Source organism: Coenobita brevimanus, chromosome 75, assembly GCF_032717465.1.
Source record: "Coenobita brevimanus isolate Jiangsu-jjx chromosome 75, ASM3271746v2, whole genome shotgun sequence".
NCBI lineage: Eukaryota > Metazoa > Arthropoda > Malacostraca > Decapoda > Coenobitidae > Coenobita > Coenobita brevimanus.
Genome location: NC_137028.1, coordinates 18396449 through 18684806, shown reverse-complemented (window position 1 = coordinate 18684806; position 288358 = coordinate 18396449). Strand labels below are relative to the sequence as shown.

The 288358-nt window shown below is 46.0% G+C and overlaps 2 protein-coding genes and 1 pseudogene across 2 annotated transcripts; all 3 read right to left on the bottom strand.

Annotated features, from left to right (window-relative positions):
• Positions 1 to 48773: 48773 nt before the first annotated feature.
• Positions 48774 to 76164, bottom strand: APC10 (anaphase-promoting complex subunit 10). Its single transcript, XM_080278788.1, has 4 exons — positions 76069 to 76164; positions 57760 to 57898; positions 53982 to 54144; positions 48774 to 49290 (listed from the first exon to the last, which is right to left on the bottom strand). Exons 2-4 carry the CDS (start codon positions 57884 to 57886, stop codon positions 49005 to 49007), a joined length of 576 nt encoding a protein of 191 aa, XP_080134914.1. The 5' UTR covers positions 57887 to 57898; positions 76069 to 76164; the 3' UTR covers positions 48774 to 49004.
• Positions 76165 to 96802: 20638 nt separating this feature from the next.
• Positions 96803 to 228234, bottom strand: Ipp (inositol polyphosphate 1-phosphatase). The gene is made up of 7 exons (XM_080278890.1): positions 228019 to 228234; positions 205864 to 205986; positions 152723 to 152861; positions 151571 to 151742; positions 115518 to 115761; positions 114711 to 114815; positions 96803 to 96961 (listed from the first exon to the last, which is right to left on the bottom strand). Exons 1-7 carry the CDS (start codon positions 228220 to 228222, stop codon positions 96803 to 96805), a joined length of 1146 nt encoding a protein of 381 aa, XP_080135016.1. The 5' UTR covers positions 228223 to 228234.
• On the bottom strand, positions 167418 to 167535 carry LOC145408145 (5S ribosomal RNA; annotated as a pseudogene).
• Positions 228235 to 288358: the final 60124 nt, after the last annotated feature.

The window sequence follows — 288358 nt, the reverse complement described above, 5'->3', positions numbered from 1 at the left end:
TGAACCAGGTCCGCACACGCATTATGCAAACAGGGAACGAAGACTGGCCTGCCCATTTCAAGATTATCCAATGGGGTTTAAACACATGCCCACGAGAAGATGGGATAACTCCACATGAAAGAGTTTTGGGGGAATCGCCACTACTCCTGCCACTCCGCCACCACCTACAGCCACCCACCCCACCCTCCACTACCGACCCTCTCCACCACCTCAAACGCCGCCTCCACCACCTACACTCTCAACAAGACCTGGCACCCGACACGACCCACTCCAACCCATACAAACCTGGTCAGTCCGTAGTCGTTGCACACCTGCCCACCCCCTCCAAAACCTTCCCCCGATTTAATGGACCCTTCAAAATTGTTCGAGTACCCAACCCATACCAAGTCATTATAGATCAACAGGGACAACACTGCACATACAGAAATCGCCACGTGCGACCCTTCCACCCACCCAGTGCTGACCACCCACGCGCCCGACCAACCTGCACCTCTGCCTGCACACCTGTCCATCCCGACCTTTCTCAGAATTACCCCCCAGATTCCTACTCCTACTCCTTCTCACCCCCTCCCTCCACCTCACCAACAACCAGCCCACCCCCCGACACCCCACCATCACCGGCCGAGACCGCCACCCCTTCACAACTCACAACTCACCTCCCTAACACCTGTCCACCCACCACCTCCCGACCCACACCGCCCATACCGCCCACATCATCACCACTGTCCAAAGCCACCACCCCCGCAGACCTCACCACTCACCACCCCACCACCTTCACACCCACCACCCCTCTCCCCCTTGACCATTCTCATTATACGCGCCACACTGCACCCCCACCCGCCTCCCCCCCTAACAGCCGCACGCCCTCACCACCACCACGTGCACAACCACCATCGCCACCCACACCCACCATCACTACCACCACCACTAGATTAGGATGCCTCTCACGCCCACCCTTGAGGTACACCCCAACACCTCCGCCCATCACACGCCCATCCCGGCACCCACCACCTCCACATACCCCCCCCACCCCAAACACCTCCCCCATAACCCTCCCCCTCCACCAAGCACGATGGAATCTTCCTAAGTCCCAATTCCCCAAAGGACAACGCTCCTCCCACCGAATCATCCCCCATAAAACCACCAACCTCCCGTCACTCTCCAGCATTCAGCTTTCATCTCTCCACCAGGCACCATTCCCCGAGATGAAGGTGACGAGAGTGCATTGGCTACCCCACGACCGCCCACATGCCAGAATCTGGAAAACCCACCACCTGCTCCAACTCCTACGCCAGACCGACCATCCGTCCTCCCTCCGGCTCACTCTCAACCCCCATCAGGAACCCAACACCTTCACCACCCGCTGGGTCAGCCTCACCCAACACCTCACCCCGGCCCACCAGACATCCACTTCCACCACCTACCACCTCCAGTCACGAGGTCGTGACTTCTACAACGCGGAGGGTGGTAAAATGCCCGCCGTGCCCGCCGCCGGACCTCCCACCTCACCACCCCCCACCCCACCACCGGGCCGCCACCGCACCACCACCCCAGGAGGACACAACGGTGGGGTTAGTGACCCCGATCAAGAGGGTCACCAGGACATCACGATCCTGGGCCCTTCTTCCCCGCAATTGCCCCAACCCCAGGTGACCACGGAAAGGAAACTACATTGCGGGCGGAGCAATGGTCGTCAGAATAGGGGTGGGACTGAACAAGATTCAGTCCCAGGTCACACAGTATTGACGGCTTGGTTACACCCTCTAGGGCAGGAGGCCCAAGGCTACAGCCTAACAAAGTGTGCAAAGGGTAAGGCGACCCAAGGCTCCGGCCTTAGTACACCAGAGAGAGAGAGTTGCCCCAGTGCATCCCTCTCTTGCTGTTCTCCCCTTCAGGAGCAACACCGCGCCGACGGTCTATATACGTGGCGGGGAAGGAGCTGCCTTGTACGCACTTCAGTTGTTCCTGATCGGACACATCAGCTTCCGGCTACGGCCAGAGTACGGACCAGGGTAAAGAGCCCCTGCTACCGTACGTGTAGCCCTTCCCTATTACGGGAGCAACACCGTGCCGACGGTCTATATACGTGGCGGGGAAGGAGCGGCCTTGTACGTCCTTCAGTTGCTCTCAGTAAAACGGGTAAGCACTCGGCTCCGGCCGGGGCACGTACCAGGGTAGAGAAGCCCCTGAAGGTAGTTTCAGTTCGTACTGGAGACAGTGTGGCCTCTGTGCCCCTCACTCCGGCTTGTCCCCTACTACGGGAGCAACACCGTGCCGACGGTCTATATACGTGGCGGGGAAGGAGCGGCCTAGTACGGCCTTCAGTTGTTCCTCGTACACCGGGCAAGTCCACGGCTACAGCCAGAGTACGTACCAGGGTAAGGCGACCCAAGGCTCCGGCCTCAGGACGTACTAGAGAGGACACGAGTGACGTGAGTCCTTCTCCAGCCTCTTTCCCTTGTGGAAGCCCTTGCTCACCACCCGGGAATATAGCCCTGGAGGAGACGCTAGAGCGGTGGCAAGGCCCGATATCGGACTTACCGCCCATGCCCGCGAGTTCCTTGCTCCTGCCCGAGCCCCGAAGGAGACGCTGCCGCAGCCCAGTCCTGACGGCGCCTCTCCCCCTTGATGCCCGCTGTCCCAGGACACCCAGGCCAGACTCTCCAGCTCCTGACGAAGGCGATCCGGGCTCCCTCACTCCACGGAGCCAAAGACGACAGGCCCAACTACTCCGGCTGTGTGGTCCCAGTCCCGAGGGCCACCTATCAGGTCGAGGCCCCCAGACCAGAGGGCCTCCCTGCACCACACCGACGCAGCCCCAGCACGAGGGCCGCCTCCCAGGTCGAGGCCCCCAGATGGGACAGCCTCCCTGCACACCACCTACGAGTGTGACCCAGAGTGAACGTTACCCAGGAGATATAGGAAAATAGTGACTCTTCCCCCTCTGTCAAGAACAAGTCGGGAAAAAGAACAGTGAACAGTGACTAAGTGAAGAACAGTGTAGTTGATAGTAGCCCACAAGAACTCAGTGTTGGCAGGGCAGAGAATGAACTTTATTGTAATTATCCCAGTCCCCCCATATAAGAGAACTTTCTGTGAACACCTGAGGTAAGGGTGCGCGGGCCCGTCAAAAGCCTGAGTGTGAGTGTCGCCGTGACAAGGTGACGATGTCAAGTGTCGCTATCTGCACCCTACCTCATTTATAGTAATATTTCCCATACAGACTCCTAATCTTGTTTATTCCCTTTGTGAACCATTCTATATATATCCTGCCTGAAAGTGACACATAAACAATACCATAGATAATTCAAGATCTCCCTGTATGAACATTGTAGTGTGTGCTAAGTGTAACTCTATTTTGTGGTGCTGAATATTAACTCTGTGTCTCTGTTCCCCTGTATCTCAAATATCACTCTACGTGTATTGTTATGGTTAGAATTAAGGTAATAGATGTGTTAAGGTATACTGCCTGGTTTTTATGTCCTGTTCCTTTGTTGGTGCTTTACTTCCGGTCTAGAAAGAGGACCCCGCTTCAGTAGCTAGTGTTTTTACGACGAGAAGTCGCCATAAAAACACCAGCATAACACTGGTGGCAAGCGGTGGTTCTGGATCCGAGTAAAAGCACGGAGGAACGATAAAAAGGAAACTTGCACAATGGCAGCCAAACCGCACATCCAATTACCGAGATTCAACCCGGACCAATGCGACATAGAAGTATATTGAGATATGGTCAAACCTCTCCTAGACATAGGGTTCGACTCAGACAGAGAAAAAATTGCAGTCACATTACCTAACCAGGGAAAAATAATTGCCAGTGTCGCACCAAAAATCGTCCCAGAACTGTCGTGGGATCAATTCTCACAAAAGTGAGACAGGCTTTCACGCCATCAATAGGCAGAGTTGTCGCCCTCTCTCAACTCGACGCCCTCACCTACAACGGGAACCTGGACGACACATTCGTCCAGGCTCGGCGCCTCGTCAGTGCCGCTTATCCCGAGGCACCTACAAATGCCCGAGATATACATACATTTAATGCCCTGCTGAGGATTCTCCCTAGCACAGTCAGGGAGCACTACTGAATCTATGATCCCTCAGGGGACATGGAAAACGACCTCCAACTCGTCAGACATCTCCTCGCCGCCTGTCCCATACCACAACCACTCCACGCGGTGACAAGATTCCCGACGAAACACAACCCTCCACCCAAACCTAAGCTGCCGCCTCACCAGCCAACTACAGAGCCAACTCCTACTGTGCCCAGGGCTTACCCGCAGAAAAAGCGCCCCAACCCCAAGGAACAAGGCAATCTCATCACTATTAATCCTTGGGAGTTCATGGCCTGCAGTCGCACCTGCCCCCTGCACGACATAAGAGAACAGCTAAAGGCTAGCAGGCGCAGAAACTTTCACCAAGGGCGCAAGAAAGTCTCCTCCCTAGACGACGACGCCCCGAAAGACGACCCACCGCCAACACTCTACTCGGGAACGAACGATGACGACCACGACGACCCACTCCTCAGGAGATGGATTTTTAGGCCCGCCCCTGCACCTCCCCATGGTGGCAGGGGCCACCTCACATAGCTACAGACCCCCAGTCTACAACAAGATTTGGCTGAACGAGGTCAAGGCACGATTACTGGTAGATACGGGAGCAGCCAGATCGTGCCTCTACTCCCACTTCTACTCTCGCCACACCTCTGCATTTGGCCCCCTTCTCCCCATTTCAGCCAACCTCGTCGACGCGGGGGATGGCCCCCTGCCTATCCGTGGGGAAACACGGGCCCTTCAAACCAACATCCACCAACGAGTATCCACTAACCACCCATTCATCATATTCGACTCGACATGCGATCAATATGATGAATATCTTGGGCTGGACCTTCTCCAAAAACTCCACACCACCATTGACTGCCATCAGCGCCGCCTCCACTTCAGTCCAGCCCGCCCCAACCAAGCATCAATCAACAAGAAAAAAAAATCTCATCGAAGAAAAAGCAAGAACACCACCCCCCCCTCACCACGCAAACACACACAACCCCCGAACACTCACCTGCCCCAACCCACCTGTACATCTGACCCCAACCCAACCTCACACAACGCCTCACTTCATCCCCCTCCATCACCACCCCCCACCACACATCATCTGGACCCCTGCCCATCTTTTCCTGCCATTATCGCCTCCTCAATCACCATTCCACCCCACCATGAAGCTTGGGTAAAATTGAACAAACCTTCAGGTACCTCCGTCCTCTTCTCACCATCCATCCCCACCAGACCACTCTCCTCCTGTTTAGTAAGCCCCACCTTCCTCCCCCCACATGCCCATGAAATCCGTATCGCCAACCTCGCCACAACCCCACTAACCCTACCAAGAGGACTCATCATTGGCGACACAGAAGAAGCCGAACCATGCCAAGCACCACCCCCCGACCATCCCACTCTCCCCGACCTACCATCACACCTATCCCCTTCCCAAACCAACAGCCTCTGACAACTCCTCCTGGACTTTCAGGACCTGTTCTCCTCCGGCCCAACCGACCTTGGCCACACTACCTATCTCAGCCATGAGATACACACGACCGGACCTCCAATTCGCCAACCATCACGACGAAAAAATCCAAAACAACGGGCAGAAGAAGACCGGCAGGTCCAGGATATGCTCGATGCCGGCATTATCTCCAACTCCACTAGCCCATGGTCTTCACCTGTTGTACTCATACGGAAGAAAGATGGGACTATGCGCTTTTGCGTAGACTACCGCCGAGGCAACGACGTCACTATCAAAGACGCTACGCCCCTACCCAGAATCGATGACTCGCTTGACTCCCTACATGGGTCGACCTGGTTCTCGACCCTAGACCTGCAATCGGATTATTGGCAAGTCCCTGTACACCCCGACGACAAACACAAAACCGCCTTCTCAACATCAAATGGGAAGCATTATGAATTCAACATTCTTCCCTTCGGACTCTGCAACGCCCCTGCCACATTCTCCCGCCTGATGGAGTTAGTTCTCAGCGGACTAACCTGGGAGACTTGTTTGGCGTATCTGGACGACGTCATCGTTTTCAGTCATACCTGGGCCGACCACCTCCACCGCCTCAAACAAGTGTTCCACCGTATGTGCCAGGCAGGACTAAAACTAAAACCAACAAAGTGCATTTTGGCCGAGAGATCAGTCTCTTTCCTTGGACATCTAATTAACGCTGAAGGCATCTCCCCAGACCCAGAAAAACTACGTGCAATCGCTGACATTCCCCTACCTCGTGACGTGCACGAAACTAGAGCCTTCCTAGGCCTAACATCATACTACAGGCGGTTCATCAAACGATTTGCAGATATATCCAAACCCCTACACGACCTAACAAAAAAGGCGAGCCATTTGTATGGACCGAACCAAGAAAAACTGCATTCACCATCCTCAAGTTCAAGTTAACCTCTGCCCCAGTAGTCGCTTTCCCAGATTACAACCTCCCATTCTGCCTGTATACCGACGTATCACTCATCGCCATAGGGGCTGTCCTTGCACAAGTACAAGATGGCCGTGAACATATCATCGCCTGTGCCAGCCGCACCCTAAATCCTGCAGGGAGAAACTACGCGGCCATCAAACGCGAGTGCCTGGGAATCATCTGGTCCCTCGAATACTTCCGCTCCTACATCTCAGGCACCCATGTGATAGTCATTACGGACCACCAATCCCTGCAATGGTTACGTCAGTCAAACACTACCAACGCACAACTTATACAATGGTGAGAAACACTCGAGGAGTATGATTTCGAGATCTCATACCGACCAGGCAAACTCCACACAAACGCCGACGCCCTGTCCCGTCTACCAATCAATGCAATCTCGACAGAGCCAAACCTAGTCCAAATGTGGCACAACAAACAACGCCCTACCTGGATCCCACTGAACACATTCGCTAAACTCCACCCACATGGTGAACACCTGTTCGATCCAAACGGACACATCGTCCTAAGCCCCACCACTGCCCACGACACCATGCTTCACCTCCATGCCCATAACGGCATCCACCTGGGAACAAAAAAACTCCTACAAGTCTTTACCGACATGTACTGGACCCTTAACCCATCCACCATCGCCAAGAACATTATACAATCCTGCCGAGCCTGTGCTTTAGGAAAGGACATCATCCGTACACCCGGCCCTTCAGGAAAATTAACAGCACAGAAACTGTGGCAACTACTTTCCTTAGACGTCATCAGCCCCCTCACACCCAAAGCAGGGTACAAATACATAATCACATTCGTGGATGTGTATTCAAAGTTTATCATCGCATGCCCCGCCAGAGATCACAGTGTAGTATCAGTTGCCGATGCCCTCACCCGCCATGTCTTCCCATATTTTGGTATTCCCCAAGCACTGCACTCAGATAATGCCCCAGAATATACTGGAAAAGTCTGAGAAGAACTAGCGAACATATTTGGATACCACATCTCCCACTCATCCCCCTACTGGCCCCAAGGTAACAGCATCTGCGAGAGAAGCCATCACTCCCTCATGAACCAGGTCCGCACACGCATTATGCAAACAGAGAACGAAGACTGGCCTGCCCATTTCAAGATTATCCAATGGGGTTTAAACACATGCCCACGAGAAGATGGGATAACTCCACATGAAAGAGTTTTGGGGGAATCGCCACTACTCCTGCCACTCCGCCACCACCTACAGCCACCCACCCCACCCTCCACTACCGACCCTCTCCACCACCTCAAACGCCGCCTCCACCACCTACACTCTCAACAAGACCTGGCACCCGACACGACCCACTCCAACCCATACAAACCTGGTCAGTCCGTAGTCGTTGCACACCTGCCCACCCCCTCCAAAACCTTCCCCCGATTTAATGGACCCTTCAAAATTGTTCGAGTACCCAACCCATACCAAGTCATTATAGATCAACAGGGACAACACTGCACATACAGAAATCGCCACGTGCGACCCTTCCACCCACCCACTGCTGACTACCCACGCGCCCGACCAACCTGCACCTCTGCCTGCACACCTGTCCATCCCGACCTTTCTCAGAATTACCCCCCAGACTCCTACTCCTACTCCTTCTCACCCCCTCCCTCCACCTCACCAACAACCAGCCCACCCCCCGACACCCCACCATCACCGGCCGAGACCGCCACCCCTTCACAACTCACAACTCACCTCCCTAACACCTGTCCACCCACCACCTCCCGACCCACACCGCCCATACCGCCCACATCATCACCACTGTCCAAAGCCACCACCCCTGCAGACCTCACCACTCACCACCCCACCACCTTCACACCCACCACCCCTCTCCCCCTTGACCATTCTCATTATACGCGCCACACTGCACCCCCACCTGCCTCCTCCCCTAACAGCCGCACGCCCTCACCACCACCACGTGCACAACCACCATCGCCACCCACACCCACCATCACTACCACCACCACTAGATTAAGATGCCTCTCACGCCCACCCTTGAAGTACACCCCAACACCTCCGCCCATCACACGCCCATCCCGGCACCCACCACCTCCACATACCCCCCCCACCCCAAACACCTCCCCCATAACCCTCCCCCTCCACCAAGCACGATGGAATCTTCCTAAGTCCCAATTCCCCAAAGGACAACGCTCCTCCCACCGAATCATCCCCCATAAAACCACCAACCTCCCGTCACTCTCCAGCATTCAGCTTTCATCTCTCCACCAGGCACCATTCCCCGAGATGAAGGTGACGAGAGTGCATTGGCTACCCCACGACCGCCCACATGCCAGAATCTGGAAAACCCACCACCTGCTCCAACTCCTACGCCGGACCGACCATCCGTCCTCCCTCCGGCTCACTCTCAACCCCCATCAGGAACCCAACACCTTCACCACCCGCTGGGTCAGCCTCACCCAACACCTCACCCCGGCCCACCAGACATCCACTTCCACCACCTACCACCTCCAGTCACGAGGTCGTGACTTCTACAACGCGGAGGGTGGTAAAATGCCCGCCGTGCCCGCCGCCGGACCTCCCACCTCACCACCCCCCACCCCACCACCGGGCCGCCACCGCACCACCACCCCAGGAGGACACAACGGTGAGGTTAGTGACCCCGATCAAGAGGGTCACCAGGACATCACGATCCTGGGCCCTTCTTCCCCGCAATTGCCCCAACCCCAGGTGACCACGGAAAGGAAACTACATTGCGGGCGGAGCAATGGTCATCAGAATAGGGGTGGGACTGAACAAGATTCAGTCCCAGGTAACACAGTATTGACGGCTTTGTTACACCCTCTAGGGCAGGAGGCCCAAGGGCAGGAGGCCCAAGGGCAGGAGGCCCAAGGCTACAGCCTAACAAAGTGTACAAAGGGTAAGGCGACCCAAGGCTCCAGCCTTAGTACACCAGAGAGAGAGAGTTGCCCCAGTGCATCCCTCTCTTGCTGATCTCCCCTTCAGGAGCAACACCGCGCCGACGGTCTATATACGTGGCGGGGAAGGAGCTGCCTTGTACGCCCTTCAGTTGTTCCTGATCGGACACATCAGCTTCCGGCTACGGCCAGAGTACGGACCAGGGTAAAGAGCCCCTGCTACCGTACGTGTAGCCCTTCCCTATTACGGGAGCAACACCACGCCGACGGTCTATATACGTGGTGGGGAAGGAGCGGCCTTGTACGCCCTTCAGTTGCTCTCAGTAAAACGGGTAAGCGCTCGGCTCCGGCCAGGGCACGTACCAGGGTAGAGAAGCCCCTGAAGGTAGTTTCAGTTCGTACTGGAGAGAGTGTGGCCTCTGTGCCCCTCACTCTGGCTTGTCCCCTACTACGGGAGCAACACAGCGCCGATGGACTATATACGTGGAGGGGAAGGAGCGGCCTAGTACGCCCTTCAGTTGTTCCTCGTACACCGGGCAAGTCCACGGCTACAGCCAGAGTACGTACCAGGGTAAGGCGACCCAAGGCTCCGGCCTCAGGACGTACTAGAGAGGACACGAGTGACGTGAGTCCTTCTCCAGCCTCTTTCCCTTGTGGAAGCCCTTCGTCACCACCCGGGAATATAGCCCCGGACGAGACACTAGAGTGGTGGCAAGGCCCGATATCGGACTTACCGCCCACGCCCTGAAGTTCCTTGTTCCTGCCCGAGCCCCGAAGGAGATGCTGCCGCAGCCCAGTCCTGACGGCGCCTCTCCCCCTTGGTGCCCGCAGTCCCAGGACACCCAGGCCAGACTCTCCAGCTTCTGACGTAGGCGATCCGGGCTCCCTCACTTCACGGAGCCAAAGACGACAGGCCCAACTACTCCGGCTGTGTGATACCAGTCCCGAGGGCCACCTATCAGGTCGAGGCCCCCAGACCAGAGGGCCTCCCTGCACCACACCGACGCGGCCCCAACACGAGGGCCGCCTCCCAGGTCGAGGCCCCCAGACGGGACAGCCTCCCTGCACACCACCTACGAATGTGACCCAGAGTGAACGTTACCCAGGTGATATAGGAAAATAGTGACTCTCCCCCCTGTGTCAAGAACAAGTCGGGAAAAAGAACAGTGAACAGTGACTAAGTGAAGAACAGTGTAGTTGATAGTAGCCCACAAGAACTCAGTGTTGGCAGGGCAGAGAATGAACTTTATTGTAATTATCCCAGTCCCCCCATATAAGAGAACTTTCTGTGAACACCTGAGGTAAGGGTGCGCGGGCCCGTCAAAATCCTGAGTGTGAGTGTCGCCGTGACAAGGTGACGATGTCAAGTGTCGCTATCTGCACCCTACCTCATTTATAGTAATATTTCCCATACAGACCCCAATCTTGTTTATTCCCTTTGTGAACCATTGTATATACATCCTGCCTAAAAGTGACACAGAAACAATACCATAGATAATTCAAGATCTCCCTGTATGAACATTGTAGTGTGTGCTAAGTGTAACTATTTTGTGGTGCTGAATATTAACTCTGTGTCTCTGTTCCCCTGTATCTCAAATATCACTCTACGTGTATTGTTACGGTTAGAATTAAGGTAATAGATGTGTTAAGGTATACTGCCTGGTTTTTATGTCCTGTTCCTTTGTTGGTGCTTTACTTCCGGTCTAGAAAGAAGACCCCGCTTCAGTAGCTAGTGTTTTTACGACGAGAAGTCGCCATAAAAACACCAGCATAACAGTCACTCATATCGTTTTCGGGGGCACTATGCTGTTCGTCACTCACCTCGTTTTCGGGGGCACTCTTCTGTATGCCACGCATTTCAATGACTATTCTATATGTCTGGATAAACTTACAAGAGTTAGCAACATTGTAGACCATTAAAGTCAGTAAAATACTCGTTGATAAAAAAAATATTATGCCCATGAATGAATACCTTTGACTGGCTATTATGCATATGCGTACCTTGGGCTTCCATCCGGCAATCCCTGACACACAGTCATTTTGTTGTGTTACTGATGAGTTCAGTGCAATTGGCTTTCAAATCTACATTCGTTTCATCTTTTTGAGTTAGAAGAGTGCTTTCTTGATGCTTGTCATTGCCTCAGTTTTCTTAAATTTAATATTTGCCAAATACCGCCACTTGACATCTGTTTCCATAAGCCATAAGCGACCGTCCCCATGGCGGGATATAACATAGTTCACTTTTCGCTAGCTCTCGGTGAAGGCGGATGTGTGCACAGTTCAATTACTAGACTATTATGGCGATTAACCAAGGTTTTGAAGGCCAATATTTGCATGATTCGTATGATGTACCTTGATTTATACAATGAAGATACAAAAAAGACAATTACAAGTTAGCTTAGTGCTACTACATGAACGTGATTACTTCCTTCACTATGAGGACGTAAATCATTTTATTCTTTATTCCGACGACTTTGTTCAGCTCAGGAGAGACTGAACTGGATGATACTGCTTCATTAATCCCTTTCAGTATATTCTAAATGGTAAAATCGTTTGGCAGCAAGAATAAAACTTGTACCGTGTTAGTCGAGCGGAGGTTGCTCGCTAGCTAGTGTGTAGCGCCTTAGGTTTGCGAGCTAGTTGCCTGTGTAGCGCTTTAGCAAGTGTGGTAATTTGCTACTTTATATGTTCGATACTCACAATGGGGATTGATATTAAACTCAGCTTGGGAGAGAGAGGTATGGTTCACCACATGTATAAACACTGTTATCAACAATGCATCCAACACATTCACAATGGGGTGCTTCTGAAAAGCCTAGTATTCCGTCAGATGGCTCCACTGTAGCAGTAAACACATTCCCGCGCTGTTTAAAAAGCATAATTTTATTTGTTAAATATTTACACTGTTGTGTGAAATTGTGAATCATGGTAATGTCATATGCCGTAATATAAATAATACAAACAGAACACGTATATATAATGTATCATGAATTGTTTATATTTATCATAAACTGAAATTAAAATATCACTGATGGCATGTGATGGCAATCCGCCATTTCAGTGGTCCTATATTATTTAATTTCTGCTACATTTAGTGCAAGTTAGATTCTTAATACATAGTTTGTTCAGAGTGTAAAGTACGCCTAGTGGGTATCTTGACTTATCCAGTCTCTATGTGGGCAGAAATTTAATGTTGAGTAAATACTGGCATTCACCATCAAAATCATCCGGTCTGAGGAACCGTCCCAAAACCAAGATCGTTTACGCGTCATTCTTTGCCCGGTCTCACGGAGGACAGACGACGTGGAAGGTACACAAGCCAGGACATCGCCTCCAAGTGATCCACAAGATTCACACGGAGTCAAGTTCAGTATTCACTATTTTATATATATATATATATATATATATATATATATATGTATTCACGATTTTATATATATATATATATATATATATGCAAACGTGAGAACACATGAGTAAATACTACTGCATCCTCTTAAATGTCTACCCCGAGTGAGATTGCATCCAGGTCAAGAGGACTGGTATGTGCACAAGCTACTGACTCAGTCAGTGGAAGATCTTACAAACATATGTATGTGGACAGGTGGCCTGGAGACAGTTCTCACATGACCATACCATTAGGGACTTGCCAAGAGGAGGCAATGTGTGTGAGATATTGATGATAAGATGACCTTAAGGTATTTATTTGGTAGGCACTTGGTGAAATGTAAAAATTAAAATAACCACTAGTTCTCAACAGAAAAAGACAAAACTTCACTGTAACACTTTATTTACGAAAAGCTACAATGATACATATGAATATGACTCACTCATGGTGCAAGGAAGCTGCAGGGGAAGATCTCTCTCTCTCAGCTCAACAGTCAGGAACTCACATTACTGAACTATATGTGTTTATGGGTGTGTCCATTTACGACAGTCATGTAACCAATGTCGGGTACAGGGACATGAGAAATGGGCGTAGCTTAGTTAACAGCTAGAGAGGCAATATGTGGGAATGACAATCACACAAAGATATCGCTCAGTGAAACACACTGCCTGTACATAGTCACTTACGAACCGATGACGAATGTTATGAATTTAGCTTGTTTTTTACTCTGAGTGAATCCGTGACATTACACGCCATCAAAATAAAAATTTTCATGGAAACTTGACATCCCTCGTGAAAAAACTTAAACACGGGACTGTCTTGTGGTGCGCATGCGTGAAGGAAGTGAGCAAAATGTTGAATGCCAGTATATACTCAACATTAAATTTCTGCCCACATAGAAACTGGATGAGTCTAGATACCCACTAGGCGTACTTTACAGTCTGAACAGACAATGTATTAAGAACCAAATTTGCACTAAATGTAGCAGAAATTAAATAATATAGGGTCACTGGAAGGACGGGTTGCCATCACATGCCATCAATGATATTTTAATTTCCGTTTATGATAAATGTAAACATTTCACGATACGTTATATATACGTGTTCTATTTGTATTATTTATATTTCGGCATATGACATTACCATGATCCACATTTTCACACAGCAGTATAGATATTTAACAAAGAAAAATATGCTTTTTAAACAGTGCGGGGAATGTGTTTACTGCAACAGTGGAGCCATCTAGCGGAATACTAGCTTTGAAAGCACCCCATTGGTTTACAGGGGAGAATTACAAAGTACTGGAGCTGAAGCAAGTACCGTGACTGTGTTCATAGAGAGAAAGGTGGATACGTAAACTCAGTAGTTGGAGGGTTAGGCAGTTACAAGGGGTTAAATGTTTCCGTGGTGTGTATGTGTGCATGAGGGTGCACAGGTGTTGCCCGGACTAGGTCAGGAGAGGGAAGAAGGCCTCAGGCAACGCCCCAGGCGCTTTTGTACACATGACGCTCACATAGGCCTCTAGTGCCGTGTGCACATGACTAGGTCGACTGTGATTGGGCAGCAAGGCCTTTGGTCGAAGGCAATTGGAAGACGCACCTTACGGCGTGGCTTATATGTGACCTGATTGGATTATGCACCAGCGACACCCTCGGCGTGGGTTTGCGGTTTTAGGAGGGTCACCGGGTCACCAAAGCCTCGGTACCACGGTGTCATGTGCAAAGTGCGGAGGGAATGTGGTGATTTCATATGGAGGCTGTGTGGTGCAAAGTAAGACTGTGTGATGCACAATAAGTGCGCTACCGTACTCCCCTCTCCCCCCCCCCTTTTTTTTTTTACATGTATAGAGTAAGGTTTTATATATTCCTGCTGAAATACTTGCCGCCGCCAGACCGGCCACCCCACCAACCTCCACCCTACCACCAAGCTGCCGCCTCACCACCACCCCAGGAGGACACCATGGACGGCCGGGTCACTGGGAGATCAACCCGGGGCAAGAAGGACATTGGTGCCCCCCTGTCCTGAGTCCCTCTACCCCTCAACCGCCCCGACGGAAACTACGCCCTGCGGGCGGGACAGCACTCACCAGGTTCGGGGTGGGACTGAGCCAGAGTCAGTCCCAAGCAACACCGTGGCACGGCCTCAGTACGTACCGGGGAGGGTTCGGCCACTGTATGCCCCTCAGTTGCTTTCCCCCTGTAGCACCGCCACATCGGCCACTGTACGTGTGGGGAAAGGTTCGGATACTGTACGCCCTTCAGCTACAGCCACATCTGGACAAGGCCTTGGAGTATCAGCTATTGAGTGCACTCCAACTGGCAAAGGCCTCGGAGTGCCAGCTATTGAGCGCACTCCGATTGGCAAAGGCCTCAGAGTGTCAGCTATTGAGCGCACTCCGACTGGCAGAGAGAGGAGTGGAACCGCGATATCGGCCACTGTACATATCGGGGAGGGTTTGGCCACTGTACGCCCCTCATCCACTACCTCATCCTCCTACGGGAGTACTACCTCCGGAGTGTCAGCTATTGAGCGCACTCCGGTTGGAAAAGGAAGCAGGAGTGGAACCACGATATCGGCCACTGTATGTATCGGGGAGGGTTCGGCCACTGTACGCCCCTCATCCACTACCTCTTCCTCCTACGGGAGTAACACCGCCACATCGGCCACTGAACGTGTGGGGGAAGGATCTGCCACTGTACGTTCTTCTGTTACTTCCCATGGGGCAGGCAGACCCGAGGTATCAGCCACTGTACATGCCGGGGGAGGGGGTGTAGCCTCTGTGCGCCCCTCATCTGCCTCTTCCTCCTTCGGGAACAGCACTGCCACATTGGCCACTGTACATGTGGGGGAAGGGTCGGCCACTGTACGCCCTTCAGCTGTGGACCCTGGAGATCATGGAGCCGCCACATAGGCCACTGTACGTGTGGGGGAAGGATCGGCCACTGTTCGTCCTTCATCTGTGACCTCTGAGGTTCTCCCGTAGAAGGAGGTCCCTTGCACGGCTGGCCTTTCACTCTCGGCTGCGTGGGATGCCCCTCTCTTACTCCCTCCAGGTGTGGTTCCCCCGAGGTACTACCGGAGTGGTGGCGCGGCCCTGTGTCGGCCCTGCCGCCTACACCTGGTCGGTCCTGGTCTCTGACGGACGCCAGAAAGAAGAGGTGTCGCAGTCTGCCACTGACGGCGCCCTCCCTAAAGGCAACCACAGCACCTAGGCCCCTAGACCAGGCCGGCGGGCCCCAGAGTCAGGCCACTTGGGCTCTACTCCCCCACAACTCTCCGCCCGGAAGAAGAAGTGACAGGCCCGCCTCCTGCAGCTGTTCGGCCCCAGTCCCGAGGGCCACCCTTCAGGTTGAGGCCCCCAGTTCAGAGGGCCTCCCTGCACCCCACCAACGAGGCTCCAACACGAGGGCCTCTCAGGTCGAGGCCCCCAAATGGGAGAGCCTCCCTGCACCCCCCTGACGAAGGAACCCCGGGCAGTGACACCCCTACGGGTGGTCCACTGTCTCCTGCAGGAGGGCTCCCCAGAAGGGCTCCCCAGTAGAGCCCCCTTCCACGCCCGGGCGCCTCTCGTGTTAAGCCCAGGAAACAAGGGCCAACAGTGACTGAAGCGTATCTCTTGTGTCGTAGAAAACCACAGAGACGGGAGTGAACACTGACAGTGAAAGAGTGAGGCCAAAATAATATCAGTAACACACTGTGAGATAAATACCCAGGCAGAACAGAAAAGACTAGTGAACACAGACATAGAACCAGAGCGCAAGGAAAAGCCAAAAGTCTGTGAACAGTGTCTCCGCAACTAAGTAACTTCCTCGAGTGTCACGAATCGCGATCTAATCAATTATAGTAATATTCACTCTCTTGACTCCAGGCCCTCTCCACCTATAGTGCATCCAATTGAGACTATTAAATACTAATTTTGCCTGTAGACACAATACGGGTATATAGAACTTACAACTCACCATCGAGATACAATTACAGAACTCTACTCCCTGCCTGTGCTATGTGTGATACATATTATTGGGAAGCTAACTCTGTAAACCTGTCTCCATCATATCCTGTAACTCTTTGTTTGTATTGTAACAGTGTATTGAAATAAGCTAATAGATGTGTTATGGTGTACTGCCTAGTTTTTATGCCCTGTTCCTTTGTAAGTGTTTTATTTCCGGTCCGGAAAGAGGACCCCGCTCAGTTGTGAGCGTTATTAGTCCGAGAAGTCGAGCTAAATACTCCCCGCATAACACTGGTGGCCAGCGGTGGTTCTGGATCCAAGCAAAGCATGGAGGAACAAAAAAGGGAAACCTGCACAATGGCAGCCAAACCTCACAACCAATTGCCGAAGTTCAATCCTGAACAATGTGGCATAGATGTTTACTTAGATATGGTAAAACCACTCCTAGACATTGGGTTTGACACAGACAGAGAAAAAATAGCTGTCACACTACCCAACCTGGGCAAAATAATCGCTACTATAGCCACGAAAATCGTCCCAGGCTTGACATGGGACCAATTTTTGCACATTGTAAAGCAGGCAGTGACGCCTTCACTGGGCAGAGTTGTTGCCCTCTCACAACTCGACGCCCTCACCTACGACGGCTGCCTCAATGACACTTTCGTCCAGGCTAGGCACCTCGTCAGCGCCGCCTATCCCGAAGCTGCCACTGCAACACGGGATCAACACACTTTTAACACCCTGTTAAGGATCCTCCCGAGCTCAAAACGAGAACATTTCACAATCTACGATCCCTCAGGCGACATGGATCGTGACCTGCAACTCGTCTGACGGCTCCTCGCCGCCTGTCCTTTGCCACAACCTATTCACGCAGTGAGCAAATTCCCCACCACCAAACCACAACCACCCAAGGCAAGGGCACTGCCCATTCAGCCCACCCAACCCACAACGGAGCCGTCCATCACCGTCCCGAGGGCTCACCCACAGAGAAAACGCCCCAACCCCAGGGAAAATTCCAACCTCATCTCTATTAACCCCTGGGAATTTACAGCCTGCAGTCGTACCTGGCCCCTGCATGACATCAGGGAACAGCTTAAGGTGAACTGACGAAGGACCTTCAATCAGGGGCGCAGGAAAGTCTCATCCCTAGAGGACGATGTTCCACAGGATGACACTCCACCCATCATCTACCCTGAACCTGGCGACGAGCAGCCCGACGAAGACGATAACCCACAGCCGACTGATTTTTAGGTCCGCCACCGCACCTCCCCACGGTGGCGGGGGCCACTTCATACAAGTACAGACCCCCAGTCTACGACAAAATACTCCTGAACGGGGTCAAGACTAGATTACTGGCGGACATGGGAGCTGCCAGGTCATGCCTGTATTCGCATTTCTACTCCCACCACAACTCCGCCTTCGGCCCCCTTCTCCCAACCTCAGCCAATCTCATAGATGCAGGGGATGGTCCCCTGCCTATCCATGGGGAAACTCAGGCCCTGTTGACCGAAACACACCAAAAAGCATCCACCACTCATCCCTTCATCATCTTCGACTCCACCTGTCGTGCATATGATGGCTACCTGGGGCTGGACCTCCTCCAAAAACTACACACCACCATCGACTGCCACCAGCGCCGACTCCACTTCTGTCCAGCCCCCACACCCCCAGAGAAAAAAAAACAACGTCACCACTCAACACAACACATACAAACCACCTCCACCTGACAGTCATCCTCCCCAACCCATCTGCACATGCAACTCCACTCCATTATCACCTCACACCTCACCCCCTCAATCACCACCCCCTTCTTCCACCCAGCCAATTCAACCTCACTCTCCGATTTTCCCTGCCGTTATCGCCTCCGCTATCACGATTCCACCCCACCACAAGGCTTGGTTAGAACTAAACAGACCTTCCGGTACCTCCGTCCTCTTTTCTCCCGCCCTACCAATCGGACCCCTGTCATCGTGTTTAGTGTCCCTGACTTTTCTCCCCCCCCACATCCGAACTATCTGTTCCACTAACCTTGCCGCCACACCCCTTACCCTACCTTGAAGACTAATTGTAGGCGACATGGAAGAAGCCAAGCCTTGTACAACACCACCCTCCAACCACCCCACTCTACCTCCTCTCCCTCCACATTTATCTACCTCCCACACCAACAGCCTCCAACGATTACTCCTGGACTTCCAAGACCTCTTCTCATCTGGTCCTGCAGACATCAGCCACAAGACTTACCTCAGCCATGAGATCCACACAACCGGACCACCCATTCGCCAACCATCACGCCGCAAAAACCCTAAACAACGGGCAGAGAGAGACCGGCAGGTCCAGGATATGCTTGATGCCGGGGTCATTTCCAACTCAAATAACCCATGGTCCTTCCCCATCGTACTAGTTAGAAAGAAAGACGGAACAATGCGGTTCTGTGTGGATTGCCGCAAACTCAACGATGTCACCACCAAGGACGCCACACCCCTCCTGAGAACCAACGATTCCCTCGACTCCCTACACGGCTCAACCTGGTTCTCCCCGCTAGACCTACAGTCAGGTTACTGGCAAGTCCCTCTCCATCCAGGGGACAAGCAGTAGACCGCTTTCTCCACCTAAAACGGCAAACATTATGAGTTCAACGTCCTTCCCTTCGGACTCTGCAATGCCCCAGCTACATTCTCCCGCCTCATGGAGTCTGTACTAGGCGGCCTAACCTGGGAAATCTGCCTGGCGTATCTCGACAACGTCATTGTCTTCAGTCGCACCTGGGCCGACCATCTACACTGCCTCAAGCAAGTTTTCCTAGGTATATGCCAGGCTGGACTAAAACTCAAGCCCTCCAAATGCATCCTAGCGATCTGTCTCCATCCTAGGACACATGATCAGAGCCGAGGGCATCTCACCTGACCCAGAAAAACTATGTGCAATAGCAAATATCCCCCTACTGAAAGATGTCCACGAAACCCGTGCCTTCCTAGGCCTGACTTCATATTATAGACGTTTCGTGAAAGGCTTCGCTGATATCGCAAAGCCACTCCATGACCTGACAAAGAAAGGCAAACCATTCACATGCACTGAGGAAAGGAAAGCCACATTTAACAACCTCAAGTCAAAACTCATCTCAGCTCCCATCATTGCCTTTCCAGACTACAACCTCCCTTTTCGTGTGTACACCGATGTCTCCCTCATTGCCACAGGGGCTGTTCTCGCTCAAGTGCAGGATGGGCATGAACACATCATCGGCTGCGCCAGCCACACCCTGAATCAGGCCAAACGTAAATGCACGGTCACCAAACGTGAATGCCTCTGAATCATCTGGGCGCTTGACTACTTCCGGTCATACATCTCTGGCACCCACGTAGTCATCATCACCGACCACCAATCCCTGCAGTGGCTATGCCAGTCCAATATTAACAACGCCCAACTCGTCCGGTGATGAGAAGCGTTAGAAGAGTTCGATTTTGAAATATCCTATTGGCCTGGCAAACTACACACCAACGCTGACGCCCTTTCCCGCCTACCCATCAATGCTGCATGCCCCAAACCGGACCTCATTCAGATGTGGCTGGATAAACAATGCCCCACCTGGATTCCCCAGCGCACGTTCGCCAAATTACACCAGCACGGCGATCACCTGTTTAACTCAGATGGCCATATCATCCTCGACCCAACTGCAGCCCACGACGCAATGCTGCACCTCCACGCCAACAACAGCATCCACCTCGGGACAAAGAAACTTTTACAAGTTTTCAATGATATATATTGGACTTGTAACCCCTCCACCATCGCCAAAAGCATTGTCCAAGCATGCCGTGACTGTGCCTTGGGCAAAGACATCACCCGCACACCCGGCCCAGCAGGGAAACTAGGCCTAACCGCACAAAAACCATGGCAATTGCTCTCTCTCGATGTTGTCGGCCCCCTCACACCTAAAGTGGGGTACAAATATATCATAACCTTCGTGGACGTTTACTCCAAATTCCTCATCGCCTGCCCCGCTAAAGAACACAATGCCGTTTCAGTTGCCGACGCCCTAGTCCGCCACGTCTTCCCCTATTTCGGAAACCCACAGGCCTTACATTCAGACAACGCACCAGAATTTACAGGAAAAATCTGGGAGGAACTTGCATCAATATTTGGCTATTGCATCTCTCATTCATCCCCATACTGGCCACAGGGAAACAGCATCCGCGAGAGGAGTCATAGATCCCTCCTAAATCAAGTAAGGACAAGAATCATACAAACTGGACATGACGACTGGCCGGCGCACGTCGAAATCACGCAATGGGGCTTGAACACGTGCCCCAGAGAGGACGACATCACCCCCCCACGAGCGAGTTTTCGGGGAATCCCCACTCCTCCTACCCTTCCGTCACCACCTACAACCTCTCACCACACCCTCCACCACCGACCCCCTACACCACCTCAAATGACTCCTCCAGCACCTCCAAGCACAACAAGACCTGCAGCCCGACACTAACACCTCCAACCCCTACAAGCCGGGAGATTCTGTTGTCGTAGCACGCCTGCCTACCCCCACCAAGACCTCCCTCCATTTTGATGGGCCCTTCACCATCATCAACGTCCCTAACCCCTATCAAGTCACGATTAATCATGAGGGCCAACCACGGACCAACAGAAACAGACACATGCGTCCCTTCCCACCCTCCAACAATGACCCCGCACTCACCTGCGCGCCAGACACCACCCGCCGCACACCTACCACCGCAGCGTCTTCTGAGAATTATCCCCCGGACTCCTACTCCTACTCCTTCTCCCCACCCCCCTCCACCTCACCTACAGTCACGCCCCCGACGCACCACCCATTTCCCCCGGCCCCGATCCCCCACCACCACCCATTCTCCATCCCTCGCCTACGCCCACTCCACTGTCTCCTCCACGCCTGTCTCCAACACCACCCACGGCACCCTCCACCCCATCCATTCCCGCCCAACCAACACATTTCCCAACCACCACCACCGCACCACTGCATCCTACCTCCCACCCCCCTCACCCTACCCCACGCACTACACCTGTCGCCACACTGCCATCCAGCCCACCACGTGCGCCCACACCATCTGTCACACGCACCACCCACATCACCACTCCTGCCCCCCCCTTACCCACTGACCATTCTCATTACACACGACGCACCACACCCCCGCCCACGTCTGCCGCCTCCCGGAATCACACCCCAACACCACCACGTGTCACACCACCCTCACCACCCACACCCACCCTCACCACCACGACCACCAGATCAGGTCGCCTGTCCCACCCACCATCTAGATACACCCCAACACCGCCATCTCCACCCCACCCTGCTCCCCATTCCCCACCACGTGCTAACCTCCCCCCGAACACCACCCCCATCACCCTACCCGTCCACCAGGCAAGATGGAAACTCCCCAAATCCCGATTCCCCATAGGAAAATGTTCCTCCCATCCAACCATCCCCCATATAAACCCCAAGATCTCCTCACTCGCCAGCATACAGCTTCTACCCTTCCACCAAACACCACCACCCGAAATGAAGATCGAAAGGGTAACATGGTGCCCTCCCGACTGCCCCAGCATCAGGATACGGGCGACGCACCAGTTCCTTCGGCTCCTACAGCACACCACCTGACCATTGTCCCTACACCTCACACTCAGCCCCCACCAGGAGCCAAACCTCACCACCCACTATTGGACCAACCTCCTCAACCATCTCACACCGGCCCACCAGACCTCTACTACCACAACATACCACCTCCAAGCACGGGGGCCGTGACTTCTCCACTGCGGAAGGTGGTGAAATATCTGCCGCTGCCGGACCGGCCACCCCACCACCCCCCAACCTACCACCAAGCCGCCACCTCACCACCACCCCAGGAGGACACCACGGAGGGCAGGGTCACCGAGAGGTCAACCCGGGGCAAGAAGGACATTGTTGTCCCCGTCCTGAATCCCTCTACCCCTCAACCGCCCCGATGGAAATTACGTCGGTGGAAGACACGACCCTGCTGGCGGGACAGCACTCACCAGGTTCTGGGTGGGACTGAGCCAGACTCAGTCCCAAGCAACACCGCGGTACGGCCTCAGTACGTAATAGGGACGATTCGGCTACTGTACGCCCCTCAGTTGCTTTCCCCCTGTAGCGCCGCCACATCGGCCACTGTACGTGTGGAGGAACATTTGGCCACTGTACGCCCTTCAGCTACAGCCACATCTGGACAAGGCCTCGGAGTGTCAGCTATTGAGCGCACTCCGACTGGCAAAGGCCTCGGAGTGTCAGCTATTGAGCACACTCCGGTTGGAAAAGGAAGCATGAGTGGAACCATGATATCGGCCACTGTACGTGTCAGGGAGGGTTCAGCCACTGTACGCCCCTCATCCACTACCACTTCCTCCTACGGGAGTAACATCGCCATATCATCCACTGTACGTGTGGGGGAAGGATCGGCCACTGTACATCCTTCTGTTACTTCCCGTGGGGCAGGCAGACCCGCGGTATCGGCCACTGTACGTGCCGGGGAGGGTGTAGCCTCTGTGCGCCCCTAATCTGCCTCTTCCTCCTTCGGGAGCAGCACCGCCACATCAGCCACTGTACATGTGGGGGAAGGGTCGGCCACTGTACGCCCTTCAGCTGTGGACCTGGAGACCACGGAGCCGCCACATCGGCCACTGTACGTGTGGGGGAAGGATCGGCCACTGTACGTCCTTCATCTGCGATCTCTGAGGTCCTTCCGGAGAAGGAGGTCCCTTGTGCGGCCGGCCTTTCACCTCTCGGCTGTGTGGGACGCCCCTCTCTTACTCTCTCCAGGTGTGGTTCCCCCGAGGTACTACCGGAGTGGTGGCACGGCCCTGTGTCGGTCCTGCCGCCTACACCTGGTCGGTCCCGGTCTCTGACGGACGCCAGAAAGAAGAGGTGTCGCAGTCTGCCACTGACGGCGCCCTTCTCTAAAGGCAACCGCAGCACCCAGGCCCCTAGACCGGGCTGGCGGGCCCCAGAGTCAGGCCACTTGGGCTCTGCTCCCCCACGACTCTCCACCCAGAAGAAGAGGCGACAGGCCTGCCTCCTGCAGCTGTTTGGCCCCAGTCCAGAGGGCCGCCCTTCAGGTCGAGGCTCCCAGTTCAGAGGGCCTCCCTGCACCACACCGATGAGGCTCCAACACAAGGGCCTCTCAGGTCGAGGCCCCCAAACGGGAGAGCCTCCCTTCACCCCCCTGACGAAGGAACCCCGGGCAGTGACACCCCTATGGGTGGTCCACTGTCTCCTGCAAAAGGGCTCCCCAGTAGAGCCCCCTCCCATGCCCGGGTGCCTCTCGTGTTAAGCCCAGGAAACAAGGGTCAACAGTGACTGAAGTGTATCTCTTGTGTCGTAGAAAACCACAGAGACGGGAGTGAACAGTGACAGTGAAAGAGTGAGGCCAAAATAATATCAGTAACGCACTGTGAGATAAATACCCAGGCAGAACAGAAAAGACTGGTGAACACGGACATAGAACCTGAGCGTGAGGAAAAGCCAAAAGTCTGTGAACAGTGTCTCCACAACTAAGTAACTTCCTCGAGTGTCGCGAATCGCACTCTAATCAATTATAGTAATATTCACTCTCTCGACTCCAGGCCCTCTCCACCTATAGTGCATCCGGTTGAGACTATTAAATACTAATTTTGCCTGTAGACACAATACGGGTATATAGAACTTACAACTCACCATCGAGATACAATTACAGAACTCTACTCTCTGCCTGTGCTGTGTGTGATACGTATTATTGGGAAGCTAACTCTGTAAACCTGTCTCCATCATATCCTGTAACACTTTGTTTGTATTGTAACACTGTATTGAAATAAGCTAATAGATGTGTTAAAGTGTACTGCCTAGTTTTTATGCCCTGTTCCTTTGTAAGTGTTTTATATCCGGTCCAGAAAGAGGACCCCTCTCAGTTGTGAGAGTTTTTAGTCCGAGAAGTCGAGCTAAAAACGCCCCTCATAACACCTGCAGAACTTAATCTTATACAATGCTTATTAGAACGAGAATTCATATAATATAAAGAGCTTAAATCTAGAGAATGTATACTACAGAAAGTGACACATATGCTTCGTGATAATTTATGTGTAGGGATACACATCCTAAATATAGATAAGACATGAAACAGAAAATTAGACACATGATCAGCAGTGAGATACGTATAGGCTACAGAGATACAGAGCTTAAATTAAAATACCCGCCGCCACTGGATCACTCACCCCGCCACCCCCCACCCCACCACCAAGCCACCATCACACCACCACCCCAAGAGGACACCACAGCGGGGTTAGTGACCCAGGACAAGAGGGTCACCAGGACACCCCTGTCCAGAGTCCCTCTTCCCCGCAACTGTCACAACACCAGGTGAGCGGGAAGAGGTAACGACCCTGCAGGTTGCGCAGCCTTCACCAGGTTCGGGGTGGGGCTGATCCAGAGTCAGTCCCAGGCAACACCATGGTACGGCCACCATATGTACCGGGGAAGGAGTGGTCACTGTTTGCCCTTCAGTTGTTTCCCCCTGTGACACCGCCATCACGGCCACCGTACATGAAGGGATAGGGAGTGGCCACCGTACGCTCCTCAGTCACAGCCACCTCTGGGGATGGCCTTGGGGCGTTAGTTATTGAACGCGCCTCGACTGGCAGAGAGGGGAATAGTGGAACCGCGATCATGGCCACCGTACGTGACGGGGAGGGAGTGGCCACCGTACGCCCCTCATCCACTATTGCCTCCTACTACAGGAGTAATGCCTCAGTTACTTCCTGAAGGGCAGGCAGGCCCACGGCTACGGCCTTTGTATGTACCAGGGTACATAGACCCTCGGCTACGGCCTCTTTACGTACCAGAGAGGGCGCTGCCCCTGTGCACCTCTCTCCTGTCATTTCCTCCTTCGGGAGCAGCACCGCCAGCACTGTCTTAGTACGTGCAGGGGAAGGAGTGGCCACGTACGCCCCTCATCCACTATTGCCTCCTACTATGGGAGTAATGCCTCAATTACTTCCTGAAGGGCAGGCAGGCCCACGGCTACGGCCTTTGTATGTACCAGGGTAGATAGACCCTCGGCTACGGCCTCTGTACGTACCAGAGAGGGCGCTGCCCCTGTGCACCTCTCTCCTGTCTTTTCCTCCTTCGGGAGCAGCACCACCAGCACTGTCTTAGTACGTGCGGGGGAAGGAGTGGACACTGTACGCCCTTCAGCTGCGAGCCCTAGGAGTCATGAAACCACGTTCACGGCCACCGTACGTGACGGGGAGGGAGTGGCCATCGTACGCCCCTCATTCGTGATTCCGAAGGCCCTCCCGAAGCAGGAGGTCCCTTGCGCGGCCTACCCCTTTCCTCTCGGCTGTGTGGGACCCCCTTTGTCTCCCAACAGGAGCAGTTCCCCGGAGGTGCTGTCAGAGTGGTGGCGTGGCCCAGTCCAAGCCCTACCACCTACCCCCCTGGGAGGTCCCTGTCCCTGACGGACACCCGACGGAGGCGACGCCGCAGTTCACCCCTGACGGCGCTTTCTCCTGTAGGCGGCCGCAGTCCCCGGACTCCCAGGTGTGGCCAGCAGCCCCCAGGCCCAGACAACCCGGGTTCTCTCTCTCCTCGGAGCCAGAGGCGCCAGGCCCGCCTCCTGCAGCTGTTCGGCCCTAGTCCCAAGGGCCACTTCCCAGGTCGAGGCCCCCAGATCAGAGGGCCTCCCTGCACCCCATCAACGACTACAACCCGGGCAGTGATGCCCCTGTGGACAGTGCGTCGCCTCCTGCAGGAGGGCTCCCCGTAGGGCCCCTCTCTCATGCCCAGGACACGCAGCAGGTGATACCCAGGGAAAATACGGGTACATAGTGACGCCAATAACGCTAGTGCAGTGAACAATCAATACAGCAGTGCACAGTGACAAATGACAGAGTAAAGGCCCAAGTGATACGTAAGTGATCAGAGTTACCCACAGTGCATAGTGACCCGGTACTTGGCAGAACAGAAAAGACCAATAACTATACACGGGAGGACTTAAAGAAATCGTGGGTTGAAATCAGAGGTGTGCGAGATTCATCAGAAACTTGTGAACTAGTGCTACTGCAACTAAGTGACTTCCGCGAATGTCGCGACCCGCACCCTACCCACTTGTGGTAATATTCATTCCCCCAACTCTTGGTCATGTCCTCTCCTTGTGAAACGAACTTAGTGTATAAAACGCCATCTCTGCCTAGAAACAGTATCCGGGTAATATAATATTAGTACCAAATATCCATGTACAAGTGAAGAGTGGCCTATTGTGAGTGTAACCATAATCATTTCTATTAAAGGCTAATTCTGTGTTTCCTGTCTCTACACATATCTAATATCTCTTTGTGTATATTGTCACGGTGTAAGAATTAAGACAATAGATGTGTTAAGGTGTACTGCCTGGTTTTTATGTCCTGTTCCTTTGTGGGTGCTTTACTTCCGACCGGAAACAGGACCCCGCTCAGTCACTGGTGTTCTTAGGACGAGAGGTCGGACTAAAAACACCCAGCATAACACTGGTGGCCAACGGTAGTTCTGGATCTGAATAAAGCACAGAGGAACAATAAAAGGAAATTTGCACAATGGCAGCCACACCTCACATCCAATTGCCAAAATTCAACCCGGAGCAATATGACATCGATGTATATTTGGATATGGTCAAACCCCTCCTAGACATCGGATTCGACTCTGACAGAGAAAAGATAGCCGTCACTCTACCTAACCTGGGCAAAATAATCGCCACTGTCGCAACAAAAGTCTTCCCAGAACTAACATGGGATCAATTCGCCCAAATTGTGAAGCAGGCTGTTATGCCTTCCATGGGCAGAGTTGTCGCTCTGTCTCAGCTCGATGCGCTCGCCTACGATGGTAACTTGGACGACACTTTTGTCCAGGCACGGCGCCTCGTCACCGCCGCTTATCCCGACGCAACCACAAACACTTGGGATTTGCACACCTTCAATGACCTGCTGAGAATTCTCCCTAGCACAGTCAGGGAGCACTTTACCATCTACGATCCCTCTGGAAACATGGATCAAAACCTACAACTTGTCCAACGTCTCCTCGCCGCCCGTCCCGCACCACAACCTATACACGTGGTGAGCAAATTCCTCACAACCAAAACTCCACCACCAAAATCAAACCACCGCCCCACCCGCCCACCACGGAGCCGTCTCCAACGATTCCCAGGGCCCACCCACAGAGAAAACGCCCCAACCCCAGGGACCAGGAAAACCTCATCTCTGTTAATCCCTGGGAATTCGTGGCCTGCAGTCGCACCTGCCCCCTGCACAACATTAGGGAACAACTCAAAGCAAGCAGACGCAGAGCCCTCACCCAGGGGCGCAGGAAGATATCCTATCTGGAGGACGACGCCCAGGAAGACGACACCCCGCCCCCAGTCTACCCAGGACCAGACAACGAGGAGCACGATGACCACATCACCACTCAGCAGATGGAGTTTTAGACCCGCCCCCGCACCTCCCCACGGTGGCGGGGGCCACCTCACATCAGTACAGATCCCCAGTCTACGACCAAATTCGCCTGAATGGGGTCAAGGCTAGACTGCTGGTGGACACAGGAGCTGCCAGGTCATGCCTGTACTCTCACTTCTACTCCCATCACACTTCCGCTTTTGGCCCCCTTTTCCTTACCTCAGCCAACCTCGTAGACGCGGGGGATGGCCCCCTGCCTATCCGTGGGGAAACCCGGGCCCTTCAGACAGACACCCACCAACAAGTCTCCACCACTCACCCTTTCATCATATTTGACTCCACATGCCGTCAGTATGACGGATACCTAGGGCTGGACCTTCATCAAAAACTCCGTACCAAGATTGACTGCTATCAACGCCACCTCCACTTCAGTCCAGCCCCCCCTCCTCAGCAAAAGAAAAAAAAAAAAAAAAACTACAACAAAACACCACCACCCACAAACCCTTCACACACACACACCCTCCCCTAACACTCACGTCCCCCAACACCTCTGCACAGTAACACCACCCCAACCTCACCCAACACCCCACTTCCCCACTCTCCATCATCATCCACCCCCCCACCAATACCAACCACCTCCCCATCTTTCCCCGCCACAATCGCCTCCACCATCACCATCCCCCCCCATCACAAAGCTTGGGTGGAACTAAACAGACCCTCTGGTACCTCCGTCCTTTTCTCCCCCTCCCTACCTACCGGACTGCTCTCCTCCTGTCTAGTATCCCCCACCTTCCTCCCCCCCCAGGCCCGAGCGATCCGTATCGCTAACCTCGCCACAGCACCACTAACACTACCTAGAGGACTCATCTTTGGCGACACGGAAGAAGCCGAGCCATGCCACACACCACCTTCTCGCCACCCAACCCTTCCGAACCTACCCGCGCACCTATCCCCTTCCCAAACCAACAGCCTCCGACAATTACTCCTGGACTTCCAAGACCTATTCTCATCTAGCCCAAAAGATCTCGGCCACACCACTTATCTCAGTCACGAGATACACACGACCGGACCACCCATTCGCCAACCATCTCGCCGCAAAAACCCTAAGCAGCGAGCAGAGGAAGACTGGCAGGTCCAGGACATGCTTGATGCCGGTGTTATCTCCAACTCCACCAGCCCGTGGTCCTCCCCCATCGTACTCGTGAGAAAAAAAGACAGAACCATGCGATTCTGCGCTGATTATCACAGAGTAAACGATGTCACCATCAAGGATGCCACACCCCTACCCCAAATCGACAACTCCCCCAACTCCCTGCACGGCTCCACCTGTTCTCCACCCTTGACCTGCAATCGGGGTACTGGCAGGTCCCCGTTCACTCAGATGACAAACAAAAGACCGCCTTCTCGATCTCAAACTGGAGACACTACGAATTCAATGTCCTCCCATTCGGACTCTGTAACGCCCCGGCCACGTTCTCCCATCTGATGGAATCCGTATTGAGCGGCTTAACCTGGGAAATCTGCCTGGCCTACCTAGACAACGTCATCGTCTTTAGCTACACCTGGGCCGACCACCTCCACCGCCTCAAACAGGTGTTCCTACGTATCCGCCAGGTAGGTCTTAAACTCAAGCCAACAAAATGCATCCTAGCCGAATGATCCGTCTCCTTCCTAGGACACGTGATCGGAGCCCAGGGTATCTCATCTGATCCCAACAAACTACGTGCCATTACCGAAATCCCTCTACCACGAGACGTCCACGAAACCCGGGCCTTCCTAGGCCTTACGTCGTACTACCGACGTTTCGTGAAAGGGTTTGCAGACATAGCCAAACCACTTCATGAGCTGACAAAAAAGGGCGAGCCGTTTGTCTGGACCAAAACTAGAAAGATCGCATTCAACAACCTCAAATCCAAACTGATTTCAGCCCCCGTCGTCGCTTTCCCAGACTACAACCTCCCTTTTCATCTGTATACTGATGTTTCCCTCATAGCCATAGGGGCTGTCTTCATGCGAGTACAACACGGACGTGAACACATCATCGCCTGCGCCAGCCGCACTCTAAATCAAGCCGAGCGAAATTATGTGGCCACCAAACGCGAGTGCCTCGGTATAATCTGGGCTCTAGAATACTTCCGTTCATACAGCTCTGGCACCCACGAAGTCATCATCACAGACCACCAATCACTACAATGGTTACGCCAATCCAATACCAACAATGCTCAACTCATTCGATGGCAGGAAGCTCTCGAAGAGTTTAATTTTGAAATCTCATACCGCCCAGGCAAGTTGCACACTAATGCCAACGACCTCTCCCGCCTACCCATCAACGCCGTCTGCCCAAAACCAGACCTAATTCAAATGTGGAAAGATAAACAATGCCCTACCTGGATCCCGCCACACACATTTGCCAAGCTACACCTCCACGGCGACCACCTGCACAATGCAGATGGCCACATCGTCCTCGACCCCACCACGGCCCATGACGCTATGCTACACCTCCACGCCAACAACGGCATCCACCTCGGCACCAAGAAGCTTTTACAGGCTTTCTCTGACATGTATTGGACAACTAACCCATCCACCATTGCTAAAAACATCATCCAAACATGCCGCGCCTGTGCTTTAGGGAAAGACATCACTCGCACCCCCGGCCCCTCAGGCAAACTAACTGCACAAAAACCATGGCAACTGCTTTCCTTCGATGTTGTCGGCCTCCTCACACCGAAAGCAGGATACAAATATATTATCACATTCGTTGATGTCTACTCAAAGTTCATCATCGCTTGCCCTGCCAAAGACCACAATGCCGTAGCAGTTGCCGACGCCCTGGTTCGCCACATCTTCCCTTATTTCGGCATTCCACAAGCCCTACACTTGGATAATGTCCCTGAATTCACAGGGAAAGTATGGGAAGAACCCACCAAAATATTCGGCTACCGCATCTCCCACTCATCCCCCTACTGGCCCCAGGCTAACAGCGTATGCGAGAGAAGTCATTGGTCCCTCCTAAATCAAGTCAGGACCAGAATCCTGCAGACAGGCAATGACGATTGGCCCGCCCACGTCAAAATTGTTCAATGGGGTCTTAATACCTGCCCACGAGATGATGGCGTAACTCCCCATGAGCGAGTATTCAGGGAATCCCCACTCCTCCTACCCCTCTGCCACCACCTACACCCTCCAACCCCTCCCTCTTCCACCGACCCCCTCCACCACCTCAAATGACGCCTCCACCACCTTCAGTCCCAACAAGACCTTGCACCAGACACCAACCCCTCCAACCCCTACAAGCTGGGTGAATCATTGGCTGTTGCACTCCTGCCCATCCCCACCAAGACTTCCCCCCGGTTCGATGACCCCTTCAAAATTATCAGGATCCCTAACCCTTACCAGGTTATCATAGATCACCACAGACAACCGCGCACCTACCGAAACCGCCACGTGCGCGCCTTCCACCCCTCCAACAATGACCACCCCCACACCCGCACGCCCCGCACCTCTCCATGTACACCTGTCCCATCGGCGTCTTCTCAGAATTACCCCCCCGACTCCTACTCCTACTCCTTCTCACCCCCACCCTCCACATCCCCCATGAGCACGACGCCTCCCACTTCACCCCCCCCCACGATGACACCAACCTCCAACCCCACAACCCTGCCCCTGACCAACCCACACCTAACCCCGTCTCTACCACCAGATCCTGCATCGCCACCCTCACCGCCCACAACGCAACCTCTGCCACACCAACTTAGCCAACTCACACCCGACACCACCACCACCCCCCATCACAGACCACCCGCACAACCACCAAAACACCACCCCAGCCACTGCACCACTCTCCAGCCCACCACGTGCAACCACCCCACCTCACAACAGCCAACACACCACTCCACCCACTGCACCACCCTCCAGCCCACCACGTGCAACCACTCCACCACGTGAACCTGCCGCCTGCCCACCTACACCTCCCTTACCCCACGACCATTCTCACTACATACGACACACCGCACCCCCACCCGCTACCCCACCCGCCCCCGGCCATATCCCCTCACCACCATGTGCTCACCCACCTTCACCACCGACGCCCACCCTCACCACCATCACCACCAGATCGGGACGCCTTTCACGCCCACTCTCCAGGTACACACCAACACCACCTCCCACCACCCACAAGACGCACCAGTCACCACCTAAACCCACCCTCACCCCAAACACCACCCCCATCACCCTACACCTCCACCAGGTACAATGGAATCTCCCCAAATCCCAATTCCCCAAAGCATAACGCTCCTCCCACCCACCCGGCCCTCATAAAAACCCCACACTCCCCTCACTCGCCAGCATCCGACTTCTGCCTCCACACCAAGCACAACCACCCGAGATGAGCATTGAACGGATCCACTGGCAGCCCCACGACCGCCCACAGGTCAGGCTAAGGGCAACACACCAGCTTCTCCGTATCCTCAGCAGGACCGACCACCCATCCTCCCTCTGGCTTACTCTCAACCCACACCGAGAGCCGAACCCCACCACCCTCCACTGGACCAACTTCCTCCGACACCTCACCCCGGCCCAACAAACATCCACCACCGCAACATACCACCTCCAGTCAGGGGGCCGTGACTTTTTCAATATGGAGGGTGGTAAAATACCCGCCGCCGCCGGACCACTCACCCTGCCATCCCCCACCCCACCACCAAGCCACCACCACGCCACCACCCCAGGAGGACACCACAGCGGGGTTAGTGACCCAGGACAAGAGGGTCACCAGGACACCCCTGTCCAGAGTCCCTCTTCCCCGCAACTGTCATAACACCAGGTGAGCGGGAAGAGGCAACAACCCTGCAGGTGGGGCAGCCTTCACCAGGTTCGGGGTGGGGCTGATCCAGAGTCAGTCCCAGGCAACACCATGGTACGGCCACCGTACGTACCGGGGAAGGAGCGGTCACTGTTTGCCCTTCAGTTGTTACACCCTGTGACACCGCCATCACGGCCACCATACATGATGGGGGAGGGAGTGGCCACCGTATGCCCCTCAGTCACAGCCACCTCTGGGGACGGCCTCGGGGTGTTAGTTACTGTACGCTACCCGACTGGCAGAGAGGGGAATAGTGGAACCGGGATCACGGCCACCGTACGTGACGGGGAGGGAGTGGCCACTGTACGCCCCTCATCCACTATTGCCTCCTACTACGGGAGTAACGCCTCAGTTACTTCCCGAAGGACAGGCAGGCACATGGCTACAGCCTTTGTACGTACCAGGGTAGATAGACCCTCGGCTACGGCCTCTGTACATACCGGAGAGGGCGCTGTCCCTGTGCTCCCCTCTCCTGTCTTTTCCTCCTATGGGAGTAACACCGCGTTCACGGCCACTGTACGTGACAGGGAAGGAGCGGCCACCGTACGCCCTTCAGTTACTTCCCGGCAAGTAGGTGGGCACACGGCTACAGCCGTAGTGTGTGCAAGGGTAAGCAGACCCTCGGCTATGGCCTCAGCACACACCGGAGAGGGCGCTGCTCCCGTGCACCCCTCTCCTGCCTCTTCCTCCTTTGGGAGCAGCACCGCCAGCACTGTCCTAGTACGTGCGGGGGGAAGGAGCGGCCACCATACGCCCTTCAGCTGCGAGCCCTAGGAGTCACGAAACCGCGTTCATGGCCACCGTATGTGACAGGGAGGGAGTGGCCACCATACGCCCCTCATTCGTGATTCCGAAGGCCCTCCCGAAGCAGGAGGTCCCTTGCGCGGCTGACCCCTTTCCTCTCGGCTGTGTGGGACGCCCTTTGTCTCCCAACAGGAGCGGTTCCCCGGAGGTGCTGTCAGAGTGGTGGCATGGCCCAGTCCAAGCCCTACCACCTACCCCTGGGAGGTCCCTGTCCCTGAAGGACACCCGACGGAGGCGACGCCGTTCACCCCTGACGGCGCTTTCTCCTGTGGGCGGCCGCAGTCCCCAGACTCCCAGGTCTGGCCAGCAGCCCCCAGGCCCAGACAACCCGGGCTTTCTCTCTCCTCGGAGCCAGAGGTGCCAGGCCCGCCACCTGCAGCTGTTCGGCCCTAGTCCTGAGGGCCACCTCCCAGGTCAAGGCCCCCAGACCGGAGGGCCTTCCTGCACCCCACCGACGCGGCCCGTGTGAGGGCCACCTCCCAAGTCGAGGCCTTCAGATCAGAGGGCCTCCCTGCACCCCAACGACGACTACAACTTGGGCAGTGACCCCCCTGCGGACAGTGCGTTTAGGTCTCCCTGTAGGGCCCCTCTCTCACGCCCAGGACACGCAGCAGGTGATACCCAGGGAAAATACGGGTACATAGTGACGCCAATAATGCTATTGCAGTGAACAATCAATACAGCAGTGCACAGTGACAAATGACAGAGTAAAGGCCCAAGTGACACATAAGTGACCAGAGTTACCCACAGTGCATAGTGACCAGGTACTTGGCAGAACAGAAAAGACCAATAACTATACACGGGAGGACTTATAGAAATCGTGGGTTGAAATCAGAGGTGTGCGGGATTCATCAGAAACTTGTGAACTAGTGCTACTGCGACTAAGTGACTTCCACAAGTGTCGCGACCCGCACCCTACCCATTTATGGTAATATTCATTCCCCCAACTCTTGGTCACATCCTCTCCTAGTGAAACGAACTTAGTATATAAAACGCCATCTCTGCCTAGAAACAGTATCCGGGTAATATAATATTAGTACCAAATATCCATGTACAAGTGAAGAGTGGCCTATTGTGAGTGTAACCATAATCATTTGTATTAAAGGCTAATTCTGTGTTTCCTGTCTCTACACATATCTAATATCAATTCGTACACCGTGACAATATACACAAAGAGATAGATGTGTTAAGGTGTACTGCCTGGTTTTTATGTCCTGTTCTTTTGTGGGTGCTTTACTTCCGGTCCGGAAACAGGACCCTGCTCAGTCCCTGGTGTTCTTAGGACGAGAGGTCGGACTCAAAACACCCAGCATAACATAAATGTAGATAATGCATACTACAGAAAGTGACACATATGCTTCGTGATAACGTATATATAGGGATACATAGCCTTAATGTAGATAATACATGCTACAGAAAATTAGACACATGGGCAGCAGTGAAATACATATATAGAGATACAGATTTAAAATCCAGACCACCTATTCCGACCACATTAGACATGGTTAGCAATGATATATAAAATATACATTTTGGAGGATTAAGTCTAGGAAAGTAACATTTGGTGACATGTGGGGGTATTTACATTCTCTCATCCTCTAACTGTACAATGTACTGCTGCAGGCAGGAAGGGCGCTTGACCCGGCGCCCGTGTCAATTAGGTAGTGTGTCCCCGTCAGGTAGTCACTCACCCAGAGCAATGCCTGATCCCTGGGTAACGTTGCCGTGGGGCGCTGCTGGAACCTGGCGTGTTTGGATGATGCACTCTTGTTTGAGCGTGAGGGGTCTTGGGGTCGAAACTTGTGGTTTTTATGGGTAATGAGGGTGGGGGACACTACAAGAACTGTCTCCCATGGGCGCCTTTTCCCGAGAAGATGCAGGGAGGGGAGCAGCGCCTTGCTTCCTGGCCGAAACGTCTATGATAGATGCACAACGTATATTCGTTCGAGGAGGATTTCGCACTGGGGGGTTGGGTATTGGTAGCACTGGGAAGTGTGTTAGGAGATGCACTGGGGTTCGTGGTGGGGAAAACAAGGAGGGGTTCACTGTGGGATATATTCTGGGAGACACTGGGCTTAGTGGCTGTGAGTCGGTTAAGAGTATTTTCCAGTCGCGTAAGTCTCTCAGTTACTTGTTCCAACATGGCACAAACTTCAGATATTTGTGGACTTTCTGATTCACTGCATTAATATTGCCTTGGGAAACTGGACTAACACCACTTTCTGTATGTCTGGTATGCCGTTTGGTGTGGGCACTTTGTAACATCGCTGTGTCTCAGAGGATGTCTGCCCTCATTATGAATTCTTTGATAGTTGACTCTGGTGATATGCTGGCCAGGTGCAAACGGAATTCGGGCGGCACGAGCTGTAGGAGGCGATGACGAAGGAGGTCGTCGGACAGGGTTGCACCTGCCGCATCTAGAGTTGCTTGTATTTGCGCATAGAGAGCTGAAGGTCGCCAGTCCCTTAGTTGAATATTGTCGAACTCGACCAGTAATGCCTGTTTAGATTTATTTAGAGCCTGAAGCAGACTGTCTCTTAACACTTTATACTTGTTTGTTTCTGGCGGGTTGTTTAGTAGAGGCTGTACCAGTGCCGCAACTTCAGTTGGAATCGCTTGGACTACAGCCCTGAATTTTTGCTCATCTGTCTCGTCTGCTCTCCAGTTTGAGTCGATGTGTGAGAACCACGTGTTGATGTCATATGTGAATGTGGGAAGTGGTTTTTTGCCAGTGGGTTCCATTGTGAGTACACTCTACGGGGTCACCAGTGTAGCGTGTTAGTTGAGCGGAGGTTGCTCGCTCGCTAGTGTGTAGCGCCTTAGGTGTGCGGGCTAGTTGCCTGTGTAGCGCTTTAGCGAGTGTGGTAATTTGCTACTTTATATGTTCGATACAATGGGGATTGATATTAAACTCAGCCTGGGAGAGAGAGGTATGGTTCACCACATGTATAAACACTGTTATCAACACTGCATCCAACACATTCACAATTGGTTAACAGGGAAGAATTACAAAGTACTGGAGCTGAAGCAAGTACCGTGACTGTGTTCATAGAGGGGTGGATACGTAAAATACCTGCCGCTGCCGGACCACCCACCCCACCACCCCCCACCCCACCACCAAGCCACTACCACACCGCCACCCCAGGAGGACACCACGGTGGGGCTATTGACCCGGAACAAGAGGATCACCAAGGCACCCCTGTCCTGAGTCCCTCTTCCCCGCAACTGTCCCAACACCACATAAGCGGGAAGAGGCAACGACCCTGTGAGCGGGGCAGCCTTCACCAGGTTTGGGGTGGGGCTGATCCAGAGTCGGTTCCAAGCAACACCGCGGTACGGCCACTGTACGTGACGGAGAGGGAGCGGCCACTGTACTCCCCTCATCCACTACCTCCTCCTTCTACGGGAGTAACACCGCGCTCACGGCCACTGTACATGACGGGGGAAGGAGTGGCCACTGTACGCCCTTCAGTTACTTCCCGAAGGGTAGGCAGGCCCACGGCTATGGCCACTGTATGTACTAGGGCAGACAGGCCCATGGCTATGGCCACTGTATGTACTGGGAAGGGCGTGGCCACTGTGCACCCTTCTCCTGCCTTTTCCTCCTTCGGGAGCAGCACCACCAGCACGGCCACTGTACGTGCAGGGGAAGGAGCGGCCACTGTACGCCCTTCAGCTGCGGGCCCTAGGAGTCACGGAACCGCCAACACGGTCACTGTACGTGTGGGGGAAGGAGCGGCCACTGTATGCCCTTCATTCGTGACTTCAACGGTCCTTCCGAAGCAGGAGGTCCCTTGCGCGGCCGACCCTTTACCTCTCAGCTGTGTGGGACGCCATTTGTTGTCTCCTTTCAGAAGTGGTTCCCCGGAGGTGCTGCCGGAGTGGTGGTGTGGCCCGATCCCGGTCCTACCACCTACCCCTGGGAGGTCCCTGCCCCTGCCGGACGTCCGACGGAGAAGGCACCACAGTTCACCCCTGACGGCGCTCCACCCTGTAGGCGGCCGCAGCCCCCGGACCCCCAGGCCTGACCAATAGGCCCCAGACCCGGGCAACTCAGGCTCCCTCTCTCCCTGGAGTCGGAGGTGACAGGCCCGCCTCCTGCAGCTGTTTGGCCCTAGTCCCGAGGGGCACTTCCCAGGTCGAGGCCCCCAGACTGGAGGGCCTCCCTGCACCCCACTGACGAGGCTCCAGTAAGAGGGCCTCCTCCCAGGTCGAGGCCCCCAGACAGGAGGGCCTCCCTGTACACCTCCGACGACGAAGACCCGGGTGATGACGCCCCTACAGGCAGTGCGTTGCCCCCTACAGGAAGGGTCCCCATAGGGCCTCCTCTCACGCCTGGGTACTTCATCAGGTTATCCCCAGGAAACACGGGTATGTAGTGATATTGACGTCTCTTGTGCCACGAACTGTCGAGACGGGAGTGTATAGTGACAGTAACAAAGTGAGGGCCAGAACAATATAAGTGGCTAAGTTACTGTACAAGTGACACACTGAGGAACAATACCCTGGCAGTGGAAAATACGAATAAATACAGACAGAGGAACCTATAGAAATAGAGGGTCAAGACAACTGGTGTGAGGGAAAACCAAAGTCCTGTGAATAAGTGTTACCGCGACTAAGTGACTTTCCTGAGTGTCGCGGCCCTCACCCTGAACACTTATAGTAATATTCACTACCCTGACCCTTGGCCCTGTCCACCCCTAATGCTTCAGTCTTAATACATATCAATTCCGCCTATAAACAGAATATGGGTATCGTGTTATCATAGTTCATTATCCATGTGTAAGTGAAGAATACTATGTCCTGAGTGTAACTGTGAACATTTATATTGAAGGCAAACTCTGTGTCCCTGTCCAAAGCATATCCAGTGTCTCTCTGTTCTATACTGTAACGGTGTATGAATTAAGACAATAGATGTGTTAAGGTGTACTGCCTGGTTTATGTCCTGTTCCTTTGTGGGTGCTTTACTTCCGGTCCGGAATGAGGACCCCACTCAGTCGCGGGCGTTTTTAGGACGAGAGGTCAGACTAAAAACACCCAGCATAACAATACGTAAACTCAGTAGCTGGAGGGTTAGGCAGGTACAAGGGGTTAAGTGTTTCCGTGGTGCGTATGTGTACGCGAGGGTGCACAGGTGTTGCCCGGACGAGGGAAGAAGGCCTCAGGCAACGCCCCAGGCGCTTTTGTACACATGACGCTCACATAGGCCTCTAGTGCTGTGTGCACACGACTAGGTCGACTGTGATTGGGCAGCAAGACCTTTGGTCGAAGGCAATTGGAAGACGCACCTTACAGCGTGGCTTATATGTGACCTGAGTGGATTAGGCACCAGCGACACCCTCGGTGTGGGTTTGCGGTTTTAGGAGGGTCACCAAAGCCTCGGTGCTACGGTGTCATGTGCAAAGTGTGGAGGGAATGTGGTGATTACATATGGAGGCTGTGTGGTGTAAAGTAAGACTGTGTGGTGCACAATAAGTGCGCTACAAACTATATCATCCGGACTGAAAAAGTTAGGCTTCTGACATCAATCTTTCAGAGGCTTACCTGATCATCATTTGGTACATGTTTTATGATTTATTTTACCATCCCTTCCAAAAATTGAAGGAACATACATGATTCTAAATGGCACTGGAGACTTGGTACGACTCCCGTCTGTATTACACATGCCACTGGAAGGCAATTTGTTCCTGTCTGAATGTGTATTTTCTTGGGAGTATACACTTACAGGTTAACAGGTAGCTAGGAATAAGAAATGTAGAAACTGTAGCAACTGCAAAATAATTGTGTGTTCACAATGGTAAGAGTTTATGAAAAAAGAAATGGATAAGAAAACACTTTTATTACAGAAAACAACATTCAACATTTATTAGGTAACAGCATGTAGTGTTGCTCTCGGGTGTCTTTTCCTCTCCTCCTTCCTTCTTTCCCTCCTCTTCCGTCGTTCTTTACTTCATTTCTTCCTCGTCCTTTTGTCTATGGGTGACTACACTCCCTCTTCTATCTATCTTTCCTTCATTCTTTCCTCATCCTTCTGTCTATGGGTGACTTTACACTGAGTGAAAAGCCAACTGGTTTCCTGTACACCTTAGGTGGCAGCACATTAAGAACCTGATCCTTCTCCAACCATGTTTAGCTTTCGTCTGTTTCTGTAAACACTCTAGGTGGTCTTTTCTCAAATCCGGGACTGTCCCTTTGGTGCGCATGCACGAGTGTATTGGAGAAATGTTAAGAGGTAAAATTTACAAACTAACAAATTACAGGTAAGACAATGACTGTCATGTCGAAAATCTGTGTTAAGAATGAATAATGATCGGGACTTCATATATGTATGGGATCAGCTACAATATCCAACAATCAAAATAGCATTTATGCAAAGAGAATTTGTGAAGTACTACCATTTAAGATGCGAGTCTACCATCATAACTCATGAAATAACACAAATTAAAAAGATCACTCATATTGGTTACGAGTTTTCTAAGTAGTATATTATTATTCTCAATGATATATGCCATTACTGTATCTCACAGTTTGACAAGGGAGTAAAAATAATCCACAAATATTACATGCATGGTAACTGGGAAAGGTAACAGACGACGCGCTGAAAGTTCCCCATTAGTAAAATGGTAAACACAACACTACACAAATGTATGCATTGTCTAATAGTCACATTTTTTTTTTTTTTTTCTTTCTGACTCGGGGTACAGGCTTCACAGCCTGCTGCCAAGGCCAAGTATTCCTTCTACGTACCATATACCTACACGTCACCACCTAGAAATGAATGATTGTCAGAGAAAATGAACCACAAATAATAAGCCTAACTGAAACAAAATTAACACCAAGGATATCCAATGACATACTAAACTTAGAGGAATACAATATATGGAGAAGAGACAAATTAAAAAAAAGGAGGAGGAATTATAATATTAACTAAGAAAAATCTAAATGTCAATGAAATAAAACTAGATATACCATCACAAGTAGAAATGATTGCAGCAGAGATCAACACATCTGAAGGGAAAGTAATTGTAGCCAATTTGTACATGCTCCCCAAGTCAAACACATGGGAAAGAGACGAATATGAGGACCTAGAAGAGAGTACAATTCAGAGTTTAAGATCATTACTACATAAAATGGAAGAGAAATCAGAAAGAATTATACTAACTGGAGATTTTAATACAAATATAAATTGGAATACTCTAGATATAATTAGCCAAGAAAGCTGTTGGGACCAAAAGCTCCTGGATCTCGTGCAAGAGTTTCTCCTAACGCAACATGTGAGGGAAACCACCAGAAAAAATGGACTCGATGAACACCCTATAAAAAAAAGAATCGGGACCCCACGAGCTGATGCGTCTCGCAATGACCACTGATACGCACCAGAACTGAGTTTGGGCTTCAAATTTCTTTGTGCGGTGTGGCATATTGTATTATAGGGTGTAGCTTCAGTGCTAGATCTAATATTTACTAGGCAAGAAAATGATATTGACAGTTTAATATATCACCCTCCACTCGGCAAAAGCGATTATGCAGTACTAAATTACAACTTCAGGATAGCATATGACAGTTAACAGCAATGAAAGTTACAAAAAAAGCCTACACTATAAAAAGGGAAATTATCAAGACCTAAAGAAGTATTTCTTAGAAGTTGATTGGGAGGACAAGATTTAAATGCTGTATATAAAAAATTCTGTGAATTTTATGAAATAGGAGTCCAGAAGTACATCCCACAGCACAAAGAAGCAGATAAGAAAATACAGAAATGGTTCAATACAGAATGTAAAAAATCAAAAGAAAGAAGAGATTTGTTGTGGAATAGATACAGGAGACACAATAGTGAAAGGGCGTATAATAATTACAAACAGGCAAGAAACGATCATACAAGAATAAGGAGCTAAGCTCAAAAACAGTTTGAGGAGGATATAATTAATAAAAGTAGTGATCAACCAAAGCTGTTTTACAGCTACATCAGAAGCAAAATCAAAGTAAAAGATATAATACAATCCATTACGGACGAGGGAATCACCTATACACAAGAGAAAGATATTTGTGAAGCGCTAAATAAGAATTTCCAATTAGTTTTTACAGAAGAAAAAAACTTTGAGAGGGACTATGTGGAACATGCATGTCCACACATACTACCAGATATACAAATAGCAGAAAAAGTAATACAGAAGGAGTTAAGTAAATTAGACAGAGGAAAAGCAAGTGGGGTCCTGATGAAATTTCACATTGGGTACTACGAGAATGTGCAAAGGAGTTAAGTAAACCATTATTTTTAATTTTCAAGAAATCCTTGAGTCAAGGTAAACTACCTGATATTTGGAAGAAAGCAAATATTGTCCCCTTATTCAAGAAAAGAAATAGACAAAATCCACTCAACTACCGACCAGTATCACTGACCAGTGTTGTAAGCAAGGTATTAGAAAAGCTTATAAGAAAAGCTTGGGTAAATCATCTATAAGAACATAGTATGATAACAGAAAGACAGTTTGGATTCAGAAAAGGAAAATCATGTGTTACTAATCTGTTGACCTACTATGACAGAGTAACAAACACAATACAGGAAAGAGAAGGATGGGTGGACAGTATCTATTTAGATTTCAAGACTTTTATGGAAACTGTACCATCAAGGAGGAATTCGAGGCAAACTGTTTTGTTGGATGCAACATTTTCTCATAAAAAGAGAAATGAGAACAGTACTAAGGGGAAACTACTCATCATGGAAAGAAGTGACTAGTGGAGTACCACAGGGTTCAGTGCTGGCACCTATCATGTTTTTAGTGTATATAAATGATATAAACAGTAACACTGGAAATGAAAGCTATCTGAATATGTTTGCAGATGATGCAAAAATACAAAGGAGAATTACTAACACAGACTCTTTATAAAGAGCTACAAGAAGAATTAAATAAACTTCGTGAATGGAGTAATACATGGCAAATGGAATTCAATGTGGAGTAATCAAGTTTGGTAAAAGTGGAAAAAGACCTGATTGGGATTATACGTTAGGAAATAAAACCCTATACATATCAGAAAGAGAGAAGGACCTAGGTGTGATTATCAAAAACAGACTATCTCCGGCTGACCACATCAGCGAGAAGGTACGGAACATGTATACACTGCTTGCAAATATGAGAATAGCATTCACATACATAAATGAAGACATGCTAAGAAGGATAATAACATCATTCATTAGACCAACCCTGGAATATGCATCAGTAGTCTGGAGTCCTCATCTCAAAAAACACATAGACAAGAGTGAAAAAGTTCAAAGGGCTGCTACAAGATGGATACCAAGCTTAAGGGACCTAAGCTACGAAGAAAGACTAAATAAACTGAATCTACCAATAGTACAGGAGAGAAGGAAAAGAGGTGACATGATAATGCTATATAAGTGCATATCAGGGAAGGAGAAAATAGACATAAATATTTACTTAACATATGGGGAAGCACCAGCAAGAGGACACTGCAAAAAAATGCATAAAAAGAGAGGTGATAAAGACGTAAGGAAATTCAGTTTCCCAAACAGAGCAACTGATCAATGGAATGCACTACCGAATGAAATAGTGTGTGCCAAAACAATTCACAAATTTAAGGATATGTACAATAAATATGGTTTAAGACACGGGACAGTACGAGCTTGACTCATTCCTGTAAAGATACAATTAGGTAAGAACCTCGGCGCTAACACCCACAATCTATATTGAAAATATGCTAGGGCTGTCTCATACAGGACTGGTGTATTGGTAGTATCGGGGGTACTTTTATGATATGTCAGCAGCTCTGCTAGTAGATCAGCAAAGTCTGCTTTATGAAACACAAATCCTTAAACTATTCCTTTGCCCCAGCAGGGATTCGAACCTGGGTCTCCTGATTCGGTCATCGTCTCCCCCAAATGAGGTGGGCATGGAATGAACTGTTATTGATACAAGCTTATGAAATTCCCTTTCATTTAGAACACAGGCTAGAGATATGGTGTACTCAACATAGCACATTATGAGTTTTAGGGTAAAGAGCTGTACAAATAAGTATGGAGTGGCTGAATGGATTGAATGGAAATGGTAGGCATTAACTGTTTTGTTTTGCTTCATTTCATTTATAAAGACTCCAACATGCATGCATGCATCAGCCTTGGTCACCTAAGGGCGGCTCGTCACACTGCTCGATCTCTGTCAGCCTCCTTATTTAGTCCCTTATCCCTGAGGTCACACTCCATGACCTCATCCCAGGTCTTTTTTTGGCCTGCCTCTCGCAGCCCTACCCCCAGTGTTCACACTCCTCACTTTCTGCACCCAACTGTCATCCCCAATCCTCTCGATAGGTCCAAACTAATACACATATATATGGAGCTTAACCCACTGCGACCCAGCAGATTTTTCACTAATGACCTCCCCCCCCAATCCCGGCAGATTTTCGAAGTTTTTTTTTTTTTTTTTGGCTAAAACCTCCGTTTTTTATAAGAAACATCGAAAATTCAGAGAGAGCAAGTGCTCAGTTGAGTTTAGAAATATGGAAGAAGAGTACCTTTGCCTTGTTACTGTGTTCTCTCAAGCCAGGCTCGAGAAAACGTTTTCTATGGGAGGGGTAGCTATTTCAAACCACTCATAACTGGTTAGATATTTATTTGGTAAGAATTTATATGTAGTACAAGAGTATATTGGTTTTCAGACAATAATATAGGCAATATAAGCGTTGTTCACTCACCAAAAACATCGACATATGGCACCTTCGTTTACAACGTTACCGCCTCATCACTTCTGCTTGTTTCTTCCTCTGGCTTCTTTCTTCCCTTGTCCTACACCTCAGGAATCACTTTCACCCTGAATTTCATCATTGGAGAGACCATGGTGAGATATGTCTTTACTGGCCAGGTCACTGCTAACAGGTGAGATGCCGAGAAAATGGCGTGTGGGGGGGAGGGGGGTCAGGTGGGGCCAGGCATTATCCCCACATGGCATTGGGTAGAGAAAGGTCTCCCACATATGCCTACCAAAAATCACCCGTGAAACTTGAAAAATGTGCAAATGATGGACCTCGCAATTGCAAAATGTATGGATACGTCGACGGGTGTCACCGTGACAAAACGTGGTGACGTATCTATACGTCGTTGGGACGCCTCGGGTTAAAGAACCTAGAAATGAGGCCAAGGGCAACAGTAAAAAAAAATACTGTACGTATTTTATGTAAGACTATGAAAGTAAGAGGACTGATTAAAAGGTAAGAAAATTATGTATCATTAGTCCTCATTTAAAGCTGTCTTACTAAGGGTGAGAGGGAGACCAAGGATGAGGAGGGATGGAGTGGAGATATGAAAGAGGGAGATGTAAGTTGTGGGGAGGGCAGCCAGGTGGTGGGGGGATTGGGTGACATGGGAGCAATTTGTTTGTGGCCACACCTTACAGGATTAAGGCATTTGAGTATGGATAGATGAACTAAGTTGCACTGAATTAAAACCACATATTCAATAAAAGGGGCTTATGATTTACTAGTAAGCTGCTAAAAGTTCTTTGTGCTTTTAACCTCTCATTCACGAACCAGATACCAGTCTCCCTGACAGGTATTTCAAGTAGGATGTCTGCACATATCGTAAACAAAGTGAGGACTGCCTGAACACTATGGATATAATTGGTCTGGAAATGTTCAGGCCATAACCAATCGTTTCTGTGAGCGAGGAAAAAGAGGGGACAAAGAGGTTCTCACGAGAGCAAATGATACTGAACTCTACCGCAGTAATGTTAAAAACCATGTTTCAAAATTTCAGTACTAATAAATATTAAAGGCAACATAGAGGGGTTCTCATGAAAACAAATGACACTGAAATCTTTACCACAATAATGTTACAAACAATGTTTCAAGATTTCATGCTAATAAATATAAAAAGCAACATTTTAACATAATTAGTTTCCCAGGCTCTAGATTTCATGGAAACTACCATAGGAGCTTTGGACCTGGTAGTCAAGGGAAAATATAATATGTTTTGACCATTGGTAGAGTTTGTTTGGCTCTAGTTTCTTACTTCAGTAAGAAAAATTTATACAAGTAGGATTTGGGATTTACCTCATCCACTTCTCTGGTGAGGAAAAAGATCTAGATGATGATAATTCAGACTTAGCCATCATGCACCAAACTTTAAGAAATTTTAGCCATCATTCACCAAACTTTAAGTAATTTTATTTTCTATCTATCTATCTACTGCCAGACGCCTTAATCCCGTGACAGGTGACCACAAACAAATCATCTCAGTGTCACTCTGTCCCCTGCCATTTCATTACCCTGCTCCTAGCTCACAACCCCCTCTCTCATATTCCTCTTCACTCCATCCCTTCATCTCATCCTTGGCCTCCCCCTCTCCTCCCCCCTCAACCTCACTCACATACAGTCTCCTCGTCAGTCTCTTGCTCTCCATCCTCTCCACATGGCCAATCCACCTCAGTGTGTTTCTCCTAACACTTCCTATCACATCCACATCCACACCACAACACTCCTTCACTTCCTCATTTGTCAGTTTGTCTCTCCATGTGACTCCACATGCTCCTCTCAAATAACTCATTTCCACTTCTCTCACTCTTGACTTCATGTCGCTCCAACAACATCCAAGCTTCACTTCCATACAGTAAGAGTTGGTATCACAATACTGTCATGCTCACTTCCCTGTTTCTTATCACTGCTTTCAAGGAACTAGCAACCTTTCTTCCTTGTTGTACCCTTTCAAGCACTTCACCCTCTAAACTTCCATCTTTACTTCTCACATTACCTAAGTACTTAAATGCCCTCACATTTTCCATTTCCTGCTCATCCATCCTCACTGTACATTCACTGACTTCATTTCTCTTGATAACTTAACTCTTCCCTATACAGTATTCACCTTTAGATTCCGTTTCTTACACACTCTCCCAAACTCATCCACCAAGCCTTGCAGCTCCCCTTCGTCTTCACTTAACAACACAGTATCATCTGCAAACAACAGTACAGGGAGTTTCCAAACACTGCCCTCTCTCATTAGGGCCACTCCAACATCCACTGCCCCAACTTGTATATATATCTCTTTTATAACCCCATCCATATACAGATTGAACAACCATGGAGACATGACATCCCTGTTTCAATCCAATCTTAAAATAGAAATACAGGTATTCACTCAGATCACTATCCACACGCACTGCAGCCTTAGCACCCTCATACATACTCTTCACGGCATTCAGCAACTTCCCATTTACTCCATATATTCTTCATACTTTCCACAGTCCTTGTCTATCCACCCTGTCATATGCTTTCTCCAAATCCATGCAGGCAGTATACAACTTCTTTCCTTTCTCTAGAAACTTTTCCACTAAAGACCTAAGAATGAATGTCTGATCTACACAACTTCTTCCCTTCCCAAAACCTCCCTGTTCTTCTCTAACTAATTCCTCTGTTATTTCCCTAACTCTGTCAATAAGTATCCTACCATATACTTTTCCTATTACACTAACAAGACAAAGGCCCCTGTGATTACCACACACTTCTTTTTCCCTTTTTCCTTTGTACAGGGGAATAAATATACCTGACTTCCAATCCTCCAGGACTCTACCTTCCTCCCAGGCCAATCTGCACATCTTCCACATCCATTCTACTACCATCTCTCCCTCATGCTTCAGCATTTCACCACACACTCCATCAATTCCTGGGGCTTTCCCCATTTTAACTTTCTTCACTGCTTCCACAACTTCCATCCTACTGATTTCTTCCTTTCTTCTCACATCAGTCCATCTCCCAGCCATTCCCCAGCCACTTACACTTACAATACTTTCATTCTCTATGTTCAACAAGGTCTTAAAATGTTCTCTCCATCTGCTCACTTTTTCTCCCTTCTCCACTAGTAATCTACCATTTTTATCTTTCACTCCCTGACTAACTTCTTTGACACCCTGTCTAACCCTCTTTACCTCTTTCCAGAACATTTTCTTATATTCCCTCCGCTTTACACTCAAATTCCTTTCAAATTTCTCATCCATTCTCTTCTTACTCTCTCTTACTAATCTTTTTACCTCTCTCTTCCTCTCTACATATAACTCTCTCTTCTGTCTCTCAACTTCTTCCATGCCCCCGTTTCTCATCCACTCACTATATGCTTTCTTCTTTTGTGCCACAGCCTGTCTCACCTCTTCATTCCACCATGCTGTTCCTTGCACTCCCTTTTGTCTTCTCTTCACCCCAGACACCACCTTACATGCTGCACAGATTTCTTCAGTGAATGTGTTGCACACACCTTCCACATCCCCCATCTGCTCCAATCCATATTTATCCAATCACCCCTCAACTTTATTTTATTTTTATTTATTTTTTAATAAATCTGAGTGATAGTTTAGCCAGCTTCAGCATCAGCATATTTTGGTGATACACCCACAATGCCATCAGTATGACAGATACCACCAGATAACCCTATCAATCCAATATGTACTTTTCACCCACAATGCCTTCAATATGACAGATACTACCACATAACCCTATCAATCCAATATGTACTTTTTACTTTACAGTTGTCATGCAATCTTCTGATGATTTTACTCAGTTTTGAGGAAAATTTTCAAACTGGGTAGGTCAGCTATAGCCTTCAATAACCCTTTCACTATTACAGGTACTTCCAAGTTGCATAACACTTTCTAGCAGCCTGAGTTAAAAAATATAACACTGGATTAATGGGGTTCATGCTGGCTGTTGATGTCAGCCAACATTCTCTCAAAACCTCAGATTTCCACCAACGAAAACTTTCAGGTGGGTAATGGGCTCCTAGTTCTTATTCCTTCTCTGATGCTGAACAGAAACTGATGACTTTATTCACTTCACCCAAAGGATCTAGATTAAGGCCTTTTAGTTTTGTCCCTTTATAGTGCACTAATGGTTTCTACTGCTACAAGTAACTTTACAGTCAAACTATGATATCACATTTTTACAGTTTCCTATTTCTAGCTAACTGTGCGACAATGAGAAATGCATATTAAAGAAAATTATATTCAGTACATAATTACTTCCTGTATATACATGGTATACAGCTGTACTTTTTTTTCATCCTTATTTTTGGCATCTCTGGGTATTATTTTATATAGTAATGACTGATATTTTACACACTGACTCAATGCATGGGAGTTCAGCATCTGCATCTGTTCTTCAAGTGAATGTGGTTAAACAATACTATAACTAAAAATGCCACCTGAGACAGGAGTGACTCATCTAATGCAGCTGTACCGCTTGCAAGCTAGCGAGGTGAAGGCTCCTGCTGTCACCACAGCCACTGCTTTATCCTCCACAGGGGAATGTATTTTGATCTGTCGCATGTGTGTGTCACGACCATTCTGGTGGTTACTGAGCACTGCAATCTGGACCATGTATGTGCGAATGGGTCGGTCATGGATGTCCTTCAAAGGCATCAGGAGCCACCCAGTAGGTTCATGTAGGTCCACCACTTCAATCTCCTGCAGGTCGTTAAAATGGGTCCCACACCGGATGGAGATTCTGTTTGTAATAATAATACAATTCAGCAATGAAATTATAAAGCATGTTATCTGTAGTGGCACAAAAGCCATGCCAGTAACAGTTTACAGATAAAAAATAAACATCTATAGTGCATTTAATACAAATAGTTGCTACTGTATATGTAGAAATGGTAAAATGTAGTTGAATGGGCGAAAGAAGGTGTATGTGGGTATATGTTAAGAAGCAATTTCCTAAGTCCAGTAGTTCACCTATGACACCAACAAAGGACAGGTCACCAGCAGCCCTCACATATCACTTTGCTTTTACATTAATTAATAACATATACCAGTATATACATTCTTTACAGCAATATTCCATTTTTCATCACAAAAACATTTCCACTGACTCCATGTTGTAATATATTCACTTTGTCAAATGCCCAACAATCAGTTTTTCAAAAACACATTTAAGTAATTTTGAGGAGGAGACCTGTAAGTATTTCACCCCTTTGTCTAATTTTTAACTTGTGCTATCTGGCGGGTAGTGTAAGGGTGCATCTGTATAGAAAAATAACAAAACAAGTACGAAATACTAGACATAGGACTATATGAAGCTTTGGTAGTGTATATGGAAGTGAAGTATCTTGCATGTGAAAAACCCTTGGGAGTGACTGACAAACAGGGGTGCTCTGAGATGCCCATGTATCTACAAATTATGTGCAGGTGGTTGGGCCTGCAAAGTTGTTGTTGTTTTAAAGCCAGGATTCTAGGGATCTGACTGGTGAATGAATAAGTGTCTGCCCTCTTCACTGGGCATACCTTTGACAGTTTGTCCCCTACCATGGTTTCTCTGTCTTTGCCTCTGGACCATACTGTACCCCCTCCTTTAGATCAGGATGATGATGATGATGATAATAGGTACAAAATATGATAAGTGTTAACTCTTTGAGATTCCGATGACGTTTTAGAGTAATTTCATATCCAACCTCAGAGATTCCAATGACTCGTTTATGCATCATTTTAAGATACCTTGGTAAAATATTTACCATAAATCGTGTTTACGTATCATAACCAGAAGACTCGAGCATGATGTCGCGGAATGCTTACTCTGTTCGTGCCAGGCAGTAGTTTTATTGTTTTGCATGGTTTAAACCTGATTTATAAATCTTTTTTCTTGCTGAATATTTTCTATGGGAAGGTATAAAATTTTTGGTTTTTGCCTAACTTCAACTCGTCATTCTGACTTTTTATTATCTTTGTTTTCATTTCTTGAAAATACTACAATAAATTACAACTATTCAGTTTCAAAATAACACCACAACCAGCATACTATCATAAAAAGTGTACTTACTCTGACCGGTCAAAGAAAAAGATCAAGAAGCGAATATGCTGCCGACTCATAAAAAATTGTGCATGTTTTTCCTTTCACTTTACCACGCAACAAAATGAAGAAAGAACCATAATCTATATATCATTGTAAAGGTAATTTATTGTAATTTTGCATGTTTTAAACCAGGCTTATACACCTTCATCAGGTTTTTTTACAGAACATTTTTCTACAGCAAGGAATAAAATTTGGGGTTCTGCCTAACTTCAACTCGTCACTTTGACTTTTTATTTTCTTTGTTTTCCTTTTTTGAACATACTACAATAAAGTACACCTATTCAGCTTCAAAATAACACCACAATCAGCATCGTATCATAAAAAGTGTGAAATACCAGCGCGGCAGGATGAGCCCGACACCACCACCCCAGGAGGAGAGAGTGAGGGGGTGACACCCACCCCAGAAGGAGACAACAGAGGGGCTGACTTACCTGGGCAGGTGTCCAGGCAGCAACGACACATCTCCCTTGCGACCCGGCGCCCCTCTTCTGTGCAGCCAAACCACCCAGTAGTGTACAAAAAAAGTACACTACTCTCCACCAAAGGAAGTGCTCGACAGAATCGGGGTGGGACTTGCAGTGGCAAGTTCCCAGGCACACCCTCGGACGCCGAGTCTTCTGGATCGGCTCCTTATTTTAGGGAGGACTCAGGAGGAGCCTCTAGGGTTGCTGTTCCCCTGCCTAGACCGAAGGAGGGCACGCTCCGTCGGAGCTGCGGCGGAAGCCCAGAGAGTACATCCGGTCTCTTTCTCCTGACGTTACAGGCACAGGACCTTCCCAGACGGAAGGAGGGCACGCTCCGTCGGAGCTGTGGTGTTAGCCGAGAGTGTACGTCCGGCCTCTTCCTCCTGACGTCCCTGGGACAGGTAACCCCAACCCGACGAAGGGAGGGCACGCTCCGTTGGAGCTCCGACACTAGCCGAGAGTGTACATCCGACCTCTTCCTCCCGACATCTCCAGGGCAGGAGGCCCTAGCCCTACGACAGGAGTGCCTGGAGTGCCCTCGTACCCCTGTTCCATGTAGGAGCACAGGCAGTGCCCGACGGGGCTGCCTCATGGAAGGAGTCACCTCCGGCTCACCCCAACGTCCTGGTGTTAGCGCGAGGTGCCACTCTTTCCAGCTCTCTCCTTGGAGGGCTGGAGCTTCTTCCCCTACAGGTTCCCCTCCTGAGTCCAGACGAGACGAGACACCCTCAAGGCCCGGAGTCCGGTCCCTGCAGCCTGGGTCACCCTAGACGCTGACGGGCTCCGCCAGGACCAGAGGCCGCAGCTCTCCCCTGTTGGCCTCCCCCTGTAGCAGAGGCCGCAGTCCCCAGAACCAGCGGGCCTCCCCAGACGCTCGCCGAGACCCAAGGGTCTCTCCCGGTGCAGGCGGCCGCAGTTCTCTCCTGACGGCCATCCTGGACCGGAATATAGGCTGTCCTACCTCGGCAGCAGCATCCTCCCGGCTGACACTTGGGCCGGGACTCCACCAGGCCCTCCCCCAGACCCCGAGGACAACCAAGGGCTGACGGCACACTGCCCGACTTCTGGCCCTCTTTGGGCCCAGTCCCAAGAGCCCAGCATCCTGTAGGGCTGACACGGCGAGGAAGCTGCCTCAGACACCGCCCCATTACTCCCGGACTAGTGGCAACTCCACGGGCCCCACTGTCCTGTACAGCTCCCTGGATGGCCTGCCTCCCATGCCCGGCCGCCACTTGGAGCTCCCTGCATAGGCCTTCTCCCCCAAGGGCCGTGGCCTCCTCTCTGCCAGAACCGTGAGTGACAGGTTTCGTGATCATATACCTCCCCAGTGTCATGGCCCTCCCCCTCTGATTCAGTGAACTATCAACAATCCGTTATCCTGTGTTCCTATCCCCATACGCAGCATGTTCTCCCCCCCCCCCCGAATATACTATCCCCCCCCGTCGATGAATCGAGCCCCTGTGAATCACGCGCAGAGTGTATAGCCCCAGTCCCGGGTTGAGACCCCCCCCCCCTCTCTCGGACAGTGACAGACAAGCCCGCACCATTCACATAACACAGCAAGATCTCAGGCTATATCCCCCCCCCTCCCCTTCTCCTCCCAACCCCTGGTCCAACTCCCCAGAGAGTAACCCTCCCTATCCTCATTAAGCCCCTCTCCCCTCCATGCCCCCAGTGTGACCTATGGTATATTCTCGGCCTGTGTGACACGTGTACAGAAGCTAAGTTAGCTAGGGACTTCCGTATATATCACACGGAGATGACATATTAGCTAGGACTCGTTTATGTCCCGCGAGCACCTAGGCTTAAGAATAGTCCCTACGGGTATACTGGGTTGTGTTATATGTCCATCTGTCTGTGTTAATGTACTACCTATATTGGTGACATATTGCTTGTGATATGGTGAGAGAAATAGCCCAGATGTGAGACAAAGATGCTGAACTAGATAGATGAGTGATTGAGATAAATATCAGTGTAAAGCACTGTGTAACTTCGACTCTGAGCATAGAACGCTGTGTGTGTGTACTGTAATTGTTCTGTACAAATACTATTGTATTTGTCTGCCTGTGGTATTTGTGTTTTCCCTCCCTTCCTAAAGATGACCCGGTCAGGAATTAAGGACCCAGAGTTGCACCGTAACTGGACCCGAGAAGTCGGAACACAGAATATGCTGCATAACAAAGTGTATTTACATTGACCGATCAGAAAAAAAGATTGCAAAGCAAATAAGCAGCCGAGACTTTTAAAAATTGTGCATGTTTTTCTTTTTGCTTTACAGTGCAATAAAATGCTGAAATAACCATAATCTAAGTATTACTGTAAAGGTAATTTATTGTAGTTTTGCATGAGATTTATACAGTATATCTTTATTATTTTTTTTTTTTTTTTTTTTTTTTTTTTTTGCTAAACTTCAACTTGTCATTTTGACTTTTTATTTTCTTTGTTTTTAATGAGACAGTGAAGGTTTATATCCAAGGGATGGTTGGGGTTCATTGCTCATGTAATGCCACTCAGGGATGAGTGAGGCTGGTCACTCTCATCTTAAATGTCAGGACCAACTTGCCTAGCCCTGGGCTCCTATGCTCCTCATGGGGCAATGTAGGGTTGGATGATGGAAGAATTTCCTTTTTTAAACATACTATGATAAAATACAACTATTCAGCTTTAAAGTGGCACCAAAACCAACATTCAGTTATGAAAAGTGTATTTACACAGAGCGATAAAAGAATAACATAGAAGCATGAAGTTGTAGGCCAGCACAAGAGCGGCTGACTCTAGCACAGACATGATCTGCCCAGCTCAGAAACCTGATTAGGTTAGTATTCATATTCACATAATGAACATTGATTTAAGTACAACACATCAATGGTAGTGGTATCATACCTACTAGGAGTGTAGCTCTCATCTGCTTTGTAATCTGCATATATCCAAACATCTTGTATAGTCGTCTTGCGTCGAAACTGTATGTTGACTAAGTGTGGCTGTGGACCATCAGACTGCCAGTATGTGTCCAGGCAATCATCACGCAACTGCTCTACTCCAAAACCTGATGTGCATGATTATACACAAAATACGTAACTATAATAAATTAGACATACTGTAAATGGGACAGTCATAGCACTACCGGTATAGTTCATAACGGTCCTCTTCTATAATCTGTTAACTACTGTACTGTACAGTACAGTACAGTAGACTGTGAGCCTTTACAGCAGTTGCTGCAGTGGCCCCAGGCTCACCTGGATGTGAACTGACCTTTCTGCTGACTCTGACCTTTCTGCAATCCACCATCCTTCTTTCCAGGGATGAGGAGAGAGTTGAGGGACACCTGTGTAACCAGGTACAGTAGCATGTTTGTCTAGCACTGCTGCCTGCTATGGTTATACTGGGCCAAAGTGTGTTGTCCCTCTGCAGCACTTACAATAACTGATACATGGAATAAGGTATCCTGAGTGGTACATTGTTAATATTCTATTACTGTTTAATGAGATTATTACTTTCTGTAGCTTAATGAGATATAAGTGGAGGCATCCACCATCAACTCACTTGATTCAGTGCTACCATCAGGTGACTTAACACTGAATGATAAGTCAAATGGTTTCGTGTAGTCCAGGAAACCATTTACCATGCTACGTGGTACCCATAAAACCAAAAGGATGGTTGGTGGTGGAGGTATAGTGGATTAAGGCACCCCAAACGGATATGGCTCACAAGGGTTTACATCTGAGGGATGAAAAGGGTTTATTGCTCACATTATGTCATTCAGGAGCAAGCAACTGGTCACTCTCACCTTAAATATCTGAATTAAATACATAGCCTAGGTCCAGAACCCTATGCCCCTGATGTGGCAATAAAAGACTAGATGACAGACACACAGACAGAACTACATAAAACTAAACCTGCTAGACAAAACCAAGTTTGAATCAACAGACAGGCTGTGGAGGCACCTCAGACACAATCCTCCACTGCCTTAATGGGAGATGCAAGAACTATTTTAAGTTCAATACCTCCTTGATTATGTGCTTTGCCTCTGCAGTTGACTGATTTATTACAACTGCCACAGTCATAGTACAGTACACTGATTTTTTTTTTTTTTTTTAATAACAGAACGGAGGTAGGAAAAACAAATGAATTTATAAAAAAAATCCATACACCAGATTACTGGTGTCCTCCATTCATAAAATATCTGTAACAGTTAGACTTGAACAGCTGTGGGTTGAAATTTGGAGGGAAACAACTCTGGGGAAGCGAGTTCCAGAGAGATGCAATTTGGGGAATGAAAGAATTCTGATAGGTAGAAGTTCTGCAATATGGCTGAGTGACATTCCAGTCATGAACGCTACTAGATGCCCGTGTAGCAAGAGGGAAGGCATGGAGAGGTGGCACCAAGGACACAACTTTGTCCAAGCATTTGCCAAAAAAATATCTGTAAAATAATGAAAGGGAGGCAACATTCCTTCTTATTTGCAGGGGAGGTAGTTTATTTGTAATGGCAGGGTTGTTAATAATTCTAACAGCTTTGTTCTGAATTTTGTCAAGTTGTTTTAAAGCAACCTCTCCACATCCATTCCACAAAGGTGAGCAATATTCAAGCTGAGAGCACACATGACTCTTATAAATTATAGCTAACTGCTCATCAGAGAAGAAGTTATGGACTCTGTACAATAATCTAAGTTTCTTTGAGGCAGTTTTAGCAAGTGACCTAACATGAGAGGTCCAGCTGAGGGCATTGTTAAGTAAGACACCGAGAATTTCAATACTTTTGGAGATGGGAATATTAGTAGCACTGAAGGTAATGTACGAATCTGGCAATATCTGTCTATTAGTAAATTGTATATATTTAGTTTTACTAGCATTAAAAAAGACAAGGTTGTTTTGTCCCCATTCACTGACTGTAGATAGGTCTTGATTTATGGAGATGGCTGTACTGAGTTGAGAGGAAGAGATATTAGACTTTGTAAATGGTTGTCTGAGTGTGAATGAACTATGTAGTGTTGTCATCTGCATATGGGTGGATGGGACTGTGGGTGACAGATAAGAGATCATTAATATGAACCAGGAATAGGGTTGGCGCCAGAACTGACCCCTGCGGCATGCCGGCATTAATTGAGTGGAAATTGGGATATACATCATCTACTTTTACTCTTACTTTCCTGTCACTAAGATATGAAGAAATCACAAGAACAAAAGACGTTAGTCCATAGCAAGGGAGTTTGGACAGCAGGGAACGGTGCCATACTCTGTCGAAAGCTTTAGAAATATTAAGAGCTACTGCATGAGTTTCTCCATGTAGAGCAATTGATTGACGAATGGTATGAGTTAGGAGACTGAGTATGTCAATGGTGGATCTTTTTTAGCAAAAACCATATTGTCTATCATTAATTAAGTTGTTGGATTCAAGATGTTTAATAATATGTTTATTAACCCCTTAAACGTTGCGTTTGCAACGCTCGCCAAAAAGGACATAACGGCGGAGCGTCGCGTTTTTTTATTCAAGTTAATTTTGAATAAACGCGGGCAAGGATGTTCCAGCTGGTATTGTCTATCAGTACCACCACCCTTTAGCTACAATTAGCATATTTTACCTTTGTACTACTGACCTCCGTTGTTGCCAAGTATCGCGTTTTTTCCCCCCTCCCCCCACCACCACGGCCTGGCCAGCCTGGCTGTGATACATGGCAGTGCTCTGACTGCTCAGAACTGTAAATCTGCGCTCTCCTCTCACAAGCAGTTTATACTAACAGGAAACGCTTGTTTCCCCAGTTGTAACACTAGCTTTTTTTCGCACGGTTTGCCCCTGTTTAGCGTCAGTTTACCGTAGGCTTTCAAAGTGACATTATGGCGAGTTCTAGCTCTTCCGAGTCAGTGCAAGCAGCCGACAGGAACGAGAATAAAGTGACGGGCGTAAGGCAGAATAAAAACGCGCCGCGGTGATCTTTTGGGAAGTAATATGATTGAAAATAATGTAGTATACATGTTTTTAGCTGTGAAAATGGAAATGTTTGTTGAGTTACGGGAAGACCGCCGCCACGCTGCATGTCGGCCGTACGCTCCATTGATTTTAGCCTTATTTTCAGTGCTTATTGTACAAATACGGATTCCAAACTACCTGTACGTTGTAGTATAAAGTTTACTGTGACAGAATGAGGCTGTGGTAGAGGGGAAACCGGGTTGCTGGAGGTGTGAAAGTGAAGATTTGATTACCCAACTTTGCAAGTCTCCACAAGTCCTTGGGTAGTCCATGAAGGCTCAACACCTGTCTCTGGAGAAAGCTGAATGTAAGTACTATCTGCCATACCAAGTATAATGTTCTAGGGTTAATCTCTGATTTTTGGCTAATATTTTCCTACAGGTACTCAGACCGCGATACAACCCCACCACCCGGGGGGGGTCGGCTGTCCATGGCCGCGCATTAGGGGTTAATGAAAGTTTCAAATACCTTACCAAGAGAAGATGTGACAGCTATTGGTCTGTAATCAGAGGGGTCAGAGGACTTCCTTTCTTCGGAACTGGGTGGATATTGGCTCCTTTCCATGAATTTGGGAATAAAGAAGTATGTATGCCAGCCAACTTTTGAAGAATGAAGAACCCTTCTTCCTTTTCAGTTACAATACATGAAGAAATGAAAAAAAATGTTATTTTGAATGAGTACTAGACAACATACCAGGTTTGCAGGATGAGAGTGACCAAACTGCTTGGCTCCCTACTTCCCTCACTCTGCCAGATCTCTCCTCTCGGGCAGGGTCTGGTTCTACACCTGATGCTCGCACAGAATTGTTCAGAGACATCATGGCCCACGTAATCTGTAAACAAAATATAAAATTAAAAGTACATTAACAAACATTTTACTCATATTTCTCAATGTTTGCTTCAGTTTCACCACATGAAACTGATGTGTTTATGTGATTTACATATTCACTACCACATCATTCCTCTGCTTTATCCTGGGCTTTAGAAAGAAGCTAAAACAAATATTAAACATTTTCTCTCCCTCCCTTTTCATATGTGTGTGTGTGTGTGTGTGTGTGTGTGTGTGTGTGTGTGTGTGTGTGTGTGTGTGTGTGTGTGTGTGTGTGTGTGTGTGTGTGTATGTGTGTGTGTGTGTGTGTGTGTGTGTGTGTGTGTGTGTGTGTTCTTACCTAATTGTTCTTACCTAATTGTATCTTTACAGGAATGAGTCAAGCTCGTACTGTCCCGTGTCTTAAACCATATTTATCGTACATATCCTTAAATTTGTGAATTGTTTTGGCACACATTATTTCATTCGGTAGTGCATTCCATTGATCAATTGCTCTGTTTGGGAAACTGAATTTCCTTACGTCTTTATCACCTCTCTTCTTATGCAGTTTTTTGCAGTGTCCACTTGCTGATGCTTCTCCATATGTTAAGTAATCATTTATGTCTATTTTCTCCTTTCCTGATATGCATTTATATAGCATTATCATGTACCCTCTTTTCCTTCTCTCCTGTAGTGTTGGTAGATTCAGTTTATTTAGTCTTTCTTCGTAGCTTAGGTCCCTTAAGCTTGGTATCCATCTTGTAGCAGCCCTTTGAACTTTTTCAATCTTGTCTATGTGCTTTTTGAGATGAGGACTCCAGACTACTGATGCATATTCCAGGGTTGGTCTAATGAATGATGTTATTATCCTTCTTAGCATGTCTTCATTTATGTATGTGAATGCTATTCTCATATTTGCAAGCAGTGTATACATGTTCCATACCTTCTCGCTGATGTGGTCAGCCGGAGATAGTCTGTTATTGATAATCACACCTAGGTCTTTTTCTCTTTCTGATGTGTATAGGGTTTTATTTCCTAACTTATAATCCCAATCAGGTCTTTTTCCACTTTTACCAAACTTGATTACATGACACTTGTCCACATTGAATTCCATTTGCCATGTACTACTCCATTCATGAAGTTTATTTAATTCTTCTTGTAGCTCTTTACAAGAGTCTGTGTTAGTAATTCTCCTTTGTATTTTTGCATCATCTGCAAACATATTTAGATAGCTCTCATTTCCAGTGTTACTGTTTATATCATTTATATACACTAAAAACATGATTGGTGCCAGCACTGAACCCTGTGGTACTCCACTAGTCACTTCTTTCCATGATGAGTAGTTTCCTCTTAGTACTGTCCTCATTTCTCTTTTTATGAGAAAGTCTTGCATCTAACAAAACAGTTTGCCTCGAATTCCTCCTTGATGGTACAGTTTCCATAAAAGTCTTTGGTGTGGTACTGTGTCAAAAGCTTTCTTGAGATCTAAATAGATACTGTCCACCCATCCTTCCCTTTCCTGTATTGTGTTTGTTACTCTGTCATAGTAGCTCAACAGATTAGTAACACATGATTTTCCTTTTCTGAAACCAAACTGTCTTTCTGTTATCATACTGTGTTCTTCTAGATGATTTACCCAAGCTTTTCTTATAAGTTTTTCTAATACCTTGCTTACAACACTGGTCAGTGATACTGGTCGGTAGTTGAGTGGATTTTGTCTATTTCCTTTCTTGAATAAGGGGACAATATTTGCTTTTTTCCAAATATCAGGTAGTTTACCTTGACTCAAGGATTTCTTGAAAATTAAAAATAATGGTTTACATAACTCCTTTGCACATTCTCGTAATACCCAACATGAAATTTCATCAGGACCACTTGCTTTTCCTCTGTCTAATCTACTTAACTCCTCCTGTATTATTTTTTCTGCTATTTGTATATCTGGTAGTATGTGCGGACATGCGTGTTCCACATAGTCCCTCTCAAAATTTTTTTCTTCTGTATAAACTAATTGGAAATTCTTATTTAGTGCTTCACATATATCTTTCTCTTGCGCATAAGTGATTCCCTCGTCCATAATGGATTGTATTATATCTTTTACTTTAGTTTTGCTTCTGATATAGCTGTAAAACAGCTTTGGTTGATCACTACTTTTATTTATTATATCCTCCTCAAACTGTTTTTGGGCTTCCCTCCTTATTCTTGTATAGTCGTTTCTTGCCTGTTTGTAATTATTGTACGCCCTTTCACTATTGTGTCTCCTGTATCTATTCCGCAACAAATCTCTTCTTTCTTTTGATTTTTTACATTCTGTATTGAACCATTTCTGTATTTTCTTATCTGCTTCTTTGTGCTGTGGGATGTACTTCTGGACTCCTATTTCATAATATTCACAAAATTTTTTATATACAGCATTTAAATCATGTCCTCTAAGCTCATTTTCCCAATCAACTTCTAAGAAATACTTCTTTAGGTCTTGATAATTTCCCTTTTTATAGTTTAGGCTCTTTTTGTAACTATCATTGCTGTTTACTATGTCATATGCTATCCTGAAGTTATAATTTAGTACTGGATGATCGCTTTTGCCGAGTGGAGGGTGATATATTAAACTGTCAATATCATTTTCTTGCCTTGTAAATATTAGATCTAGCACTGAAGGTACATCAAGTCCTCTTTTTCTGGTGGTTTCCCTCACATGTTGCGTTAAGAAAAACTCTTGTACGAGATCCAGGAGCTTTTGGTCCCAACAGCTTTCTTGGCTATTTATATCTAGAGTATTCCAATTTATATTTGTATTGAAGTCCCCAGTTAGTATAATTCTTTCCGATTTCTCTTCCATTTTATGTAGCAATGATCTTACACTCTGAATTGTACTCTCTGCCAGGTCCTCATATTCGTCTCTTTCCCATGTGTTTGATCTGGGTGGCATGTACAAATTGGCTACAATTACTTTACCTTCAGATGTGTCGATCTCTACTGCAATCAGTTCTACTTGTGATGGTATATCTACTTTAATTTCCTTGACTTTTAGATTTTTCTTAGTTAATATTATAATTCCTCCTCCTTTTTTTAAATATCTGTCTCTTCTCCATATATTGAATTCCTCTAAGTTTAGTATGTCATTTGATATCCTTGGTATTAATTTTGTTTCAGTTAGGCATATTATTTGTGGTTCATTTTCTCTGACATAATCATTCATCTCTAATAATTTAGATACCATTCCATCCACATTTGAGTACATCAGCTTTATCATCTTATTTATATACTTGTCATGACATGGTTCTACTACCTTCCTCCTTTTTCTTCCATCCTGTTTGTGTACCACTTTCGTACCTGCAATCCTATTACTGTACTTTGTAAAAAAATTTCTTCTTGTCCTCTTCTGATCTTCCCTCATTTTTTGTTTTTGCTTCCTCCCTTTTCTCTTTCAGTAATTCCAGTTCCTCTTGTGTTAGGCATCTTTTTATCCATACATTTTTGAACTCCTCTTTTTCCTTAAGATTCTTTGCATTTTTTAGTATCTCTTCCACAGTGTTTACACTCTGGAAAGTCACTTTTAGAGGTCTTGTCTTGCTTTTCTCATATTTCCCTAACCTTTTGTGTTCCTCTATGTCTTTACTACAGATTTCCTCTGATACTTCTTTCAGTAAGCTCATTACATTTGCCATCTCCTTTTTGTCTCTTGTGATCTTGTTTTTAACTTCATCCTCTTCTATACCAGTGATTACTGTTGATTTGTTTATCTCTACTGAATCTCTGACTAACTTTGGATTGTTTTGGATTATTCTTTTCACCTCCTTTTTAATGCTTTTTTCCTCCACCCTTGTTTCTAAGTCTTTCTTTACTTTCACCATTTCTGCATACGTGGTTTCTACATCATTTTTGTAGCTTTGCACAGCTTCATTTACTTGTGTTATCTTCTCCTCAATATCACTGCTCTGGTCAATAAGACTGCTAACTTGCCTAATTGTCTCTGTGTCATTTTTGAACTCTTCCATAACACTCTCGTGATTGACTACTGTACTTGCCATTTCACTAATTTTCTTCCTAAGTGTACTCAGTTCCACGGTTAGTTCACTGATGGTTGTGTCTTTCTTATTGGCCTCCCTTCCTAGTTTTTCTATTTCTTCCTTTTGCAAGTGCATCTGCTTCTTTATTTCATCAATTTAATTTTTGAAAGCCATTTCTAGTTTGTTTACACGTTCAACCAGTCTATTGTGGGTCTCTACTTCAACCAGTTCTTGGTAGAAATCATCATTTTGCTTTTTACCTTTATCCCTTTTCTGTGTGTGTGTGTGTGTGTGTGTGTGTGTGTGTGTGTGTGTGTGTGTGTGTGTGTGTGTGTGTGTGTGTGTGTGTATTTACCTATTTGTAGTATACAGGAATTGAGCAATGCTCGTGTTGTCCTGTCTCCATAACCACATTTATCTGGTCTACATTTACACACATGAATGTTTTTCTCCTGCATCACCTCTTTGTCTAAGCTGTTCCAAATATCTATGTATTTACCTAATATACCTAATTGTGATATACACGAAATGTGCTATGCTTGTGGGTTTCCGTCGCTGTTTCTCAGTAGGTCAAATTTAGCTTTAAACTCGTTTAAGTTTTTAGACTGGACGATCTCTTTGTCCAGACTATTCCATAAGTCTATACTTCTATAAGGAAAGCTATATTTCTTGATATCCTTCAAGCAGCTTGGCTTCTTCAATTTCATTCCGTGTCCTCTTGTTACTCTCTTATCCCATACAAACAGATCATCTTTGTCAATTTTATCTACTCCCATCATGGTCCTGAACACTACAATCATGTTGCCCCTCTATCTCCTTTCCTCTAAGGAAGGCAAATCCAGCTTTTCCAGCCTCTCACTGTATGACAGATCTGCCAGACTTGGTTGCTGTTCTTTGTATTCTCTCAATCTTGTTTATAGTTTTCTTTTAGTGTGGGGACCACACTACTGCTGCATATTCTAACCTGGGGCGGATCATGGCCACTATCAATTTTTTCATCATCTCCTCATCCATGTAATGAAATGCTACTCTTATGTTAGCCAAGAGTTTATATGTCTCTCTAATTGTCTTGTTAATAGGTTTTTCAGGTGACAAGCTATCCTGGACCAGCACTCCCAAATCCTTCTCTTCTCTCACTTTTTTGATTGGTTCATTACCCATCATATAATTCAGTGATGACCTCTTGGTACTTTTACCCATTTCCAATACTTTGCATTTTTTGGGGTCGAGTTTCATTTCCTACATCTGACTCCAATCGTGGATCCTATTCAGTTCTTCCTGTAGCATTTTACAGTCTTCCTTGAGTTTTACTCTCCTCAAGATCTTTGGATCATCAGCAAACAGACTTGCGTAACTGTTCATTCCATCTACTATATCATTTACGTAAATCAGGAACATTATTGGTGCCAACACCGAGCCTTGTGGGACTCCACTTGTTATATCCCTCCATCTGTACATCTTGTCCTTTATTACTGTCCTCATTTGTCTGTCTCTCAAGAAGTCTCTTGTCCACTCCAACAGGTTTCCCTTCAGTCCTCCTATGTGTTCCAATTTTCACATTAGTTGCTTGTGGGGTACCTTGTCAAAGGCATTCTCCAAATCTAAATACACACAATTCACCCAGCTGTTTCTTTGCTGTAGCACGTCAACTTCTCTTGAGTAAAAGCTCAGCAAGTTGGAAACACACGACCTTCCACTTCTGAATCCAAACTGGCTCTCAGCCGAGATGTTCATTTCCTCCAGATATTTTATCCATCTGTCTTTCAGGATTCTTTCGCACAATTTTGCGACTACACTGGTCAGGGACACTGCCTTATAATTTAGGGGTTCTTCCTTGTTTCCTCCCTTATAAATTGGTACCACATTGGCCCTCTTCCATTCCCGAGGCACTTTCCCTTCTTCCAGAGAACACACAATTAAATCGTGAATCTTATCCGCCAGTTGTTCTCTGCATTCTTTCAGCACCCAAACAGAGATTCCATTTGGTCCTGAGGCTTTCCTTACATAGTAATTTATACACTTCCACTTTTGAATGTGTGTGTGTGTGTGTGTGTGTGTGTCATAAGTTTGCTTTAAAATTTTACAGTATGTCTAGATTTTGCTGGTGCTTTTTCAGTTTATTTTTGAAGAAATTAAAAGATGTAACTAACAACTTCCAGCAGTGTTCCACACTTTCATTGTCTTCAGCAGAAATTATTCTTTCCATTTTGTAGTCCCTGAAGTTTTAGGGTTGAACTTGAGACTGTCCCCTCTTGTGTCTGTGGTTTTACAGAGGTATTTCAAGGATGTAAGTGGCTGCTGAAACTGCATAGTGTTCATGTATTGTTTAATACTGTATAATGTATTTCAATCATGTCTACTGTGGATAATCTTCCATGGTATGTATCATATCATTTATAAAAGCTCCAACGTGCTTGTATGTGTCGGCCTCGGTCATCTAATGGCAGATCTCCATGCTGCTCACTTAATCTCCGGCAGCCTCCCTGTTCAGTTCCTTATCCCTGAGGCCACACTCTATGACCTCACCTCTGGTCTCTTTCGGTCTGCCTCTTGCAACTCTACACCCGACAATCACACTTCTCACCTTCTGCATCCAGCTGTCATATCCTTTTAAAGTACAGTATTGAAGCACTCCATGGCCACCAGCGTTGTGTGACGTTTAGCCGATAAATGGCTGCAGGTGTCGTTTGAGCGCTGCCTATAAAAAACAGTGAAAAATTTTGGGAAGTTTAACGTTCTGAATGTCTTCAGACTGACCTACCCTACACTCCCATACACTTCACACGTCAGCACACCGCGCACTTCCGTGATGAGTGGACATCCGAGTTCCAGCTCTCTCCCTGCCCCTACCCCCGCCCAGCGCCGCCCTCTCCGGCCCCGTAGGCTGCTCACCAGCCCCGAGATCAGGTTGGAGCTGTTTCCCCGTGGGGGGGAGAATGAAGAGGACCGAATTGGGTCTGACCTGGAGGTGGAGAGTGTAGTGAGGAGTAGTGACGAGAGTGGTGATGAGTGGCATCACTTTCCTACTACCGAGGGGGACAACAGCAACATCTCCTCAGAAAGTGAGGAGAAGCCACCACCACCTCGACGTACAGCTCCACCACCGCAGAAGAGGAGACGGACAATGGTGAAGCGGCTCTTCACTGAGGGAGAGGAGGGAGAGGAAGGGAAGGCTGGAGTGCAGATGCACTAACTCCACACCATCTCCACCATCTCGCCACCACATCACACCACCGCACGCACCACCTCATCACCCCACATAACCTCTCATGCCACCTCACCACTTCCTACCACTTCATGGGCCACTTCACCACCCCACACCACTGCCCGTGCTACGCTTCCACCCACCACCACCTCCCCTCACCTCACCACCCACCACCATCATGGGCACCACTGCATCACCGTGCACCGCCTCTACCTCACCACCGCCAAGCACCTCTCATGCCCCATCACCACCTCGCATCACCTCTCATGGCCCCATACCACTGCCCAGCACTTTCTGTGCCCCCTCACCACTGCCCAGCACCTCCCATGCCCCCTCACCACCACACCATGCCCCGGGTACCTCCTCCTTGGAACCAGGGGTCAAGTTTGTGCAGCGGCGAGCACAGTAGGAGCACAAGACTGATTCGCAGCATGGGAGGCAGCAGAGAACAGTGCAACTCTTCCCTTCACGTGCCGCCTACAGGTGGAAAGAGACGATATCTTTTCGACCCAGGATGTTTGACTTTGACGAGACAAACTCCGGAATCAGGGACACGACTGGACTGCTGGAGACGAGCTTGATATTAAGCTATTTTCTTGCATTTGTTTGACCTGCACCTCATGACGCACATTTGCGATTAGACGAACCAATTTTTTGCACAAACGACAGCTGACCTTGCACGTGAGGAGACCTATAGGACACGACACTGGACTGATGTGACGGTGCCCACCATGTATGTGTTTATGGCATTGACGATGTTGATGCCCTTAGTGAAAAACGTGCTTGTTGACTACTGGACCACTGATGTGTTGACACAGGTCGATGTATTCAGAAAGTACATGGCATGAACACTTACCAGAACATCGTCAGGTTCCTTCATTCCAGCGACAACACAACCTCGGACCCAACAGACAGTCTGCGTAAGATCAGGATGGTTTCAGAAAACCTCAAAGGCAAATTCCAATGCTTTTTTGGGGTGTTTCAAAAGCTCGTGATCGACAAGTCGCTGATGTTGTTCCGTGGCCGTATCTTGTTCAGGCAGTACATCCCATCAAAATGGCATCGTTTTGGCATAAAGATCTTTGTACTGTGTGACTGTCATATGGGTGTTGTCCTTAATATGATTTTCTACACAGGTGCAACGACCGATATTCCACATAACAATCATCTTCGGATTTCTGGTGCAGTAGTGAAGCGAATGATGGAGAATTTTGTGGGTAGAGGGCACATCCTCTACACAGATAATTGGTATACCTCTCCTGAATTAGCAATGCACCTGCTTTCACGTGGTATTTGTTCCTGTGGCACCGTGCGAAACAACAGACCAAGCATGCCAAAGTTTGGTGATGTTCAGGAAAGAGGCACAGTTGTGTTGTAGTGTAGCACGGATCTTCTTGCCCCGCACTGGCGAGACAAGCATGATGTGCACATTCTATCAACTGTGCACACAGGTGTTCGTCAACTCCAGGAAACGAGACCATGCGACAGGCGAGAGTATTTGTAAGCCAAATGCAGTCATGGGCTACAATCGAAACATGCACTTGGTTGATAAAAGTGACATGCAGATTGGTAGTGTGGAGTGCATTTGTCATTCTGTCAAGTGGTATAAGAAACTTTTTCCATTTGGTGGACGTGTGTGTGCTGAATGCAGATCACTATTATTGCCTAAAATCTGGAAAGACGATCACAATGTGTAAGTTCATAAGCAACTTGGTGTATGAACTTCTACAGAAATATGATCCGCAGTCATCAGTGCCACGGGGGCATACAAGTGCTGTGCAGGATGCACCTGACAGGCTTGCTGCGAAAGACTGGGCTGCACAGCACTACCTGGAAAAGTTACTGCCACCATCTGAAAGCCAAAGTCTGACTAGAGGCAGGAGGAGTGCACCAGTGAGCTACCATGTCTGCGCCACCATGGAAAGGCAGCCACAGCAGCGCAAGTTGACCACCTGGCAGTGCCACTCGTGCCAGGTGCCTCTCTGCCCCCTCTGCTTCCCTGAGTATCATTCCATTGCTAAATGCTGACTGTGTGGACGAGTGCAGTGTATATAGTGTATATTACTTAGTGTAGTGTTATGAAGTAAGATACAGAAGTGTAAGATAGTGGTAGTGTGTAAAGTAGATTATGTTTTGTAAGTGACTTTTGTACAAAGACTGTGTTTCCCAGACGATGACTTATTTCTATTGACTTTTGACCTGCTAGAGGAAGGCAGAGATGGGTAAAAGTTCGCCTGCACTGACTCCTGTCATTGCATCATGCACCTGAGGTGAGTAATTATTTTGCTCTGTATTTATTTCTCAGATGCCAGCCCTCATGTATTTCCTTATATGCTTATTACAATCTTTTTGCCGTAGATAGAGTGGTAATCATTGCAGATTCTGTTTGTAATGTAAGTGAACAGGCATAGGCTATGGAAAATGGTACCTTGCAAGGCAACCGCGTGATATGCTGATTTTATCGTATTTTGACCGCATGAAGGTTGTCCCAACAAACAGCTAGCCCCATTCACTGTGGTGAATATCCATTGCCAATATTTCTACAACTTAAGCGCTCCATTCCAAGCCATAGAATGGGTCTAGGAAGCTGGGATTTGCACTGTTAGGTGCATCTGAACTTCCTCCTCAATCTGGCAAGGAAAAAAAAATCAGTTTTCTAAACTTCAGAAAATGGCCCGGCGTTGGCCAGGGGCACATAAAATTCCGGACTTACGGCCACAGAAAGGTTAATGTACTTATTATTTTAGCTTTCTGGTTATCTCTGACAGGGATTTTGAAGGTCTTGAGAGATTACACTGGGTATGCAGCTAGAGCATGTCTCTGGCTCAGGGAAGATGGACGTCCCAGCCCTGCATAGTCTTGGGTCACCCATGGGCAAGGTGTAGCATCCGTCAACCTCCCAAGTCAGGGAAACGACATTTTTTGCAATATTTTTAAGGTATTAAAGCTAGAATTTCATTAATCAAGCCAAGCCTCTATAACTTTATCGTGAATGCAACATTCGAATTGTTGGTCCAGACCATGGTATCATACTAGTTATTTCCAGAGAATCTTAATGTTATATATACAGTAAGTCCATAGTATGGTAGCTGTTATAGAGATAAATGAGTACCTTATTTTCCATTTCTTAAGTCTTTCTTGTACTTCTTTGAAGTGTTTCTGAGTGTTTTCAAGTTTAAACATTAAAAATATATATATATATATATATATATATATATATATATATACAGCATCCAGCCATCATCCAATCCTACATTGCCCCATGAGGAGCGTAGAAGCCCGGAGCTAGCAGTTGGTCCTGACATTTAAGATGAGAGTGACCAGCCTCACTCATCCCTGAGTGGCATTACATGAGCAATAAACCCCAATCACCCCTTGGATATACATCTTCACTGGTTCAATCCAACTGGAGCACAATAATTACCCACTAAACCACCAGGCGCCAAAATTTGGTTATATGGTTAGGCCTACCACCCAGCGAAGTAAATGGTTTCCTGGTGTACAGGAAACCATTTGGCTTGTCACTCAGTGTAGAGTCACCCACAGGTAGAAGGGAGAAGAAAGAATGAAGGAATGAAAGACAGAAGAGGGAGTGTAAGGTCACCCGTAGGCAGAAGGAAGAGAAAAGAATGGAAGGAAAAGATGGAGGAGAGGACAGGGCAGACACCCGAGAGCAGCACTACACTGAGTGAGTGGATGGTGGGTGCCCCCACCTACCTACCTATATATATATATATATATATGTGTGTGTGTGTTGAAATGTATTCCATCCATCCATCCATCCTTCATCCAATCTAATATCTTATAAATTTGGCCTTTATTTACACTCCCAGTGGCATTGCTGACAGACAAGCACCATCTTGATATGTTAAGCAGGCACTTTGCAACCTCACTTATCCTAGTGTTACTTGTGTCTGTTGATGGATTTTCTCCATACTCTGAGACGCATTTCTTCATTCTATCTATCTATCTATAGCCTGACGCCCTAATCCTTCAGAGGGTGGCCGCAGACAAAACGCCTCCAAGTCGCTCTGTCACCCACCATTTGACTACCCTCCCCCTAATTCACTCCCCCCTCCCTCATATACCTCTCAACTCCATCCCTTCACCTCATCCTCAGTCTACCCCTCCCTCTCCTTCCCTCCACCTCACCTACATACACCCTCTTAGTCAGTCCTTCATTCTCCATTCTCTCCACATGTCCAAACCATCTCAGTGTATTTCTCCTAATCTCAACCACGCATTTCTTTACAGCAGTAAATGTACGCCTTACCTGCAGCAGCAGAAAGACCTTACCAATTCTATTCAGATTCCTCAAGTTTCTTTTCTGTTTCTCTTTTTTCAGTGGGGTAAATTACCTTTTCCTGCCAAAAAAATTTCCCCCATTATTATCATCACATTCCTCAACCCTTTAGATATGATGTTTGACTCGAGTCAAAATGGTTTTCTTTACATATTTTTAACAAAAAACAGCATTTTACAGCACAAAATATTGGTCTGGTCAACAGTTTTTCACAGATATAGATGCCCTCTGATCCACTTGCAATTCACAAGTTCGTTTGAACATTTTAATTTTTTGGCTACATTTAGACTACCTGGGTCTGCCATCCCCACGGACTGTTGTATCTAAAGGGTTATACCATACCTGTGGTTGTTTGTTTCCACCGTAATGGAAGAAACTCATTCAGCATACTCAAAGGTGGATTTTATTTCCCAGTTTCCCTACTGGAGCTTAGGTTAGGTTAAGCAAGGTTAGGTTAGGTTTAGTGGTCAATTTTCGGAAAACTACATTTCTCCATTTGAAACCAAAAATATTTTTTCTGGTCAATTTTAGTGTGATTCGAATGAATTTGGCCTTCACTTTTGTTGAAAATCACTCGTTGTGGAGATAGGCCTACCCAAGCCTGTCTCCAAAACAAGTGAAATCCAAAAAAAATGAAAGTAAAATTCATTCAAATCACACTAAAACTGACCAGAAAAAATATTTTTGGTTTCAAAATCAAGGACATGGGTTGAATCGTATACCCTAACCGGGGGGCTTTGCTCCCCCAGACCCCCCCATATTATTAATCTAACCTAACCAAACCTAACATTAACCAAACCCAACCTAACCTTACCTTAAATGTCTGAGGAGGAGAATGACGCAAAAGGGTTAGCCTCAATCCTCTAAACCCATATGCCTCCGCTCTTTTGAATTTGCGTAACTCTTAAAATTCTTACAGTACCACCAATGAAGGTCTGTCTATAATGCAGGTCACTTCCACACTTCGAGGAGGAAGGCAAAACACCGTGACTGCATAGGAAATTCACAGTTTCCTGATTATTCTTAACAAAAAACAAGCGATGGCCTCGTATTCACTCACAGCACACTCAGTATAAGAGGATGCCATTGTGAAACTGACTAAAGTAAGGGATGTTTGAAGTTTGAAAATCTAACACTATCAATGATTTGATTGGTCCACCTTTTGGCTGATTTTAATTTCATTGGCTGTGATGTCCAAGCATGCGCTGTAATGCATGACATCACACCTGCGAGGTGCTGTGACGGAGAAACACTAACTAGAAAGTTTGAAAGTGAGGGGAGATCCAAGGTAATATTATATACGCTAGGATTTTTACGTTTAATACACCTTTCTGAAAACAAATGTTTAGTGGAACAGATTCAGAATAACATGGCCTACAATGTGGCTGTGTCAGATTTCCTGGATGGAGATATGTAGTTTTCCGAAAATTGACCGGTTTAGGACAGTCCCTTCTGCCATTAGGCTGACAAATCAAACAAGAGTTGTCACAGAGGAACAACTAAAAACAACAGGGAAACAGATTTAACACAAAACATTTGTCACCAAAAATAATAAGAAAAATATAACAGACTATCAGGAAGAACTGATTTGGTAAAGTGTTTCTACTGCTAAAAGTAAAGTGTATGTTTACCCTTTACACCTTTATAAAGTCCCTGGATGTTATTTTTATTTTTGTAAATAAAGATCTAATCACCCAGTTCATTAACATATACCCATTATACCATGATGAAACATATTCCGTATTATGAACTTGCCAACATCAGTGAATGGGAGCTCTCCAAGATTTGTTCATGTCTCATAACGTACATCCTCCAAAATTTAAATTATTGCTTTCAGCTACACCATTAGAGGAGAGGTAGGTACATCATTAATGAAGTCAAAGATAATGAGGAGTGAATTACAGTATATCCAAGGAATCATCAAAGGGAATACAAATCATTTCAATCAATCAATCATTTCCTGTGGCACCCTCGGGGATGCATAGGGCCTCGATGAACTCACACCACCACATCCTATCTTGTGCTAACTCCTCAAGATCTCCCCAACACTCATCTCCAGCTTCCCGTCTCATTGTCCTCACCCACGTCTCTTTTGGCCTTCCTCTACCTCTCCTACCAGGTGCCACCCACCCTGGTGTACCTCGTACTATTCCCTGTCTCCTATACACATGTCCTAGCCACTTCCATCGTGCGAATCTAACATATTCATCGATCGGCTGCACTCCCGTTATTTCTCTAATTCTACTATTTGGTATCCTTTCCCACCACTTAACTCCTAATATTCTTCTAAGTGCTTTATTTTCAAACACCAAGAATTTATTTTCCATAGTCACTGTGCTGTACCAAGACTCGTGTCCATAAATTAAGATACTCCTAACCATTACCTTATAAAGTTTGATTTTTGTATGCACAGAGAAATTGTTATTATTCCAAATATTTTTAAGCATTCCCATTGCCTGATTAGCCTTCTTTAACCTTTCCTCGAATTCAAAGTTCAAAGAACCATCCTTGGCTAAATAAGTACCTAAATATTTAAACCTATCAACTTGCTTTACAACCATACCTCCAATTACACATTCCTGCGCATTTTCCATATTCATATTGATTATTTCAGTTTTTCCACAATTAATAACCAAACCCACCTTGCGACCTTCACTCACCAAACAGTCCAACACTCTCTGCATCTCTTCTGGCCCATCACAAATCAAAACTATATCATCTGCATAATCTAAATCCAAAAGTTTCCTGTTCTCTCCCCAAAGTATACCTGCACCGGTTTCTGTTCCAACACGTTTCATAATGTAATCAATGACCAATATAAATAGTAAAGGCGATAGAACACCACCTTGAATTACTCCGGACTTGACTTCAAACGAATCACTCAGACAACCATCAACCATCACTTTACAAAATGTGTCCTCATGCATGTTCATAATGACCCTCACAAACTCCTCTGGTATTCCATAATGTCTCATGATCTTCCCCATAGACTCTCTCGAAACACTATCAAAAGCCTTTTCAAAATCAACAAAACAAAGACTTAACGGTACTCTCATTTCATTAACTTGCTGCATCAAATGCCTAACTATAAAGATCTGATCACTGCAACCACGTCCCTTTCTAAAACCAGCCTGTTCATCCCTCAGAATACCCTCAACCACCGGCTCCAACCTATTTAACAACACTCTACTGAAAACTTTCAAAGCTATCGGTGACAAAGAGATTCCCCTCCAATTACCACATTCACTCAGGTCTCCCTTCTTCGGACTTTAACAATTACACCATTCTTCCAAACTGATGGTAGTAACCCCGTCACCCATATCTTATTGAATAGCTTGGTCAAGATCATTATTAATCTATCCCCCTCCACTTTAAACATTTCCGGAAATAAACCATCCTCCCCTGGTGCCTTATTATTCTTTAACTGTTTTACTGCTTTCTCCACTTCTGCAAGCCTCAACTCTCCTGTTTCTATATTTAAATCTTCCTGAGCAGACGGTATATCCTCTTCTGGTGGTATTGGTCAATTAAGAACTGTCTCAAAATGCTCTTTCCATCTATTTTTAATATCTCCATCTTTGGTCAATAAATTTCCTTCCCTGGTAGTCAAAGAAATAATTGAAATCAACAAGGAAAATCCCAAAAGTAAATGGATGAAAGAATGCAAAATGTATATGAGAGAGCTGAACATAAATTTTAACAAACTTAAGATAATGAATAAAGAACTGGTAAACAGGATATATAAGTGAGACAAAATATGTTGGAAATCGAAAATGGAGGAAAAACAAAGCTTAAATATTTACAGAAAATGGAAGAAAATTCTGGGGCAAGAAGAAAGCATATACGACAACACAAAAAAATCAGTTACATTATTTACATGCTGAACAAACTACTGTAATTGAACTCAAACGATAAGAACAGACACACCGAGAAACTAAATGCCCATTTAGTGATACTGATCCAGAAAACCTAGAACATTTCATATTGGATTGTGCAAATTGTACTCAAAAGAGATCACTTATAAGGGAACTACAACAATCATACAAAGAAAATAAACAAGAATTAATTGGTGAAATTCTATTCAACTGGGAAAATATTAAAGAAGTAAAGAAAACTCTACATGACTTTTGGAAAATAAAGATACAAATACACACGGGTATTGAACTGATATTCGGTTCTGAAGAATATTGAAAACAAGAAACTCTGTATATACAATTTACCAGTGAAGAAGTGCCGTTATAAAGGCAAAGCTTCTGAACACCATCGCATCGCATCGCACTACAGACAGGCAGATAGACAGTCAGCATGATTTTTTAAAATTAAGTTAGAGTGTGGAGAGGGTGGGGGAATGGAGTCTCGGACCATCACTTAGTGATGGCCAAGGTAGAGCTGCAAAGAAAGTGGTTGAGGAGACGAAGGGGAAGGCAGGAGGAAGCAGCTCCTGCGAGAAGAGTGGAGAAATTGCAAGATAGCGAGAAAATGACAGAGTATAAGAGCATAGTGGAAGAAAGATTGGGAAGGTATGAACTAGAGCAGATGGAAAGGGTGGAAGACGTATGTAAGATATTCATGGAAGAGATAGGCACAGCATGTGAGGCGGTTTGTGGAGTGAGGAGGAGATGCAAGGGTGTGCAAGGGACAGCATGGTGGAATGATAAGGTGAAACGAGCTGTGGAACAAAAGAAGAAGGCATATAGTGAATGGTTAACGAGTAGAGGAAGGGGAGAAGATGAAAGACAGAAGAGAGAGGTATATGTGAGCAGGAGAAGGGAGGTTAAGAGACTGGTGAAGGAGAGTAAGAAGAAAGTGGATGAAGAGTTTGGGAGGAATCTGAGTGTGAAATGGAGGGAGAGTAAGAAATTGTTTTGGAAGGAGGTAAAGAAAGTAAGGCAGTGTGAAAGGGGAAATAGTAGGGGAGTGAAAGATAGGAATAATAGATTGTTGGTGGAGAAGAGGGAGAAATTGAGGAGATAGAAGGAGCACTTTGAGGATTTGTTGAATGTAGAGAGTGAGAGCAGTGCGAGTATAAGTGGTTGGGGAATGGCTGGGAGAAGAAGAGATGAGAGGAGGGAGGAAGAGATCAGTAGGGCGGAAGTAGTGGAAGCGATGAAGAAGATTAAGTTGGGAAAGGCCCCAGGAATTGATGGAGTGTGTGGTGAAATGCTTAGATATGGGGGTGAGATTGTTGTGGAATGGATATGGAAGCTGTGTAGATTGGCTTGGGAAGAGGGAAGGGTTCCAGAGGACTGGAAATCAGGTATAATTGTTCCTTTATACAAAGGAAAAGGGGAGAGAGAAGTATGTGGTAACCACAGGGGTATTTGCCTTCTTAGTGTGACTGGTAAAATACCCGGTACATGGTAGAATACTCACTGATAGGGTTAGGCATATGACAGAGGAGCTAGTTGGAGAAGAACAAGGGGGATTTAGGAAGGGAAAAGGGTGTGTAGATCAGATATATGTTCTAAGATGTTTAGTGGAGAAGTATCTAGAGAAGCAAAGGAAAGTGTATGCTGCCTTCATGAACTTGGAGAAAGCTTATGACAGAATAGACAGGCAAGGTATGTGGAAGGTATTAAGATTATATGGAGTGGAGGGGAAATTGTTGAGTGCTATGAAGAGTATGTACGAGGGAGCTAGGGCTACAGTGTGAGTGGATGGTGAGCTGAGTTAGTTCTTTGATCTCAATGTGGGACTGAAACAGGGTTGTTTGATGTCTCCATGGCTGTTTAATATATACATGGATGGGGTTGTAAAGGAGGTGCAAGGTAGGGCAGTGGATGAGGGGGTGGCTCTAATGAATGAGGGTGAGATTTGGAAGATTCAGGTGTTGCTGTTTGCTGATGATACAGTATTGTTGAGTGAAGATGAATGGGAGTTGCAAGGTTTGGTGAATGAATTTGGGACAGTGTGTAGGAGCAGGAATCTGAAAGTTAATGTAAACAAAAGTACGGTAAAGTTATGGTGTTTGAGAGGAATGAAGTCACAGAGTGTGCAGTGAGGTTGGATGGTGAGGATATGGAGAATGTGAGTGCATTCAAGTACTTGGGTAGTGTGATGAGTAAGGATGGAACTTTGGGGGATGAAGTACGTGAAAGGGTACAGCAGGGAAGGAAGGTTGTTGGTACACTGAAAGCAGTGATGAGAAATAGGGAGGTGTGTATGGAAGTTAAGAAGTCACTGCATGATAGTATTGTGATCCCTACCCTGATGTATGGAAGTGAGGCATGGACCTTGCAAGAGAGGAACAAGTCAAGAGTGAGAGCAGTGGCAATGAGTTACTTGAAGAGGAGCATGTGGAGTGACGTGGAGGGACAGGTTGACGAATGAAAAAGTGAAGGAACGTTGTGGGGTGGATGCTGATGTGGTTGAGAAGATTAGGAGAAATACATTGAGGTGGTTTGGACATGTGGAGAGGATGGAGAGTGAAAGACTGACTAAGAGGATGTATGTAGGTGAGGTGGAGGGAGGGAGAGGGAGGGGTAGACTGAGGATGAGGTGGAGGGATGGAGTAGAGAGGTATATGAGGGGGGGGGTGAGTTGGGGGGAGGGTAGTCAAATGGTGGGTGACAGAGCGACTTGGAGGGGATTTGTCTGCGGCCACCCTTTGCGGGATTAGGGCGTCGGGCTATAGATAGATAGATAGAAGTTAGAAGTCAGCATTTGGACAGAATAATTACCCACTCTCCCTTTTCTTGTAAGCATAAAGAGACACTGTTAACACTGCGTCTCTGTGCCTTATGTTTTACTGATGCTAAATTGATCAAGTTTTTGCTTTTGCCGAATAAATGTGAAGCCAGTTGTATACAACAGTTGTCTTACTAAACTCCGACCGGGTAAGAGCGGCGTTCGTAGAGAGCAAATCCAAATCCGTTTCTAGGATAGTCAAATGATTGCGCAGAAACACTGTATTAAAACTTATTTGAGTAACCCAGTAAAGCATACCATCTGATTGGTTGTATTATTTCATTCGTATAACGTTTGTAAGCATTATTCGATAAGACAATGTCTAAGGAAAGACGCATACAGAAATGGTTTGATCTACAAGTGTACCGGTGTGTACTCAGACGCCAGAATCCCGAAAGGGGTGGCCATTTGACTTTTTTTTTTTTTTTTTTTTTTTTTTTTTTTACGGGGAGGGTAACCCTCCACCAACCCACTTGTTGACACGTAGGGAGCACGTATGGTTTGGTTAGGCCTATATGGTTACCACTCAGCGTTGTAAATGGTTTCGTGGCTTACAGGAAACCATTTGGCTTGTCTATCTATCTATCTATCTATTGCCAGACACCATAATCCCGTAAAGGGTGGCCATTTGACACTGAGTTAGTTGTTTTACAGGGAGGGGCACCAACCCTCCACCAACCCAATTGTTGACACGTAGGGAGCACGTATGGTTTGGTTATATGGTTACCACCCAGCGTTGTAAATGGTTTCTTGGCTTACAGGAAACCATTTGGCTTGTCACTCAATGTAAAGCCACCTGTAAAGGAAAGAAAAGGAATAAGAAGTGACAGGAAAGATAGGAGAAATAGGAAGAGGGGAGGGCAGGCACAGAAAAAGAATGATAAAAGCTAAGGAAGTAAGCAGCACTACATCAAGTGAGTGGATGATGGTCGCCACCACTCAATGTAAAACCACCTATAAAGGAAAGAAAAGCAGTCACAGGAAAGATGGGAGAAATAGGAGAGGGCAGACACAGAAAAAGAATGATAAAGGCTAAAGAAGAAGTAGGCAGCACTACATCAAGTGAGCGGATGACGGTGACCACCACCTACCACAACCAATATGTAACTTACAATAAATTCATTTACAGTAATGTAGATTCACAAGTTTTACGGAAATCCTCTGGGACTGTGTACATCTCCCACCAATTTTTGAACTTCATTTTTTTTTTTTCCCCCTCCCTCATTCATTCACTCCTTTCCTTCCAAACCTCCCTCCCATACTAACTGATCACCTTTATTACTTTGCCTTCATAACACCTTCTGACTTGTTCCCAATCCTTCATCGCTTCAATATTGTCCTTCCCTCATTCTCCCTAATGTTATGGTCTTCCCTCACCCATTCCTCACTCCCCTCAGTTCTATTGCTTTTTCATTCAGCTCCAATACCTGGTACTCCTTTATTGTTTCTTTGTTCTCCTCCTCCTCCAAGAGTTTTCCATACTTTCCGTCATTTATGTACCTTCCATACTTCATTTTTCTCCCTCGCATTCCTACTTTTACTTCCCTATTCTTATTACTGTACCTACTTCCTTTTATTTTCTCTCTCCCTCTATCTTTTATTCCATTTTGTCACTTTTATCATCTACATGCAGGGGAGCACCCAGGAATTTTCTGAGGAGGGGGCCCGTAGTGAGGTGAGATCAGGTAATCCGATAATTACCGGGAGGTCACATGCAGGTTTAGAGTAGAGAGCTGCTGGCTCATGTTCTTACCTAATTGTATCTTTACAGGAATGAGTCAAGCTCGTACTGTCCCGTGTCTTAAACCATATTTATCGTACATATCCTTAAATTTGTGAATTGTTTTGGCACACACTATTTCATTCGGTAATGCATTCCATTGATCAATTGCTCTGTTTGGGAAACTGAATTTCCTTACGTCTTTATCACCTCTCTTCTTATGCAGTTTTTTGCAGTGTCCTCTTGCTGATGCTTCTCCATATGTTAAGTAATCATTTATGTCTATTTTCTCCTTCCCTGATATGCACTTATATAGCATTATCATGTCACCTCTTTTCCTTCTCTCCTGTAAATTTGGCAGATTCAGTTTATTTAGTCTTTTTTCGTAGCTTAGGTCCCTTAAGCTTGGTATCCATCTTGTAGCGGCCCTTTGAACTTTTTCAATTTTGTCTATATGCTTTTTGAGATGAGGACTCCAGACTACTGATGCATATTCCAGGGTTGGTCTAATGAATGATGTTATTATCCTTCTTAGCATATCTTCATTTATGTATGTGAATGCTATTCTCATATTTGCAAGCAGTGTATACATGTTCCGTACCTTCTCGCTGATGTGGTCAGTCGGAGATAGTCTGTTATTGATAATCACGCCTAAGTCTTTCTCTCTTTCTGATGTGTATGGGGTTTTATTTCCTAACTTATAATCCCAATCAGGTCTTTTTCCACTTTTACCAAACTTGATTACATGACACTTGTCCACATTGAATTCCATTTGCCATGTACTACTCCATTCATGAAGTTTATTTAATTCTTGTAGCTCTTTGCAAGAGTCTGTGTTAGTAATTCTCCTTTGTATTTTTGCATCATCTGCAAACATATTCAGATAACTCTCATTTCCAGTGTTACTGTTTATATCATTTATATACACTAAAAACATGATTGGTGCCAACACTGAACCCTGTGGTACTCCACTAGTCATTTCTTTCCATGAAAAGTAGTTTCCTCTTAGTACTGTCCTCATTTCTCTTTTTATGAGAAAGTCTTGCATCCAACAAAACAGTCTGCCTTGAATTCCTCCTTGATGGTACAGTTTCCATAAAAGTCTTTGGTGTGGTACTGTGTCAAAAGCTTTCTTGAAATCTAAATAGATACTGTCCACCCATCCTTCCCTTTCCTGTATTGTGTTTGTTACTCTGTCATAGTAGTTCAACAGATTAGTAACACATGATTTTCCTTTTCTGAAACCAAACTGTCTTTCTGTTATCATACTGTGTTCTTCTAGATGATTTACCCAAGCTTTTCTTATAAGTTTTTCTAATACCTTGCTTACAACACTGGTCAGTGATACTGGTTGGTAGTTGAGTGGATTTTGTCTATTTCCTTTCTTGAATAAGGGGACAATATTTGCTTTTTTCCAAATATCAGGTAGTTTACCTTGACTCAAGGATTTCTTGAAAATTAAAAATAATGGTTTACAAAACTCCTTTGCACATTCTCGTAATACCCAACATGAAATTTCATCAGGACCACTTGCTTTTCCTCTGTCTAATCTACTTAACTCCTCCTGTATTACTTTTTCTGCTATTTGTATATTTGGTAGTATGTGTGGACATGCGTATTCCACATAGTCCCTCTCAAAATTTTTTTCTTCTGTAAAAACTAATTGGAAATTTGTTTGTACATGGAAATTTGTTTGTACTTGCCAGTTTTTCATGTTTTGCTGCTATCGAAATAAATATATATAAATTTTTAAAGGACCTAGAGAGCTAAGGGAGGGGCTCGGGCCCGGAGCTCCCCCCCCCCCAGGTGTGCCCGTCTACATGTATTCCTTCATTTATATCTTACAATATGAAGATTTCTCCTGTCTTCTGTCACACCACCTTCTGCTTGCTCCTTACAGTATTCTTCATCTGCTTTCCTCCTCATACAGGTACTTCACTTCTCCATCTAGGGGTGTAGTTAGGACAAGCATCCAAGGTTTGTCATAAAGGCTGTATTTTTCTTAATATGCTGTAAATTTTTAAATTTCAGATGAGCATCACTTCCAGTATTCACTTACACTTACAGTATTATGGGTTTTGCTGTTAGACTCCAGGTCTAGGTGAGTACCCATATCCCATACTTTTCCAAAATTTGTCAAGTCTGTTCTGGAAAACAGTAATGGATTCAGCTTGGACTAAGTATTCAGGAAGCCTGTTCCAGTCATTCACTACTCGTTGAGTTAAAAAGTCTGATCTTACTAAGAGTCTACTTCTCATTTTCTTAATCTTGAAACTATGGCCTCTTATTGTCCCTCCTGTTTCCTACGAAAAAAGTTGATCTCTGTTTACGTTCTCTAGCTTCTTGGTTATTTTGAAGGCTTTTATTAGGTCTCCTCTCCTTCTCCTCATAAAAAGCAAATACAAGTTAAGAAACTTCAGCCTCTCTTCATATGTAAGATGACTACATTCTCCTACAGCCTTTGTAGCTCTTCTCTGAACTTGCTCTACGATGTCTATATCCTTGGCAAAGTAGGGACTCCAAGCCTGGACTAAGGTTTCCATGTGTAGCTCTCACATACCCTGGATATACTTTCTTGAATATGCCTGCATCCATATACTTCAAGCTATTCTTCAGTCTCCTCATCATGGACATTGCCTTCACTGCTGCTACTTGGCACTGTCTGGATGGCTTCAGGTCATTTGTTATATAGATCCCCAGATTTTTTTCCTCCGTCATTGTTTTTATTTCATGCAGGACTTCTTCATCACCTATACATTCTTTCATCTGATATACTTTACCTTCATTCCATCTGCCAATATGCATTACTTTACACTGATCCACATTAAACTTCATAAGCCACTTATCTGACCATTTACATACGGTAATTGAAATATGTCTTCTTGTAACATGTCTTGGTCTTCCTTTGCTGTGGTTCTATTGTACACTTTTGTGTCATCGACAAAAATCTTGATTTGTGACTGTATTTGTTGTGGCAGATCATTGACAAATAATATGAAAAGTAATGGACCCAATACAGACCCCTGTGGAACACGGCTCTTGACTGGTGCCCAGGATGACATTGCACCACTGAACACGACTCTCTATCTTCTATTGCTTAGAAAGTCCCCAGTCCAGTTTATCACCTTTCCTTTGATACCATAACCCTGTAGTTTAATGGATAGTCTTTTGTGTGGGACTGTATCAGAGGCTTTCTGGTAGTCCAAATATAAAACATCTGCTGCATCCCCTTCATCTACTGACTTTGTCCAGTCCTCCAGAGTCTCCATCAGGTTTATCAAACACGACTTCCCTTTAATGAAGCCGTGCTGATTACAAGTTACTAGACTGTTCTTCTCTATGTGTTTCCACAGGTGATCTTTTATGCAGGCCTCCACTGTCTTACATACGTGTGACGTCAAGCTTACTGGTCTATAGTTTTGAGGTAACCTGTTGCTGCCTTTTTTGTATATGGGAAACACATCTGCTTCCTTCCAAGCTGGTGGTATGATACCCTCCTCCATGCTTTTATTGAAGATCATTTTTAATGGCGTTACTAATTCATCCGCACATTCCCGCAGCATTTTGGGATGAATCTTGTCTGGTCCCATGGTTTTGTCCACTTTCAAGTCCTTAAGTTTCCTTAGGATCTCTTCATCCTAGAAGGTGATGTTTATAAGACTCTCCCAGTCCTTGATTTGTGGGGAAAATTCTGGAATTTCATCATCCTTCTCCTGTACATATACCGACTGAAAGAATTCACTTAATATCTCTGTTTTTCCCTAGTTGTGCCTGCCATTCCCTCCTTTCCTTGAAGGACTCCGATCCCAGCCTGTACCTCCTGCTTTCTCCATATGTAGCTGCATAGTCACTTTGGGTTATCCTGGGGAGCGCGGTAGCACAGTGGTAGTGCGCTGGACTCGTAATCAGGGGATTGCGAGTTCGAGCCTCGCCCGGGCTGCCGTGCTGGGAGTGGTAGCTCGCTCCTGTAACCCTAGCGGGGCTATATAGTCCAATACAGGGCTTAGCTCGGGAGAACTCCATTTCTCCCATTTTTTTTTTTTGGGGGGGGGGGGTTATCCTTAAAATCCATCGCCAGTTTCCTTTCAGTTTCCTTTTCATATTTGTGCAGCAATGTTGTTGTCTTGTTTCTTTCTCTAGTATAGGCCTAATAGTCTTCTTTATGCCGAGTTATCTTGTACCGGTGTAATTACTCTTGCTTTCTAAGTGATGCCTTTTTTATCCAATTTGGAACCTTTTTCCTCTTCTGGGGCTTCTCATTTCTCAGTGGGATGTATTCGCTGCTCAGGGTATGTAATATGTTGACAAACCTGGAGTACATACTGTTGATGTTCAAGTCACTAAGAATATCTTCCCAATTGTATTGTTGCAGTTTTTCCTGTATCATCTTGGAATCCCCTTTAAAGAAATCTCTTTTGTTTTCAAACTTGTTTTCTGACTGCGCCGTGTAGCAAACATATTTAAACAGGATTCTGCAGTGATCACATTTACCCAGTGGATCAGTAATTTTAACCTCATCTATCATGTGTTCCTTGTTTGTCAAAAGTATGTCCAAAAGAGATGGTTCACTGTATCCTCTATACCTGGTGGGTTCAGTTACGTGCTGAACAAGGAACTGCTCCTGAACTGCATCGTAAAACAAGCACTGCACTGAATTTTTCCCACCTGTAACCACACCTTTATTCCATTCAGTTTCTGGATAATTCATGTCTCCCATAATTAATACATGCGTTACTCTGCTTATAGCCTTGGTGCATCGAACTATGGTATTGAGTTTTGTATTAGTTTCTTCAGTCTATTTCAGAGATCTGTAGCACATACCCACTAGTAATACATCACTGTTCATTAACTCAGTGGTATACCACACTGACTCTTCAAACATTATATCATTTAACTCATCACAGGGGCTTACCTGCAGTGAATTATGCGTGTACAGCATCACTCCACCTCCTTTTTCTTCTGAATTCCTGTCACATCTAAAACAGTTGTAGTTCTCAAGTAAGTATTCACCCTGCCCAATATATTCATATAGCCAAGTTTCTGCTACTCCAGTTATATATGGTTTCATCTCATCCATCAAACTTTAAATTCTGTAAACTTATTTTGGATACTCCGGGCATTCAAGAAATACACTCTCAATTCACTTTTTATATCTCCTGTGTTTACGTTCATAAACTCTATAGTCTGCTCCCTCTGATGGCTCTGGTCCCTACTTTGAATGCCAGAATCCACACTTGTTAGACTGTTATTGTATATTCCCACTACTGGTCTGTCTGCCTCGTGGCAACCCGGGTGACCTTTCCGTTTTTTATTGTCCACCATCCTTGACTATCCTTTGTTTTTTTCTTCTCTTCCTCCACTTTTGACTTCAATTCCTGCCTAAGTGCTTTATCTCTTACTCTTTCAGCTGGTGTGAGATCAGGTGTTATAAAGACTCTCTTCATACTTTCTTTCTCTCATGTTCTGAGACTTTTAGCTTTCTCCAGAACTGCTCTTCTATCCTCTCTTGAATACAGTATTACTTTAGAGAGTCTATTCTTGCCTTCAATTCTTTTGCCAAGTCTTACAACTTTACTAAAACCAACCTCTATGCCAAGTTCCCTGAATACTTCCCTGACTTTCTTTTCATCTTCCACAACTCGACTGGCAACGTCCTCGCTATCATGCTCTTCAGTGTTGTGAAGAATTAAGTTTGTCTCTCTCTTTATTCTTTCATCCTTTTCTTTCAATTTATCTTCAATTCTCAGGTCAATATATTCATCCAGTCTATCCTGTTTGTTTGCAATCTCTTTAATATCTCATATGTGTTTGATCCTAAAACTGTCTGTTGGGAGAGATATCATACAAAAAGGGGTACTTTGCCCCTGGCCAAAGAACCAAGTGTTCATTTAACATGTAATCTTATTATATGAGTTTAGAAATGTATGCATTTAGCTCTAGCACCAAAGAACCTCATGGGCACAAAGTTGAATACCCACAAAATTGGCATATGACACTGGCCACCCCTCTGGCTATGCCACTGTCTCCTTTACCTTTAACCCTCTCCAAGCTGCAGACCTCACATGAGGCACAGTGAAGGTCTGCATGAGCCATGCTGCAGGCCTCATATGAGGTACAGTTTACCATCTATCTATCTATTGCCAGATGCCTTAATCCCATAAGGCAGGGGTGGGGAACCTTTCTCCTACTGAGTAATGAGTTTTCTGTGAACATTGGTGTGCATCAGAGGTTAGTTTTGAGTCCCATGTTGTTTATCATGGTACTTGAAGCCCTCTCACGCGACTTCAGAAACAGACTCCCGTGGGAGATGTGTGCTGATGATTTGGTGTTGATTGCAGAGAACGAAAGGGAGGCGGAGGAAAGATTAGGAAGTGGAGAGATGGTATGGGGCACAAGGCCTTAAGGGTAAATGCAGATAAAACAAAAGTGATGATATCCGGGGTTGGTGGCGGTACTGTCAAAGACGAGGGAGAGTGGTCACGTGCAGTTTGCTACAAGGGCGTGGGAAGTAATTCCATCTTGTGCGGTGTTTGTGATAAATGGGTGCACAAGAGATGTAGTGGTATCAGAGGTAGACTGCGAGATAATGCTGATTTTACGTGTACAGCGTGTTGGGGAGAGCAGGTGGAGATTGTCAGGCGTGAAAGGATTGAACTTGCTGGTAAATCTCTTGAGTGTGTGGAACAGTTTTGTTATTTGGGAGACATATTGTGTGCTGGAGGTGGGGCTGGAGCTAGCTTTGTGGCTAGGGTGAGAAGTTGTTGGAAGAAGTTCAGGGAGCTCTTGCCTCTCCTGACACTGAGAGGACTCACTACGTGCTAAGGGGTCTTTGTATGCAGCATGTGTTAGGAGTGTAATGCTGTATGGTAGTGAGACCTGGGCAGTAAAGGAGGAGGATATTCCCAGGCTCAGACTTACAGAAATGACAGTGATTAGGTGGATGTGTAGTGCATCCCTGCATGCAAGGTCTGGGAGGGCTGGGTTTACGATGGAAGAGTTGAGAGGTAGGATGGGACTGGAGTGTATTGGTGTTGTGCTAAGGAGAGGTAGATTGAGATGGTTTGGTCATGTGGAGAGGATGGGGGATTATAATTGGGTGAGGAAGGTGAGAAGTGTTAATATTGGGGGTGGGGTTATAAGGGGTTGACCGAGAAAGCCATGGGATGAGGTCATCAAGTGTGACCTCAGGGTTAAGGGACCGAACAGGGAGGCTGCAATAGATCATGCAGTATGGAGAGCCGCCATTAGGTGACCAAGGCCGACGCATGCAAGCATGTTGGAGCCTTTAAAAACAAAACGAAATGAAACAATTCAGGGGCCATACAAAATTATCAACTTAAAATCAACTGTAGCCCAGTACATAATATGTATACAGTATATATATATATATATATATATATATATATATATATATATATATATATATATATATATATATATATATATATATATATATATATATATATATATAGATAGATAGATAGATAGATAGATAAAGATATATATAGATATTAAAGATATATAGATAGATATAGATGTATTATAGATATATATATATATATATATATATATATATATATATATATATATATATATATATATATATATATATATCCATCTATCTATCTATATATATATATATATATGTGTGTGTGTGTGTATATAGATTTATATAGTATTCATTCATGAGTTTATGAAATTGCATTTGTGAACTGCCTCGCGAGCCTGATCAAATGGTCTTGCAGGCCTTATACGACCTGGAGGCCGGACGTTCCCCACCCCTGCCGTAAGGAGTGGCCACAAACAAATCGCCTCCATGTTACCAGGTCCCCCGCCATTTCACTGCCCTGGTCCCAGCTCACACACCCCTCTCTCATGTACCTCTACACTCCAGTTTACATTGGTTATAAAACAATGCTTCAGGGGAGATAAATATTCATCCATCCATCCATCCATCATCCAATCCTATGTTGCCCCATAAAGAGTGTAGGAACCCAGGGCTAGGCAAGTTGGTCCTGACAATTAAGATAAGAGTGACCAGCCTCACTCATCCCTGAGTGGCATTATGTGAGCAATAATCCCCAACCACCACTTGGATATAAGCCTACGCAGGCTCAGTCCGATTGGAGCACCTTAATTGCCCACTAAACCACCAGCTGCCATAATTTGGTTATATGGTTACCACCCAGCATAGTAAATGGTTTCCTGGTGTACAGGAAACCATTTGGCTTGTCACTCAGTGTCTAGTCACCCATAGGCAGAAGGAAGAGGAAAGAACGAAGGAAAGAAAGACAGAAAAGGGAGTGTAAAGTCACCAGTAGGCAGAAGAAAGAGGAAAGAAAGGCAGAAGAGGAAGCATGGAAGAGAGGAAAGTGCAGACACCCAAAGTAGCACTACATCGAGTGACAAATAATCAGCAAGGCAGGGGTTAACTCTTCCTTATCTCCCTTTACTCCTTCACTTCAGGTTTTCTCTCATCTCCTCCAGTTCTTCCCCCTTTCCTCCTCATAATCCCTGCCTTCTCTTCTACATTCTTGTCTACCATGCTTCTTTTTCCACCCTCACACATGCTTTTTTTCTACCACATTTCTATCTGTTTCACTCAACTCCCTCTTGTTCTCTTACTCACCAGTCTTTACTTGGGACTTTATTTAATCCAAATACTGTATTTATAAAGTAGACTAAATTGTTTAAAACTAGAAAACATGCTGGAAATGAGTACAACCTTTCTTTATGAATATAATGATAAATGATTAGAACAGGCTTCCTGAAAATTAGGTTGATGCAGAAAGTGCAAACATTTAAAAACAGAATTGACTGATTTTGACAAAGTGTATGATGTGAGTGTGAAGCTAGTCCTTGGCCACAATAAAACACTACTGTACACACACACACACACACACACACACACACACACAGCTGGATTCAAAAGCGAGGAAAATGTGTGAACAAGACCTATAACAAAGGTAGCATGATTCACTATGGACATGGCTCCCAAGCCTTTAGTGTCAGCAGGGTTTTGAACCCCACTCAGGTCATGCAAGCTAGATTAAAATTTGTGGAAGATGGATTGATTACAGTTTTGATTGCCACACAATACATATCCAAGTATGACAGACTTATGCAAAGCCAGGATGACTGTACTTTCAAAGATTCCCCAGTTTTCCTCATGGGGATAACACCTGTAACCTAAGCCTCACCTCTGTGCAGTACAATGCTAGTTCTACTCTCTATTGAATTGATTTCCCCATCCCCAACACCACCTGTAGTCATATATGTAGTCACAATGAAAGCAAGATTGTCAAATTATTTCATTATATTCACTATTCTGTTACAGATAATACAGCTCTTCATATAGTATACGGCATCTAAAAATATATCTGTTACATGTCTTATAATAACTTCTTTGGTTAAAATTTTTGACTAGATACATATGGAAGCATGAGGTACTTGATTTTATCTGTAAAATACATCATCATCATCCAACCCAGTGTTGTACCACGAGAAGCGTAGAAGCCTGGGGCATGGCAAGTTGGTCCTGACATTTAAGATGAGAGTGACCAGCCTCACTCATCCTTGAGTGGCATTATGTGAGCAATAAACATCAACCATCCCTTAGATATAAACCTACACAGGCTCAACCCGGCTGGAGCGCCTTCATTACCCACTAAACCACCAGGCGCCATAGTCTGGTTATATGGTTACCACCCAGTGTAGTAAATGGCTTCCTGATGCACAGGAAGTCATTTGGCTTGTCACTCAGTGTAGAGTCACCCACAGGCAGAAGGAAGAGGGAAGAATGAAGGAATGAAAGACAGAAGAGGAAGAAAGGTGTAAAATACAAACAAAAGAAATACAATGGAATTTCTGATTACAGTTGGTCCTTTGCTCTGATGAAATTTTTTTTATTGTAATTAGGCAAGCAACAGCTGATTTTATTCAACTTAGGGAGGATCTCAACCGATAAAATCTATACTTCACCCCTCCAGTAAAAAGTAAATAAATTTAAAAATCAGGGAAGGAGTTACAATCCGAATTGGAATGAAATGAATCTTGACAGCCTGTGGAATGCATACAGGGACTGCTTAGTTAGGAATGCTAAGGCAGTGTGTGGTGTGGCAAGAGTAACAACAAAGAAGAAAGGTATGGCATGGTGGGATGAAGAGGTTAAGAGAGTAGTGGAGGAAAAGAGAAAGAAGTGGCTAGAGTGGTTACAGGACAGGGGTTCAATTGAAATAAGAACTGAATATACTGAGAGCAAGAAGCACAAGGAAGTGGTAAATGATGATCTAGGATGAAAAATTAATGCAAATTACTCTGAAAATAGGAAGTTATTCTGGAAAGAAGGTGGAAATTTAGAAGTGACAGTGAGTAGAAATGTGAAAATGTGAAGGATGTAAGTGGTAGATCATTAACCCATGGGGATGAAGTATGGACCAGATGGAAAGAATATTTTGAAAGCCTGATGAATGGGAATAGAGAAAGCAGAGCGGCTGCAAACATGATTGGTTTTGGGGATGTGCAGAGAAGGAATGCAGTGATAGGAAACGTGACACTCACACAGATGAAGAACGCTGTGAAATGGCTGAAAAATGGGAAAGCAGCTGGGGTTTATAAGGTGTATACGAGATGATTAAGTGCAGCGGAAAGAGCGGAATGAAGTGCTGGCTGGAGATATGTAAGATGGCATGGATGAGTGAAACTATGCCAGCAGAGTGGAAAAAGGCTGTGATTGTACTCCCGTACAAAAATAAAGATGAACAAAGTGAGTGCAAGAATTATTGTGGCATAAGTTTATTCAGCGTGGTAGGGAAGGAATGTGGAAGAATTATTATAGAGAAAGTAAGAGACTTCAGAAATCCTAGTGAATGATGAACAGGGTGGCTTTAGGAGTGGCAGAGGAGGTGTGGATCAAATATCTGCAGTGAGACAGATAGGGAAGATGGCTTGTGAGAGGAACTATAAGGTGTTTATGACTATCATGGATCTGGAAAAGCACATGACAAAGTAGACAGAGAAGGATTGTGGAAGGTTTTGTGCATGTATGGTGTACATGGTAGGCTGCTTGGTGCTGTCAGGAGTTTTTATGATGGTAGCAAAGAATGTGTAAGGGTAAATGGGCATCTGAGTGAATGGTTCACAATCGGTTTGGGCGTGCGACAAGGTTGTGTGATGTCCCCATGGTTGTTCAGTATATATATATATGGATGGGGTGATGAAAGAAGTAAAACACAAGTAATGGAGAGGGGGGATGGCACTGGTAATGATGGATGGAATACCTCAAATTTGTTGTATGCTGATGATGCAGTACTAATTGCAAATACTGGACATGAACTTAGTAGACTAGTGCAGTTTTGCTGATGTCTGTGAGTGTTGTGCCTTGAGAGTAAATGTCAAAAAGAATAGAGCGATGGTTGTTCAGAGAGAAGGTGACTCCCACTGTGATATTTTAGTGAATGGAGAGAGACTGGAATTGGTGAAAGAGTTCAAATAAACTGGGTACAGTGATAGAAAAGAGAGGAAAATGTGCAAAACAAGTGGAATGTAGTGACAAAAGTATGGAAAGCAGCTGGTGCTATGAAGGCCTTGATAAGAAACAGAGGCTTGAGTGTTGCGGTGCTATGAAGGCCTTGATAATAAAGAGGCTTGACTGTTGCAGCTGCACTAGGCTTACATGAAGGAGTGTTAGTGCCAACTTTAACATACAGATGTGAGACTATGGTGTGGCATGAAAATGAAAAGTCAAGAGTGAGAGCAGTGGAGACTGGACTGCTGAGGAATGTATGTGGAGTACAGAGAGTGGACAGGATATGAAATAATGTGATTCGTGAAAGATGTGGAGTTAGGAAGTCTGTGGACACCAGAATCGAAGAGAGTGTACTGAGATGATATGGCCATGTGGAGAGAATGGATAACAATAGAGGGGTGAAAAAGGTATATCTGTGCGAATCTGAAGGAGGAAGGAGGGAAGGTAGGCCAAGGAGATGATGGAGGATATGGTGGATGAGTATGCGAGGAAGAGAGGTTTGGAAGTCGGTGAGGCTAGGGAACTGACAAGAAATCGAGCTGGCTGGATGAATATTGTGAGATGCGCACGATCAGGGATTTGGCACCCCTTTTTAATGTGACAGCCGGATTGTCTCTATTGGATACGTTTATGTGAAGCTACAGAATGTGGTGAATGTTTTTGGTGTATCAGATAAAGCCAGGATTCCAGGGGCTTGAATGGTGAGTGAATGGAAGCGTGGCCCACTGGACTGGGCAGATTTGGGCTGTCTGGATGTTGCTTCTCCTCACCCTGCCCTAGGGTGGGAAAAGAGATCCAGATGATGATGATGATGATGATGATGATGATGAAAAAATAAATAAAATAAAATGGCCTGATAACACCAAGAACAGAACATAAAATAGAGTACATCATCAGACTGAAACAGTTGTATCCTTTTTACCTTAACTTGGCTCAGATTTTTGTCCTTTTGCTGCCTATTTCCTACAGCTCAGTGGCAGAATAAGCCTATACCATGACTCTACATCCTTTTCATAGCACATTCTTATGACTTTCATATTCTAGTGCTAATCTGTCACTACAAGCTAGTATTCAGGGTGACGAGATGGCGGTTTAGGGCCAAGTTAGAGTAAAAAGGGTACAGTGGCATATAAAGGGAATGAGGGGCATAGGCCCTCCACTTGTCATGACACACACAAGGGTTGTATACATTGTTAATTCTGACAGTTGACATCTACTCAACATATTGGAGATAATGATCATATTAAGTTATACAGAATAAGGATATAATTAACTTCCCTCTTCTTTTAACCCATGAACTGCTGCATTAGGATTTCATGCTTTGCCTGTGGTGTGTGTACAAACATCAGTGTTATAAGTTCATGTATTATTTATAAAAAAAAAAAAAAAAAAAAAAAAAAAAAAAGTTACTCTCCTCATATGACAGATCATGTTGATGAATTACAGAGGTGTCTAATATATCACAGCTTTGTTTTAATGAACTACAGTAAAGTTCCAGGGTTTTTGTCAGGTATCAAAAAAATGCAAAATTTTTATTTTCATTTCAATATTTTGCTGAGATGAGCTGCCATATTTTAAAGTACAGTAATCACTCCAATATCCGACGTAATAGAGCCATAGGTAGGTCCGGATATTGGTTCTGTCCGGATATTGGGCCCCAGCTTATGGACTTGTACTTATGGACCCTAACTCAGAGAAACTCTCTATACAACTCCCTCTGGACATGCATAGCACCTATTTAAGACCCAAATCACACCAATAAGGCACATAAATGACTGAAATAAATGCAAAAGAAACATAAAATGAGGGTTTAGAAGTAGGTTCATAAAATAATAAACATTCTGGTGACTGGCTCCTGGACTGGTACTTATGGACCCTAACCTAGCCTAACTCAGAAAAACACCTTCCTACTGCACATGCCTAGCTCCTAACACCCTATTCACACCAATAAAGGACATTAAAGAGTGAAATGAGGTAAGTATAGTATGGAAAAAGTACAGTATGAAACATTCTTATGTCCGGATAGTGGGGATGTTCGGATATTGGGCGTCCGGATATTAGAGTGATTACTGTATTGGTATGCTAATTTTTAGGTTTATCTATCTATCTATCTATCTACATATATTAATGATGTATCGGATATCCGCCTCCGCCGAGCCTCCGCAGTGAAAATAATGTCCGCATTACTATCCGTGTCCGCGTCTTCAGACAACAAAAGCACCGCATCACTATCCACCACTGTGTTTTCAGATAATAAAAGCTCCGCACAATAATCTGTCTGTGCATCAAAGAACCACAGAGGTTGCTGGTCTCCACCCATCCAATATTTCTCCTTTCTCTTTTTGTCATAATTCTTTTTCTCTCTCCTTTTCATCCACATCTCTCCTCTCCGTTCCTCTCTCCTACCAGTCCCTCTTCCTCTTTCTGTTTTCTTCTCTATTAGCTCTCTTCCTCCCTCCATCTCTCATTGTTCCAATTCTCTCTCTCTCTCTATATCTATCTATCTGTCACAATAGTTACCAGTACATGTGCTATGTTAATATTACGCATATTTGGACTAAAGCCAATACTATTTCATGGTATGTAAAAAAAATCCGCATCCGCAACCACGGACATAGAGGTAAAAATAATCCGCTGTTGTGTCCGCGTCAGCAAAAATTAATATCTTAGCCTCCGCAGTTCTATCCGCAACCACATTTTATGAGAAACAGATATCCGGCTCCGACTCCGTGGAGCTCTAAAATTTGGAATCCGATACATCACTAATATATATATATATATATATATATATATATATATATATATATATATATATATATATATATATATATATATATATATATATATATGTATGTATATATATATATATATATATATATATATATATACCGATATATATATATATATATATATATATATATATATATATATATATATATATATATATATATATATATATATATATATATATATATATATATATATATATATATAACGTTCTCCCTACGTGTCAAGTGGGGTTGGTGGAGGAATAGTGCCCCTCCCTGTATAAACAATATAACTCTATAGCCCTTGGCCACCCCGTTTGGGATACATGGCGTCTGGCAATGAATGAATGAATATATATATATATATACCGATATATATATATATATATATATATATATATATATATATATATATATGTATATATTATATATATATATATATATATATATATATATATATATATATATATATATATATATATGTATATATTATATATATATATATATATATATATATATATATATATATATATATATATATATATATATATATATATATATATATATATATATATATATATATATATATATATATGTATATTATATATATATATATATATATATATATATATATATATATATATATATATATATATACCTTTATATCCTCATTTGTCAGCCTATCTCTCCATGTGACTCCACAGGCTCCTCTTAAATAACTCATTTACTTCAAGTAATTTGTCACCTATTCACAACAAAACATATGAAAATTTTAAATGTTGCGTAACTCAAGCAATGCACTTTGCAGGTGCCCAAAAGGCAAAAGCATCATGTGTTATAGGCTATCACAGTAGTTGGGTTAAAATTAGGGTTACATTGTTTCTAAGAACTACACAATATCTTATTTACTTTATGCTACAAAGTACTAACATGAGAATACAGAATGGAAATAAAGATGTCCCTCACATATCAGTATTAGTCATTAAGAACCTTGCCTAGCTCAAATATAAAAGCTAATGGAAAAAATACAGCCTTGCCAGATCCTAACCCCCAGAGACTGTGACACTCTAGTCATTTTGCCACTTTCCATCCATTTTAACAAGCATTCTTTCTCATCATATGTAAAACACTGGCAGAGTCAAACAGAAAATGAAGTCAATTATAGCATTAATATTACTATACTTAGAGATCTATATATCTATCTGTCATCTAATCCTTAACTGTCCCATCAGGAGTATAGGGACCATGGCCAAGCTTTTTAAGTTCAGACATTTAAGGCAACAGTGATCAGCTGCTCACCTGAGTGGCATTATGTGAGCAATAAACCTCAGCTACCCCTCAGATGTACAACCCTTGTGGGTTGGAATGCCTATATGGTTACTAACAATTATGGTAAATGGTTACCTGAGCTACAAGAAATTTGAATTTCACTGAGTGTAGAGCCATGTGATACTGTAGTAGCATTAAAAGAAGTGGATGGTGGGTGCCCCCACCATAATAAGAGATACAGATATTGCTGTAAATGGGCACGCTGAGGGTCATTACAGTGTTAAGCATACATGATATCCTGTTCCTCCTCAAATCAATGACCACCTACAAAGCATTCCTCAGCTCCTCACAACAAAGGAGCATCATACACATTACTTTAAACACTGCTCAAATTGGGGAGGTGGGAGACACCCCTGCTGCATTATAGAATTTTTTCCCATGCTGTATAATTATGACCACTCCACAAGTCGTCTGTTGCATAAATGAAAATCTGTGAAACTCAAACCAATATTATGTAAGGAACAATCACATTTTCACTAAGTGAAATCCTTTCTGACCAATTTTCGAGATCAAAAATAAATTTCAACCATCAATCACCTACATTAATCTCATAATGCCCCATCATAAGCATAGCAGCCTGGTGCTAGCCTATGGCAGTCCAGACATATAAAGTGAAAATGACCCGCTGCTCATCCCTTACGTGGCTTTATGTGAACAAGGAACACCAATCACTCCTTGGCATTGGATCCTAATGAGCCACATATGGAATTTCACTTTCCCTTGTTGCACCTGGGTACTTTCCCTTTTATAGGACATTTCTCATTTCTCTAATGCACTCAAGATCAAGTGTGGGCCTTTGTGCTGTGTGCCAATTTAGTGAATTTGCCATTTCCTTCATTGAAATTTTAGATGGCTTGTGGTCTAGTGAGCCAAGGTACTCCATCCAAATGTGACCCAAAGAATTCTGTTCTGTTCTGTGGATAACATCTGACAGGAGCATCTTGACTCATTAGATCACCAGGTATCTAAAAACTTTATAAGAATGATGAGGCAAGTGTACTATATCAGCACACAGAATGATGGTCCACACCCTATCTCCGTATGCACTGGAGAACTGTCCCATAAATGGAAAATGCCCAGGTGTGGCATATGAAAAAAAAAAAATCCATACATTAAATCCAATACTCTAAGAAATATTAATAAAAAAACTCTGTCAGGCACTAAACTATACAACACTACACCAGTCCAATTATGCTGAATGGATCAATGAACAAAACACCTCTGAATGCATAAGGGAATGCTTAGTCAAAAGAAGTGCAAAACCTATTTCAAAATAAATCATGAGGTATGACACACACAAATATTTATCTCAGGCTTGACAACAGAACTGACCTGTAGTATGCATAAAAGGTACTGCATGATAATTTTAAACTTATTTACAAAGGCCAAACATACTGTATACTGCAGTCTGCAAGTGATCAGCTGAATTTTAATACAGGTATACTGTGGTGTGAAGTTGAATTTCCACTCCAAACTTTTTCAATGATTTCAAATTTCCCATTTGCCAAACCTTCCAAATACTGCCTCTATAATTAACATTTGCAAGGGCATATGAAAACTGTTAAGCAGTTATCACACCTAACACTGTTATTCACTGGAATAATGATCTGGATATGATAAATTCTTTAGCTGCTAAGGAGTTACAGAAGTAATCTGTTTCATCTTTCAGTTTAAGACACATTTTACAGTCACTGTACTTTATTTTGTAGAGGAAGCCCTCATTTAGAGATTCTATTTCAAGTTATTTCATCTAAGAAGATGCAGGTGAATTAACATCTTTTCACTTACACTGTTCATGATGCAGCATTTAAATGTATTTAGTTTAGAAATGAGTTTTCTTTTGTTTTACTTCCTCAGTTATGAGCCAAAAGTATGTATTGCATGAGCTACTTTATATAAAATGACATTTAACCAGCACTTACCATGAGGCCTGCCTGCACATCTGTAAAAGTCTTTAGTATGTGACTCTTATCACAAGTGTATGTCTGCTGGTTTTGGTAATTGAAGATGTTGCATGAAAAATATTTATGCAGTAGCAATATAAAGCACACACCAGTATGAAAATGATGCTCTCTGATATTCAGGGAAGAATGAGAAATACAGAAAACAGGACAAAATGCTAGCAGGGAAGAGTTGGCACTCTTGCTCATGACGGTACACTGCTTCGACCAACGGATATCTGATTAGGGAATGTAGCTATAGGGTTTTAAAAAAATAAATGAATAAAAGCTTACTTATGAGATTCAATAAACTCTTACTTTGATAAATACTATGGAAGCTTCATATATAGTACCAAAATAAATGAGTTTAATTAAATGTTAACACAAATTGGACCAATCTTTGCTTTTTTTTAAATGCAGTATTTTGAATCAAACCTGCCAAGTACATTCATTTCTCAAGAATAACAATTGTTCAAACTGTATGGTCTGTGTATCAGTTCTGCATTCATTTATATGTTTTCTGTTCTGTCCATAAATAAGCTTTAATACTAAACCAAATTGTTTCCACTGAACTAAATCTAGGGGGAATTAATCATCACTCATTCAATATTCCTCAACAAAAAGAAGTACTGTAATAGCTTCTTGCAGAGGCTATGACACAGAATTAAGAACCTCACTCTTCTTCAACAAATGTTCATTAATATCAGGTTTTGTTATTCTAAAACTATAATTACTAAGAATAATTCCAACAATAACAACACTGCATGGTTTCAAAGAACCATGCAGTTCTTAAGTTAATTAATTTAATATAAATTAAATCAACTGAAGTTAAGAAAGCACATACTTCTATCAGGATCATTCTCAAAGGGGGCACAACATAATATTCATTTACTCATTCGCCCCAGTAATGTATAACATATATTATTGTGACTAATGCCAGATTATTTTACTCAGCTTATAAAAGGTCCCTTGGCTTGAAAGGGTTAGAAAAAAACTCCTGTGACCCTTTCAGCCTAATGATACTACTGCTGTAGCTAATGTCAGATGATTAGATTCAGATAATGAAAAAACCCTCTGACTGGGTAAATAAACTTATTAATCTATCACCTAGTCTAGTAATATCCCATCAGATGCATACAGATATGGGGCTGGACTACTCAATCCACCCATTTAAGGTTACAGTGCCCTCCTGCTTACCCTGAGCAGCTATATGTATGCAACAAACCCCAACCATTTCTTGGAAATAATGTAGTCCCATGAGAACTATATCCATTTGGAGTGCCTTAAAAGACCAAAAGACGTCTAAGATATCGTATGAAGGTATATGGACTAATGCACTACATCAGCACACTGCACAAAGGCCCACACTTGATCAACTTTCATTCCAAAACTTTTGGGGCACCTTATCTAAGACATTCCTTCATCATGGCTAAACATTCACTTCTACTTAAAGCAAGCCAGGATATGGGACAACACACCTGGGTCACGGTACGCCACAAAACCACCTGCATTGCTCCACAGCTGCCCAGGCTGGGGAGGATTTGGGTTGGGATGATGGTACCTGATTTGCAGCTCCTTAAGGTCCTCTGCTGCTATCGTATCCTGTGCAAAAGCAGGCAGTATAAACAGCGCGTTACTTTATCTCTGAAATTAGCACTAATGGATTTGATAACTGATTACTTCAAGTTCCTTAAATCACACAGCTGTCACTAATTTGTAGTAGATCTTTTGCTTCTGTCATTCTCAGACATTATCATTAGATATGTGATACTGGTATATCTGTTTTAAAATTTGCTCCAACAGAAAATTTTAATTGGAAACTTAAAATGATCCCTACAGCCTGGGGACCCCATACATAAACTGAGTTGTTGTTCCTCAACCTTGGTCATGATTGGCCGAGCACCCCCATCAACCACAGATAAGCAACTACCCTTATGGGCTCATCCCACTGGTTCCCTACACAGTTAATGTTGTGTCTACATCTCAGTGTGGCATGTGTTGTGTAGTGCTCCATAGTGTGGGTTATGCTGTGTAGGCATATTCAACATGCAGGGCACATATCATCTGTGATACTGTCCAAACCAAATCTAAGTTGGTAACTGAGGAGGGCTGGGTATCTGCATGGTCTAAGTCTAGCTAGGTGAACTTGATCAGCTCTATTTAAGCATACCTCTGATCGGTAGATGTTGGGAGGGGAAGCTTGCAGTACAGTGTTCTGACTGAGGTGGTGTATTGCCCTACATGTGAAATGAGCATGTTGGCATTGCTTCAATCATTGTTGGAGCATCTGAAGGTGGGATGCTGAAGAGGGTCTGGTAATGTTTGTGTGGTGATTATTATGTGCCTAGTTGTGTGGCTGTCACATAATGAGGTGGGTGCTGTGTGGTAATGCAAGTTGCTGCATAAAACTGTGTGCCTCTCATGTCAAGATGTTCTCTAACAGGGGACAGTTTGGCCTCAAAGTGTAGGTGGGCTGTGGGAGTGATACTGGTACAGCCAGTGATGATGCATAAAGCATTGTTTTATAAGGTCTGTAAGATACTGTAGGGGGTGTTAGTTATGTGGGTTAGTTGTAGCTGTAGTGGGTTTTGGTAGGTGGGGGTGCCCATCATCCACTCACTTGATGTAGAGTGATGCCATATGAGCTCTACCCTGAGTGACAAGCCAAATGGTTTCCTGTTCCCAGGAAACCATTTACTACGCTGGTTGATAACCATATAACCGGGCTTTCTGGCGGGGTTAAGTGTCCCCCAGATTCCCCTGTCCAAAATCACTAAATCATGGCAGTCATTCCAGAGAGCCTTGGAGGGCCCCAATACCTGCCCAGGGCCCCAACCAAATGGGCAGACTCGCGTGGCCATGTGGAATGTGAGAGGTGTGAATGAGGAGAGCAAGAGGGTGAAAGTGGTAAATGTGTTCAAGAGTGCGAGATATATTGTGATGGCATTGTGTGAAACGAAGATGAAAGGGTGCGAAGTGGAGGAGTGGGAGGGTGTGAAATGTGTAAGACTGGGAATGAATAGGAGAGGAAGATGTAAGGAAGGAGTGGCTTTGTTGATGAATGAGATGTGGCAGAGTGGAATGAGAGACTACAAATGTGTCAGCTTGAGGTGTATGTATGTCAAGTTTAAGTTTGAGAAGGTGAAAGTGGCAGTGATTGTAGCATATGCTACACAGGTTTAGGATGAGCTGGGTGAAGTAGTGGGAGAAATGCCCAGGAGCTATAAAGTGATCATGATGAGGGATATGAATGGAAGAGTAGGAACTGGTCCTGAGGATGACATAATGGGTTGTTATGGAGTACCAGGAGAAAATGATAATGGGAATCAACTAAAGGATATGTGTCAGGAGAGGAGGTTGTGCATTTGTAATTTGTATTTCAAACACAAAGATGCACATAAATATACATGGTATAGAGGAAACGGGGATCGTGTTGAAAGAAGCTTCATTGATTACATGCTCGTAAAGAGGTCGATGATGGGAATGGTTGCCGATATGACGGCTGTAGGAGGACGATGTGGAGGTCTGTCAGATCATATGATTGTGGTATGCAAGATCAAGCTGAGAGGAGTGAGGTGGATCAAGAGAGAGAAGAACAGTCAGGGTGAAAGACTGAAAGTTGAGAAGCTGAGAATTAAAGAAGTGGAAGATGAATACAGGACCAAAATAGAGGACGAGTTAGAATCAGTGAACTGGAATGAATTGGATCTGGACAGCCTATGGAATGCATATAGGGATTGCTTAGTTAGGAATGCTAAAGCAGTGTGTGGTGTGGCAAGAGTAACAACAAAAAAGAGGGTACAGCATGGTGGGATGAGGAAGTTAAGAGAGCAGTGGAGGAAAAGAAGAAGTGGCTAAAGTGGGTACAGGATAGGGGTTCAGTTGAAATAAGAACTGAGTATATCAAGAGCAAGAAGCACATAAAGAGACTAGTGAAGGGGAAAAAGGAGGAGGTAAATGATGATCTGGGAAGAAAAATGAATGCGAACTACTCTGAAAATAGGAAGTTATTCTGGAAAGAAGTGCGGAAATGTAGAAGTGAAAGCAGAAAGAAAGGTGATAGTGTGGAAGATGCAGATGAAGTATGGACCAGATGGAAAGAATATTTTGAAAGCCTGATGAATGGAAATAGAGAGAGCGGAGCAGCTATAAACATGATTGGTTTTGGGGGTATGCAGAGAAGGAATGCAGTGCCAGGAGATGTGACACTCGCACAGGTGAAGAGTGCTGTGAAACGGCTGAAAAATGGGAAAGCAGCTGGGGCTGATGAGGTGTATGCAGAGATGCTTAAGTGTAGTGGAGAGGGTGCAATGAAGTGCTTGTTGGAGATATGTAAGAAGGCATGGATGAGTGAAACTGTGCCTGCAGAGTGGAAAAAGGCTGTGATTGTACCCCTGTACAAAAATAAAGGTGAGCGAAGTGAATGCAAGAATTTTTGTGGCATAAGTTTATTGAGTGTGGTAGGGAAGGTATATGGAAGAATTATTATAAAGTAAGAGAGGGTTAGTGCCCCTCCCCGGAAAACAACTAACTAAAAAAACAAACAAGAAGCCTCGGACAAGGACTGACCAAACGTTGACGACCCAGGACCGGACAAAGGACATTGCAATTGGAACTTGGAATGTAAGGGGAGCAAATGATGAGGTGAAAGAGAGAGAGATTGTCCAGGTGCTTGAGGATGCGAAAGTGGATGTATGTGGAATAACTGAAACAAAATGGAGAGGAGAATGTGTGAGAGAATGGGAGTATGGATGGGGTATATATGCAGGAGTAGGTGAGAATGAGAGGGCAAAGGAAGGAGTATGTATAGTTGTGAGTAAAAGATGGAAGGGGAGCATAAGACAGTATGGATCAGTTGGATCAAGGATTGTGTGGGTAAAGTTGAAAGTTGGAATACAAATGTGGGCGATTGTGTGTGTGTATGCGCCAACGCAAGATCGTGCTAGAAGAGTGAGAGAAGAGTTCTGGACAAATGTAGAAGTGTGACAAATGTAGAAGTGTTTTTGATTGGTGATATGAATGGTAAAGTTGGGAATGTGAAGGTGGATGGAATAGTTGGTGAGTGGGGTGTGCCTGCTGAGGTAGATGAGAATGGGAGTGCGTGAGTGGACATTTGTGCTGGGAAGGGGTTGGTGATAGCCAATACCCTCTTCAGGCATAAAATGATCCACAGGTATACATGGCGAGTGATGAGAAGGGTGGGTGGTGAACTGAATGAAAGGAAGGCAATGATTGATTATGTGTGTGTGGATGAAAGGATGCGAAGATGTATATTGGATGCAAGAGTTTATAGAGGTTGGGGGAGTGGACTTTCTGACCACTACTTGGTGGTGGCCAGAATTAAAGTTCAAGTAAGATGGAGGAATAGAAGAAGGGAAAGATGAGAGGAAGGAGTAGTTGCAAGGAGAGTGGAAAGGTTACAAGAGGATGAGAAAAAGGCATAGTATAAGAGAGAAGTGGAGGAACGATTGGGCAAATATGAACTGGAGCAGATGGGGGACGTGGAAGGTGTGTGTAGAATATTTACAGAAGAAATATGTGCAGCATGTGATTTGGTGTGTGGAAGGAAGAGAAGATGGAGGGGGGTGCAAGGAACAGCGTGGTGGACTGAAGAGGTGAAACGGGCTGTGGCACAAAAGAAGAAAGCATACAATGAATGGATGAGAAATAGGGGCGTGGAAGAAGTTGAGAGGTGGAAGAGAGAGTTATATGTAGAAAGAAAGAGAGAGGTGAAAAGATTAGTAAGAGAGAGTAAGAGGAGAGTGGATGAGGAATTTGGAAGGAATCTGAGTGTAAAGTGGAGGGACTGTAGGAAAATGTTCTGGAAAGAAGTGAAAAGAGTAAGACAGGGTGGAAGTGAAGTTAGCAGGGGAGTGAAAGATAGAAATGGAAGATTACTAGAGGAGAAGGGAGAAAAAGTGAGCAGATGGAGAGAACACTTTAAGGAATTGTTGAACGTGGAGGATGGAAGTAATGCGAGTATAAGTGGCTGGGGAATGGCTGGGAGAAGGACGGAGGTGAGAAGACAGGAAGAAATCAGTAGGATAGAAGTTGTGGAAGCAATGAAGAAAGTTAAATAAGGGAAAGCCCCAGGAATTGATGGAGTGTGTGGTGAAATGCTGAAGCATGGGGGAGAGATAGTAGTAGAATGGATGTGGAAGATGTGCAGATTGGCCTGGGAGGAAGGCAGAGTCCCGGAGGATTGGAAGTCAGGTATAATTATTCCCTTGTACAAAGGAAAAGGGGAAAAAGAAGTGTGTGGTAATCATAGGGGCATTTGTCTTCTTAGTATAATAGGAAAAGTGTATGGTAGGATACTTATTGACAGAGTTAGAGAAAGAACAGAGAAATTAGTTGGAGAAGAACAGGGAGGCTTTAGGAAGGGAAGAGGTTGTGTAGATCAGATATTCATTCTCAGATCTTTAGTGGAAAAGTTTCTAGAGAAGGGAAAGAAGTTGTATGCGGCTTTCATGGATTTGGAGAAAGCATATGACAGGGTGGATAGACTAGGATTGTGGAAAGTGTTAAGAATATATGGAGTAGATGGGAAGTTGTTGAATGCTGTGAAGAGTATGTACGATGGTGCGAAGGCTGCAGTGCGTGTGGATGGTGAACTAAGTGAATTTTTCTCTTTGAAAGTTGGGTTGAAGCAGGGATGTGTCATGTCTCCATGGTTGTTCAATCTGTACTTGGATGGGGTAATAAAAGAGGTACAAGGTAGGGTAGTGGATGTTGGAGTGGCCCTGGTGAGATAGGATAGTGTTTGGAAACTTCCTGTACTGTTGTTTGCAGATGATACTGTGTTGTTGAGTGAAGACGAAGGGGAGCTGCAAGGCTTGGTGGATGAGTTTGAGAGAGTGTGTAAGAAACGGAATCTAAAGGTGAATGTAGGGAAGAGTAAAGTGATGGTCTTTGAGAGAGGTGATGTCAGTGAATGTACAGCGAGGTTGGATGGTGAGGAATTGGAAAATGTGAGTACGTTTAAGTACTTGGGTAGTGTGATGAGTAAGGATGGAGGTTTGGAGGGTGAAGTGCTTGAAAGGGTACAGCAGGGAAGAAAGGTTGCTGGTTCTTTGAAAGCAGTGATAAGAAACAGGGAAGTGGGCATGGAAGTGAAAAAGTTACTACATTACAGTATTGTGATACCAACTCTAACGTACGGAAGTGAAGCTTGGACGTTGTTGGAAGGACACAAGTCAAGAGTGAGAGCCATGGAAATGAGTTATTTAAGAGGAGCCTGTGGAGTCACATGGAGAGACAGGCTGACGAATGAGGATATAAAGGAGCGTTGTGGTGTTGATGTGGATGTGATAGGACGCGTTATGAGGAACAAACTGAGGTGGTTTGGCCATGTGGAGAGGATGGAGGGTGAAAGACTGACGAAGAGAGTGTATGTGAGTGAGGTGGAGGGGGAAAGAGGGAGGGGGAGGCCGAGGATGAGATGGAGAGATGGGGTGGAGAAGTATATGAGAGAGGGGGGTGTGAGTTGGGAGCAGGGGAGTGAAATGGCGGGGGACAGGGCGATTTGTTTGTGGCCACCCCAAACGGGATTGAGGCGTCTGGCAATAGATAGATAGATAGATAGATAGAAGAGAGATATCAGAAGTCCTAGTGAGTGATGAACAGGGTGGCTTTTGGAGTGGCAGAGGATGTGTGGATCAAGTATTTGCAGTGAGGCAGATAGCAGAGAAGGCTTGTGAGACGGACCATAAGGTGTTTATGGCATTCATGGTTCTGGAATAAAGCATACAACAAAGTAGACAGAGAGGGATTGTGGAAAGTTTTGTGCATGTATGGTGTAGATGGTAAGCTCCTAGGTGCTGTCAAGAGTTGTTATGATGGTAGCGAAGCATGTGTATGGGTTAATGGGCATCTAAGTGAATGGTTCATGATTGGTGTGGGCGTGTGACGAGGTTGTGTGATGTCCAAATGGCAAAGTTGGGAATAGCGCCGCTACTATTTTAACAGTGATGGTGGTAACGCCATTACTTTTTTTAGCCAGTAGCGGAACTTAGAGCGTCGCTACTTTTTGGCCGTACTCACACGTTACCGCGCTCCTTGCTACTCACGCGACGAATACAGGTCTGGAGTTGGTGAGTACATACAGAAATGCCGACGGTTTGGTTGTATTTATTAATGACGAAAAATAATACTTCCGTCAATTCTGTCAATTAATGATGTTTGTTGTACATTACATCAGTAGTTTATTAATTATTATTTTTTTGTAATTTGCAATAATTAGACAGGAATTTGCTAGTTATCGGTCATTTAAATTAACTAAAGATAAATAAGGATGTCACCTAGATGTAGGCAATGCTAAAACACACACACACACACACACACACACACACACACACACACACATACACACACACACATTAGTGAACTTGAAAAGAAAGTAGAGAATCTAGTGATAAAGGATGTGTCTGAAAATACGGAGACTACCATACAGAGTCTGATCCAATCCAATGAAACAGCGAATGAGGAGATTAGAAATTTGAAGCGTGAAAATGTTGAATTGAGGAGGAAACTAGAAGAGAGTACTAATAAAACGGAGAAGGTGAGTAGTGTATTAGAAGAGCATAAGGCAAAGTGGGCACATGTAGAAGAAGAACAGAAAGAAGTGGTCAGCTTAAGAGAGATCATCCAGGAAGAAAGGGAAATGAACAAGAAAAAAATGGAAGAAAATGTAGTGAAAATACTGAAGAAAAAAAGAGATAATAGTGAGAGAAACTGTAGAAAGGAACAGATGTGTGGTAATATTTGGAAACAGGGAAGAGGAAGAAAAGGTTAGGTTCATAAGACTCGAGAGAGACACGAACCTGGTGAGAGGATATTAGGCAAGATTGACCCCGAAGGAGACAAGTGGGTAAAAGAAATTGAGGAAGTAAGGAGGATAGGGCCTTATAAGAAAGGGGAAACAAGACCAATGAGAGTCAAGTTTACATCAGAAAATGTAATAAATGAGATACTTAAAGTGACCTGGAAATTAAGCAAAGAGGCGGGGATGGAAAATATTATAATAAGAAAAGATCTGAATGAAGAAGAATGAGAAGTTTTAAAATCATTAAAGGAAGAAGTAAAGGAAAAAAATGATAAGAGGGTAGAGGAAGAATGTAATACTTTTTTTTGGAGAGTATTGGATATGAAAGTAAGGAAGTGGTATGTAAGGAAATAGAATTGAAGGAAACTAAAGGGGATGGCTGTGAAAGATCAGAAGTTGAGGAAGTGGTACGGACAGACAGTAGGAGAGAAGAAGGTATTAAAAACGTCAAAAATAATTTGAAGGTGATATATACTAATGTTGATGGTTTCATATCGACAAGGATCGAAATTAACGATTTCTTGAGAGAACATGAACCTGATGTCATGTGCTTTGTAGAGACAAAATTAAGAGAAGATATTGATGTTCATTTGGGAGATGGTAAATACAAACTGTGGAGAAAAGACAGAAAAGAAAAAAAGGGAAGAGGAGTGATGATAGCAGTGAAGAACAACATAAATGTAGATACTGTGGAAATGGGAAAAGGCAGGGCTGAAGTGATATATATGAAATTAGAAACTGGAGAGAATGTTAAGAAAGATATGGCGGTAGTGTATGTTCCCCCAAAGACGAGAGCATGGAAGAATGATGAATACCACGAGATGTTGTCAGATATGGCTAGCTATTTGCAAAAAATAATTGAGAAAAGCAATAATATAATTTTGGTGGGTGACTTTAACTGTAAAGAGGTGAACTGGGAGGAATGGTACTCGGGAGGCAGCGAGGATTCGTGGGGCACTATGTTATTAAATATAATAATGAATAATGTGATGATGCAATGGGTCAAAGAAGAGACACGGTTTCGAGGTGAGGACACACCAGCAAGGTTAGATTTACTGTTCACCAAAGAACCCGATGTAACAGAATCATTGAAATATCTCTGTCCTTTAGGAAAAAGTGATCATGTGGTCATTAAGTTCCAGATGTTAATAGGGAACGTCGAGCCAAGAGACGAGCTTCATAGACAGGGAAGATACAACTTTGGGAAAGCAAATTTTACAGGATTGAGAAACTTTTTTGAAAATGCGGATTGGAGAAAATTCAGAGAAACAAGAGAGATACAGAGGAAGTGGGATATCTTTCTAGACCTCTATAATTTGGGAGTGGAAAAATTTATACCAAGAGTAAGAGGGAAAGAAAACAGGAAAAAGGAGTGATTTAATACAAGGTGTATGATAGCAAAAAAAGAGAGAGATAAGGCGTGGAACACTTGGAGAAAGAGAGGTAACAACAGAACAAAGGAAGAATATAAAAGAACAAGAAATGAATACACAAGAATATGTAGAGAAGAAGAAAGGAATTTTGAAAAAGGTATAATAGACAAATGCAAGGATGAACCCAAACTGTTTTATAGATTTGTTAATGGCAAACTGAAACAAAAGGAAGGAATCACCAAACTGAAAGTAGAAGGAGAGGTCTTTAAGGATGCGGCAATGCAAGCAGAAATAATGAACAAACGTTTCCAGTCAGTTTTCACTAAAGAAAAGGAGCTTGTGGAAAGGGAGGGAGTGATTAGAAATGTTCCAGTGATAAAAGATATAAAAGTGGAGATACAGGAAGTGTAAAAATTACTGGAAACTCAAGATGTAAGGAAAGCCCCAGGACCTGATGGAATTTCTAATTGGGTACTGAAGGAATGCAGAGAACAACTGGTGGATAAAATTCACAGTTTAATCGTATGCTCACTGGAAAAGGGGAAAGTGCCACAAGAATGGAAGAGGGCAAATGTGGTACCAATTTACAAGGGAGGAAACAGGGAAGAACCCCTGAATTATAGACCAGTGTCTCTAACCAGCATGGTCGCAAAATTGTGTGAGAGAATCCTGAAAAACGAGATGGATAAAATATCTGGAAGAGATGAATATTTTGGCTGAATGTCAGTTTGGATTCAGAAGTGGAAGGTCATGTGTTTCTAACTTGTTGAGCTTTTACTCAAGAGCGATTGACGTGGTGCAAGAGAGAGATGGTTGGGTGGATTGTGTGTACTTAGACTTAGAGAAGGCCTTTGACAAGGTACCTCATAAGAGACTAATGTGGAAACAAGAATATATAGGAGGACTGAAGGGGAAACTTCTGGAATGGATGAAAGACTTTTTGAGAGACAGACAAATGAGGACAGTAATAAAGGATAGGATGTCTGGAAGGAGAGAAGTATCAAGTGGAGTACCTCAAGGCTCGGTGTTGGAGCCAGTAATGTTCCTGATTTACGTAAATGATATGGTAGATGGAGTGAACAGTTATGGAAGTCTGTTTGCTGATGATGTAAAGATCTTGAGGAAGGTAGAGGTCGAGGAGGATTGTAAAATACTGCAGGAGGATTTGGATAGGATACACAATTGGAGCCGGACGTGGAAAATGAAATTTAATGTAAAGAAATGTAAAATATTGAAAATGGGTAAAAGCACCAGGAGGCCATCACTGAATTATTTGTTGGGTAATGAATTAATCACAAAAAGGAGAGAAGAGAAAGATTTGGGAGTGCTGGTCCAAGATAGTTTGTCACCAGAAAAGCACATTAACAAGATAGTTGGAGAGACTTATAAACTCTTGACTAACATAAGCGTAGCATTTCATTATATGGATGAGGAGATGATGAAAAAATTGATAGTGGCCATGATCTGCCCCAGGTTAGAATATGCAGCGGTAGTGTGGTCCCCACACAGAAAGAAAGATATAAACAAGATTGAGAGAATACAAAGAACAGCAACCAAGATGGTCCCCAGTCTGACAGACCTGTCATACAGAGAGAGGCTGGAAAAACTGGATTTGCCTTCCTTAAAGGAAAGGAGAAAAAGGGGAGATATGATTGCAGTGTTCAGGACCATGGTGGGAGTAGATAAAATTGACAAAGAAGATCTGTTTGTATGGGATAAGAGAGCAACAAGAGGACACGGAATGAAACTGAAAAAGTCAAGCTGCTTGAAGGATATCAAGAAATATAGCTTTCCTTACAGAAGTATAGACTTATGGAATAGCCTGGACAAGGAGACTGTCCAGTCTAAAAACTTAAATGAGTTTAAAGCTAAATTTGACTTACTGAGAAACAGCGACGGAAACCCACGAGCATAGTACTTTCCATGTATATCACAATTAGGTATATTAGGTAAATACTTAAATATTTGGAACGACTTAGACAAAGAGGTGGTGCATGAGAAAAACATTCATGTGTGTAAAGGTAGACTTGATAAATGTGGATATGGAGACAGGACAACACGAGCATTGCTCAATTCCTGTATACTACAAATAGGTAAATACACCTCTAACTCTCCCCAACCCTAACTGCCGCTCTCTTCCTCACTCTCTCTTTCGGACTAATTCTTACTCACTACGGTATTATTTCGTAACAGTATGTTACTTTCAGTTTAAAGTAATGAAAAAAAAAAAAAAACATTGCTATTAGATAAATAGCCTTTACAAGAAAGCCTCAGTTCATTTCTACTTTCATTTTCATACATATCTTAAATATGTGTCATTAAAAATATAATAAATCTATATAATATGTAGCAATGGTAGGCCACATTTTTTTGCCTTATATTTACATACGTTACTTTCAGTAGGTATACTATGTAACAATGTAAAAGAACATTTGTTACATTATACAGTAAATAGCTTTTTCCCGTACCTTTGGCTCTAAGCTTAATGAAAGTGCCACCAACATGTATATGATGTTTTTTTTATTTTCATTATACGTATATACTGACGTTACTTGTACCTAGGTCAAGAGAATCAGTCGGCCTAAGAAGTGACGGCGGAGTATCCGGAAATTTTCGGTCAGCGACAGTGCACATACTCTTCCTTATATTTCTACGATGAGAAACCTAATACGTAAAATTGTTACAAAAAACAATAAAGCAATGCCAAAGTACCTGTATATTTCAAAATTGTAGGAAGCAGTTCGTTAGTTACGATAATAGGAGATCCTAAACGGAACTAATTGAAATTTCACAACATAGCTCATGGACAGTCAGGAATAATTTGCGGAATTCAAGTCTAGTATGGTAACACGCAATAATTTTTTAGTAGTGTAAGACTGAACAAAAGGGAGCTTCAATAAACAATAAAAATTAGTAATTATTACTTATAAAATAATATCCGTTGCAATACCAGGGAATAATTTAAAGTCGTATATTTCCGTTTCCAATGTCTCCATGGACGACGACAGAAAGCGGGAAGGCGGCGTAAACCAGTAAGCTATTTTAAATGTTTCGATCAACACACGAAAAGAGATAACAATTACTCAAAGACATGCAGTTATTACACTGCCTTTGGCCAGTTTTCCATTAAGAAAAATCTCTGGATTATTTAATATAAGCCAGAGGGCTGTCGGTGAAAGAAGTATAAAAAAAGAACCACGATGTTTGCCTAGAGTCGGAGCTCCTTACAGAATGCTGACTTCTGTTATAATCTGATATCCTCAGTGCATAATCGATAACCAAGAGTAGTAACATGCAGAGGTTCATATACAAATAATTGAGTTCAAAACTTCCAAATCAGCATTTTCTGTTCAGCAGGACTAAAATGCGTGGCTTGAAAAACAGTGTCCCCAAAGAATACCATAGTACCCCCGACGACAGGGGAAGCCAAGAACAGCGTTGTGTGCCCACAGATATGCCGACACCCCCACGGGGACCCCACAGGGTGGCCACCACCAGCCACCACCACTCCGGGCAACAGCGACACATGTCAGCCCAGGTCGTGCGCCCCTGCGACATGCAGCCACCGCGCCGCTGCCACCGTAGGAGAAGGACACTATCTTCGCGGAGTGGAATTGCTGAGCTAGCTAGGGGTGGAGTTAGAAAACATACTCCAGACAGCGCCCCTCTGGTAGAGACGATCTATGGTCGCTCCCAAGGTGTTCCGGTAGAGACGATCTATGGTCGCTCCCAAGGTGTTCCGGTAGAGACGATCTATGGTCGCTCCCAAGGTGTTCCGGTAGAGACGATCTATGGTCACTCCCAAGGTGTTCCGGTAGAGACGATCTATGGTCGCTCCCAAGGTGTTCCGGTAGAGATGATCTATGGTCGCTCCCAAGGTGTTCCGGTAGAGACGATCTATGGTCGCTCCCAAGGTGTTCCGGTAGAGACGATCTATGGTCGCTCCCAAGGTGCTCTGGTAAAGACAATCTACGGTCGCTCCCACCCTTGTGAGACGATCTATGGTCGTTCCGAAAGTGCTCAGGTAGAGACGATCTATGGTCGCTCCCATCCTCGTGAGACGATCTATGGTTGCTCCGAGAGTGTCGTGGTAGAGACGACCTATTGTCGCTCCCTCCCTCGTGAGACGATCTACGGTCGCTCCGAGGGCGTGCAGAGGGAGGTGAGTAGAGAGACGTCCCCACGGCAGGAGACTGAAGCCCAGGCTTCCCGTTCTAGAGTGACCCAGACAGGCCCCCCAGCCTCCCCTGGTCTCTGTTCCCTACGCCTGGCTCTAAAGCAGACACACCTGACGGACCCCGGTGGAAGTCGCTGCCGCAGCCCTCCCCTGTCAGCGCCCCTAGACGCTGGAGACCGCAGCCCACAGTCTCTCTCGGTTCTCCCCAGGACACCCGGGCGTGATCTCTCTACGCCCCCATGACGCTGGGACTTATCACAGAGGTTCCTGGAGCTATTTGGCCCCAGTCCCGAGGGCCACACGCCGGAGCCAAGTCCGGAAGCCATGGGAAGTCCAGGACATGAGAGGACGTCCTTACGAGCCATCACGTGCCCTCTCGGCACGCCTCGCATTGGCGGTGCCCCTAGCCCAGCAGGATCGCCGCCGACATGTTCCTGCCTATCACCCTGATGAATACATGGATATTGTTGCACGAGTGATTTAGGTTAAGTGTGATTTCCCCTAATGTAAGTATTGTGCAGTGATTTCATATAGTGAATATCGGAGTAGATCAGATCACAGTGAGAAGTTAAAGGACGAGAGTGTGAAACAAGATCTGATTGACTATACGTGTGAGTGACAACTCTGTTATACAATTAATAAACCTGTGCCTATAAAGACGTACCCCCATTACTGTGAAGGAATATTGTGAAAGGAAGTATTAATGGTATTCTCTCCTTCCCCCACACTACCCATAAATCTTGTTTACCACCCGCTCTCACTCCTATATCTCAAATAAGTGTAAATCAAGGATAAAATCAATTACCAAAGTATTTTGGCTAGTGGAAACCATATAAACTTCATGGCTAATATCTGCCGCCCTTCAGTATTACCATAACTTTCCCCTAGCCATCACAAGTCACTCCCCGCACCTCCCCTATCTCCTCCTAGTGAGACTCAACCCCCCTCCCGCGCCCCCGTGCGCGCGCCTATATTTACTGCACTCCTGATGCACTAGGATTGTTTGTGTTGTCATTAGTATCAGAGAAGCAAGTATCCTGCGAGATACACATATCCTAGATAAGGTTTTATGTTGCTACATATTGTGCTGTAATATCTGCTGATTTGTCCTGTGTCTGACTGTGGTAATATACGTGTAAAGGTTGTTGCCTAGAGTTTTTGTGTCCTGCCTCTCTTTATTGCACTAGGTCCGGTCTCGAAAGAGGACCCCACTCCACGTTAGGTGAAATAGGAAAGAGAAGTCGAGCCTAATTTCACCTAGCATTACAAGGGCATCACAGTTTATTTAAAAAGACTGATATTAAGATTAAAAGATAGAGTAAAGAGTGCGTGCTTTTGCACTGGAAGAGTTTATGAACTTATGTTTTGGTCCTGTTTATTGTTTAGTGTAAGAGAAAAAGGCAGAATCTGTCATACCTCCTTACAGCTAATAATAATTTTGCATCAATTGGGAATAAGGTTGCTAATTATAATTATTACTGGAGAGAGGAAGACGGAATAAAAGGCAGTATGGTCTTGCTGCTACCGCAGGTAGGGCATCATTACGAAGAATAATTTCATTGTTATGGCATCCTTAGTGTTGCTGGATCATCACCATAACATTTGAAAATAAGGCAGTGTATTGCAGTCACTAGAATTTTCCTTAACCGGTCTTCAAAACTAGAGCATCTGTATTTGAAATCCTGGGAAACATTTAAATCAGGAACACGGAGTTATAAGCCTACTGCCCACCGCGCGCGGAGTAATACATTTCACATTCATTCAAATCGGGAAAGGTAACTAAGTGTTAACTTCTAATATCACTGCCTCCTGTTCTTCATTTTACGTCATTCATAGCGCAATATAATATATAATTTATTTGATATGACCTGATGAAGGCATTGAATGTTTACCTTATATACACTGTTTTCATTGAACGTGCGGCAGTGCAGAGTGACCGAAGCAATCTGAAACTCTGCCATCACTTCTTGGGGCGACTGTACAGAACATAACCACTCAGACTGACTAATATAATTAAAACAGTATACTGTATAGTGTATTGCTATATCACAGATTTTTGTTAACCTTTCCTTCATGTACCTTTCTCTTATCCAAAGTAGCGGTAGCGGGAGCGCCACTACATTTCATATCAAGTAGCGAAACCACTAACACCGCTACTTTTTCGAGCTAGTAACGGGAATGGGAGCGCTGCTACTTTTTATGAGTAGCGTTCCCAGCACTGCCCCATGGTTGTTCAATGTATATATGGATGGGGTCATAAGAGAAGTAAAAACACGAGTAATGGAGAAAGGGATGGCATTGGTAATGAATGGTGATAGATGGAATATCTCAAATTTGTTTTATGCTGATGATGCAGTACTGCTTGCAAGTACCAGACAAGAACTTGGTAGGCTAGTGCAGAGTTTTGTGGATGTCTGTGAGCGTCGTGCCTTGAGAGTAAATGCAGAGAAGAGTAAAGTGATGGTTATTGAGAGAGAAGGTGACTTCCAGTGTGATGTCACAGTGATTGGTGAGAGAGTTCAAATACTTGGGTACAGTGATAGAAAAGAGAGGCAAATGTGCAAAAGAAGTTGAAAGCAGAGTGACACAAGGAAGAAAAGTAACTGGTGCAATGAACGCCTTGATAAGAAACAGAGGCTTGAGTGTTGCAGCTGCACGAGGCTTACATGAGGACGTGTTAGTGCCAACTCTAACATATGGGTGTGAGACTATGGTGTGGCATGAAAATGAAAAGTCAAGAGTAAGAGCAGTGGAGATGGGACTGCTGAGGAATGTATGTGGTGTACAGAGGGGGGATAGGATACGAGTAATGTGATTCGTCAAAGGTGTGGAGTGAGGAAGCCGGTGGACATCAAAGCTGAAGAGAGTGTCCTGAGATGGTATGGTCATGTGGAGAGGATGGATAACAATAGAGTGGTGAAAAAGGTATGCCTGAGCGAATTTGAAGGAGGGAGGAGATGAGGTAGGCCAAGGAGAAGGCGGAGAGACGTGGTGGATGAGTGTTTGAGGAAGAGAGGTTTGGAAGTCAGTGAGGCTAGGGAACTGACAAGAGATCGATCTGGCTGGATGAATGTTGTGAGGAGAAGTGCATGATCAGGGATTTTGGCAACCCTTGTGAGAATGGCAGCGTCCGGATTGACTCAATCGGATATGTTTGTGTAAAGTTGTAGAATGTGGTGAATGTTTTTGGCGTATCCGGTAAAGCCATGATTCCGGGGGCTTGAATGATGAGTGAATGGAAGTGTGGCCTATTTGGATTAGGCAAGTTTGTGCTGCCTGGACACTGCTACTCCTCACCCTGCCCTTGGGTGGGAATGGAGGTCCGGATGATGATGATGATGATGAATGTTAGTTACGGTGGGGGCCCATGCTGGGAAGGCAAAGAACATCACTTATCTGTTATATTGTTTGGAGAGCAAATAGATTACAGTATTTACTTCTGTTGGCCGATGTTTGTCCCTGTAATTGCCCTGAATGCTCTAAGCCTGAGGGCGTACCATCTCTTAATGTCTTGTATGTGGGTCCAAGTAAGCCCAGTGTCAATTGTCATTTCAAGAATATTAGCAGAGGGGATGTATGGAACTGGTACATTGTAAAGTGTGATTTTAGAGATGTACCTGTGCTCATGACTGCTACTAATGATGGGTGTAGAGGTGGTTAATATGTAGTTAGGAGGAAAGTACTAAGATGGTCTGAATATGTGGAATGAAAGTGGGGTAAAGGCTAACAAAAACATGTGTACAAAAAAAGAAAAAGTTGAAAGGAGAACTAAAAAAAGAAAATCAAGAATGAGATGGAAGGAATTAGTAGAACTGGACATGAGAGAAGGCAGCCTGGACTGACAAGAGACAGTGAAAAGAATAATGATAATGGAGCTTGGATGCATTTCTGTCAAGACCACCCTGAATGGACAGTGGGATTAGGGACCTAGCAACAAACTTATATATGTGTAGTGCATTCTTTAACCCTTACACGCCGGGTGTCAGTATGGACCGATGCAAAAGGGGTGGACGGAGACCGCCGGGCGTTGGCAGGACTGCAAGTGTATTTAGGCACCGTTTGAAGTGGCCGACCTAGCAACAAACTTATATATGTGTAGTGCATTCTTTAACCCTTACACGCCGGGTGTCAGTACGGACCGATGCAAAAGGGGTGGACGGAGACCGCCGGGCGTTGGCAGGACTGCAAGTGTATTTAGGCACCGTTTGAAGTGGCCGCCATTTGATCTCATCACCAAAGGGTAGGGAAAGACTCCCGTCACCTGACGCAAGTGTATTCTCAGTCTTCTTTTGACATAGCCATGTGCTGAACAATGTTTTCTGATACCTCATCATCCGATTCCGTTCCCACTTCACATGGACCCTTTGCCTCATCCACCCCTTCCAAACTTCTGCTCAAGGATACTAGGAAAGGGTTCAGTGACAGTGCCATAGGACATGCCTTGGACATCACTCTGTCTAGGTTATCTAGTAGTGGAGAAGTTATTATGCTGAGAACAAAGCCAAAGTTGGGGTCGCGCACACATGCAAAGAGGCATCCTGCTTCTACAGCCAAAAGTTATTCATGTTCTTCACGTCCTTACTCATCGACGCAACCACGTGCAGACCTGGGGATGCTTTCATTTGCAAAAAGAGTTGGTGAGTAATATGGTCTTTAATTTGTTTCTCTAACTGCTATACTTTCCCTGATATGAAGGTTTGAATAAAAGCTATTTTGGGAAATACAGCTTGCTGTAGTGAGAGGGAGGCTGCGCAAAAAAAAAAAAAAAAAAAAGTGTCTAGGGGTTAAGCATGTACACTATAAATAAAGTGAAATGTAATAAATATATATGCAATCAATTTGTTTTCATTTAGTTTTTTGAAAGGCAGGAACATGCTTGCATGCATTGGCCTTGGTCACCAAATGGTGGCTCTCCATGGTGCTTAATCTCTGGCAGCCTCCCTATTCAGTCCCTTACCCCTGTGTAAGGCAGTTTACCTTAAGTGTGTGGTGTTCACGAAGGTGTGTGTAGCTGACTACTCCACCTCCCACAGCCTCTAAGAGGGCATGGGGTGCTGCAGTGTCCCACCGAAAGGTTGAGCCCTGTCAAAATGCAAGGCCAAATGAGGAACAGTCAGAAACATTTTGCTACGTTGTACACAACGGAAGTGCAGTGCACAGCATTTCACTGTTCTTCCAACTGTGAAGTATCATATTCTATTTAACTCTTAAATTTAACTACAGATTGTAATAATATTGCCTGGTGTCATTATCAGCATGTATAGCAACTTTTACACAGAATATCATACTGATATAAATAGTACTTCAGGTTGCAAATACTAATCAGTCAATGCATACTCATCATCCTAACTCTAAATCCTCTCACTCTCTTCACCACATCTCACCAACACCTGTCACACTCCAACTCTGGTCACCAGTGCATAGTTATCACTCTAAATCTTCAAGGGAAAAAAAAAAAAAAAAATCCATTACTTGCTAGAACACTCTCACCATCACTCTCTTTTCTGTTCTTTCCGAAAGCATTGAAACCTCCCTCCAATAATAATAATAATAATAACAACATTAAGAGGAAGAAGAAAGATATAAATATAAATAAACAAATAAATCCCATTTTCAGATAAGTTTATGCTCATTCCTCATATACTCATCACTTATCCCCTTTTCTCTATCTCTCCTTTTAAAAACAATTTCACGCATTCTTTCTCCCAGTACATTCCCTTTTTCTTTTGTAAGAATGCCATTCTTATATCCACAACAATCAACAAAAAATATGATTTCAGTCACCTTAGATGATAAACAGGCATCACATTGTCCAAGTATGACTGCAAGGATCTTGTAACCAGCGCCAGTAGCACAGACTACAGTGAAGCCTCCATTCTCCAGTTGAACCAACAGTTCTGAGTTCTCACTGCTTGAAACTACAACCACCAATCTTTTCTGCTCATCTTTACCAATAACTGGGGCTGGTGGCAGGTTGTGGACTCGTGTGCCACCCCAGCTTACACCCCAGTATGCTTGCCCTTGCCATCTGGAAAAAACGAGATGTCAATGAATTACCATCTTAAATTGCAAGATTAACCCCCCCTCGCACACTAAGTTTTCTGTAAGCGTGTGTGACATGATCAGGGAAAATGCCATGAGGGCAGGCTGGACTCGCGCACAAAGGAAAACATCCCCATGTATTTTATTTGCCCAAGAAATTTGTTATAATAGTATAAATTGTATACCATCATCTTCTCTGATGTTTATATTACTGTATAAGATAGGCAAATAAAAACACACAAAACTGGTGAGTAAAAGTACAGTACTGTGAAAGTACTGAAATGTGGTGAGAATACTGTTTTGGAACAGTGAAAATAACTCCCCTCCACTAGAACAAAATTTTGCCTGCATAATGCAAGACCTAAGCACATGCCTAGATGCAGAATTTCATGAGCTTTCACAGGGTATTGTCAGAACTGTGATATGACCAATAGTTTTTGGGTAAACTGCCACAAATCGCATGCCCCCCTCCCCCCCTGAACTGCAACCCGAGAGAATGCAGACTATTTGAGAGTGTTGGCCTGGAAATAGACACCCTCCCCTATAACACACCAACTGTTGATGCATTTCATACTAAAACATAATTTTTGGTGAATATTTTTGTCCTGAATTGCCTAATCAGCACCCTTCAGACCAACACTAACAAGTGCGTCATAGTGCATCATCGGTTCCTTTTCAGACTAACACCCTTTTGACTCGTTTTGAGTCATTGTGCATGAAGGGGCTAATAATACTAACACTGCATGATTAATAATTCTAACACTTCACAATTAATAATACTAACAATACATTCAACCCTTTAGCTGTGACAAACTATTCTCAAAAAAGGGAAAAAGTCCTGGATGTGATATGTGGGTATATTCCATGGCCTCCATTTGATATAAACTACTGCTGGATAACTCAAATTTTCCAAGAACCAACAGGAAACAAAACTGCATAGTCAATGAATTAACAACTACAATACTCAGCTAAGACCCAGAAGCTAAACTCCAGTCCAACTCCTCTCTAGTGTTGCAGTACATTAATATTCTGGAATTCTAGTCCAGTCTGGTTCCAGCCTGCTCTCAAGGTCCAGCAGTCCTCCTACATACCAACACCTCTACATGTCACCACTTCAGCGCTAACACTCACCGTCCATATTGAATACATGCTAGGGCTGTCTCATACAGGACTGGTATATTGGTATTAGCGGGGGTATTTTTACGACATGTCAGCGGGTCTTCTGGTAGATCAGTAAAGCCTGATTCAATGAAATTCAAATCCTTAAACTGTTCCCTTCCCCAGCTGGGATTCAAACCTGGGTCCGTTAGGACTGCAGGCCACCTCTCTATCGATTGAGCCACCGCCTCCCCTCCACTAGCATGATCTGCTCTGATAGGCTACTTACAGCAGGAATGGTTCCAATAGGCTAACTTGGCCTAGTATGCCTTACCAGAGGAAATGGTTAATGTTACTCTATTTGATATGTTATTTCTGGTAGAACTGGTTTTGATAATCAAGTATGGTCCCCACTAAACAGGAGGAAGGGAGACCATAAAAGTAAAAATAATCAAAATAAGTCAGACACTATGATTAAAAAAAATTTTGAATTTCCTTTAAATCTGGCTCCAGTCCAATGACTTGTTTCCAGCATGATTTCTTTCTGGATTAATCCAAGCTCTACCACACAACTCAATGCTTTATATATATAGACAAAGGACAGAAATGGAGTGTTAAGTTTATAGAGATACACATAACAAGTGCTCCACCTCTTTTAACTTGGAAGTCTAAGAAATGGCTCTTTCTAAGGAGAACCTGTACCATGATGTAAGGATGGGACCACATGCGTGGCACATGTAAACATGTGACTGAGAGTGGCAGAAGCATGTAAGGACATAGCTAGGAAGAAGTTCTGTCAATGTCGTATCTATCAAGGAGTTCCGTGGCGGGGGTGGGGCACTGTGATAGAGAGGGCTTAATCCCCGAGCTAGACCTTATTAGATCATACAGCCCTGCTAGGGTGACAGAAGAGAACTACCCCTCCCAGCACAGCAGCCACCAGGTGAGGCGCGAACCTTCGACCTCACAGTCTCCAGCCTGACACCCTACCACTAAGCTCCCCGCACTGTGATAGAGACTGAAGAAACCTTATTAATTAACTCATAAAGGGTTGGTTGCATATATCATTAAGAGATATCCCCAGGTCTGCAAAAATCACTGTTGGGGTTGGTGGCAAAGAAAATGTATTGTGGCCCATGAAATGAAAAAAGCATAGCAATCTGACATGTTTGAACTATTTTAAGGCTCCCACACTGTTCTGAAAGTCACATAACTTTGGCAGCAAGTTGCCTGTATCTTTATGGGACATTTCTGGGTCAGCAAAATTAATGTGTGGTTAATTGTATTAAAAAAACGTGTATTTTGGCCTAAACATACTAGTTTAGATCTATCATCCTAGTTACACTGTCATGTGACCTTGACTGTCAAGCTCAAGTGAGAGAACAGTTGTGTGTTGTCTCGTGACGTTGCTACTAAGCACTTTTTTTCACTTATGTTCTTATACACTTTACTGAGTGTTTTACACTTATATTACTTGATATTATGAATGTTGTTATAATCTGGTTACTTTGTAATAAGTACCACACTGCAGTACAGGAAATACTTGGTGAAACAACATTCTTTCCTTCCATCCTCTTCTGTCTTTCTTTCCTTCATTCTTTCCTCATCCTTCTGCCTACGGGTGACTTTACACTCCCTCTTCGGTTTTTCTTTCCTTCATTCTTTCCTCTTCCTTCTGCCTGTGGGTGACTCTACACTGAGTGACAAGGCAAATGGTTTCATGTACACAAGGAAACCATTTACTACCCTGGATGGTAACCATATAACCAAATTCTGGCACCTGGTGGTTTAGTAGGCAATTATGGCACTCCAATCTGATTGAGCTGGTGAAGGTTTATATCTAAGGAGGGTTGGGGTTTATTGCTCAAGCGATGCCACTCAGGGATGAGTGAGGCTGGTCACTCTCATCTTAAATGTCAGGACCAACTTGCCTAGCCCTGGGCTCCTACATTCCTTATGGGGCAACGTAGGATTGGATGATGATGATGATGAACAATGGTACTGGGGCCTGCAGTCCGGGTCTACCAGGGTCTTAGAGGCCTCAGGCAGGAGAGTAGAAGTTACCACTTACCAGTTTCTGATATTTATGGTCCTTCTGATTCACCCATATTGGTGGGAGGATCAAAACGTAGCTATACGAGACTGACAATGTACTGTCGCATCAGCTACCATGTACAATATGTGTGTGAGGCAGACACCTGATGGGTTAACAATACAGATACATAACAGAATCTATCTATCTATCCACTGCCAGACGCCATAATCCTGTAAGGGGTGGCCATTTGACTTTGAGTTATTTGTTTTATGGGGAGGGGCACTAACCTTCCACCAACCCACTTGCTGACATGTACAGAGCACGTATGGTTTCGTTATATGGTTACCACCCAGTGTTGTAAATGGTTTCTTAGCTTACAGGAAACCATTTGGCTTGTCACTCAATGTAAAGCCACCTGTAAAGGGAAAAAAAACAATAAGAAGTAACAGGAAAGATGGGAGAAATAGGAAGAGTGGAGGGCAGGCATAGAAAAAGAATGATAAAGGCTAAGAAGTAGGCAGCACTACATCAAGTGAGTGGATGATGGTCGCCACCACCTACAAATTACTGATACAAATTTATTGCCATATTTTCACCTTACATTCCCCACTGTACCAATATTTATTCTCAAAGCCAAGACAATTACTGATCTCCTCACAGCTCCTGCCTTACCAAATCTTCCCCTTACCTTCTACACTCAATCCTCATAAATCGCGGCAATTTGGGTCTGGACCACTGCCGTGATTTATGAATAATAACTCTTATCGTTTTCGTTTATGTGAAAAATTAATTTGGGTCTGGACTTTGGCCAACTCGCCCCCAAAGCACCCTACCTGCACCTATCTAGGCACCATCAAACACACTCATACAAATTTAGGAATATTCAGTGCATGTATTAAGGGATCTCACCTTAATCCTATGATGAAATTGCTTAAGTGAATGGATTGGGTGGTGTTGGGAAGAACTTAGAACCTCTCAGCACTTGTTCTTCCTAAACTCTTTCACCAGCTTTGAAAACTTCTCTCCCCTCTCAACACGACAAATGAGCTCCAAACGTTGATTGTACGACAACTGCGGCAGCTTCTCGATGCCATACTGCTTACAGTGCTTCACTGGGGGGTTGGGAGGGGCCATGGCAGGTAGGAGGCGGGGGGAAGTTGCACAAAAAAGGCAGGTAACTCTCGTACTCCACGGTGACGGTCTGTAGTGTGCGGACTGGCGGGACAAGAACAACAACAACATGGTGGCATTAGTATGCACACTTGCCACCAGGGATGCGTGATGATTGGTTGTTGGGTCGCGATTTTCAATTTGAATGCTGCGGTTTACGATTCTCCTCGGAAAGGGCCCACTTGGGTGCCTAGGTCTGCGATTTTCGTGACTTAACAGTGATTTAAGGGTGCCGGCAGTCTGACAGCCACTTAGCCATGATTTATGAATCCGTGATTTATGAACACGCGATTTACGAGGACTGACTGTACTTCTTTACTAGTCTAGTTTAACTCTCACAGTGTAGTAATATCCCCTACAATAGCTGAATGAGACAATCATACAATTACGGTTTTCATGATTTCCTATCTGAATGAAGACCGGGATGTCTTTTAGTCTAATCCTGCCATTTCCTGACAATTTTATTCAGATTTGGACACACATTTCCAGCAGGAATGGTTAACTATAGCCTTTAATAAACTCCTTCAGTAAGAAAGGCATTTCGTAAGTTGAATTAAATCTAGCTGGTAGTACAGTAGAAAAAACGAACTAAGAATGACATCACCCGGATTCAAGGAGTCAATAACCTTCTGTTCATTCTTCTCAGCTAACCATAAACCACTGAAGTAAAAGAGATCTTTCAAACACTGAACAAAATAGCTCAGTAATGGCAAGAATGAACAAAGCATGACATTACAAGGATTCCCGGTGTTGCTGTCACTATGTTCAGTCTCCTCCACTGCCCAGCACAGTCCTCTGCACGCACCACAAGATGAATGAGATTGAAATTTGGGGACCCGGAAGCTCTGAGCTGTTCTTGGGAAGACCAAGAGAACAGAAACAAGGACATAATATGTGGAAGAAACATAACCAAACATTAAATTACCATTATACTATTAGAGATTACATCCATACTCCTTATGCAAATTTCATCTGTTATGTATGGCATTGTTCCATGCTTGCATGAAGGTTTGTATTTACACACACATATGCATATATATATATATATATATATATATATATATATATATATATATATGTATATATATATATATTATATATATATAGATTGTTACGGAACAGAGAGTGATAATGAACACTTCAAGTGAGAATACTAAAATCACTACTGTCCCGAAAAGTTCCAGGTTCAAAACAAAAGAGTTAGGTAAAAATTACAAGTCAAAGTTTAATGCTCAAACTAACAATAAAACATTCAGGACTCATAAGGATAATGTAATGGCAAAAACAGGTTAAATATATGGTTAACTGCAATAGCCTCTATTAACACGAAATTAGCAAGAGTAAATTTATCTAAGTCAGCCCTGATAAAATGAGATACCAGATAATACTCAGTGAATGCCAGATAAATAATTGCAGATACAAACTATTATCAAAAATGACTGACATAAAGAACCCTACATGAATTACAAAAACTTCACTAGGCCTACAAATTAAACTTATGCTATACAGTACTAGAAAAAATGCAATAACAGTTATACTCAAATTACACACAGCTGCTAGATGGTTGGAGACTTCTTGAGCACTCACAATAATAATATCTGTACAGGGGAGGACAGAGATGTGAACAAAATGAGGAGCAGATCTAAGTGGCAATGATGCAGAGACTGAGCTCATTATATAGGGGCCGGCAGAGCCTGACACAACTTGTAATAAGGACGCGCAAATGAAGCGATGGGGACAAACGGTCGACAATCCCGCACTGAATAACAGAAAGGACGACTTACTCTACTATAACGGTAGAAGGGGGGACTGAGGCAGAACACGCTCGTGATCAAACATGCAGCATACTGTGCGTTAAAATTACACAAAGGATGATGAAATCACAGGCTATGTAACACCTCCCCACAAAGAAAAAGAAATTTACAAAGGAAATTTCTTATTACTCTAAAACAATCTGTCTAAAGTCTAGATAAGCAATCTGCAATAACATTTTCTTTCCCCTTGACATGTTGTATGTCTAATGAATACTCCTGAAGAAGTAGACTCCATCTTGTCAATCTCTGATTTTTATCTTTAAACTTACTAAGGAATTTCAGTGGGTTATGATCGGTATAAATGACTATGGGGTCAAAACCAGAACACAAATAAAATGAAAAATGCTGTAAACCCAAAATCAAGGCCAAAAGCTCTTTCTCAATAGTTGAGTAGTTCTTTTGAGGTGGAGTGAACTTCTTACTGTAATAAGATACAGGATGTTCAATACTCTGATCATCCTCTTGCAGCAAAACAGCCCCAGCTCCAGTATCACTTGCATCAACAGCCATCTTAAAAGGCTTAGCAAAATTTGGAGTTGCGAGCACTGGCTGACTTAATAGAATAGCTTTAAGTTTGTTGAAAGAGGATTCACAGTTATCGGTCCAGACAAATTTAACTCCCTTTTTCAGTAGGTCTGTAAGTGGTGATACAAGAATAGAAAAGTTAAGAACAAATCTCCTGTAATAACCTACCATTCCCAAAAATCTTTGTAGCTCTTTCCTACTTTTAGGTCTGGGAAGATCACTTATAACCTGAACCTTAGCTCCTGGTGGTGCAACATGTCCATCACCAATTACATACCCAAGGTACTGAACTTTAGCTTGACCAAACTCACACTTTGATAAATTAGCTACAAGATTAGCATGAACTAAACGGTCAAGAAATTTACTGACATGGCATAGGTGATCTTTCCAGTTGTCACTGAAGATTAATACATCATCAATATAAACAACACACCCTGCCAAACCCTCTGTTACAACATTCATGAGCTTCTGAAATGTGGCTGGTGCATTCTTCATACCATACGGCATTACAGAACATGCAAAAAGCCTTTCCTAGTGTTACAAAACATGAGATCTCCCTAGCACGTTCAGTCATAGGTACTTGCCAGTATCTCTTTAACAAATCAAACTTACTTATGTACCTAGCCTTTCCGATCTTGTCTATGCAATCTTCCACGCGAGGGAGAGGGTGTCTGTTTTGGTTATCTGATTAACACGTCTGTAGTCAATGCAAGGCCTCTGTGACCCACCTGGCTTAGGGACTAGAGTGACAGGAGAACTCCACTCGCTCTGACAGGGCTCAATCATCTTGTGGTCCAACAGGTAGTCAAGCTCCTTCTGGATGAGAGGAACTTTCACTGGGTTCACACGGTAAGGAGGCAATTTAATTGGCTTTGCGTCTCCAACATCGACATCATGCATCAACACAGTGGTTCTTCCTGGAGTGGCACGGAACACTTGCGGGTACTCCTGCAGTAATGCCGAAAACTCCTGCCTTTCCTTGGGTGGTAGATGAAAGCTTAGTCTGGAGATCATTCATGATATCAGGATTCTTCCCCAAACTATCACTCAGGCTCATACTGCATGGGAGAGCTTCACTTGCAGACTCTCGGGTGGAACAGCTACAGTGCAGACTGGATTATTTTCGTCCCGCCTGTGATATAACTTTAGCATGTTGATGTGACATAGTTGCTTGCTCTTTCTACGATCTGGTGTGGCGATGACATAGCTGACATCACTGAGTTTCTTCTCCACGAAATAAGGGCCACTAAACTTGGCTTGAAGAGGTTGCCCATGAACTGGTAGCAGAATCAAAACCTGATCTCCTGGCTGAAAGTGGCGTAACCTGGACTTCTTATCATACCAAGTCTTCATCTTCTCCTGAGCAGCTCCTAAATTCTCTCTCGTAGCTGTAAAGCAGTGGACAGCCGTTCTTTGAAATTCATCACATACTCCAGCAGGTTGACGTCATCTTCCTCCGACAGCCAGCATTCCTTGAGTAGCTTAAGGGGTCCTCTTACTTCATGGCCAAACAGTAGTTCAAAAGGTGAGAAGCCCAGTGATTCATTTGGAGATTCTCTTGCGGCAAACACACAACGAATGGAAGACCTTTATCCCAGTCTTTCTGATGTTCCAAACAGTATTTCTTGAGCATCGATTTGAGTGTTTGATGATATCTCTCCAACGCTCCTTGGGTCTGGGGATGGTAAGCTGAAGACGTGATCTGGGTGATGCCCAACTCTTTCAGAGACTGCTTGAAAACATTTGACATGAAATTACTTCCCGGTCTGACTGTACCTCCTTGGGCAGACCAAACTTTGTGAAGAACCCTAGCATTTCCTTAACCACGTTCTTTGCTGAGATGTTTCTAAGTGGAATGGCTTCAGGATAACGAGTAGCCATATCAATCATGGTCAACACATAAGAAAATCCTGAAGAAGTCTTAGGAAGAGGGCCCACAATATCCACCAACACACGGGTGAAAGGCGCCTCAAAAGGAGGAATGGGAACTAGAGGTGCAACCTTTTCAGTCTGATTACACTTCCCCACAACTTGACAGGTGTGACAAGACTTACAATACCAGGAAACATCCCTGAAGATACCTGGCCAGTAGAAGTGTTTCAAAATGCGTGCCACAGTCTTCCTCACTCCAAGGTGTCCTGCCAAACTGGAATCATGAGCCACTCTAATGATATCCTGCCTACAAACACGAGGGATGACAACTTGATGTACAACCTCCCATTCACAGTCGGCTGATGCTGTTGGGGGTCTCCACTTCCTCATAAGTACTCCTGACTTTACATAATAACAAGTAGAAGCACCGGCTGACTCTTCTTCACTGTAAGCAGAGTTAGCTAGACCTTTCAACTCAGGGTCAGCAACCTGCAACTCAACCAACTCTTGACGAGACAAATTATCAACCCTACGGGGTACTGCCTCATCTGGTGAGTGGTCCAAATTAGCAAGAAAAGTGTCAGCTAGGATAACATCATCATCATCATTATCCTCTAAATCACCAGTAACTTTAGACTTAGCCCTAGTGACAGCACATGCAGGGAACACATCAGGGACACCACAATCCTGGGACACAGCCACTGGCTCACTAGACAACTGAGGAGCTGGACACACTTGACTTCCACCAATATCATTTCCAAGTAAGAAAGTTACACCTGACATTGGGAGTGTCTCAACCAACCCAACCATAACAGAACCATTAACAAAACCAGACTCTAAATTCACTCTGCACAGAGGAACAGAGAAGTAATTATTCCCTACACCTTGTAAGATTACAGTTTCATCAGAGGAATTAAAATTAGAGCCTAGAACACTGGTCAGCATAAGGGATTGGCAAGCACCTGTATCACGATATATTTTAACTGATTTCCTGTCATTACTGTCCAGAGGACTGACAAAACCATCAGACAGGAAATTAGCACATGAACTCTTGAGAGTGTCACCCACGTTACTGCTCAAGAGGAGCTCCATCATGAGAATTTAAGTTACCCCTCAAAGCAGGTTCAGTTAACTCAGTTAAAGAATTCTGGGAACTCTCAAGAGTGGACACTAGACCAATTGACTGAATATTTAAAGACTCCTTTTTGTTCACATCACGCTGTCTCCTGAAACATCTCTCTGTAGTATGACCAAGCTTACTACAATAAGTACATTTACTTTTCTGAAATCTAGAGGTGAAGCTGGTATTTACTTCCTGAGAAACATCATCCTTATTCTCTTTCCTGTTACCTGTACTCTGAGTAGAGGCAACGTACTTACTCTCAGCTTTCCCTTTTTCTCTAGAATATCTCTTGTGAGTGAGAACATACTCATCAGCTAAAACTGCAGCATCAGACAAATTATCTATTCTTTTCTCATCAAGATATAGGCTTACATCTTTACTAATACACCTTTTGAAATCCTCCAGCAAAATCATCTGCTTAAATTTACCAAAATCAGAATCCACATTCTTAGAATTTAACCACTGCTCTAACAAATCTTCTTTGATTCTTGCATACTCAACATGGGATTGCTTATCTTGCTTGTAAGTTGTCCTAAATTTTACTCTATAAGCTTCAGGAACAAGCTCATAGGCCTTAAGAATCAAGCTCTTTACTACATCATAATTATCAGACTGATCCTGAGGCAAAGATGCATAAGTTACTTGAGCTTTACCGGTGAGAACAGTTTGAAGGAGTACTGGCCAATACTCCTTAGGCCAATTAAAACCTGTAGCTACCCTCTCAAACAACTGAAAATACTTTGTTAAATCAGATTCATTAAAAGGAGGGACAAGTTTAACATTTTTAGCCACATCAAAATCATCAGAGCTAGATGATCCAGTTCCACATTGTTTCATGCGATACTCATGGTCTGCCTGAATCCTAGCAAGTTCAACTTGTGCGTGAAACTCAGCCTCCTTAGCACGGGCCTCCTGCAGGGCTAGCTGTAACTTAGCTAATTCAATCTGCGTTTGCTCATTTGGAGGAGTTACATTAAACAAGTTTTCATTAATCATGTCAACAATTTGATCTTTAGAATGATGAGAGCGAACAACAATTCCCAATTGTTGAGCAACAAGCTTAAGTTCATTCTTTGTTCTGTTTTCTATATCACACACTGTTTGCACATTTGACAAAAAATCTTTGGCTTCATCAAGTGTAGAAATAGTAGCCATCATGAATATATCACAGTCACAAAATATCAAACAATATCCTTATGATAATATCCTGAATATCCTGATATGAGGTCGCCAAATTTATGTTACGGAACAGAGAGAGATAATGAACACTTCAAGTGAGAATACTAAAATCACTACTGTCCCGCAAAGTTCCAGGTTCAAAACAAAAGAGTTAGGTAAAATTACAAGTCAAAGTTTAATGCTCAAACTAACAATAAAACATTCAGGACTCATAAGGATAATGTAATGGCAAAAACAGGTTAAATATATGGTTAACTGCAATAGCCTCTATTAACACGAAATTAGCAAGAGTAAATTTATCTAAGTCAGCCCTGATAAAATGAGATACCAGATAATACTCAGTGAATGCCAGATAAATAATTACAGATACAAACTATTATCAAAAATGACTGACATAAAGAACCCTACATGAATTACAAAAACTTCACTAGGCCTACAAATTAAACTTATGCTATACAGTACTAGAAAAAATGCAATAACAGTTATACTCAAATTACACACAGCTGCTAGATGGTTGGAGACTTCTTGAGCACTCACAATAATAATATCTGTACAGGGGAGGACAGAGATGTGAACAAAATGAGGAGCAGATCTAAGTGGCAATGATGCAGAGACTGAGCTCATTATATAGGGGCCGGCAGAGCCTGACACAACTTGTAATAAGGACGCGCAAATGAAGAGATGGGGACAAACGGTCGACAATCCCGCACTGAATAACAGAAAGGACGACTTACTCTACTATAACGGTAGAAGGGGGGGACTGAGGCAGAACACGCTCGTGATCAAACATGCAGCATACTGTGCGTTAAAATTACACAAAGGATGATGAAATCATAGGCTATGTAACAATATATATATATATATATAGATATATATATATATATATATATATATATATATATATATTATATATATATATATATATATATATATATATATAGTAGGCTCGCACAGTGCGCGAGAGACTGGGCGGTCCACAACCTCGCACAGTGTGAATTCACTCGCTGAGAATACATAATCTTATGGGAAAAATTACATATGGGTGGTAACCCCTAATACCTGGACATTTTTTGGCCCTTAGAGACATAATAAAGGTCAAATTTTTCAGACATTTCTTCAGATATAGCTACAGTAACAAAAATATGGGCAGTCACCTTAACAACAGCAGACAACAGGCCTGACGGATTTAAACAACAGGGATTCTGAGGCACGGCAATGCACTTACAGTGCCCCTGCCACCACCACAGCCGCATCACGCTTTTTTAACGGTTGCCAGTGTTGTATTATTCCAGGCTTTGACGAAGAAATTTACGACCTGTCAAATGTTACATTTCTTGCAGAATGCAGCAACAGTCATTATGGTGGGCATTGCAGGTATGCCAGGTGAAGCAGGTGAGTCAGGTGGGGCTGTGGAGGTGGAGGAGGAGGCAGCTGGTGAGTCAGGTGGTGCAGTGGAGGAGGAGGGGATGGTGCCAGGTGAGTCTGGGGAGGTGGTGAGGGAAGGATCCTCCCTCTCCTCCTCGCTACTGCTCCTATCTTCAGCAATTTCCTTCATCTCTTCTTGCTTGTTTGTCTCATTCCTCATCTTGTTATGGACGTATTGGCAGTATAACAACTTGGTATTCATGAAATAAACGTCATTATTATAGAAACTGGGTATCTATTCTAACTTACTGTTATTACCGAAAACGTTATTGTCGAAGTTGTTATTGGCGAGATCTTACTGCAGACTCCTCTTAAGCACCTTCCCCACGAGACTCTAGGTCACTATTGGCGCGTTGTGTGGGGGTGAGGGTAGCATACTGATGGAAAATGGAGTTTTTAAGCCACTCCTTGCCTCTACCTTGTGTTTTATGAGGCAATCTCGCACATTCAAGGATTTTGGTTATGATTTTTGGTCACTCACACATAATGCGATTCGCGCACTGTGATGTCGCGCACTGTGCAAGCCTACTGCATACAGTGTGTCCTTGAGATACGAAAGGGATAGGGACCAAAAAAAAACTTTCATAATTCGAAATTTCATATATCTGAACGATTTTCCCCATTGAAATATACACATAAATGGGGGGATGCATCCCATGACCCCCTCGGACCCCCACCTAAACTTCACCCCCCCCCCCATTAAGAAGTAAGCAATACCTGTATACAATTGTCACAGTTCCAATGGTGGAAACAGCAAGGCCTAAAGCACGCCCAATCTCCGAGACTCCCTGCCCCTCCTCATGGGGTTTTATAATTTCCAATTTCCTTTACAGAATTAGAGTAAAGTGCTGCTGCTTCTTTGCAGCGGGCTCCCCCAGTACTGGAGATGATGCAGGGTGCTTTTTTTTTTTATGTGGGGGAGAAGGAACCAAAGGCAATGAGCCTGCAAAACTGTTCCTTCCAAGAGAAAAACAAAATACAAGAGAGAGCCAAATTAAAGATCCATTCATTTCGAGATGCCTTGACACACTGCGTTTGAAAGACTGGAGATCATAGGAAGCAGGAAATACAGACAGAGGGAGACAGTTCCAGAGTTGACCTGTTGCATAAATGAAGGACTGGGAGTAATGGTTAACCTTGCATTAGAGAGTTGGACAGAAAAGGGGTGAGAGTTTGCTGCTAGACGGGTGCTACGCGCCTGTCATAGAAGTGGAGGAATGCATGCAGACAGTTCAGAGGAACAGGGACCACTGAAGTAGCAATAGAAAAGAGATAAAGATGCAACATTGCGGCGAAGAGACAGAGGTTGAAGGGAGTCAGTAAGAGGGGGAGAGTTAATGAGATGAAAAGCCTTTGACTTCACCCTACTGATAAGAGCTGTATGTGGGGAGCCTCCCCACACGAGAGTTGTACTCCACATAGGGGCGGATAAACCCCTGTATAGAGTCAACAATTGTGCAGGGGCAAAGAAGGAACGGAGTCGGCTTAGCACACCCAATCATTTGGAAGCAGATTTTACAAGAGATGTAATATGATCTTTCCAAGACAAGTCCCAAGCAAATGAAATCCCAAGCATGTTCAACAATGATGCAGGATTAAGTTGAGTATTATTAAACATAAGTGGGTATACCTGTGGAAGATTTTGTCGGGTTGATAGGTGCAAAAACTGAGTCTTTGATGCATTAAAAACAACCAGATTATTTTTACCCCAGTCAGAGATACGAGCCAAGTCAGACATTAGGTGTGCCATAGCCTCATCCCTTGCCTGTTGGAGTAACTGCTGAGATGGACGTTGCGGGAATCGAATGGAAGGGTGGAGTCATCAGCGTATGAGTGGATAGGGTTAGATGTACAGCTTAGAAGGTCAATGATGAATAAAAGGAAGAGAGTTGGTGACAGGACAGAGCCCTGAGGAACACCACTGTTGATAGATCTAGGAGAAGAACGATAACTGTCTACAACAGCTGCTATAGAACGACCAGAAAGGAAGCTAGAGATGAAGGCTTGGGAGGCATGGCGAAACAATACGAAAAGGTGAAGGGCTGCGAAAATATCCTCACATACAGCGAGGCTGTGAGGAGAAGAAGGACGTGGACTCAACGGAGAAGCACGCGAAAATTTGTTTACCAGATAGGGGTTAGTTCGTTTTCTCTCGGCAAGCGAGTGCAGCGCTATGCACTGCGCCCATTTTGAATTTTTCATACAGTATTCCAGTAACCCCTTCATAGCTGCCGGCCTTGAACAACACTTCACTGTTTTGGTGTGAATGACATTGAGTTAGGGCATTATAAAAAACTGCGATCAATTACGGGAAGGGAACGAAGGTCACTGGTGTGTGTACACGACCCTACTCTACCATCCCATCAGTCAGGCGTTCTCTTCACTCCACGTTGATGTTTACATGCTTATGTTACCTCCGTCCTAATTTTGAGTAAGTTTCTTTCAGCAAGAGAACATAATTATTTTACCACCCTCAAAATAGCCAGAAAAATATAGAAGACAAACTAGAGGAATAAGAACTGAACTGGTATGGTCTTTAGGCTGTATGCTTACATGAAAGATTATGGGTTTTACAATTTTATGAGACGATATGGAACAAAAATGTTTGCTAATCAGAAAAAAATTACTCTATCGTCCCACATGTTCTCGTAGGTTAGCATTCAGTTCCACATTCTTCGTTCGGTATCACTCTTCCCAATATATTTTGTACCGTCTGAGCACAGTTATTTCTGCTCCTTAGAGTTAGTGTACATTTACTGCTCATTCTATTGTTTGTTCTTATGTATATGAGTGAAAGAGAGAGGACTGATACAAACAATAATGTATTTCATTATCGCTTGTTGAACATACAGGATGGAAGTAATGCGAGTATAAGTGGCTGGGGAATGGCCGGGAGAAGGAGGGAGGTGAGAAGACAGGAAGAAATCAGTAGGATAGAAGTTGTGGAAGCAATGAAGAAAGTTAAATTGGGGAAAGCCCCAGGTATTGATGGAGTGTGTGGTGAAATGCTGAAGCATGGAGGAGAGATAGTAGTAGAATGGATGTGGAAGATGTGCAGATTGGCCTGGGAGGAAGGTAGAGTCCCGAAGGATTGGAAGTCAGGTATAATTATTCCATCGTACAAAGGAAAAGGGGAAAAAGAAGTGTGTGGTAATCACAGGGGCATTTGTCATCTTAGTGTAATAGGAAAAGTGTATGGTAGGATACTTATTGACAGAGTTAGAGAAAGAACAGAGGAATTAGTTGGAGAAGAACAGGGAGGCTTTAGGAAGGGAAGAGGTTGTGCAGATCAGATATTCATTCTTAGATCTTTAATGGAAAAGTTTCTAGGGAAGGGAAAGAAGTTGTATGCGGCTTTCATGGATCTGGAGAAAGCATATGACAGGGTGGATAGACAAGGATTGTGGAAAGTATTAAGAATATATGGAGTAGATGGGAAGTTGCTGAAAGCTATGAAGAGTATGTATGATGGTGCTAAGGCTGCAGTGCGTGTGGACGGTGAATTAAGTGAATTTTTCTCTTTGAAGGTTGGGTTGAAACAGAGATGTGTCATGTCTCCATGGTTGTTCAATCTGTACTTGGATGGGGTAATTAAAGAGGTACAAGGTAGGGTAGCGGATGTTGGAGTGGCCCTGGTGAGAGAGGATAGTGTTTGGAAACTTCCTGTACTGTTGTTTGCAGATGATACTGTGCTGTTGAGTGAAGACGAAGGGGAGCTGCAAGGCTTGGTGGATGAGTTTGGGAGAGTGTGTAAGAAACGGAATCTAAAGGTGAATGTAGGGAAGAGTAAAGTGATGGTCTTTGAGAGAGGTGAAGTCAGTGAATGTACAGCGAGGTTGGATGGTGAGGAATTGGAAAATGTGAGTACGTTTAAGTACTTGGGTAGTGTGATGAGTAAGGATGGAGGTTTGGAGGGTGAAGTGCTTGAAAGGGTACAGCAGGGAAGAAAGGTTGCTGGTTCTTTGAAAGCAGTGATAAGAAACAGGGAAGTGAGCATGGAAGTGAAAAAGTTACTACATGACAGTATTGTGATACCAACTCTAACGTATGGAAGTGAAGCATGGACGTTGTTGGAAGGACACAAGTCAAGAGTGAGAGCATTGGAAATGAGTTATTTAAGAGGAGCCTGTGGAGTCACATGGAGAGACAGGCTGACGAATGAGGATATAAAGGAGCGTTGTGGTGTGGATATGGATGTGATAGGAAGCGTTATGAGGTTTGGTCATGTGGAGAGGATGGAGGGTGAGACACCAACGAAGAGAGTGTATGTGAGTGAGGTGGAGGGGGGAAGAGGGAGGGGAAGGCCGAGGATGAGATGGAGGGACAGGGTGGAGAGGTATATGAGAGAGGGGGGTGTGAGTTGGGAGCAGGGCAGTGAAATGGCAGGGGACAGGGCGACGTGGAGGAGATTTGTTTATGGCTACCCCAAACAGGATTGAGGCGTCTGGTAATAGATAGATAGATTATCGCTTTCATAGCTGCTGGCCCTGAACAACGCCTTACTGTACTGGTGTCAGTGACGCTGAGTTAGGGTGAGCTAAAAAAAACTGCAGGCAATTATGGGAAGGGAATGGGGGTCACTGGAGTGTTTACACGACCCTACTCTACCACCTCAAGCAGTCTGGCGTTCACAGTTCACTTCATCCCAGATGTTTTCGGCCGATGTATACATGCTGATGTAACACGTATCCTAATTTTGTTAAATCTTACACGAATCATAGCAAATCACAGGATAGGTTTAGGTGAGAAAAAAAAAAAAAAAAAAAAAAAAAAAAAAAAAAACAGGTGTGCCAGATGAGTCTTTTCACATATGTAAGAAAAAGAAATTTATTTTAGAACTTTGAAAAAATGGTCCCAAGGCCGACCACGGGAGCACGCAAATATCTGAACCCACAGCCATTGAGAGGGCTAAACATATGTTTTACTTTAAGCAGTAAAAGCACCTTACCAAATCAGTTCTTCCTGATAGTCTGTTATATTTTTCAGATTATTTCTGGGTTGGTAAATACAGTAAACGTTTCTTATTCAATCTGTTTCCCCGTCATTTTTAGCTGTTCTGGTGTGACAACTCTTGTTTCTTTCATTAACCCTTAAACCCCGGGCTTGTTTTGCTTTGACTTGCGGCTCCCGCGGGCATATTCGCGCTCCGACAGACACTCTCTAAAAATATTTGCCAAAAATCAGTTATTAGTCCTAGAATATTAAAATCACATATACTTATGGCACATACCTTCAGCTTTCTCCTTGGGTGTTTGTTGAGCCTTTGTCGAGTACCATAGGACTTGTGGAGACCTCTGAAGTTGGGTAATGAAGTCTCCACTTTACACTTCCTGACAACTCGTAATATGATTACCACAGCCTGATATTATCACTAGAAACACTAATCTATGATTCTCAAATAGTTTGGAATCCATACTCCCCCCAAAAAAACACTGTGAAAGCAATGAAAATTACGAGGGCATATGACCATCCTACTTCCGATCGTTCGCCCCTAGTGTTGTCTATTATTCATAAAAACACTCACAGTTTATATTTCTGTTACTATATAACACTTATATATATCTACAGTCTTTATCCATAAGTTTCCTTCAGTAATAGTAGTTTATTGTCACTGTAGGGATTCAATTTCTTTCAGTAAAATACATAGCATTCCCTTTCTCGTCCTGTATACTAGCATTGAGACTGAATGTCACTTTCACCTTCACTCTCATAACTCATAGTATTCATACATGCTAGAGTGAAACTTTCATTTTCATTACTCCTAGTATATATACTTGTATTCTTATAATACCACTCATTTACATTTCTATTTATGTTCTCTACTTTATTTACATTATTTACATTTCTATTTTATTTACACTGTGTTATGCACTGTCACTTGAAGTAACTTATAAAACTATTTTCCACTGTTCACTTATATTTATATTTATTGCTTTCACGTGCTGTTTACACATTATTTACACTTTATTTACAATTCCACTTGCACTGTTTTACTCAATAAAAAGAGCATAGTCACTCTCTATCAATTGTTAGCCCTTTACCTCTTTCCACACGAGGTTTAGTAGAGGGTGATGGTCACAGGGCCCTTTGCATGGGGCTATAAAGCGGCAGAAGTTAGCAGGAGCAAATCAGACATGCTCCCACTTTCAAAGACGACAGTGAACTGATAGTAGTGGCCTCCTGCCACCTGGCTAGGGTGAGTGCAATACTACCAACTTCAGCCCTGTGAGACATGCTAATATATGGCAATGAAATGACTGGCAGGAAACCAAGACAATACATAATAAATTTGGTAGTTCTAGGTGAATGTAAATATCACTTAGGCTTCTCCCTTCCCTCCTTATATGTATATTTATTACGAAAATAGATTATACGGCATATTTCAAGGGGAAACGGCGAAAATTAGCGAACGAGTGCACATGAGGTGTTGTCAGGTGATAATTAGCCAATTCCAGGTGTATGGCTCTATCACTTACCTTATTTCTTTTTTGTATATATTATTTGGTATAAGAATAGGGCATAGGGCTTATTTCAATGGATGAAATCAGTGGAAAATTCCAGGGAAGATTTACTTAGCGTAGAATACAGCGTGGTGGCCTGCAATAATTAGGTAGTTCCAAGTGAATGTAAATATCACTTAGACTTCTCCCTTCCTTTCATATATATATTTTTATTATGAAAATAGATTATATGGCATATTTCAAGGGGAAATAAACAGCGAAAATTAGCAAACGAGTGCACGTGAGGTGTTGTCAGGTGATAAATAGCCAATTCTAGGTGTATGGCACTCTCACTTACCTTATTTCTTTCTTGTATATATTATTTGGTATAAGAATAGGGCATAGGGCTTATTTCAATGGATGAAATCTCTGAAAAATTCCAGGGAAGATTTACTTAGCGTAGCAAGGCCGGGCAGGCGAGAGGATAGGGTAATGGAGGGGAGGTAGGGAGGGGAGTCAAGAACGGGGAGAAATGGCTAAACTGTCAACAATGGATGGGAGTACAGATGAGATTAGGAGTGCTGACTAATGTTGGACATTGGCAGTACTGATAGATGATACAAGCCACCACTTCAAAGCCCGGGCGAATTCAAAATGACACAAGATCACAAAAGTGTCGCCCCGCGGTATGATCCCTTGCTCCCAAGCATCACGAAAGTGATGCCCCGCGGTTAAGGGGTTAACATAATGGCGGAAAGGACTGTTCTTCCCTAAGTGTTTAACTAAACCTGGCCTAACCGAGCTTATCTGTACCTAATAATTTTAACCTAACCTCCAGTTGGGAAATTGGGAAACGATATCCACCTTTGAGCACGCTGAGTTTCTTCCACTGCACTGGAAACGATCGTAGGGGAAAGTGACGATAATAACTGGGAGGAAATTTTTCAGCATGAAAAAGTAATTTGCCAAACTGAAAGTTGTCAGAAAATTACAGAAACAAGCTGGAGGATTATGCACTGAATTGGTAAGGTCTTTCTGCTGCTTCAAGTGTACAGTGCTTGTCAGAAGTATCGAGTGCCCTGCGTCCCTCCTAAGAAACAAACCTTTCAGCATTGACAAAACATATAAATAATGCATTTTATTTACTTTAGTGCTTCGTAGGGTAGCCTTTACGCTTCTTCACGGACCTGAGACATCTTGGAAGTGAAAGGGCGAGGTTCCTGAGGTGCTGGAGGGGTATTTTGTCCCAGGAGTCACGAATGGTGGCTTCCAGCTTAGGCAGAGAGCTCACGTCCTTCCCTTGGAGACTCTTCTTTACGAGGTACCAGAGGTTTTCAATCGGGTTGAGGTTTGGGCTATTTCCTGGCCAGTCTTTCATGAATGATACCTTGCAGTCACGAACCCAATTGGTGACCGATTTGGCCTTGTGAGCAGGTGCACCGTCCTGCTGAAACACTCGTGCACCTGTTAGCTCGAAGGAGTTGGTAAATGATCACACAGAAGCTCCAGGTAAACATCCTGATTCACTCTAACGTTCTTGGGAAGCACAACAAGCTTCCCCAAACCTTGACCAGAAAAACAAGCCCATACCATGAGTGAATCAGGATGTTTAACTGTGCTTTCTAGATACCGTGGGTCAAGTGGGTCACTACCTTTGCGTCGAAACACACGTGCTCCTCTCTTACAGGTGACACTAAACGTTGCCTCATCAGACCACAACACTGACAACCATTGCTCCTCACCACAGTCGAGATATTTATTAGCAAAGGCAAGCCTACGAAGTCGCTGTTTTTTTGTGAGAAGAGGCTTCTTCACAGGCCTGTGACTTGTGTAACCAAGTTTATGGACCCTACGAGACACAGTTCTCACAGACACCTCACCAAACACTTCCTGGTTGCTCTCCTTTATTTTCCTTGCACTCACACGAGGATTAAACTCCACTGCACGTTTTAAAACATTAACAGACCTTGGGGAAGTTTTCCTAGGCCTACCAGACAGCAGTTTCTTTGTTTGAACTTCACCACTGTTTTCCACTCGAAACCGCGCACACCAACGACACACTATCGATCGTGCCACACCAACCAATTCACTAATTTCCTTTGTCTGGTGGCCTGCCTCCTTTACAGCAATGATCTGGGATATGATTTCACTCAATAGTTCACAGGTAGGTGCCATAACAAAGTTGTGAAATCCAAAACACTGCGGGACACTCGGTAAAAAATGGTGCAATTTGAGAGGGAGACGCGGCAGAGTTCCTCTCTCTCAGGCAGCCCGTGGGCAACTGAGGCGGGAACCAACCAGTGCGTCGGAAGGCCTCAGGCTACCGTGACGTCATGCTAGCGCCGCAAACTTGTGGCTCAATTTTTACCCCCAGAAATGGGTGATTCTTTTTTGGCCATAAGTATTGCGCGCCCGGCGGTAGGCGCTCAATAATTTTGACGTAGTACTGTACAATGAAAAACACAAGTATCTTCCCAAAGCCTGACGAATATAGCGTGGAAAAATTGAACCATTTGAAACATGCACTAGTAGAAACAGGGTTTTCATTGTATTTCACCTGGTGTAAATTTTCTTCAGACTGAACTGGGAAGATAGCTGTGTCTTTCATTGTACATTTACCGGTAAATAAATCAGTCTAACTACTGTATTTCCAATTTCCTCTCAAGAGTGAGAGTACGATGCTGTTTCTTCTTTGCACCTGGTTCCCCGGATGCCAGAGATGATGCAGGGCACTGGGGAGGCATGGTGAAAATACAAAATGGTGAAGAACAGTGCAAAACAGCGCAAGGTACAGCGAAGCTGAGAGGAGAGGACAGATGTGACTCGACTGGGAAGCGTGCGAAAATGTGTTTACCAGAGAGGGGTTAGTTCATTTTCTTGCCACAAGTGAGCGCGACCCTGTGCAGCACGCCCATTTTGAATATTTTGTATTTCCTCTCGTATCGTTTTTCATACCACTGAGAAAGATACTTTCGTACTGTGGAATTTGTCCTACATTTATCGCTTTCATACCATCGGAAACTCGTACTTCGAGTTTTCATATTTCAAGGACTCACTGTACAGTACATACACTCAACCCTCGGCTATCACTCCCAATTGGTCCCGCTATGGCTGCGCTATAGCCGAAACCGTGATAGCCGAATTAAAGAACTTATGGTAATAATTCTAATTGGTGCCATGACCTAAATATTTACCCCTAAGATACCTTTTTTGTACCACATATTAATATATAATAGTCTAAAAATGTGCATGTTTTATGATGTGATCACGATTCTTATAAATACCCATCACAGTTGATTCATTGATGTTATGTTTCTTCCCCACACTTCGCTTGGTCTCACCATTCTCTATAAGTTTCACATTTTTTCCAGTTTATCTGCATAACATAGACTCTTCCTCTTCTTTATTTCCCTGCCAGGTGCCGCAGCATTATGTTAGGTGATGGTCGGGGGACGGGGAGGGGGTACATTGGCCATGGTCATATCATAAAAAAGGTTATTGTTCTCTATCACTGTTCACGGTCTGAAGGCGCGCACTTCAATGGATTGGCGGGCAGGAGACTCGGTCAGGCGGCCAATCAGTGCTCGGCTGGTGCTGATGTCACACGACCAATCACGGTCGTGATAGCAAGATACGCTATAGCGGAACCCGTGATAGCCGAGGGTTGAGTGTATATAAATATATATATATATATATATATATATATATATATATATTTATATATATCTATCTATCTATTGCCAGACGCCTCAATCCCGTTTGGGGTGGCCACAAACAAATCTCCTCCAAGTCGCCCTGTCCCCCGCCATTTCACTCCCCTGCTCCCAACTCACACCCCCCTCTCTCATATACCTCTCCACCCCATCCCTCAATCTCATCCTCGGCCTCACCCTCCCTCTTCTCCCCTCCACCTCACTCACATACACTCTCTTCGTCAGTCTTTCACCCTCCATCCTCTCCACATGGCCAAACCACCTCAGTGTGTTCCTCATAACGCTTCCTATCACATCCACATCAGCACCACAACGCTCCTTTATATCCTCATTCGTCAGCCTGTCTCTCCATGTTACTCCACAGGCTCCTCTTAAATAACTCATTTCCAATGCTCTCACTCTTGCCTTGTGTCCTTCCAACAACGTCCAAGCTTCACTTCCATACGTTAGAGTTGGTATCACAATACTGTCATGTAGTAACTTTTTCACTTCCATGCTCACTTCCCTGTTTCTTATCACTGCTTTCAAAGAACCAGCAACCTTTCTTCCCTGCTGTACCCTTTCAAGCACTTCACCCTCCAAACCTCCATCCTTACTCATCACACTACCTAAGCACTTAAACGTACTCACATTTTCCAATTCCTCACCATCCAACCTCGCTGTACATTCACTAACTTCACCTCTCTCAAAGACCATCACTTTACTCTTCCCTACATTCACCTTTAGATTCCGTTTCTTACACACTCTCCCAAACTCATCCACCAAGCCTTGCAGCTCCCCTTCGTCTTCACTCAACAACACAGTATCATCTCCAAACAACAGTACAGGGAGTTTCCAAACACTATCCTCTCTCACCAGGGCCACTCCAACATCCACTACCCTACCTTGTACCTCTTTTATTACCCCATCCATGTACAGATTGAACAACCATGGAGACATGATACATCCCTGTTTCAACCCAACCTTTAAAGCGAAGAATTCACTTAGTTCACCATCCACACGCACTGCAGCCTTTGCACCATCGTACATACTCTTCACAGCATTCAACAACTTCCCATCTACTCCATATATTCTTAACACTTTCCACAATCCTTGTCTATCCACCCTGTCATATGCTTTCTCCAAATCCATGAAAGTCGCATACAACTTCTTTCCCTTCTCTAAAAACTTTTCCACTAAAGATCTAAGAATGAATATCTGATCTACACAACCTCTTCCCTTCCTAAAGCCTCACTGTTCTTCTCCAACTAATTTCTCTGTTCTTTCTCTAACTCTGTCAATAAGTATCCTACCATACACTTTTCCTATTATACTAAGATAAATGCCCCTATGATTACCACACACTTCTTTTTCCCCTTTTCCTTTGTACAAGGGAATAATTATACCTGACTTCCAATCCTCCGGAACTCTACCTTCCTCCCAGGCCAATCTGCACATCTTCCACATCCATTCTGCTACTATCTCTCCCCCATGCTTCAGCATTTCACCACACACTCCATCATTTCCTGGGGCTTTCCCTAATTTAACTTTCTTCATTGCTTCCACAACTTCTATCCTACTGATTTCTTCCTGTCTTCTCACCTCCCTCCTTCTCCCAGCCATTCCCCAGCCACTTATACTCGCATTACTTCCATCCTCTACGTTCAACAATTCCTTAAAGTGTTCTCGCCATCTGCTCACTTTTCCTCCCTTCTCCACTAGTAATCTACCATTTTTATCTTTCACTCCCCTGTTAACTTCACTTCCACCCTGTCTTACTCTTTTCACCTCTCTCCAGAACATTTTCTTACAGTCCCTCCACTTTACACTCAAATTCCTTCCAAATTCCTCATCCACTCTCTTCTTACTCTCTCTTACTAATCTTTTCACCTCTCTCTTTCTTTCTACATATAACTCTCTCTTCCGCCTCTCAACTTCTTCCATGCCCCTATTTCTCACCCATTCATTGTATGCTTTCTTCTTTTGTGCCACAGCCTGTTTCACCTCTTCGGTCCACCACGTTGTTCCTTGCACCCCCCTCCGTCTTCTCTTCCTTCCACACACCACATCACATGCTGCACATATTTCTTCTGCAAATATCCTACACACACCTTCCACGTCTCCCATCTGCTCCAATTCATATTTGCCCAAATGTTCCTCCACTTCTCTCTTATACTCTGCCTCTCATCCTCTTGTAACCTTTCCGCTCTCCTTGCAACTACTCCTTCTTCTCGTCTTTCCCTTCTTCTATTCCTCCATCTTACTTGAATTTTAATTCTGGCCACCACCAAGTAGTGGTCAGAAAGTCCACTCCCCCAACCTCTATAAGCTCTTGCATCCATTACACATCTTCGCATCCTTTCATCCACACACATAATCAATCATTGCCTTCCTTTCATTGAGTTCACTACCCACCCTTCTCATCACTCGCCATGTATACCTATGTATCATTTTATGCCTGAAGAGGGTATTGGCTATCACCAACCCCCTCCCAGCACAAATGTCCACTAATGCACTCCCATTCTCATCTATCTCAGCAGGCACACCCCACTCACCAACTATTCCATCCACCTTCACATTCACAACTTTACCATTCATATCACCAATCAAAAACACTCTCATTCCTTCCAAACTTTTCCATGCACACTTCTATGTTTGTCCAGAACTCTTCTCTCACTCTTCTAGCACGATCTTGCGTTGGCGCATACACACACACAATCGCCCACATTTGTATTCCAACTTTTCTCTTCCTATTTCAAATTACGGGTGGGAAAAAATTCAGATTTTGGGGGGATTTTTTTCTTTTTTTTTTGGCCATTTTTCGGTTCCGATGATCCAGGCCCACAATGTCCGGTAAGTGGGGATGTCCGGAAAGTGGGCGTCCGGAAAGCAGAGGGATTACTGTATACAGGTATATATATATAAAAATATATATATATATATATATTTACATACAGTATGTAGGTGGTAGGTGGTGGCGACCATCATTCAATCACTTGATGCAGTGCTGCCTACTTCTTCCTTAGCCTTTATCATTCTTTTTCTGTGCCTGCCCTCCTCTCTTCCTATTTCTCCCATCTTTCTTGACATTTCTTATTGCTTTTCTTTCCTTTACAGGTGGCTTCACATTGAGTGACAAGCCAAATGGTTTCCTGTAAGCCAAGAAACCATTTACAGCACTGTGTGGTAACCATATAACCAAACCGCACGTGCTCCCTGCGTGTCAGCAAGTGGGTTGGTGGAGGGTTAGTGCCCCTCCCTGTAAAACAAATAACTCAAAGTCAAATGGCCACCTCATAGGGGATTGTGGCATCTGGCAATATATATACTGTATATATATACAGTAATCCCTCCACTATCCGATGTAATAGAGCCAAAGGCATGTCCGGAAAGTGGTCCCGTCCGGAAAGTGGGCCCCTGGCTCCTGGACCGGTACTTAACCCTAGAATGCTTACGTCGGGTTAATTTCCCTGTTCGGCGATTTATTTATTTGCTATTTTGTTATGATAAGAGCTTTGGAGCTGTCCTTCCCTATACCTTCAATCCACCCTACCCCCTACCTACATAGGTAGTAGTGTGGTTTCATCTCGCATTTATCACCATGATATTTGAGTTTAAAGTGTTTTTTACCCAACAAAAGCATTTGTGTTACATTTTTTTTATTTTTGTGTTTTCCTTTTTTTCCAGGTGTATAATTAGTTTCTGATTAAATCACAGAGACTAAAGGGTGAAAACAATCTAAAAGAGTCTAAATTGATAAAAAAGGTGTTTCACAGGTATAATGTGGATTAAGTGTTTTTTACCCGACAAAAGCATTTGTGTTACATTTTTTTTATTTTTATTTTTTTTTCAGGTGTATAATTAGTGTATGATTATATCAACGAGACTAAAGTGTACAGAGAATAAAATAGACTAAACTGAAAGAAAATGTCGAAAAAAAAAAAATTCTCCCGGCGAAAGCAGTACTGTGAGGATAATAACGTAAGCATTCTCAACCTAACTTTGAAAGCCACCTAAATAACTCCCTACCGGACATGCATAGCACTTATTTAAACTTATTTAAGACCCTATTCACACCAATAATGGACATAAAGCATGAAATAAATGGAAAGGAACCTGAGAAGGAGGAATTAGAAGTATGGAAAATACTTATGCCTAGCAGTGTACAGGGGACTGTACTTACAGCACGTCTGTGGCTGCCTCCTCTAACTCTCTAAGGCTCTGTTAGTTTTGAAAATGCTCTTGAAGCACGTATAGTAATCCAATGTTGTGCTACACTTAATTTTTTGCACTGTGAGTTATAATTGTTTAACACTGCACATGCTTCTTAAGTGCACCTTGTCACTTTCAACTGCCACTTTGCACTCCACACTCACACCACACTTAATCCTTTGCACTCTAAATTCTAATTTCTTAACACTGCACAACACTGTAAATTCCCATGTGGTCTAGTGGCGAGGTATTGCAGTTTATTCACTGTTTATTCATAAAAAATGAGCACGTGTGGATTCCACTGCGACGGACGTCTTCCCTGAACGAAGGTTAGGCAGTAACTGGGGACAGGGTTGCCAGATCTGAACTCGGCCACATTACTAAACTCCTCAATTTTCATTACCAAATTTAACTTTTCATTACCAGATTCTAAAAGGAAGTATTTATTCTTCACTAATTATATGTACAAATGGAAATAATCACTCCCCTTATAATCAGCAGCATGTTTATTTTTGTGCTATGTGTGCTAGCAGATTAATCAAAGAAAGCAAATAGTCCACCATCTCCATTCTCTATATCTTCATACATGTGAAAAATCTGTCTGGAAATGGATCATGCTGATTCACTACCAAACGAACTTTTCAGTACCAAATTGGCCCACATTTGGTAATGAAAAATACCAAATGGCAACTGTGACTGGGGAGAGGGAGGAAGGAAGGGGTAAAGGGGCTGTGGTGTAAATAGTTGCTTGGCGCCATGCGGTAATTTCAAATTATGGGTGGGAAAAAAATCGGATTTGGGGGGGATTTTTTTCTTTTTTTGGCCATTTTCGGGTTCTGAAGGTCCAGGCCCACAATGTTCGGTAGGTGGGGAGTCCGGAAAGTGGGCGTTCGGAAAGTACAGGGATTACTGTATATACTGTGTATTTATATATATATATATATATATATATATATATATATATATATATATACAGATCACTCCAATATCCGACGTACTAGAGCCATTGGTAGGTCCGGTTATTGGTTTTGTCCGGATATTGGGCCCCAGCTTATGGACTTGTACTTATGGACCCTAACTCAGAGAAACACCTATACAACTCCCTCTGGACATGCATAGCACCTATTTAAGACCCAAATCACACCAATAAGGCACATAAATGACTGAAATAAATGCAAAAGAAACATAAAATGAGGGTTTAGAAGTATGTTCATACATTAATAAACATTATGGTACTTATGGACCCTAACCTAGCCTAACTCAGAAAAACACATTCCTACTGCACATGCATGAGGTAAGTATAGTATGGAAAAAAGTACAGTATGAAACATTCTGGTAAGTACAGTATGGAAAAAAGTACAGTATGAAACATTCTGGCTACTTACAGCAAGTCCCTGGCCACCTCGATGAATAACCGCCTCCTCTCGGATTCTGACAGTAAGAACGATTTCCTGAAGCACTTGCAGTACACTCTTCCTGAAGTCTTGCACTGAACTTAGTCAATAACACACAGAAGTCCGTTCTCTTCACAGTGTTCACTTTTGTCCAAATAATGCTCCATTGTAACTTAGTGTTGCACTTTAACTTTTCCCATTTTTTTCCCATTTTCAAGGCCAAAACAAAGAAGTCTATTTACGTTAAATTTATTTTCCATTGAGTCTTTTCTCTCAACTTGAAAACCTTAACACAACACACCATTTTTTTCACTGCACAACACTCAAAATTCCCGTGTGGTCTAGTGGAGAAGTTCTTGCTGTTCATTCACTGTCAGAGTCCGAGAGTATCACTGGCAGGCGACCTAGGGGTGCATCGCTGGGTCGTGGTGATGGCGTACCCACTGCAGAGGACTCTGAAGAAAGCCGCAAACTCACGTCGAGCGGTGACTCCACCGTGGCTGATGTGCTGGGCTGTGGCTCGGAGCATGAGGGCCTGTCTTGGGGAGGCAACGGAGTGGAGCCAGGGCTGGGCACAGCGGGGGTCACGGGCCTGAAAAAACTGTCAATCGTTGACTGACGCAAGGAACGACGATTTTGACGATTGATGATGCGCTGCCTGAAAGCACGCACTTCCTCCACGAGTCCCAAGGGCCCCATCTCCCTGTCGCAGTCCGGGTGTTCCAGGTAGTCTAGGACGAACTCTAGATGTTCCCGGAGTGTGCTCAGCTTGGGGATGGCTGGAGTAGTGTCCTGCTGAGAGGAGTCCGCATCATCGTCGCCTTCGTCGTCGGAATCTTCAAGTTCGGTACTGACACCAGCAACCGAAGACGCGATCTCGATATCAGACAACGTCTGATACCCAGGATCGCCCTCATCATCGTCCAACCACTCACGAACATCGTCCACATCAACATCGTCGCCATGCGTACGTAGCCATGCATGGAAGTCATCCACGTCAAACCTTAGAAAATCGTACTTCACATCCGTTCCGAGAAGCAGACGAGACCAACCATTTTCAAGAGTTTTCACAGAGACTTCCTTCCATGCACTAGCCCAGTTGTACAGCGCAGACTTGATGTTGTAGCGGCGAAGGTTTTCCAAAGTCCGCTTGCCTCGTGTGTCCCGTCCTTCCCTGCGCTCGTCCTCGTCCTTGAGAACAACCATCACCTCGTCCAGGAACTTCCGACGGTATAGGCGCTTTGTTGCCACGATCACTCCTTGGTCCATGGGTTGAATGAGAGCAGTCGTATCAGGTGGCAGAAACATGCACCTAATACGGCCATTATCAGTAACCAAGTCCTTGTCGCACGGGTGGGCAGGTGCATTGTCGAGCAGAAGGAGAGCCTTTACCTGGTCGCGAGGGATTCCCAGTGTCTTCGTCTGGTAATGGATGACCTCCTTGACGAAGTGACGGTGAAACCAGTCTTTGAAAATCACAGCTGTGAACCATGCTTTCAAAGAATGGTACCAGACGACGAGGAAGGACATCCATCACCCCACGAAGGCACCGAGGCTGCTTTGCACGGCCAACAACAACGGGCTTAAGCCGGTGCATCCCGTTAGCACTGGCACAACACAAAGCAGATGTCCGTTCCTTGGAAAGCTTGCGGCCAGGTACACGCTTCTCTGTCTCCTCAGCTAGAGTGTTCGTTGGCAGCGAGCGATAGAATAGGCCAGTTTCGTCAGCATTGTAGACTTGACCGAGAGTTAGGCCCTCCCTGTCGATCAAGCCTTTCACCTTGTGCCAAAACTCGTCAACTCCATCCTCGTTAGCATCCAATGCTTCGCCATGTGCTTTACGGTTAGTAAGGCCATGTCGCAACTTGAACGCAAAGAGCCAATCCTCGGATGCCTTGAAGTCTAGGGCGTCGTGAAGCCTTGCGAACTTCTCAGCAGCTGCCTTCAGCTCCGTTCCACGTACCATCACACCAGCTGTATGTTGCTGTCGATACCAAATCAACGTGGATCGGTCGATTTCTGCAAACTTGGGGGTAAACATAACCTTCCTTTCCACGTTGCGTTTGCTTCTCGACGAGAAGTCAGCCGCGTACTGCATGAGTTTGTCTCGGGAACATTTGATATCGAACAAAGTCGACCGGGCCAGGTTGTACTCACGAAGAATGCGGGAAGAAGACCAACCCGCATCAACTTTCTCCAATATCTCCCTCTTCTTTTCCAGAGTCAACACCACTCTCTTCCTTTTCTCAGGTGGCGCGGCCATCATCACACACACTAAGAGGAGGCCTGAGAGCAGCAGGAGGCCCTGCAGCAGGTAGGGCACCACCACAAAAGCGAGCACGTGGGCAGCCATTGCGGACAGCGTAGGTCCAGTCGCGGTGAGAGACAGGCGGGAAGTGGGGAGGATGCAGTGGCGCTCTATCGGATGTTGGAGGAATGACGCACCAAAACAATGCTCTCCCGCGGCGCGCGGGGCAAGTTCAAATTACGGACGGGAAAAAATCGTTTTTATTTTTTTGGGTTTTCGGACCATTTTGGGAATCTTGGATCCCAGGACGATAAGGTCCGGGTAGTGGGGATGTTTGGTTATTGGGCGTCCGGATATTAGAGTGACTACTGTATATATATATATATATATATATACAGTATATATATATATATATATATATGCTCATCAGAAGTATCGAGCGACTATGGCTGGGTGCACAATACTTATGGCCAAAAAAGAATCACCCATTTTTGGTAGTAAAAATTGAGGCAGAAGTTTGCAGCGCTAGCATGACGTCACGGTGGCCTGAGGCCTTCCTATGTGCTGGTTGGTTCCCGCCTCAGTTGCCTACGGGCTGCCTGAGAGAGAGGAACTCCGCCGCATCTCCCTCTCTTTTGTGCCATTTTTTACCGAGTGTCCCGCAGTGTTTTGGCTTTCGCCACTTTGTTATGGCACCTACCCATGAACTATCGAGTGAAATCATATCCCAGATCATTGCTCTAAAGGAGGCAGGCCACCAAACGAAGGAAATTAGTGAATTAGTTGGCGTGGCTCGATCGACAGTGTTTATGTGGTGCGCCCGTTTTCGAGTGGAAAACAGTGGTGATGTTCCCTCAAAGAAACCGCAGTCTGGTAGGCCCAGGAAAACTTCCCCGAGGTCAGTTAATGTTTTAAAACGTGCAGTGGAGTCTAATCCTCATGTGAATGCAAGGAAAATAAAGGAGAGCAACCAGGAAGTGTTTGGTGAGGTTTCTATGCTCACAGTGTCTCGAAGGGTCCATGAACTTGTTTACACAAGTCACAGGCCTGTGAGAAAGCCTCTACTCACACGTAACCAGCAACTTCGTAGGTTTGCCTTTGCTAACAAATATCTTAATCGGGGTGAGGAGCAATGGTTGTCAGTGTTGTGGTCTGATGAGGCAACGTTTAGTGTTACCTGTAATCGAGGACCACGTGTGTACCGGCACAAAGGTAATGACCCGCTAGACTCATGTTATGTGGAAAGTACAGTAAAACATCCTGATTCACTCATGGTATGGGGTTGTTTCTCTGGGAAGGGTTTGGGGAAGCTTGTTGTGCTTCCCAAGAACTGCAGAGTGAACCAGGACGTTTATCTGGTGCTTCTGTGTGATCATTTACCAGAGTCCTTCGAGCTCACAGGTGCACGAGTGTTTCAGCAGGACAGTGCACCTACTCATGAGGCCAAATTGGTCACCAATTGGCTTCATGACTGCGAGGTATCAGTCATGAAAGACTGGCCAGGAAATAGCCCAGACCTCAACCCAATAGAAAACCTCTGGTACCTCGTAAAGAAAAATCTCCAAGGGAAGGACGTGAGCTCTCTGCCTAAGCTGGATGCCGCCATTTGTAACTCCTGGGACAAAATACCCCTCCAGCACCTCAGGAACCTCGCCCTTTCACTTCCAAGACGTCTCAGGTACGTGAAGAAGTGTAAAGGATACCCTACGAAGCACTAAAGGTAAATAAAATGCATTATTTATATGTTTTTTCAACGTTGAAAGGTTTGTTTTGTAGGAGGGATGCTGGGCGCTCGATACTTCTGACGAGCACTGTATGTATATATATACTGTATATATATATATATATATATATATATATATCTATCTATCTATCTATTGCCAGACGCCCCAATCCCGTTTGGGGTGGCCACAAACAAATCGCCTTCAAGTCGCCCTGTCCCCCGCCATTTCACTCCCCTGCTCCCAACTCACACCCCCCTCTCTCATATACCTCTCCACCCCATCCCTCCATCTCATCCTCAGCCTCCCCCTCCCTCTTCCCCCCTCCACCTCACTCACATACACTCTCTTCGTCAGTCTTTCACCCTCCATCCTCTCCACATGGCCAAACCACCTCAGTGTGTTCCTCATAACGCTTCCTATCACATCCACATCCACACCACAACGCTCCTTTATATCCTCATTCGTCAGCCTGTCTCTCCATGTGACTTCACAGGCTCCTCTTAAATAACTCATTTCCACTGCTCTCACTCTTGACTTGTGTCAAAATAACCACAGGAGAAATGAAAGGAGCGACAGTGAGTACTTTAGTATATTACGTCTTCAGACAGAGTGAGACAGAAGCGTAAAGGGTAGAGGTCTTTTATGCACACCCGCAACATGGAGTGGCACACACAACAAAGGATGACCTGAATTTTTACCTGTGGCTTAACTTATGGTCACCTGCATTAGGGAGTGGCACACAACAAAGGATGACCTGAATCTATAAATGGGTGATGCACAGAACAATAGGTACCTATTTTTTTTCTTCCTTAGGGATGCATGTGACAAAGGGGGGGTAGGAGGAGGGGAGGAAAGGGGAGGGTGGGAAGGGGTAAGGGAGGAGGGGAAGGGGGAAGTGGAGAGGGGGGAGGGAGGAGGAGGAGGAGGGGATAAATACTGCTGCTTAATTTAAGACCTAGAGGATTAATGCTAGGTGTGTCCCACACAGGTGTGAGTACACTACAAGGAGATGACAGGGAACAATCAGTTGTTAGTTTGGGGGATACTGTTTTAAAATTAATTCAGTACACAATATCACACTTAAAATGACCATAGCTCATGTTTACATTCTTTTCATATGTGCCACAAACTAGACAAGATTCTATTACATATTACATATGAAAAGAATGTAAACATGAGCTATGGTAATTTTAAGTGTGATAAATTGTTAACTTAATTAATTTTAAAGCAGTATCCCCCAGACTAACAACTGATTGTTCCCTGTCGTCTCCTGGTAGTGTACTCACACCTGTGTGGGAAACACCTAACATTAATCCTCTAGGTCTTAAGTTAAGCAGCAGTATTTATCCCCTCCTCCCTCCCCCCTCTCCCCTTCCCCTCCTCCCCCCTCCCCTTTCCTCCCCCCCCCTTCGTCATGTGCATCCCTAAGGAAGAAAAAAGATAAGTACCTATTGTTCTGTGCAGCACCCATTTTTAGATTCAGGTCACCCTTTGTTGTGTGCCACTCCCTACTGCAGGTGACCATAAGTTAAGCCGCAGGTAAAAATTCAGGTCATCCTTTGTTCTGTGTGCCACTCCCTGCTGCGGGTGTGCATAAAAGATCTCTACCCTTTAAGTTTCTGTCTCACTCTGTCTGAAGGTGTAATATATGAAAATACTCACTGTCGCTCCTTTCATTTCTCCTGTGGTTATTTTGCATACATATCTTCACGGTGAAGTGAACTCTCCGCAAATATATATACAGTGCTCATCAGAAGTATGGAGCGCCCTGCGTCCCTCCTGAGAAACAAACCTTTCAACATTGAAAAAACATATAAATAATGCATTCTATTTACCTTTAGTGCTTCGTAGGGTAGCCTTTACGCTTCTTCACGGACCTGAGACGTCTTGGAAGTGAAAGGGCGAGGCTCCTGAGGTGCTGGAGCGGTATTTTGTCCCAGGAGTCACGAATGGCGGCTTCCAGCTTAGGCAGAGAGCTCACGTCCTTCCCTTGGAGACTCTTCTTTACGAGGTACCAGAGGTTTTCAATCGGGTTGAGGTCTGGGCTATTTCCTGGCCAGTCTGTCATGAATGATACCTCGCAGTCACGAAGCCAATTGGTGACCGATTTGGCCTTGTGAGCAGGTGCACCGTCCTGCTGAAACACTCGTGCACCTGTTAGCTCGAAGGAGTCTGGTAAATGATCACACAGAAGCTCCAGGTAAACATCCTGATTCACTCTGAGGTTCTTGGGAAGTACAACAAGCTTCCCCAAACCCTTCCCTGAAAAACAACCCCATACTATGAGTGAATCAGGATGTTTAACTGTGCTTTCTACATACCGTGGGTCAAGTGGGTCACTACCTTTGCATGCTCCTCTGTTACAGGTAACACTAAACGTTGCCTCATCAGACCACAACACTGACAACCATTGCTCCTCACCCCAATTTAGATATTTATTAGCAAAGGCAAGCCTACGAATTCTCTGGCTGCTAGAGAGAAGAGGCTTTTTCACAGGCCTGTGACTTGTGTAACCAAGCTCATGCACCCTACGAGACACTGTTCTCACTGACACCTCACCAAACACTTCTGGGTTGCTCTCCTTAATTTTCCTTGCACTCACACGAGGATTAAACTCCACTGCACGTTTTAAAACATTAACAGACCTTGGGGAAGTTTTCCTAGGCCTACCAGACCTCGGTTTCTTTGTGGGAACTTCACCACTGTTTTCCTCCCGAAACCGCGCACACCAACGACGCACTGTCGATCGTGCCACACCAACCAATTCACTAATTTCCTTTGTCTGGTGGCCTGCCTCCTTTAGAGCAATGATCTGGGATATGATTTCACTCGATAGTTCACGGGTAGGTGCCATAACAAAGTTTTGAAGGCCAAAACACTGCGGGACACTCGGTAAAAAATGGCGCAATTTGAGAGGAACACTCGGCGGAGTTCCTCTCTCTCAGGCAGCCCGTGGGCGACTGAGGCGGGAACCAACCAGCGCATCAGAAGGCCCCAGGCTACCGTGACGTCATGCTCGGAGCTCAAACTTGTGGCTCAATTCTCACCCCTAAAAATGGGTGATTCTTTTTGGGCCATAAGTATTGCGCGCCCGGCGGACAACGCTGAATACTTCTGACGAGCACTGTATATATAAACAGATAGATAGATATAGATAGATAGATTGATGGATATATATATATATATATATATATATATATATATATATATATATATATACTAATGGCTGCCTACCAAGCTGCATGGTCTCTTATAGCATTCCAGTCAAGTCCCTTAACCCTGGAGACCATTATCAGGACCTCATCTCACATTTTTCTTGGTCTATCAACAGCAGAAGTCCCAACTACATTTACTGTCTCTTCAACATTTCAGACAATTAACCTTCACATTTTCACAGTATGTCCAAGAATGCTTGAGCATATCCACCTGAAGCTCTGTACAGACAGGAATTTTGAAGGGACAGTCCCAACTAGCAGACCCCCCTCAAAATGTGATATGGGTCCAGTTATTTCATCATTTATGACAATAATTCTACCCAAATTATGGCACCTGGTGGTTTAGTGGGTAATTAAGGTGCAGGTTTATATCCAAGGGGTGGCTGGCATTTATTGCTCACATAATGCCACTTAGGGGTGAGTGAGGCTGGTCACTCTCATCTTAAATGTCAGGACCAACTTGCCTCGCCCCAGGCTCTTACGCTCCTCAGTGGGCAACACAGGATTAGATGATGATGATGAAAATAATTCTCTCTACAATGACTGTATGATACTACACCAGACAGTAAAAAACACACTCATAACTCTACCTTTGTTTCTAAATATAAAAAACAAAATCATTAGTTTACCTTTGTTTCTCATCATCAAAGGAAGCAAATGGCTGGTTAACAACTCCTCCAATGGGCAGTCCATTTGCACAGTCATACAACCCAATCAAAACAGTGACACATGGTAATCCTTGCTGCCATATCTTCCCAACTGCTGTTCCCTTCTCACCTTTCACATACTCACCAGTGGAATCTGGACAGGGTAAAAGAACTAAATGACATATATGAATACCACTGCTGATTATAAAATACTGTAGTTATCACCAAGACCACACCAAGTTTTAGACATTAACTGCTGTTATTTTCAATATGAGACTTCACATATTCATGACGCTGATGAAGGATGGCATGTGAATGCAGGCACTACTGAGGAGAAAACATCCCAAAATAAAGTGTGAATGCCCATCGCTTTCCTTCCATCACATTGATTCAAAATATGTATCTTAAATTTCTATTTTTCCCAACAGCTTCCAGCAATTGTAAAAAGGCAACTAGCTGGTTTTGGCCCTTGGTTTAGCTTCCAGTCCATAGAAAACATTAGCTGTAACATGGTCAACTCCAATATGGGGAATCCTTAATAGGAAGCATGGAGTCTATTTAATGTGTGTATGTTACCCTGCATGCAATAACCGAAATGTGTTATGTGGTCTCTTAACTCCTTCACTTTGAGCATGTTTTTTTCTCTTGTTATCAATAAACGATTTTCTTCAGTTCAAGGAAGATGCCTTGGAAATGAATGAGTTAATGAAGGCTATAACAAGCCCTTCCAATTTGAAAGTCTGTCTGGAGGTATATTAAAATGTATGGAGAAGAAGCTCAGGAATAAGAAATGATAAAAGATGTGTTCCATATTGCATGAGGAATGAGGCTAATGCAAACTATCCACTATCATATTTAATACCTCAAGATTATTTTATTTAAATCAGGAGAGTCCTGTTGTACTGAAGGGATAATAATTAATTATTAACCTCTTTTTTGTTTCCTGTTGGTTAGTTGTTAACCTCTCCAGTGTGAAAAATCTCTCCTGAGCAAAATAAACTCATCTTAAGATAGCAAGAATGAACTGAAAAATATGTAATGGAATGAAATAATTAAATAAGGTACTGTACTGTAATTCTACATACACTAATGATGACAATGACATAAAATAATCCCTACATAAATGTAACTCACCAATTGGATCTATCCATATGCCCAAGCTCTCTACTGGCAAGTCAGGTATGTTCTCCAATCCCTGTTCTTCATTCCAGGGAAATTCAGAATGAACCAGAGTGGCTAGAATCTCTGCAGCCTCTCTGTTGCCACCCAAGACCTATTAAATAAGCATATACAATCACCTTTAAATATGTATGGTAAGTACTGTCACCCTGCTCTCTTAACCTCCTTAAAACCTTTGATGCTTTAGACATTTTACCCTTGCAACCTCCTGACAATTTTAATGAGCTTGATGGAGATCTCTCGTAGTGAAGATAGTCAAAGAGGCTGTCTCTAACCCTTCTACCTCACCTTCTCTCAACACAAACATCCTGTAACTCAGGTTGTAGCAAGAAGGTAATTATATATATATATATATATCTATCTATCTATCTATAGCCCGACGCCCTAATCCCGCAAAGGGTGGCCGCAGACAAAAGGCCTCCAAGTCACACTGTCACCCACCATTTGACTACGCTCCCCCCAACTCACCTCCCCCTCCCTCAAATACCTCTCAACTCCATCCCTCCACCTCATCCTCGGTCTACCTCTCCCTCTCCCTCCCTCCACCTCACCTACATACACCCTCTTAGTCAGTCTTTCATTCTCCATATATATATATATATGACAGGGTGGATAGACAAGGATTGTGGAAAGTGTTAAGAATATATGGAGTAGATGGGAAGTTGTTGAATGCTGTGAAGAGTATGTACGATGGTGCGAAGGCTGCAGTGCGTGTGGATGGTGAACTAAGTGAATTTTTCTCTTTGAAAGTTGGGTTGAAACAGGGATGTGTCATGTCTCCATGGTTGTTCAATCTGTACATGGATGGGGTAATAAAAGAGGTACAAGGTAGGGTAGTGGATGTTGGAGTGGCCCTGGTGAGAAAGGATAGTGTTTGGAAACTCCCTGTACCGTTGTTTGCAGATGATACTGTGTTGTTAAGTGAAGACGAAGGGGAGCTGCAAGGCTTGATGGATGAGTATGAGAGAGTGTGTAAGAAACGGAATCTACAGGTGAATGTAGGGAAGAGTAAAGTGATGGTCTTTGAGAGAGGTGAAGTCAGTGAATGTACAGCGAGGTTGGATGGTGAGGAATTGGAAAATGTGAGTACGTTTAAGTACTTGGGTAGTGTGATGAGTAATGATGGAGGTTTGGAGGGTGAAGTGCTTGAAAGGGTACAGCAGGGAATAAAAGGTTGCTGGTTCTTTGAAAGCAGTGATAAGAAACAGGGAAGTGAGCATGGAAGTGAAAAAGTTACTACATGACAGTATTGTGATACCAACTCTAACGTATGGAAGTGAAGCTTGGACATTGTTGGAAGGACACAAGTCAAGAGTGAGAGCAGTGGAAATGAGTTATTTAAGAGGAGCCTGTGGAGTCACATGGAGAGACAGGCTGACGAATGAGGATATAAAGGAACGTTGTGGTGTTGATGTGGATGTGATAGGAAGCATTATGAGGAACACACTGAGGTGGTTTGGCCATGTGGAGAGGATGGAGGGTGAAAGACTGACGAAGAGAGTGTATGTGAGTGAGGTGGAGGGGGAAAGAGGGAGGGGGAGGCCGAGGATGAGATGGAGGGATGGGGTGGAGAGGTATATGAGAGAGGGGGGTGTGAGTTGGGAGCAGGGGAGTGAAATGGCGGGGGACAGGGCGACTTGGAGGCGATTTGTTTGTGGCCACCCCAAACGGGATTGAGGTGTCTGGCAATAGATAGATAGATAGATAGATAGATAGATATACACAGTACCCTTGCATCCAACACGGTAATATTGTCATGCACGGGTCCCGTGTTTGTCCAAAAACGTGTTGGACAAACAACAGAGCTTATGGGGAAAAATGAATTACGTCAGCAACCCTAGGAAAAGTCACCCTAAATACCTACCATATACCTATACATATATTGGTACTACTGTAATTATAATAAATAGTACTCTACTATGAATGATAACTAACCTTTTAGGATAGTGTTGGTGGGCTTGCTGGGAATGGAAGGTGGTATCCAAGGCTGTAGGTAGTCCTACTGGGTCCCCGGAGGATGGCTGCTGGCGTCACTAGCGGGTAATGGCTGCTGCTTCTCCTCAACCTTCCTCATAAATCCTTCGAATTTCCTCTCCCCTTTCGTCTTCCTCTTGATGATTTCTAGCTTGGTGGCCTGAGGGAGGTGTCGCTGCTTCTTGGGGTTCTCAGAAGACTTCCTAGGCATCGTGAGCAGGGTAAAATGCAGTAGCAAGGTCAGAAAATGCAGCGAGAAAAAAGCACCGTCCAAAGAGAATTATGCGACTAAGTGGTGCTGTGGCAGGAGAAATTTAAACAAAACATCACGTGAGAGCAGAAGCGTTTTTAATTGGGCAACATCACGATCACGTCAAGATAGTAGGCGGGGGAGGCTACTTGATCGGAAGATTTGATTGGCTGTCAGCGTCACGGGAACATCCAGTATGACCGTATTGGACTGGAGGTGATCGTGCTAGAGGCGAACTCTGCGGATTTCGCCTACTTCTCGGAGCTCCATCCGTGTTATGCTAACACACCCATGTTACAGTTATTAAATCGTATTAAATCGTACTAATTTTTTGCTCTCCGTGCTGGACGCGATTCGTGCTGGACAAACGCGTGTTGGATGCAAGGGTACTGTATATATATATATATATATATATATATATATATATATATATATATATAATAATAATCTAATAATAATCTGGCCTTTTGTTTCTTAAGCACCAGTTCTTCCTTTGGGAATTCACTAGCGCTCGACACCCATACTTTATTTTCACAATTACAAGAATTGTGACATTTCTTGTATATAATACAAGCTACATCACATATACATGAAAGTGGCAATAATTAAACCCTATAATCATCCATCATAGTACCTCTCTCCAGGTCAAAGCATTTTGAAAAAAAAGAAAGGCTTTCAGCTGTCTCTTAAAGGATTCAATTGTCGAGAGTTGTCTTATGGACAATGGCAATCTGTTATATAATCTAGGAGCTCTATACGCAAAAGAACGATCAGAGAAAGATGACTGGTGAATGGCTCCTGGCTCATCAAGACGCAAGGAATCATCTTCACTGCGTAACGTCACACCCGGGCGTGCCGATGGGAGTTTTAACAATTCAGCAAGATACTTCATTTCGCCAAACTTAAGAACCTTGAATGTAATAAGACACAGTTTAAATTCAATTCTAGCCTTTACTGGTAACCAATGCAACTCAATCAGAAACGGGGTAGTTGAGGTTCTCGAGGGGAGACCAAAGATAAGCTGTGCTGCCCTGTTCAACACAGACTGAGCTTTTGTTAGTATATTATTTGGAAGACCAACCTACAGTGAAATACAATAATCAACACGAGACAAGACCACTGCATGGACCAATGTTAAGAGGCACCGTCTATTCAGGAATTTTCTCACTGAGTACAGATTTCTGATATGCAAGTTATACCCTCTTACAACTTGATTAATATGTTCTTTGTAATTTAACTTAGAATTAAAATAAACACCCAGATTTCGAACAGAACTGACTGGATGAAGCTGTGATACGCCAATGTTCAAAGCCAGGGCATTGTCAGTGTCATCACCCCTTCTGTTTCCTCTGATGATGATGATCTCAGCTTTACCATCATTCAGCTTAAGTTTCCTCTTAGCCATCCAAATCTTAATATCAGACATTAGAGATTCAAACTTTGTCTTAGTATCGTTGATATTTGACATCTTAACATAGAGCTGGGTGTCATCAGCATAAAAATGATAGGACACATGATGAGGTGAAAGAGAGAGAGATTGTCCAGGTGGTTGAGGGTGCGAAAGTGGATGTATGTGGAATAACTGAAACAAAATGGAGAGGAGAAAGTGTGAGAGAATGGGAGTATGGATGGGGTATATGTGCAGGAGTAGGTGAGAATGAAAGGGCGAAGGAAGGAGTATGTATAGTTGTGAGTAAAAGATGGAAGAAGAGCATAAGACAGTATGAATCAGTTGGGTCAAGGATTGTGTGGGTAAAGTTGAAAGTTGGAATACAAATGTGGGCGATTGTGTGTGTGTATGCGCCAACGCAAGATCGTGCTAGTTGAGTGAGAGAAGTTTTCTGGACAAATGTAGAAGTGTGCATGGAAAAGTTTGGAAGGAATGAGAGAGTGTTTTTGATTGGTGATATGAATGGTAAAGTTGGGAATGCGAAGGTGGATGGAATAGTTGGTGACTGGGGTGTGCCTGCTGAGATAGATGAGAATGGGAGTGCTTTAGTGGACATTTGTGCTGGGAGGGGGTTGGTGGTAGCCAATACTCTCTTCAGGCATAAAATGATCCAAAGGTATACATGGCGAGTGATGAGAAGGGTGGGTGGTGAACTGAATGAAAGGAAGGCAATGATTGATTATGTGTGTGTGGATGAAAGGATGCGAAGATGTGTAATGGATGCAAGAGTTTATAGAGGTTGGGGGAGTGGACTTTCTGACCACTACTTGGTGGTGGCCAGAATCAAGATCCAAATAGAATGGAGAAATAGAAGAAGGGAAAGACAAGAGGAAGGAGTAGTTGCAAGGAGAGTGGAAAGGTTACAAGAGGATGACAAAAAGGCAGAGTATAAGAGAGAAGTGGAGGAACGATTGTGCAAATATGAATTGGAGCAGATGGGAGACGTGGAAGGTGTGTGTAGCATATTTACAGAAGAAATATGTGCAGCATGTGATGTGGTGTGTGGAAGGAAGAGAAGACGGAGGGGAGTGCAAGGAACAGCGTGGTGGACTGAAGAGGTGAAACAGGCTGTGGCACAAAAGAAGAAAGCATACAATGAATGGATGAGAAATAGGGGCGTGGAAGAAGTTGAGAGGCGGAAGAGAGAGTTATATGTAGAAAGAAAGAGAGAGGTGAAAAGATTAGTAAGAGAGAGTACAGTAAGAAGAGAGTGGATGAGGAATTTGGTAGGAATTTGAGTGTAAAGTGGAGGGACTGTAAGAAAATGTTCTGGAAAGAGGTGAAAAGAGTAAGACAGGGTGGAAGTGAAGTTAGCAGGGGAGTGAAAGATAAAAATGGTAGATTACTAGTGGAGAAGGGAGAAAAAGTGAGCAGATGGAGAGAACACTTTAAGGACTTGTTGAACGTAGAGGATGGAAGTAATGCGAGTATAAGTGGCTGGGGAATGGCTGGGAGAAGGAGGGAGGTGAGAAGACAGGAAGAAATCAGTAGGATAGAAGTTGTGGAAGCAATGAAGAAAGTTAAATCTGGGAAAGCCACAGGAATTGATGGAGTGTGTGGTGAAATGCTGAAGCATGGGGGAGAGATAGTAGTAAAATGGATGTGGAAGATGTGCAGATTAGCCTGGGAGGAAGGTAGAGTCCCGGAGGATTGGAAGTCAGGTATAATTATTCCCTTGTACAAAGGAAAAGGGGAAAAAGAAGTGTGTGGTAATCAAAGGGGCATTTGTCTTCTTAGTATAATAGGAAAAGTGTATGGTAGGATACTTATTGACAGAGTTAGAGAAAGAACAGAGAAATTAGTTGGAGAAGAACAGGGAGGCTTTAGGAAGGGAAGAGGTTGTGTAGATCAGATATTCATTCTTAGATCTTTAGTGGAAAAGTTTCTAGAGAGGGGAAAGAAGTTGTATGCGGCTTTCATGGATTTGGAGAAAGCATATGACAGGGTGGATAGACAAGGATTGTGGAAAGTGTTAAGAATATATGGAGTAGATGGGAAGTTGTTGAATGCTGTGAAGAGTATGTACGATGGTGCGAAGGCTGCAGTGCGTGTGGATGGTGAACTAAGTGAATTTTTCTCTTTGAAAGTTGGGTTGAAACAGGGATGTGTCATGTCTCCATGGTTGTTCAATCTGTACATGGATGGGGTAATAAAAGAGGTACAAGGTAGGGTAGTGGATGTTGGAGTGGCCCTGGTGAGAGAGGATAGTGTTTGGAAACTCCCTGTACTGTTGTTTGCAGATGATACTTTGTTGTTGAGTGAAGACGAAGGGGAGCTGCAAGGCTTGGTGGATGAGTTTGGGAGAGTGTGTAAGAAACGGAATCTGAAGGTGAATGTAGGGAAGAGTAAAGTGATGGTCTTTGAGAGAGGTGAAGTCAGTGAATGTACAGCGAGGTTGGATGGTGAGGAATTGGAAAATGTGAGTACATTTAAGTACTTGGGTAGTGTGATGAGTAAGGATGGAGGTTTGGAGGGTGAAGTGCTTGAAAGGGTACTGCAGGGAAGAAAGGTTGCTGGTTCTTTGAAAGCAGTGACAAGAAACAGGGAAGTGAGCATGGAAGTGAAAAAGTTACTACATGACAGTATTGTGATACCAACTCTAACGTACGGAAGTGAAGCTTGGACGTTGTTGGAAGGACACAAGTCAAGAGTGAGAGCAGTGGAAATGAGTTATTTAAGAGGAGCCTGTGGAGTCACATGGAGAGATAGGCTGACGAATGAGGATATAAAGGAACGTTGTGGTGTTGATGTGGATGTGATAGGGAGCGTTATGAGGAACACACTGAGGTGGTTTGGCCATGTGGAGAGGATGGAGGGTGAAAGACTGACGAAGAGAGTGTATGTGAGTGAGGTGGAGGGGGGAAGAGGGAGGGGGAGGCCGAGGATGAGATGGAGGGATGGGGTGGAGAGGTATATGAGAGAGGGGGGTGTGAGTTGGGAGCAGGGTAGTGAAATGGCGGGGGACAGGGCGACTTGGAGGCGATTTGTTTGTGGCCACCCCAAACGGGATTGAGGCATCTGGCAATAGATAGATAGATAGACATCATGAGCATCAAGTAGAGACGATAAACTACTTGTGTAGATAGTAAATAGAATTGGACTCAAAACTGATCCTTGAGGGACTCCAAATAGAAGGGGAGCAGAATCAGAGCTGGCGTAATCAACAACCACTCTCTGAGATCTGTCTGACAGATACGACTTAAGGAGCAAAAAGGCACTATCACGAATGCCATAAAAATACAGATCGTCCAACAATAGTTTATGATCTACTGTATCAAAAGCTGCTGACAGATCCAACAGAACTAGGAGAGAGGACATCCCACTACAAGTGTTTGCCACCAAGTCACTCTGAATCCTTGTTAGTGCAGTTTCTGTTGAATGGTATTTTCTTTATGCTGATTGAACAACAGGAACAACTCTGTTGTGTTCCAGTAGTGGTACGGGTTGATCGAGTATGGCCCGCTCAATAATCTTGGATAAAAAAGACAGGTTAGAGACGGGACAATAATTTGCCATGCTCTCAACATCAAGGTCAAGTTTCTTAATTAGGGGCCTAAGCAAAGCACGTTTCTCAGACTGCACAAAATTACTTTCTTAGAAGCATCTATTTATTATGTTGCAGATAAAGTCTGCAGCATGCTCATACACATCAGGTACTTGTGACATGTTACATGGATCGAGTGAGCAAAATGTTTTATTAAGTTCTCTGATATAACATTTGACTGTTTACATCCAGCGGATGAAATGTTGAAAGCAAATGATCCCCGGTGCACCGTGGCTGGAAGTCAACTGAGTACGCTTCACTACGACAACTGCTGTCTAAATCACTTTTTATGCGAGATATCTTACTTGTATTAAAAGAAGCAAAATCAGAAGCCAATTGGGTATCAGATACAGAAGTTGGTTTAACAATTACATTCCTCCGACCAACCAAACTGTTCACAACTGCAGACAGTTTTTTTTTATCAACACCACATGAATCAACTTTATATTGATAATACCTAGCCTTTTGGGCTTTTACAATGTGAATGACTGTTCTTCTCGCAAAAACATAACGCAAACGAGTTACTTCGGTCCACTGCAAGCGCCACTAACGTTCTGCCCTTCTACGTTGTCCATGCAAAGAATTAATGGATGGACCATACCACGGAGAATCATCACGTACAGTGATTGTTTTTACTACCTCAGGACAATAATGGTCAAAAATTGACCTAAGCTCGTTGTTGTAAATATCAACCAATTCATCAAAAGAAAGACTGGAAGAATCAATGGAGTTTAAAAGCTGATCAATTTCAAGACACATCAACTGGCGGTCAACATTCCTGTAATTTCTGAACCTGATGGCCTTTTTATATGAAGGGGATTTCGGGACATCAAAACTAAGAGTGATCAGAGCATGATCAGAGATGAGGGAGTCAAATGAGTCAACCTTCAAATCTGATACGCGCCTGCAACCAACAGGGGACAAGATCAAGTCAAGGACATGTCCTGAGACACGAGTTGGATTACTCACATGATTGAAAAAATTGTTCTGGGTGATCAACTCAAGGAATTCTGAAGAAAATGGTTTTGACTCTGGACTGTCAACCCAATAATTGAAATCACCACAAACAAGAAGTCCTCCAGGTTTAAGAGAAAACCCTTCAAGAAACTGCCCAAACTCCTCCATACACTCTCATCAATCACTTTTCACAAGTCAGCCATCTAAACCCCCATCCCGAAGACCGACGTATCATCCGATGTAAGAGACAGTTCCCCACAGACCCAAACTACGCACCTTTCACTTACAACCAGACGAAGAACATCATTAACAACCTCAAGCACTCATCTGCCTGTGGACCAGACAACATAAGCAACATTCACCTTAAACATCTAGGACCACAAGGCATACAAGCACTCACCAACATATCAAACTACAGCTACTCACACAACATAATACCCAACACCTGGAAGCATGGCAATATCATCACTATCCCTAAACCCAACAAGACCCCACGTTACCCTCCTCACATCGCCCCATCACACTCCTCTGCACCCCCTCTAAAGTCGCTGAACGACTAGTACTACAACTAGTCACACCTCACATTCCCCTAGCCCAGTCACAACATGGCTTTAGACCACTACACTCCACAAACATCCTTCTTACAGACCTTACACAGAGAGTTTTTGATGACATGAATTCAGCTAGGCCATCACACAGAACACTCCTAATCACACTAGACATTAGCAAAGCTTTTGATGCCATCCCCCACCACAACCTTACAAACAAAATGCTCAACACAAACATGCACAATAACACAAAAAGATGGCTGGCAAACTACTTAGCAGGCAGATGTGCACACGTAACATTTGCCGGTCAGTCTTCTAACATCACAAACGGCGTCCTCCAAGGATCTGTTTTGTCACCTACACTCTTTAACCTATACATGCACGACGTACCCACACCCCACACACCACGGATACACATAGCTTCCTATGCAGAAGATATAACACTTACATGTACACACTAAAATGCAAACACAGCTGCACACATCATTCAACCTTACCTCAACACACTACATGAATGGTTCACCACAAACAGGCTCAAAATAGCCCCAGCCAAATCTACAGTGACTCTTCTCACAAACTGGACAGCAGAACACAGTCACATCCCACACCTCACCATAAACAACACTCCCCTACCACACACACACACACACACACACAAAATCCTTGGTGTAACATACAATACATCAATGTCATTTAAACAACACATCACAAACATTAAAAGTAAAATAACACCAAGACTCAATGCTCTGAGGTCACTTGCCCATACAACACTCGGACACAACAAAGAACCACCACCACAGTATACAAACAATACATACGTTCAGTGATGAATTATGCAAGCCCTGCCTGGGCAACTAACCTCACCAAAACACACTACAACACTCTACAGACCATACAGAACAAGGCCCTAAAAATAATCACAGGCTGCACAGCTACTACACCCACAGACCACCTACATCAAGAAACCAAAGTCCTGAAAGTCAAGGATCACCTAGACATGAGAGGTACCCAGTTTCTTCCTGCAGCCTCCACAAACCCACAACATCCACTACAGTACATGGCAGCACATTCACCCACACCAAGGAACATCAAAACAACACTCAGCGCACGATACCATAGATAGATAGATATTTTATTGACCACAGTTACATTTGTCTTTACATTAAGAAAAAAATATATCAACACATATAGTAAATAAAATGTGAACTATTAAAATGGAAATTCATTCTGCAGTCCACAAACTAACTTGAACAAGAAACGAAGAAAATGAAAATGGTCGATCATCATGATGCCAGGAACCAACAAATATATGTACGCTCTATGGGTATAATTTAAGAATGTTGTAAACAATTTTACATGCAACATCATTTGCGTACTTGCCACTGAAGAGCTCTTGTACGCAAGTGAAGCCTGCATTTTGCCTAATATCACTCGTGACAAGACAACTCTCCACAACGTGCCTTTCTGTCTGAACCTCTCCACATACACACAAACGCTCTTCCAGTGGTAAACGACCCCGTCCCTGCCTATTCCATCGTCCAGTCTCAATACACAAACTATGACCTGACACACAGAAACGGGTGAAAGCCATTCTAAAGCGATCGTTCACCGTATGAAAGTCCTTGTATATACTGTGGAGCGTAAAGTTGGGGTTCAAGCTACGGTACACTGCACACCTTGAACCACTGGACGCTGTGATACATGCATACACATTCTGCATGAGAGCACTCATATCTGGCACGTTCGTGTCTATGAACCCTCTAATCGTCCTGCTCATCCCAGTATTACCTCTAGTGACAATATCAATGGCAAAAATCAAGCGATCATCTGTCAGACTGGATCTCTCTGATACCATTTTGGAGTAAAATTTATGTTGCCTAAATCTAACCAAGTCGGGTAACGAAGGGTATCCTACCTCGGCATACCAAACATCATTCAGGGTAGCCTTTCTCACTCCCAAGAGTTGCTTAAGGGCCCAATTATAAAGCTTAATGACAGGTTTTAGGTCGGCTCCCACCCATGACTCGCAGCCATAAAGTAACGAAGACATCAACGCCGCATCGAATACCCTTCGCTTCACCACAAAAGGCACGTCATTGTTCTTTCTAACAAAAGATAGGAACTTGAGCACGTGACATAATTTCCTCTTTGCATGTAACTTGAGCGCGGATGAGGCAGATCCGTCGCTGGTGAAGGGCGACCCCAGGTACATGTATGAAGTGCAGGGGGCAATAACTAGCCCATCCACCCGCAACGGCTCCGCCTCCTCCTCTGTGCCGCCAATGACAAAAAACTTTGTCTTTGATTCATTGATAATCATGCCATGAACTTTACAAAAGGTATGCAATATCCTAAGTTAGTTCATCATGCCCCCCCCGGTCATGGATAACAATACTGTATCATCCATTAAAACTAGAGTATTGAGCCAGCCCAGGAACCCATCAGGCACGCACCCCTGCTTGAGCATCCTAATGAGCTCATTCATAAACACTATGAAGAGAAAGCAAGACGTGGGTGAGCCCCGCCGGACCCCAAGCGTGGCAGTCATGACGGCTCCCCCTATCACCGACTCTGTGACACTATACATAGCCACCAATGCAGCCAACATTACCAACCCACAACCCATACGCTTTAAAATCATAAATAGTTTGTTACGAAGGACCAGATCATAAGCTTTACTAAAATCAACAAAGGTTATAAATAGTTTACACTGTTTCCGGCGCACCACGTCCGTGAGAAGACGTAATGCGACGATGTGCTCAATACACCCGCACTTGCTCCGGGCTCCCGCCTGCCCACAGAATGAGCGGAACCACAGATATAGTCTGTTGCAAAGAACCATATCAAATAACTTAGCAAGAGAATTAATCTGTAATGATTAACATCAGATCTGCTTCCTCCCTTAAAAACAGTAAAAATCATAGCCCTCACCCACGACACAGGGTACGTACCAGACATAAAGACCGCATTAAATAATGTGGTACTGGTTAACAGCCACTGGGCTGGCAAGATTGTGAAGACTCCAGGGGTGAGCCCATCTGGCCCACAAGCTTTGTCCACTTTCATTCTCTTAACCTGACATTCCACCTTTGCGGGCAAGATCGGGCCATCCAGCACCGGTATCGTCACGTCGGTGCTGATGTTCAGGGATGGTGGGGTGGGGTTGGGGTTCAGCACGCACTCAAAATGAAACTTAAAATCCTCATCGCTGGGGAGATTTGCCATATTACACCTGGACATCTCGAAGTCCCCTTTCCAGCTAATGGCTTTCCACACTCTAGCATCATCAGCATCACCCAACAGCCTCTCCCATCTACTCAAGTGTGTATCGCCCTGACTTACACCTGCCACAACCGTCCTGCTGCTCTCAGCGCACTCATATAGTGTGTCTGACATGTTCTTAGCAAAGGCATTGATATCATTACCCACGTTGGGAATATCCGTACATGCAATATTTACAGCAAACTTCTGCCTATCCATGTTAGCAAACCTCATAGGTTTCTTTGCCACACCATACCTCGGGGCACTGCCATACAGCACTGAGTGGTCCCCCAGCAATTCAGTCCTGGCCAAAACGTTGTCCAAATGCGTCCCTGGATTGCTCATAGATATACTGATGGGGGCGTGGTCGGAGGGAAGATCTACCCACTTAATGACCACAAAGTCGTGAATATGTTCTACTAAACAGGGAGATGCAATACATGTGTCTAACTCTGACACCCATGTGACATGTTTACGATACGTCTTACTACTGATATAATGTCTATGTTGAGTTTTAAGGTTATTCAGCACAAGTAGCTCATTGTCCAGACATATTGATGATAAAAATCCAGCATTATCGTTCGTTGGACCCATGTCATCTTCAATGATGGGGTAAGAAATATTCATACCTGGCAACTCATATATTGTTGCCAAGTCTCTCACAGTCTTCCCAAACCTGGCATTCATGTCGCCCATAATCACATAGCCATTCCTCATGTGATTAGACATTATCTTTTCCTGGATTGAAGCAAAAGCATCAAGAGAGTAGTACTGGGAGTCACACGGGGGGACATAGCAGAAACCAAACATGACGTGACACACAAACGAACAGCCGGAGAGAGCAAACGTCCCAGCCATCGCTGCTAACCTTAAGTAGTTTCAGGAATATTGTCTGTCCTGTCTCCTAAGGTCTTGTTTTAAATTTAAAATAATGAAAGTTAATAGACTACCAAAAATGTAAAGATTTATTGGCTAGAGTATACATGAATGTTTGTAGTTTTTTTCGGTAACAGCTGTTTTGGTACTTTAACTAACATCAAACATGGCCAAAAATGTAAACAATGAGGGACTCGAATTTCAATGATTTGATACAAATACCAATGTCATGGACCTGGTTAAAACATTAATTATGAGGATTAGTGAACTTGAAAAGAAAGTAGAGAATCTAGCGATAAAGGATGTGTCTGAAAATATGGAGACTACCATACAGAGTCTGATCCAGTCCAATGAGATAGCGAATGAAGAGATTAGAAATTTGAAGCGTGAAAATGTCGAATTGAGGAGGAAACTAGAAGAGAGTACTAATAAAACCGAGAAGGTGAGTAGTGTAGTAGAAGAACATAAGGCAAAGTGGGCACACGTAGAAGAAGAACAGAAAGAAGTGGTCAGCTTAAGAGAGATCATCCAGGAAGAAAGGGAAATGAACAAGAAAAAAATGGAAGAAAATGTAGTGAAAATACTGAAGTAAAGAGAGAAAATAGTGAGAGAAACTGTAGAAAGGAACAGATGTGTGGTAATATTTGGAAACAGGGAAGAGGAAGAAAAGGTTAGGTTCGTAAGACTCGAGAGAGACACGAACCTGGTGAGAGGAATATTAGGCAAGATTGACCCCGAAGGAGACAAGTGGGTAAAAGAAATTAATGAAGTAAGGAGGATAGGGCCTTATAAGAAAGGGGAAACAAGACCAATGAGAGTCAAGTTTACATCAGGAAGTGTAATAAATGAGATACTTAAAGTGACCTGGAAATTAAGCAAAGAGGCGGGGATGGAAAATATTATAATAAGAAAAGATCTGAATGAAGAAGAAAGAGAAGTTTTAAAATCATTAAGGGAAGAAGTACAGGAAAAAATGATAAGAGGACAGAGGAAGAATGTAATACTTTTTTTTCGAGAGTAATGGATACAAAAGTAAGGAAGTGGTATTTAAGGAAATAGAAGTGAAGGAAACTAAGGGGGATGGCCGTGAAAGATCAGAAGTTGAGGAAGTGGTACGGACAGACAGTAGGAGAGAAGAGGGTATTAAAAACATCAAAAATAATTTGAAGGTGATATATACTAATGTTGAAGGTTTCACATCGACAAGGATCAAAATTAACGATTTCTTGAGAGAACATGAACCTGTGTCGTGTGCTTTGTAGAGACCAAATTAAGAGAAGATATTGATGTTCATTTGGGAGATGGTAAATACAAACTGTGGAGAAAAGACAGAAAAGAAAAAAAAAGGGAGGAGGAATGATGATAGCAGTGAAGAACAACATAAATGTAGATACTGTGGAAATGGGAGAAGGCAGGGCTGAAGTGATATATATGAAATTAGAAACTGGAGAGAATGTTAAGAGAGATATGGCGGTAGTGCATGTTCCCCCAAAGACGAGAGCATGGAAGGATGACGAATACCATGAGATGTTGTCAGATATGGCTAGCTATTTGCAAAAAATAATTGAGAAAAGCAATAATATAATTATGGTGGGTGACTTTAACTGTAAAGAGGTGAACTGGGAGGAATGGTACTCGGGAGGCGGCGAGGATTCGTGGGGCACTTTCATTCATTCATTCATTCATTGCCAGACGCCATGTATCCCAAACGGGGTGGCCAAGGGCTTAGAGTTAATTGTTTTACAGGGAGGTGCACTAATCCTCCACCAACCCCACTTGACACGTAGGGATGCCAACAGCATCTGGTGTTCCCAGGCGGTCACCCATCCAAGTACTAACCAGACCCAACGTTGCTTAACCTCGCTGATCGGATGGGAAGCGGTGTACTCAACGTGGTATGGAATTGATTAATACTATGTTCTTAAATATACTGTAATAATGAATAATGTGATGACGCAATGGGTCAAAGAAGAGACACGGTTTCGAGGTGAGGACACACCAGCAAGGTTAGATTTACTGTTTACCAAAGAACCCGATGTAATAGAATCATTGAAATATCTCTGTCCTTTAGGAAAAAGTGATAATGTGGTCATTGAGTTCCAGATGTTAATAGGGAACGTCGGGCCAAGAGACAAGCTTCATAGACAGGGAAGATACAACTTTGGGAAAGCAAATATTACAGGATTGAGAAACTTTTTTGAAAATGCGGATTGGAGAAAATTCAAAGAAACAAGAGAGATACAGAGGAAGTGGGATATCTTTCTAGACCTCTATAATTTGGGAGTGGAAAAATTTGTACCAAGAGTATGAGGGAAAGAAAACAGGAAAAAGGAGTGGTTTAATACAAGGTGTATGATAACAAAAAAAGAGAGAGATAAGGCGTGGAACACTTGGAGAAAGAGAGGTAACAACAGAACAAAGGAAGAATATAAAAGAACAAGAAATGAATACACAAGAATACGTAGAGAAGAAGAAAGGAATTTTGAAAAAGGTATAATAGACAAATGCAAGGATGAACCCTAACCGTTTTATAGATTTGTTAATGGCAAACTGAAACAAAAGGAAGAAATCACCAAACTGAAAGGAGAAGGAGAGGTCTTTAAGGATGCGGCAATGCAAGCAGAAATAATGAACAAATGTTTCCAGTCAGTTTTCACTAAGAAAAGGAGCTTGTGGAAGGGGAGGGAGTGATTAGAAATGTTCCGGTGATAAAAGATATAAAAGTGGAGGTACAGGAAGTGTATAAATTACTGGAAACTCAAGATGTAAGGAAAGCCCCAGGACCTGATGGAATTTCTAATTGGGTACTGAAGGAATGCAGAGAACAACTGGTGGATAAAATTCACAGTTTAATCGTATGCTCACTGGAAGAGGGGAAAGTGCCACAAGAATGGAAGAGGGCAAATGTGGTACCAATTTACAAGGAAGGATACAGGGAAGAACCCCTGAATTATAGACCAGTGTCTCTAACCAGCATGGTCGCAAAATTGTGTGAGAGAATCCTGAAAGACAGATGGATAAAATATCTGGAAGAGATGAATATTTTGGCTGAATGTCAGTTTGGATTCAGAAGTGGAAGGTCATGTGTTTCTAAGCTGTTGAGCTTTTATTCAAGAGCGACTGACGTGGTACAGGAGAGAGATGGTTGGGTGGATTGTGTGTACTTAGACTTAGAGAAGGCCTCTGACAAGGTACCTCATAAGAGACTAACGTGGAAATTAGAATATATAGGAGGACTGAAGGGGAAACTTCTGGAATGGATGTGAGACTTTTTGAGAGACAGACAAATGAGGACAGTAATAAAGGATAGGGTGTCTGGATGGAGGGAAGTAACAAGTGGAGTCCCTCAAGGCTCGGTGTTGGCGCCAGTAATGTTCCTGATTTACGTAAATGATATGGTAGATGGAGTGAACAGTTATGCAAGTCTGTTTGCTGATGATGTAAAGATCTTGAGGAAGGTAGAGGTTGAGGAGGATTGTAAAATACTGCAGGAGGATTTGGATAGGATACACGATTGGAGCCGGACGTGGGAAATGAAATTTAATGTAAAGAAATGTAAAATATTGAAAATGGGTAAAAGTACCAAGAGGCCATCACTGAATTATTTGTTGGGTAATGAATTAATCACAAAAAGGAGAGAAGAGGAAGATTTGGGAGTGCTGGTCCAAGATAGTTTGTCACCAGAAAAGCACATTAACAAGATAGTTGGAGACTTATAAACTTTTGACTAACAGAATAGTAGCATTTCATTATATGGATGAGGAGATGATGAAAAAATTGATAGTGGCCATGATCCGCCCCAGGTTAGAATATGCAGCGGTAGTGTGGTCCCCACACAAAAAGAAAGATATAAACAAGATTGAGAGAATACAAAGAACAGCAACCAAGATGGTCCCCAGTCTGACAGACCTGTCATACAGAGAGAGGCTGGAAAACTGGATTTGCCTTCCTTAGAGGAAAGAAGAAAGAGGGGAGACATGATTGCAGTGTTCAGGACCATGGTGGGAGTAGATAAAACTGACAAAGAAGATCTAAGAGAGCAACAAGAGGACACGGAATGAAATTGAAAAAGTCAAGCTGCTTGAAGGATATCAAGAAATATAGCTTTCCTTACAGAAGTATAGACTTATGGAATAGCCTGGACAAAAAGATCGTCCAGTCTAAAAACTTAAATGAGTTTAAAGCTAAATTTGACTTATTGAGAAACAGCAACGGAAACCCACGAGCGTAGTACATTCCGTGTATATCACAATTAGGTATATTAGGTAAATACTTAAATATTTGGAACCACTTAGACAAAGAGGTGGTGCATGAGAAAAACATTCATGTGTGTAAAGGTAGACTTGATAAATGTGGATATGGAGACAGGACATCACGAGCATTGCTCAATTCCTGTATACTACAAATAGGTAAATACATGCTCAAAAATGGTAAGCTGCAACCATACTTGATCACCTATACGTAAGTCAATGTTATGAACAAAGCTGCTTATATGGTTTTTGACTAGCACCACAATACCACCTCGGTCCATAGTGCCCACTGTTTTCCCACGGTAGGACACAAACCCAGGCAGATGGACGGGTAGGGTGGTTTTAACTTCGATGAGTGCAATTATATCATAAACATGCAACATACGATCCACGTTGACTTTTTCTAGCTTTGTGTATACACCATTAACGTTCCATGATACTATCTTAATACTTTCAGCACACTGTGGTCTTTTTACAAAAACTGTGGGTTCCAAGTGTCTATGACTTCACCATCGCGGTAGAGCTTGCGCTGCCGCATGTCCAGCCTGATATCGCACCCTACATTATTCGGCCGTTCCTTTTCCCTCGCCTTCGCCTCGCGTAGTCGCTGCCACTCCCTCCTCACGCCCGGATGGACGTCCTTCTTAATGTAAATCTTAGAGTATTTCTCTCCGGCAGTCTTGAGATTTTTGGCATTAGCAAGGATCCGCGACTGCATCTCCTTGTCCCGAACTGTAAGCAGCAGGGGTCCGTTATGCCTCCTTCCGTCAGCCTATGGTGTTGACACTCCACGCCAGCCACGCCCACCTTCTCCCACACTCGCTCCAACTTGCCTGTGTCCGTGATCGCACCATCCAGCGCCTCACCCTCGCCCGGCAGTCCCAGCACCATGACATTCATCTCCCGCTCCTTCTGATCCAGCATCTCTAAAAAACGTTGTTGCTTCGAGATTATCTCTGCCTGCTTGTCAATTCTGTCCTGCAGTTCGGCGAACTTCTTGGCGACAAAACTCTCAGGTGATGTTATCACTTTCTTGAGCTCAGCCACTTCTGCTATAACTGCATTCAACTTCTCATCAAGCGTCCTCAGTACGGGTGTTTCATCCCCCTCTTGAGCAGCTAATATCGTCTCTATCAGCTCTTCTTTATTAATTCTTTCCGGCTCGCCATATCGGCGGTAAAATAGCTGTTTGGTGTTTGGGGCCGAGGTGGGGAGGTGAGGTGAGCAGGGGGGGATGGGACGCGCAGTGAGTACCAGACAGCTGTGACGTCACAAATACTGTCATCTCTCCCCCCTCGCCCACCTCAGACCAGCTTCCAGAAGCATATCCAGGCTCAGATCTCTCGCCGCTCCATTCAGTCACTTAAAGACAACACACAGCTGCATGCACGGCCTCCTGACATCCACCCTTCTGAATCCTATCTTCCTCGTGAGGACAGGGTCCACCTGGCTAGGCTGGGATGTGGGCACCACCCAGCCCTCTTAAGCTACCAGAAGAGGCTGGATGACTTCGTCGCTGATGCCTGTCCAGGATGCAACACAGCACCCCATACTATTAAGCACATTATGGAAGACTGCATTGCCCACAATCACCTATGCCAACAACACAACATACACTCTTTGAGAGCTCTGTGGGAAAGCCCGGTCTCGGCCATGGCCTTCTTAAGGGACTCGGGGCTGTTCGGCCAGACTGCCTAGGGAACAACTACTACTACTCCTCCATAAAACCTTGACATCTGCCCGGATGACCTGGTCGATAGACAATTGCAATTCTAATGGTATATGTAGAGGGAGGGAGAGAGAGAGAGAGAGAGAGAGAGAGAGAGAGAGAGAGAGAGAGGAGTAGACTGTAGCACCAGTCGAGCAGGGCAGTACTCCCAAGGCAGATGGAAAGCTGATGATAGGGAGACCTGGAGCTCCCATTTCATCAGCCCTTGGGACTAGTCCCGATTATCCCCCTTTGCTGAACTTTTTCAGTGTCTCAGTAACACAGAGAGTAGGCCAGCATGCTCTCCAATACAAGTTTCTCCAACTATCAACACCAAACTACATGCACAGTACACACCACACTTCCTTTTCAAAATTTTCAAAAAATGGCGTCGAATAACATAGCCTCGGAGTCCCAAGGGGGGGGACCATAAATGTCCCCACCTTCAGCCCCTCTCCCGGTGACGGCTCAAGGTGCCTGGAACCACTGTCTGACTCTCTTCTTCTTCATTTCTGCAACATTCGTGGCCTTTCCTCTAACTTTTGCTCTGTGAGCACCACCTCTCCTTCTCTAAACCTAACCTTCTTTTCCTAACTGAGACTCAGCTGTCTGAGGCAACTGACAGCAAACCCTTTTCTGTATCCTCCTACTTTCTCTATACTCATTTCAAAGCCAAAGGTGGCTGTTGTGTACATATACGCAACAACTTATGTTGCTCTCGTGTTCCTGAACTCGATTCTTCTGAATTCTCTACACTCTGGCTTCAGCTTTCCTGTCATTCTCTGACTAAATATATCTGTGCTCTTTACTTATCTCCTAATTCTACTGACTATTAAAAATTCTTTGACTATCTTACTTCTACATTGGAACACATTCTATCCATTTCTCCTTTCTCTGAAATCTCCATTCTTGGAGATTTCAATGTTCACCACCACCTTTGGCTCTCCTCTCCTTTCACTGATCCACCTGGTGAACAAGCCTACACCTTTTCTATCCTTAATGACCTAGAGCAGCTTGTACAGCACCCTACCAGTATCCCTGACTGCCTTGGTGAGAGCTCCAACATACTTGATCTCCTCCTTACAACTAATCCTTCTGCCTACACTGTTAATCTTTTCTCTCCGTTGGGCTCCTCTGATCACAACCTTATTACCTTAACCTGTCCTATCGCTCCGGTACGGCCTGCGGACCCTCCAAAAAAACGTCATCTCTATCACTTTGGAGCTGCGGATTGAGAGGCCCACAGGCAGTACTTCTTTGATTTTCCCTGGAATGATTATTGCTTCCATGGCTGAGAGCCACCTGGGAGTGCCTTGCACATTATGGAGGTTATATTCTCAGGCATGGAAGCATACATTCCTTTCTCACATCCTCTGACTAATGCACGAAAGCCTTGGTTTAATCAAGCTTGTTCTAATGCTGTCCGCAACAAGGAGAGGGCCTATAAAAGGTACCGGAGCCAACCCACCCCTGAATCACATCTTTTATACATTTCTGCCCGGAATCATGCCCGGAAGTCTGTTCTTCGCTCTGCTATAATAATTTCATCCGTACAAAATGCTCTCAACTCTAACTTGAACTCTTCCCGCTCCTTCAGGCACCTTGCCAAAAACCTTTCTAACAACTTTACCTCATCATCCTTCCCTCCTCTTTTCTACTCTGATGGCTCTGTAGCTATTTCTTCTACTGATAAGGCAGATCTCTTCGCTCAGACTTTCTTCTCCAATTCCACCTTAGACGATTCCGGTGCTGTTCCTCCATCGCTTCCCCCCTCTGACTTCCTCATGGCTAACATTAAAATTTCTTCAGCTGATGTATTTTCTGCCATTGCTGGCCTCAGTACTGATAAGGCATATGGGCCTGATGGAGTCCCTCCTGTTGTTCTGAAAAACTGTGCTTCTGTGCTTACACCCTGCCTAGGCAAACTCTTTCGCCTTTGTCTGTCAGCTTGTACCTTTCCTTCTTGCTGGAAGTTTGCTCTCATTCAGCCAGTCCCAAAGAAGGGTGACCATCCCAACCCTCTAACTATTGTCCAATTGCTTTAACATCCTGTATCTCAAAAGTTTTTGAATCTATTCTTAATAGAAAATTTCTAAAGCATCTTTCCTATCACAACCTTCTTTCTGATCGTCAGTATGGGTTCTGTCAGGGACACTCCACCGGCGATCTTCTCACCTACCTTTCAGATTCCTGGTCATCCTCCTTTTGGGACTTTGGCGAAAGCTTTGCCATTGCACTTGTCATCTCTAAGGCTTTCGATCGAGTCTGGCATAAATCTTTAATTTCCAAACTGCCCTCTTAAGGTTTCTATCCTTCTATCCGTGCCTTCATCTCTAGCTTCCTTTCTGGTCGTTCTATAGCAGCTGTTGTAGACGGCTATCGTTCTTCTCCTAGATCTATCAACAGTGGTGTTCCTCAGGGCTCTGTCCTATCACCAACTCTCTTCCTTTTATTCATCAATGACCTTCTAAGCTGTACATCTAACCCTATCCACTCATACGCTGATGACTCCACCCTTCACCTTTCCATTCGATTCCCGCAACGTCCATCTCAGCAGTTACTTCAACAGGCAAGGGATGAGGCTATGGCACACCTAATGTCTGACTTGGCTCGTATCTCTGACTGGGGTAAAAATAATCTGGATGTTTTTAATGCATCAAAGACTCAGTTTTTGCACCTATCAACCCGACAAAATCTTCCACAGGTATACCCACTTATGTTTAATAATACTCAACTTAATCCTGCATCATCGCTGAACATGCTTGGGGTTTCATTTGCTCGGGACCTGTCTTGGAAAGATCATATTACATCTCTTGTAAAATCTGCTTCCAAGCAACTGGGTGTGCTAAGCCAACTCCGTTCCTTCTTTGCCCCTGCACAATTGTTGACTCTATACAGGGGTTTTATCCGCCCCTGTGTGGAGTACAACTCTCATGAGTAGGGAGGCTCCCCACATACAGCTGTTCTCAATAGGGTGGTGTCAAAAGGCTTTTCATCTCATTAACTCTCCCCCTCTTACTGACTCCCTTCAACCTCTGTCTCTTCGCCGCAATGTTGCATCTTTATCTCTTTTCTATCGCTACTTCAATGGTCACTGTTCCTCTGAACTGTCTGCATGCATTCCTCCACTTCTACAACGGGCGCATAGCACCCGTCTAGCAGCAAACTCTCATCCTTTTTCTGTCCAACTCTCTAATGCAAGAGTTAACCGTTACTCCCAGTCCTTCATTTATGCAACAGGTCAACTCTGGAACTGTCTCCCTTTGTCTGTATTTCCTGCTTCCTATGATCTCCAGTCTTTCAAACGCAGTGTGTCCAGGCATCTCGAAATAAATGGATCTTGAATTTGGCTCTCTCTTGTATTTTGTTTTTCTCTTGGAAGGAACAGTTTTGTGGGCTCATTGCCTTTGGTTCCTTCTTCCTCACATAAAAATATATATACAGTATATATATATATATCTATCTATCTATCTATATATATATATATATATATATATATATATGCTGGTAAATATATATACAGTGCTCGTCAGAAGTATTCAGCGTTGTCCGCCAGGTGCACAATACTTATGGCCCAAAAAGAATCACCCATTCTGGGGGGTAAGAATTGAGCCACAAGTTTGAGCTCCGAGCATGACGTCACGGTAGCCTGGGGCCTTCCGACGCGCTGGTTGGTTCCCGCCTCAGTCGCCCACGGGCTGCCTGAGAGAGAGGAACTCCGCCGAGTGTCCCTCTCAAATTGCGCCATTTTTTACCGAGTGTCCCGCAGTGTTCTGGCCTTCACAACTTTGTTATGGCACCTACCCGTGAACTATCGAGTGAAATCATATCCCAGATCATTGCTCTAAAGGAGGCAGGCCACCAGACAAAGGAAATTAGTGAATTGGTTGGTGTGGCACGATCGACAGTGCGTCGTTGGTGTGCACGGTTTCGGGAGGAAAACAGTGGTGCAGTTCCCACAAAGAAACCGCGGTCTGGTAGGCCTAGGAAAACTTCCCCAAGGTCTGTTAATGTTTTAAAACGTGCAGTGGAGTTTAATCCTCGTGTGAGTGCAAGGAAAATTAAGGAGAGCAACCCGGAAGTGTTTGGTGAGGTGTCAGTGAGAACAGTGTCTCGTAGGGTGCATGAGCTTGGTTACACAAGTCACAGGCCTGTGAAAAAGCCTCTTCTCACCAAGAGCCAGAGAATTCGTAGGCTTTCCTTTGCTAATAAATATCTAACCTGGGGTGAGGAGCAATGGTTGTCAGTGTTGTGGTCTGATGAGGCAACGTTTAGTGTTACCTGTAACAGAGGAGCACGTGTGTATCGACGCAAAGGTAGTGACCCACTTGACCCACGGTATGTAGAAAGCAGTTAAACATCCTGATTCACTCATGGTATGGGGTTGTTTCTCAGGGAAGGGTTTGGGGAAGCTTGTTGTACTTCCCAAGAACATCAGAGTGAATCAGGATGTTTACCTGGAGCTTCTGTGTGATCATTTACCAGACTCCTTCGAGCTAACAGGTGCACGAGTGTTTCAGCAGGACGGTGCACCTGCTCACAAGGCCAAATCGGTCACCAATTGGCTTCGTGACTGCGAGGTATCATTCATGACAGACTGGCCAGGAAATAGCCCAGACCTCAACCCCATTGAAAACCTCTGGTACCTCGTAAAGAAGAGTCTCCAAGGGAAAGACGTGAGCTCTCTGCCTAAGTTGGAAGCCGCCATTCGTGACTCCTGGGACAAAATACCCCTCCAGCACCTCAGGAGCCTCGCCCTTTCACTTCCAAGACGTCTCAGGTCCGTGAAGAAACGTAAAGGCTACCCTACGAAGCACTAAAGGTAAATAAAATGCATTATTTATATGTTTTTTCAATGTTGAAAGGTTTGTTTCTCAGGAGGGACGCAGGGCGCTCTATACTTCTGACGAGCACTGTATATATATATATATATATATATATACACACCCGCTCACTTAGAAGTGTGAGGCCGGTGAGTTCGGTTGTTTTGCATGCCAATATATATATATATATATATATATATATATATATACACTCAATCCTCGTAAATCGCGGCAATTTGGGTCTGGACCACTGCCGCGATTTACAAATTCCGCGGTTTATAAATAATAACTCTTATGTGAAAAATTAATTTGGGTCTGGACTTTGGCCAACCACCCCCCACAGCACCCTACCTACACCTATCTAGGCACATACAAATTTAGGAATATTCATTGCATGTATTAAATAGAAATAAGCCATGTTAAGGGATCTCACCTTAATCCTATGACGATACTGCTTAAGTGAATGGAGTGGGGTGGTGTTGGGAAGAACTTAGAACCTCTCAGCATGAGGTGGGGGTGCTCCCTCATGCTGTTCTCCCTTCTCCAGCTCCTCTGCCTCCCTCAGGAAGCCCTCAAAGTCTGCCTCAGAGATGACAGATGCTACGTCATCCATGTCCTCAGTGTGTGAAGGGCCAGGCTGTGGTTCAGGCTCAGCTTCTGCCCTTACCCGGGCAAAATAGTGGGTGATGAGTTCCTGATATCTCTCATTAACTCTGCGATTATGCAAGTCCTTGTAAAAATGCACAGCTTTTTCTAGGTAACCAATACTCTCACTACACCTTTCCTCATCACGTTCAATGGATATCACAATCTCCTTGGCCAAGTCTACATAAACAAGCAAATCACTGAGCTCCTTCATAGAGGGCTCGCCACATTCCTGTTCATTCACTTCACTCACTTCACGGTTAGTTTGCCTTTCCAAGTGCTCGTCGTCTTGTATAACAGCCTCCACGACAGCCTCAGCATCATCAACCTTCTCAATAATCACGTCCATTATGTCACTAGCTGACACTTCACCACAGCCTGGCAGATTCCGAGCCAGTTGAACAACAGCCTGTTCGTTGTTCTCTACACTCTGAGTTGGCGTGTCATCACTGGTGAGGTTAGGCAGGAGAAAGCGCCAGGCACATGCAATTGTTGCAACATTAAGCTTGCCCCAGCCTCTAGTAGTGCATCGATAGAGTCCTTGATGTTAAATTTCCTCCAGAACTGGTACACAGACTACACCTCCCGATTTTCTCTGGGGTCAGGCTCAACAACACCCACCTCTGTCTCATTGTTGCTGCTGTCTGCCGTGATCTCTCTCAGCAGCTGCCGCTCCAATGCATCGTCGGTGACAGCTGAGGTAAACTGGCGATAAAATAACTGGGTGTAAAACAACTTCGTATTCGCTATTATCTCCTGGTCAAGTGGCTGGAGAAGAGGGATGGTGTTGGGTGGGAGGAACGTAACTTTGACGCTGGGGTGATGTGAGGTTAGGGCTTGTGGGTGAGCGGGAGCATTGTCCATGAGCAGCAACACTCTAAACAGCACTTTAACACGCTTTCAATGAGCCTTCGCATCCTCAACAAATCTGTCAAACCAGTCCACGACTAAGCCTGTAGTATATACCCCATGCCTTAGCCTGCTGACGTCAATACACCCCTGACTGATCCATGTCTTCGAGGTTGCGGAAGGTGCGGGGTTTTCTTGTCTTATTATTTACAAAAGGCTTCATCTTGAATGTTCCCTTGGCATTGGTACAAAAAATTACTGTCTAGCACCCCTTGTCGAGCTTCCTTCCCTGGGCCTTTCGGTGTTGACGTGGGATGTGTGTGGTGCTAGGCAGCTTTTTCCACTGGAGTCGTCTTGTCTATGTTGAAAACAGTTTCTGCTGTATAACCCCCCTCCTCCATAACTGCCTGGAGGACGGTTGGAAGGTCCTCTGCCGTGGCCACGTCAGCAGACGCTCTCTCTCCAGTTGTGTGCACGTTCTTAAGGTGCTTCTTTGTCAGAAAGTTAGCCAACCACCCATGGATAGCATGCAAGGGCTTAGGGGGGTTGATATGGAGCCGTTGACTTGCCAGTTTGTGAAAATTCTTAGCCTTCTCCCTGATGACTGAGCTGTCGACAGGACTATTCTTCCTTGCCTGCCTCAGGACGAACATCTCCAGACATCTTTCTGTCCAAGTTACTGCCTCGTCTCTGCACCGTACCCAGCCGTCAATGAGCCCTGTCCCGTAAGCTTTGACGCACTTCTTCACTTTCTCCCTGTTTTTGTAGATCGTCCTTATGGTCGACTCGTTCTTCCCAAATTCTTTCGCCAGCCTTGAAAACTTCTCTTCCTTCTCAATGCGAGAAATGAGCTCCTAACGACGACTGTACGACAACGGCCGCTGCTTTTTGATGCCATACTGCTTAGAGCACTTCATCAAGGGTTCGGGAGGGGCCATGGAAGGTAGGAGGCGGAGGGGAAGGTGCACAAAAAAAGGCAGGTAGCTCTCGTACTCCACGGCAATGGTCTGTAACGTGCGGACTGGCGGGAAGAACAACAACAACAAGGCAGCATTAGTATGCACACTTGCCACCAGGGACAGGTGGTGATTGGTGGTTGGGTCACGATTTTCAAATTGAATGCCACGGTTTACGATTCTCCTCGGAAAAGGCCCACTTCAGTGCCTAGGTCCGCGATTTTCATGACTTAACAGCGATTTAAGGGTGCCGGCAGTCTGACAGCTACTTAGCCATGACTTACGAATCTGTGATTTATAAACACGCGATTGACAAGGATTGTGTATATATATATATATATATATATATATATATATATATATATATATATATATATATATATATATATATATATATATATATAAATATATACTGTATATATCTATCTATTGCCAGACGTCATACTCCCATAATGGGTGGCCATTTGACCTTTGAGTTATTTGTTTTACAGGGAGGGTCACTAACCCTCCACCAACCCACTTGTTGACACATAGGGAGTTATATATACCGTATATACATAAAATATATATATGTATATATTTATATATATATATATTGCCAGACACCATAATCCTGCAAAGGGTGGCCATTTGACACTGAGTTAGTTGTTTTACAGGGAGGGGCACCAACCCTCCACCAACCCAATTGTTGACACGTAGGGAGCACGTATGGTTTGGTTATATGGTTACCACCCAGCTTTGTAAATGGTTTCTTGGCTTACAGGAAACCATTTGGCTTGTCACTCAATGTAAAGCCACCTGTAAAGGAAAGAAAAGGAATAAGAAGTGACAGGAAAGATAGGAGAAATAGGAAGAGAGGAGGGCAGGCACAGAAAAAGAATGATAGAAGCTATGGAAGTAGGCAGCACTAAATCAACTGAGTGGATGATGGTCGCCACCACCTACCACAAGATATGTATATATATATATATATATATATATATACATACAATATACATATATATATATATATATATATATATATATATATATATATATATATATATATATTAGTAATCCCCCTAATATCCGAACGCCCAATATCCGAACATCCCCACTAACCGGACATAATCGTCCCGAGATCCAATATTCCCAAAATGGTCCGGGGGGGGTTTTTTTTTTTTTTTTTCCCACCCGTAATTTGAACTTGGCACGCGGGGCGCGGGACAGCTTTGTTGTGGCGCGTCATTCCTCCGACATCCGCTCGAGTGCCCCTGCATCCTCCCCACTTTCCGTCTGTCTCTCGTCGCGAGTGAACGCTCGTCGTCATGGCTGCCCATGTGCTCGCTTTTGTGGTGGTGCCTTACCTGCTGCAGGCACTCCTGCTGCTCTCGTGCCTCTCCTTCGTGTGTGTGATGATGGCTCTGCCGCCTGAGAAGTGGAAGAGAGTGGTGTTGACTCTGGAGAAGAAGCGGGAGATATTGGAGAAAGTAGATGTGGGGTGGTCGTCTTCACACATCCTCCGCGAGATTAACCTGGCCCGATCTACTTTGTTTGATATTAAGAGATCCCGAGACAAACTCATGCAGTACACGGCTGACTTCTCGTCGAGAAGCAAACGCAACGTGGAGAGGAAGGTGATGTTTACTCCCAAGTTTGCTGAAGTCGACCGCTCCACGTTCATTTGGTATCGACAGCAACTTGCTGCTGGTGTGATGGTACATGGTACGGAGCTGAAGGCTGCTGCTGAGAAGTTCGCCAGGCTTCACGACACCCTAGACTTCAAGGCATCTGAGGGTTGGCTCTTCGCATTTAAGTTATGACATGGCCTTACCAACCGTAAGGCTCATGGCGAAGCTTTGGAGCCTAACGAGGATGGAGTTGAAGAGTTTCGGCACAAGGTGAAGGGCTTGATCGACAGGGAGGGCCTCACTCTCGGTCAAGTCTACAACGCTGACGAAACTGGTTTATTCTATCACTCTTTGCCAACGAACACTCTAGCCGAGGAGACGGAGAAGCGTGTACCTGGCCGAAAGCTCTCCAAGCAACGGATATCTGCTTTGTGTTGTGCCAATGCTAACGGCATGCACCGGCTTAAGCCCGTTATTGTTGGCCGCACAAAGCAGCCTCGGTGTCTTCGTGGGGTGATGGATGTCCTTCCTGTCGTCTGGTACCATTCTTTGAAGGCGTGGTTCACAGCCCAGATCTTCAAAGACTGGTTCCACCACCATTTCGTCAAGGAGGTCATACATTACCAGATGGAGAAACTGGGAATCCCACGCGACCAGGTAAAAGCTCTCCTTCTCCTCGACAATGCACCTGCCCACCCGTGCGACAAGGACTTGGTGGCTGAGAATGGCCGCATTAGGTGCATGTTTCTGCCACCTAATACGACTGCTCTCATCGAACCAATGGACCAAGGAGTGATCGTGGCAACAAAAAGGCTGTACCGAAGGAAGTTCCTGGACGAGGTGATGGTTGTTCTCGAGGACGAGGATGAGCGCAGGGAGGGACGGGACACGCGAGGCCAGCGGACTTTGGAAAACCTTCGCCGCTACAACATCAAGTCTGCAATCTACAACTGGGCCAGTGCATGGAAGGAAATCCCTGTCAAGACTCTAGAAAATGGTTGGTCTCGTCTGCTTCTCGGAACGGATGTGGAGTACGATTTCCTAGGTTTTGACGTGGATGACTTCCATGCACGTCTACGTACGCATGGCAACAATGTTGATGTGGACGACGTGCGTGAGTGGTTGGATGATGACAAGGGCGATCCTGGCTATCAGACCCTGTTTGATATCGAGATCGCATCTTCAGTTGCAGGTGTCAGTACCCAGCTTGAAGATTCTGACAAGGACAGCGATGATGATGCAGACTCCTCTCAGCATGACACAACTCCAGGCATCCCCAAGCTGAGTGCACTCCGGGAACACCTAGAGTTCGTTCTCGACTACCTGGAACACCCGGACTGCGACAGGGAGATGGCGCCCTTGGGACTTGTGGAGGAAGTGCGTGCTTTCAGGCAGTGCATCATTAATCGTCAGAATCGTCATTCCTTGCGTCAATCAACGATTGACAGTTTTTTCAGGCCCGTGACCCCCGCTGTGCCCAACCCTGGCTCCACTCCGTTGCCTCCCCAAGATAGGCCCTCATGCTCCGAGCCACAGCCCAGCACATCAGCCACGGTGGAGTCACCGCTCAACGTGAGTTTGCGTCTGTCTTCAGAGTCGTCTGCAGTGGGTATGCCACCACCACGACCCAGCAACGCACCCCTAGGTCACCTCCCAGCGATACTCTCAGACTCTGACAGTGAATAGACGCCAAGAACTTCTCCACTAGACCACACGGGAATTTACAGTGCTGTGCAGTGAAAAAACAGTGCATTGTGTTAAGGATTTACAGTTGTGAGTGAAAAGACAAACAATTTTTGGACTAAATTTAACGTAAATAAACTTGTGTGTTTTTGCTTTAGAAAATGTTATAAGTGTGGAAAGACTTAAAGTGCAGAGTCCAACACTTATTAAGTTACAATGGAGCATAAGTTAGACAAGAGTGCGCACTGTGAAGAAAGTGGACTTCTGAGTGTGAATGACTAAGTTCAGTGCAAGACTTCATGAACAGTGTACTGCAAGTGTTTCAGGAAATCCTTCTTACTGTCAAAGTCTGAGAGGAGGCGGTTATTCATCGAGATGGCCACGGACTTGCTGTAAGTAGGCAGAATGTTTCATACTGTACTCTACTGTATTTTCCATACTATACTTACCTCAAACACCTCATTTCACTCTTTTATGTCCCTTATTGGTGTGAATATGTTGTGTCTTAGGTGCTATGCATGTCCAGTAGGGAGGTGTTTTTCTAAGTTAGGCTAGGTTAGGGTCCATAACTACCAGTCCAGGAGGCAGGGACTTGTAAGTACAGTTTAAGGATTTGAATTTCATAAAATCAGACTTTACTGATCTACCAGAAGGCCCGCCGACATGTCGTAAAAATACCCCCTCTAATACCAATACACCAGTCCTGTATGAGACAGCCCTAGCATGTGTTCAATATGGACGGTGGGTGTTAGCGCCGAAGTGGTGACATGTAGAGGTGTGCGGTACGTAGGAGGACTACTGGGCCTTGAAAGCAGGCTGTGAAGCCTATGCCCAGAGTCGGACACATTAAAAAAAAAAAAAAAAAAAAAAAGTACCAAGAATGTTGAATATTGTATGAACCTACCTCAAAAACCTCATTTTATGCTTCTTTTGCATTTATTTCAGTTTTATGTCCCTTATTGGTATGCATGTCCAGAGGGAGTTGTATAGGTGTTTTTCTGAGTTAGGGTCCATAAGTACAAGTTCAGAAGCTGGGGGCCAATATCCGGACAGGACCACTATCCGGACCTGCCTATGGCTCTATTACGTCGGATATTGGAGGGATTACTGTATATATATATATGTATATATATAAATATATATATGTATATATATAAATATATATATATATATATATATATATATATGTATTCCCCCTAGGGGTAGGTTTTTTTTTCAAGAATACTCCCCCAGCATCCCTGCTTGTCGTACAAGGCAACTAAAAGGGTTGGTGAAGAGTTAGTGCCCCTCCCCGGAAAACAACCAACTAAAAAGACGAACAAGAAGCCTCCGACATGGACTGACCAAAAGATGACAACCAAGGACCAAACAAAGGACATGGTAATCGGAACATGGAATGTAAGAGGTGCAAATGATGTGGTGAAAGAGAGAGAGATTGTCCAGGTGCTATAGGGTGCGAAAGTTGATGTATGTGGAGTAACTGAAACTAAATGGAGAGGTGAGAGTGTGAGGAGAATGGGAGCATGGATGGGGTATATATGCAGGAGTAAGTGAAAATGAGAGGGCAAAAGAAGGAGTGTGTACAGTTGTAAATAAAAGATGGAGGAAGAACATAGGAGAGTATGGATCAGTTGGGTCAAGGATTGTGTGGGTAAGATTGAAAGTTGGAATACAAATGAGGACGATTGTGTGTATGTGCTAACGCAAGATCGTGCAAGAAGAGTGAGAGAAGAGTTCTGGACAAATGTGGAAGTGTGCATGGAAAAGTTTGGAAGGAATGAGAGAGTGTTTTTGATTGGTGATATGAATGGTAAAGTAGGGAATGTGAACGTGGATGGAATAGTGGGTGAGTGGGGTGTGCCTGCTGAAATAGATGAGAATGGCAGTGCGTTAGCAGATATTTGTGCTGGGAGGGGGTTGGTGATAGCCAATACCCTTTTCAGGCATAAAATGATCCACAGATATGCATGGTGAGTGATGAGAAGGGAGGGTGGTGAACTGAATGAAAGGAAGGCAATGATTGATTATGTGTGTGTGGATGAAAGGATGTGAAGATGTGTAATGGATGCAATAGTTTATAGAGGTTGGGGGAGTGGACTTTCTGACAACTACTTGGTGGTGGCCAGAATCAAGATCCAAATAAGATGGAGTAATAGAAGAAGGGAAGGACGGGAAGAAGGAGTATTTGCAAGGAGAGTGGAAAGGTTACAAGAGGATGAGACAAAGGCAGATTATAAGAGAGAAGTGGAGGAACGATTGGGCAAATATGAATTGGAGCAGATGGGGGACGTGGAAGGTGTGTGCAGGATATTCATAGAAGAAATATGTGCAGCATGCGATGTGGTGTGTGGGATGAAGAGAAGACAGAGGGGGGTGCAAGGAACAGCGTCGTGGAATGAAGAGGTGAGACAGGCTGTGGCACAAAAGAAGAAAGCATACAATGAATGGATGAGAAATAGGGGCGTGGAAGAAGTTGAGAGGCGGAAGAAAGAGTTATATGTAGAAAGAAAGAGAGAGGTAAAAAGATTAGTAAGAGAGAGTAAGAAGAGAGAGGATGAGGAATTTGGAAGGAATTTGAGAGTAAAGTAGAGGGACTGTAAGAAAATGTTCTGGAAAGAGGTGAAGAGAGTAAGACAGGGTGGAAGTGAAGTTAGCAGGGGAGTGAAAGATAAAAATGGAAGATTACTAGTGGAGAAGGGAGAAAAAGTGAGCAGATGGAGAGAACACTTTAAGGAACTGTTGAACACAGAGGATGGAAGTGATGCGAGTATAAATGGCTTGGGAATGGCTGGGAGAAGGAGGGAGGTGAGAAGACAGGAAGAAATCAGTAGGATAGAAGTTGTGGAAGCAATGAAGGAAGTTAAATTGGGGAAAGCCCCAGGAATTGATGGAGTGTGTGGTGAAATGTTGAAGCATGGGGGAGAGATAGTAGTAGAATGAATGTGGAAGATGTGTAGATTGGCCTGGGAGGAAGACAGAGTTCCGGAGGACTGGAAGTCAGGTATAATTATTCCTTTGTACAAAGGAAAAGGGGAAAAAGAAGTGTGTGGTAATCATAGGGGCATGTGTCTTCTCAGTATAATAGGATAAGTGTATGGTAGGATACTTATTGACAGAGTTAGGGAAATAACAGAGGAATTAGTTGGAGAAGAACAGGGAGGCTTTAGGAAGGGAAGAGGTTGTGTAGATCAGATATTCATTCTTAGATCTTTAGTGGAAAAGTTTCTAGAGAAGGGAAAGAAGTTGTATGTGGCTTTCATGGATTTGGAGAAAGCATATGACAGGGTGGATAGACAAGGATTGTGGAAAGTATTAAGAATATATACAGTAGATGGGAAGTTGTTGAATACTGTGAAAAGTATGTATGATGGTGCTATGGCTGCAGTGTGTATGCATGGTGAACTGAGTGAATTTTTCTCTTTGAAGGTTGGGTTGAAACAGGGATGTGTCATGTCTCCATGGTTGTTCAATCTGTACATGGATGGGGTAATAAAAGAGGTACAAGGTAGGGTAGTGGATGTTGGAGTGGCCCTGGGGAGAGAGGATAGTGTTTGGAAACTCCCTGTACTGTTGTTTGGAGATGATACTGTGTTGTTAAGTGAAGACGAAGGGGAGCTGTAAGGCTTGGTGGATGAGTTTGGGAGAGTGTGTAAGAAACGGAATCTAAAGGTTAATGTAGGGAAGAGTAAAGTGATGGTCTTTAAGAGAGGTGAAGTCAGTGAATGTACAGCGAGGTTGGATGGTGAGGAATTGGAAAATGTGAGTACGTTTAAGTACTTGCGTAGTGTGATGAGTAAGGATGGAGGTTTGGAGGGTGAGGTGCTTGAAAGGGTACAGCAAGGAAGAAAGGTTGCTGGTTCCTTGAAAGCAGTGATAAGAAGCAGGGAAGTGAGCATGGAAGTTAAAAAGTTACTACATGACAATATTGTGATACCAACTCTAACGTATGGAAGTGAAGCTTGGACGTTGTTGGAAGGGCACAAGTCAAGAGTGAGAGCAGTGGAAATGAGTTATTTAAGAAGAGCCTGTTGAGTCACATGGCGAGACAGGCTGACAAATGAGGATATAAAGAAGCGTTGTGGTGTGGATGTGGATGTGATAGGAAGCGTTAGGAGGAATACACTGAGGTGGTTTGGCCATGTGGAGAGGATGGAGGGTGAAAGACTGACGAAGGGAGTGTATGTGAGTGAGGTGGAGGGGGGGAGAGGGAGGGGGAGGCCGAGGATGAGATGGAGGGATGGAGTGGAGAGGTATATGGGAGAGGGGGGTGTGAGTTGGGAGCAGGGCAGTGAAATGGCGGGGGACAGGGCGACGTGGAGGCAATTTGTTTGTGGCCACCCCGAACGGGACTGAGGCGTCTGCCAATAGATAGATAGATAGATATATATATATATATATATATATATTGGAATGCGAATCAACTGAACTCATCGGCCTCACACTTCAAAGTGAGCGGGCTCCGCCTCCGTATCGCAAGACCCTTCCAATGATGTCACCACTCGGAACATAACAAGTGCATGTGCACACACACACTAACAGCAATATGCAATAACACTCTCGTCCTCTCTTCTTAATTTGATGAAAGATCCCAAGGACGAAACTGAATGGATTATTGGCATCCTATACACACTATGTATCCAATACATAGACTTTTGTTTAAGCATCATTAAGACCCAGTCTGTAACCACATACAGACATGTGGTGTCCCTTGAAGTATTATAAGCCTTCTATTCCCGACTGACTGCTGCACGCAGCCGCTCGGTCGAGGCACCTTTCTTGGTGAGACAGTCAGCCAGTTGTTGTGATGTATCCACCCAAGACACTTCATCAATCTCCCCTCGCTCCAACATGTCTTCTAATACAGCAATATCAATGTGCAATCTTCTGTCTTCTACACTCCTACAGGAGTCAAGGGCGTCCACCAGACTCTTGTTATCGACAAAACACTTGATCTTGAAATCTCCACATCCAGAAACCTCACGCAATATGTTGGCGAGATATACAGCAGTTTCAGCACATTCAAGCAGCGCCAACATTTCAGCAGATAAAGTAGATTTGACAACCCACCTGATCTTTCTAGTCTGCCAGAATAAGGGACATCTCGCCTCACTAGCATCTCGTAGGAAGATCACAAAGCCTCCCTGAGACCCACTGCCTACAAGGTTAGCAAAAGAGGCATCTGAAAAGCACTCTATATAATATTTATCGAGTGGCCCCATTCTTGGAATGTATAGCTTCACGTTGTCAGTCTTCATCCTTGTGATCACCTTGTTGAGCCTAAGCAAATCTGTTACAGTAGCTCGGTTGCTAGTCATACTCAACTCACACACATCAAAGGCAATATCTGGTCGAGTGTGTGTGGCAATCCAACTGAGTTGCCCAATTAGCACTCGGTACTCAGTTTTCTCAGACTCAGACAGCTCTCCTGATTTTTCTGCTGCACGATGTCTGCTCAGCGTGACTGGTCTCAAAGATGAAGCGTACTGGAACTGGTCAAGCGTTATGCTGCCATCGCTGTTGGAGACGACATTAGGCCAACGTATTTGAAAGCTTTTGATTCCGAACTGCCGATTAGGAATATTTGGCTCAAACGGTTTATCACTTGCTGCTCGAACTCACATGTACCAGCCCAATGGAAATCATCTACATAAATGCATATAATGCCTTTGATCTTGCCACTATTACTCCAAGAGAACAGTGCTGAATCCAGTGATGACACTTTAGCTCCGAGACTCAACAACCGATCTTTAACGCGCAGGTACCAATGCCTAGCAGCATCACAAAGGCCCATAAACCGTTTTTCTTAGTCTCCACAGCTTACCGTTTGCATATTCAGGCGGAGGATGTAAATGAAGAATTTGCTCAATGTCGTTACCTTACAGATAAGCAGCTTTCATGTCCATTGAGTGGCAATCCCATTGGTTGGTGGAGGCAAAAGAAAGTGCCAAATGCACAGCCTCTTTTGAGCATGTAGGAGAGTCTTTCCTGAGATCCACTGTGTCTTCCTCAAATCCTCTGGTGACTAAACGGGCTTTAACAATCGGCTTCTCGTTTTTCATTTTTTCCTTCACAACCCATCGAACCGTTATGGCATCTTGCCCAACATCATCTACTTCCTCATACACATCATTATTCTGCCAGTTTGTAATTTCTTTTTCCTTGGCGTATAATACGTCCTCAGAGTTGAAAAGAACAAGCATCCCTGCTTCATCATCAACTACTTCCCATGTGCTAAAATCATTTTGCAGATCCACCCAATCAATATTGCCATCAGTCCCTCTTCAAATTGTAGCAGTGTTTGTACTTTCCAGTGGCTTTACCCGCCCGACTCACAATCCTTCCAGTCACCAACTCTCCAGTTTCTGAATGTATTCCCTTTATACGTTAACCAACAGAATCCTTGGGAGGCTCCTTTACCAGAGGAGAAACTGTGGGAGGCTGATCATCCAGAATTGCACCATTTTCTGACTCATCATCCGGTGGATAGTCATTCAATACTTGCGAAGAATCATCATTAGGCTTCTCTTGGACTACACTGTTCTTCTCATAACTACTGATGCCGTCTCCAACTGTAGTATTTCATTCTGGAGCACGTGCTAGACGACACACGTGCACTTGCACATAGACACCATTGTGCCTCACCAGAATTTGTTTTCCATCTCTGCCTATTACAATTCCAGGACCATGCCATTCATGACTGTCATTTCTTTTGTAGAAGACCTCATCTCCATTTTGGATGTCGTTTAAGTCACTTGAACGTATGTTGTGCCACAGAGCCCTAGCCAAACGTTCACTCGATTCAGTCTTTAAAAACTCATCTTGCTAAATGACGAGCGTTCAAATTGTCCCTCACAATTTTTGATGGTGATGTAGGTTCCAAGGCTGGAGGATCATTTGCATACACATTAGGCAGGCCAGGGTTTTGACCAAAAACAAGTTGGTTAGGAGAAAAACCTGCATAGTTGGTCAGAGCATTTCTTGCCGACACTGCCCAAGCCAAGGCCACATCCAGGTCACACTGGCTATCAGCTATTATCTTCCAACAGTGTCACCTGTGACTGCATTTTGATGCTCACATACTCCGTTGCTTCATGAACTCTCTACAGACGTCGTCATGATCTTGATATTACAGGCCTCTCCCAATGCTTGCATTTCAGCATTGTTGAATTCACATCCATTATCCGTAAGAATTTTTCCAGGTGCGCCAAACAGAACAATCCAACTCCGAAAAACTCCTTTGATTATGGTGGTCACACATTTGTCCGCAATTACTATCGCAGTGCAGTACTTGGTCGCCAAATCAACAAGGACTAAGAAATAATGCCTTCCCCAAGCTTTCAAATCCATAGCTATGGCTTTGTTAAACTTAGATGCCATGGGCAAACTGACTACGGGTCGGGACTTAGCTCTCTTGTTCCTACAACAGACTGTACATGCATCAGATACATCCTTGATAGCTTGCTCCAGTTCTGAACTTTTAGTTCTAGCATCTGTAATAAGTCTGATTAGTTTAGCCAACGTTGGGTGTCCAAATTGCCTGTGAAGCTTCGAAGCAGTTTTGTCTACATCACCCCCAATAGATGCCAGTGTGATCATTTCACAAAACTCTCAGCCTAGTCACAAAGAAATTGGAAGCAAGTAATGGCCTGAAGATGAGGACTTCAAATTAACGATATTTCCACAAATTTTGACCTGGTCACTCTCAAAATTAATCATCATTTTTGCTTTTTTCATGGAACATTTGCTCAGCAGCAAGTGAATATTGCAGCTCACCACATCAGCAGCAAGTGAATATTGCAGCTCACCACATCAGTCACAATGGTTGCACGCATATTTCCAATGTAGCAGGGCAGAGTAACACGTTTGAGGGAAGAAACTATGACACCATCAGCGAAAGAAAACGTTGAGGATGACTTTTCTTTTATTATAACTTCACATTCGTAATCACTGAGCTCACTTAGATGGTAACTGATCCATTCAACCCCACATACAGTTGTAGAACACCCTGCGTCTAGAACAGCACATCCCTTAGATTCTTCTACTAGCATCTGTAATTTACCTATACTAGCAGTATCATCCGCATGGCCAACAAATAATGACAGATGCACTGTTTCAAAATTTTCTTCTCGACTGCCTTTATTTTCGTATGCATCCTGATAGTCATGTGCCCAATGAAATCGAGAATCACATACTAAACACCTAGACACCTTACTATCAGGCCCAAACAGGTTCTGCCTCCTGCCGGTGGATGAGCGTTGGGAAATTCTAGCAGACACAGTTGAACGGCCATCACCACAACCTCGATCACGTACTGCACCACCCCGAAACCTTGTCCTTCCTCGTCGAGTACTCCTAACGTAAAACGTTTCCTCACCCCAGACTTCGTCACTCCAAAAAACTGGTTCAGTCTTCACCTCACTGGCAGACACCGATGCATCATTCTGCCTGCAAATTTCCCCAGCGAAAATACGATTCAGGGCAGACTTTCATATTTTCGTAAGTTACCTCAGTTATCACAGACATCACTAGTTGTTGCTCATTATCTGAAAGTTTGCATGAAGTCAGAAGTATAAAAGCCATCACAGAATTCGGTAGTTGCATGTCCTGCTTCGTAAATATAAAATAAACATACTCAAATTCTGCCACGAACTTATGAATGTTCATATCACCAGATCTTCTGAAGTTGTACAATTCATGAAAAGCTGCAAACTGCCGACATCCTTTGTCCATGAGAAATAAACTGCCTAATTTGTTCAACAAGGTCTGGACACCATTATCTTGTTTCAGATCAGCAACGTCAATTTCTTAAGACGCCACCCTCGCTCTTCTTGACAATGAAAGGTGAACAGCTAAGTCCGTCAGTTCGCACCAGATGTCGATGTCCTTCTTCTAACTCTCATAGGCAGAATCATTTTCTAAGTCTTGGAGGCCACTTAGTTGAGCACGATGCCATTATGCTCATAACTATGCTCTGCTACCAGTATTGGAATACGAAACAACCGAACTCACCAGCCTCACACTTCCAAGTGAGCGGGCTCTGCCTGCATACCGCAAGACCCTTCCGATGACGTCACCACTCGGAACGTAACAAGTGCGTGCGCAAACACACACTAACAGCAATATACACTAACATATATATACATATACACTCAATCCTCGTAAATCGCGGCAATTTGGGTCTGGACCACTGCTGTGATTTACGAATTCCGTGATTTATGAATAATAACTCTTACTGGGTATGTGAAAAATTAATTTGGGTCTGGACTTTGGCAAACCCACCCCCACAGCACCCTACCTACACCCACCTAGGCACCATCAAACACAAACATACAAATATACGAATACTGTATTCAGTGCATGTATTAAATAGAAATAAGCCATGTTAAGGGATCTCAGCTTAATCGTATGAAGAAATTGCTTCAGTGAATGGTGTGGGGTGGTGTTGGGAAGAACTTAGAACCTCTCAGCACTTGTTCTTCCCAAACTCTTTCGCCAGCTTTGAAAACTTCTCTCCCCTGTCAACAAGACAAATGAGCTCCAAACGTTGACTGTGCAACAACTGCGGCAGCTTCTTGACGCCATACTGCTTAGAGCATTTCATTGGGAGGTCAGGTAGGAGGCGGGGGGAAGTTGCACAAAAAAGGCAGGCAACTTTCGTACTCCACGGCGACGGCCTGTAGTGTGCGGACTGGCTGGACAAGAAGAACAACAACATGGCGGCATTAGTATGCACATATGCCACCAGGGACGCGCGGTTATTGGTTGTTGGGTCGCGATTTTCAGTTTGAATGCCGCGGTTTACGGTTCTCCTCGGAAAAGGCCCACTTTTTTTTTTTTTTTTTTTTTTTTTTTATGCGAGGAAGAAGGAACCAAAGGCCATGAGCCCGCAGTAACAGTTCCCTCCAAGAGAAAAACAAAATACAATAGAGAGCCAAATTCAAGATCCGATCATTTTGAGATGCCTGGACACACTGCGTTTGAAAGACTGGAGATCATAGGCAGGAGGAAATACAGACAGAGGGAGACAGTTCCAGAGCTGACCTGTTGCATGAATGAAAGACTGGGAGTAACGGTTAACTCTTGCATTAGAGAGTTGGACAGAAAAGGGATGAGAGTTTGCTGCTGCAGATTTGTGCTACGCACCCGTCAGAGAGGTGGGAGGAATGCAAGCAGACAGTTCAGAGGAGCAGTGACCATTAAAGTAGCGATAGAAAAGAGATAAAGATGCAACAGTGCGGCGAAGAGACAGAGGTTGAAGGGAGTCAGTAAGAGGAGGAGAGTTAATGAGACGAAAAGCCTTTGACTCCACCCTATTGAGAAGAGCTGTATGTGGGGAGCCTCCCCACACATGAGAGTTGTACTCCACACAGGGGCGGATAAAACCCCTGTATAGAGTCAACAATTGTGCAGGGGTAAAGAAAGAGCGGAGTCGGCTTAGCACACCCAATCTCTTGGAAGCAGATTTTACAAGAGATGTAATATGATCTTTCCAAGATAAGTCCCGAGTAAATGAAACCCCAAGCATGTTCAAGGATGATGCAGGATTAATCTGAATATTATTAAACATTAGTGGGTATACCTGTGGAAGATTTTGTCGGGTTGATAGGTGTAAGAACTGAGTCTTAGAAGCATTAAAGACAACCATATTATTTTTACCCCAGTCAGAGATATGAGCCAAGTCAGACATTAGGTGTGCCATAGCCTCATCCCTTGTTTCTTGAAGTAACTGTTGAGATGGGCGTTTGGAACCGAATGGAAAGGTGAAGGGTGGAGTCATCAGCGTATGAGTGGATAGGGTTAGATGTACAGCTTAGAAGATCATTGATGAATAAAAGGAAGAGAGTTGGTGATAGGACAGAGCCCTGAGGAACACCACTGTTGATAGATCTAGGAGAAGAACGATGGCTGCCTACGACAGCAGCTATAGAACGACCAGAAAGGAAGCTAGCGATGAAGGTACAGATAGAAGGATAGAAACCGTAGGAGGGCAGTTTGGAAATTAAAGATTTATGCCAGACTCGATCGAAAGCCTTTGAGATGTCAAGTGCAATGGCAAAGCTTTCGCCAAAGTCCCGAAAGGAGGATGACCAGGAGTCTGAAAGGTAGGTGAGAAGATCGCCAGTGGAGCGTCCCTGACGGAACCCATACTGACGATCGGAAAGAAGGTTGTGATAGGAAAGATGCCTTAAAATTTTTTTATTAAGAATTGACTCGAAAACTTTTGAAATACAGGACGTTAAAGCAATTGGACGATAGTTGGAGGGTTGGGAGTGGTCACCCTTCTTTGGGACTGGCTGAATGAGAGCAAACTTCCAGCAAGAAGGAAAGGTACAAGTTGACAGACAAAGGCGAAATAGTTTGCCTAGGCAGGGTGTAAGCACAGAAGCACAGTTTTTGAGAACAACAGGAGGGACCCCATCAGGCCCATATGCCTTGTTAGTACTGAGGCCAGTAATGGCAGAAAATACATCAACTGAAGAAATTTTAATGTCAGCCATGAGGAAGTCAGAGGGGGAAGTGATGCAGGAACAGCACCGGAATCGTCTAAGGTGGAATTGGAGGAGAAAGTCTGTGCGAAGAGATCTGCTTTTATCAGTAGAAGAAATAGCTACAGAACCATCAGAGTAGAAAAGAGGAGGGAAGGATGATGAGGTAAAGTTGTTAGAAAGATTTTTGGCAAGGTGCCAGAAGGAGCGGGAAGAATTCGAGTTGGAGAGTTGAGAGCATTTAGTATGGATGAAATTATTTTTAGTAGAGCGAAGAACAGACTTAGCACGATTCCGGGCAGAAACGTAAAGATTATGTGATTCAGGGGTGGGGTTGGCTCCGGTACCTTTTGTAGGCCTTCTCCTTGTTGCGGACAGCATTAGAACAAGCGTGATTAAACCAAGGCTTTCTTGCGTTAGTCAAAGGATATGAGAAAGGAATGTATGCTTCCATGCCCGAGAGAATAACCTCCGTAATGCGCAAGGCACACTCAGATGGCTCACGGCCATGGAAGCAATAATCATTCCAGGGAAAATCAAAGAAGTACTGCCTGAGGGCCTCCCAGTCCGCAGCTCCAAAATGCCAGAGACGACGTTTCCTGGAGGGTCCGCAGGCCGTACTGGAGCGATAGGACAGGTTAAGGTAATAAGGTTGTGATTGGAGGAGCCCAACGGAGAGAAAAGATTAACAGAGTAAGCAGAAGGATTAGTTGTGAGGAAGAGGTCAAGTATGTTGGAGCTCTCTCCAAGGCGGTCAGGGATACGGGTAGGGTGCTGTACAAGCTGCTCTAGGTCATTAAGGATAGAAAAGATGTAGGCTTGTTCACCAGGTGGATCCGTGAAAGGAGAGGAGAGCCAAAGGTGGTAGTGAACATTGAAATCTCCAAGAATGGAGATTTCAGAGAAAGGAGAAATGGACAGAATGTGTTCCATCGTAGAAGTAAGATAGTCGAAGAATTTTTGATAGTCAGTAGAATTAGGGGATAAGTAAACAGCACAGATATATTTAGTCAGAGAATGACAGGAAAGCCGAAGCCAGAGAGTGGAGAATTCAGAAGAATCAAGTTCAGGAACACGAGAGCAAGATAAGTCGTTGCGTATGTATACACAACAGCCACCTTTGGCTTTGAAATGAGTATAGAGAAAGTAGGAGGATACAGAAAAGGGTTTGCTGTCAGTTGCCTCAGACAGCTGAGTCTCCGTTAGAAAAAGAAGGTGAGGTTTAGAGGAGGAGAGGTGGTGCTCAACAGAGCGAAAGTTAGATGAAAGGCCGCGAATGTTGCAGAAATGAAGAAGAAGAGAGTCAGACAGTGGTTCCAGGCACCTCGAGTCGTCACCGGGAGAGGGGCAGATGGCGGGGGCATTTATGGTCCCCCCCCCTGGGGACTCCGAGGCTAGGTGAATTGACGCCATTTTGGTAAATTTTGAATAAGAAGTGTAGTGTGTACTGTGCATGTAGTTTGGTGAAGATAGATAGAGAAATTTGTACTGGAGAGCATGCTGGCCTACTCTCTGTGTAACTGAGACACTGAAAAAGTTCAGCAAAGGGGGATGGTCAGGAACTAGTCCTGAGGGCTGATGAAACGGGAGCTCCAGCACTCCCTGTCATCAGCTTTCCATCCACCTCGGGAGTACTGCCCTGCTCGACTGGTGCTACAGTCTACTCCACACCACTTGGGTGCCTAGGTCCGTGATTTTCGTGACATATCAGTGATTTAAGGTTGCCAGTTGTCTGACGGCCACCTAGCCGTGATTTACGAATCCGTGATTTACAAGGATTGAGTGTGTATATATATATATATATACAGTATATATATATATATATATATATATATATATATATATATATATATGGAGCCTCTGTGGTACAGTGGTAAAGTGTGCGTTTTCATACACTGAAGATCGAGGGTTTGCGCCCCGCCAGGGTAATAAACTTTGGGAGCACAATAAACTTTGGGAGCACTGCCCTGTGCAGGGTATGAGTATTGTCTGTACAATGTCTCAAACCTGTTGGGCTAGAGCAACTGTTGTATGTCCAGTGAACATGTTACAGTATGATGTGGTAACATGTTGGACTTAAACCGTTGGCATGTGTATTAAACCCGCGGCACAAGAGGGGTGCCAAAGTTCCCCATAATGTGCATGTCATTCCGTCCACTTTTTGGTTCCTTCAGGACGAGTCTGATGTGAGTGCGGCCCCACCCTTGTGGTGGTAACATAGACTGGGGCTTGTGGCACTTGGCCGCGAGATCAAACACTCATGCCCTCATCTCCCCAGCGGGTTCCATCTTCCTCGCTCTAGCCTGGGATTGGCTTCGGTTGCCTGGGTGGCCCTATGGGGCCACTATTTCCCAGAGGAGGATGGGGGTGGTTCGGTCAGACCACTTGGGAGAACATCAACAACGACAACAACTTTGGGAGCACTCTTCAGACCACATACTGCATTAGCGGACACAAGGGGTGCTGTGGCTGAACCAGTGTCGCATACTGTAAAGTATGTTTGCACCCAGTCAGCTTGCGCGGGCTGATTACACTTGGTTCACAGACAACACACACATCCAAAGCCATTCCAACACTACAATTACACTTACAAGCACTTCTCACCTTACATACAATCTCTACCAAACAGCCTAAGCCACTTGGTAGAGATACATTGGCTGTATCATCCCCACTTCAGTTGGGATAGGCCGGTCCTGCAGTGAACACTCAAATGGCTGATGAGATGAGATGATATATATATATATATATATATATATATATATATACTGTATATATATATATATATATATATATATATATATATATATATATATATATATATATATACTGTATATATATATATATATATCAGCTCAAGCATACACAACTGAGGGAACAGCACACAACCTACTGGTATGTGAATGGGGAAAGGACAGAACCAGTAGCCACCCTCTGGTTTCAAAACCCCCTTGGAAGGGGGGGGAAAGACTACTTCCCCAGTACCCCTGCTTGTCGTAAGAGGAGACTAAAAGGAGCCTATTTGTCTCCAGTCTTTCTCCTTACTGTACTCTTCTGCTCTTCCACCATACTTCTCCTCTTGGTATTTCTGTGTTTCTTCCGGTCTTTATTTTCCCTCTACTGTACTCCTACGCTGTCATTTGGCAATAATATGACTTGGTGCTAATTCTTCATTATTCCTTCCTTAGTTAACAAGTCCAGACAGGGGAATTCCACATTTTGGAATTACAGGCATACCCCGGTTTAACGATCTAATTGGTTAGGTAAAACCCCATCGTTAAGCGGGGTATCGTACATCGGGGTACTTTTAAAATGTATTTCAATGTGGACTGTTTACTAGCCTTGGGTTTCCCCCAAAACCAAGTCCAAAACCCACCCAGATGAGCCCAAAACAGGTTTAAAGGCAATCAAAATGGCTTAACAGCTATTAAGAAAGCTAACCTAAGCCTAACACCTGTAAATAACTCACCTAAACCAACAAATATAATCTGAATACCATCAAATATAAGTCTGGAAAAAATCAAGCTTAGTAAACTGTACCCCAAAATGACAATGTTCACCCCACCTGTGGCTAAAACACATTAATTGAAGTCTAAAAGCAGTTTATAAATCAACCTAAACATATAAGTTTAGTCTAAAATATCATCAAAATTGGTAAGAAAAATCAAAACCCATCATTAAACTGGAGTTTGGCCATCATTAGGAGGGGTATGGTGCCATTTCTACCCCCATCGTTAAGTCGGGGTATCGCATCTAGGGGTATCGTATACCGAGGTAGTACTATATATGCTTCGCAATTAACCCCTTAACCACGGGGTGTCACTTTCGTGACGCTCGGGCACAATGGATCATACCGCGGGGCGTCACTTTGGTGATTCTGTGTTATTTTGAATTATCCCGGGCTTTCAACACCTCACGTGCATTCATTCGCTACATTCCCACGGTAATTTCCCCTCTGAATTATGCCTTGTAATCTATTTCTGTAATAAAAATATATATCAGAAAGGAAGGGAGAAGCCTAAGTGACATTTACATTCACCTGGAACTACCTATTTCTTTATGTATTGCCGAGATTTTCTACCAATAATTTATTAGAATGTAAGAATACTCCTCCAGTATCCCTGCTTCTCGTAAAAGGCGACTAAAAGGGTTGGCGGAGGGTTAGTGCCCCTCCCCGGTAAACAACTAACTAAAAAAACAAACAATAAGCCTCGGACAAGGACTGACCAAAAGATGACGACCCAGGACCGGACAAAGGACTTGGTAATGGGTACTTGGAATGTAAGAGGAGCGAATGATGAGGTGAAAGAGAGAGAGATTGTCCAGGTGCTTGAGGGTGCGAAAGTGGATGTATGTGGAATAACTGAAACAAAATGGAGAGGAGAAAGTGTGAGAGAATGGGAGTATGGATGGGGTATATGTGCAGGAGTAGGTGAGAATGAGAGGGCGAAGGAAGGAGTATGTATAGTTGTGAGTAAAAGATGGAAGAAGAGCATAAGACAGTATGGATCAGTTGGGTCAAGGATTGTGTGGATAAAGTTGAAAGTTGGAATACAAATGTGGGCGATTGTGTGTGTGTATGCGCCAACGCAAGATCGTGCTAGAAGAGTGAGAGAAGAGTTCTGGACAAATGTAGAAGTGTGCATGGAAAAGTTTGGAAAGAATGAGAGAGTGTTTTTGATCGGTGATATGAATGGTAAAGTTGGGAATGCGAAGGTGGATGGAATAGTTGGTGAGTGGGGTGTGCCTGCTGAGATAGATGAGAATGGGAGTGCGTTAGTGGACATTTGTGCAGGGAGGGGGTTGGTGGTAGCCAATACCCTCTTCAGGCATAAAATGATCCACAGGTATACATGGCGAGTGATGAGAAGGGTGGGTGGTGAACTGAATGAAAGGAAGGCAATGATTGATTATGTGTGTGTGGATGAAAGGATGCGAAGATGTGTAATGGATGCAAGAGTTTATATGGGTTGGGGGAGTGGACTTTCTGACCACTACTTGGTGGTGGCCAGAATCAAGATCCAATTAGAATGGAGAAATAGAAGAAGGGAAAGACGAGAGGAAGGAGTAGTTGCAAGGAGAGTGGAAAGGTTACAAGAGGATGAGAAAAAGGCAAAGTATAAGAGAGAAGTGGAGGAATGATTGGGCAAATATGAATTGGAGCAGATGGGAGACGTGGATGGTGTGTGTAGCATATTTACAGAAGAAATATGTGCAGCATGTGATGTAGTGTGTGGAAGGAAGAGAAGACGGAGGGGGGTGCAAGGAACAGCGTGGTGGACTGAAGAGGTGAAACAGGCTGCGGCACAAAAGAAGAAAGCATACAATGAATGGATGAGAAATAGGGGCGTGGAAGAAGTTGAGAGGCGGAAGAGAGAGTTATATGTAGAAAGAGAGAGGTGAAGAGATTAGTAAGAGAGAGTAAGAAGAGAGTGGATGAGGAATTTGGAAGGAATTTGAGTGTAAAGTGGAGGGACTGTAAGAAAATGTTCTGGAAAGAGGTGAAAAGAATAAGACAGGGTGGAAGTGAAGTTAGCAGGGGAGTGAAAGATAAAAATGGTAGATTACTAGTGGAGAAGGGAGAAAAAGTGAGCAGATGGAGAGAACACTTTAAGGAATTGTTGAACGTAGAGGATGGAAGTAATGCGAGTATAAGTGGCTGGGGAATGGCTGGGAGAAGGAGGGAGGTGAGAAGACAGGAAGAAATCAGTAGGATAGAAGTTGTGGAAGCAATGAAGAAAGTTAAATCTGGGAAAGCCCCAGGAATTGATGGAGTGTGTGGTGAAATGCTGAAGCATGGGGGAGAGATAGTAGTAGAATGGATGTGGAAGATGTGCAGATTAGCCTGGGAGGAAGGTAGAGTCCCGGAGGATTGGAAGTCAGGTATAATTATTCCCTTGTACAAAGGAAAAGGGGAAAAAGAAGTGTGTGGTAATCAAAGGGGCATTTGTCTTCTTAGTATAACAGGAAAAGTGTATGGTAGGATACTTATTGACAGAGTTAGAGAAAGAACAGAGAAATTAGTTGGAGAAGAACAGGGAGGCTTTAGGAAGGGAAGAGGTTGTGTAGATCAGATATTCATTCTTAGATCTTTAGTGGAAAAGTTTCTAGAGAAGGGAAAGAAGTTGTATGCGACTTTCATGGATTTGGAGAAAGCATATGACAGGGTGGATAGACAAGGACTGTGGAAAGTGTTAAGAATATATGGAGTAGATGGGAAGTTGTTGAATGCTGTGAAGAGTATGTACGATGGTGCAAAGGCTGCAGTGCGTGTGGATGGTGAACTAAGTGAATTTTTCTCTTTGAAAGTTGGGTTGAAACAGGGATGTGTCATGTCTCCATGGTTGTTCAATCTGTACATGGATGGGGTAATAAAAGAGGTACAAGGTAGGATAGTGGATGTTGGAGTGGCCCTGGTGAGAGAGGATAGTGTTTGGAAACTCCCTGTACTGTTGTTTGCAGATGATACTGTGTTGTTGAGTGAAGACGAAGGGGAGCTGCAAGGCTTGGTGGATGAGTTTGGGAGTGTGTGTAAGAAACGGAATCTGAAGGTGAATGTAGGGAAGAGTAAAGTGATGGTCTTTGAGAGAGGTGAAGTCAGTGAATGTACAGCGAGGTTGGATGGTGAGGAATTGGAAAATGTGAGTACGTTTAAGTACTTGGGTAGTGTGATGAGTAAGGATGGAGGTTTGGAGGGTGAAGTGCTTGAAAGGGTACAGCAGGGAAGAAAGGTTGCTGGTTCCTTGAAAGCAGTGATAAGAAACAGGGAAGTGAGCATGGAAGTGAAAAAGTTACTACATGACAGTATTGTGATACCAACTCTAACGTATGGAAGTGAAGCTTGGATGTTGTTGGAAAGACACAAGTCAAGAGTGAGAGCAGTGGAAATGAGTTATTTAAGAGGAGCCTGTGGAGTCACATGGAGAGATAGGCTGACGAATGAGGATATAAAGGAACGTTGTGGTGTTGATGCGGATGTGATAGGGAGTGTTATGAGGAACACACTGAGGTGGTTTGGCCATGTGGAGAGGATGGAGGGTGAAAGACTGACGAAGAGAGTGTATGTGAGTGAGGTGGAGGGGGGAAGAGGGAGGGGGAGCCTGAGGATGAGATGGAGGGATGGGGTGGAGAGGTATATGAGAGAGGGGGGTGTGAGTTGGGAGCAGGGCATTGAAATGGCAGGGGACAGGGCGACTTGGAGGCGATTTGTTTGTGGCCACCCCAAACGGGATTGAGGCATCTGGCAATAGATAGATAGATAGATAGTAAGTTAGCAGCTGTCAGCCCCATTGTCACTGTCAACCCTTGCCTTCTCAGATAAGCCGCACCATTTAGTTCCTTGTCCTCCTCTGTGGTTAAAGTATGTCGCACTCGCGCCCCGCCATTTCTGCCACTTCTGCACCCATTGCAAAGGGCCCCGTGACCTCTACACCCAGAAAAACTCGTGGGGGAAGCAGGAAAGGACTAAGTGACTCTGCAGTGGATCGTGAACTAGCCGAATTATCAATGGTGATGATGGATAGTGACTTTGACCCTTCGTGGGATTCGTGTGATGAGCCGGGTGAGGAAATCGTGCCAGAAACTACTAGTACGAGTGCTTCAGTGTCCCAAGTTATCCCTAGCTCCAAGAGAAAGGAGCTGTTAGTGCAGCAAGGGAAGGAATTTGGGAAGGGAATGAAAAGGCGGCGGGTTAGCCCCGGAACAATGGCCCCGCGTGACCCAGCCCGCCATGAGTCCCGAGTTGATTCACCTCCCCGTTCCCCAAGCCCCACTTCACTCATTTCTTCCTCTTCTTCTGCTGAATTTTCTCCGGAGTCTTCGTCGTCGGAGTCACCACCAGCATCAACAGTGAAGGCAGGCTGCAGAGGAAGAGGTAAATCCCTGACCCGTAAAAGTAGAGTTGCTAGTAGAGTAAGGGATGCTAGTGCTGTACGGCAACCCAGGGTCAGTGCGAGTGACCTTGAACCTGATAAATCTGCCTCACAGCCACCCTCCACCCTCACCCACCCTACACCGCCACGACAGGGAATCCTGGATGCCTTCGCGTGGACGGAAGGGTCCGATTTTGTCCCTGAACATCTCCATTCTGACGAGAGTTCCTCAGGAGTACAGCCTGCCTTCACTCTTGATAAGGATGCTGAGTGTGTGGACTTCCTTTTGGTCTTCCTTGATGACGAAGTCATGCACCACATATGTGATGAGACCAACAGGTATGAATCACAACGTGCTGCAAGTGGTACAGGTGCAGCCAAGATGCAACAGTGGTCCATGCTGGGAATGCAGGAGCTGTATGTGTTCTTCGCCCTCATGCTTCTCATCCCACACTCAAAGATGCATGAGTTGGAAGAATACTGGTCCATGGACCCCTTACTACCCTCACCCACCTTCAATAAGTACATGGTCAGAGATCGCTTCCGGAACATCATGGGAAACCTGCACTTTGCCGACAACGATGTACCTTCCCAAACCGACCCACTCTGGAAGATCCGGGAGATTCTGAGCAGAATGAAGGATAAGTTTATGACATTCTTCCACCCCTTTCAGAAGGCTGTCATTGACGAATCCTTGGTTTTGTTCAGAGGACGTCTTAGGTTTGTGCAGTACATTCCAAGCAAACGCCATCGCTTTGGAATCAAGTTCTTTGTACTGTGCAACTGTAAGATGAGGTACATCCTTGACTTCGTCATTTATTCAGCCAGCACTGTCGATCTTGGTAAAACACACCCCCTTGGCTTCTCAGGCTGTGTAGTGAAAGTGCTCCTTGAAAGGTATTTTGGTGGGAATCATGTGCTGTATACAGACAACTATTATACAGTACCGAAACTTGCCAAATATCTTTCAGAGCACAGCATCGGCTCCTGCGGCACTGTCAAGAGTAATCGTGCCCACTTCCCTAAATTCCCAGAGGCAGGAACCTCGCAGCGAGGAGACGTGCACCTACACAAGTCTGAAAAGATGCTGGCAATATGGTGGCATGACAAGAGGGTCGTGCACATGCTCACCACCGTACATAAGGGGGAAATGACAGACAGTGGGAAGGTCGACCGTAGGACAGGCGAACCTGTGAGGAAACCTGATGCTGTCTTAGACTACAATATCAACATGAGGCTGGTGGACAAGTCCGACATGATGATTGGAGAGATCGACTGCCTCAGGAAGAATACTAGGTGGTACAGGAAAGATTTTCTGCATCTCATAGACATGACGATGCTGAACGCCTTCATCCTGTACAAGATGAATGTCAAGCCACCCAAGTCCTTCTCCCTGAGGTTGTTCGCCAGGACTTGTGTTCAGCAACTGCTGGAAAGATATGGTAGGGTGACAGCAGCAACTCCAAGGCGCCATCCAGTAACACTTCCCGACAGACTTGAGCAGAGGGCGTACATGGATTGGCACAGACTGGTGCAAATGCCTGCCACAGGCAGGAGGAAGGCTGCGATCTGCAGGTGCCAGGTGTGTGCACATACCACCTGATGCACACCTGAGCACAAACGCACCTCTTGGCAGTGCGCTGAGTGCCAGGTTCCCCTCTGTGTTACCTGCTTCTTTGATTACCACAGCCAGAAGCAGTTCTAAAAGTGCAAGTGGGAAAGGAAAATAATGTGAAAATAATGGGTAAATAGCAAGTGAAAGCAATGGATGTACAGTACATATGATTGAACAGTGTAATATAGTTTTATGTTACTGAAAGTGACAGTGAATAACATAGTGTAAGTAAAATAGAAGTGTAAATATTGAAAATACAATAGAAAATGTAAATAGAAATGTAAGTAATTAGTCTATCTATCTATCTATTGCCAGACGCCTTAATCCCGTTTGGGGTGGCCACAAACAAATCGCCTCCACGTCACCCTGTCCCCCGCCATTTCACTACCCTGCTCCCAACTCACATCCCCCTCTCTCATATACCTCTCCACCCCATCCCTCCATCTCATCCTCGGCCTCCCCCTCCCTCTTCCCCCCTCCACCTCACTCACATACACTCTCTTCGTCAGTCTGTCACCCTCCATACTCTCCACATGGCCAAACCACCTCAGTGTGTTCCTCATAACGCTCCCTATCACATCCACATCAACACCACAACGTTCCTTTATATCCTCATTCGTCAGCCTATCTCTCCATGTGACTCCACAGGCTCCTCTTAAATAACTCATTTCCACTGCTCTCACTCTTGACTTGTGTCCTTCCAACAACGTCCAAGCTTCACTTCCGTACGTTAGAGTTGGTATCACAATACTGTCATGTAGTAACTTTTTCACTTCCATGCTCACTTCTCTGTTTCTTGTCACTGCTTTCAAAGAACCAGCAACCTTTCTTCCCTGCTGTACCCTTTCAAGCACTTCACCCTCCAAACCTCCATCCTTACTCATCACACTACCCAAGTAGTTAAACATACTCACATTTTCCAATTCCTCACCATCCAACCTCGCTGTACATTCACTGACTTCACCTCTCTCAAAGACCATCACTTTACTCTTCCCTACATTCACCTTCAGATTCCGTTTCTTACACACTCTCCCAAACTCATCCACCAAGCCTTGCAGCTCCCCTTCGTCTTCACTCAACAACACGGTATCATCTGCAAACAACAGTACAGGGAGTTTCCAAACACTATCCTCTCTCACCAGGGCCACTCCAACATATAAGAATATGAGTACAAATACTTGAGGTTATAACAGTGAAAGTGAATCTGTGGCTCTCTACGTATTTTACTGAATGAAAAATTGAATGACTTCAGTGACAATAAACTAATACTACAGATGGAAACTTATGGATAAAGACTCCAGATATATATAAGCGTTATATAGTAATAGAAATACAAAGTGTGAGGGGTTTTATGAATAATAAATGACAGAATACCAACAGCAAACTAACCCAAGTGGGAAGGTCATACGCGCTCGTAATTTTCATTGCTTTCACAGTGTTTTTTTTTTGGAGTATGGATCCCAAACTACTTGATAATCATAGAATAGTGTTTATAGTGATAATATCTGGCTGTGGTAATCATATTATGGGTTGTCAGGAAGTGTAAAGTGGAGACTTCGTTACCCAACTTCAGAGGTCTCCACAAGTCCTACGGTAATAGACGAAGGCTCAACAAACATTCCAGGAAAAAGCTGAAGGTATGTACCATATGCATATGTAATTTTAATATTCTAGGACTAATAACTAATTTTTGGCAAATATTTTTTGAGAGTCTGTCGGAGCCTGACTAACCCCGCGGGACACGCAAAACACTGGGAAACAAGCCCGCGGCGTAAGGGTTAAAAGTCAATTGGTTGAGAGTGGCATGTTAAGTACGGTACCCTTTCAGCAAAATCCCATGTGCTGCAACCCTGGGCGGTAATGGGTTAAACTTTTCTTTCAATTCAATTCATCAGCACCTCACACAATGAGAGAGAGCCGCCCCTTCTCAAAACATCCACCACTTCATTCTTATCTACATTTCTTTCAAACCTTACCACTTACAATCCTGAAACTGATCCTGACTGTAAAGATCTTGTACACTATTAGCATTAAGCATAGGATCATCTACATACATCAGATTTGAAATATTCCACCCTTTACCATTTATCACCAACTTGGCCCATCTTTCCAGAACACTACTGTAGTTTTGACACATCTGTCAAACAACTGAAACAATATACTGTATTGTAGTTTACAACTACAGGTATCATCATCATCATCATCATCATCATCATCATCTAATCCTGTGCTGCCCCATGAGAAGTATAGGAGCCTGGGGCTAGGCAAGTTGGTCCTGACATTTGAGGTGAGAGTGACCAGCCTCACTCATCTGTGAGTGGCATTACATGAGCAATAAGCCCCAACCACCCTTTGGCTATAAACCTGCACTGGCTCAATCCAATCGGGGCACCTTAATTACCCACTAGACCACCTGGTGCCATCATTTGGTTATATGGTTACCACCCAGTGTAGTAAATGGTTTCCTGGTGTACAGGAATCAATTTGGCTTGTCACTCAGTGTAGAGTCACCCATACACAGAAGGTGGAGGAAAGAATGAAGGAAATAAAGACAGAAGAGGAAGGAAGGAAAGACAGAAAGGAGAGAAGAAAGAGCAGTCACCTAGGAGCAGCACTACATCGAGTGAGTGAATGGTGAGTGCCTCCAACTACCACTAATACAATAAAATAATCTGATTCACAATAGTAATAAGAAAGTACAGTATTCTTTACAGTATCAATAAAGCACTCCATTGTTGCCTACTTTTGCAAGGAGATGTGCGGTATCATGTTGCGTGGAGCAGATCCGGACAGTGATGGTTTCCCCGAGGGTATTGGTGAACTCAGCACTCTCCTCACCTTGCACATGATCACTCAGCACAGGGAACTACATTGGGAGAAACAAAATGGTACAGTACAATATACAAAATCACTATTTCCAGTCAATATACCTATCTGTCTATCTATCTATTGCCAGACGCCTTAATCTCATAAGGGGTGGGCACAAACAGATCGCCTCCATGTTGTCCTGCTCCCCGCCATTTCACTGCCCTGCTCCCACCTCACACCCCTCTCTCTCATATACTTCTCCACTTCATCCCTCCATCTCATCCTTGGCCTCCCCCTCCCTCTCCCCCCCCTCCACCTCACTCACATACACTCTCCTCATCAGTCTCTCACTCTCCATCCTCTCCACATGGCCAAACCCCCTCAATGTGTTTCTCCTAATGCTTCCGATCACATCCACATCCACACCACAACACTCCTTCACTTCCTCATTTGTCAGTCTGTCTCTCTGTGTGACTCCACATGTTCCTCTTAAATAACTCAATTCCACTGCTCTCATTCCTGGCTTGTGTCCCTCCAACAAGGTCCATTTTTCACTTCCATATGTTAGAATTGGTATCACAATAGTCATGCAGCACCTTTTTCACTTCCATGCTCACTTCCCTGTTTCTTATCACTGCTTTCAACGAACCAGCAACCTTTCTTCCTTGTCATACCCTTTCAAGCACTTCACCCTCTAAACTTCCATCCTTACTCGTCACACTACCCATGTACATACATGCACTCACATTTTCTATTTCCTCTCCATCCATTCTCATTGTACATTCAGTGACTTCATTTCTCTCAAAGACCATATCTTTACTCTTCCATACATTCACCTTTAGATTCTGTTTCTTACCTAATCTCCCAAACTCATTCACCATGCCTTGCAGCTCCCCTTTATCTTCACTTAACAACACAGTATCATCTGCAAACAACAGTACAGGGAATTTACACACACTGCACTCTCTCATTAGGGCTGCTCCAACATCCTGTTAATCTGAAATACTGTATACCTGTGAATCAGAAACCAGGTAAATAAACTGCCTATTCAGCATTATTCAAAATACTCAACAAAAATTATGGTAAATCAGTGATAATAAACAAACAAATAAATAAATAAAATAAATAAATGGGTAATTAATCGATGGCACAAACACAGTATAGGGTGGAGCCAACTGTGATAATATGCAGTATACTTGTCCATCCAGTGAATAAAAAAAATTAACTATGGTAAATGTTTTAGATGTAGAACTCATATTTTTTTTTACTTGAAAACAAAAATAGTTTCTTTGGGGGAGTCAACAGCAGTGTAAGAGACAAACTTTTTTTTTTTTTTTTTTAATTTAACTGCAAAAGATTTGATATCATTATCCAAAGGATTATGTACATGTATCCCGTGAGTGGTAAAATGAAGTGATCCAAGCGGCAATAAAATATGATTTTGTGGCAAACGATGATCCAAACACACTGAAAACCTGACAGTAATTTTCAGCAGTACTATGTTCATCAGACTTCTCTTAATTTGACACACCCAATCCCCTTAACAGAAGGAGATGCTTAAGGCAGGTTGGCCATCCTTCTGAGAAGGTACAGTACAAAGCTAGATAAATCTAATCTGTAGCTATACGGTATTAATCCCAGCAATACACTTTTCATTTCATTCTTGCTACTGCCAGGTGCTTTTTTTCAGCTTTGGCGAGACTTTTCAAACTGGACATTATACTATATATATATATATATATATATATATACACTCAATCCTTTTAAATCGCGGCAATTTGGGTCTGGACCACTGCACCAATTTATGAATTCCGTGATTTATGAATAATAACTCTTATGTGAAAAATTAATTTGGGTCTGGACTTTGGCCAACTCGCCCTCACAGCACCCTACCTACACCTACCTAGGCACCATCAAACACAATCATACAAATTTAGGAATATTCAGTGCATGTATTAAGGGATCTCACCTCAATCCTATGACGGAATTGCTCAAGTGAATGGAGTGGGGTGGTGTTGGGAAGAACTTAAAACTTCTCAGCACTTGTTCTTCCCCAACTCTTTCACCAGCTTTGAAAACTTCTCTCCCCTCTCAACACGACAAATGAGCTCCAAACGTTGACTGTACGACAACTGTGGCAGCTTCTTGACACCATACTGCTTAGAGCGCTTCATTGGGGGGCCGGGAGGGGCCATGGTAGGTAGGAGGTGGAGGGAAGTTGCACAAAAAAGGCAGGTAACTCTTGTACTCCACGGCGACGGTCTGTAGTGTGCGGACTGGCGGGACAAGAACAACAACAACGTGGCGGCATTAGTATGCAAATATGCCACCTGGAACGTGTGATGATTAGTTGTTCAGTCGCAATTTTCAGTTTGAATGCCGCGGTTTACGGATCTCCTTGGAAAAGGCCCACTTCGGTGCCTAGATCCGCGATTTTCGTGACTTAACAGTGATTTAAGGTTGCCGGCAGTCTGACGGCCACCTAGCCGTGATTTACGAATCGTGATTTATGAGCACGCGATTTACGAGGATTGAGTGTATATATACAGTATATATATATATATATATATATATATATATATATATATATATATATATATATATATACAGTAATCCCTCCAATATCCGACGTAATAGAGCCATAGGCAGGTCCGGATAGTGGTCCTGTCCGGATATTGGGCCCCAGCTTATGGACTTGTACTTATGGACCCTAACTCAGAGAAACACCTATACAACTCCCTCTGGACACGCATAGCACCTACTTAAGATCCAAATCACACCAATAAGGCACATAAAAAACTGAAATAAATGCAAAAGAACCATAAAATGAGGTTTTAGAGGTGAGTTTATACAATATTAAACATTCTGGGTACTTACAAGTCCCTGGCTCCTGGACTGGTTTGAACAGCCAGTTTGCAGTCCACAGTTAATCCTTTGCACTCTAAATTCTAATTTCTTAACACTGCACAACACTGTAAATTCCTGTGTGTTCTAGTGGCAAGTTATTGCAGTTTATTCACTGTTTATTCACAAAAAACAAGCACCTGTGGCTTGCACTGCTATGAGCATCTGCTCTCGATCGGAGTTAGCCTGTGACTGTTGATGTTGGCGGGGTAACAGAGTTGCCAGATCGCAACGGCCACATTACCAATCTCCTCAACTTTCATTACCAAATTTAACTTTTCATTACCAAATTCGTAAAGCTAGCATTTATTCTTCACTAATTATATATACAAGTGGAAATACATGTAATCACTCTCCTTATAATTAACACCATGTTGATTATTTTCACGCTATGTAGGGTAGCAGATTCATCAGGGAGAGCAAACAATCCACCATCTCCATCCTGCGTATCCTCATACATGTGAAAAATCCATTTGGTAATGCATTATTCTGATTCATTACCAAACGAATTTTTCATTACCAAATTGGCCCACACTTGGTAATGAAAAATACCAAATGGCAACCCTGACAGGGGAGGGGGGAGGGGGAGGAAGGAAGGGGTGAAGGGACCATGGTGTAACAGCTGTTTGGCGTCATGCGGCAATTTCAAATTACGGATGGGAAAAAATTCAGATTTTTTTCTAATTTTTTGCGGTTTTTGGCCCATTTTGGGAATATTGGATCCCGGGACGATTATGTCCGGTTAGTGGGGATGTTCAGATATTGGGCGTTCGGATATTAGAGGGATTACTGAATGTATATATATATATATATATATATATATATATATACTGTATACATACATACATACATCTATCTATCTATTGCCAGATGCCTCAATCCCGTTTGGGCTGGCCACAAACAAATCGCCTCCATGTCACCCTGTCCCCTGCCATTTCACTGCCCTGCTCCCAACTCACACCCCCCTCTCCCATATACCTCTCCATCCCATCCCTCCATCTCATCATCGGTCTCCCCCTCCCTCTTCCCCCCTCCACCTCACTCACATACACTATCTTCATCAGTCTTTCACCCTCCATCCTCTCCACATGGCCAAACCACCTCAGTGTGTTCCTCATAACGCTTCCTATCACATCCACATCCACACCACAACGTTCCTTTATATCCTCATTCGTCAGCCTGTCTCTCCATGTGACTCCACAGGCTCCTCTTAAATAACTCATTTCCACTGCTCTCACTCTTGACTTGTGTCCTTCCAACAAGGTCCAAACTTCACTTCCATACGTTGGAGTTGGTATCACAATACTGTCATGTAGTAACTTTTTCACTTCCATGCTCACTTCCCTGTTTCTTATCACTGCTTTCAAGGAACCAGCAACCTTTCTTCCCTGCTGTACCCTTTCAAGCACTTCACCCTCCAAACCTCCATCCTTACTCATCACACTACCCAAGTACTTAAACGTACTCACATTCTCCAATTCCTCACCATCCAACCTCGCTGTACATTCACTGACTTCACTTCTCTCAAAGACCATCACTTTACTCTTCCCTACATTCACTTTTAGATTCCATTTCTTACACACTCTCTCAAACTCATCCACCAAGCCTTGCAACTCCCCTTCGTCTTCACTCAACAACACAGTATCATCTGCAAACAACAGCACAGGGAGTTTCCAAACACTATCCTCTCTCACCAGGGCCACTCCAACATCCACTACCCCACCTTGTACCTCTTTTATTACCCCATCCATGTACAGACTGAACAACCATGGAGACATGACACATAAATATAATATATATATATATATATATATATATATAGTAATCCCTTTAATATCCAAATGCCCAATAACCAGACCCCCCAGTGTCAGGACATTTTGGGGCTGGGCCTTCAGAACCCAAAAATGGCCAAAAAACGTAGAAAAGCAAAAAAAAATATCAAACATTTTTTTCACCTGTAATTTGAACTGCTGAACAGCTGTGTTTACATGTGGCCCCCTTCCTCCCCTCCTCAGTTACCACCTAAATACCATTGTGACTAGACACTCATTGCAATGGATGCTGCACGTGCTCGTTTTTGTGAATAAACAGTGAATAAACTGCAATACCTCGCCACTAGACCATATGGGAATTTGCAGTGTTGTGCAGTGTTAAGAAATTAAGAGTTCAGGGTGCAAAGGATTAAGTACAGAGTGCAAACTGGTGGTTGCAACTGGCATGGTGCAAGTACGAACTGAATGTGTAGTGTTAAACAATTACAACTCACAGCGCAAAGGATTAAGTGCAGCACAACACTGGATTACTGTATGTGCTTCAAGAGCATTTTCACCACTGCCAGAGCCTTAGAGGAGGTGGGTCAGTCTTCGTAATGGCCAAGGACGTGTTGTAAGTACTGTACCCTGTACACTGCTAAATATTTTCCATACTCACTTCTAATTCCTCGTTCTCTGGTTCCTTTTCATTTATTTCATGCTTTCTGTCCCTTATTTATGTGGATAGGGTCATAAATAGGAGTTGTGCATGTCCAGTAGGGATATATGATGGTGGTTTTCTGAGTTAGGCTGGGTTAGGGTCCATAACTACCAGTCCAGGAGGCAGGGTCCCAGTATGCGGACAAACCCACTTTCCGGACATGCCTTTGGCTCTATTATATCGGATATTAAAGGGGTTGCTGTATATATATATATATATATATATATATATATATATATATATATCTCCATCCATCCATCATCCAATCCTACGTTGCACCATGAGGAGTGTAGCAGCCCGGGGCTAGGCGAGTTGGTCCTGGCATTTAAGACAATATATACATATATACAGTAGAACCTCTCTCATTCGGACTATATGGGGGGAAGGGTCGTCCGAATTAGCAGATTGTCCAGACCATCAGAGTAATCTCCAGTTCATACCAAAAACTATCTACATATGGTATGTTTGTTAATTATTAACATATGTGGCATATGTCAACCCTACATAACTGCAAAAGATGAAAGGATACTAAAATAACCAAACTAATCATGTACGATAGTTTTGTATTGCATAATTTACAGGTAAGGCCATGACAAGAAACTAGCCTACATTTTAAATTGTAGTAAGTGACTAAGGCCCGTGTAGGCAAAAAAATAAATTAATTAACTGTAATATTTGGAATAAAAATAAAACTTATGTAGGCAAAAAATACATTGTCATCTTTGGCATATTGATAATGCCCATATGGGCAAGAAACTAATGTTTGATGTACAAGTAAAGCACATTTAAGTACAAAATATAACCTACAGTAATCATTAAACACTGCAGAATATTCTGACCCATTTTTGTGTAAGCAAACTCCTCCATTTAACACCTTTATTCATTGCAGAAGCTACATTTGCATTAAGGGGCATGGTAAGGAGGATTAACTTTTGAAATACAGAGTAAAAATATAAATGGTTGGTGAACTAGTTGATGGAACGAATGCTAGCATGTGTTTAAACAGGCGCCCATGTTGCGACCTAGCGTGATCCAAGACTAAATGAATGACGATCGCTTTCCATGCCGATACTGAAAATGACTTTAGATTTACTTTCAACATATTTTTGGAGCTTATTATTTTTAAATTCTGGCCGAATTAACAGAAATCCGGATCAAAGGGGTCCGGACCAATGAGGTTCTACTGTATATATATATATATATATATATATATATATATATTGTATCTATCCATCTATATCTATCTATCTCTCTATATGTATATACTGTATATATATGTGCATACTGTATATATATCTATATCTATCTATCTATCTATATATAGAATGTGATAGGTGGGAGCGCTCACCATCCACTCACTCGATGTAGTGCCGCTCTTGGGTGTCTGCCCTTTCCTCTCCTCCATCCTTTTTTCCTTCCATCCTCTTCTGTCTTTCTTTCCTTCATTCTTTCCTCATCCTTCTGCCTACGGGTGACTTTAGACTCCCTCTTCTGTCTTTCTTTCCTTCATTTTTTTCTCTTCCTTCTGCCTGTGGGTGACACTACACTGAGTGACAAGCCAAATGGTTTCCTGTACACCAGGAAACCATTTACTATGCTGAGTTGTAACCACATAACCAAATTTTGGGGCCTGGTGGTTTAATGGGTAATTATTGCGCTCTAATCGGATTGAGCTGGTGAAGGTTTATATCCAAGGGATGGTTGGGGTTTACTGCTTACATAATGCCACTCAGGGATGAGTGAGGCTGGTCACTTTCATCTTAAATGTCAGGACCAACTTGCCATGCTCCAGGCTCCTACACTCCTAATGGGGCAATGTAGGATTGGATGATGAATGAATGAATGAATATACAGTAGAGAGAGAGAGAGAGAGAGAGAGAGAGAGAGAGAATGAGAGAGAGAGAGAGAGAGAGAGAGAGAGTGAGCGAGCAGAGCAGCTGTAAACATGACTGGTTTGGGTGTGTGCAGAGAAGGAATGCAGTACCAGGAGACGTGACACCCGCATAGGTGAAGAGTGCTGTGAAGCAGCCGAAAAATGGAAAAGCAGCTGGGGTTGATGAGGTGTATGCAGAGATGCTTAAGTGTAGTAGAGAGAGTGGAATGAAGTGCTTGTTGGAGATATGTATGAAGGCATGGATGAGTGAAACTATGCCTGCAGAGTGGAAAAAGGTTGTGATTGTACCCCTGTACAAAAATAAAGGTGAGCGAAGTGAGTGCAAGAATTATTGTGGCATAAGCTTACTGAGTGTGGTAGGGAAGGTATATGGAAGAATTATTATAAAGAAAGTAAGAGAGATATCAGAAGTCCTAGTGAGTGATGAACAGGGTAGCTTTGGGAGTGGCAGAGGATGTGTGGACCAAATATTTGCAGAGACAGATATTAGACAAGGCTTGTGAGTCGGACCATAAGGTGTTTATGGCATTCATGGATCTGGAAAAAGCATATGACAAAGTGGACAGAGAAGGATTGTGGAAAGTTTTGCGCATGTATGGTGTAGAGCGTAAGATGCTAGGTGCCGTCAAGAGTTTTTATGATGGTAGTGAAGCATGTGGAAGGGTTAATGGGCATCTAATTGAATGGTTTGCAATGAGTGTGGGCATGCGACAAGGTTCTGTGATGTCCCCATGGTTGTTCAATATATATATATGGATGGGGTGATGAGAGAAGTAAAAACACGAGTAATGGAGAAAGGGATGGCATTGGTAATGAATGGTGATGAATGGAACATCTCAATCTGGTTGTAAGATGATGATGAAGTACTGCTTGCAAGTACCGGACAAGAACTTGGTGGGCTAGTGCAGAGTTTTGTGGATGTCTGTAAGCATCGTGCCTTGAGAGTAAATGTAGAAAACAGTAAAGTGATGGTTACTGAGACAGAAGGTGACTTGCAGTGCAATGTAACAGTGGAGAGAGACTGAAACTGGTGAGAAAGTTCAAATACCTGGGTACAGTGACAGAAAAAAGAGGAAAATGTGCAAAAGAAGTTGAAAGTAGAGTGACACAAGGAAGCAATGTAGCTGGTGCAATGAAGACCTTGATGAGAAACAGAGGCTTGAGTGTTGCAGCTGCACGAGGCTTACATGAAGAAATGTTAGTGCCAAATTTAACATATGGATGTGAGACTATGGTTTGGCATGAAAATGAAAAGTCAAGAGTAACAGCAGTGGAGATGGGACTGCTGAGGAATGTATGTGGAGTACAGAAGGTGGATAGGATACGAAATAATGTGATTCGTGAAAGATGAGGAGTGAGGAAGTCGGTGGACACCAGAATTGAAGAGAGTGTACTGAGATGGTATGGTCATGTGGAGAGAAAGGATAAGAATTGAATGGTGAAAAAGGTATATCTGAGCAAATCTGAAGGAGGGAGGAGGCAAGGTAGGCCAAGGAGAAGGTGGAGACATATGGTGGATGAATGTGTGAGGAAGAGAAGTTTTGAAGTCGGTGAGGCTAGGGAACTGACGGGAGATCGAGCTGGCTGGATGAATTTTGTGAGGAGAAGTGCATGATCTGGGGTTTTTGGCACTCCATTTTAACATGGCAGCGTCTGGATTGACTCTGTCAGATACGATTATGTGAAGCTACAGAAAGTGGTGAATGTTTTTGGCGTATCCGATAGAGCCAGGATTCTGGGGGCTTGAATGATGAGTGAATGGAAGCGTGGCCCATTGGATTGGGTAAATTTGGGCTGTCTGGACATTGCTACTCCTCACCCTGCCCTAGGGTGGGAAAGGAGGTCTGGATGATGATGATGATATATATATACAGTATATATATACATACCTGTATATATACATACAGTAGGTTTGCATAGTGCGCGTCATCACATTGCGCGATTCGCACTGTGCGCAAGTGACCAAAAATCATAACCAAAAACCTTGAATGCGGGAGTTTACCGCAGAGAACACGAGGCAGAGGCATGGAGTGGCTCAAAAATGCCATTTTCTATTAGTGCGCGACCACCCCCCACACAGCGCATCATGTGTCATCATGTTGATGTGCAGAAATTCCTGGGCATTCTACTGGGCAGCTTGGGGTACTAGGAAGCGGGCGCGCCATAACAGTCCTGGCTCGTGCACAGTGCGGATCCGCTCACTACAGCTAACCTGTCGTGTACAACGTGTGGCGTTTTTTGGTACTGCTCCATCCTTGCCTGTACTTCGCCGCACCATGGCTCCAACCTCAAAAGTTAAGAAACTTCTGATGCACGTCACCAAGTTAGAGATCATCAAGATGAAGGAGGAGGGTCAAGGAAACACCGCCATCGGGAGAGCCCTGGGACTGGCTGAATCTACAGTGAGAACTGTGTGGAAGAATCGTGAAGCCATAATGGCTGTAGTGAAGACGTATGGTGCCTCTGACCTAGACGGCCGTTCGCGGGTGGGAAATCGTGCTATGATACTAATGGAGCGCTATCTTTCCACCTTCATAATGAGGAAGGAGAAGGAAGGTGTTCCACTGAATGGAAGATTTATTCGGAACCAAGCCCAGCTCTTTTACAAGGCAGCACCTCGCAGGTTAAAACTGGACAAACCTTTCAAGGCATCGGTTGGATGGCTGGACCGTTTTCTCAAGCACAAGGAACTCCGTTACGTGAAAGTGTCTGGTGAACGTGCCTCTGCCGATGAGCTGGCCGCGAGAGACTATCCTGCGATATTTAGAGAGCTTATTGAAGAGGGACAGTACACCAAGGACCAGATCTACAACGTCGATGAAACGTTGTTATATTAAAAGGCCATGCCCAAATCAACTTACATCGCTAAAAGACAGAAACAAGCCCCTGATTGCAAGCTCCAGAAGTGTAAGATGACGGTAATATTCGCTGTAAACCTGTCTGGGAGCCACAAGATGAGGCCAGTTGTTGTACACACAGCTTCACACCCAAGGTGCTACAAAAACCTCACGAACATGGATGGAAGTGGCGTGTATTGGTACAAGTCTGCAAATGGTTGGATGACCGGGAACATTATGGCAGACTGGTTAAAGAGGCGGTGTGTCCCTGATGCCAGGGCCAAGTGTTGGGAACTGGGCATTCCATTTAAGATGCTCCTTGTGCTTGATAATGCACCAAGTCACCCTCCATACCTTGAAGATCTACATAAGGATTGTCGTGTTGTGTTTCTGCCGCCCCGCATGACGTCACTAGTGCAGCCACTGGATCAAGAACTGATTGCCACTGTGAAGCACTTCTACCATAAGCAAGTGTACGACTACCTACGCAGGAAGACCGACACATAAGAGGAGCTTCATGCCCTACAAGAAGATCACAACGAAGACCTTGATGAGGCATCTGCTCCCGTTCCATCTCCACCAGCAGCTGTATCCCGACCTGCCACAGATGCCATGACTGTTGAGGCATTTTGGCGTAATTTTACGGTGAAGGATGCAGTTGAATTTCTCCTACAAGCCTGGCACCAGATTACACCTGCAATGGTGAACCATGTGTGGCAAATGCTCGTACCTCACTTATGCACGACCCAGGAGACGCCCATTCAACCACTGGCAGGCACACTGACAGCAGCACAAGCTGTACCAGGTTTCGAGGACATTACATTGGCTGACATACAAAAGTGCACACTGCTACTGAGGAACAGCCTCCCGAGGAAGTGTTGCAACAGACAGATGAGGCTGACGCAGAGCCCGACGCCAGGCAGAGTCAAGCTGAGCAGCCTAGTGTGATGGAAGACAGGACTGAGCTGTGTATGTCAAACATTAGCAAGATCCTTGCTGACGTGGATAAGCTCAAGGAAGAGGTGAAGGAACGGGAAGTGAGCAACCTAAGAACAGAGGAACTTCTGGTTGGTATCGACAAACTCTTCCGTTTCTACACAGACAGGCACAGGGAAGAAATAAACAGGAGAAGACAGACGCTCATAACAAGTTACACACAGCAGGCTCAAGTTGGTGAAATTGCGGAACCAGCGACATCGTCTGCTCCTGTTCCTGCTGAGGATGAAGAGGATGCAATGTCAGAAGTGTCAGCATTGGACTTCGAAGGGTTTATGGCCGAAGTGAGTGACTTTGATGCTCCTGAGGAAGGTGATCAAGAGGAGTCTGTGGAGGGAAGTGTTGGTGCGGTGGGAGGTGCGGTGGGGAGTGTGGCGCTGTAAGTGTTGCCGCGCCTCGGAACCCCTGTTATTTAAGGATATCAGGCCTGCTGTCTACTTTTGTTCAGGTGACTACCCATATTTTTGTTATTGTAGCTATATCTGTGGTACAATGTCTGAAAAATATGACCTTTATTATGATTCCAAGGGCCAAAAAATGTCCAGGTATGAGGGGGTACCGCCCTTATGTAATTATTCCCATAAGATTATATATTCTCAGTACGCGAATTCCCAGTGCGCAAGGTCGTGGACCGCCCAATCTCTCGCGCACTGTGCGAGCCTACTGTATATCTATATGTATATCTACCTATCTATCTATCTATCATCTATCTACAGTATATACAGTATACATATATATATATATATATATATATACAGTAAACCCTCTCTAATTCGAACCCGAATAATTCGGAAGTCGGTTAATTCAGATCTTTTTTGACCACCAGACAGATAATTTTAATTCGGACAGAAATTCAAATTAAGCGAGAAAAGTCCGAAAAGGGTTCCAGTTATAAGTGGACGTGGATGGTTTTTGTAGTGATAAATGTAGTAATAAATGTAATGTTCAAGAACTGTACAGTACCTTCGGTACAGTTAAGTTTGCTGTACTCTACTACTGTGTTGTAAGAATTCATTATGAAGGTTTGACACTACAGATATTTTGTTTATTGTATTGTGGACCTTTTGAGTATATCTATTTATCTATCATCCAATCCTACATTGCCCCATGAGGAGCGTAGAAGCCTGGGGCTAGGCAGTTGGTCCTGACATTTAAGATAAAAGTGATCAGCCTCACTCATCCCTGAGTGGCATTACACGAGCAATCAACCCCAACCACCCCTTGGATATAAACCTTCACCGGCTCAATCCGATTGGAGAGCAATAATTACCCACTAAACCACCAGGCGCCAAAATTTCCTTATGTGGTTACCACCCAGCGTAGTAAATGGTTTCCTGGTGTACAGGAAACCATTTGGCTTGTCACTCAGTGTATCACCCACAGGCAGAAGGAAGAGAAAAGAATGAAGGAAAGAAAGACAGAAGAGGGAGTGTAAAGTTGCCCATAGGCAGAAGGACAAGGAAAGAATGAACGAAAGGAAGACAGATGAGGATGGAAGGAAAAAGTAATAATATACTGTACTGTTCAATGTTTTTGTGAGAAAGCCATGTTTTAGTGAGTGTGCGTGTGATCTGGGGATAGGGACAAGAATGAGCTCCAATAATTCGGATTTTTTGATAATTCAACATGGGGTTCTCCCCAATTAATCCGAATTATAGAGGGTTTACTGTATATATAAATATATATATATATATATATATATATATATATATACAGTATATATACAGTAATCCCTCCAATATCCGATGTAATAGAGCCAAAGGCATGTCCGGATAGTGATCCTGTCCGGATATTGGGCCCCCGTCTCCTGGACTTGAACTTATGGACCCTAACTCAGAAAAACACCTATACAACTCCCTCTGGACATGCATTGCACCTATTTAAGACCCAAATCACACCAATAAGGGACATAAAAGACTGAAATAAATGCAAAAGAAGCATAAAATGAGGTTTTAGAGGTGAGTTTATACAATATTAAACATTCTGGGTACTTACAAGTTCCTGGCTCCTGGACTGGTTTCAACCGCCAGTTTGCAGTCCACAGTTAATCCTCTGCACTCTAAATTCTAATTTCTTAACACTGCACAACACTGTAAATTCCCGTGTGTTCTAGTGGCGAGGTATTGCAGTTTATTCACTGTTTATTCACAAAAAAACAAGCACTTGTGGCTTGCACTGCTATAAGCATCTGCTCTCGATCAGAGTTTGGCTGTGACTGTTGATGATGGAGGGGTAACAGAGTTGCCAGATCGCAACGGCCACATTATCAAACTCCTCAATTTTCATTACCATTTTTAATTTTCATTACCAAATTCGTAAAACTAACATCTATTCTTCACTAATTATATACTATCTATCTATCTATCTATTGCCAGACGCCTCAATCCCGTTTGGGGTGGCCACAAACAAATCGCCTCCAAGTCGCCCTGTCCCCCGCCATTTCACTCCCCTGCTCCCAACTCACACCCCCCTCTCTCATATACCTCTCCACCCCATCTCTCCATCTCATCCTCGGCCTCCCCCTCCCTCTTTCCCCCTCCACCTCACTCACATACACTCTCTTCGTCAGTCTTTCACCCTCCATCCTCTCCACATGGCCAAACCACCTCAGTGTGTTCCTCATAACGCTTCCTATCACATCCACATCAACACCACAACGCTCCTTTATATCCTCATTCGTCAGCCTGTCTCTCCATGTGACTCCACAGGCTCCTCTTAAATAACTCATTTCCACGGCTCTCACTCTTGACTTGTGTCCTTCCAACAACGTCCAAGCTTCACTTCCGTACGTTAGAGTTGGTATCACAATACTGTCATGTAGTAACTTTTTCACTTCCATGCTCACTTCCCTGTTTCTTATCACTGCTTTCAAAGAACCAGCAACCTTTCTTCCCTGCTGTACCCTTTCAAGCACTTCACCCTCCAAACCTCCATCCTTACTCATCACACTACCCAAGTACTTAAACGTACTCACATTATATACACGTGGAAATACATGTAATCACTCTTCTTATAATTAACAGCATGTTGATTATTATCACACTATATAGGCTACCAAATTAATCAGAGAGAGCAAACAATCCACCATCTCCATCCTGTGTAACCTCATACATGTGAAAAATCCATTTGGTAATGCATTATTCTGATTCATTACCAAACGAATTTTTCATTACCAAATTGGCTTTGGCTTTCCTGTCATTCTCTGACTAAATATATCTGTGCTCTTTACTGATCTCCTAATTCTACTGACTATCAAAAATTCTTTGACTATCTTACTTCTACGATGGAACACATTCTATCCATTTCTCCTTTCTATTCTAGGAGATTTCAATGTTCACCACCACCTTTGGCTCTCCTCTCCTTTCACTGATCCACCTGGTGAACAAGCCTACACCTTTTCTATCCTTAATGACCTAGAGCAGCTTGTACAGCACCATACCCGTATCCCTGATCTCCTTGGAGAAAGTTCCAACATACTTGACCTCTTCCTTACAACTAATCCTTCTGCTTACACTGTTAATCTTTTCTCTCCGTTGGGCTCCTCTGATCACAACCTTATCACCTTAACCTGTCCTATCGCTCCAGTACGGCCTGCGGACCCTCCAAAGAAACGTCGTCTGTGGCACTTTGGAGCTGCTGATTGGGAGGCCCTCAGGCAGTACAGTACTTCTTTGATTTTCCCTGGAATGATTATTGCTTCCATGGCCGGGAGCCATCTGAGTGTGCCTTGGCATTACAGAGGTTATTCTTTCAGGCATGGAAGCATACATTCCTTTGTCATATCCTTTGACTAATGCACGAAAGCCTTGGTTTAATCACGCTTGTTCTAATGCTGTCCGCAACAAGGAGAGGGCCTATAAAAGGTACCGGAGCCAACCCACCCCTGAATCACATCTTTTATACGTTTCTGCCCGGAATCGTGCTAAGTCTGTTCTTCGCTCTGCTAAAAATAACTTCATTCGTACTAAGTGTTCTCAACTCTCTAACTCGAATTCTTCCCGCTCCTTCTGGCACCTTGCCAAAAACCTTTCTAACAACTTTACCTCATCATCCTTCCCTCCTCTTTTCTACTCTGATGGCTCTGTAGCTATTTCTTCTACTGATAAAGGAGATCTCTTCACTCAGACTTTCTCCTCCAATTCCACCTTAGACGATTCCGGTGCTGTTCCTCCATCACTTCCCCCCTCTGACTTCTTCATGGCTGACATTAAAATTTCTTCAGCTGATGTATTTTCTCCTGTCACAAGCCTCAATACTAATAAGGCATATGGGCCTCATGGAGTCCCTCCTGTTGTTCTCAAGAACTGTGCTTCTGTGCTTACACCCTGCCTAGGCAAACTCTTTCGCCTTTGTCTGTCAACTTGTACCTTTCCTTCTTGCTGAAAGTTTGCTCTCATTCAGCCAGTCCCAAAGAAGGGTGACCATTCCAAACCCTCTAACTATCGTCCAATTGCTTTAACATCCTGTATCTCAAAAGTTTTCAAGTCTGTTCTTAACAGAAAAATTTTAAAGCATCTTTCCTATCACAACCTTCTTTCTGATCGTCAGTATGGGTTCCGTCAGGGACGCTCCACCGGCGATCTTCTCACCTACCTTTCAGACTCCTGATCATCCTCCTTTCGGGACTTTGGCGAAAGCTTTGTCATTGCACTTAACATCTCTAAGGCTTTCGATCGAGTCTGGCATAAATCTTTAATTTCCAAACTGCCCTTTTACGGTTTCTATCCTTCTATCTGTGCCTTCATCTCTAGCTTCCTTTCTGGTCATTCTATAGCCGCTGTTGTAGACGGCCATTGTTCTTCTCCTAGATCTATTAACAGTGGTGTTCCTCAGGGCTCTGTCCTATCACCAACTCTCTTCCTTTTATTCATCAATGACCTTCTAAGCTGTACATCTAACCCTATTCACTCACACGCTGATGACTCCACCCTTCACCTTTCCATTCGATTCCCGCAACGTGCATCTCAGCAGTTACTTCAACAAACAAGGGATGAGGCTATGGCACACCTAATGTCTGACTTGGCTCATATCTCTAACTGGGGTAAAAATAATCTTGTTGTTTTTAATGCACCCAAGACTCAGTTTTTGCAGCTATCAACCCGACAAAATCTTCCACAGGTATACCCACTAATGTTTGATAATATTCAGCTTAATCCTGCATCATCCTTGAACATGCTTGGGGTTTCATTTACTCGGGACTTGTCTTGGAAAGATCATATTACATCTCTTGTAAAATCTGCTTCCAAGAGATTGGGTGTGCTAAGCCGACTCCATTCTTTCTTTACCCCTGCACAATTGTTGACTCTATACAGGGGTTTTATCCGCCCCTGTGTAGAGTACAACTCTCATGTGTGGGGAGGCTCCTCACATACAGCTCTTCTCAATAGGGTGGAGTCAAAGGCTTTTCGCCTCATTAACTTTCCTCCTCTTACTGACTCCCTTCAACCTTTGTCTCTTCGCCGCACTGTTGCATCTTTATCTCTTTTCTATCGCTACTTCAATGGTCACTGCTAATCTGAACTGTCTGCATGTATTCCTCCACCCCTACGACGGGCGCGTAGCACCCATCTAGCAGCAAACTCTCATCCCTTTTCTGTCCAACTCTCTAATGCAAGAGTTAACCGTTACTCCCAGTCCTTCATTTATGCAACAGGTCAACTCTGGAACTGTCTCCCTCTGTCTGTATTTCCTACTTCCTATGATCTCCAGTTTTTCAAACACAGTGTGTCCAGGCATCTTGATTTGATCGCATCTTGAATTTGGCTCTCTCTTATATTTTGTTTTTCTCTTGGAAGGAATAGTTTTGCAGGCTCGTTGCCTTTGGTTCCTTCTTCCTCACATAAAAAAAAAATAAAAAAAAATAAAAAATAAACTTGGTAATGAAAAATACCAAATGGCAACCCTGAGGGGGGAGGGGGGAGGAAGGAAGGGGTAAAGGGGCCATGGTGTAACAGCTGTTCGGCGCCACGCAGCAATTTCAAAATACCAGTTGGAAAGAAAAGTCAGATTTTTTTTAATTTTTTGCAGTTTTTGGCCCATTTTGGAAATATTGGATCCCGGGACGATTATGTCCGGTTAGTGGGGATGTTCGGATATTGGGTGTTCGGATATTAGAGGGATTACATATATATATATATATAGTATATCTATCTATCTATCTATCATCCAATCCTACATTGCCCCATGAGGAGCGTAGAAGCCTGGGGCTAGGCAGTTGGTCCTGACATTTAAGATGAGAGTGATCAGCCTCACTCATCCCTGAGTGGCATTATGTGAGCAATCAACCCCAACCACCCCTTGGATGTAAGCCTTCACCGGCTCAATCTGACTGGAGTGCAATAATTACCCACTAAACCACCAGGCGCCAATATACAGTATATATATATACAGTACATACATATATATATATATATATATATATATATATATATATATATATATACAGTAATCCCTCCACTATCCGATGTAATAGAGCCAAAGGCAAGTCCGGAAAGTGGTCCTGTCCGGACAGTGGGCACCAGCCTCCTGAACTGGTACTTATAGACCCTAACCCAGCCTAACTTTGAAAGCCACCTAAATAACTCCCTACCGGACATGCATAGCATCTATTTAAACCTATTTAAGACCCCATTCACACCAATAATGGACATAAAGCATGAAATAAATGAAAAGGAACCAAAGAATGAGGAATTAGAAGTGACTGTACCTCAGCCAGGGTACTTACATCACGTTTGTGGCTGCCTTTCTAAGGTTTTGGCAGTGGTGAAAATGCTCTTGAAGCACATACAGTAATCCAGTGTTGTGCTGCACTTAATTCTTTGCACTGTGAGTTATAATTGTTTAACACTGCACATTGTTCTTAACTGCACCACTGCAGTTCTAATCGCCAGATAAACTGCCAATTTGCACTCCACAGTTGATCCTTTGCACTCTAAGTTCAAATTTCTTAACACTGCACAACACTGTAAATTCCCATGTGGTCTAGAGGCGAGATATTGCAGTATATTCACTGTTTATTAACAAAAAATGAGCATGTGTGGCTTCCTGTGTGATAAGCATCTATTCACAATCGAAGTTAGGGAGTAACTGTTGAAGTCAGAGAAACAGAGTTGCCAGATCGCAACAGCCACATTACCAATCTCCTCAACTTTCATTACCAAATTTAACTTTTCATTACCAAATTCGTAAAGCTAGCATTTATTCTTCACTACTTATATAAACAAGTGGAAATACATGTAATCACTCTCCTTATAATTAACACCATGTTGATTCTTTTCACGCTATGTAGGGTAGCAGATTAATCAGAGAAAGCAAACAATCCACCATCTCCATCCTGTGTATCCTCATACATGTGAAAAATCCGTTTGGTAATACATTATTCTGATTCATTACCAAACGAATTTTTCATTACCAAATTGGCCCACATTTGGTAATGAAAAATAACAAACGGCAACCCTGACAGGGAAGGGGGGAGGGAGGAAGGAAGGAAGGGGTGAAGGGGCCATGGTGTAAGCAGCTGTTTGGCGCTGCATGACAATTTCAAATTACCGGTGCGGGTGGGTAAAATTTAGGATTTGGGGGGGGGATTTTTTCTTTTTTTGGCCATTTTTTAGTTCCGATGGTCCAGGCCCACAATGTCCGGTAAGTGGGGATGTCCGGAAAGTGGGCATCCGGAAAGTAGAGGGATTACTGTATATATATATATATATACTGTATATATATATATATATATGGAGCCTCTGTGGTACAGTGGTAGAGTGTGCATTTCATACACGGGTGAACCAGGGTTCGCGCCCCGCCAGGGGCCACGTACTGCATTGGCGGTCACAAGGGGTGCTGTGGTTGAACCAGTGTCGCTTACTATGAAGTATGCTTGCACTCAGTCGACTTGCGCAGGCCGATTACACTTGGTTCACAAACTACACACACATCCAAAGCCACTCCAACACTACAATTACACTTACAAGCACTTCTCACCCTACATACAATCTCTACCAGACAGCCTAAGCCACTTGGTAGAGATATTGGCTGTATCGTTCCGACTTCAGTCAGGATAGGCCGGTCCTGCTGTGGATACTCAAACGGCTGATGATGATATATATATATACATATATATATATATATATATATATATATATATATATATATATATGTACAGTAATCCCTCCAATATCGAACGTAATAGCGCCAAAGGCATGTTCGGATAGTGATCCTGTCTGGATATTGGGCCCCAGCCTCCTGGACTTGTACTGTACTTATGGACCCTAACTCAGAAAAACACCTATACAACTCCCTCTGGACATGCATTGCACCTATTTAAGACCCAAATCACACCAATAAGGCACATAAAAAACTGAAATAAATGCAAACGAACCATAAAATGAGGTTTTAGAGGTGAGTTTATACAATATTAAAACATTCTGGGTACTTACAAGTCCCTGGCTCCTGGACTGGTTTGAACTGCCAGTTTGCAGTCCACAGTTAATCCTCTGCACTCTAAATTCTAATTTCTTAACACTGCACAACACTGTAAATTCCCGTGTGTTCTAGTGGCGAGGTATTGCAGTTTATTCACTGTTTATTCACAAAAACAAGCACCTGTGGCTTGCACAGCTATAAGCATCTGTTGTTGATTGGAGTTTGGCTGTGACTGTTGATGATGGCGGGTTAACAGAGTTGCCACATCGCAACGACCACATTACCAATCTCCTCAACTTTCATTACCAAATTTAACTTTTCATTTCCAAATTCGTAAAGCTAGCATTTATTCTTCACTAATTATATATACAAGTGGAAATACATGTAATCACTCTCCTTATAATTAACACCATGTTGATTATTTTCACACTATGTAGGATAGCAGATTAATCAGAGAGAGCAAACAATCCACTATCTCCATCCTGTGTATCCTCATACATGTGAAAAATCCATTTGGTAATACATTATTCTGATTCATTACCAAATGAATTTTTCATTACCAAATTGGCCCACACTTGGTAATGAAAAATACCAAATGGCAACCCTGACAGGGGAGGGGGGAGGGGGAGGGAGGAAGGGGTGAAGGGACCATGGTGTAACAGCTGTTTGGCGTCATGCGGCAATTTCAAATTACAGGAGGGAAAAAATTCAGATTTTTTTCTAATTTTTTGCGGTTTTTGGCCCATTTTGGGAATATTGGATCCCGGGACGATTATGTCCGGTTAGTGGGGATGTTCAGATATTGGGCGTTCGGATATTAGAGGGATTACTTATATATATATACTGAAAAGATTAGGAGAAATACACTGAGGTGGTTTGGACATGTGGAGAGGATAGAGAATGAAAGACTGACTAAGAGGGTGTATGTAGGTGAGGTGGAGGGAGGGAGAGGGAGGGGTAGACCGAGGATGAGGTGGAGGGATGGAGTTGAGAGGTATATGAGGAAGGGGGGGGTGAGTTGGGGGGAGGGGAGTCAAATGGTGGGTGACAGAGTGACTTGGAGGCGTTTTGTCTGCGGCCACCCTTTGCGGGATTAGGGCGTCGGGCTATAGATAGATAGATATATATATATATATATATATATATACAGTAAGACCTCACTATAACGGACTCTAACTGGGTTCCCAGCTATTCCGAAAAATGCGAAATTCCAATAAAAGTGAAATCCGGACTTCCCCCTACTAACCCGGACTTTTTCCGATACATCAGACATTAGTCCGCATTGCATGAACGGTTTTTAAACTGTTTAGACTACCATTGCGGTACTGTACGCTTATAATTTCATTACATTAATCAAATGGTATAATATATATAATAATACCATACTGTACACTGATAAACATGTCTTTTATATACCTTATTGTGGTGAACATAGCTGAAGTGGTCAGGCAGTCCACACTGCTTCTGGCTTTATCGGACTTTTTCCGATGTATAGGAGTTTAGTCAGCAAAACCTCAATATAACAGACTTCAGTAGACTGGAATTCACTTTTATCGGACTCGAGGAGCTCCATCCATCCATCCATCATCCAATCCTACTTTGCCCCATTAGGAGCATAGGAGCCCGGTGCTAGGCAGTTGGTCCCGACATTTAAGATGAGAGTGACCAGCCCCACTCATCCCTGAGTGGCATTACAAGAGCAATCAACCCCAACCATCCCTTGGATATAAACCTTCACCGGCTTAATCCGACTGGAGCGCAATAATTACCCACTAAACCACCTGGTACCAAAATTTGGTTATATGGTTACCACCCAGCATAGTAAATGGTTTCCTGATGTACAGGACATGCCAAATGGTTTCCTGTACACCAGGAAACCATTTACTATGCTGGGTGGTAACCATATAACCAAATTTTGGCGCCAGGTGGTTTAGTGGGTAATTATTGCGCTCCAATCGGACTGAACCGGTGAAGGTTTATATCCAAGGGATGGTTGGGGTTGATTGCTCTTGTAATGCCACTCAGGGATGAGTGAGGCTGGTCACTTTCATCTTAAATTTCGGGACCAACTGCCTAGCCCCAGGCTCCTATGCTCCTCATGGGGCAATGTAGGATTGGATGATGGATGGATGGATGGACCTCCTCAAGTCCGATAAAAGCGAATTCGGGTCTACTGAAGTCTGTTATATTGAGGTTTTGTTGTATAGCCTATATATGCTTTATTTACTCCTTAACTAATAGAAATATGTCATAGGCTGAGTAAAATCATCTGGGGGTAGCAAGAATAAACCAATCACATCACCGCAACATTCTCAGTAACACACCAGTGCCATAAGATTACAATGCCCTCTCATCTTTTCACCACAAATCATTAAAAAAAGATCTTATCCACATACTGTACCAGGTATATTACAAATGGCTAAACTGTGTTTGCACAGCAGTCTAATAACTCTTCAAGTATTTAAGTTCTTTCATATTTAATTAGGCTGTATGCCCAAAGAGAAATGAAATTAGAGTAATACTGCATATGGTTCATCCTTCAGTAAAATATCAGAATTAGTATACTAACATGCTGGGCAATACGGTGCCTTAATGTCTCCTGTATCAGTACATCTGCCAAGGTCTTGAAGTCGTGCGCAAATCGCTGATTCTTCTCCTCCTCCCCCTTTTCTTCCACCAGTAATGAAAACAGATGGGGCTCTTCACGCACTGCTCTTGCCACTGCTCCAGCTTGCTCAGAGAAGCTCAGCAGGATTTTAAGTAACTCTGCCATACTGTCTGATCCTGCAATTTACACATAATTTTTAGTTCATAATTAAAAAAGGTATAACCAAATTATGACACCTGGTGGTTTAGTGGGTAATTAAGGCACTCCTATTGGATTGAACCTGTGTAGGTTTCCATATCCAAGGAGTGGTTGGAGTTTATTACTAATGTACTGCCACTCAGGGATGAGTGAGGCTGGTTACTCTCATTTTAAATGTCAGGACCATCTTGCCTAGCCCTGGGCTCCTACAGTCCTCATGGGGCAACACAGGATTAGATGATGATGATGATGATGATGATGATGATGATGATGATGATAATGATCATGGCTGACAATATTAAGTTTCTAGAAAATAATACTAAACAATATACAGTATCCCATGTTACCTGCAAAGTTAATATTCCCAAGAAATCTTGTCAGTGGCAGTACCTGAGATAAAAACGAGAGGAACGAGTTTTCCAGTCAACTAGTTAACAGTAGCACCAGAATTCCCCTCCCTTCCCAGTGTGCAAAAGAAAAAACACAAGTCTGTCAACTTTCTCATGCCAGTTTTACACTTCTGAAATACAGTAAATTTCAGTAAAAAATTAACAGTATCAGTAGGCCTAATATGAGGTCACCATCTCTCAGTGTTTAGTCACAAAGAAATTATATTCCTGGATATGTACCATGAACCATTAAAACATGTTAATTATATCTCAGAATATTTTAAGAGTTATGAGATCTATGTATGTATCTACAGCCAGACACCTTAATCAAACAAACAAGTTGCCTCCATGTTGCCCTGACTTTTGCCATCAACCTGTCCTACCATCAACTCAAACACTTCGGCAATTCTTTATCAAATGGGCGTAGCGATTCCACTTGTAACAAATGATCTAGAGGTAAGTAATTTTGGTACATAAACAACACAGATAGTTAAATGTTCCAATGTGACTGCAAAAAGTGCTTGGAAAAAGACAAAATATACCTATTTTGGGGTACCAGTATTTAAGGAAGCAGCCAGGTTGTCCATGGCAATGTTTACCAATGATCTCTCCAACTGGCCGCGTTGTTTACCAACCATTGCTCTGACAGGGCTCATCAGTGTATTCCACGTCGAAACAATGGGAAACTTAATTATTTAACTAAACCTAACCTAACCAAACCAAACCTAATCCAACCTAACCTCACTTGCATTTGACAGCCAGCTTTCAAATGTAAAAAATGCACATTAGGAACGTTAAATATGGCCAGCTACTGGCAGACAACCGTGGAATATATACCGGTTCGCATTCTATCTTTTATCTTTCTTTATCTTTATTTGGTTTATCAGGCTCCACTCCACCAACATGTGGCGCTCTGCAGAGCCGCCAATATTTTACAAAAATAATATAACATGTATTGATACAATTATTGCACTATAAACATAATATTAATGAAAGACTAGGTAATAATACTTAATAGTAAAACTTAATAGTAAAACATGGTTATGCTTAAAAGTAATAAAACTAGTACTGTAATTCCAATTTAATAGTGCCCATTTTCAGTAATACAATAAATTTGACACAAGACTATTAATAATCACCCTGACACTTTATGGTAAATAACATGGTCATACTGACTTACTCATAATAACACAATATTGTCTCCTATCAATTTAATACCGGTACTGCACATTTTACAGAATTTCATAATACATAATAATCTCTACTACACTTGTCCTCCATATCATAGCAGTCACTAAACAAGAACGTTTTTAGTCTTCTTTTGAACAGATCCACATAATTACTGCTCTTAACCACACTTGGTAGTCTATTATATACTGTAGTCTTGGGGCACAATTTTTAAAGGCTCTAAAACCAATGTCTGTGTTACACCTAGGTTCTAAGAGTCTATAGCTATCAGAAGCATGTCTTACTACAATATCTGTTTGTAGTTCAAATGTATGTAATAATATCGTTAAGTATTCCGGTTTCCCGGTCTTCATTGCCACATATGTCATAACACAAATTTTGTGTATGATTCTAGCCTTAACTGGCAACCAGTGTAATTCAATGAGAACTGGTGTAATCCTCACATATGATGGTAAATTCATTATTAATCTAGCTGCTCTGTTCATGATAATTTACATTTTCTTCAGTTGATATTTAGGCAAACTGTAGTACAGAGACTTAGAGTAATCCAATCTATTAATGACATAGTTATGTATAAGCATCTTAACAGAATGTATATCCAAATATTTCCTTAAAAAGGCAATATTTCGTAAGTTCAGTCTTGCCAATTTTACAATTCCATTTATTTGTTCATTGAAATTCATACACCAGGTAATTATCAATGATCACACCTAAGTCCTTGACCTTCTCAGATATACTGACAATATTTACATTAATACTAAAACCCTGCAACCCTCTCAAGACACCCCTTTTACCAAAAATCAAACATTCTGTTTTATCTTCATTCAGTTTTAGTTGTTCACTATCCATCCATTTCTTGATATCTCCCATAACCCTAGTCAACAGAGTTTCAATGTCCAATACATTATTAATAGACAAATAAAACTGAGTATCATCAGCAAAAAGGTTAAAGGCCATTCCATGTTCCCTCAGCAAGAATGAAAGTTCAATAGTGTAAATACAGAACAGTACAGGTCCCAGTACACTGCCTTGGGGAACACCTCTTCTAAGTATCCTATGTTCAGAAACAAGAGTTTCCCACTTGTACACAGTAACTTCTATTATCTAAATAACTTTCCAAGTAACTGAGTGCTCTTTGTGTCACTCCTATAGCCCTCAAATCTTCCAACAATAGCTCATGTACTGCTATGTCAAAAGCAGCACGTAAATCTAATAATATTAAGACACCACATTTTCCCTCATCCATCCATCCTAGTAAATCATTAGTGACACTACACAGCAATGTTTCTGTTGAGTACAATTGCCTATAAGCAGACTGATTATCTGGTAATACATTAATGTTCACCAGATATTCCATCAATTGATCAAGTACAACATTCTCAATAATTTTGGACATATATGACAGATCTGAAACTGGTCTATAGGAGCTCAAACTCTGATGATCTTTATTGCTCTTTAAAGTAGGTTTGACAATTGCCAACTTTTTCACTTTGTGGAAAGACACATTCAGTAATATAAATCCTCATTTATAGCTTTCAGAGGTAAGTTTTCTCTAGTAGACCAGGAATAATTGCAAGCAACCTGTGAAAGACTCATTTCAACAAAAAATATGGTACGGCTGCACCCATTTGGTAAAGAATTAATCACTCTTCATTTATAACCTCCACAGACCACCTACATCAAGAAACCAAAGTCCTCAAAGTCAAGGATCACCTAGACATGACAGGCACCCAGTTTCTTGCTGCAGCCTCCACAAACCCACAACATCCACTACAGTACATGGCAACACATCCACCCACACCAAGGAACATCAAAACAACACCCAGCACACGATACCATACACAAATACTGTACTGTCATCTCTCCCCCCTCGCCCACCTCAGACCAGCTTCCAGAAGCATATCCACACTCAGATCAATCGCTGCTCCATTCAGTCACTTAAAGACAACACACAGCTGCATGAACAGCCTCCTGACATCCACCCTTCCGTATCCTAGCTTCCTCATGAGGACAGGGTCCACCTGGCCAGGCTGAGATGTGGGCACCATCCAGCCCTCTTAAGCTACCAGAAGAGGCTGGATGACTCCGTCACTGATGCCTGTCCAGGATGCAACACAGCACCCCATACTATTAAGCACATTATGGAAGACTGTATTGCACACAATCACCTATGCCAACAACACAACATACACTCTTTGAGAGCTCTGTGGGAAAGCCCGGTCTCGGCCATGGCCTTCCTAAGGGACTCGGGGCTGTTCGGCCAGACTGCCTAGGGAACAACTACTACTACTACCTCTTGGTAGGTGGAGGCACCCATCATCCACCCACTTCGTGTAGTGGGACTCTGTAGTGGTGCCCTGCATAGTGGTACCGTGTAGTGGTAGGCTACCCTGTGTAGTTGTAACCCGTTTTTGGGGTAGCTCTACATCGAGTGGCGAGCCAAATGATTTCCTGTAAACCAGGAAATCATTTACGACGCTGGGTGGTAACCTTATAACCAACCGACAAGTGTTCCCTAAGTGGCAGCAAGTGGGTTGGCGGAGGGTTAGTGCCCCTCCCCAGAAAACAACTAACTAAAAATAAGAACAAGAAGCCTCGGACCAGGACTGACCAAAAGATGACGAGGACCATACAAAGGACAAGATACGGATGGTGACCCGGAATGTAAGGGGTGCGAATGATGAGGTGAAAGAAAGAGAGATTGTCCAGGTGCTGCAGGGTGCAAAAGTGGATGTATGTGGATTAACTGAAACTAAATGATGAGGTGTGAGTGTGAGAGAATGGGAGTATGGATGGGGTACAAGTGCAGGAGTAGGTGAGAATGAGAGTGCAAAAGAAGGAGTGTGTATTGTTGTGAGTAACAGATGGAAGGAGAATATAAGAGAGTATAGATCAGTTTGTTCAATGATTGTGTGGCTAAGACTGAAAGTTGGACTACAAATGTGGGCAATTGTGTGTGTGTATGCACCAACGCAAAGATCATGCAAGAAGAGTTCTAGACAAATGTGGAAGTATGCATGGAAAAGTCTGAAAGGAATGAGAGTGTTTTTGATTGGTGATATGAATGGTAAAGTATGGTAGGGAATGTAAAGGTGGATGGAGTAGCTGGTGAGTGGGGTATGCCTGCTGAGACAGATGTAATTGGCATTGCTTTAGTGGACATTTGTGCCGGGAGGGGGTTGGTGATAGCCAATACTTTTTTCAGGCACAAAATGATCCACAGGTATACATGGCGAGTGATGAAAAAGGTGGATGGTGAACTGAATGAAAGGAAGGCAATGACTGATTATGTGTGCGGATGAAAGGATCCGAAGATGTGTAATGGATGCAAGAGCATATAGAGGTTGGGGGAGTGGACTTTCTGGCCACCACTTGGTTGTGGTCAGAATCAAGGTCCAAGTAAAATGGAGAAATAGAAGAAGGGAAAGACGGGAGGAGGGAGTAGATGTAAGGAGAGTGGAAAGGTTTCAAGAGGATGAGAAAAAGACAGAATATAAGGGAGAAGTGGAGGAACGATTGGGTAAATATGAATTGGAGCAGATGGGGGACGTGGAAGGTATGTGCAAGATATTCACAGGGGTGCAGCATGTGAGGTGGTATGTGGGGCGAAGAGAAGACGAAATGGGGTGCAAGGAACAGCATGGTGGAATGAAGAGGTGAAACAGGCTGTGACACAAAAGAAGAAAGCTTATAATGAATGGATGAGAAATAGAAGCGTGGAAGAAGCTGAGAGACGGAAGAGAGAGTTATATGTAGAAGGGATGAGAGGTGAAAAAATTAGTAAGAGAGAGTATGAAGAGACTGGATGTGGAATTTGGAAGGAATTTGAGTGTAAAGTGGAGGGAATGTAAGAAAATGTTCTGGAAGGAGGTAAGGAGAGTCAGACAAGGTGGCAGTGAAGTTAGTAGGAGAGTGAAAGATAAAAATGGTAGATTATTAGTTGAGAAGGGAGAAAAAGTGAGCAGATGGAGAGAACACTTTAATGAATTGTTGAACATAGAGAATGAAAGTAATGCAAGTATAAGTGGCTGGGGAATGGCCGGGAGAAGGAGGGAGGTGAGAAGACAGGAAGGAATCAGTAGGATAGAAGTTGTGGAAGCACTGAAGAAAGTCAAAATTGGGAAAGCCCCAGGAATTGATGGAGTGTGTGGTGAAATGCTGAAGCATGGGGAGAGATAGTAGTAGAACAGATGTGGAAGATGTGCAGATTGGCCTGGGAGGAAGGTAAAGTCCTGGATGACTGGAAGTAAGGTATAATTACTCCCTTGTACAAAGGGAAAGGGGAAAAAGAAGTGTGTGGTAATCATAGGGGCATTTGTCTTCTCAATGTATATAATAGGAAAAGCACCATATACGGTAGGATACTTATTGACAGAGTTAGGGAAATAACAAAGGAATTAGTTGCAGAAGAACAGGGAGGCTTTAGGAAGGGAAGAGGTTGTGTAGATCAGATAGTCATTCTTAGATCTTTAGTGGAAACGTGTCTAGACAAGGGAAAGAAGTTGTATGCGACCTTCATAGATTCGGAGAAAGCATATGACAGGGTGGATAGACAAGGATTGTGGAAAGTATTAAGAATATATGGAGTAGGCGGGAAGCTGCTGAATGCTGTGAAGAAAATGTATGAGGGTGCTAAGGCTTCAATGTGTGTGGATAGTGGACTGAGTTTTTCTATTTGAAGGTTGGGTTGGAACAGGGATGTGTCATGTCTCCATGGTTGTTCAATCTGTATATTGATGGGATTATAAAAGAGATACAAGGTAGGGCAGTGGATGTTGGAGTGGCCCTAATGAGAGAGGGCAGGGCAGTGTTTGGAAACTCTTTGCACTCTTGTTTGCAGATGATACTGCATAGTTAAGTGAAGACGAAGGGGAGCTGCAAGGCTTGGAGGATGAGTTTAGGAGTGTAAGAAATGGAATTTAAAGGTGAATGTAGGGAAGAATAAAGAAGAGAGAGGTGAAGTCAGTGAATGTACAGTGAGGTTGGATGGTAAGGAAATGGAAAATGTGAGTATGTTTACGTACTTGGGTAGTGTGATGAGTAAGGATGGAAGTTTGGAGGGTGAAGCGCTTGAAAGGGTACAACAAGGCAGAAAGGTTGCTAGTTCTTTGAAGACAGTGATAAGAAACAGGTAAGTGAGCATGGAAGGGAAAAAGTTATTACATGACAAGTATTGTGACACCAACTCTGACGTATGGAAGTAAAGCTTGGACATTACTGGAGGGACACAAGTCAAGAGTGAAAGCAGTGGAAATAAGCTATCTGAGAGGAGCTTGTGGAGTCACATGGAGAGACAGACTGACAAATAAGGATGTGAAGGAGTGTTGTGGTGTGGATGTGGCTGTGACAGGAAGCATTAGGAGAAACACAATGAGGTGGTTTGGCCATGTGGAGAGGATGGAGAGTGAGAGACTGACAAGGAGTGTATGTGAGTGAGGTGGAGGGGGAAGAGAGGGAGGGGAAGGCCAAGGATGAGATGAAGGGATGGAGTGGAGAGGTATCTGAGAGAGGGGTGTGTGAATTGGGAGCAGGTCAGTGAAATGACAGGGGACAGGGTGATGTGGAGGTGATTTGTTTGTGGCCACCCCATATAAGGGATTGAGGCGTCTGGCAATAGACAGATAGACAGATTTTCAATACCCAGCAGCTAGTTAATTAAAATATTCATCATCTTCCTGCAATTACTTTTCCTCCCCCACTAGTATTCCCATATTTTTAATATTCATTTGCTGTGATATCTCATTAAGATTAAAAGTTAGTAGAATGAAATATGTCAAATGGCTAAAAAAAATTCCCAGATTTGCTGTTGGTGTGAAACTGACAACTGATCAAGTAAACTATCAGAGTTCAAGTAACAAACTTGAATAACACAAAATGTATTAAAAATATACATGCTTCATCAGTCATACTGATATTATTTACACAATGCTTTCTTAAGACATACAATATTACTTAGCTTACTCCAAATTCCAAAATGAAAGATAAGCTTAAGAAACAGTCTTTTAAATTGTGAAGGCTTTCTTAAGTGGCATAAACCTGCTTTGTACAAGTTAAATGAAATACAACGCAGAGTTTCAAGTAACTAAAATTATCAAAACTGCCTCACTAGTATGGAAACAGATAATCCCGAGAATAGGGGGCATCTACCTTTAAATATTGAACCTTCAAACATTCATAATATACTTAAGTGTTGGCTGCCAGTTCAAAGGGTGTGAAGATGTATGGCGATGTCTAAAATGAGCAACTCGGGTGTGTTTACTGTTACATCACACATTACAGGAAGCCATAGTAAATCCCAGCATAGTTTAGGCTATGCCACCTACTGTAATTGCACACGATGCTCGTTACATATTTATTTTGTACACAGGAAGAAAGCCATAGGATTATATCGTCAAGATCAAGCAACCATACTACGAAATAAGCCACCAAATCAGAATTCACAACCGTGTCTTACTAAATACCGCCCGGCTACTTCTTTCTTTATTGAGTTTGGTTTGCTTATCTTCTCCCATCCAAGCTTTCTCCAGGAATCTATCTACTTACCTCTTACACTCTTACCGAAATTTACCTCTCACTCCCCGTTCCCTAATCCTAACACATTATACTTCTATCTGTTCTCTGGTCTTTCAGTTTTTCTCTATCAGACAGTAACTTCCGAGCGTCCGTAAATTGTGGGTGCCGACATGGCCCCCCGCTGACGTCACCACAAGCGCCGCGGGCCTCGCCCTTCGGACCATACTTATAGCAACATGGCCCAGACTGATGCCCATGATAGTCTCCCGTCCTCTGAGAGTGACGGGGAGGGGCAAGAAGTACCAGTACCTCAACCACGGAACATCAACTTAGAAGATGCTGCCGCTGCCACGAAGCGAGCGGTACCGTGAGACACAGACATTATATCCCCCTAATGTTCTCGGCTCTTTATACTGTAATGCAAAAAGGTTTAATAAGTTCCGTATATATATATATATATATATGTATATATATATATATATATATATATATATATATATATATATATATATATATATATATATAATGCTGAATAGTCTTACGGAGTACAGCCCAACACCCCAGGAAGGAGCCAACGGAGGATTGAAGGGAGCGTGACTTGACTCCGCGACTTGACTTCGGGCGACAGGGACTTAAGTCCGCCTGGGCTGCGCGCCCTTATGACTTGGAACTCGCCCGCCGCCACCATAGCAGGAAAAAGAGACTACTGAAATGCACACTCCCGCCCCCAAACTCCCCACCCCACTACGGAGCCGCAGCCCCACCCCCACCCTAGAAGACACAACAGTGGGCCAGGTGGACACAATACCGGCCCAGAGTGAGACGGGCTCAGGTGCGCCCCGACCTTGTGTCCCTCTTCCCCTCAACTCGTCCAACCACGACGTCGCAGTGATGGGAGACTACACCTCGGCCGGATCAGCCTTCGCCAGGATCGGGGTGGGACTGCTCCAGATACAGTCCCAGGCAGCACCATAGTAATGGCCACTGTACGTACTGGGGAAGGGATGGCCACTGTACGCCCTTCTGCTGCAGCCACATCAGGAGCCCACCTCGGTGTGACGGCCACTGTACGCACACCGACAGGCAAAGGCAGGAGAGGTGGAACTGTGACAACGGTCACTGTATGCATCGGGGAGGGAACGGCCACTGTGCGTCCCTCATCCACCTCCCCCTCCTCCTGTGGGAGTAGCACCTCGGTAACGGCCACTGTATGTACCGGGGAGGGAACGGCCACTGTACGTCCCTCAGCTACTTCCCGTCGGGGAGGCAGACCCGCGACGACGGCCACTGTATGCGCTGGGGAGGGAATGGCCACTGTGCATCCCTTATCTGCCTCTTCCTCCTTCGGGAGCAGCACCATGGTAACGGCCACTGTATGTACGTCCTTCTGCTGCTATTCCAAGGGCCTGTGGAACCGCGCAATGGCCACTGTATGTGTTGGGAAGGGACGGCCACTGTACACCCTTTTTCCATAGCCCTGAGGGTTCTCCCGGAGGAGAAGATCCCTTGCGCAGCCCACTCTCCACCCGGCAGCAGCATGGGACGACCTTCTGTCTTTCCCTCCAGGTGTGGCTCCCTGGAGGTACTGCCATTCCAGGAGTGGTGGCGAGGCCTGATAGCTGAAGGCGGGATCCATACCCTCCAGCCTGCCCCTGGATGATGCCCAGTCCAGATGGATGCCCCATGGACGAGGTGCTGCAGCCAGTCCCTGATGGCGCCCCAGCCTAGAGGCAACTACAGTCTCAGGCCTCCCAGAGACACCCCTTGGACCCCAGGGCAGGACCCCCCTGGCCCCACTCACCGTTGGCCCTCTGCCTGGAGTAAGAAGTGGCAAGCCTGTTTCCTGATGCTGTTTGGCCCCAGCCCCGAGGACCCCTCACCAGGTTGAGGCCCTGACAAGATAGAGCCTTCCTACACCCCAGACCAGAAACGCACCGGGCTGTGACTCCCCCAGTAGCAGTCCCGTGTCTACCGCGGGAGAGCTCACCTGTAGGGCTTCCTCCGACTCCCAGGTACCACCTTGACTAAGCCCAGACATCAGCAGCCCAGTGACGACACAGTGAGATCTCAGTGTTGTACCAAAGACTTGAAAGTGACAGTGCCCATATATTCTTGAAATACAGCATAGTGTCCCTTGGAACATCCAACCACCTCCACCAGGAATTCAGCATAGTGCCCCCGTGAATTCCCAGACACCCCCACAAGGACCCTACAGAGGAGCAGCAGCAGCACACCGAGACTCGGTGCGACAACGGCCCAAGTCAGCCCAGGCCGTATGCCCCTATGACTCGGAGCCCGTCTGCCGTCGCCATAGCAGGAATCCTGCACTACTTTCCGGGTGAGCTTCCACCAACCAACCTCAGGGTGGAGCTGTCTGTCCAGCTCCTCCCAGCGCCCCTGAGGAGTCGGCCTGTAGCCACTCCCACCTTCTTCAGGAGACAGCCAGTAGCCTCTCTGAAGGTGTCTTCCCTCTTGAGATGGCCAGTAGCCATTCACCCCTCGCTAAGGAATCGGCCAGTAGCCGACCTGAGGGTAACCAGGAGACAGCCGGTAGCTGCTCCCGCCTTTGTCTGAAAGTGTCCTTCCGGAGACGGCTGGTAGTCGCTCCACACCCCCTCCTGAAAGAGTCGGCCTGTACCCGCTTCCACCTTCATCAGATGACCGGTAGCTGCTCCGAAGGCATTGCCCCTGAGTCGGCCAGTAGCTGCTTCACACCTCTCCTGCAGGAGTCGGCCTGTGGCCGCTCCTGCCTTCATCAGATGGCTGGTAGCTGCTCCGAAGGTGTTGCTCCTGAGTCGGCCTGTAGCCGCTCCTCGTTCCTGCTGAAGGAGTCGGCCTGCAGCTGTTCCCGTCTTCGTCAGACGGCCGGTAGCCACTCCGAAGGTGTTGCCCCCGAGTTGGCCTGTAGCCACTATCCACCCCTCCTCCAGGAGTCTGCCTGTACCCGCTCCCGCCTTCGTCAGACGGCCAGTAGCCGCTCCGAAGGTGTTGCCCCGAGTCGGCCTGCAGCCACTCTCTACCTCTCTTGAAGGAGTTGGCCTGTAGCCACTCCTGCCTTCGTCAGACGGCCGGTAGCCGCTCCGAAGGTGTCCCTTGGTTTGCTGGCAGTTATTCACCCTCTCAGGCCACGGCCAGTAGCTGGGCCTCAGCGCCTTGTGGTCGCGCCCCTGGGAAGCCACGGCCAGTAGCCAGGCCCCACGGCCGGAAGCGGCAGAGAGCAGCCCCGCCACCCCAGCGTGAGACGAGTTCCCTGGCCCCCAACGCAGAGGACGTAGAAGAGTACTGGAGAGGCCCTATAGCTTCCCCCGGCCTCTGCTCCCTATGACTGGCCCTGGAGAAGACCCACCTGACAGACCCTGACGCAGACCGGTGCCACAGCCCCTCCCTGTCAGCGCCACCTAGCTCTGGGGGCTGCAGCCTTTGGGAACCTCAGGCCCTCCCCAGAACACTCAGGCAGGAACTCCCTATGCCTCAACGGCAGAGGACCTCTACCTCCGGCAGGAACCTGAACAAGAGGTTCAGGCAATTGTTTGGCCCCAGTCCTAAGGGTCACATTCCTGTCCCCAGCCCGGAAAGTACGGGCTCCTTCGCCACCTGCAGCCCTGGACGAGAGAAGACGCCTCTGCACGTGATCCCGTGCCCTCTCGGCACAGCCTCCCCTGGCGGTGCCCCTGCTCTGGCAGAAGTAGAGCCGGTTTGTTTCCCCGCCGCACCCGCCACCCAGTGACCCATGAGACAGTGACTGCGACCCTATTGTAGTGTAACAGTGGCGAGGCGATAAAGTGCATTCATAGTACCAGACCAAGTGTTTCAAGTGAAACTGGAATGATGATGGTCTACCAGCGACAAGGCGGAACAGTGAATAGTCCATATAGAACCGTAGTGCTAGTGAATAAGACCATGCACAATACCCATCGTATCACAGTAAGAGAAAACGCCCAAGCCGTGGAGTTTGTATTAATAATTAACCAAAAGTCCCTTGCCCCCAGAAAATAGTAAAGTGAACAAGCTACCAGTTAACTCAGCCTCATACTACCATAATCACAATTAGACCCCAGTGCCTTACACCCTCCCCTAGTTAGCCTCATCTCTAACTCCTCCACGCGCTCAGAGACCTTGGACTGTACTAACTCTGCATACTCCGCCTCGAGTGTTATTTTAGCGCATTTCTCCCATAGTATCCTGTGAGATACCAGTTATCTAGATATAAGTGTTTGTGATCCACCAAATATGGTGTTTGTAACATCTGCTGTTGTCCCTTGTCTGACTGAGTAATAGACGTGTAAGGTTATTGCCTGGAGTTTTTGTGCCCTACTTCTCTCTTATTTGTCCTAAGCTCCGGTCTCGAAAGAGAACCCCGCTACGTGTTAGGTGTCTGAGGAACGGGAAGTCGAGCCTTAAACACCTAGCATTACAGTTCTAAAGACAATGAGACAGGAATATCACCAGTGAAAGTGTCTCTTACCTAACGCACCTAGTATACTGTGTCAGTGCCTAAGTTCCCAGGGCTAGGGGCTAGAGTAATATACAAGTGTTGTGGCGATTCCTAAGTTCAACAGGCCAGTATACTATATACAGTAAAGACGGAGGAGAAAGGACTATATGAACTGTGTCTCCATCCCTCTGTATCATTCTCCTGTACAATAACTTGAGTGTTATCACAGTGTATGTGTGACATGATGCACTATTGTTAACTAGCCTGTCACTATACCCGTTTCACATCTTGTATACCATTGTATGTATATCGTAAGGGAAATTGGATTAAGGCATTATATGTGTTAGGGTGTCCTGCCGAGTTTTTGTGCCCTGTTCCTTTGTAAGTGTTCTAGTTCCGGTCTAGAAAGAGGACCCCGCTCAGTCGCTGGTGTCTTTAGGATAACAACTACCTTCCGGGCGAGCTTACCACCGACAAGGTCGGGGTGGGGCTGTTACTCTAGCTCCGGTCAGCACCCCTGAGATGGCTGGTAGCCACTCAACCCTCCTACAGGAGACGGCCTCCAGCCGCTCTAGAGGTAATAAGGAGACGGCTTGTAGCCGCTCCCACCTTCATCAGGAGACGGCCAGAAGCCTCTCTGAAGGTGCCCTTAAAGAGACGGCCTGTAGCTGCTCAACCCCCCTGTGGGAGATGGCTGGTAGCCACTTCGGGGGTAACCAGGAGACGGCCAGTAGGTTCTCCCGCCTTCATCAGGAGACGGCTGGTAGCCACTCCAAAGGTGCCCTCGAGTTGGCCTGTAGCCACTCCCTTCCCCAGGCCACGGCCAGTAGCCACACCCTTAGAAGGCCACAGCCAGTAGCCGGGCCCTATGAGAGGAGATGACCGGTAGCCGCTCCTCTGTCAGGTGCTGACTCCCCTACCTGAGACTACGACCCAGAGGGAGGTCCCAGTCTGGAGGACTACTGGAGAGGCCCCATGACCACCACCGGGCTCCTCTCACTTCAGCCAGTCCCTGAGAGGCCTCACCTGATGGACCTCGATGGAGGCCGACGCCGCAGCCCATTCTGCTGGCGTCCCCGACCACCGGAAACTGCAGCCCACGGGACCTCCTGACTGTCCCCAGGACCTTCGGGCGTGACATCCCTACACACTGACACCGGAGACCCTCGTCCTCCATCAGGTGCCTGAGTGAAAGATTCAGGCAGCTGTTCGGCCCCAGCCCAGAGGGCCAGACTCCAGCCCCGAGCCCTGAGAGCGCGGGACCCTTTGCTGCAAGCAGCCCCGGACAAGAGAGGACGCTCCTTCACGTGATCCTGTGGCCCCTGAATACGAAGGCCCCTGGCGGAACTCAGCCCCGTCAGTAGTTAGGCAAAGTTCTTCCCACCGCCCTTGTACCTGACCGCCACTACACCCAGTCCCGAAAGTGAGTGACAGTGAAAGCACAGTGAAAGTGATACAGTGAAACAAGGACAGAACAGTGAATTATTGGAATACGGGGTCAGAAATGAAAGCGTCAGTGTTAGTGTAGAAGAAAGGTGGAATAAATATTGAAATGCGTAGCTTACAAAATAGAGCCCCCGAAAACAAGGTGAGAGAAGAACAGCATAGTGCCCCCAGAATCGCACCGACACCCATGCCCGGACCCCACGGAGTAGCCGCATCCACACTAGGGGATCCCATGCGACAACGGCATAAGGCAGCCTGGGCTGTGCGCCCTTATAACACCCAACCATCGCACTGCCACCCTAGCAGGAGGAGGACACTACCTTCAGGGAGTGGGATTGCTGGATCAGCCAAGGGTGGAGCTGATATCTCAGTTCCTGACAGCGCCCCTCTGGAGACGGCCTACTGCCGCTCCCGCCTTCATCAGTTGGCCAAGCGTCGCACTGAAGGTGTTTCCCTCGAGACGGCCTACTGCCGCTCTTCTCTTCTGCCCAAGGAGACAGCCTACTGCCGCTCCTCCCTCCTGCCGAAGGAGACGGCATACTGCCACTCTGAAGGTGCTGCCCCCGAGACTGCCTACTGCCACTCCTCCCTCCTGCCGAAGGAGACGGCCTACTGCCGCTCTGAAGGTGCTGCCCCTGAAACGGCCGATTGCCGCTCCTCCCTCCTGCCGAAGGAGACGGCTTACTGCCGCTCTGAAGGCGCTGCCCCTGAGACGGCCTACTGCCACTCCACCCTCCTGCAGAAGGAGACGACCTACTGCCGCTCCCACCTTCGCCAGACGGCCAATTGCCGCTCCGAAGGCACTGCCCCTGAGACGGCCTACTGCAGCTCCACCCTCCTGCAGAAGATGTCCTACTGCCACTCAAGAGGAGACCAGAGGCGCACTGACTCCCCCACACAGACCACGGCCAATTGCCAGGCCTTGGCGCCCTATAGTTGCGCCCCTGGGCAGCCACGGCCAATTGCCGGGCCCCACAGCCACAAGGAGGTATTGTCATCGCCCCTGCATGAGGCAGGCGCCCGGCTCCCCAGCACCAGAGAGCCCCCGCGAGACCTAACGGCTTCCCCTGGCCTCCGGTCCCTATGCCTGGCCCTGGAGAAGACCCACCTGGCGGACCCTAGTTCAGGTCAGTGCCGCAGCCCCTCCCTGACGGCGCCCCTCAACTCTGGGGACCACAGTCCTCAGTCCCTCCAGGCCCTCCCCAGGACACCCAGGCGCGACCTCTCCACGCCCAAGAGGCGGCGTAAGACCTCCACCTCCAGCCGAAACCTGAGCCAGAGATTCCTGGACCTGTTCGGCCCCAGCCCTGAGGGCCACACTCCTAAACCTAGCCCGGAGACTGCGGGCTCCTGTGCCACCTGCAGCCCTGGACGCGAGAGGACGCCCCTGCGAGCCGTCCCGTGCCCTCTCGGCACGCCCTCCCTTGGCAGTGCCCCTAGTCCGGCAAAATAGTCGCCGGCGTGTCTCCCCGCTGCCCCAACTACATGAGTGAATTATATTAAGTGTGGTGTTGCCCCAGAACTAGTGGAGTGAAATTATGTTAAGTGTGACGTTGCCCTAGAAACAGATTACAGTGATACAGTGAAATCACGGGTGGATGAGTAAGAATGAGTACAGTGCGTGAGTTCTGAGGAATCCGACTCACCAGTGACACCCTTGTAGAAAACCAGTAAGACTCTTCCCCCGAGGAATCCTCTGTAGTGAAAATATACCCATGTCCCTAGCTACCAGAAAATAATAGAGGAAGTGTGAATAATATCCTCCCGTTTATATTACCATAAACACAGTGAATATCCAGTGTCCCTCCACTCCCTCGCTTCCTCCCAACAGCTAGCGTGAGTCAAATGTCAAAACCCTTTTGCTAACAGATGATACTAAGTTTGAACTAATAATACCTACTAAAATACCCACCGCCGCTGGACCGCCCACCCCGCCACCCCCCACCCCACCACCGAACCACTACCACACCGCCACCCGAGGAAGACACCACGGTGGGGCTAGAGACCCGGAACAAGAGGGTCACCAGGACTCTACTCTCCTGAGTCCCTCTTCCCCACAACTATCCCAACACCAGGTAAGCGGGAAGAGACAATGACCCTGCGAGCAGGACAGCCGTCACCAGAATTGGGGTGGGACTGAACTAGATTCAGTCCCAGGTGACACTGCGTTCACAGCCATTGTACGTGATGGGGAAGGAGTGGCCATTGTACGCCCTTCAGTTACCTCCCGAAGGGCAGGCAGGCCCAAGGCTACGGCCAAAGTACGTACCAGGGTAGATAGACCCTTGGCTACGGCCTCAGTACGTACTGGAGAGGGCGCGGCCTCTGTGCACCCCTCTCCTGCTTTTCCCTCCTACGGGAGCAAGACCGCGATGGCCATTGTACGTGACGGGGAAGGAGCGGCCACTGTACGCCCTTCAGTTGCCTCCCAAAGGGCGGATAGGCCCACGGCTACGGCCGCCGTATGTACCAGGGTAGATAGACCCAAGGCTACGGCCTCAGGACATACTGGAAAGGGCGCGGACTCCGTGTACCCTTCTCATGCCTTTTCCTCCTTCGGGAGCAGCACTGCCAGCACGGCCATTGTACGTGCGGGGGAAGGAGCGGCCACTGTACGCCCTTCAGCTGCGAGCCCTAGGAGTCACGAAACCGCGCTCACGGCTATTGTACGTCACGGGGAAGGAGCGGCCACTGTACGCCCTTCACTCGTGATTCCAAAGGCCCTCCCGACGCAGGAAGTCCCTTGCCCGGCCGACCCTTTCCCTCTCGGCTGCATGGGAAGCCCTTTGTCCCCCTCCGGGAGTGTTGCCCCGAAGGTGCTGCCAGAGTGGTGGCGTAGCCCGATACAGGTCATACCACCTACCCCTGGGAAATCCCTGCTCCTGCCGGACACGTGACGGAGACAGTGCCGCAGCTCACCCTTGTCGGCGCCTCCCCCTACAGGTGACCACAGTCCCAGGACCCCCAGGCTCGACCAGCAGCCCCCAGGTCCGGGCAACCCAGGCTCTCTCTCTCTCCACGGAGCCAGAGGCAACAGGCCCGCCTCCTACAGCTGTTTAGCCCCAGTCCTGAGGGCCACCTCTCAGGTTGAGACCCCCAGACCAGAGGGCCTCCCTGCACCCCACTGATGAGGCTACAGTACGAAGGCCTCCTCCCAGGTCGAGGCCCCCAGACAGGAGGGCCTCCCTGCACTCCACCGACGATCAGGACCCGGGCAGTAACTCCCCTGCTGGCAGTGTATTGCCCCCTGCAGGAAGGCTCCCTGTAAGGCCTTCCCCTCACGCCCGGACGCCGTAGTGAATTATACCCAGGAAACACGGGTAAAATAGTGACATTAACGCCTCTTGTGTCATGAACAGTCGAGACGGGAATATAACAGTGAATACTGACAAAGTGAGGGCCAGAGCAATACCAGTGACAAAGTTACCAATAACCTACTAAGGCCCGATACCCAGCAGAATAGGAAATTGCCTAAATCCCAGACAAAAGAACTTATAGAAATCGTGGACCAAGACAAGGGTGCGTGGGAGAATTAAAAGTCTATGAATAAGTGTCGTCGCGACTAAGTGTCTCCATCAAGTGTCGCGACCCGCACCCTATCCAGTTATAGTAATATTCAACCCACTAACTCTTGGCCCTGCCCACCCCTAGTGCATCAGACTCAGATTATATAATACCAATTCTGCTTATATACGTGTTATGCTGGGTGTTTTTAGGTCGACTTCTCGTCCTAAGAACACCAGCGACTGAGCAGGGTCCTCTTTCCGGACCGGAAGTAAAGCACCCACAAAGGAACAGGACATAAAAACCAGGCAGTATACCTTAACACATCTATTGCTTTAATTTCTACACCGTTACAATATAACACAGAGTGGTATTGGATATACAATAGACAGGGACACACAGTTAGCCTTTAACACCAAGATTCATGGTTACACTTGAGACACAGTATTATACATGTACACTTATGTTATTAGTTATAATATTGCGATACGCTTATTTCGTCTTTAGGCGGAATTCTTATTATATATATTTAGTCCGATGCACTGGGAATGAACAAGGCCAAGAGTCAGTGGGGTGAATACTATTATAGCTAGACAGGGTGCGGATCGCGACACTTGATGTAGTAACTTAGTCGCAACGGCACTTATACACAGACTTTTGATTCTTCCGTGCACCCTAGTCTCGGTTCACAGTTACTGTAAGTTCTCTTATTTGGGACTCAGGCTATATTCTATTCTGCCGGGTATCGGGCTCTTATAGGTTAATGGTAACTTTCACTGGTATTATGCTGGCCCTCACTTTGTCACTGTTCACTGTTATTTTCCCCCTGGGTTGTTCTCGATACAAGGGACGTCACTATTTACCCGTGTATCCTGGGTACAAATCACTCTGGTGTACGGGCATGCGGGGAAGGCCCTAGGGGGAGCCTTCCTGTAGAGGGCAATACACTGCCCGCAGAGGAGTCAGTGCCCAGGTCTTGGTCATCAGTGGAGTACAGAGAGGCCCTCCTGTCTGGGGGCCTCGACCTGAGAGGAGGCCCTCGTACTGGAGCCTTGTTGGTGGGGTGCAGGGAGGCCCTCCAGTCTGGGGGCCTCGACCTGAGAGGTGGCCCTCGGGACTGGGGACAAACAGCTGTAGGAGGCGGGCCTGTCACCTCTGACTCCGTGGGGAGAGTAAGCCTGGGTTGCCCGGACCTGGGGGTCCTAGGACTGTGGTCGCCTGCAGGGGGAGGCGCCGACAGGGGTGAGCTGCGGCACCGTCTCTGTCGGGTGTCCAGCAGGAGCAGGGATCTCCCAGGGGTAGGAGGTAGGGCCTGGATCGGGCCTTGCCACCACTCTGGCAACACCTCTGGGGCAACACTCCCTGATGGTGACAAAGGGCGTCCCATGCAGCCAAGAGGGAAGGGGTCGGCCGCTCAAGGGACTTCCTGCGTCGGGAGTGCTCTCAGAGCCACGAATGAAGGGTGTACAGTGGCCGCTCCTTCCCCTGCACGTACAGTGGCCGTGCTGGTGGTGCTGCTCCCACAGGAGGAAAAGGCAGGAGAAGGGTACACGGAGACCGTGCCCTCTCCAGTATGTACTGAGGCCGTAGCCTTGGGTCTGCTTACCCTGGTACGTACTGCGGCCGTAGCCGTGAGCTTACCCGCCCTATGAGAAGCAACTGAAGGGCGTACAGTGGCCGCTCCTTTCCCGTCACGTACAGTGGCCGTCAACGCGGTGTTGCTCTCGTAGGAGAGAAAAGCAGGAGAGGGGTGCACAGAGGCTGCGCCCTCTCCAGTACACACTGAGGCCGTAGCCGAGGGTCTGCTTACCCTGGTGTGTACTTCGGCCGTAGCCGTACACCTGCCTACCCTTTGGGAAGCAACTGAAAGCCGTACAGTGGCCACTCCTTCCCCGTCACGTACAGTGGCCGTCGACGCGGTGTTGGTCCCGTAGGAGAGAACAGCAGGAGAGAGGTGCACAGAGGCAGAGCCCTGTCTGGTACACACTGAGTCCATAGCGAGGGTCCCCTTACCCTGGTGTGTACTTCTGGCCGTAGCCTTGGGCCTCCTGCCCTTGGGGTGGTAACTGGGGGGCGTACAGTGGCCGCTCCTTCCCCGTCACGTACAGTGGCCGTCGACGCGGTGTTACCTGGGACTGAATCTTGTTCAGTCCCACCCCAATTCTGGTGACGGCTGTCCTGCTCGTAAGGTCGTTACCTCTTTCCGCTCACCTGGTGTTGGGGTAGCTGCGGGGAAAAAGGACTCAGGACAGTAGTGTCCCGGTGACCCTCTTGTACTGGGTCACTAGCCCCACCGTTGTGTCCTCCTCGGGTGGTGGTGTGGTAGCGGCTCGATGGTGGGGTGGGGGGTGGTGGGGTGGGTGGTCTGTCGGCGGGTATTTTACCACCCTCCATGGTAAAGAAGTCACGACCTCATGACTGGAGGTGGTATGTTGTGGTGGTGGATGTCTGGTGGGCCAGGGTGAGATGTTGTAGGAGGCTGGTCCAGTGGAAGGTGACGGGGTTTGGCTCTCGGTGGGGGTTGACAGTGAGCCGGAGGGAGGATGGGTGGTCTGTCCGGCGTAAGAGGCGGAGAAGGTGGTGTGTCTCCCAGATCCTGACATGTGGGCGGTCGTGGGGTAGCCAATGGACTCTGGTGATCCTCATCTCAGGGAATGGTGCCTGGTGGGGAGGTAAAAGCTGAATGCAGGTGAGTGATGGGAGATTGGGGCTTTTATGGGGGATGGGTCAGTGGGAGGAGCGTTGTACTGTGGGGAATTGGGATTTGGGAGGATTCCATCGTGCTTGGTGGAGAGGGAGGGTTATGGGGGAGGTGTTTGGGGTGTGGGTGGTTTGTGGTGGTGGATGGTGGGGTGTGTGGGCGGTGGGCGACGGTGTTGGTGTGTATCTGGAGGGTGGGCGTGAAAGACGTCGTGACCTGGTGGTGGTGGTAGTGAGGGTGGGTGTGGGTGGTGAGGGTGGTTGGGCACGTGGTGGTGGTGAGGGCGTGCTGCCGTTGGGGGGGGAGGCAGGTGGGGGTGCGGTGTGGCGCGTATAATGAGAATGGTCATGGGGTAGGGGGTGTGTGGTTGGGCGGGTGGTGCTTGTGCATGGTGGGCTGGAGCATGGTGTGGTGTGGGAGGTGGTGGGTGGACAGGTGGGAGGGGGGTGAGTGGTGGGTTGTGGGGACGTGGTGGCGTCGGGCGGGGGGTGGTCAGGCTGGTGGGTCGAGGATTCGGCTGTGGGTGGCAGGGGCGGAGATGTAGGCGGTGGAGGTGGTGTAGAGGTAGGATGGTCGTGATTAAGGGGGGGGGGTTTGGGGGTTAGGATCAGTGTTGGAGGGTGGTGTGTAGGGAGTGGGTGTTGTGGGAGGCGGCATGGTCGTGGGTGAGGTGGAGGGTGGGGGTGAGAAGGAGTAAGAGTAGGAGTCTGGGGGGTAATTCTTAGAAGACGCAGAGGGGACATGTGCACGGAAAGAGGTGCAGGGCGCGGGGGTGTGAGGGTGGTCATTGTTGGAGGGGTGAAAAGGTTGCATGTGGCAATTGTGATACATGCGTTGCTGTCCTTGTTGGTCAATGATTACTTGGTAGGGGTTAGAGACTCTGACTATTTTGAAGGGACCATCGAACCAGGGGGAGGTCTTGGTGGGAGCGGATAGGTGTGCCACGACAACGGACTGGCCAGGTTTGTAGGGGTTGGAGTGGTTGGTGTCGGGCGTAAGGTCTTGTTGGGCTTGGAGGTGGTGGAGGCGGTGTTTGAGGTGGTGAAGGGGGTCAGTGGTGGAGGGCATGGTGGGGGGGTGGAAGTGGTGGCGAAGGGGCAGGAGGAGTGAGGTTTCCCCGAAAACTCGCTCGTGGGGGGTTATGCCGTCATCTCGTGGGCATGTGTTGAGGCCCCATTGAACAATTTTGACATGGGCGGGCCAATTGTCGTTCCCTGTTTGCATGATGCGTGTCCGGACTTGGTTCATGAGGGAGCGATGGCTCCTTTCGCAGATGCTGTTACCTTGGGGCCAGTAGGGGGATGAGTGGGAGACGTGATAACAGAATATTTTCGCCAGTTCTTCCCAGACTTTGCCAGTGAATTCTGGGGCATTATCTGAGTGCAGGGCTTGGGGAATGCCAAAATAAGGGAAGACGTGGCGGGTCAGGGCGTCGGCAACTGATACAGCGTTGTGATCTTTGGCGGGACATGCGATGATGAATTTCGAGTACACATCCACGAACGTGATAATGTATTTGTATCCCGCTTTGGTTGTGAGGGGGCCGACGACGTCAAGGGAAAGTAATTGCCACGGTTTTTGTGCTAATAGTTTTCCTGAAGGGCCGGGTGTGTGAGTGATGTCTTTCCCCAAAGCACAGGTGCGGCAGGATTGGATGATGTTTTTGGCAATGGTGGATGGGTTAGCTGTCCAGTACATATCACTGAAAACTTGTAAGAGTTTCTTAGACCCAAGGTGGATGCCATTGTTGGTGTGAAGGTGCAGCATAGCGTCGTGTGCGATGGTAGGGTCCAGGACGATGTGGCCGTTGGGATCGAACAGGTGATTGCCGTGAAGGTGGAGCTTGGCGAATGTGCTTGGTGGGATCCAGGTAGACGTTGCTTATTTTTCCACATTTGGATTAGGTCTGGTTCTGGGCAAATGGCATTGATGGGTAGGCGGGAAAGGGCGTCGGCGTTAGTGTGCAACTTGCCTGGTCGGTATGATATCTCGAATCATACTCTTCAAGTGCTTCTCACCATTGAGTTGGGCATTGGTGGTATTGGATTGGCGCAACCACTGTAGGAATTGGTGGTCAGTAATAACAACTACGTGGGTGCCGGAGATATATGAATGGAAGTATTCGAGGGACCAGATGATTCCGAGGCACTCGCGTTTGGTGGCCGCGTAATTTCTTTCAGCCGGATTCAGGGTGCGGCTGGCACAGGCAATTATGTGTTCAAGGCCGTGTTGGACTTGGGCAAGGACAGCCCCTATGGCTATGAGGGAGACGTCGGTATATAGACGGAAGGGGAGGTTGTAGTCTGGGAATGCGACGATGGGGGCAGAGATCAACTTGGACTTGAGGGTGCTGAATGCAGTTTTTCTCGGTTCTGTCCATATGAATGGTTCGCCCTTTTTTGTCAGGTCATGGAGGGGTTTGGTGATGTCGGCAAATCCTTTTACAAAGCGTCTGTAATAGGTTAGACCTAGGAAGGCCCTGGTTTCATGTACGTTGCGAGGTAGGGGGATGTCGGCGATCGCACGTAGTTTGTTGGGGTCAGGTGAGATGCCTTCGGCTTTGATCACGTGCCCTAGGAAGGAGACTGATCGTTCGGCCAGGACGCAGTTTGTGGGTTTGAGTTTAAGCCCAGCCTGGCATATGTGTTGGAACACCTGTTTGAGGCGGTGGGGGTGGTCAGCCCAGGTGTGACTGAAGTCTATGACATCATCCAGGTAGGCCAGGCAGGTTTCCCAGGTCAGACCGCTCAGGACAGATTCCATGCGGCGGGAAAATGTGGCGGGGGTGTTGCAGAGTCCGAAGGGAAGGACGTTAAATTCATAGCGTTTCCCATTTGAGGTTGAGAAGGCGGTCTTTTGTTTGTCGTCTGGGTGAATGGGGACCTGCCAGTAACCTGATTGCAGGTCTAGGGTAGAGAACCATGTTGAGCCGTGCAGGGAGTCAAGGGAGTCGTCGATTCTGGGTAGGGGCATGGCGTCCTTGATGGTAACGTCTTTTACTCTGCGGTAATCAATGCAGAAGCGCATGGTTCCGTCTTTTTTTCTCACGAGTACGACGTGTGAGGACCACGGGCTGGTGGAGTTGGAGATGACACCGGCATCAAGCATGTCCTGGACCTGCCGGTCTTCTTCTGCCCGTTGCTTAGGATTCTTCCGGCGTGATGGTTGGCGAATGGGAGGTCCGGTCGTGTGTATCTCGTGACTGAGATAAGTAGTGTGGCCAAGGTCTGTTGGGCCGGAGGAAAAAAGGTCCTGAAAGTCCAGGAGTAGTTGTCGGAGGCTGTTGGTTTGGGAAGGGGATAGGTGTGATGGTAGGTCGGGGAGAGTGGGGTGGTTAGGGGATGGTGTTTGGCATGGTTCGGCTTCTTCCGTGTCGCCAATGATGAGTCCTCGTGGTAGAGTTAGTGGTGTTGTGGCGAGGTTTGTGATACGGATTTCCTGGGCAGAGGAGGGGAGGAAGCTGGGGGACACTAAACAGGATGAGAGGGGTCCGGTGGGTAAGGAAGGTGAGAAAAGGACGGAGGTACCCGAGGTTCTGTTTAGTTTTACCCAAGCTTCGTGGTGGGGTGGAATGGTGACTGTGGAAGCGATAGTGGCGGGAAAAGATGGAGAGGGGGCCAGTAGAAGTGGAGCGGGAGATGGGGATGGAGAGGGATGGAGTGAGGCGTTGAGTGAGGTTGGGGTGGGGTTGTATGTACAGGTGGGTTGGGGCAGGTGAGTGTTAGGGTGGGGGGGTGAGCGTGGTGTGTGGGTGGTGGTGGTGTGTTTCTGTCTTCTTCTAGTTTTTTTTTTTTCCTTTTGTAATTGATGTTTGTTTGGAGGGGGCTGGACTGTAGTGGAGGCGGCGCTGATGACAATCGATGGTCGCGTGGAGTTTTTGGAGGAGGTCCAGCCCAAGGTATCCATCATACTGACGGCGTGTGTAATCAAATATGATGAAGGGGTGCTTGGTGGATACTCGTGGGTGAGTGTTGATTTGAAGGGCCCGGGGTTCCCCACGGATGGGTAGGGGGCCATCCCCCGCGTCTATGAGGTTGGGTGAGGTGGGGAGAAGAGGGCCGAAAGCAGAGGTGTGGCGGGAGTAGAAGTGGGAGAAGAGGCATGACCTGGCTGCTCCCGTGTCTACCAGTAGTCTAGCCTTGACCCCGTTCAGCCAAATTTTGTCATAGACTGGGGGCCTGTAATTGTGTGAGGTGGCCCCCGCCACCGTGGGGAGGTGCGGGGGCGGGCCTAAAAATCCATCTGCTGAGTGTGGAAGTGTTCGTCATGTTCCTCATCGTCCGGTCCTGGGTAGGCTAGGGGGGGCGCATCGTCTTCTTGGGCGTTGTCTTCTAAGGAGGAGACTTTTTTGCGCCCCTGTGGAAAGGTTCTGTGCCTGCTTGCCTTGAGCTGCTCTCTTATGCCATGCAGGGGGCAGGTGCGACTGCAGGCCATGAATTCCCAAGGATTACTTGTGATGAGGTTGCCTTGATCCCTGGGGTTGGGGCGATTCTTCTGCTGGTGGGCCCTGACCACAGTAGGAGGCGGCTCCGTCGGTGATTGATGAGGCGGCGGCTTTGGTTTTGGTGGGGGGGTCTTGGTTGTGGGGAATCTGCTCACCACATGGATAGGTTGTGGCATGGGACGGGCGGCGAGGAGACGTCGGATGAGTTGCAGGTCCTGATCCATGTTCCCTGAGGGATCATAGATGGAAAAATGCTCCCTGACTGTGCTAGGGAGAATCCTCAGCAGGGCACTGAAGGTGTGTATATCCCGAGTATTTGTGGCTGCCTCGGGATAAGCGGTGCTGACGAGGCGCCAAGCCTGGACGAAGGTGTCGTCTAGGTTACCGTCGTAGGTGAGGGCGTCGAGTTGAGAGAGAGCGACAACTCTGCCATAGATGGCATGAAAGCCTGTCTCACAATGTGTAAGAATTGGTCCCATGTCAATTCTGGGAAGATTTTTGGTGCGACAGTGGCGATTATTTTGCCCAGGTTAGGTAATGTGACGGCGATCTTTTCTCTGTCTGAGTCGAACCCTATGTCTAAGAGGGGTTTAACCATATCCAAGTACACATCAATGTCACATTGCTCCGGGTTGAATTTCGGCAATTGAATGTGAGATTTGGCTGCTATTGTGCAAGGTTTCCTTTATCGTTCCTCCGTGCTTTATTCGGATCCAGAACCACCACTGGTCACCAGTGTTATGCTGGGTGTTTTTAGGTCGACTTCTCATCCTAAGAACACCAGCGACTGAGCGGGGTCCTTTTTCCTGACCGGAAGTAAAGCACCCACAAAGGAACAGGACATAAAAACCAGGCAGTATACCTTAACATATATATTGCCTTAATTTCTACACCGTTACAATATAACACAGAGTGGTATTGGATATACAGTAGACAGGGACACAGAGTTAGCCTTTAACACCAAGATTCACAGTTACACTTGAGACACAGTATTATACATGTACACTTATGTTATTAGTTATAATATTGCGATACCCTTATTTCGTCTTTAGGCAGAATTCTTATTACATATATTTAGTCCGATGCACTGGGAATGAACAAGGCCAAGAGTCAGTGGGGTGAATACTATTATAGCTAGACAGGGTGCAGATCGCAACACTTGATGTAGTCACTTAGTCGCGATGGCACTTATACACAGACTTTTGATTCTTCCCCGCACCCTAGTCTCGGTTCATAGTTACTGTAAGTTCTCTCATTTGGGACTCAGGCTATATTCTATTCTGCCGGGTATCAGGCTCTTATAGGTTAATGGTAACTTTCACTGGTATTATGCTGGCCCTCACTTTGTCACTGTTCAATGTTATTTTCCCCCTGGATTGTTCTCGGTACAAGGGGCGTCACTATTTATCCGTGTATCCTGGGTACAAATCACTCTGGTGTACGGGCGTGCGGGGAAGGCCCTAGGGGGAGCCTTCCTCTAGAGGGCAATACACTGCCCGTGTCTTGGTCGTCGGTGGAGTACAGGGAGGTCCTCCTGTCTGGTGGTCTCGACCTAAGAGGAGACCCTCGTACTGGAGCCTCGTTGGATGGAGTGCAGGGAGGCCCTCCAGTCTGGGGGCCTCGACCTGAGAGGTGGCCCTCGAGACCGGGGCCAAACAGCTGTAGGAGGCGGGCCTGTTGCCTCTGACTCCGTGGGGAGAGTGAGCCTGGGTTGCCCTCACCTGGAGGCTGCTGGTCGGGCCTGGGGGTCCTAGGACTGTGGTCGCCTGTAGGGGGAGGCGCCGACAGGGGTGAGCTGCAGCACCGTCTCCGTCGGGTGTCCGGCAGGAGCAGGGATCTCCCAGGGGTAGGAGGTAGGGCCTGGATCGGGTCTTGCCACCACTCTGGCAACACCTCTGGGGCAACACTCCTGGATGGTGACAAAGGGCGTCCCACGCAGCCGAGAGGGAAGGGGGGGTCGGCCGCGCAAGGGACTTCCTGCGTCGGGAGTGCTCTCAGAGCCATGAATGAAGGCCGCTCCTTCCCTGTCACGTACAGTGGCCGTGAGCGTGGTTCCGTGACTTCTAGGGCACACAGCTGAAGGGCGTACAGTGGCTGCTCCTTCCCCCGCATGTACAGTGGCCATGCTGGCGGTGCTGCTCCCACAGGAGGAAAAGGCAGGAGAAGGGTACACGGAGTCCGTGCCCTCTCCAGTATGTACTGAGGCCTTGGGCCTCCTGCCCTTGGGGTGGTAACTGAAGGGCGTACAGTGGCTGCTCCTTCCCCGTCACGTACAGTGGCCATCGACGCGGTGTTACCTGGAACTGAATCCTGTTCAGTCCCACCCTGATTCTGGTGACGGCTGTCCTGCTCGCGAGGTCGTTGCCTCTTTCCGCTCACCTGGTGTTGGGGTAGTTGTGGGGAAAAAGGACTCAGGACAGTAGTGTCCCGGTGACACTCTTGTACTGGGTCACTAGACCCACTGTTGTGTCCTCCTGGGGTGGTGGTGTGGTAGCGGCTCGGTGGTGGGGTGGGGGGTGGCGGGGTGGGTGGTCTGGCAGCGGGTATTTTAATACGAAATACGGGTATCACGATACTGTAATTAATTACCAAAGTGTAAATGAAGAATACTGTGTCTCAAGTGTAACTGTCAACCTTGGTATTAAAGGCTAACTCTGTGTCCCTGTCTACTGTATATCCAATACCTCTCTGTTTTATATTGTAACGGTGTAGGAATTAAGACAATAGATGTGTTAAGGTGTACTGTCTGGTTTTTATGTCCTGTTCCTTTGTGGGTGCTTTACTTCCGGTCCGGAAAGAGGACCCCACTCAGTCGCTGGTGTTCTTAGGACGAGAAGTCGGACTAAAAACACCCAGCATAACACTTACCCTCTCCCAATATTACTATAACTCTGTTCTGGTCCGTCACGAGTCTTTCCCCCTCCCCCCCCCGTGTGAGTCTCTCTCCCCGTGCTCTCACGGGCGCCCGTGTTCCCTGTATACCTGTACACTAGAATTACTGCATTGGCAAAAGTATTGGTTAACCCAGTATCCTGCGAGATACTGATATCCTAGTTAAGGTTTTATTTCTATGTCATATATTGCGTTGTAATATCTGCTGCCTTTGTCCTGTGTCTGCCTGAGGTAATATACGTGTAAATGTTATTGCCTGAAGTTTTTGTGTCCTGCCTCTCTTTCATTGCACTAAGCTCCGGTCTCGAAGGAGGACCCTGCTACACGTTAGGTGCTTTAGGACCGAGGAGTCGGGCCTTTTTCACCTAGCATTACACTGGTGGCCAGCGGTGGTTCTTGACCCGGGCGTAGAAGAGAGGTAGTGAGAAATATTAGGCAACATGGCAACTAAACCAAACGTACAGTTACCCAAGTTTGACCCTGACCAGTACGATATACACACGTATCTGACAATCATTAAACCCTTACTGGATATTGGTTTTGAAACTGACCAGCAGAAAATTGCAGTCACACTCCCACTATTAGGCAAAGCGGCAGCGAACATAGCACGGAAAATCGTCCCGGAGCTAACTTGGGAGAACTTTACAAAGTTCACTGTTCAAGCCATCATCCCATCATTAGGGAGAGTGGTGGCTCTATCCCAATTGGATAGTTGTTCATTTGACTGGGATTTAGACAATACCCCGATACAGGCAAGACGCCTAGTTACAGGTGCCTACTCGGAGGCAGATGAAGAAACCTGGGATCAGCACACGTTTAACACTCTACTCAGAGTGCTTCCGAATGTCGTTAGACAACACTTTACTATCCATGACCCAACTGGAGACATGGTTAAGGATATCCAGCTCATACGGCGCCTCCTGACTGCCTGCCCTACTCCCCAGCCAATTAATGTGGTGAAGAGATTTCTCACTCAACCCCCGACTGCTCCAACCATGCCACGACGGCCCATGCCTCACACCAGCCCTACCCCAGCACCCAGTCCACCTACAGTAGGGCACACCCCTCCCGCCGGCGCCCCGCCCAGCGGGAAAATCCGAATCTGATTTTGGTGAATCCGTGGGAATTCACAGCCTGCAGCTCCCTCTGTCCCCTGCATGACATACGGGACCAGCTCAAAGCTGCTCGCCGCAGAACCACAGCCCCGGGTTCACGTAAGGTGTCCTCTTTGGAAGGTGAGGCTCCAGAAGACGAGCTGGCACCCATGGGCAAGCCCCATGTGGGAGAACAGGAACAGGAGCAGGAGAATGAAAGCTCCAGACAGCTGGATTTTTAGGCCCGCCCCAGCACCAACCCACGGTGGCGGGGGCCATTACCCCTAAGTATCGCCCCCCCCCAGTGTACCACAAGATGAAATTAAATGGCGTGAAGGCCAGATTGCTAGTCGATACGGGAGCAGCCAGATCCTGCCTATACAGCCACTATTTCTCCCGTCACAGATCGATCTTTGGCCCACTCCGCCCTACCGCCACTCACCTTGTGGATGCGGGGGATGGCCCCCTGCCCATGCGTGGGGAGACTCGGGCCCTACGGGTCGACACCCACCAGCCGGTGTCCACCCAGCATCAATTTATTATTTTTGACTCCTCCTGCCGAAGTTACGACGGGTATTTAGGACTGGACTTGCTCCAAAAACTCTGAGCTACCATTGACTGCCGCCACCGACAGCTCCAGTTAGCCGTTTGCACCTGCACGCCACGGCCCCGGCCGGAAGATTCGTTCCCTCCCTCCCTCCCATCCCCCCCTCCTCCTTCCCTCCCTCCACCCCCCTCTTCTCCTCTCTCAGTGTTTCCCCCCACCACCCCTGCTCCTTCCTTCCCCGCTACCATCTCCGCCGCTGTTACCATTCCCTCTCACCACGAGGCTTGGGTGCCCCTTAACCGGCCCTCTGGCTCCTCTGTTCTGTTTTCCCCCCCTCCTCCCATCGGGAGCCCTTTCTGCCTGCCTTTTATCTCCCACTTTTCTCCCTCCACACCACACCGCCGTCTGCATAGCCAACCTCGCCCCTTCCCCCCTTACCCTCCCCAAAGAGCTCGTTATCAGAGAGATGGAGGAAGCCGAGCCTTGTGCCCCATCCTCCTCCCACTTCCCCCCCCCTACCCCCTATTCCCGACCATCTCTCTGCCCAGCAGTCGGACACCCTACGTCGCCTCCTCCTGGATTTCCAGGACCTGTTTGCAACAGGACCAGCAGATATAGGGCATACCACATACCTGTCTCATGAAATCCATATGACAGGCCCACCAATTAGACAGCCTTCCCGATGCAAGAACCCCCGACAAAGGGAGGAAGAGGACCGCCAAGTACGTGAAATGATCGAGGCCGGCGTCATTTCCCCCTCCACCAGCCCTTGGTCCTCCCCCGTCGTTCTAGTAAAGAAGATGGATGGCACGATGAGATTTTGCATTGATTACCGCCGCCTGAACGACGTTACCGTCAAAGATGTCACTCCCCTCCCACGAATCGACGAATCCCTAGATTCCCATTACGGGGCATCGTGGTCCTCTACCCTCTACCTCCAGTCTGGGTACTGGCAGGTCCCTGTACACCCAGAACACTGAGGCAAAACAGCCTTTTCCATGAGTAATGGCCGACACTTCGAATTCAATGTCCTGCCATTTGGCCTTTGCAATGCCCCTGCCACCTTCTCCCGACTAATGGAATCTGTCCTGAGCGGCCTCACTTGGGAGATATGTCTGGCCTATTTGGACAACGTCATCATTTTTAGCCAGACCTGGGCTGACCATTTGCAGCGCCTCCGCCGGGTCTTTACTAGGATCTGCCAGGCAGGCCTCAAACTTCATCCCTCTAAGTGTGTCCTGGCCGCCAGGACTGTCTCGTTCCTGGGACATGTTATCTCCCAGGCAGGAATCTCCCCGGACCCTGACAAGCTCCGCGCCATAGCGGACACACCACCACTGCAGGATGTCCACGGCGTCCACACCTTCCTAGGACTCACGTCCTACTAGCATCGTTTCGAGAATGGGTTCGCACAAATTGCAAAGCCTCTTCACAATCTGACCAGGAAGGGGGAACAGTTCATATGGACTGAAGAAAGGCGAGATGCTTTCCAACAGCTGAAAGACAAACTCGTCTCTGCTCCCATCGTGGCCTTTCCCGATTATGTCCTCCCTTTTTGCCTCTACACAGATGTTTCTCTCACCGCAATAGGCGCCGTGCTCGCCCAGGTACAAGCCGGCCGAGAGCACATCATTGCATGTGCCAGCTGCACCCTGAATCCAGCCGAGAAGAATTATGCCGCAACCAAGCGAGAATGCCTCGGCATAATTTGGGCCCTCCAACACTTTAGGGCTTACCTTTCCGGGACCCAGGTCACGATCATCACTGACCACCAGTTCCTCCAGTGGTTACGCCAGTCTGACTCACATAACATCCAACTTGTCAGGTGGCGCAAAACCCTGGAAGAATTTCAGTACGAAGTTTCCTACAGGCCTGGAAAGCTACAGACCAATACAGATGCCCTCTCCTGCCTCCCCATTCACGCGGTACAGCCAGATTCAGACCTCTTACACCTATGGCACCACAAGGAACGGCCCCCCTGGATTCCCACCCACCTGTTCACTAAACTATGCCGACAGGGCGACCACCTTCTAACCCCATCCGGGCATGTCCTACTGACCCCCGATGCGGCACGTGACGCCCTGCGTCACTTCCATGCCCATAACGGCATCCACCTGAATACCAAGAAACTAGTACAAGTGTTTAACAACACTTACTGGGCGCCCAACCCCTCCACCCTCGCCAAAAAAATCATTCAAACTTGCTGCACCTGTGCTCTGGGAAAAGAAGTCACCCAGACCGCCGGACCCTCGGGCCACATCACCTCCCATAAACCCTGGCAACTCCTGGCGATAGATGTAGTAGGCCCCCTCCCTTCCAAATCTGGGTACAAATATGTGATCACCTGTGTCAACACATTCGAAATTTGTAGTAGCCTGTCCAGCGAAGGAGCATCATGCAGTCGCTGTCACCGATGCCCTTCTCCGGCATGTATTCCCTTATTTTGGCATCCCTCAAGCCATTCATTCTGACAATGCCCCAGAGTTCTCCGGAAAAATCTGGGAGGAATTTGCCGGGATCTTTGGATATAAAATCTCCCACTCCTCGCCTTGTTGGCCACAGGGAAACACAGTGTGTGGACGTAGTCATCGTACTCTTATGAACCAGTTGCGTACACGCATCGAAACTACGAAAGACGACGACTGGCCGGCCCATGTGAAAATCATTCAGTGGGGCATGAATTCCTGTCCCCGGGAGGATGGGGTTTCCCCACATGAGCGAATATTTGGCGAATCCCCTCTCCTGCTGCCACTGCCCCAACACCTGCAGCCACCTGCCTCCGCCCCCACTACAGACCCGTTGCACCTTCTGAAGGGCCGATTGAACCACTTACAGAAAATCCTAGACCTCGGCCCCGACACCACCTCCAACCCCTTCAGCCCAGGCGACACTGTCGTCATTGCCCAACTTCCCACCCCCCACAAACTCGCCCCCCGCTTTACGGGGCCCCACAAAATCACCCATGTTCCAAACCCCTACCAGGTTGTCATAGATTACCATGGCACCCCACGCACCCTCCGAAACCGCCACGTGCGCCCCTTCCACACGCCCACCTCTGCCACCCTGACCCCACACCCCCAACCTCCCCCTGCTCCCACACTGCCTGTCACTTCCACATACGAGTGCTATGTTTCCTCCTCGCCTTCCTCCTCCACCCCCCCTACCACCTCAGCCTCTCCTGCCACCACCACCCCCTGCACCTCACCTGACATCTCACCCGCCACACCAACCTCCCCTCGCTCACTCTCACCCCTTCCCTCCGCTGCCCCACCCTCTCCGGCCAACCCCATGTGTCCTGCCCATGCCGCCACCCCCTCAAGACAACCCACTACCACCGCCCTCTCCCCACCACCCTTGCACATGCCCACTCCGATGGCCTCACCCCCCACCGCACCCCCAACATGCGCAACAGCCTGTGCTAACCAACCCTGCCCACCCCGCACGCCCACTTCCACCCCCACCCCCACCCTCAGAACCACCACCACCCGCTCCAGCCGACTCTCATGCCCACCTGCCCAATACACCCATACCCCTACATCTCCCACCTCCCCACAACTTCACACCATTATGATACATCAGGCCCAAATCCCCTCCACCTACACTCCCCAGAGACTCGACGCCGCATTACCACAGCACAAAACCCGACCCCAACCCTCAGTGTCCAGCATACAGCCCCCTACCACACCAGCAACAACACCGACCAGGATGAAGGTGAGACGAGCCATATGGGCACCTACCATCGGCAAGAATCGTCGACTCCGAGGACCACACCACTTGCTTACCCTCCTCCGCTCCACCCTCACCGCCTCCACGCTCTTCCTCACCTGCAGCGCAGAGCAGGAAGAAGACTCCTACACCACCGCTTGGCAGGCCCTACTCCAGCATCTCCAGCCTGCATACGCCACCCATGGCACTCACATATACCACCTCCAGCCACGGGGACGTGACTTTTTCCAAGGGCAGAGTGGTGAAATGCGTGGCTTACAAAATAGTGTCCCCGAAAACAAGGTGAGAGAAGAACAGCATAGTGCCCCCAGAAACGCACCGACACCCTTACCCGGACCCCACGGAGTAGCTGCATCCACACTAGGGGATCCCATGCGACAACGGCATAAGGCAACCTGGGCCATGCGCCCTTATAACATCCAACCATCGCACTGCCACCCTAGCAGGAGGAGGACACTACCTTCGTGGAGTGGGATTGCCGGATCAGCCCGGGGTGGAGCTGATATCTCAGTTCCTGACAGCGACCCCTCTGGAGACAGCCTACTGCTGCTCCTGCCTTCGTCAATCGGCCAAGTGTCGCACTGAAGGTGTTTCCCTCGAGACGGCCTACTGCCGCTCTTCTCTTCTGGCCAAGGAGACGGCCTACTGCCGCTCCTCCCTCCTGCTGAAGGAGACGGCCCACTGCCACTCTGAAGGTCGTGCCCTAAGATGGCTGATTGCCGCTCCTCCCTCCTGCCGAAGGAGACGGCCCACTGCCACTCTGAAGGTGTTGCCCCTGAGACGGCCGATTGCTGCTCCTCCCTCCTGCTGATGGAGACGGCCTACTGCTGCTCTGAAGGTGTTGCCCCTGAGACGGCCGATTGCCGCTCCTCCCTCCTGCTGATGGAGACGGCCTACTGCCGCTCTGTAGGTGCTGCCCCTGAGACGGCCAATTGGCACTCCTCCCTCCTGCCGAAGGAGACAGCCTACTGCCACTCCACCCTCCTGCAGAAGGAGACGACCTACTGCCGCTCCCACCTTCGCCAGACGGCCAATTGCAGCACCGAAGGCACTGTCCCTGAGACAGCCTACTGCCGCTCCACCCTCCTGCAGAAGAAGTCGGCCTACTGCCGCTCAAGAGGCGACCAGAGGCACGCTGACTCCCCCACACAGGCCACGGCCAATTGCCGGGCCTTGGCGCCCTATAGTTGCGCCCCTGGGCAGCCACGGCCAATTGCCAGGCCCCACGGCCACAAGGAGGTATTATCATCGCCCCTGCGTGAGGCAGGCGCCTGGCTTCCTAGCACCAGAGAGCCCTCGTGAGGCCTAACGGCTTCCCCTGGCCTCCGGTCCCTACGCCTGGCCCTGGAGAAGACCCACCTGGTGGACCCTAGTTCAGGTCGGTGCCGCAGCCCCTCCCTGACGGCGCCCCTCGACTCTGGGGACCGCAGTCCTCAGTCCCTCCAGGCCCTCCCCAGGACACCCGGGCGCGACCTCTCCACGCCCAAGAGACGGCGTAAGACCTCCACCTCTGGCCGAAACCTGAGCCAGAGATTCCTGGACCTGTTCGACCCCAGCCCTGAGGGCCACACCCCTAAACCTAGCCCGGAGACTGCGGGCTCTTGTGCCACCTGCAGCCCTGGACGCAAGAGGACGCCCCTGCGAGCCGTCCCGTGCCCTCTCGGCACGCCCTCCCTTGGTGGTGCCCCTAGTCCGGCAGAACAGTCGCCGGCGTGTCTCCCCGCCGCCCCCACTATATGAGTGAATTATGTTAAGTGTGGTGTCGTCCCAGAACTAGTGAAGTGAAATTATGTTAAGTGTGACGTTGCCCTAGAAACAGGTTACACTGATACGGTGACTTAATGTATGTCAAATATCGGGGCGAGTGAAATCACGGGTGGATGAGTAAGAATGAGTACAGTGAGTGACTTCTGAGGCATCATACTCACCAGTGATTACCTTGTAGAAAACCAGTAAGACTCTTCCCCCGAAGAATCCTCTGTAGTGAAAATATACTCCTGTCCCTTGTTACCAGAAAATAATAGAGAAAGTGTGAATAATATCCTTCCGTTTATATTGCCATAAACAGTGAATATCCAGTGTCCCTCCACTCCCTCGCTTCCTAAAGAATCTCCTCCCAACAGCTAGCGTAAGCATAAACAAGAGATAGAGTTAAATGTCAAAACCCTTTTGCTATCAAATGATACTAAGTTTGAACTAATAATACCTACCCTCTCCCAATATTACTATAACTCTGTTCTGGTCCGTCAAGAGTCTTTCCCCCCCCCCCCGTGTGAGTCTCTCTCCCCGCGCTCTCACGCACGCCCGTGTTCCCTGTATACCTGGGGGAGGCGGTGGCTGAATCGATAGAGAGGCGGCCTGCAGTCCTAATGGACCCAGGATCGAATCCCGGCTGGGGCAGGGAACAGTTTAAGGATTTGAATTTCCTAAAAAGCAGACTTTCTTGATCTACCAGTTGACCCGCCGACATGTCGTAAAAGTACCCCCGCTAATACCAATACACCAGTCCTGTATGAGACAGCCCTAGCATGTATTCAATATGGACGGTGGGTGTTAGCGCCGAAGTGGTGACATGTGGAGGTGTAGGAGGACTACTGGGCCTTGGGATAGGTGACTGCCCCCAAGGAATAGGCCCTGAGCCTTTGCCCAGAGTCGGACACGTAAGAAAAAAAAAAAAAGAAAATAGAATTACTGCATTGGCAAAAGTATTGGTTAACCCGGTATCCTGCGAGATACTGATATCCTAGTTAAGGTTTTATTTCTATGTCATATATTGCGTTGTAATATCTGCTGCCTTTGTCCTGTGTCTGCCTGAGGTATTATACGTGTAAAGGTTATTGCCTGAAGTTTTTGTGTCCTGCCTCTCTTTCATTGCACTAAGCTCCGGTCTCGAAAGAGGACCCCGCATACACGATAGGTGCTTTAGGACGAGGAGTAGGGCCTTTTTCACCTAGCATTACAAATATAGTAACTGTGAAACAGTGAATACGGGTGGGCAGTGAAATAAGTGTCTGTCTGAGTGAACACGCTACCATCTTAGTGATATATCCTCACGCCGAGATCATACAGAGGCTCCAGTGCAATAACTATAATTAATAACACGACAGACAAACGAGTTAGACTGCCAACAGTGAAAACAGTGCCACGGCCCCGAAATATACCATAGTGTCCCCGACAACGGGGCAAGCAAGATACAGCCCAGTATGCCCGGGAATGTGCCGACACCCTCACACAGACCCCCCGGGGTAGCCGCCACCAGTCGGAACAACTCCCGGCAACAGCGACATATGTCAGCCCGGGCCGTGCGCCCCTATGTCACGCAGCCACCACGCCGTCGCCGTCATAGGAGAAGGACACTATCTTCACGGAGTGGGATTGTTGAACCAGCTAGGGGTGGAGTGCCACCAGTCAGAACAACTCCCGGCAACAGCGACATATGTCAGCCCGGGCCGTGCGCCCCTATGTCACGCAGCCACCACGCCGTCGCCGTTGTAGGAGAAGGACACTATCTTCACGGAGTGGGATTGTTGAACCGGGGACTTTGATGCATGGTCGCAGAGAGTTTAGACGTGTTTTTCTGGCTCTCCTCTAGTTTTCAGGGCTGCCTCACCGGCATTAGTTTTGTAAATACACCATTAAAATTAGGATTAGCTAGTACTAATTTTCGTCCCTACCCTTGCTAGAGATATAGTAAGTGTCTATATCTATTTACTAAGATTACCTTTGCTTACTCGCCCACGGAGGGTCCCCCCCACTGATCGCTCTGGGGAGTGAAGTAACACGGTCGGGCCTCCCTGGAGTGGTTTGAGAGGGCAATATTAGCCATAGGTGTGTTGTCCTGTTTTTTTTGTCCCTTGTTTGTTTTTTCTCCTTCTTCCCACTTCCCTCTTTATGGCGGACGCCACTGCTGCCTCCCCCCCCTTCAGGGGGGGAGGTAGTCCTGACCGACCCCCGACTGTCTCACGGACGGACTACCCCCAGACTGAACGGCCTCGGATACGCCCTCTGCTAGACATTGACGTTAAAAATGCCAGTTTTGTTTTGCTGCACGCGGCTGGTTCTACTCCCCTGTCCAGCCTCAATCCCTTCATTATCAAGAAGGTGATTGATGGATGTGCAGGAGAGGTAGAACAGGTCAAAAAACTTGCTAGCGGAGATCTCCTAGTAAAGACTGCAAACTCGTCCCAGGTTAAGGATTTGATGAAGATGAGCAAATTCCATTGCTATGATGTTGTGCCGACGATCCCTCACTCCATGAATTCCTGCAAGGGAGTCATCACTTGCAGGGACCTCATGGTCATGGAAGAGGACGACATCATACGTGAACTTGCTCATGAAGATGTAATTGAAGCCCGTTTCATCACGAGATTTTCCGAGGGCAGGAGGACGAAAACGGCAACGGTTATATTGACTTTCGGTATAGTGACTCTCCCAACCCATATCAAAGTGGGGTATGAAATTGTTAACGTAAGGACATACATCCCTAACCCACTTCGTTGTTTACGATGTCAGTTATATGGACACCATGAAAAGTCTTGTCGGGCTTCTCAATCAGTCTGTGGCAAGTGTGCAACGCAAGGTCATGATGCTGAATATTGCACATCAGAGGGTGTCAGCTGCTTTCACTGCAAGGGTGCTCACTTCACTTCCTCTAGGGATTGTCCCAAGTGGAAGGAGGAGAAAGAGGTCTGTGTGGTGAAGGCGACTGAGGGCATCTCTTTCTACGAAGCAAGGAAAAAGGTGAAGGAGTTGCATGCAACTCCCACACCGAATAGGTCCTATGCTTAGGCAGTGATGTCTCGCCCTGTGATGTGCACTGTGGAGACGCAGACTGATCTCGTGCTTGTTAATCAAGTCACTCACTCTACCTCCACCTCCACCTCTAAACCTCCTGTACGATCCAACTCTCTAACTGACCTTCCTAAAGCTTCATCATACTCACAGGCCGCTGCTGCTTCTCAGTCAGTCAAGCCTAAATCGAAGCCTGACAAGATTGTAAAACATAACTTCACTACCCTTTCAAAGCCACGTCCTCATGTCCTCCCTGCTCCTAGCCCAGCGAGGGAGAGGAAGAATAGCTCTTCCTCGGTGGAATCTGGGAGCCTTGTTATTGACGATAATATGGAGGATTCCGTCAGCAAGCATCGGGAAAGGTCCCCCGGTAGCCACTCGCCTGGTCGCGGGGGGCATAAAAAAACTAAACACACTGGCCCCCCTCGTAAATCTTAAACCGCCGCATTCACTATACTACAGTGGAATTGTAGAGGTATTGGGAATAAGTTACACAATATAGCAATCTTGCTTTCTATACACAGGCCAGACGTTGTTTGTTTACAGGAGACGCGCCTGGAGGATCACCCTGATCCTCCATAGTTAAAACACTACCACTTGTATAGAAGATATGAAGGTCACGGAGTAGCCATATACACACACAGATCGCACCCACAAACGGAAGTGATTCTAAATTCTACTCTGGAAGCGGTCGCGTGCAGAGTAAAATTTAATAACACGTATCTGTCTATTTGCTCTCTGTACTGTCCTCCACACAGCCCCATTGATAGTGATGCTTTAAATTCACTAGTTAAACATCTCCCTGGGAATAAGTTAGTGTTGGGCGATTTTAACGCCCATCACTATCAATGGGGTAGCTTGAGGATTGATGGTTGTGGGGAGCAAGTAGCCGACCTAATACTACAGTCCAACCTCTGTCTTCTGAGCGATGGTAGAGCGACTCGTGTAGATGACCGTACTGGTAACTTTTCGGCCATTGACTTATCTTTGGCCTCCCCTGGTATACATCAAGATCTCTCATGGGACCCTTACGACGACTCCTTGGGAAGTGATCATTTACCCATCTGTCTTTCTTATACACGCGACATCATTTCGGACCCTCCACCTCCAAAATTTAACTATAAGAAAGCAGACTGGGGATCCTTCTCAAGGATCGCCAATTTAGATATATCTGGGGAGACCATAGATGTTAAGGTCGAAAATATAACTACTTCCATATTACACGCAACTGAGGCTGCTATTCCCAAGACTTCTACAGTTCATGCGAAGCATAGAGCACATTGGTGGACGCCGGATTGCCGACAAGCATTAAAAAAACGCAATAGGAGATACAGGATTTTTGATAGTCAGCCCACTGAGGAAAATTTTATTGCATACAAACAGGAATGAGAGAGTGTTTTTGATTGGTGATATGAATGGTAAAGTTGGGAATGTGAAGGTGGATGGAATAGTTGGTGAGTGGGGTGTGCCTGCTGAGATAGATGAGAATGGGAGTGCGTTAGTGGACATTTGTGCTGGGAGGGGGTTGGTGATAGCCAATACCCTCTTCAGGCATAAAATGATCCACAGGTATACATGGCGAGTGATGAGAAGGGTGGGTGGTGAACTGAATGAAAGGAAGGCAATGATTGATTATGTGTGTGTGGATGAAAGGATGCGAAGATGTGTAAAGGATGCAAGAGTGTATAGAGGTTGGGGGAGTGGACTTTCTGACCACTACTTGGTGGTGGCCAGAATTAGAATGCAAGTAAGATGGAGGAACAGAAGAAGGGAAAGAAGAGAGGAAGGAGTAGTTGCAAGGAGAGTGGAAAGGTTACAAGATGATGAGAAAAAGGCAGAGTATAAGAGAGAAGTGGAGGAACGATTGGGCAAATATGAATTGGAGCAGATGGGAGACGTGGAAGGTGTGTGTAAGGTATTTACAGAAGAAATATGTGCAGCATGTGATGTGGTGTGTGGAAGGAAGAGAAGACGGAGGGGGGTGCAAGGAACAGCGTGGTGGACTGAAGAGGTGAAACAGGCTGTGGCACAAAAGAAGAAAGCATACAATGAATGGATGAGAAATAGGGGCGTGGAAGAAGTTGAGAGGCGGAAGAGAGAGTTATATGTGGAAAGAAAGAGAGAGGTGAAAAGATTAGTAAGAGAGAGTAAGAAGAGAGTGGATGAAGAATTTGGAAGGAATTTGAGTGTAAAGTGGAGGGACTGTAAGAAAATATTCTGGAGAGAAGTGAAAAGAGTAAGACAGGGTGGAAGTGAAGTTAGCAGGGGAGTGAAAGATAAAAATGGTATATTACTAGTGGAGAAGGGAGAAAAAGTGAGCAGATGGAGAGAACACTTTAAGGAATTGTTGAACGTAGAGGATGGAAGTAATGCGAGTATAAGTGGCTGGGGAATGGCTGGGAGAAGGAGGGAGGTGAGAAGACAGGAAGAAATCAGTAGGATAGAAGTTGTGGAAGCAATGAAGAAAGTTAAATCGGGGAAAGCCCCAGGAATTGATGGAGTGTGTGGTGAAATGCTGAAGCATGGGGGAGAGATAGTAGTAGAATGGATGTGGAAGATGTGCAGATTGGCCTGGGAGGAAGGTAGAGTCCCGGAGGATTGGAAGTCAGGTATAATTATTCCCTTGTACAAAGGAAAAGGGGAAAAAGAAGTGTGTGGTAATCATAGGGGCATTTGTCTTCTTAGTATAATAGGAAAAGTGTATGGTAGGATACTTATAGACAGAGTTAGAGAAAGAACAGAGAAATTAGTTGGAGAAGAACAGGGAGGCTTTAGGAAGGGAAGAGGTTGTGTAGATCAGATATTCATTCTTAGATCTTTAGTGGAAAAGTTTCTAGAGAAGGGAAAGAAGTTGTATGCGGCTTTCATGGATTTGGAGAAAGCATATGACAGGGTGGATAGACAAGGATTGTGGAAAGTGTTAAGAATATATGGAGTAAATGGGAAGTTGTTGAATGCTGTGAAGAGTATGTACGATGGTGCGAAGGCTGCAGTGCGTGTGGATGTTGAACTAAGTGAATTTTTCTCTTTGAAAGTTGGTTTGAAACAGGGATGTGTCATGTCTCCATGGTTGTTCAATCTGTACATGGATGGGGTAATAAAAGAGGTACAAGGTAGGGTAGTGGATGTTGGAGTGGCCCTGGTTAGAGAGGATAGTGTTTGGAAACTCCCTGTACTGTTGTTTGCAGATGATACTGTGTTGTTGAGTGAAGACGAAGGGGAGCTGCAAGGCTTGGTGGATGAGTTTGGGAGAGTGTGTAAGAAACGGAATCTAAAGGTGAATGTAGGGAAGAGTAAAGTGATGGTCTTTGAGAGAGGTGAAGTTAGTGAATGTACAGCGAGGTTGGATGGTGAGGAACTGGAAAATGTGAGTACGTTTAAGTACTTGGGTAGTGTGATGAGTAAGGATGGAGGTTTGAAGGGTGAAGTGCTTGAAAGGGTACAGCAGGGAAGAAAGGTTGCTGGTTCTTTGAAAGCAGTGATAAGAAACAGGGAAGTGAGCATGGAAGTGAAAAAGTTACTACATGACAGTATTGTGATACCAACTCTAACGTATGGAAGTGAAGCTTGGACATTGTTGGAAGGACACAAGTCAAGAGTGAGAGCAGTGGAAATGAGTTATTTAAGAGGAGCCTGTGGAGTCACGTGGAGAGAGAGGCTGACGAATGAGGATATAAAGGAGCGTTGTGGTGTGGATGTGGATGTGATAGGAAACGTTATGAGGAACACACTGAGGTGGTTTGGCCATGTGGAGAGGATGGAGTGTGAAAGACTGACGAAGAGAGTGTATGTGAGTGAGGTGGAGGGGGGAAGAGGGAGGGGGAGGCCGAGGATGAGATGGAGGGATGGGGTGGAGAGGTATATGAGAGAGGGGGGTGTGAGTTGGGAGCAGGGCAGTGAAATGGCGGGGGAAAGGGCGACTTGGAGGCGATTTGTTTGTGGCCACCCCAAACGGGATTGAGGCGTCTGGCAATAGATAGATAGATAGACAAACAGGCACGGGCTGAGGCAAGGAGAATAATAAGAAGGACCAAACGTGACTCCTGGCGGTCCTTTGTGTCCACGGTGACTCGTACAACACCATTACATAAAGTCTGGTCCACTATAAGAATATTAAATAATAAACGCCCATACTTCCCCGTGACCACCCTGCAGGTGAATAACACCACCTATGACGAGCCCGTGGACGTTGCTAACACCCTCGCAAGGAGTTTTTCTCATGTAAGTAGCAGAGCCAATTATGACCCGCGTTTCCAACATCATAAACGCACGGCTGAGCTACAGATATTAGACTTTGCCACAGAAGACGTAGACTCCCCGTACAACCAAGAGTTTACGCTAGATGAACTGCTCCTTGCCCTTAAATCCTGTAAAGACACCAGCCCTGGACCAGACACCATCACGTACGGTATGATCCAGCATCTTAATCAGGACAACCTGAATAAGATGTTAGCATTGTACAATGAGATTTGGGCGTCCCGAACGTTCCCAGACTCATGGCATTTGCGCACGTCATACCGATACCCAAAGAGGCTGGTCGTCTTATGAATCCCACTTCATTTCTTCCTATTGTGTTGACTTCTTGTCTATGTAAGGTCATGGAACGTATGGTTAACAATAGGCTTCTTTTTGTTTTAGAGTTGAAGAATTTGTTAAATGATCAACAATGTGGCTTCCGTAAATACAGAAGTTCACTAGATCATTTAATGAATTTGGAACATTGTATTGCAGAGGCATTTGCCAATAAAGAATTCATGATAGGGGTGTTCTTGGACATCCATAAAGCCTATGACATGACATGGCGACACGGTATACTAATGAAGCTCTATGCTTATGGTTTAAGAGGAAATTTGCCTATTTTTATTTCAAATTTCTTAAGGGACAGAACTTTCTCTGTCAAATTGCCCCGTAACATAACATCGGATATATTTATCCAGGAAAACGGGGTGCCACAGGGAAGTGTGCTTAGTCCTACTTTATTTAGTATTATGATCAATGATATTCTGTCATCAGCTCCTATCCCGAGGAATCTTAAATACTCGCTCTACGCTGACGATTGTGCAATATGGCACTCTTCCCGTAATGCACAATTTTCGGCTGGACGGATTCAAGCAGCCCTTGACTCCGTCCACCAATGGGCCTTGCAGTGGGGATTTAAGTTTTCCGTACGTAAGTGTGCCACTATAGTCTTCACTAATCGTAACGTAGCCTACCTAATTTGTGCTTAACTTTGGATAATCAAGCGGTACCTTTTCAAAATTCTGTAAAATTTTTAGGAATACATTTTGATCGTAGAATGAATTTTAAACTTCACGTTAATACTTTGCTTGCTCGTTGTGATAAACCGTTAAATGTCCTCAAGTACCTAGCGGGTACTACCTGGGGTGCCGACAGAAAATCTTTATTAATGGTGTATAAGTCCCTTATTCGATCGAAGCTAGACTATGGCGCACAGGTGTATGGCTCGGCATCCGATGCCACGCTGAAAGGATTGAATGTGTTACAGAATAAATGTTTGCGAATGTGTCTTGGAGCCGTCCGGTGTACTCGTGTGACTCGTATGGAAGTGGAGGCGAATGTGCCTCCCCTCCGTATTCGCCGTGACCACCTGGCCTTGTCCTACGGCGTAAGGACATTAAGGAAAAGTAATATCGGCAATGTGGCCTGTACCCCCCTGCGTCAATACCACCACCTTCTGCTGGGGGTGCGTCGGCCACTTGCCGCTCGCCTCCACTTACTGACTCAGGCACTGACAGTCACCCAGATGATGAGTGCAGGTATGTCATGTAGAAAGACATAACATAGCTGCAGTCGATGGTGCTCTGTTAGGCGAGGTATTTTTATCATTAGTTTAAGCCTAGCTATTTGTCTCTGTTGGATTTAGTGTAGGTTAACGATTTGTCTGTTAGGTGATTAGTTTTAGGGTCTTTAGATTAGTTTTTCTTTATAATATAAGGTATAAAAAATATAAAACCAAGAAAAAATGTAAAAAAATAAAAATACAAAAAAAAAAAAAAGAAATAAAAAAATAAAATTAAAATTATATATATATATATATATATATATATATATATATATATATATATATATATATATATATATATATATATATATGTACGTTTGCATGAAAGTGTGTCTGTATGTAATTTTTTTTTCACCGGGTCGGTCAGGATCACTTGATGGTCGAGATCATCAGCTTTTACCCTCCCGGAAGGGAGCTGAGAGCTCATATAGTCCGATCTAAGGGCAAGGCTGTGACCTTCACACACGCACACACCCGTCCCCTTGCTCAAGGGGGACAGTAACCACCCACTTCGTCAGTGAAACTTTTCGCAACCTGAGCGAGGCGCGAACTCCCGTCCATCAGTTGGCAAGCGGGAACGTTACCACTGCACCAGCGAGCGGTGTATGCATGGAAGTGTGTGTGTGTGTGTGTGTGTGTGTATGTATATATATATGTTTGTATATATATGTATATATGTTTAAATGTATATACATATATATATCCGGCCTTAATAACCAGGGGCTTCGGCCCCAATGGTTGATAGGCCAGGAAAAAAAAAAAAAAAAAGTGTTGAACCAGCTAGGGGTGGAGTTGTTATAGACACTCCAGACAGCGCCCCTCCTCGTGAGACGGCCTATTGTCGCTCCGAAAGTGCTCCGGTAGAGATGGCCTATTGTCGCTCCCGCCCTCGTGAGACGGCCTATTGTCACTCTGAAAGTGTTTCGGTAGAGACGGCCTATTGTCGCTCTGAAAGTGTTTCAGTAGAGACGGCCTATTGTCGCTCCCCTCCTCGTGAGACGGCCTATTGTCGCTCCCCTCCTCGTGAGACGGCCTATTGTCGCTCTGAAAGTGTTTCGGTAGAGACGGCCTATTGTCGCTCTGAAAGTGTTTCGGTAGAGACGGCCTATTGTCGCTCTGAAAGTGTTTCGGTAGAGACGGCCTATTGTCGCTCTGAAAGTGTTTCGGTAGAGACGGCCTATTGTCGCTCTGAAAGTGTTTTGGTAGAGACGGCCTATTGTCGCTCTGAAAGTGTTTCGGTAGAGACGGCCTATTGTCACTCCCCTCCTCGTGAGACGGCCTATTGTCGCTCTGAAAGTGTTTCGGTAGAGACGGCCTATTGTCGCTCTGAAAGTGTTTCAGTAGAGACGGCCTATTGTCGCTCCCCTCCTCGTGAGATGGCCTATTGTCGCTCCGAAAGTGTACCGGTAGAGATGACCTATTGTAACTCCCGCTCTCGTGAGACGGCCTATTGTCACTCCGAAAGTGTTCCGGTAGAGACAGCCTATTGTCGCTCCCCTCCTCATGAGACGACCTATCGTCGCTCCGAAAGTGTCCTGGTAGAGATGGCCTATTGTCGCTCCCCTCCTTGTGAGACGACCTATTGTCGCTCCGAGGGTGCACAGAAGGAGGCAAGGAGCCCCGGCAGGAGACAAGAGCCCAGGCCTCCCATCCCAGAGTGGTCCAGACAGGCCTCACAGCCTCCCCTGGCCTCCGCTCCCTACGTCTGGCTCTAGAGCAGACGCACCTGACGGGCCCCAGTGTAAGTCGATGCCGCAGCCCTCCTCTGTCGGCGCCCCTAGACGCTGTAGACTGCAGTCCGCAGTCTCTCTCGATTCTACCCAGGACACCCGGGCGCGATCTCCATACGCCCCTACGACGACATAAGGCTCCCACTTCCGGCCAAGACTTACAACAGAGGTTCCTGGAGCTATTCGGCCCCAGTCCCGAAGGCCACACTCCTGAGCCCAGCCCGGGAGCCACGGGTAGCCCAGGACGCGAGAGGACGCCCTTACGAGTTGTCCCGTGCCCTCTTGGTACGCCTCCCCTTGGAGGTGCCCCTAGCCCGGCAGGATTGCCGATGGCATGTTCCCGCCTAACCCCACGATGACTACGTGTGATGTTACAGTGCGAGTGATTTAGGTTAAGTGTGATTTCCCCTAGTATAGTATTGTGCAGTGACTTAATATAGCGAATATCGGGGCAAGTAAGATCACAGTGAGAGAATAAAGGACGAGTGTGTGGAACAAGAACTGATGAACTATATTCATGAGTGACGTCTCTTATATACAATTAGTAAGCCTGTGCCGCCTGGAGATTCCTCCGTAGTGACATACCCCTACTACTGTGAGCTCTAAAGAAATATTACGAGAGAGTATTGGCGATATTCCCCCACTCACGCTGCCCGTAAATCTTGTACGCCACTCTCTCGTCCCAGTGTCTAGAGTAAGTGTAAATCAAGAATAAAATCAATTACCAAAGTCCCTTTGCTAGTGGAAAACGTATAGTCCTCATTGTTAATATTTGCCTCTCTCCAATATTACCATAACTCCCCCCTAGCCGTCACAAGTCACTCCCCGCACCCTCCCCTTTTCCCCCCCTTGTGAGACTCACCCCCCCCCCCGCGCCTCCCGCGCGCGCCTATATTCACTGTACCTTGAATACACTAGGATTGATTGTGTTGTCATTAATGTCAGATAAGTAAGTATCCTGCGAGATACCCATGTCCTAGATAAAGTTTTATATTGCTATGTATTATGCTGTAATATCTGCTGATTTGTCCTGTGTTTGTGGTAATATACGTGTAAAGGTTATTGCCTAGAGTTTTTGTGTCCTGCCTCTCTTTATTGCACTAAGCTCCGGTCTCGAAAGAGGACCCCGCTCCACGTTAGGTGTAGTAGGAACGAGAAGTCGAGCCTATTTCCACATAGCATTACACTGGTGGCCAGCGGTGGTTCTAGACCCGGGCGTAAAAGAGAGGTAATCAGGAATATTTGGCAAAATGGCAACTAAACCGCACGTTCAGTTACCCAAATTTGACGCCGACCAGTATGATATACACACATATCTGGCAATAATTAAACCCTTACTGGATATTGGCTTTGAAAATGACCAACAAAATATTGCAGTCACACTACCACTGTTGGGTAAAGCGGCGGCGAACATAGCACCGAAAATCGTCCCAGAACTCACCTGGCAGAACTTTACAAAGTTCACTGTACAAGCTATCACCCCATCATTAGGGAAAGTAGTGGATCTATCCCAATTGGACAGTTTTTCATTCGACGGAGATTTAGATAATGCCCTGATACAGGCAAGACGCCTGGTTACTGCTGCCTACTCGGAGGCAGATGAGGAAACCCGGGATCAGCATACATTTAACACTCTGCTCAGAGTGCTTCCAAGTGTTGTTAAGCAACACTTCACTATCCATGACCCAACAGGAGACATGGATAGAGATATACAGCTGATACGGCGCCTCCTGACCGCCTGCCCTTCTCCACAACAAATTAACGTTAAGAAATTCCCCACCCGACTCCCGGCTCCCCCAGCCACACCGCGTCCACCTCTGCCTCACACCAGCCCGACCCCGGCGCCTAGCCCGCCCAGGGCACACCCCTCCCGTCGGCGCCCCGCCCCGTGAGAAAACCCGAACCTAATTCTTATCAACCCATGGGAATTCACAGCCTGCAACTCCCGCTGCCCCCTTCATGACATACGGGACCAGCTTAAAGCTGCTCGCCGCAGAATCACAGCCCCGGGTTCGCGTAAAGTGTCCGCCTTAGAAGGCGAGGCCCCAGGGGACGAGCTGACGCCCGTGGACGAGCCCCATTCAGGAGAACTGGAGCAGGAACAGGAGAATGAAAGCCCTAGCCAGCTGGAATTTTAGGCCCGCCCCCGCACCAACCCACGGTGGCGGGGGCCATTACCCTTAAGTATTGCCCCCCAGTATACCACAAGATGAAAATAAACGACGTGAAGGCCAGACTGCTAGTTGATACGGGAGCGGCCACGTCCTGCCTTTACAGCCACTATTTCTCCCGCTACAAATCACGGTTTGGCCCACTCCGCCCTACTACCACTCACCTTGTGGAGGCGGGGGATGGCCCCCTGACCATCCGTGGGGAAACTCGGGCCCTACGGGTCGACACCCACTAGCCGGTGTCCACCCAACACCCATTCATCATTTTTTATTCCTCCTGCCGGAGTTATGACGGGTATTTAGGGCTGGACTTGCTCCAAAAACTCGGAGCCACGATCGACTGTCGCCACCGACAACTTCAGTTCCGTCCCCCACCCTGTTCCACCCCAGCCGTTTGCACATGCACGCCGCGGCCCCGGCCGGAGGATTCGCCCCCTTCCTCCCCCCAGTGTCCCCCTTCCTCCCCGTTTCCCCGCCTCCCCTCTCCTCCCCCTCCCGTGCCTTTCCACCCCACTCCTGCTCCCTCTTTCCCCTCCACCGTCTCCACCGCTGTTACCATCCCCTCCCACCATGAGGCTTGGGTGCCCCTTAACAGGCCCTCGGGTCCATCCGTTTTGTTCTCCCCCCTCCTCCCCTCCGGACCCCTTTCTGCCTGCCTTGTGTCCCCCACCTTCCTCCCACCCCACCACGCCGCCATCCGCATCGCCAATCTCGTCCCGTCCCCTCTCACCCTCCCCAAGGGGCTTATCATCTGAGAGATGGAGGAAGCCGAGCCCTGTGCCCCATCCTCCTCCCACCTCCCCACCCCTCTACCCCCCATCCCTGACCATCTCTCCAACCAGCAGTCGGACACCCTACGCCACCTCCTCCTGGATTTCCAGGATTTGTTTGCAACAGTACCGGCAGATATAGGGCATACCACGTACCTGTCGCACGAAATTCATACTACAGGCCCACCTATACGACAACCATCCCGACATAAGAACCCCCAACAGAGAGAAGAGGAGGACTGCCAGGTGTGCGAAATGGTAAAGGCAGGTGTTATTTCCCCCTCCACCAGCCCATGGTCCTCCCCCATCGTTCTAGTAAAAAAGAAAGATGGCACGATGCGATTTTGCATCGACTACCGCCGTGTGAATGACATCACCATTAAAGATGCCACCCCCCTCCCCTGCATTGACGATTCCCTAGACTCCCTTTACGGGACGTCTTGGTTTTCTACCCTTGACCTCCAGTCTGGATACTGGCAGGTCCCCGTCTATCCGGATCATCGAGGCAAGACGGCCTTTTCCACCAGTAATGGCAAACATTACGAATTTAATGTTCTGCCATTCGGCCTCTGCAACGCTCCTGCCACTTTCTCCAGACTCATGGAATCTGTCTTGAGCGGCCTCACTTGGGAAATATGTTTAGCTTATCTTCACGACGTCATTGTTTTTAGCCAGACCTGGGCTGAGCACTTGCAGCGCCTCCATCGAGTTTTCACAGGAATTCACCAGGCAGCCTCAAGCTACATCCTTCTAAATGTGTCCTAGCCACGAAAACTGTCTCGTTCCTGGGACATAATATTTCCCAAGCAGGAATTTCCCCAGATCCCGACAAGCTCCGTGCCATAGCGGACATACCGCCACCGCAGGATGTCCACAGCGTCCGCGCCTTCCTGGGACTCACGTCCTATTACCATCGCTTCGTGAAGGGGTTTGCACAGATTGCCAAGCCTCTTCATGATTTGACACAAAAAGGGGAACCTTTCCTCTGGACCGAGGACTGGCAAGCTGCTTTTCAACAGCAAAAAAGACAAGCTCGTCTCTGCTCCCATCATAGCCTTCCCCGACTATGCCCTCCCTTTTCGCCTCTACACCGATGTGTCCCTTACCGCGATAGGCGCCGTCCTAGCCCAGGTACAGGCCGACAGAGAACACATCATTGCCTGCGCCAGTCGCACTCTGAATCCGGCTGAAAAGAATTATGCCGCCACCAAGCGAGAATGCCTCAGCATAATCTGGGCCCTCCAATATTTTAGGGCTTATCTTTCCGGGACCCAAGTCACGATAATCACCGACCACCAATCACTCCAGTGGTTACACCAGTCGGACTCCCATAACACCCAACTCGTCAGGTGGCGCGACACCCTAGAGGAGTTTCAGTACAAGATTTCATACAGGGCCGGAAAGCTCCACACCAATGCAGATGCCCTCTCCTGCCTCCCCATCCACGCGGTACAACCAGACGCAGACCTCCTACAACTCTGGCACCACAAGGAATGGCCCTCCTGGATCCCTGCCCACCTATTCCCTAAGCTATGCCGACAGGGCGACCACCTCCTAACCCCGTCCGGGCATATCCTCTTGGCCCCCGATGCGGCACGTGACACCCTGCGCCACCTCCATGCCCACAACAGCATCCACTCGGGCACCAAAAAATTATTACAGGTGTTCAACGACATTTACTGGGCCCCAAATCCCTCCACCCTCGCCAAGGAAATTATCCAGACTTGCTGCGCCTGCGCGCTTGGAAAAGATATCACCCAGACCGCAGGACCATCGGGCCATATCACCGCCCACAAGCCCTGGCAACTCCTGGCGATTGACATAGTAGGCCCTCTTCCCCCCAAATCTGGATATAAATACGTGATCACTTTTGTAGACACGTACTCAAAATTCGTAGTAGCCTGCCCGGCTAAGGAAATCATGCCGTCGCTGTCGCCGATGCCCTTCTCCGACACGTGTTCCCTTACTTTGGCATCCCACAAGCCATCCATTCCGATAATGCCCCCGAGTTCTCCGGAAAAGTCTGGGAGGAGCTAGCCAGGATTTTCGGATATAAGATCTCCCACTCCTCACCACACTGGCCTCAAGGGAACACCATATGTGAACGTAGCCATCGTACCCTTATCAATCAGCTACACTCCTGAATCGAGGCCAAAAAGGACGACGATTGGCCGGCGCATGTGAAAATTGTCCAGTGGGGCATGAATTCATGCCCCCGAGAAGACGGGGTTTCCCCCCACGAAAGAATCTTTGGGGAAACTCCCCTCCTACTACCCCTATACCACCACCTGCAGCCTCCAGCTTCCGCTCCCACTACAGACCCGCTACACCTGCTAAAAGGGCGGATACACCACCTACAAAAGAATCTGGACCTTGGACCCGACAGTCTCCAACCCCTTCAACCCGGATGACACAGTCGTCATCGCCCAGCTCCCCACTCCCCACAAGCTCGCCCACCGCTTCACGGGGCCCCACACAATCACCCGAGTCCCCAACCCATACCAGGTGGTCATAGACTATCACGGCACTCCCCGTACCCTCCGCAACCGCCACGTGCGGCCTTTCCGCACGCCCACCTCCCCTGCCCCGGCCCCACACCCCCAGCCCCCTCCAGCCCCTGCACCACCCTCTACATTCACATATGAGTGCTATGTTTCCTCCTCACCCTCCCACTCCACCCCCCCTACCACCTCCGCCTCCCCGGCTGCCACCACCCCCAGCACCTCACCTGACACCTCCCCCGCCACCCCTCCCTCACCCTCACCCCTTCCCTCCATTGCCCCCCCTCAACGCCCACTCCCACCTCTTCTGCCCACACCACCACACCCTCACCACAACCCACTACCACCACCCCTCCCCCACCCACCATGCGTACACCCACTCCACCAACACCACGCCCCACCGCGCCCACAACATGCAAAACAACCCGCCCACCCCATACGCCCACTTCTCCTCCCACCCCGACCCTCAAGACCACCACCACCCGCTCGGGCCGCCTCTCACACTCGCCCGCCCGATACACACACACCCCTACACCACCCACCTCTCCACGACTTCACACCATCAAGCCCAAATCCCCTCTACCTGTACTCCCCAGAGACTCAACGCCGCATTACCACGGCACAAAACCCAGCCCTTACCCTCGGTATCCAGCATTCAGCTTCCGACCACACCGACAGCCACACGAAGCAAGATGAGAGTGAAGCGGGCCGTATGGGCACCTACCCTTGGCAGGAACCACAGACTCCGCGGGCCACACCACCTGCTAACCCTCCTCCAGTCTACCACCACCGCCTCCACACTCTTCCTCACCTGCGACCCGGAGCAAGAAGAAAACCCCTACACTGTCGCCTGCCAAACTGTGCTGCAACACCTCCAGCCCGTGAACACCATCCCCAACACACAAGCATTCCACCTCCAGCCACGAGGACGTGACTTTTTACAGGGGCAGAGTGGTAAAATGCGTGACTTACAGAACAGTGCCCCCGAAATATACCATAGTGCCCCCGACAACGGGGCAAGCAAGATACAGCCCAGTATGCCTGGGAATGTGCCAACACCCCCACACGGACCCCCCCGGGGTAGCCGCCACCAGTCGGAACAACTCCTGGCAACAGCGACATATGTCAGCCAGGGCCGTGCGCCCCTATGTCACACAGCCACCACGCCATCGTCGTCGTAGGAGAAGGACACTACCTTCACGGAGTGGGATTGTTGAACCAGCTAGGGGTGGAGTGCCACCAGTCGGAACAACTCCCGGCAACAGCGACATATGTCAGCCCGGGCCGTGCGCCCCTATATCATGCAGCCACCATGCCGTCGCCGTCATAGGAGAAGGACACTACCTTCACGGAGTGGGATTGTTGAACCAGCTAGGGGTGGAGTTGTTATAGACACTCCAGACAGCGCCCCTCCTTGTGAGACGGCCTATTGTCGCTCCCCTCCTTGTGAGACGGCCTATTGTCGCTCCCCTCTTTGTGAGACGGCCTATTGTTGCTCCCCTCCTTGTGAGACGGCCTATTGTGGCTCCCCTCCTTGTGAGACGGCCTATTGTGGCTCCCCTCCTCGTGAAACAGCCTATTGTCGCTCCGAAAGTGTTTCGGTAGAGTTGGCCTATTGTTGCTCCCCACCTCGTGAGACGGCCTATTGTCGCTCTGAAAGTGTCCCGGTAGAGACGGCCTATTGTCGCTCCGAAAGTGTCCTGGTACAGACGGCCTATTGTCACTCCCCTCCTCATGAGACGACCTATTGTCGCTCCGAGGGTGCACAGAAGGAGGCAAGGAGCCCCAGCAGGAGACAAGAGCCCAGGCCTCCCATCCCAGAGTGGCCCAGACAGGCCTCACAGCCTCCCCTGGCCTATGCTCCCTACGTCTGGCTCTAGAGCAGATGCACCTGACGAGCCCCAGTGTAAGTCGATGCCGCAGCCCTCCTCTGTCGGCGCCCCTAGACGCTGGAGACTGCAGTCCGCAGTCTCTCTCGATTCTACCCAGGACACTTGGGCGCGATCTCCATACGCCCCTACGACGACATAAGGCTCCCACTTCCGGCCAAGACTTACAACAGAGGTTCCTGGAGCTATTCGGCCCCAGTCCCGAAGGCCACACTCCTGAGCCCAGCCCGGGAGCCACGGGTAGCCCAGGACGCAAGAGGACGCTCTTACGAGTTATCCCGTGCCCTCTTGGTACGCCTCCCCTTGGAGGTGCCCCTAGCCCGGCAGGATTGCCGATGGCATGTTCCCGCCTGTCTCCACGATGACTACGTGTGATGTTACAGTGCGAGTGATTTAGGTTAAGTGTGATTTCCCCTAGTATGTGCATTGTCTTAATATAACGAATATCGGGGCAAGTAAGATCACAGTGAGAGAATAAAGGACGAGTGTGTGGAACAAGATCTGATGAACTATATTCATGAGTGACGTCCCTTATATATATTTAGTAAGCCTGTGCCGCCTGGAGATTCCTCCGTAGTGACATACCCCTACTACTGTGAGCTCTAAAGAAATATAACGAGAGAGTATTGGTGATATTCCCCCACTCACGCTGCCCATAAATCTTGTGTAATGCTAGGTGAAATTAGGCTCGACTTCTCGTTCCTATTTCACCTAACGTGGAGCGGGGTCCTCTTTCGAGACCGGAGCTAGTGCAATAAAGAGAGGCAGGACACAAAAACTCTAGGCAACAACCTTTACACGTATATTACCACAGTCAGACACAGGACAAATCAGCAGATATTACAGCACAATATATAGCAATATAAAACCTTATCTAGGATATGTGTATCTCGCAGGATACTTGCTTCTCTGATACTAATTACAACACTAACAATTCAAGTGTATCATGAGTGCAGTAAATATAAGCGTGCGCGCGGGGGCGCAGGAGGGGGTTGAGTCTCACTAGGAGGAGATAGGGGAGGTGCGGGGAGTGACTTGTGACGGCTAGGGGAAAGTTATGGTAATACTGAAGGGCGGCAGATATTAGCCGTGAAGTTTATATGGTTTCCACTAGCCAAAATACTTTGGTAATTGATTTTATCCTTGATTTACACTTATTTGAGATATGGGAGTGAGAGCGGGTGGTAAACAAGATTTATGAGTAGAGTGGGGGAAGGAGAGAATACCATTAATACTTCCTTTCACAATATTCCTTCACAGTAATGGGGGTACGTCTTTATAGGCACAGGCTTATTAATTGTATAACAGAGATGTCACTCACACGTATAGTCAATCAGATCTTGTTTCACACTCTCGTCCTTTAACTTCTCACTGTGATCTGATTTACCCCGATATTCACTATATGAAATCACTGCACAATACTTACATTAGGGGAAATCACACTTCCTAAATCACTCGTGCTACAATATCACACGTATTCATCAGGGGGATAGGCAGGAACATGTCGTTGGCGATCCTGCTGGGCTAGGGGCACCGCCAATGCGAGGCGTGCCGAGAGGGCACGGGATAACTCGTAAGGGCGTCCTCTCGTGTCCTGGACTTCCCGTGGCTTCCGGACTTGGCTCTGGCGTGTGGCCCTCGGGACTGGGGCCGAATAGCTCTAGGAACCTCTGTGATAAGTCCCGGCGTCGTGGGGGCGTAGAGAGATCACGCCCGGGTGTCCTGGGGAGAACCGAGAGAGACTGTGGGCTGCGGTCTCCAGCGTCTAGGGGCGCCGACAGGGGAGGGCTGCGGCAGCAACTTCCACTGAGGTCCGTCAGGTGCGTCTGCTCTAGAGCCAGGCGTAGGGAACAGAGACCAGGGGAGGCTGGGAGGCCTGGCTGGGTCACTCTGGGACGGGAAGCCTGGGCTCCAGTCTCCTGCCGTGGGGACGTCTCTCTACTCACCTCCCTCTGCACGCCCTCGGAACGACCGTAGATCGTCTCACGAGGGAGGGAGCGACAATAGGTCATCTCTACCACGACACTTTCGGAGCGACCATAGATCGTCTCACGAGGATGGGAGCGACCATGGATTGTCTCTACCTGAGCACTTTTGGAGCGACCATAGATCGTCTCTACCTGAGCACTTTCGGAGTGACCATAGATCGTCTCTACCTGAGCACTTTCGGAGCGACCATAGATCGTCTCTACCTGAGCACTTTCGGAGCGACCATAGATCGTCTCTACCTGAGCACTTTCGGAGCGACCATAGATCGTCTCTACCGGAGCACCTTGGGAGCGACCATAGATCGTCTCTACCGGAACACCTTGGGAGCGACCATAGATCGTCTCTACCGGAACACCTTGGGAGCGACCATAGATCGTCTCTACCAGAACACCTTGGGAGCGACCATAGATCGCCTCTACCGGAACACCTTGGGAGCGACCATAGATCGTCTCTACCGGAACACCTTGGGAGCGACCATAGATCGTCTCTACCGGAACACCTTGGGAGCGACCATAGATCGTCTCTACCGGAACACCTTGGGAGCGACCATAGATCGTCTCTACCGGAACACTTTGGGAGCGACCATAGATCGTCTCTACCAGAGGGGCGCCGTCTGGAGTATGTTTTCTAACTCCACCCCTAGCTAGCTCAGCAACTCCACTCCGCGAAGGTAGTGTCCTTCTCCTACGGTGGCGGCGGCGTGGTGGCTGCATGTCACAGGGGCGCACGGCCCGGGCTGACTTGTGTCGCTGTTGCCCGGAGTGATGGTGGCTGGTGGCGGCCACCCCGTGGGGTCCGTGTGGGGGTGTCGGCGTATCTGTGGGCACACTACGCTGTTCTTGGCTTGCCCTGTCGTCGGGGGTACTATGGTATTCTTCGGGGGCACTGTTTTTCAAGCCACGTATTTTTTCTTGTACGCCACTCTCTCGTCCCAGTATCTAGAGTAAGTGTAAATCAAGAATAAAATCAATTACCAAAGTCCCTTTGCTAGTGGAAAACGTATAGTCCTCATTGTTAATATTTGCCTCTCTCCAATATTACCATAACTCCCCCCTAGCCGTCACAAGTCACTCCCCGCACCCTCCCCTTTTTCCTCCCTTGTGAGACTCACCCCCCCCCCCCGCGCCTCCCGCGCTCGCCTATATTCACTGTACCTTGAATACCCTAGGATTGATTGTGTTGTCATTAATGTCAGATAAGTAAGTATCCTGCGAGATACCCATGTCCTAGATAAAGTTTTATATTGCTATGTATTATACTGTAATATCTGCTGATCTGTCCTGTGTTTGATTGTGGTGATATACGTGTAAAGGTTATTGCCTAGAGTTTTTGTGTCCTGCCTCTCTTTATTGCACTAAGCTCCGGTCTCGAAAGAGGACCCCGCTCCACGTTAGGTGTAGTAGGAACGAGAAATCGAGCCTATTTCCACCTAGCATTACAATTTCTATGTCATATATTGTGTTGTAATATCTGCTGCCTTTGTCCTGTGTCTGCCTGAGGTATTATACGTGTAAAGGTTATTGCCTGAAGTTTTTGTGTCCTGCCTCTCTTTCATCGCACTAAGCTCCGGTCTCGAAAGAGGACCCCGCATACATGTTAGGTGCTTTAGGACGAGGAGTCGGGCCTTTTTCACCTAGCATTACAAATATAGTAACTGTGAAACAGTGAATACGGCTGGGCAGTGAAATAAGTGTCTGTCTGAGTGAACACGCTACCATCTTAGTGATATATCCTCACGCCGAGATCATACAGAGGCTCCAGTGCAATAACTATAATTAATAACACGACAGACAAACGAGTTAGACTGCCAATAGTGAAAACAGTGCCACGGCCCTAGTGAACAGAACTCCACCCGATAGATAAAACCTGGATTTCCCCCAAGTGATGGTATTTGGTCTCACTGCCCTAGGACTCCTAATCGTAGTGCTATTCACTTTACCTGATCTTGTCCCGATAGTATCCTGCGTGATACTAATACCCACAATCTAGGCCTAAGGTTTATAATTGACATCTACCCGTTCCACTTGTAGAATTTAGCAATACACGTGTAAGGTTTTTGCCTTGAGTTTTTGTGTCCTGCCTCTTTTTTACTTGTCTAAGCTCCGGTCTAGAAAGAGAACTCAGCTACACACTAGGCGTTAGATGGACGGATAGCCGACCCTAAAACACATAGCATTACACTGGTGGACAGCGGTGGTTCTTGACCCGGGCATAAGACGGAGGTAATCAGGAAATACCAGCAAAAGGCAACCAGACCTCACGTGCAATTGCCCAAATTCGACCTCGAACAGTATGATGTTCACACATACCTAGCAATTATTAAACCTTTGCTAGACATCGGGTTCGAAGATGACAAGCAAAAAATCGCGGTTACACTCTCTCTGCTTGGTAAAGCGGCAGCCATTATCGCACCTAAGATCGTCTTGGGGCTCACCTGGCAGAATTTCACGAATCTCGTGATTCAGGACATCACCCCATCATTAGGTAAAGTGGTGGAGCTATCCCAATTGGATAGCCTAACTTTTGGTGACAGTTTAGATGACCGCTGCCTACCTGGAGGCAGAAGACGAAACCCGGGAACAACTCATATTTAGCACACTTATCAGGATCCTCCCGAGTGTCATCAAAAAACATTTTATCATACATGACCCTACGGGAGATCTGGATAAAGATATCTGTTATGGTAGGTGTTTTAGGGTCAGCTTCCCCTCCCTCTAATGCCTAGTGTGTAGCTGGGTTCTCTTTCTAGATCGGAGCTTAGACAAATAAGAGAGGCAGGACACGAAAACTCAAGGCAACAACCTTACATGTGTATTGCTAAATTCTACAGTGGAACGGGTAGATGTACAAGAGTAATTATGCTGGACAATTATAATCCTAAGGTCTAGATTATGGGTGTTGTATCGCACAGGATATACCTGGGACAAGATCGGGTAGGGTGAATAGCACTACAATCAAGAGTCTTAGGGCAGTGAAGCTGAACGCTAGTATTACTTGGAAAAGTATAGGTTTTGTATATCGGGTGGAGTTCGTGGCACTGTTTTCACTGTTGGCAGTCTAACTGGTTTTTCTGTCATGTCGTTAATCATTGTTTTTGCACTGAGGCCTCTGTATGATTTTAAGGTAAGGCTATGTCACTATACGGTAGCGTGTTCACTTAGACACATTTATTTCACTGCCCTGCCGTATTCACTGTTTCAATGTTGTTTTATTTATTCCACCTCTCTTTTATATTACTACTGATGCTTTTCTCATTGACTTCCCATATTCTGATAACTCACTGTTCTGTCCTTACTTCACTATACTACGGACACTGTGCTTTCGCTGTCACTCCCTTTCGGGACTAGGCGTAATGGCGGTCAGGTACATGGGCGTCGGGGATGACTCAGCCTCACTACTGACGGGGCTGAGTTCCGCCAGGGGCCTCCGTATTCAGGGGCCACGGGATCACTCGTAGGGGCGTCCTCTCACGTCCGGGGCTGCTGGTGGCGAAGAGTCCCGCACTCTCAGGGCTTGGGGCTGAAGTCTGGCCCTCAGGGCTGGGGCCGAACAGCTGCCTCAACCTCTCGCTCAGGCGCCTGACAGAGGACAAAGATCTCCGGCATCGGGGTGTAGGGATGTCCTGCCCGGGGGTCCTGGGGGCGGTCTGGAGGTCCCGTACCCTGCGGTCTCCGGTGATTGGGGACGCCGTCAGGAGTGGGCTGCGGCGTCGGCCTACGTTGGGGTTCGTCAGGCGAGTCCTCTCAGGAACCGGCTGCAGTGAGAAGAGCCTGGTGGTAGTCACAGGGCCTCTCCAATACTCCTCCAGGCTGGGGTCTCCCTCTGGGTCGTAGTTTCGTGGGTAGGTGTCAGCACCTGATGGAGAAGCGGCTATCGGCCTTCTCCTGCCGTAGGGCCCGACTACTGGCCGTGGCCTTCTAGGGGTGTGACTACCGGCCGTCGCTAAGGCCCCGCTACTGCCCGTGGCCTGGGGAAGGGAGCGGCTACAGGCCGATTCAAGGGCACCTTCGGAGCGGCTACCAGCTGTCTCCTGAAGAAGGAGGGAGTGGCTACCAGCCGTCTCCTTATTACCTCCAGAGCGACTACCAGCCATCTCCTGCAGAAGGGTCGAGCGGCTACAGGTCGTCTCTTGAGAGGCACCTTCAGAGTGGCTACCGGCCGTCTCCTGATGAAGGCGGGAGCAGCTACCAGCCGTCTCCTTATTTCCTACAGGCCGTCTCCTGCAGAAGGGTTGAGCGGCTACAGGCCGTCTCTTGAGGGGCACCTTCAGAGCGGCTACCGGCCTTCTCCTTATTACCTCCAGAGTGGCTATCGGCCGTCTCCTGCTGGAGGGTCAAGCGGCAACAGGCCATTTCTTTTAGGGCACTTTCAGAGCGGCTTCTGGCCATCTCCTGACGAAAGGCAGTAGCGGCTACCGGCTGTCTCTTTATTACCTCCAGAGTGGCTGCAGGCCGTCTCCTGTAGGAGGGTTGAGCGGCTACTGGCCGTCTCAGGGGTGCTGACTTGAGCTAGAGTAATAGCCCAACCCCCTGGTTGTCGGAGGTCGCCTCACCCAGAAGGTAGTCTCACTTTCCTGCTATGGTGGCGGCAGGTGAGCTTCGGGTCATAGGGGCACGCGGCCTGGGCGGACTTATGTTCCTGTCGCCCGGAGTCAAGTTGCGCTGCATTTGCCCCTCCGTAGGCTCCTTCTGGGGGTGCTGGGCTGCCCTCTGTGAGACTGCACTGCATTTTAATATCCAAGTAACAAGGCACCTTCTAGCCATCCACTCCATTCCTCAACACATCATCGCAATTGACCAGTTTCCCACGAACATCATCGCGATTGGCCTGTGGGAATTTTCTGCTTACTGCCACGAATGCCCCATTCACGACATCTGCAGGCAGCTAAAAGCTGCTCGGCGCAGCAGAATGACCCAAGGGCACCTACAAGCTGCCCCGCCATACACCAATTGCCCCGAGCCTGAAGGAAACAAAACCCGAAGGAAAAGGCACAGAAGGCGCCCCCACCCCCCTTTACTAGCGGGGGCCACCTCACATCCCCTCCCAGTCTACGACAGGGGAAAACGGAACGTTTCCTTTCACTCTTCTACCTCTATTTCTTTTACTCCCCTCTTTTTCTGACCTACCCCCACCCACCTCCTTTTTCTCGGTCACTTCCCTTCCCCACCCTCAACCTCACCATCCCCACGAAACCCCAACTCATCTCCAATAACCTCACCAGACACCTCGCCACCTGCCATACCCCGCACCCCATCTCCCGCCACTCCACCACGAGCTCGGCCCCCTGCCGCCCCTACACCACCCCATCACCATACATCCAGACAACACCGCGAGGCTGCACTTCCCCCCCACCACTGGCTCCTTCACCTCCCACACCTCATGCTGCCTTACCTCGCCTCCGACTCCACACACCACCCGCCACACCCAACTCCTCAGCTCCTGCCACCTCTACCCACCCCCAGTACCAGAGCACCCTCACACCCCCACCCCCACCCACCATCCGCCACACCCCACTCCTCAGTTCCTGCCACCTCACCACCTCTACCCACCCCCAGTACCAGAGTACCTTCACACCCCCAC

What these genes read in the sequence shown, in the direction of transcription:
- APC10 (XM_080278788.1), bottom strand. Translation starts at nt 57,886, where the DNA reads ATGATGTCTCTGAACAATTCTGTGCGAGCATCAGGTGTAGAACCAGAC. An exon ending in ACTCTCATCCTGCAAACCTG is followed by an intron (nt 54,145 to 57,759) that starts GTATGTTGTCTA and finishes CATGCACATCAG; the next exon opens with GTTTTGGAGTAGAGCAGTTG. An exon ending in GAGAGCTACACTCCTAGTAG is followed by an intron (nt 49,291 to 53,981) that starts GTATGATACCAC and finishes TATTACAAACAG; the next exon opens with AATCTCCATCCGGTGTGGGA.
- Ipp (XM_080278890.1), bottom strand. Translation starts at nt 228,222, where the DNA reads ATGGCAGAGTTACTTAAAATCCTGCTGAGCTTCTCTGAGCAAGCTGGA. An exon ending in GGCACCGTATTGCCCAGCAT is followed by an intron (nt 205,987 to 228,018) that starts GTTAGTATACTA and finishes CTCCCAATGTAG; the next exon opens with TTCCCTGTGCTGAGTGATCA. An exon ending in TTTGATGATGAGAAACAAAG is followed by an intron (nt 115,762 to 151,570) that starts GTAAACTAATGA and finishes CGTTTTTTCCAG; the next exon opens with ATGGCAAGGGCAAGCATACT.